Below are 288,358 nucleotides of genomic sequence, written 5' to 3'. Positions count from 1 at the left end.
ATGATGTAAAGCAGCCTCCGTACTGACGGCAGTGAGCCTGATGTGGGGCTTGAACTCACAAAACCGCGAGATTGTGACCTAAGCCAAAGTCAGATGCTCAACAGACTGAGCCGCCCAGATGGCCCTGGAATGTTTTATAACTTTACTTTTGATTTCTTCCTTGACACATGAATTAGTTATATGCATGTTACTTCGTTTCCAAATATTTGAGAATTGTTTGATACCTTATTGATAATGATTGCCAATTTAGTTCCATTGTTGTCATAGAACATACTCTGTAGTATTTCAGCATTTTAAGTTTTATCAAGACATGTCTTATGACTCAGCATATGGCCTATTCACCAAGATATGAATGCTCTTTTTGCACTTGAGAATAATTGATTCTTTAGGTTTTTTCTTAATGTTGATTTATTTATTTTGAGAGAGAGAGAGAGAGAGCAGGAACAGGGAAGGACAGAGAGAGAGAGAGAGAGACAGAATCCCAAGCACGCTGCATGCTCACGGCAAAGCCCAACACGGGGCCCGACCTTATGACTATGAGATCATGACCTGAGCCGAAATCCAGAGACTGAGCCACCTAGGCACCCTGATATTCTGCAGGTTTTTGAGATGGAATGTTCCATAAATGACAAGTAATTTTTGTTGATGCTGTTGTTCAGATTAGATATCCTCACTCCTATTTTTTTAACCTGGTTGTTCTAGCAATTCCTGAGAAAGATATATTCAGTCATGCACTATGATTGTAGATTTGCCTATATCTCTATATTCCTTTTAATCTTGTATTTTACTTATATTTATTGAAGTTAAATGTTTACCCATATATCATTGTCATGCCTCCTGGGTGACTTGATGTTTCATCATAATGAAATGCTTATCACCAGTAATACCTTTTTCTCTTGAAATCTACTTTGTCTTATAGTAATATAGTCATTCCAGTTTTCTTGTGCTCCCAATTCACATGGTACATACTTTTAAATTTTTTTCTTTAAAGCTATCTGTGTCTTTATATTGAAAATGAATCTCTTGGGGTGCCTGGGTGGCTTAGTTGATTAGGTGTCCAACTTTGGTTCAGATCATGATCTCATAGTTTGTGGGTTCCAGCACTGCATTGGTCTCTGTGCTGACAGCTTGGAGCCTGGAGGCCTGCTTTGGATTCTGTGTGTGTCTCTCTCTGACCCTCCCTGCTTGTGCTCTGTCTCTCTCTCTCTCTCTCTCTCTCTGTCTCAGAAATAAATGTAAGTAAGCATTTAAAAAATAAAAAATGAAATGAATCTCTTATAGATAGCAGAGTTAGGTCGTGCTTTCTTTTAATGTAGTATGACAATAGCTGACTTCTAATTGAAATAATATTCTATGTGAAGCTTGAATGTGGTCCATTAGCATGTAATTAATTATTTATATGTTTGAATTTAATCATTTTACTGTGGTAGGAAAAGCTTTTGACATTTTACAAATATGAAAAGTATTTGTGCCATTTTTTTTTCTTTTTAAAGAACCTCTTATCAGGTTAAAGTAATTTCCTTCTATTTCTAATTTTTAAGTTTTGTAAAAACCTTAAATGAATGTCAGGTTTTTAAAATGCTTTTTCTGCATGCATTTATTGAAATGTGATTATTGATTTATTTAGCTCCTTTAATCTGTTGATGTGGTCACTTTAATAATGGTAAGCATACATCCATTCCTGTGATAAACCTGTTTGTCATCATATATATTCTAATAAATGTATATCATCAATCTTTGTGACTGAGATTGCCCTGTAATTTTTTTTTCCTTCCCTCTTACTGTCACTACCACATTTTATACCAAGAGTACATGCCAGCTTTGTAACATGAGTTGAGGATTGTATGCTCCTATTCTGGACCCTGGCTTAGATTTTATAAGACTGAGTTATTTTCTTCATTTTCTGAGGAAACTATGTGGGCCTGGAGGTCCTTTCTTAGAAAGAGAACAATATTTCTGTGTCTATTTCATTTAACAGTTACGGAACTACTCGAGTTTCTATTATTAAAGTCAACGTCATTGAGTTTCATCTTACTTTGTGGAATTTGTCCGTTTTGTCTGTATTTGCCAATATGCATAAGTATTCATATTAGAAGTTTATCAGTAGTATTATTCTTTTCATAAACTAATGGTGATCTTATCTGCCATCTGTTTGTTTTTGTTCTATGCATTTCTGGTCTTGATTATTATCTTTCTTCTAATTTCTTTGGGTTTATTTTGCTAATTTTTTTCCTACCTTATTGAAATGGCTGCTCTTCTCATGAATTTTGGTCTTTCTTATTTTCTTATATATACATTTAAAGCAACAAAACTACCTTTAACTACTGCTTTCATTATATCCCGCAAATTAGGATATGAAATTTTTACTATCATTTACTTCATAATATTTTATTATTTCAATTGTGATTTCTTCCTTCACTCTTGGATTATTATTGTATTTTGCTGACTTTATTTGCTTACATTTTTTAACATTTAACTGTGGGAAATATTAATACCTATAAATGTACACAGAAGAGTATAATGAGTCCCATGTACCCATCACCCAGGTGCTGTAATTATCAAGTTGTGGCCAGTCTTGTGTTTTCTGTGCCTTGGCTTACTGCCACCAGAACCTCCTGAATCACTCTGAAGCAAATCCTTTGGATTGTTTAGAAATATGTGTTGGGGTACCTAGGTGGCTCAGTTAGGCATCCAGCTTCAGCTCAGGTCATGATCTCATGGTTCATGAGTTCAAGCCCCACGTGCTGACAGCTCAGCTGTGCTGACAGCTCAGAGCCTGGAGCCTGCTTCGGATTCTGTCTCCTTCTCTTTCTGCCTCCCCCGCTCACACTTTGTCTCTTAAAAGTAAATAGATGTTTAAAAAAATTTAGAAATATGTGTTAATTTTCTAACTATATGGGGATTTGCTAGTTATCTGTCTAATTTAGTTGTAATATCATCAGAGGAAATTGTGTGATTTCATCCTTAGAACTTTTTTGTGACTTGCTTTATGTCCTAAAGTATGATAAATATTCTGTAGAAATTCCACATTGCATTCTGCAGCTCTTGGGAGTATAATTCTCTATGTCTCTTAGGTAAAGTTTGTCGGTATTATGTTCAAACCTTTTATGTCCCTACTCTTATTATGTCCGATTATATCATTATGAAGTAATACTCTTCATCACTAGTAAATGCATTTTACCCCCATGTCTGTTGTCTGATATTCACATAGCTAAACCAGTTTTCTGGGTGATTATAATTTGCATAGTGTATTTCTTACCTACCTTTTCAATTTTGTCTTTTCTGAATCTTTACATCTTAGATGTCTTTTATAAACAGTGTATTGTTGAATTCTTGTATTCAGTCTGCCAATTTATTGCTTTTAACTGGAGCAGCTTGGCGTCTTTACATTTAATTTAATTAGTGACACATTTAGGTTTAAATCTACCCATCTTATTTTGTGCTTTCTACTTGTTTCACATCTGCTCCCCACTCCTTGTTTATTGCCTTCTTTTAGACTCTTTTTCAAATCGATTTGCAAAATGTATCAAGAATTCAGCCACTTCTCACCACTCCCACTGCTGCCGCCTCACCCAGACCACTCTCCTCCTTCCTCTGGAGAAGGCAGTGGCCTCCTGACGCATCTTTCTGCTTCTCTCCTTCCTCCCACTTCCCACCTTCCCCCAACCATCTGCTCACTAAGCAGCAGCCAGAGTGAGCCTCTTAACATGGAAGCTCCATCATATCACGCCTCAGCTCGAAAGCCTGTCTCAGCTCCTTGTTTCACACAGTGAAAGCCGTAAATGCCATGGTGCTTAGGGGGACTCTCACGGTCTGCTGGGCCTGCTCCCTTCACTTACGTGGGCCTGAGCTCGGACCACCCACCCTTGCTTGTGTCCTCGAGACATACCTGTCCATCTGCAGTTCCTCTGACAGGTAAGGACCCCTCCAGCCTCTTCAGGGTGAACCATTATCACCCTAGCCATGCACCCAGCTCTCCCATTACTCTTTCACTTTCTCAGTGAAGTGAGCCATGACCACCCCATGTAAAATGTCCTCAAGCACACCCTTGGCCCTCCTCCTCCCCTTGACCCTGATCTAGTCTCTACCCTGTCAGTCACCTTCTGTTATCTTTGCAGTGCACTGATTGTGGTGTCATGTGTTTGTTTCTCTGCCTCTTTTAGAAAACAGATTTTATGAGGGCTTTTTGCCTGTTTTGTTTAAGAACACATCTCAAACTTCTGAGGACTGGAACTCCTAGAGACTGGTTCATGGTAGGCATTCAAAAGATATTCGTGAACAAATGTGGAAATTGCATTTTTTCCCTTATAGTTGTTTGAAAATTATGTGCCCTTGTGTTTCTTATTTTCATGCTTCCATAGAAATGACAACATGCATATTTAACAAGTTTAAGTCTAAAGTGAGCCAATCCTGTTACTGTCTTCCTCCTGGATTTTACAGTAGTCTATGAACACTTTTAAGATACTCCATTTAATTTTTTTTATGTTTTTGGTTTTGGGGGTAGGGTTGTTTTGTTTGTTTATTTGTCTGAGGAAGGGGACAGGCAAGGGTGAAAATTCAGTTATTGGGCTCTCTGTGCTACTTTATAGTTATGCTTCTAGGACATCTGTAATTGTGATGGACTGCTGGGGCTGGGGGAGTGGACAAGAGCAGGGGTTGGTGTTCCCCCTTCATTCAGACTGAATGCATGCTCAGATCTTCATCTTCAAAGAAATTCTTCTTCTCTCCCATTTACAATCAGGGTGCTAGTTACAGAGATAGAAAATAGTAGTTCCAGCAACAGCCTCTGACCCATGGGATCCATCATTTGCCCCATATCCCCAGACACATCCCCACCTCCTTCTGTGTTTGTTCTTGGGGTACTCAGTCTCACCCACCTCTCCTAAGGCTCAGTCTTTACTGGCTCTTACTTAACTATTTATCCCTTCCTTGAAATTCTTCCCTACTCCACTTGGGTTCCCTGGAAAAATGTCACCATTTACAAAAATGCTCTTGATTAATTTTTTTATCATAAAAGTAATAGAAGTTTTCATAGCCAGTGAAACAATGAAAAGCATTTTGTAAATGTTAATAATGTCCCCCAAATTTATACTTCCCTTAGTTAATAGATATTATACGCAAATTACTAGCTACACCTATGCTCATATTCGTAAGTACACGAGTCTTTTGTACTTATTTTTATAACCAGATGTCTGTGATTCCATACAATACATGTTACTCTGAAGCTGCCTCTCCTCAGTAAACTATACATTATGGATGTCCTTCCAGATCAACAGTTCAAGTCTGATTTATTTTTTTTTAACATAGGAGCACATCCAATTTATACAGTTATTCTTCATTGAGAAGCATTTTAATTTTCTGTAGTTTCTGCCATTTGAGAAATTCTACTTTGATATCACTGAACACTTTTTAATATACTATGAACTTATTTCTGTAAGATTTATTTCCCAAAATGAGACCACTGTGTTCTTTTGGTAAGATATATTTCCCAAAATGAGACCACTAAGCTCTTGTATTTTAAACTTGAATCCGTGTTTTCAAATCACTTTTTAAAAAGTAAAAAGGGCTTAGGAATTCACATTCCCACCCAAAATGCAAATGTAAGCAGAGTTCCTTACAGTCTCTCTGACTCCAGATGTCAGCACTAGGTTTTTTTGCCAGCCTGTCTGAAAGTTGTATTACTTTGGCAATCTGTGTTGTTTTCGTTTTTTTGTTTTTTGTTTTTTCACAACTAGTGCTCACATGAACATCTTTTCTATGTATTATTGGCCTTCTGGATTTTATTTCCTATATTGACTGTTCATGTCTTTTGTCTGAGTTACTGTTGGGTCACTTGTCTTTATCCTAAGAGTGTATAACTGTTACTTGTTTAGGGAGATTTTAGCATTTTGCAGGCAAATATTACAAATTCTACTAATGTCTTTTTATAGTGTTTATTCCTGCCATATTTTAAAACTTTATCTGGTTAGGGGTGCCAGGGTGGCTCCATCAGTTAAGCATTCAACTCTTGATTTTGGCTCAGGTCATGATCTCAGGGTCATTAGACTGGGATCAAGCCCTGTGTTGGGCTCTCTGCTGACAATACAGTGTCTGCTTGGGATTCTCTCCTCCCTCTCTCTCTCTGCCGCTTCCTGGCTCACTCTTTACCTTTCTCTTTCAAACTAAATAAATAACATTTAAAAAAAAACTTTATCTGGTTAAATATTTTTATTATTTGTCTATAATTTCGGGGTATCTTGCATTGCTTAGGAAGGTCTTCCTCATGTCAAAGTCATACAAATATTTTACTGCATTTTTCTTATCATATGTTTACAGTTAAAATTTTAACATTTATGTCTTTATCTGGAATTTATTTCTAGGGGTGGGGTGGGGTGTAAGTCTATTTTCTGCCAGCTCCTTTTATTAAATGGACCACTTTTTTCCCTGGGAACTGAAATGCCGCTTTGGCCCTACATTTGTTTCATAATATACTGATTAGCTCAGCATTGTGGTGAAGCAAACCCTTTCTTATTCTTATTCCGTTCTTCAGTTTTCTGTTTGCTCTTTGAAATGTGCTAATAGATGTAGAGTTTAGGACAGTGCCTTTTTTTTGTATCCTGCTGACCTCATTTTACTTAAATATTTTAACATTTAATTATGGAAAATTGAACATCTATAAATGTATACAGAAAAATATACTGAATCCTCATGTACCCATTGTCTAGTGTCTGTAATTAGCAAGTTGTGGCCAGTCTTGACTTTTTATACCCTCACCCATTGTCACCACAATACAACCACAAGTATAAAACTTTTCACTTTTATTAATGTTGTTATTATTCTTATAAGTTCTTTCCTTCACACTTCAAAATTATTATATCTAATTCCCCAAAAGACAACATTGGAGCTCTGATTGACATTGCCTTCCAGTTTTGCATTAGTTTTGAAAGAATTGGCATTCTTATGTCATCTCCCCTTGCTGAAACACAGTCTGCTTTCCATTTTGTCCTTTCTCCACAACTCATGGCTTTCAGTCTTCCTCTGAATAGGGGTCTGGTGTCTCCCCCTCTCTCTTGACTTCTGATTTTGTTTCCTCCACATATGGCTGAGACTTGAATCCTCAGTTCTTTTTATGAAAGCATTCAAACAGTATCTTGTCTACAATTGACTCCCAAGGCGACTGTTCCAGCCATGACTTTTAATTTATTCAGCAGATGTGCGGTGAGCACTTACTCTGCCTGTGGTCCAATTTCTGCTGAAGAGAGGGTGATGAACAAGGCAGATCCAATGTCTGCTCCCTGATGAGTCAAAAGCACACTCTGGTAGAGAGCAAGAGGCTGCCCTGACCTGGTTTATGGAGCCAGGAAGGCTTCCTGGAGGAAGTAGTTGTTTACGTTGAATTCTGAAGAGCTGATAGGAGTGAGCTGGGTGGAGGATCAGGATGTGAATGTCAGGGGGAAAAAGAGGATGAGGGTGGGAAGAGCATCCTGTGCCCAGAGAACAAATGGCCCATGATGAGTCTTGGAGGGCGGGTCATCATCAACACCTTCTAGTTCCACCCTTTCTGTACAGGTCTCTGCACTGAGCCCTTTGTGCTGCCCTCCTTTCACCCTATCAACAATCCAAACAGGTAAAACACAAAGCAAGACCCAATCAGGTCACCCACTTGGCCAGCATTATGCAGCCAGCAGGATCATGAGTCAGGATTGACACCTGGACTCGAGAGCCCACCGTGGCAAGCCGAATGCTGTCGAGAAGCCTTCCACAGCCGACTGAGCAGGCTATGCTTTCTGTGTTCCAGCTGCCGTGTGAAGGAGCAGTTACATTGTGCCAGTGGTTGTAAGGAGACATGGGGCTGCAGTTGGGTAGGATTTATTGCAGCCATGGCAAAACACATGGACTGGTACCCAGAGGAAAATGCAGCTAAGGAATGCAGTATAACACTGAGAGCAAGATTCTGTGGGAAAAAGCACCATGAGAAAGCAGCGGGAAATGGAAAGAAAGACAAGATGCAGCTGTTGGACTAAATCTACTTTATTAATGCAACACTTCCACACAATATTTTTGTAAATGATTTTTTAATGTTTATTTGTTTACTTAAAGAGCATGCACGCACGCACACACACACACACACACACACACACAAGTGCAAGAGTGGAGAGGGGCAGAAAGAGGGAGAGAGAATCCCAAGCAGGCTCCTTGCTGTCCATGCAGAGCTTGACACAGGGCTCTATCTCATGATCTGTGAGCTCATGACCTAAGCTGAAACCAAGAGTCAGACACTTAACTGACTGAGCCACCCCTTCCCCACAATATTTTAAGGACTGTGCTGAAGCTGGTAGAGCCATCTTTATAAAGTAAACTTGTCGAGAACATGCTTGTTTGGCCTGCTTTAGGAATTTGTGTAGTGACTTTTCCAGCTAACTGGAGTGCATTTCTCCAAGAATCAACTTTTTGGTTATTTTAGCCATTATGTTATGCATAGGTTTCTAACATGAATTGTATGTCCTACTGGCTGATTAAGCCAAAGTTATGCAACTAAATTTATCCCCTCCTTGACATAAGTATGGAGCATGGCATAATTAAAAGCACATTTAACTGGGAGGCAGGATGTGCTGCTTTAGCTCCAGTTTCCCCTTGAGCCATTCTGGACATCTCTCAGCCTCCTTTTTCTCATAGTTCTCTTGAGCCTAGGGATGCAGAGTAAATTTCTTTTTTTTTTAATTTTTTAACATTTATTCATTTTTTGATAGAGGGAGACAGAGCGTGAGTGGGGGAGGGGCAGAGAAGAGGGAGACACAGAATCCAAAGCAGGCTCCAGACTCTGAGCTATCAGCACCGACCCGACACAGGGCTTGAACCCACGAACAGTGAGATCATGACCTGAGCCGAAGTCGGACACCCAACCAACTGGGCCACCCAGGCGCCCTGTAAATTTCAATTCCATGCCTAGGTACCAGTCAGGAGTGACTTTTCTATAACAGTACAATGTGTTTAAAAAGTTCTGTTGACTCCAGGTGTTCTGTTTCGTTGACTAAAGAAAATGGCCATAGGAAACTGGCCATAGAGTGAAAGAGACTCCAAGGAGATGATTATTCTGGTTTTTTTTTTGATACATTTTTTAAAATTTTTTAAAAAAATATTTATTTTTAAGAAACTGAGAGAGACAGAGCATAAGCAGGGGTGCGGGTGGGGGGGTAGGTAGTGGTTGGAGAGAGAGGGAGACACAGAATCTGAAGTAGGCTCCAGGCTCTGGGCTGTCCACACAGAGCCGATGCAGGGTTTGAACCCATGAACAGTGAGATCATGACCTGAGCCAAAGTCAGACACTTAACTGACTGAGCCACCCAGGTGCCCCAGTTTTTTGATATAATTTTAATATCAAAGAAGAAATTTCAGGGAAGACAGGAGGAGAGAGCCTGGTCTGCCCTATGCTCTCTCTGTCCTGGATCACCTCCTCCTATCTAGGATTCTGCTTCTTTGGCCAAAGGACTAGAGCATGTTCAAGAAGGGGTACAGGAGGACAAATGTCTGTGTTTATGTGATTATGTGCTTACTTATTTTTCATTAGGAATAATTTCATATCTTACTCCTTTTTAATAGATTTTATTGTTTAAGGCAGATTTAGGTACATAGCAAAATTGAGAGCAAAGTACAGAGATATTTCATACCCCTTCCCCCTTCCACATAGAATCCCCCATTATCAGCATCCCCCACCAGACGGGTGCATTTTTTACAACTGATAAACCTATGTTATCACATCATAAATCACCCAAAGTCTATAGTTTACAATAGAGTTTACTCTTGATGTTGTATATTCTGTGTTTTTGGACAAATGGGTAATAATATGTATCCACCATTGCAGTATCAATCCTTAAAAATCCTCTGAATCCTGTGTGTTCTGCCTATTCATCCCTCCTCCCCCAACCCTTCCCCCACGCTGGTAACCACTGATCTTTTTACTGTCTCCATAGTTTTGGCTTTTCTAGACTGTTTTATAGTTGGAATCATATAGTAGGTAACCTTGGCTTCTTTTCCTTAGCAATATGCATTTAAGTTTCCTCCATGTCTTTTGGTGGCTTTATAGCTCATTTCTTTTTAGCCCTGAATAATATTCTATTGTCTAAATGTACCACAGTTTATTTATCCATTCACCTACTGAATGGTATCTTGGTTGCTTCCAAGTTTTGGCAGTTATGAATAAACTGCTATAAACATCTCTGCTTATCTTACTTCTTTAAAATGCAAAATCAGAATATATCCCCCAACTTCTGAATATGGAAAAACTCTGTAGACATGTAAAAAGGGATCTCCCAGGAATGTGAGCAAGATGGGATTAGGCATACAGAAAGTAGAGGATTAAATCTGAAAGTGGAGAATGAAAATAGACCCAGTTTTAGCTGCACTTATTTTTGTTTGCTTCCCCAGGTGCCACATGGAATGTCCTTGAAGGTAAACTAGGTGTCAGATTTGTTATATTTTTTTTAACTCTGAAAGGAAAATCATTAAAGGGCCATACTCAATAAGTACCTATCCTCACCCATTGTTCTGAGCACTCCATGAACTGCCTTTCCAGGTTGTCTGAATGTAAGCTTCTATGTCACATGACTCACTGTGACTATAACCAATTGCTGCCATGCTCTTGTCGCTGACCTCAGTGCTTTGTTATCTCCTCTTTCATGACAGTCAATGTCAGAGCTATGATACAAACCAGGCCCAACAGTCCATCTGTTTTTTGCTGAACTATGGGGCAACAGGGCTGCAAACTTCACTTATCTATTTATGTAATAAACAGTATGTTAATACTTATTTGGCACTTTCTAGGTGCCCACGTGCAAGGCATTGTGCCAACTGCTGGGCTCCCAATGGAGATTAACAGACATGGCCCAACCCTTCCTGGAGCTTCCAGTGTAATGAAAGATAAAGATATTAACAAAACACATACATGCACATAGTTGTAATTAATGTGAAGCACAGTAAAGGGGGAAAGTATGTTCTATGAGAAAAAAAGGTGGGACTTAATTTAGGTAAGTTAACGAGGGGAAACCTTTTAGAAAATGACATAGGACCTGAGGGATGTGTGTGAGTCAGTATAGGAAGGATGGCAAGCAAAGAGTAAAAGTACTTAGAGAGGTTGAGAGAAGAAAGCTGGGGTGGGGCAGAGGGCAGGAGCATAATGGATGAAGGCCATTGGTATGGAGGGGGATGGCGAGACAGGCAGGAGCTAGATCACAAATGGTCCTAAGTCATGGAGGGGAGTTTCTATTTTTATTCCATCTGCAAAAAAAGGATCACTTTGGAATTTAAGTTGAGGGAAATGCATTATCCGATTTAAAAGATCATTCAGGCTGCTATATGGAGAATGGATTGGGGGTGGAGACCAAGAACAGAAGAAGGGGGTCATTCCAGCTGTTCTGTGCTGGGTGGTTGGAGCAGATGGGTAGAAATTAAGATGGAGAGAAGCAGGTGGACTTAAAGTCATTTGAACATATAAATCCTGTCATTAAATTGTAGACTTCACATGAGTTATGGATTAACAGCTTCACTAGTTGTGGAGAAAAAAGGACTAAGAATGGCTCCCAAGATCCTGGCTTGATCCACTTAAGTAAATGGAAGAGCCCTTCACAAATGAGGAAAACTGGAGGGAGAAGCCAATTCAATGAGGAGAGCAGAACATGTTTGTAGTTTCATTATGTTTGAAGTAACTGAGATAGTCAAGTGAGATGTCACATAGGTAGGCAGATCCATAAGACTGAAGTGAAGTTAAGAAGAGAGTTCATGGCTCGAAATATAAATTTGGGCATTGTTGGCATTTGGATGATATTTCAGGACATGAGTGCTGACACTATCTATGGAGAAAATGTAAGAGAGAGCTCAGGGTGAGGCTCCAAGGAATGTGTCATTTACAGGTCAGAGAGCATGGAAGAGCCAGCAAAGATCAAGAAAGGGAGGCTGAGAATTAATAGAAAATCAGGAGAGCAGGTGTTATGGAGGCAATAGGGAAGAATGTTCAAGGAAGGACTCATCGAAAGCATTCAGGACTACACACAGATCTAATAAAATGAGGAATGAAAAACCCATGAGATTAGAAATGTAGCCATCCTGTGGGTCATAGCAAAAACAGTCTTGGAGAAATGGCCAAAACTGAAACCACTTGGCACCAGGTTGGAGAGAATGGGAGATATACCTCTTTCTAGATAGGAAGACTTGGTGCACTGGGTGACAGTTCCTCATGGGTCAACCTCCAAATGCTATCTAAATCCCAAAATTTCAGCATGACTTTTCATGGGACTCAACAAATTCTTTTTTTTTTTTTTATAGAGATGAGAGAGAGAGAGAGAGAGAGAGAGAGAGAGAGAGAGAGAGAGAGAGATGCACATGCACATGTGCACACAAGTGGGGAAGGGGCAGAGAGAGAGAGAGACAGAGTCCCAAGCAGGGGCTCGATCTTATGAACGCTGAGATCATGACCTGAGCTGAAATCAAGAGTCAGACACTTAACTGACTGAACCACCCAGGTGCCCCATAACTTGACAAATTGTAAAATACCTATTGAATTGTAAAGGTCTATAACCAAGGCAAGTGGAAAAAATAATAAGGAGGGTAAATTATCTAGTAGGTATCAAAGCTTTAAATTAATAGCAGCTATAAGTATATGTTATTCATGTGTGGTATAGACACCACAGAACTGGAGACCTAAAGGTGGACCTTGGAGTATGCAGAAACTTGTACAGAACATAGGGAGCCCTACAAAGCAGCAGGAGTTCTATTGTGGGAAGATGGGAACAGCATGAATATGAGGGCAAGGTGTAAGGGTGAACCCACCAAGAGTATAGAATACCAGGGTGCGAGATTATGGATGGTCAGGATATTGTGCTAAAGATGAGGAAATTATGGGTTTGAGACCTGATAGGAAAGAAGTCAAGCACTTGGACCTGACATAGTGTTCCTGGAGGCTGCCCAAGATGGCTTGGCCCTGACCCATGGACTCCTATCTCCATCACAGTTGGCCTTACCATTCTGATTATGAGTCAGAATAAGCTTGATGGGAAATTGTAAGTGGAGATTTCAGACATTTCCCATGTCTCTTGATATGACATACTGAGACAGGCCAAGTATGTTTTTCTGTTACTATTGCCATTTTCCATCTTGGATTCAAGCAACTTTTCAAAAAAAAAATAGTTTCTACTGCAAAGGGTTAACAAAGGAGCCTTGACCTGCCACCATTGGCTCTTGCATTCAGATCTCTTCCAGAATTTGCTCTTGGCTAGTGGGTTCAGTGACTCATTACAGTTACTGGGACACCCAGTGAAATTTCCTGGTGTCTTGTGGGCCTTACATGAGCAGTGTCCTCGAGGGAATATTCCTTAAGGAATATATGTCTTTTAAAAAGTGGCTGATTTCAGTTTTCTCTTGCTTCTTGCTGTGATTTTGAAGAAGGTTGCTTGCTGATGATGTAGAATAATGTTCTGTTTTCAGTTTTTGCATTTTCTGTTTGATATGATAAAACCGTATCTTTCTTTTTTCCTTCTTTCCTTTCTTTCCTAGTTACACCATTCAAGTTATTCTTTTTAATTATTTATTATTCCAGCCTTGCTACTTATGTGAGGAAAGAAAATGTAAACACTTTAATTGCTGTGTGTGTGTGTGTGTGTGTGTGTGTGTGTTGACATTTTCAAAGGACCTTTTTATGGTAGGCAGTATTGGTCAATTCAAGAGTAAAATTCAGGAGACGGGGACAATTCAGTTTTGTTATTCAATTTTGAGTCCAGACAGGGGCACCTGAGTGGCTCAGTTGGTTAAGCGTCCAACTTTGGCTCAGGTCACATGATGATCTCACAGTTTGTGAGTTTGAACCCTGCATCAGGCTCTGTGCTGACAGCTCAGAGCCTGGAGCCTGCTTCAAATTCTGTGTTTCCCTCTCTCTGTCCCTCCTGCACTTGTGTTCTGTCTCTCTCTCTCTCTCTCTCAAAATAAATGAAGCATTAAAAAAAAATTTAAGAGTCTGGACTAATGTAAGCACTATGCAGAAATGAAGTACAGTGTCCTGGAGAGGGGTTAAGTTTGGAAGACACTGGTGCATAAATGATAATTCAGGGGACAAGATTACTGAGGATAAGAGTATGGATAGAGAAAAGAGAAAGGAGCTCAAGACTGAGCCTGAGCACTTGAACTTTCATAGATTAAGAGAGGCACAGCTGGAGAAAAAACAGCTTCTAGCTCAGGGGTGAGGACTGAGCTAAAATTATAAATCTGAGAATCATCAGTACAGAGATACTTGAAGCCATGGGGATGAATGGAAATACTTAGTATGTCAATTAGCAGTGAGTTATACTAGCTTAGTATATCAATACAGTAACAAACCAGCCCCCAAACCTCAGAGGCTTCAGCCACAGAGGTTTATTTTCATGGGTCTGTTAGGAGCTTGCTTCATGTCACTCTCACATAGGCTGACAGAGCAGCTGCCATCTGGAACATCATCAGGCTTGGTGGCAGGAAGAAGGGAAGGACTGCAGAGTTGACCCCCAACAATTACATGTATTGACTCAGAATTACGCACATCACCTCACCTCATGTTTCATTGGCCAAGAAGAAATAGATAGATAGATAGATAGATAGATAGATAGATAGATAGATATAGATATGTATATACACACACACACGTAAGATATATATATGTAATATATATACATATGTAAGATATATAGATATATATGTGTGTGTATACATGTATATACGTATGTATATATATGTGTGTATACACACACACACACACATATGTATACATATGTATATTTATAAGATGTATATAGATCTTCAAAGTATAGCCTCAGGAAGTGCAATCCTTCTGAGTGCCCAGAACCAGAAGAAACTCAGATATTTGTGAGCAGTTTTAATGCCCACCACAGCCAACTCTTTTGGTCACCAACTATTTGGTTCAGTCTTTTTCTGACACAAATATCAGATGTCATTGTTCCCCATGAGAGACAACTCTAAAGTCCCACCAAATTCAAAGTCAAGGATTTCTATTTTTAATTTTTGCATTTGCATAATTAATATGATTAATGATTGTGAAATAGATGTAATTTTTCAACATTTGCATACGGAAATCAATACGATGTCCATCCAGCAGTTGTTTTGAAAGATCCGGATACGACTTCTCATACTCTGAAGACCCATGGACTAAAAAGACAAGTTATCTGGCACCCTGAAACCCCTACACACATACGCACAATCATACAACTATGCATAACACATACACACACACACACACACACACACACACACACACACACACACACATCTCCCTGTACCACCCACATAGTGGTGGAACAGAACAGAATAACCACAATGAGTGCTCCTAAAATAGGGGAAAGATGGCAGTCACTGGCCATAGGAATCTAGAATTCCACTGGGCAGAGGCTTTGAAGGCCCATTACCCTTGACCTGGCCCCATTTTGCTTCCCAGCAGGGCTATTCATCTGTTCTCCTAGTCCTGGCTCCCCCCCTTTGGAGAAGAGGGCATTGAAAACTGTGGCCTCCTTGGGGCTGGCAGCTGTGTGTGAATCATCCTGAGAACAACCATAATCCAGAGAACATTCCTTCAGGGAATGTCAGTCACTTCATTCCCTTTGGTCTTAGGACCAAGGATTGTCAATGTCACCATTTGTGCCCTTGTCTTCTGACTGTAGAAGATACCATCTCAGGTGTTCACAGGTAACAAACTACCTCAGCTTCTACATGAGTTCCCATTCTGTGAACAGCAAAAACTGAATCTCAGTTCCCTGAAGCCCTCACCAACCCTACCAAAGCTCCTACCACCTACTCCTTGTCTCCTTAGGATTGCATAAAAGGAATTTTTAGTGTATGTTAAATGTGATATTTTAAATCAGGGATGAAAAGATAGACCATGTAACTCGACCATGTAGTAACACTTGATTATCCATATGGAAGCAATTCACTATATTTCTTATACATACAAATGTTTATTCCAGATGTATTAAAGTATGAGCATTTGGGGGTGGGGGGAATACAACAAGAACTATTAAAAGGAAATATCAGGGAATAGCCTTTATTTTGGGGGAAGCACTTTTAAGCAAGTCACAAAGCTTACAAAATTTAGAAGAGAAATAATGCAGATTTTATTTAATTAAATTCTCTACTTTCATGGGTGAAAGGGATCATAAAAAAATGAAAAGATAAGAAACCAATGGTAAGAAATTAATTATTATTTTTTTGAGTACACTTTACATCCAGTGCAGAGCCCACCATAGGCTTGAACTCACAACCCTGAGATCAAAACCTGAGCTGAGATAAAGAGTTGAATGTTTAACTTACTGAGCCCCAAATTTAATATCCATAAAACACAAAGAGTGCATCCAATCAGTAAGAAAAATAGATAAGTACAATTAAGGAAAAGATATACACAGGCAGTTTGCAGAAGAAATAAAAATGGCCCATAACAAGTGAAAAGTTCATCAATCGCTGAATAATCAGAAAAGTGCAAATTAAAAAAAAAAGACAACCTCTGAGGTACCACATTTTGTTCACTTAGTTGGCAAATATGTAAAAGGTTAAGATGTCCAGGCTTGGCGAGGGTGCAGGGAGACAGACACTCACATGGTTTGTGGGTGGTAGTATATAAGTTGGCATAGGATTTTTTTAATTGTGGTGAAATTTATTTTTTCTAGTTTTTTGAGATAAAATTGACATATATTGTATAAGTTTAAGGCATACAACATAAACATTTGCTCTATGTGTGTTGTGAAATGATCACCATAGTAAGTTTAATTAACACCCATCACCTCACACAGTTAACATTTGTTTTCCCTGTGATTCACGAAGGACAATGTGCTAGTGTCTATCTAATTTAACATCTAATTCCATGTTAACAACCACTGCCCCTTTCAGGAATCTTTCCTACAGCCATTTCTTTCTTTCTCTTTTTCTTTTTCTTTTTTCTTTCTTTCTTTCTTCTTTCTTCTCTTTTCTTCTTTCTTCTTTCTTTCTTTCTTTCTTTCCTTCCTTCCTTCCTTCCTTCCTTCCTTCCTTCCTTCCTTCCTTCCTTTCCTTCCTTCCTTCCTTCCTTTCTTTCCTTTGTTCCAGAGAGAGAAGAAGGAGGAAGGGAGGGGGAGGGGCAGAGAAAGAGGGAGAGAAATCCCAAGTAGGCTCTGCTGTCAATGCAGAGGCTGCCACAGGGCTCCATCCCACGATCCTGGGATCATGACCTGATCTGAAATCAAGAGTCAGACACTCATCTGACTAAACCACCCAGGTGCCCCTCCTACAGCCATCTCTGCCCTGCAGGCCAAGATACTTCAACAGACATCCCTTGTTTTGCCAAGACATGGAAAGGAAACAGTTCAGGGAATCCTGGTGCCTACACAATGGAAAGCTATGTGGCCAGCAGTGGGGAAGTAAATTATCTCTGTCTGCTGGCATGGAAAAACAGCCATGGTTATGAGAAACAAGCCACCCAAGACTATGTAACATGATCTTAATTATATCCTTGATATGTTAATTATATGCTTATAAAGGAAAGTTCTGGAAGGATTTAGGACCAGTATTTCTTTCTACAAGTCTGGTCACTTAGCTAAAGTTCCCCTGTGCCTCCCCCCACCCAGCCCATGATGTCCTATAAGTGAGGGGTAGAGTGTAGATTGAGGCAGTGATCAGTTGTGTCCTCAGTAATACTGGTACCACCATCAAGGGTAAGTTGTGCTATGCAGGCCAAGCTGAGGGATCTGAGAGGAGAAAACAGCTGACCTGGCCTCTTGGCCTCACCCGGCTGCTTCAACCTCTTGTACTATGGCCATCTTGGGTTCCTGAGATGCTCCAAGGTCCCCCCTCCTCTCTGGCCAGGCTCCTGGTCCTTGCCTCCTTGCTTCTTTCCCCCTGCATTGGCCAGCCTCCCATAGTGGGATTCACTGTCCTGATAAGACAAGCCAGCTAACTTCTTCAGCAGCACTGAGGAACCTCTGGGACCACTGACCAGCAGCATATTTCCTACTCCATTTTCATCCACGCTGATGTCAAGGAGTCCAGGGGGCTGCAGTCACAGCTGCCAGGACAGTCAGACCAGGAACCCAGAGCTTCATGAACAGCCAGTTGAAAGCCCTGGGTCCTTGATGTATGGTCCTTTCCCTGGGATGTAATTTCATGTTGCCTAGGACTCTGTTTTGTCATCAGTAAGATCAGGCATGGACAAGGTAGAACTGGGACCCTTTTAACCTGAACATCCTGCAGCCCCAACATGGCTCCTTGGCAGACAAACCAGATGCTGCCTGCTGCTGGGTGACTCTAGACAGGCTCTTGACAGGAGTGGACCCTGGCATAGGAAGATTTTCACTTTTTGCCCCCGCATAAATTTTTACATACATAATTTGTGTGTGTATGTGTGCACACTGTGTGTGATTAGGTGATTGAAAAAAACCACGAGGAAATAACAAAGAACAATTCTGAGATTGTAATGCTCTGTAACAAAGTTTAACTCCCTGGTCTCCTCATGCTGTCAGTGGTGGCATCTTGGCCAACTCTGATCATCCTCCCTAAGCCATGAACTCCGTCTTGTAAGCCATCTTCAAGTGGCTTGTTCATCATGGCCTTGTTCATCATGGCCACGTAGGGCCACTGCTGCAGGCCAGCTGTCACACCTTGCCACAAGTCTCTGCGTCAAAGCTACAGAGGGTTCAGAAGCACATTTGCACACCCGCACTGTCCATCCAGGGGAGCTTTGGGAGACAGCTAGTGGGCATCCATGAGGATCTGCCCTCTGTCTGAGAAGTCTGTGAATGTCTACCAAGAAGTGTCGTGTCATATATACATGTGGGGACCCAGACAGACTGGGTTTCTCAAACTGAGAGTTGTGTCACCCTCAGAAACTTCACAGCTGTTCCAGGGTTGCTGAGGTGAGAAGGGATGGGTGTGCTTTTGGTGCCATCCTCTCCGTACCGATCAGACCTCCATGCCCATGCCCTCCCTCAGTTCCTGCTATGGGTTCTGGGTGAACTGCTTTCTTCTCTTCCTCCATCAACTTCAAAGAGATCACAGAGCCCTTTGTCCCCCATAGTATGCCTGAGCTAAATGCCCAGAATCCATGCAAGGAAGGATGAGTCTGTACTGCAGCTGGAGGCCAGCCACTGTGCTCTGACAACTGTTTACACACCCAGATCCTGCCTCCTCTTCTTCTTTGGTTATGCATTCATTCACTCCATCAGTCAATATTTTTATTGAGCATGTACATCAAGTCACATGTGGGGAATCTGATGACAAGTGCACCAGCTATGACTTCAGGGAACCCCAAGTTCAATACGGAGGCTGATGTGCAGAGTATTTGCCATTACTCCTGTGACACGGGCAAGCTGTGTACAGCCGCTGTCACCTGGCTTCTTTGTGGGTTGTGGGATATACACGTGATTTTTCAGTGGCCTCCATTAATTTAATATAAAATTTTAATTTTATGGGCAGGAAAAGGAAACCAAGTAATGCTCACATTAATTTAGAAATCGTTACCTTATTTTGTGTTAGACAAAAGTCATAGTGTCTTTCACAAACAATGCTGGAGAAAATGAGTAGTAAGGTTTTTAACTTGATTTTCAGCTTTTGTTCTTGAAGAACACTTTCACAGGCTAACTGTGGCTGAAGATTGCACCCTGCGGAGGACAGCTCAAAAGACATACTGAGGTAGAAGAGAACAACAGGAAGATGAAGTGGAAGAAATCACCTGAGGCCACTTAACTTTGCACAGGACACAAGTGGTAGCCCAAAGGCTCTGTGCTTTTACAAAGTGTGCATTTGAGTCAACATTGCCTTTGACTTCACTTAAACCTAATGATATTGTTTTAATACCTTCTCCCCCTATTGTAAACCCATCTGCTGTCTTATGCTGTACTGTTGCACCCTGATTATCTCGAGATAACACACACTGATTATACAGAAATCAACTTTATTGGATGTGACACAAAAGGAACTCACTGAAACAGTCTGTAAAATGTGGGTGAATCACCCGACACCTGTTTGGTAGTGTCTTGTGTGTAACTTTAAACTCTTCTGCAATGCTTTCTCTGTTTAGGGGGCTCCTGGGTGCCTCAGTTAAGCATCCAATTGTTGATTTCAGCTCGGGTTATGATTTAAGGGTCATGATCTTAGGGTCATGAGATCAAGCCCTGCATCGGGCTCCTGACTGGGCATGGAGGCAGCTTAAGATTCTCTCTCCCTTTTCCCATCCCCTGCCTGTGCTCTCTCAAAAATAAATAAATAAATAAATAAATAAATAAATAAATAAATAAATATTGCAATTATTTATCATTAATATTAACTGTACATTGTCACTAAGCCTTTACAGGGATCATCTACACTTCTTAATTTCTGTGTAAAAAATGTATTATTATTTAAGCTTAAAAGCAAAAAAAAAAAAGGCAAATGGATATGTCTGATTGCCTCTAACATGATGCTGTTGGATTCCTTTTGCTTAGAAATGAGCAGAACCTTGACAGTTTTTCAATCTGGTTTAAGAGTGAAGAGCAACCCAAGTCCACCTGTTTTTCCTTTTAGATAGAAAACACACCATAGATTGCCCACAGAATGCTACACTAGATATCCTGAAAACTATTCCTCTAACTAGAAAAGTGGAATAGGAAGTTAGAAACATCCTTTCAGATATAGAACTCATTGCATTTCAATTTAATTTTTAATATATGTATTGTGTACCTATTTTTGGCCAGGCACTATATATTACTGAACAAACAGAACTCTGTGTCCTTGTAGAAATTACACTTTAATGGGAGAAATGGACCAAAAAATACATATGTGTGTTATTAGACCATTAGTGATCAGTGCTGAGGAGAACAGATAAAGCAGAGAACAGAGACTTGAAGCAGTGAAGTCCCACATGAGGAATTGAGCATTTAGACAAGGGGGTCAGGGGAGGCCTCATCAAGCAGTGATTGTGAGGAGGATCTGGAGGAGGAGGGGATGTCTGTTCCAGGAAGAGGAAACATCTGGGAAGAGTATGGCTGGTGGGGAGATAAGGAGGAGAAGCAGATGGGATCAGAGGGGAACCAAGCACCATGTCATTCAAAGCATTGTCAGGCACTGTAGGATTTGGCTTTGCCTCTGAGTAAGATGGGACATCATTGGAGGGTCCTGGGCAGGGGGACTTGATCTAACTTAGGTTTAGCAAGATCCTTGTTTTGAAACTAGATGTCAGCCTTTCTGGGAGATTAGGGAGGAGACAGTTGCAATAAATACTGTTGGTGAGAAAAGACAGTACTTGGATGAGGATACGGCAGGGGGAGCAGTGGGAAGCAGGCAGGTCAGTGTTCAAATTGTATTTAGAACTCAACAGGACTTGCTGATGGGCCAGATGGGGAGTGGGAAAGAAATAGTTCACATTGACTCCTGCAGTCTTTGGCCAGAAGAAATAGAAACATGAGGTTGCCCTAAATGGAGACAGGAAGATTTCCAGGATGGTTGATTTGGAAAGAAATATCAGACTCTCTGAAGCTGAGTTTGGAATATTTTTCAGATGTGTGTTACACATCTAAGTTATTGAGAAGGGCAATATCTGGGAACCAAAAAGGAAGAAGGAATTTAAAACATTATGCCCCAAGTGTCAGCACACGAAGTGAAAAATGCAAATAGTAGTGAGAGACTAATCTGGCTTTCTCAATAACTTCAAATAGAAGGAAAAAATTTAGCAAGGAGATGGAAGATCTCAACAACAAAATTATGAGATTTAATCTAATATATAAAAACCTATAGAATCACAGGTTATGTAGAATAAGAAGGTTTCCACTGTTGTTTTTGGTTTTTTTCCCTATTCACTTATTCAGCAAATATTTATTTGTTGAGTACCTCACATGGACCAGAATGGTTCTTTACCTGAGTAAGAAAGAAATTTGAGTCACAGACTCCACTGCTTAAGCCTAAACCAGCAGGCAGGGCATAGGATGGAAAAGAAACATGGGTTATCAAGGTCATAGCAAGATTTGAGAAGGGAGGATAAGAGAAGTTGGGGAAACTTACTAAATTGACTCTTTAAAGTAGTAGGAATTATCCGGCAAAGAAATAGCGGGTGCCATGAGAAGAGAGTCAGAGAAGCACGTGTTTGCATAACTAGAACTTCAGGAAAAATATCATCAAAGAGTGATGGGGGCAAGTCAGGTGGACAGTGGGATAGTTTGAGCCTCAAACTAATCATAACAGCAGTTGGTTATTACTTTAAATAGGTAATTTTTAGTAAAGAAAAGTGCATACACCTGTACTAATGTAAAAAAGGAATAAATAGAGAAATAAATGGGGAAGGGGTAAAGGAAAAGCTCTCTCTTAAGTGGAATACAAGCTAATAAATGTCGAAGAAAGGAAGGAACTAGAAAATCATTTGACAACTACCAAAGTTTTAATTGTTCTAGGCAAGAATATCACTGAGTGCTAAACTAGCGGAGACAAATCACTGAGATGTAGAATATGTGCATGAAGTGTCTCCACACAAGGTGGGTTACAAATTAAGACATAGTGACATTATAGTGAAGGAAACAGACAGGCATTGTCTTAAGCAAGAGATCAAAATGAGCATCATCAGTGACGAGCCCACCTAGAGCCCAGTAGACATCATGTGTCTTGGGCATCTGGTGCTTGGGCACTGGGGGCAGAGCATCACTTCTGTTGTATCCCTGCTAGAAATGTACAATTACTCTAATCATGAAGCATCACAGGACAGACCCAGATGGAGGGACATTCCATACCCAAGTTGGAGGATGTAAAGGTCATGAAATGAAAGACTAAGAAGCTGTTTCAGATTTTTAAAAACTAGATTAGACATATGAGCATGAAATACAATGTAGGATTCTGGATCAGAAAACAAGTGTTTTGCCACAAAGGACATTGTTGGGACAATGGGTGAAATGAATAGAGTCTTTAGATTAGACTCATACATAGAATGATAAAATGTAAAACTTTAACATTTGGGGTATATAGTTATATATAGGTAAGTAGGAATCCTTTGTATTATTTTTGCAACTTTTCTATATATCTGAAATTATTTCAAAATTAAAAAAAATTAAATGAAGTAAACAACATTAGATCAAAGAACACCATTTGCACATCACAGTGGTATACATGTGACTTATTTTGCAATTTTCATAGTTCACTTTATTTTTTTCATTTATTTTTATTTATTTTGAGACAGAGCAAGTGGGGGAGGGGCAGAGAGACACAGAGACAGAATCCCAAGCAGGCTCCATGCTGTCAGTGCAGAGCCTGATGCAGGGCTTGAACTCACAAACCGTGAGATCATGACATAAGCGAAAATCAAGAGTCAGCCACTTAACCGACTGAGCCACCCAGGTGTCACCATCATTCACTTTAAGTGGTGTAGGACCCTGGGCAGCTTTCAGAGGGGATGACCTGCTTGGATCTCTGTGTCCACATGCACAGATTTTACAAAGTGCCATCACAGGGAACATACCATTTGGTCATCTTCATTTTTTAGATGACTTTTAACATCTGAAAAATGTTCAACTGAAGTTGATAGACCAGATTTCCTAGCAGTGTTCCTCATTGCTGGGTACTTGCATTGCTTCCAGCATGTCCTTGTGATGCGGCGACAAAGGTATTTGAACACCAGGAAAGGACACATCCTTTCTTTTGTGCAGGACATTCTCTTCGCTCTTGCTGATCTTGTGCGCATTTTGCTGTCCTTTCTCCTTTCTGCCCTATTTCTCTCTGACAGTTGTGCCCAATCACACATCATGTACGATTGTCTGGTCCATTTTGTTTTCTTTGATTGCCAGTGCATCTCAACAGCATAATATTTCAGACCACAGAATAAAGGTGTTAATACAAAGTGCACTATTGAAGTCATTAAGCAATACTTTTTTAAATAGTAGGTGAGAATAATTACTAGTAAAACTTTCTAAATGCTTTTCCTCTGGTGGTTTCTTGGGTTCCTGACAAAAGAAAGAAAAGAAAAGAAAAAAAGAAAAGAAAAGAAAAGAAAGAAAAGAAAGAAAAGAAAAGAAAAGAAAAGAAAAGAAAAGAAAAGAAAGAAGAAGATGATTGGTTTCATTTTCATAACATTGTTTACAATTATATAATTTCCTTACAAACCAGTATGAACTGAAGTAACCTATTTGTGTCTCACTATACCACTAAAATGTGAGCAGTGTCTGTGACTTAGTGTACCCTCTGTATGCAGCACACTGTTGAGCCAGGAAGACCTCAGTACAGTTTTGCCAAAATGGCACTGTCTTGAACACTCACTTTGGAGTTCAGGAGTTTAGGAAACACCTTTGCCCAGGTAAAGCAGAGGAATGGATTGAATGGGTAGTTGCCTTTATAATTTCCATTTACTTCTTCAACATACTTTTACTGAGTAGCTCTGACATGCCCTGAACTGTGCTATGTGCTAGTCCTGGGGACAAAACAGGCAAGTTCCCAGAACTTAAATTCTCCAAAGGGAACACACAGGATAGAGGGACAGATGGATGGATGGCTGCATAATGTTATTACAGATTATATTAGTTCTCCAGAAGTAGTAATTGGTACGGTAATATAATAATGGGGAGGGCAGTTTGGGTGGGAGTGAAGAAAGCTTCTCAGCAGTGGTGAAATTGAAGCAGATTCTTGGAATGCAAGGAAAAGGGTGGGAAGTGCTGTGGAAGCTCTTCCAGCAAAGTCAGCCACAAGTGCAGGAAAGGGTGTGAGAAGTACCCAGCCATGTGTGGGGACAGACCTGAAGCACTGGTCCTGGACAGCCCTGGTGCCAGGGAAGTCTGGAGCAGTGGGCACAGCAGGTGGTGCAGTACTGAAAGACAAAGACATTGAAGTCTGAGAAGCAAGCTTAGGTTTTATTCCAGTGTAGTGGGAAGCTGTTGGTGAGTTTCAAGCAGGGAATTATGTGATATAACTTATATCTTTTAAGATCTATCTGCTGTGGGGAGAAGGGATTGAGGGAAGGGGCAGACTGTGGTTTCCTGATGTGGATAAAAGTGTTCAGGACTGAGTGAAATGATCAATAGCATGCTAGCAAATGCCAGCTACGTGCCAGGAAGGCTGTTTTTCAAAAATGTGTGTAAACAGAAGTTGGATTGGAGAAGTTCTTCATGAGCCTATTTATTAGGTTTACATAAGGGCTCTTTTATGGTCCACAGATTTTATTGCCCATCTTTTTTATTGAAGTATAACATACCTACAGAAAAACACACATCAAAATGTACAGCCTCATGAGTTATACGGAAATGCACATATCCCTTTGTAATCACCACGCAGACCAAAAAATAGCTCATATCGCATCCATTTTGCCCCCTGTGTTTTTAACCCATCACCTCCTTTTTTCTCTATCCACTCTATTCACTATCATGACCTTCTACCTGTAGGTTATTTGTAAACTTCATGTGATGAATTATAGTATGTTGTATGATAAGTATATTGAACATAGGTCATTCATTCATACTGTGCTACTAACATACATCTTCGTCCATGTGTGCATATATACCAATTTATCCAGCCTACCATTGGTATTACATTTGGGTTGCTTCTAGTTCTTAGCTCTGTGAGTAAGGCTGCCATGAAAATTCTTTCCATATGCTTTGGTATACATGTGTACACATTGTGGTTGAGTATATACCAAGTACTGAAATTGCTGGTCACAGGGTATATGTTGATCAGTTTTGATAGATACTGCCAAGTATCTTCCAAAGGTGTTGAACCAATTATACCTCTCACCAGCTCAGGAGGAAGGATCCAGATACTTCACATCTTTACTTACACTGGTATATTTTGTTTCAGTGATTTCAGATTCTGGGAGGTGTCTAATTGTGATTTTAGTTTAATTTCTGTGGTAACTGAGGTTGAGCAAATTTTCATTGGTTCTTGGCCATTCAGGTATCCTTTTATGAAGTGTCAGATATCTTTCCATTTTTATATTGGATTAGCTATTTCTTATTAACTTCTTTCTTGATTCTGTGGATTTCAGTGAACTTTTCTTTCTTTGGTTTGCCTTTCACCCTATTAATGATGTTTTCCTAGTGAAAAGTTCTGCCAGGCCTGGGGGACATAAGGTGGGGTCTGGAGGATCCTCAGTTCAAACTTCCTTCCCCTGCCTAAAATTCATCAAATATACCAGGCCTCGCCCCCTTTATAGCAGGCAGGATCCCTCAGCCCAGGTTTAGAGGGGCTGGAGGAGAAGGTACCTTAAATGAATATTGAGAGATGGAGGTGTGATTAACTCAGTGGACACAATACATTCCATTTATGATCTGGCTGTTTATAAGTCAGGGGGGTATACCAGATTCTCATCCAGTGGAAAGAAAACTCTTCTGAATTCCCCCAGCTAAATTCCCTCCTGAATATAGGAGGTCAAGGAGACAAAAATTAAGTTGCATTTTGATTAGAATTCCCCACATCATGCTCATTCAGTTTCCCAGAGTCTTTACCTGGGTGGCTAACTTCCTACTTAGCACTGCCAGTTGGACCTGTGTGGGCTGCCCCAGACCAACCTCCAGAGCAGAACACCACCCTGTGCCCTGCTGCATAGCTGCACTTTCTTGACACACCTTTGTAAGTGCTCAGAAAGTCTTTGCCCAGGAAATAAGACCGAGGAAAAAAAATCCCCTTTGGGGCTTCTGTCCTCGTCCATCGCCTCCCAGCCACTCAGAGTTTACCCACAGGGAGAGCTTCCAAGAACAAGCCAATGGACCCCAATCTGAGATGACACAAACAAAATGCATTATCCCCTGTTATCTCAAATGTGTATTCTCACAATATCCTTTGAACCTCAGTGCAAACCAGGGAATCAATTCTCAGACTTAAAATTAGTGGAGTTTTGCAACTTTGCTAGGAAAAAAAACACCTCACTCTAAGAAGTGTTAGGGAGGTAAAAGCTTTCCATTCTTGTGGTTGTATTTTTCAGGGCTCTTGTAGGTATTACAGATATCATCATGCAATTTAGATTTCATTCCCCCTGGAGAACCTGGTGACTTCAAAGTGATTTATAGCAAGTGAAGTTGGCAGAATTATGGAGATTAGTGATAAAAAGGAAAGTAAGGCAAGAGAGAGAGGGAGAAAAAAGGAAGGAAAACAATTTTGAGCAGGGTAGATTTAGGACGGGGCAATGTGCTTTAAAGCACAGGAGGAAAGTGAGAAGCTCAGACACCAGCAGCATGTCATAGCCAGAGACCCTGCACTGCTTGTCGTGTGGAGCCAGCTCCAGGAGACCGGCTGAAGCGGGGAGTGTAGACAAAGCTATGACGTCACCCTGGTCTATACCCTGAAGGGCTGAGAGCCTGCAATGCACCCTCACATCCCCTTCAAGTCAAAGACTGCTGGAAAATCAGCCTTTTTTCATATGATGAATGAAATGATGGACGTTGTCCCCACTATTGCTTTGGGTAATCAGCTTTCGTCAGCTCATGAACCAGTCAGTGAACTTTAGCCTGAGGCTCATTTCATCACTGCTCATTCTCATTCTGTCTTGGTCACATCAGCACTCCTGCTCTGTGTGTGACCTCATCTGAATCATAAACAGAATGGTAGAATACTCAACATCCCCAAACTCTGATCTGGACCTAGTATAATCCCCCCACTCCTCCCCACTCCGGATGGTCTCACCTGCATACCAGGCAGGACTTGGACCCACAGAGCTTCACTCTCTAAGGTGGGGGCACTAACTTTCTCAGCACACTCTGGAATGAGTCTGGGGAGTTGGCTCAATTTTCATTATCAGTATTCTAAAGGATCCCCTTTAACTTGATGGAGCAGCCAGAAAGTCGTTGATATGAAGAATGGAATCATGTTACAGAAAAAGAGGCTGAATGTGTGAAGTTTAATCTATCATAATCTCAAGTACAAGTTTGCTTAAGAATATAGTTTGTTAATAGAAAGTTTGAGACATAGTAAGGCCAACAGTCAGGAATGATTGTCAATCAAAAAATAGTTTCTTAATCACAGTTCCCAAGAAGTGGGGGCATACCATGCCACAGGGAGCCTCAGGTTGGTCAGGAAGCACAGGGAATGAGGTGTAAATGTGGGCAAGCAGGATTTATTGTCATTTCCATGGGAAGGGATGGGTAAGGCAGGGTGAGCGGGGTTAGGATTGGCTAATGTGACTAATTCCAGTGGGTCTCTGGAGCATAGGGACTGTCCCTAGTCATCTAGTACTTGGTCCTGGGTATTTAGGGCAGGTGGATAGTGGCTTGGAGTGTCCTCCATAGTGAAGGTGTTTAGGGTGTGGACCTAGATTTGTTGTTTTGTATATGAAAGCCATGCTTAGGGGCGAGTTCTTTACTATCTCTAGGAATTGGCTAACTCTGGGAAGAGCTGTCCCTTTAGGGTTATCAAGGCCCCAAGATGTCAAATCATCAAATATAGAAAATAAAAGATGGTTAATACACAAGTACTACTCCTGTGTGATGCCAGCTCATTTGGGGGTCTGTGGAAGGAAGTACCAAGCTGACCAGGCATGTGGTCCCATGTTCACTATGACCCCCCCCCCTTCCTAATCAAGATGGATTTCCAGAGGGGCACCCTCTGCCTTGCTCACCACACCCTTCTGCATTGAGGTGTTTGTCATTCTCTGACCCTTTTTTGTATTCACCCTTCTCTAGAGGTGCTTCTGGCAGTTTTAACTCTTTATCCCTTATTTAACTGTGTTATGGTTTTATTTCTTGTTAAATTAACATTTGCTAAGCAGAGGCCAAGGATGGCAGATGGTCAGTTGCAGTTCAACAAAAGACCACACAAGAAAATGAAATAGAGTTTATTACTTGCAGGTCCTGAAGGAAGTCATGATGCCCTGGGGGCAAAAAGGGGAGGTCAAGCAAGGGTGCAGAATAAAGAGAAAATGGCATGGCAGGACCTGGGGCTCATGCCTTCATATTAGAGTCTGTGGATGGAATGCTTCAGGGAATGCTGGAATAAGGCCAGATTGTTCAATTCAGACCAAAAAAAAAAAAAAGCAGGGCTTTGTTAAGTTTCACAAGGGTCTTACCTAAGGAGCACACAAAGGGGAAGCCCTTGAGATGGCAGAGACTCTCACAAGGGCTGTTGGAGAAGTCATATCAGGAACTTATATTTGCTTATGATTCTGCAGGCTGCTATTTAGGGGATGTGCTTGCATGAGGGGGCTGGTGTCATTTAAGGGCCCTGCAGGCCATTTGACCACACAAAATGTATGCCAATGCCATGAAGTAGCTGAGCTAAACTCTCGACAACCTGCCAACACAGGCGAGCAAGAACACCTTGTCTTTCTCCCAGTGCCTGGCACAGCACTGCTATAAAACACTCATTAATACACATCACGGAATCCATGACTTGGGCACTTGAGACCACCAGGGACCTTGTTCATCCCATGCAGCACTCTTGGAAAACAGATGCCATAACTGCAAAAAATGTCTCTCTGTCAGCCCAAATTGGCTCAAGTTCAGAGTTAAGCACTTAAAGCAGCTGGGACTGGCTTTTTTCTGCCCCTATCAGTTATACCTGGTTCATAAGGTTAGTGTGAATCTCTTCCCATATTTCTGTGAAGTCTCCTGGTCTCTCTGCATAGCACTTGCTGACGAAAGCCTAGTGTATAAGCCTCCTTGACCTTGGTCCCTTGTTGGCGTCCTTCTCTGCAGTCTTTCTGAATTGCATCCACAGAGCTCCCCTGCTGCAGGGCCTGGGGTGCTGTGTTGAATCAAGTTGTGCTCCATTTACATACTGGCTACAGTAGCAGAGATAAAAGCCTTTCTTTATATATGGCCTCTTCAGGGCTTTTGCCCATGTTCTAATTGGATTGTTGTCTTTTAGAATTGAATGATGAGATTCTTTATATTTTCTAGATAGGAATTGTTTGTCGGTAATGTGGTTTGCAAACCTTTTTCTCCCAGCTCGCCATTTCACCTTCTTAACAGGGTCCTTCACAGAGCCAAGAGCTTTAATTTCAATAAAGTCCAATTTATGGATTTTGCTTTTGATTTGTCACCAAGCCCTACAACCCAAAGATTTTCTCCTATTTTTTCTTCTAAAGACTTGACAGGTGTGTGTTTTACATATGGATCTATAATCTGTTTTTACTTTATTTTGTATAAAATATGAGATTGAGGTTTTTTGTTTTGTTTTGTTTTGGCTTTTTTTTTTTTTTTTGCTGATGGGTATATAATCAGCAAATGATATCCATTTGCTGAAAAGATTGCCTTTACTCCATGATTTTACTTTCATACTTCTATCAAAATCACTTGGCCAGTACCCACTTTGGGAGTACTGTACAAAAAATAGGAGTGATGCAGAGAAATTACTATAGACCATGAGCAAGAATGACATGCAGATTCGTGAAATGTTCCTAATTTTTGAAATGCCACTGAACTGCACACTTAAAAACAGTTACAATGACAAATTTTATGTTACATATACATTTCCACAATTTTAAAAACTTAATAATATAATATTATAATAATCACTGAATTGTAAGCTTTATTTTTTAATGTTTATTTATTTATTTGAGAGGACAGAGAGAGAAGGCGCACACACACACCACACACACACCACACACACACACACACACAAGTGGGGAAAGGGAGAGAGAAAAGGAGAGAATCCCAAGTAGGTTCTGCACTATCAGCACAGAGTCCGATGCAGGGCTCAATCTCATGAACCAGGAGATCATAACCGGAGCCAAAATCAAGAGTTGGACACTTAACCAACTGAGCCACCCAAGCACCCCACATTGTACACTTTAAATGGGCTAATGTATGGTACATGAATTATATCTCAAAAATCTGTTAAAAATGCAACCAAAGCAAAAAAAAAAAAATCAATTGGTCATACCTCTGTAGGTTTATTTCTGGGTTTCTATTCTGTATTGTTGATCTATGTAGCCATATATAAACTAAGCTGGTAGTAAGTCTGAAATTCAGCTAGAGTGATTAATACCACATTATTTTTTATTTTTAAAATATTTAGATCTTCTAGTTTCTTCGTCTTTGCATATCAATTATATAACATTGTCTAATCTACAAAAATCTACTGGAGTTTTTTATAGGAATTGCATTAAACCTATACATCTATTTTAGGGAGAATCTTTGCAATGTTGAGTTTTCCAGTCCATGAACACAATATGTCTCTCCATTTATGTTAGATGTTATTTTATTTATTTCATGAGTGTTTTATAGTTTAAGCATATAAGTCTATACACATTTTGTTAGATTTATACCTAAGTATTCCATCAGTTTACAGAGTAATTGCAAATGGTATTGTGTATTTAATTCAGTGTTCATGGGTTCATTACTAGTGTATAGGAATAACAGTTTATTTTTGTATATTGATCTTGTATCTGTGAACTTGCTGAATTCTCCTATTCTAGGAATCTTTTGTAACTTCTTTGAGGGATTTTCTATGTAGACTTTTATCTTATCTGCAAAGAGTAACAGTTATTTCTCCCTTTCCAATATGTATGTCTTTTATTTCCTTTCTTGTCTTACTGCTCTGGCTAGCACTTCCAGTAGTATGTTGAATAACATAGTGAGAGCAAACATCCTTGCCTTGACCCTAATCGTAGTTGGAAAACACTCAGTCCTTCACCATTAACTATGTTAGCGATAGTATTTTTGCATAATTTTGTTTCAAGTTGAAGAAATTCCTCTTGATCCTAATGTTCTGAAAGTTTTTTATTTTTTTTATTTTTTTTAACGTTTATTTATTTTTAAGACAGAGAGAGACAGAGCATGAACAGGGGAGGGTCAGAGAGAGAGGGAGACACAGAATCTGAACAGGCTCCAGGCTCTGAGCTGTCAGCACAAGAGCTGATGCAGGGCTCGAACTCACAGAACTCGAGATCATGACCTGAGCTGAAGTCGGACGCCCAACCGACTGAGCCACCCAGGCGCCCCCTGAAGGTTTTTTTTATCATGAATGATATAATTGTGGGATTTGTCTTCTTTAACCTATTAATATGGTAAAATTACATTGATAAATTTTTTAAATATTGAACCATTCTTGCATCCCTGGAATAAATCTGACTGGTTTTTTATGTATATAATTTCATCCATACACCATATATAATTTTTATACCATGACCAAGTAGGGTTTATATTATTATTATACTTATTTATATAATATTTATGATATATAAATATATTTGTGTTTATTAGAATACAATTACTTTTTTATATACTGTATCTCTCAGATTTTGGTCTTTAAGGTAATAGTGGCCTTGTTAATTTTAATTGAAAAGTGTTATTATTTTCTCTTTTCTGGAGAGCTTGTATAGAATTGGCATTCTTTTTTTAAAACATGTGTTATTCTTCAAAATTCTTCAGAACAGTATGAGCTTGGAGATTTCTCATTAGGAAGATTTAAATTGCAAATTAAATTTCTTTAATAGTTAGGGGAATATTCAAATTATCTATCTATCAGATTGAGTGAGTTGTAAAAGTTTTTCCTTTTCAAGAGATTGATCCATTTCATCTAAGTGGACCAAGTTTATGTGTATACACTTGTTTGTAATGTTCCATGTTATACTTTTGGTGTCTGCGAATATGCAGCAATATTCTGTTCATTCTTGTTATAGGTCACTTTGTATCTTTTCTCCTTTGTCACTTTTGCTAGAACCAGCTTTTTGTTTTAGATTGTTCTCCATTGTTTTGCTGTTTTTAATTTTATTTCTGCTCTTTATTATTTTCTTCCTTTTTTTAACTGGCTGTGTGTTTATATTGCTAGTTTCATAAGTGGAGCTTAGATTATGATTTGAGGCTTTTACTCTATTCTAATGTAAAAATGGTGCTGTCAATTTACGTTTTAACAGTACTTTAGCTGTGTCTTACATTATTTGTGATATGTTGTGTTTTTATTTTCTTTCAATTGAATATGCTTTCTAATTTTCTCTTGAGGACTTCCTCTTTAATCCATAGATTATTTAGAAGTCTGTTGTTCAGTTTCCAAGTATTTGAAGTGGTTTTGAAATTTTTTCTATTATTGACTTCCAATTTTTGATTCCACTGTGGTCATAGAACACACAGTATGAGTTCAATTCTTTGTTTTGTTTTGTTTGTTTTTCCATAATTTCTCTAAGTATTGCATTGTATATAAGTAACTTACCACAGTATACTGATGTTAATATTTTATCAATTTGAATAAAATATAGATATTTTACCTCCTTTTTAAGTGCCTTTACCTTCTCCTATTTACAATACCTTAAATATTTCTTCTATGTAGTACTTTGAGAATCACATCAGACAATGTTATAATTTTTGCTTAAACCATTAAATATAACTTAGACAAGAATGACGATGTTCTTGTATTACTCAAATTTTTACTCTTTCCATTGTTTTCTGTACTTCCTGATGTTCCAAGTTTTGGGAGGGTTTTGTTGTTTTGTTGTTGTTCTTGTTGTTTGTTATTTCTTTTCCATTTTAAGAAATTCCTTGGCCTTTCTTCTAGGTAGGTTTGCTAGTGATAAATTCTCTTAGGCTTTTATTCATCCAAGATTTTCTAATTTCCCCTTCAGTTCTGATGAGTATGTTTGCTGGATATAGAAACTCTGGGTTGACATTTCTTTCCTTTTAGCTTTTGACAAATGTTATTCCACTTCCTTCTAGTTTTTATGGTTTCTGAGAAGTCCATTGTCACTTGAATTATTGTTCCACTATTAGGTGATTTCCCCCACTTAGCTTCAAGATTATTTCTTTGGGATGCATAGGTGGCTCAGTCACTTAAGCGTCTGACTCTGGATTTTGGCTCAGGTCATGATGTCATGGTTTGTGAGATTGCGCCCTGTGTTCAGCGTGTGCTCACAGTGCAGAGGCTGCTTGGGATCATTCTCTAAATAAATAAATAAATAAATAAATAAATAATAATAAATATTTTTAAAAAATATTTTCTCTTTGCTTTAGTTTCTAGAAGTTTGATTATTTGATTATTTTGTGTTTGGCATAGATTGTTTTTGGATTTATAAAACTTCAGGTTGCTCAACTTTCTTGATTCTGCAGGTTTATATTTTTTTTCAAATTTGGGAAGTTTTAAGAAATTCCTTCTCCAAATACTTTTCAGCTCCAGATTCTTTCTCCTCTGCTTCTGAGACTTTGATGATGCAAATTTTATATCTTGTGCTATATGTGCATGTCCCTGAGGTTGGTAATTTTTTTCTATTTTCTTTCTGTTGTTCAATTGGGTAATATCTATTGTTCTGTGTTTAAGTTCAATGATTCTTTCCTCTGTCCTATTCATTTTGCTGTTGAGCCTATCCAGTAAGTTTTTCATTTAGGTTGTTGTATTTTTCAGTTCTAATTTCAATTTTTTTATACCTTCTATTTCTTTACTGAGACTTTCTACTTTCTCATTTGTTTCAAGGATGCTTATAATTGAGCATTTGTATGATATTTGCTTTAAAACGTCTGTCAGAGGGGCGCCTGGGTGGCGCAGTCGGTTTAAGCGTCCGACTTCAGCCAGGTCACGATCTCGCGGTCCGTGAGTTCGAGCCCCGCGTCGGGCTCTGGGCTGATGGCTCAGAGCCTGGAGCCTGTTTCCGATTCTGTGTTTCCCTCTCTCTCTGCCCCTCCCCCATTTATGCTCTGTCTCTCTCTGTCCCAAAAATAAATAAACGTTAAAAACGTCTGTCAGAGAATTCCTTCTGTGTCACATAGGTATTGGCATCTACTGTCTTTTCTCATTCAAGTTGAGATTTTCTTGGTTCTTTGTGTGATGAGTGATTTTCAATTATACCCTACATATTATGTTATGAGATTCTGAATCCTATTTAAAATTTATGTTTGGCAGTCCTCCTTGGACAATAGTCTGACAGAGGAAATAATGTGCTACCTCATTTCCAGGTGGGAATGGAAGACAAAGTTCCCCATTCCACCTCCATGGACACCCTGGAGAAGCGAGGAGGGAATAAAACTGTTATAACTGTTGAGCTGGGGTGGAATTTCAGGTTTCCTATTGGCTTCAGCTGCTACTATCATGGCTGGGCAGAGGAGGGAATCCCTCATAATATTCCCTACTTCTCTCTACAGATACTACTTAGGTGGAGAAGAGAAGAATGCTTTGTTACTTTCGGATAGGGATGGAATCCCAGCCTCTCTGTATAGCTATGCTGACAGTGTGAGCCGAGAGGGTCTTCTTACCACCAAGCAAGGATGAAAGTCCTGCCTGCCCTCTCGGCTTGCTCTGATACCACTCTTGGGGAGAAAGGAAATGAGTGTCTCATTTCAGCCCAACAAGGGTAGAAGTCTAGGCTCCCCACTCAGGAGTGGGGTGGAGTCACAGTTTTTTTCCATGGTATTTGGTCCATTGCATAAAATTTTTCCATCCTGGTAGATTGCTTCTTTCCTTGTCCCTTGGCCAGAGAGAGCAGGCTGTTTTTGAGAGTGTCTATTGGCATAGCCAAGTTGCTGGCTTGTCCAGCACCTAGTCCAGGATATATTACACATAAAGGAAACCCAGGGACCTCCCCATTGTGGTGTTCACCAAGTCTCAGGGTCCCTAGCCGGTCTGCCTTTCACTCTCCACCTTTCAGTCTTCCTAGGCTTGTTTGTTTATTGCTTTTGTCTGTTTTTTTCTTTGTTTTAGTATATTAAGCCCAGAGTTTTAAGCTGTTTTTAGTAATAAGAATAGTGACAGTGTGTCTAGTCCATCTTTTCCTAGAACTAGAATCTCACTTTGTTAAATTATTTTATTTCACGGATGCCTGGGTGGCTCAATCAGGTAAGTGTCCAGCTTCAGCTCTCGTCATGATCTTGTGGTTCATGAGTTTGAGCCCTACATCAGGCTCTGTGCTGACAGCTCAGAGCCTGGGGCCTGCTTTGGATTCTGTGTCTCCCTCTTTCTGCCCCTCCCCTGCTCATACTCTGTCGCTCTCTCTTTCTTTCTCCCTGTCTCTCAAAACTGAATAAAACATTTTTAAAAATTAAAAATAAATAAATAAATAAATAAATAAATAAATAAATAAATAAATAATTTTATTTCAAATTTTATTTCATCCTTACAGGCTGGGTGTGATCCAGGGCAGCCTTATCATTGTAATCAGTACTCTCTTGTTCTGACACTAAAGACTTCACTTGCTAACCAGTACTCTGCAGCAAGTATGGTGGTCAAATGTCCTCATTTGAAGTTCCTTTTTCATCTTTAAGCTTTTTCATGTTAAGCCCTATTTCCTCATGTTAATTAGATCAAAGGAGTAAACAAAGGATTTTACAGAGATAACTACATATTGTTCATTTGTGTGTTTCTCTTATTCAGTTGTTTACAAGGCCACAACCAGGACAGCCTACTATTTATCAAGACAGGGGTGGCTAGTCTGCAGCCCAAGGAGTAAACCCAGGGATTTTCTGTAATGTTACCTCCCACAAAAGCTGAGCTTCTTGGGACCCCAAACTACAAAGTGGGGAAGGTCCTTCTTTCTTTCTTACTGCCCAGATGTTAGTCTTATCCTTTGATTTCTTTCTCCAGTCTCTCTGCTGCCTGAGGACTTGTCATGCATTGTTGGAGGCCACTCCAGGGGCACTATAGATGGAGGGGTGACAGTCCTCCCTCCTATGTGGTGGGAATCTAGTTCTCTGAGAACAAGATCCCACTTTTCAGGCATACATTCCCATTACAGTGCAGCTTAATAAAGTTCAAGTCTTGGCACCTCATTTGCAGGTACTGGTTTCTCAAGATGTTTATCTGGGGCACATATTCAGATGTGGATTTAGGTTTGTGATTATTCACCCGGTTTGGTTGCAGCCTTATTCAGGAAAAAAAAAAAAAACTTCTCTGCGATGAAAGCAGAAAGGATTTAAATGCTTTAATGTCTTGTTTGTTTGTTTTAATGTCTGTTTTTCTGATTACAAAAGTGGTATATGACTTTTAGGGAAAATTCAGAAAATACATAAAAGAGCAAAGATGGTAACAGTTATCTATAATCCTGTCACTCAAAAGCTTATGACTCACAACATTTTTATTCCTTATTTTTATTATAAATGAATATATACTCGTGTGTCAATCTATAATCTCTCTTTTGGCCTCTGTCTCCCTTCGCCTCCCTACCTCTCTGTCTCTTCCCCTCTCTCTCTCTCTCTCTCTCCCTCTCTCCCCTTGCTCTGTATCCCTCTCTCTCTGTCTCCCCCTCCCCTTCACTCTCTCTCTTCTGAATGTCCTTCTGCATAACCCCCTTATACTGCTGCATTCTGCTTAGTTTCTGACAGGTGTTCTCCCACAGTCACAAAAGGACCAAAGTATCATTTTCATACCACCATTGCTTTTACTTCCTCCTCAATTTCCCTGACATTCCTGTTTACATGATTTTTTGGCCCAGAAAGAGCACAGGATGCCTGTACCACACAGTGCCCCTCCCCCAACTTTCTCTACCAGAGTCACTGGAAGTAATGGGCTTTCCACTCCTTCATCTTGAAATCTTGAGGCCTTCCTGTCCCTGGCAGATAGTAAAGTTCTCTTTAGTTGATGATGTAGGTTTCCTTCAAAGGGCCTTGGAAAGCTCTACTGTTGGAATTCAGACAATTACTTGATTGCTTTCCCTGTCTCTACTAAGCATGGATCTCAAGACTGCATTCTTACTAAAGGAATTAAGAAAATCAAGCATTGAGACTCAGAGCTGGTGGGGGACTTCTTTGATTCTGAATGTAAGTCAGCCTTAAAGGGGAAAGCTGCAAAGGAAATGATTTCAGGAAGAAATTACATGCTTATGACAATATAGTGTGGCTATAGCAAAATTTATCCCAATATTCCCCTATGGATAATGTTTAGACTTTTGCTGTCACAAATAATGCTGGGGGTGGCAAAGTCTTTTCTGTATTACAGCTCTTCTGTAGAATAAAATCTTAAAAATATGATTCAAAGGGCATATGCATTTTGATGCTTTGTATATGCTGGCACATTCTTTTTCAATTTATGTTTCCACCAGTAATGTGAGAGGTGCACATCTTCTCCACCACTCAGTGTTAGAGATTCTTCTTAAGTTTTACAAATCTCATCAGGGGAAAAAAAGTACTTTGTTTTGCTTTGCATTTCTTTCACTGCTTGTGATGTGCGTTAGGTGGTGCATTCCCTCTTACCTTCATCAGCTATACCCCATCCCTCTTTTAAAACAGTGGCTTTTACCCACTGTCCTCTGACTGTTGTTTTCTATCAACTGTATAAGGTTTTGTATATTAGGAAGTCTAATTTTTTTCCAACTAATAATTTTTCCAAGTCTACTTTTCTACTTTGTATATATTTTATTTGTATTTTGCCATAGAAATGCATACCAAGAGCAATAAGTATGAGTTTTTAATTAAAGGACTCAAAACTCTATATAATAAGAAATATACACACTCTCATGAGTGGGGAAACTAAATTTGAAGACACAAATCCTTTTGAAATTAATGTATAAGTTTAATACACAGTTTTGATATCAGTACCCTAGATTTAAAAAAAAAATAATGTTTAGTTTTGAGAGAGAGAGAGAGCACGCGCACGCACGGAGGAGGAGTAGAGAGAGAAGGAGACAAAGAATCTGAAACAGGCTTCAGGCTCTGAGATGTTATCACAGAACCTGACACGGGACTCAAACTCACAAACTGTGAGACCATGACCTGAGCCAGAGTCGGACAGTCAACAAACCACCCAGGCACCCCAAGCACCCTAGATTTTTTTAACTCATAAATATCGGCAAGAAGTGCTTGAAAAAGAATAAGAAGAAGGGACTTATGTCATATACTTAAAGTATTGCATAGTTTATACTAGACAAAAGAATAGAGCACAGGCACCAAAATGAAAAATAAAATAAAAATCACTGAAAGAGAGTAGCTATTATACAAGCAGATTGAAGTATAGATGTCTTATAACTCAGCAGGAAAAGATGTCATGTTTAATAAATATTGTCTTAATGATGTTGGAAGAAAATAGAATTAGATGCCAACAATATGTCATGTAGATGAGTAAATTCCAGATGGATTTTAAATCCAAATGTAGGGTAAAAAGTCATATTATACAAATATTAGGAGAAAGTTTAGAAAACTGCCCAAGGAGGCCTTCTTAAGTCAGGCAGGAATCCCAGAATGATAAAGAAATCAATGGAGAGATTTGGCTCTATTTTCTTTTGGTGTTTATATAGGCATATTTTTTTTTTTTTTACATTTTTAAGGTCATGCAATATATGTGGTTTTCTCTTGATTTTTTTCACTGTTTCCCCATGGCCTTTAAAATTTCAGAAACATAATTCAGTGTCTCTGTATGTTTTGCTTTTGGCATGTACTGTTGTTTATTTAGAACTTACAATTTTTAAACAAGTCACAGTTCTTTTGAAATAATATTTCAGAAGTAGAAAGCACATTCCAGGGGCGCCTGGGTTGCTCAGTCAGTTAAGTGTCCGACTTCAGCTCAGGTCATGGTCTTTTGGTTCACGGGTTCAAGCTGTTAGGCTCTCGACTGACAGCTCAGAGCCTGGGGCCTGCTTCATATTCTGTGTCTCCCTCTCTCTCTGCCCCTCCCCCACTTGTGCTCTGTCTCTCAAAAAATTAATAAATGTTAAAAATATAAAAGAAAAAAAGAAAGCACATTCCATAATGTCTTGAATAAAAATTCGACATGCGAGATGCACAGCATGCTGTGGAACCAGCTCTCAGGATGAGGCAGTTGGGTGCCATATGGCAAACCAGACCTTGTGCTCTCACATGTAATCCAGTGGGAAAACAGTGTTTAATAAATTGTTAGCATCATTTAGTATAAATCAGGAAGAAAATTAGTAGGTCATTTCTACCACACACCGTATATATGGATAAATAAAAGATGGAGTAGATTATCCCCAAAACCAGGTGCTGATTACAGATGTGTGGCAAGATTAATGTGTCAAATCAACAATATATCCAAGAGATTTTTCTCTGATAGCACCCCCAAGAATTTTCATAAACACTTTTTTTTCAGTTTTATTGAGATATAATTGATATATAGCATTATATTAGTTTTAAGTGTACAACATGATGATTTGATATATATATAGAGAGAGAGAGAGAGAGAGAAATTGTTACCACAGAGTTAACATCTATGGCCTTACACAGTTACACATTTTTTTTCTCGTGATGAGAACTTCTCAGATCTACTCTCTTACAGCAACTTTTAAATATACAATACAGTCTTATTAACTGTAGTCATCATGCAGTACATTAGATTCCCCAGAACTTACTTCTCTTATAACTGGAAGTTTACACTCTTTGACCCCTTTTACCCATCCCCAAGCCCCACCTCTGGCAACCATTATTAATCTGATCCCTTTTTCAATCTGTTCAATTTTTTTTAGCTTCTACATAAAAACTTTTTAGGAGTTTTAACAGGAGGATAGAAACTTAATACTGCAAATTATGGCAGCAATGTTCATATTTCATACTATTCTGGGATAGGTGACCAGAAGAAAGGAGGGCATCTGGTGATCAGTTGTAGCTTCAAGTGGTATTGGTAGAAAACTGCTAGGCTCTACCTCACTTTTTATAGGGGAGTACTAGACTTTTTATGGGGGATTACTAGAACCATCATACATCTGAATTTTTGTAGTGCATTTGATAGAGAGGAAGCATAATGTCCTGGTTAAAACACACACACATAACTGTATTTGAATCAGAATATTTGGGTTCAAATTCCTAAACTGTCACTTACCTGTTGTTAATCTTGGAGAAGTCACTTCACTTCTGAGTCCATGTTCTCCTTTTATAAAATGAAAATGTTGTATTTTAGATTATTTCTAAGGTCCCCTCAAGCTGTAACACTCTGCCCTTTAACTTCATCATGCCAGTACTATAACAACAATGGAAAAATGTAGCCTGGATATCAGTTTAATGAGATAGGATTCACCATTGTCAGTTACCATAAACAAAGAACACATCATCTCTTAGTCATTTAGTTAAGCCTAGAAATGGGTTGTTAGTAGTTTGCTACAAGGCTATGCCTTCCTTCCTGTCTAACCATTTTAAAAATACTATAGGACAGGGATTGGCAAACATATACAGGTAAACAGGTTAACCGGGAGCCAAGAGGAGTTCAGATGACTTCTGACAGGCAGGAATTGTGGTGTGCCAAATCTAACACAATGAAATTTAGTACTGATGAAAAATGGAATGGTAAATTCAGATTGAAAGGTAAAAATTTTAAAAAGCAAACAAAAAAACGTCTGCTTAAGCAGAAGCAAAAGCTGTTGCTTAACTAGTAACTTCATGAGTTTCTGAAGGTGTAGAAACAATGGGACAAATGGGTATCAATTAATTAAAGCACTAAGCTTCTCTATCCTGTGGGCCAAATCATGTCTGAAGGGTTGTTCTTATTTCTTGGTCAGAGCAAAGAAGTAAGTTCTTTCTGGAAATCAGACACTAGGACAGCTCAAATAGAAAGGGAGAACATAACCACTGGTTGTTGTATTATCCATCATAAAAATCAATTGGGAATATTTGTGTGGCTCTACTTCTGAGTTCTCTGTTCTTTTCCATTGTCTGTATGTTTAGCCTCCACTAATGTCACAGTCTTGATTACTGTAGCTATGTGGTAAACCTTAATATTGGGTGAACTGATCTCTCCCTCTTGATTCTTTTTTTTTCAAAATTGTTTTAACTATTCCTATATAGTTTTTTCATGCTTTTCCATGTAAGTGTATTACATTAATCTTGTCTATATATACAAAAAATCTTGCTGGATTTTGAGGGGAACTTTGTTAAATCTGTATATCAGTTTGAGGAATTTTAACACCTTTAGTATGTTGAATCTTCCAATGCATGGACACATTATATTTCTCCATTTGTTTAAATCTTTGGTTTCTTTCATCAGTGTTTTGTGATATTCAGAATATGAGTCTTGCACATGTTTACTAAGATTTACAACTAAGTATTCATTTTCTTAATGAGTGATTATAAGTGATATTTTATTTTTAATTGCAGTATCCACATGTTTATTGCTAACATAGAGAAATGCATAGGTTTTTGTGTGTTGATCTCATTGTCATGTGACCTTGCTGTGCTCACTTATTAGTACTAGGAATTTTGTAGATTCCTTGGGATTTTCTACATATAACATCATGTCCTCTGGAAATAACAACAGTTTTGTTTCTTTCCTTCCAATCTGTATGTCATTTATTTCTTTCCCTTACCTTATCGCATTGACTGGAACATCAACATAGCATCAACATTGAATAAGACTGATGAAAGCAGACTTCACTGCCTTGTTCCTAAACTTAGGAGGAAAGCATTGTGACTTTCACCATTAAGTATAACATTAGTTGTGAGATTTTTTGGTAGATGCTCTTTGAGTTGGGGAAGTTCCCTTCTGTTCCTATTTCTCTGAGAATTTTTGTCATGAAGGTGGATTGAATTTTATCATCTTTTTAAATGTATCAATTGACATGATCATGTGATTTTTCTTCTTAGTCTGTCAATATGGTGGATTACACTGATTGGTTTTCAAATCTTGAACCAGGCTTGCATCCCTAAAATAAACTCTGCTTGGTCGTGGTGTATGATTATATGTGTGTGTGTGTGTGTGTGTGTGTGTGTGTGTGTGTGTGTGTGTGTATATATATATATATATATATATATATATATTTATATATATTTATTTGCTGAATTCTGTCAGCAAATATTTATTAAGGATTTTGCATCTGTATTCCTGAGGGATATTGCAGGAGAGCCCTCTGGGGTCTCTTTTATAATAGCTCTAAATAGCTCTATAAGAGCTCCACTCTTATGACCTAAGCACCACCCAAGGACACCTCATCCTAGCACTGTCACATTGGAGGTTAGAGTTTCAACATGATTTTTGGATGGGCAACACAAATATTCAGCTCACTGCATTAACCTTGATCAGTTGATTAAGGTTGTTTCTGCATAGTTTCTGTAATGCAAAGTTACCATTTGTAATTAATAAATATCTTGTGGGAGACACTTTGACACTATCATGCAGATATCCTCTTTCTCATCATACTTTTGAGTCAGAAGAGTGTCTTCAAGCCATCCTGTTACACCACTGCATGAAGTCAGTTGACTCAGTGATGGTGGCATCAAGAGAATGGAGAGGGGACACAGAAGAAGGCCGTTCTCTATTAACATCAGGATTGTGTGATTGCCTGGGTTGGGGAGAAAAGAAGAGGGGTGAGAGACATGGAGAAAAAGGGAGAAGAAAGAAAGATTGACTCACAAAGAGATACATAAAGGACCAGAAATGGAGAAGGAGACATTGAGGGAGCCATTTTTAAGTCTTGATGGTATACAGGCAGATTTTACAAGGAAGATAGATTATAATGACTTTGAGATACCAGTGACATGTTCAAGTGAACATACCACCAAGGAGTTGTGGTCTGAAGGGTAGAAAAGGTAACAAGACTAGAGAGAGACTTGGGGGCCATCTGAACACAGGTGGTTGTGAGCATTTAATGAGTATGATCAGTTATCTGGAGGAAAGAGCTGAGCTAAGGATAGATCTAAGAGAATACTTACAGTATGTTGGAGAAAGGAATTAGTGAGACAATCTAAAGGGGAGGGGAGAGCAGGAATAATCAGATCATAAAGGATGATGGTATCAAGTATAAAGAATAGTTAAAGAGAGTAGCTGTGGCCAGCTGTGTTAACTAAGAGCTGAAAAGGCTGTGACTTGGTGGTGACTTTTTTGACTATGGTTTCAATCAGCTAGTAAGGATGGGATCCAGATTTGGGTAGAGGACAGGGGAGTGCACAGAATGGAGTAAGTGATGAAGAGACCAATGGACAACAATTCTTGTGATCAGCTCAAGATCAACCCATTATGAATTGGGTTTCATAATGGTGCAGAAAGAAAGATAACCATAATGTCACCTACACTGATAGTGGCAGCTGGACAAGGTTCTATTACTAAAAAAGACTCACAGCGCTCCAAACAACAATGCTTATGAATCTACAGTTTACTGCTGAGAAAGGATATAATGTAGAAACAAATACAAAAGTAAGGACCTGCATTGTAGCCCAAGTCTGCCTATCAGCAAGGGGTTTGGAAAGGCCAACGTCTACACAGGCTCCTTGTAGTTGTTCTCCTTCTGCAGGGGTATACCAGATGTACTTTCTTGGAACCACCACCTTATGCAAGAACATATCAGAACTAGGCAGCTCAAAAGGAGTCTCAGCTGGGACTTCTTATACCCTACTGGTCATGTAAGCACATTACCACTACAAGACCAGCCCCATTGTCAGAGCCCTCTCCCCATCCCTACCCCCCCACATCCCCCAAACACTGTAACTAGGTTTGCACCATCAGTCTCATTGTTATCAATACATCATACTGACAAACTAGCATAACCTACCCTGAAACTCACTTTGGCTCCATGAGTAAAAGACCGCAATATTAGTCACCATGTTTTATAGTTTGACCAGGTAGATCTCTAGTCAGCTTCAGCAAAACAGCTCAGGCAAATTCCAGGCCTGCTAGAATTAACCCTCATAGCACATCCTTATCCTAATGTTATTTCATTAAACTCTTAGAACCAGCCCATTTAATAGGTACTAGTACTCCTAGGGACTGTGATGCTCAGAAGGATAAGTTGCCAAGGTAACATTGGTAGGAGGGAAGAAAAGGGAGTTGAATGTATGGGACAGGAAGGAGGTCCAGAAAAAGATGCTTTTTCAAGAGGACTCCTGGGTATGTTGAAACAAGCTGGGAGAAAGAAATAGCAGAGAACAGGAGCTTGTAGGAATGGGGGAGTGAAGAGAAATTTGTCGAAGGCAAGCCTTTTGGGAAATAAGAAAGAATGAGCTCCTGAGACTGCATGCAAAGAAATAGAGGAGGGGGTTGTTGGTGGAGGTCATGCCAGGCTCTCTGGAGCCTCCAGCTCAGTGGTTCTCCACTTAGAGGTCTTGTGAAATCCTGGATTGAGGGACAGCACCCCAGGGGTTTCTGAGTCAGCAAGTCTGGGTGGAGCCTGAGAACTTGTATTTCTAACAAGTCTCTAGGTAGTGCCAATACTATAGTCCATACACTCCACTTGGAGAACCACTGCTCAGTGCAGGGTGGGTTGGGTTATCTGGAAGCAGAGGTGCTGGGAGTGATGAGATGGGGGCCTAATGGAGGGACCTCCCCAGGAAGGTCACCATGAGGAGCCTGGTCACCTGGTTTGCCTATTTCTTAGCAGAAGCATCAATCGGTCAAAATACTAGGGAAACAACATCTATTACAGGTACAAAAGGTTGATAAATGCCAGAGTGTTAGAGTAAAACATGTTTTAGCTGCTTAGCTCTGATGTGAAAATTTCCCAGTTTAGAAAAAAAAAAAAAAACAGAATAACAGACCATTTCCATTGCTAATATGAAATTTTTTTTATCTTAAATAAGAGATGTGATTGTCACAGCATAATTTCAACTATTTTGAAATAGAAAATATTCCCAGTGGAGGAAAGAAAACTTAGGAAACAACGTTTAGCCACTGTTGTGGGAAAAGCAGGTAAAGCTTGTCTCTTGAGGAGCAGTAATGGGACTCTGGACTTGGTTATCAGGGAAGGACCTTTTAGGTAGGCAAAATACCTCTGGAGCTCTAGGAAACATGGGGAGTAAGGTGACATGGCCTTCACAAAGTGAAGAGAAAGCATTGTTAGCATGTCTGAGCATTTCAAGAATTGGTATAATGCTAAAGCACAGGCTTTGATTTTGCCATTCAGATTCTAGGTGATTAACTGCTGTGTGACCTTGGGCACATTTCTTAACCCCTCTGGGCATAGGAGAGGTGGTATTTAAAGGGGGCATGCTTGCCCCTAGAGTGTGGGGTTTTTTGTGAAATGTAAGCATGAAGCATATGGAATGTGGCTAGCACATTGGAAACACTCAAAAAAGTTCTTTTCTGCTTCAAGGTCAAACAGAAAACTCTTCCATTTTAAGCAACTATAGTTCTGATTCTTCTCAAAACCTCTGCAATTGCTTCCAAAGCCCTAAAACCAGCAACCATGTGCCTTTGTGGCCACATGGAGTCACATCCTGGTCCTGCAGGACCCTCTCTTGCAGTGGGATGACCTGGCTGGGGAGGTGCCAAACCCCAGAACAGCGTTAAGATGACATTGCATTGAGTCAGATAGCCTTCCAGACTGCTGTGCTGCTGGCCATCTGGTACCCAAATCACAGTTACCACCTGCCTGGCACCTCAGTCACCTAAGCTCCCCAGGTCCACCTATCTAAGTGCTGTGCTCTGACTTGGATAGAGGACAACAAAGTAATGTTGCTTTTGTCCATGCTGGGCCAGCATCTGGCTTATGAGTGGACTTTCTTGGCCCTAGGAGCAGAGAAGGCATGCCTTCCCATTCTTGCCTGGGCCCTCTGCCCACAGCTCCTAGGTTCACCTGACCCTGACCTGGCCTAGCCCACTGCCCAGTTAGTGCCACATGAAGTCTAATTTACCTTTATGTTCTTTAATATAATTTATTGTCAAATTGGCTAACATACAGTGTGTAAAGTGTGCTCTTGGTTTTGGGGTAGATTCCCATGGTTCATTGCTTACATAAAACACCCAGTGCTCATCCCAACAAGTGCCCTCCTCAATGCCCATCACCCATTTTCCCCTCTCCCCCAACCCCCCAACAACCCCCAGTTTGTTCTCTTTATTTAAGAGTCTCTTATGGTTTGCCACCCTCCCTCTTTCTTTGTAACTATGTTTTCCTTTCCCTTCCCCCATGGTCTTCTGTTAAGTTTCTCAAGATCCACATATGAGTGAACACATGTAATATGTCTTTCTCTGACTGGCATATTTCACTTAAGCATAATACCTTCCAGTTCCATCCACGTTGCTGCAAATGGCATGATTTCATTCTTTCTCGTATTCAAGTAGTATTCCATTGTATATATAAACCACATCTTCTTTATCCATTCACCAGTTGATGGACATTTAGGCTCTTTCTATAATTTGGCTGTTGTTGAAAGTGCTGCTATAAACATTGGGGTACATGTGCCCCTATGAATCAGCACTCCTGTATCCTTTGGATAAATTCCCAGTAGTGCTATTGCTGGGTCGTAGGGTAGTTTTATCTTTAATTTTTTGAGGAATCTCCACACTGTTTTCCAGAGTGACTGCACCAGTTTGTATTCCCACCAACAGTGCAAAAGGGTTCCCGTTTCTCTACAGCCTTGCCAGCGTCTGTTGTTTCCTGAGTAGTTAATTTTAGCCACTCTAATGGGTGTGAGGTGGTATCTCAGCATGGTTTTGATTTGTGTTTTCCTGATAATGAGTGACATAGAGCATCTTTTCATGTGTCTGTTGGCCATTGGGATGTCTTCTTTGGAAAAAGTGTTTGTTCATGTCTTCTGCCCATTTTTTCACTGGATTATTTGTTTTTCGGGTGTTGAGTTTGGAAAGTTCTTTATAGATTTTAGATACTAATCCTTTATCTGATATGTCATCTGCAAATATCTTCTACCATTCTCCTGGTTGCCTTTTAGTTTTGTTGATTGTTTCCTTTATAGTGCAGAAGCTTTTTATCTTGATGAGGTCCCATATTTCATTTTTGCTTTAATTCCCTTGCCTTTGGAGATGTTTTAAGCAAGAAATTGCTGCGGCTGAGGTCAAAGAGGTTGTTGCCTGCTTTCTCCCCTAGGGTTTTGATGGTTTCCTGTCTCACATTAGGTCTTGCTTCCATTTTGAGTTTATTTTTGTGTATGGTTAAAGAAAATGATCTAGATTCATTTTTCTGCATGTTGCTGTCCTGTTCTCCCAGCACCATTTGCTAAAGAGACTGTCTTATTTCCATTGGATACTCTTTCTGCTTTGTCAAAGATTAGTTGGCCATACATTTGTGGGTCCAATTTTGGGTTCTCTATTCTATTCCATTGACCTGTGTGTCTGTTTTGTGCCAATCCCATACTGTCTTGATGATTACAGCTTTGTAGTAGAGGCTAAAGTCTGGGATTGTGATGCTTCCCGCTTTGGTTTTCTTTTTCGATATTACCTTGGCTATTTGGGGTCTTTTGTGGTTCCATACAAATTTTAGGATTGTTTGTTCTAGTTTTTTTTAATGTTTATTTATTTTTGAGACAGAGAGAGACAGAGCATGAACAGGGGAGTGTCAGAGAGAGGGAGACACAGAATCTGAAACAGGCTCCAGGCTCTGAGCTGTCAGCACAGAGCCCGACACGGGGCTCGAACTCACAGACCGCGAGATCATGACCTGAGACGAAGTCGGCCGCTTAACCGACTGAGCCATCCAGGCGCCCCTGTTCTAATTTTAAGAAGAATGCTGGTGCAATTTTGATTGGGATTGCATTGAATGTGTAGATTACTTTTGGTAGTATTGACATTTTAACAATATTTATTCCTCCAATCTATGAGCATGGAATGTTTTTCCATTTCTTTGTGTCTTCTTCAATTTCCTTCATAAGTTTTTGATAGTTTTCAGTATACAGATCTTTTACATCTTTGGTTAAGTTTATTCCTAGGTATTTTATTGTTCTTGGTGCAGTTGTAAATGGGATCAGTTTCTTTATTTCTTTTTCTGTTGCTTCATTATTGGTGTATAGAAATGCAACTGATTTCCTTACATTGATGTTATACCCTGCAACTTTGCTGAATTTATGTATCAGTTCTAGTATTCTTTTGGCTGTCCATGTAGAGTGTCATGACATCTGCGAAAAATGAAAGTTTGACTTCTTTGCCAATTTTGAAGCATTTTATTTCATTTTGTTTTCTGATTGCCAATGCTAGAACTTCCAACACTATGTTAAACAACAGTGGTGAGAGTGAACATCCCTGACGTGTTCCTGATCTCAGGAGGAAAGCTCTCCATTTTTCCCCATTGAGGATGATATTAGCCGTAGGCTTTTCAGAAATGGCTTTTATGATGTTTAGGTATGTTCCTTCTTTGCCGACTTTCTTGAGTGTTTTTATTAAAAAGAATGCTGTCTTTTGTCAAATGCTTTTTCTGCATCTGTTGACAGAGTAAATGGTTTTTATCCTTTCTTTTATTAATGTGATGTATCACATTGATTGATTTGCGAATATTGAACAACCCTGCAGCCCAGGAATGAATCCCATGTGTTCATGGTGAATAATTCTTTTTATATGCTGTTGAATTCGATTTGCTGGTATCTTGTTGAGAATTTTTGCATCCATGTTCATCAGGGATATTTGCCTGTACATCTCCTTTTTAGTGGGATCTCTGGTTTGGGAATCAAGGTAATTCTGGCTTCAGAGAATGAGTCTGGAAGTTTTCCTTCCATTTATATTTTTTGGAACAGCTTAAGAAAGATACGTATTAACTCTGCTTTAAATGTCTGGTAGAATTCCCCTGGGAAGCCATCTGGTACAGGACTCTTATTTGTTGGGAGATTTTTGATGACTGATTCAATTTCTTCACTAGTAATGGGTCTGTTCAAATTTTCTATTTCTTCCCATTTAAGTTTCAGTAGTATGTGGTATCTAGGAATTTGTCAGTTTCTTCCAGGTTGTCCAATTTGTTGGCATACAATTTTTCATAATGTTCTCTGATAATTGCTTGTATTTCTGAGGGATTGGTTGTGATAAATCCATTTTCATTTGTGATTTTATCTACTTGGATCCTCTCTCTTTTCTTTTTGAGAAATCTGGCTAGGAGGTTATCAATTTTTTTTTTTTCAAAACAACAGCTCTTAGTTTCATTGATTTCTTTTTTTTTTATTCTGTATTGTTTATTTCTTCTCTGATCCTCATTATTTCTCTTCTTCTGCTGGCCTTGAGGTTTCTTTGTTGTTCTGCTTCTAGTTCTTTTAGGTGTGCTGTTAGATTTTGTATTTGGGATTTTTCTTGTTTTCTTCAGATAGGCCTGCATTGCAGTGTATTTTCCTCCTAGGACTGCCTTTGCTGCATCCCAAAGCATGTGGACTGTTGTGTTTTCATTTTCATTTGTTTCCATATATTTTTTAATTTCTTCTGTAATTGCCTGGTTGACACATTCATTCTTTAGTAGGACGTTCTTTAACCTCCATGCATTTGGAGGTTTTGTAAACTTTTTCCTGTGGTTAATTTCAAGTTTCATAGCATTGTGATCTGAAAATGTGTATGGTATGATCTCAATTCTTTTATATTTATTGAGGGCTGCTTTGTGACCCAATATGTGATCTGTCTTGGAGAATGTTCCCTGTGCACTCAAAAAGAATGTGTATTCTGCTGCTTTAGGATGAAAAGCTCTGAATATATCTGTCAAGTCCATCTGGTGCAGTGTATCATTCAGGGTCATTGTTTCTTTATTGATTTTCTGTCTAGATGATCTGTCCATTGTTGTAGGTGTAGAGTATTAAAGTCCCTTGTAATTACCATATTCTTACCAATAAGATTGCATATGTTTGTGATTGTTTTATACATGTGGGTGCCTCCAAATTGGGTGCATAAACATTTATAATTGTTAGCTCTTCTTGATGGATAGACCCCATAATTATGATATAATGCCCTTCTTCATATCTTGTTACAACCTTTGATTTAAAATCTAGTTTGTCTTGTATAAGTATGGCTACCCCAGCTTTCTTTTGACTTCCAGTAGCATAGTAGATGGTTCTCTATACCCTCACTTTCAATCAGAAGGTGTCCTCAGTTCTAAAATGGGTCTCTTGTAGACAGAAAATAAACGGGTCTTTTTTTTATTCATTTTGATACCCTATGTCTTTTGATTGGAGCATTTAGTCCATTTACATTCAGTGTTATTATTGAAAGATATGGGTTTAGAGTCATTGTGTTATCTGTAGGTTTCATGCTTATAGTGATGTCTCCGGTCATTTGTGGTCTTTGCAACATTCCACTCACAGAATCCCCCTTAGGATCTCTTGTAGGGCTGGTTTAGTGGTAATGAACTCCTTCAGTTTTTGTTTGGGAAAACCTTTATCTCACCTTCTATTCTGAATGACAGCCTTCCTGGATAAAGGATTCTTGACTGCATATTTTTCCTATTCAGCACATTGAATATTTCCCGCTACTCCTTTCTGGCCTGCCAAAATTTTGGTATATAAGTCTTCTTCTACTCTTGTAGGTTAAGGCCCATTTGTCCCTAGCTCTTTCAGAATTCTCTCTTTATCTTTGTATTTTGCCAGTTTCACTATGCTATGTCATGCAGAAGATTGATTCAAGTTATGTCTGAAGGGAGTTCTCTGTGCCTCCTGGGTTTCAGTGTCTGTTTCCTTCCCCAGATTGGGGAAGTTCTCAGCTATGATTTGTTCAAGTACACCTTCCACCCCTTTCTATCTCTTATTCTTCTTCTGGAACTCCTATGATACAGATATTATTATGTTTCATTGAATCACTTACTTCTCTAAATCTCCCCTCATGGTCCAGAATTTTTTTTTCTCCCTCTCTTTCTCAACTTCATCTTTTTCCATAATTTTATCTTCTATTTCACTTATTCTCCCCTCTGCCTCTTCAGTTCTCACTGTCACCTCATCTAGTTTATTTTGCACCTCATTTACAACATTTTTTAATTCACCATGATTATTTTTAGTTCCTAGATCTCTGCAGCGATAGATTCTCTGTTGTCTTCTATGCTTTTTTCAAGCCCAGCGATTAATCTTTTGACTGTTATTCTACATTCTTTTTCAGTTATATTGTTTATATCTGTTTTGATCAATTCTTTAGCTGTCATTTCTTCCTGGAATTTCTTTTGAGGAGAATTCTTCCATTTCTTCATTTTGGCTAGTTTTCTGTCCCTTATGTGTTTTAAAAGCTTGTTATGTGTCCTGTACCTGTGAGCACTGCTATATTAAAGAGAAGTCATATACTGTCCAGGGCTGGCCCTTCAGGAGATGTTTCTTGGAGTGTGTTACTTGCTCTCTGTTGTTGTGACTCTGGTTGCTTTATCTCCCTACTCATAGTGGTGTTTTGGACCCTCCACCAGGTGTGCTTTGATTTATTCATTGAGGTAGCCCTAGAAAAGAAAACAAACAAACAAACAAAAATGGGAGAAAAAAAAAAAACAAAAATACCAGCTACAGCAAAACAACAGGGTGGGGCATTGTTGATGGAAGAGGCCTTATCCCATACAAAGAGAGAAATGACAGAGGCAGAGAAAAATAAAAGAAAAGAAAATTGACCAGGCAGAGAAACTATATGGCTTAGTCCAGAAAAAGAGAGAGGAAAATAAAGAAGGAATTATAGAACAGGTATAAAGAGAATAGATTAAATATGTCCGCTTAAATAAGCCAACAACCAGAATAACCAGACTAGAGGAGGAAAGAAATAAGGATAAAAGGAAGAAATATATATATATATACATACATATATGGTCCATATATACACACACACACACACACACGGTCCATATATGTATATATATACACGTATACACACACACACACACACACATATATATGTATATATAAATATATAATAAGAATTGTCAAAAAATTAAATCAGGGAATGGAAAACCACTGGGTGCCTTGGAACTGGTGGCCATGCTGGTCTGGAGGAGGTGCTGTCTGGTTCAGTGTCAGTCCCACTCCAGTAGATATGCAGTTACCAGGCACGGAAGGGCATGGTTTAGTATAGGCAGGTCTTGCCTCCCCTGTGGGACCACTGTCCATTCCCTGAAGCCCCACCTTGTTGGTGATAAGGAGAAAAATGGCGACACCCCAGTCTCTCCTCCACGGACCACGTGTCCCAAACCACTCTGTTCAAACCATCCTCGCAATGCCGTTGGTGCAAATGAGTTCCATTCCACTGACTCGCATGCCTCCCTGTGCTCAGCTGGGACTTAAACCCCAGTGTCCTAAAGGGTCCCTCTCCATTGCCCCAGTTCCGGGGAAGTGCCGCTCTGCACCGCAGATATATGACTTCTGGCTGGCAGGTGCAGGCAGCCTTTGTCCTTTGAACCTTCTTCCCATTGCATTCCAGGGAGGGGATTGCTTTCTTCCACTGCAGACTGTGCCTCTGAACGAGTTACTGAGCCCAGGGCTGGCTCCCCTCCTCCCTAGGTGCGCAAACAGGGCAGCTGCCCCCAGTCTGGAGAAAGGCCCGCAGTTAGAGATTGGATCTTGGTCCGTCCTGGTCCATGGTTTTTCTCTTGTCCAGATACAGTCCTATGCTTTCCAAGCCTCTCTTTCTCTTCCCTTTGTCTCTCTGCAGAAGTGCATCCCTCCCATCCATGCCTACATGGCCCGCTTTTATCTCTCCCAGTTCACAGTCATGTACCTATGGCCCTACAGGTTGTTCTTGTGGGCCCCTGGAGACATATTTGTCGCCCTGCGGCCCAGGCTCTTGGAATTCAAAGTCCTTTGCCCTCAATACTGCTGTGTTTGAGGGATGAGGGAACTTTGGGTCCTCCTACTTCTCTGCCATGTTCTAATTTACCTTTAAACCCATAGGTGGAGAATACTATTATAGTCAGAGCTCAGCCTGTCTAGGAAGGTTGTGACATGTTATGAACATTGTTTGCATTTTCCCAAATGCACTCAGTGCTGACCCCACAGTCTAGCACAGGATGTATGAGATATCATTAGGCACAGTGCCCTCTGTAGAGGAGGGGAGATAATGTTGAATTCCCTGAAGAGAAGTGCTTGCAGGCTGAGAATCTCCTACAACCAGTAGTCCCAGTTTTAATTTGCATAGGACTTAATTAGTGCATTGCTCATTCACCCTCTACCCAGAGAGGAGGAGGGGGAGAGGGAGATGGGAAGGCTGGCCCAAACATCCAGTCCTGCTCCCAGACCCAGGCAGAGGGGAGGTAAGTGGGGCTGGGGGGCTCAGGACAATGGGGGCTGCTGGAGATGAGCTGTCAGGAAGTGATCTGGGCATCACAGAGGAGGCAGGAGACACACAAAGGCCAGGTGCCCATGTCCCATGCAGCTAAGAGGGGCACTGTGCATGAAAACAAAGCTGTGTAGAGCATAAAGTTTTAAGCCGTTTCATACTCAGAGCCTCCCTGTGAGGTAGGTCCTATTATTACTGAATATCAGGTGATGCACAGAGAAGTCAAGAAACTCTCTTGAGGTCACAGAACTAATGAACAGCCATGTGGGGATTGAACTGATTGTGTCTGGCTCAGCACCCACCCCAGGCTCTCCCACATCCCACCTTAGGAGCTGCACCATGTGTTCCCTGTTCAGGCATCCCTCTGGCCTCCCTCTCCCCTGTGGGAAGCCAGGGACCCTCCGCACCACCACCCCCATGCTGGGTTCCTGTTGAGCTCTCTGGAGACTATGGAACAAAAGGAATCTTATGTTAAAGTAGGAGGAAGGGGACATTCAGACATTTGTCCTTTGTAGTTCCTGTCCTCCTGGACCCAGGCAAGGGGAAGCAATTAGGGACTCAAGGACTCACTTCTAGGTGACAGGGAGCACCAGCTAGGACCCAGAGACTAGCACATGTGACATTGGCTACTGTACAGGAATTGGTCTCAGAGAGCCAGAGTGTCCAGTTTCCTGAGGTGGAGCAGCACTGCGTATTCTGTGGCTCCACATCTGCCCGATTCCAGGCAGCTCTAGATGAGTATGAGGTTGACACTGCACAGCACAAATCACCGCTGTTGGATTTCAACCTCTTGAGGCCCTGGGGTCTACTCTCATACTGTTTTAACCTGCCTTTCTTTAAAGGTCTAATGATGCCCTTGAGGGGAAAGGAGGATCCCCTATCTTTCTCTGCTGCAAGCATGTTTGTTACCTTTTGCTAATAAAATGTCTGTAGATTGCCACTTTCAAAAATTTAAAAATAAAAAATGCCCTGGGCATGGCAAACCTGGAAGGACAGGGACAGAGTGAGTGAATTCAGCAGGAGTCACAGCTAGATACTTTGCTGGGTTGTCCTGGGCGGACTGACTAACGTCTTTTGGGAATTGTAAGATGGGGTGTTGCAGTGAAAGGCAGTGCTAGGGAATGGCCAGCAAGTTTGATTTCCTAGCAGCAGTACCAGCATCACTTGCTTTGACAGCTAATTGGGTGGGAGAAGAGTGACTTAATCTGGAGTGAGACCCTTGTAAAAGATGCTAATGGATCTTGTTACAAGTTTGGGGATTCTCTCCATTACTGTGTACATCTTCTGTACATGGGAAGTTTTTGCATAAGAATAAAGCTCTGGCACTGCTGGAGTTAGAAAGGCAAGACTTCTTTCTGCCTTTAACAAAAGTAGAGGCTGGGCGCCTGGATGGCTCAGTTGGTTAAACATCCCACTCTTGGTCATTGCTCACGTCTTGATCTCAATGTTGGTGAGTTCGAGCCCCATGGTGGGCTCTGCACTGACAGCGTGGAGCCTGCTAAGGATTCTCTCTCCCTCTCTCTCTCTGCCCTGCCCTGCTCATGCTCTCTCTCAAAATAAATAAATAAATAGACTTAATTTTTTTTTTAAGTAGAGGCCATTTCAAGGTAATAAATAGAGAAATGTGAATCCATCCAAATGCCTTGGAATGTTACGGGAAAGGAAAATTGTTGAGGGTAACTTGATCAGTGCTGACTTCATGAGCCTGGTGGGAGATGAACAGGGATAGCAGTGGTTTTAAAGAGGTGAGGGAATTTACTTCAGAGTCTACAGGATAAGAATGCCTATGGGTTGTCATGAAATCCTCTGCCCTGACAGAGCCCCCTGGGAATGCAGTCAGGTGTCCTAGTAGAAGCTCTGGACAAGCCCCCATACATTGTCCCATAATTGTTGCCTCTGTGTGCCAGGCTTCAGGACGACCCTGGTCACAGCCTGCATGGACAGTCTAGTGATATTCTCTGAATCACATATGAGTAAACAGACAAACAGGGTAATTGCAGATTATGCACAGAAAATAAAGAGGATGAGTGATAGGATGAGGAATATTCTTTTCAAAGAATTGTCAGAGGCAAGAAGGAACTGCCATGGGAAGCAGGCAGGGCAAAGGGGAGGAGTCTATGAAGTCCTGGTGTCACTTTGACCCACCACTGGGCCTCAAGGTCCAGGTGAAGGTCAAATGTAGATTGCGCTTAGGCAATTCGAAGCAAGGAGAAGCTATAAGAAAAGGGATCAATCCATTTTAGACCTGAGGAGTGGGGATAGCTGTGGGGTCAGGAAGCATGGGAGGGCAGTGGCACCCTCTTCCTCTTGGGAGACATAGACACAATCTTAGAAATGACAGTTCCCCAGAGAGGGTGTAAGTGGATGCCTGGCGCCATAACCCATGACAGACACCGTTTCACAGAATGACAAGACTTCCCATTCCTTCTTCCCTTTTCTTCTTCTCTCCTTGTTGTGGTTCCTCTTAAGGCCTCAGCCACCTGGCCCCAGGCTCTCCAAGTTGACCCAGACACCAGTCACCCACCCCTTCCAGGAAACAGAGGCTACTGCCTCCTGGATCCCCCCATCACCACCTTGTGTACTGTGCTTTACCTGGGTGGCAGGGACTCCTTAGGCCAGCAGCTGTAGGGTCTGACTCACCCTTCTGAGCCACCCTGGCTAACTCTTCTTTGAACTTTCCCCTTGTGGAGCTGTCTAGTGGGCTCTCCTGGTAGGCACACAGCCCCCTGGGCCCCTGGATGGCACAACAGACGTAGCATGTATGGGCAGGAAAAGGATGGATTGTGGGCCATGAGCAAACAGAGCTAAGCCACAGGGTGAGAGAGTGGCCCGTGGAGGACCTCCTTGTGATGAGGTTTTGGATTGGTGAGGGTTTGGAGCTGATGGCCAATAAAGAATTCTTGACATCTTTGGTGCAAAAAGGTGATTTTATTAAACCATGGGAACAGAACCTGTGGGCAGAAATTACTTCACTGAGGGTGTGAAGAGTGACTGGGTATATACTTCAGGAGTTGGGGAGGTAAAGGCAAAGGGGTGGCCTCCAGGAGGACTTTGATATGCTAAAGAGGACTCATAAAATGCCAGGGGCCTTGCTATTCTCAAGCTAAGGTTATTTTCCCTCTAGTAAGGCATCAACATTAGACACTAGGGGGTTCCTAGAGAAATGTTGCATTCAGTATTTGCCCCAAGTATTTGTCAATTGGCTGCAGGTTATAAGGAAATTTAGTTTTACCTACCATCCCCTTCTTGCCTGTTCCCCACATCACTATGGAGGGGAGGGTGATGTTGGGGCTCCAGGAAACCGAGTCTGTAGGTTTCTGGAGATTGGGCTGTTGATAAGATTGCCTTTTTCTTGTAATTTACTAAGATACTTGTAAACTGATGGGAGAGTCATGTCCTGTATGACTGTGATCTCTATCAGTTAACCCTTTGTTTTCTTTCCTTTCCTTTTTTCTTGGGCAGCCAGAAATGCCTGAGGAATATCACACATATCCCACCTGGGGAGCGGGAATGTTGTGCTAGCTTGTGCCTTGCCCTTAGCTTTCCTTATGGTCCCTTGTTACTTGGGACAGTGGAAGGACAGGTCTGTGTGTCCCTCGGAGCCCCTTTCCTCAGCTATATTTGTGAGAGGACCTGAGAGGACTTCTAATCACTCCATCCAGAGCATGTCACTCAACCAACACCAGTTCCCTCCCCCACTTCTCTTGGAAATTCTGTAGGGTTTAAGCTACAGTCCAAGTGTCTCTCTCTCTGAAAACTCCCCTGGCCCCTGAGGCAGATGGCACAAAGCACCACAACTTCCCCTAGACTCAGGGTCACTGATCAGAGAGCATGCTGTTCTGCAGGTATTGGTTTTCCTACCTGTCTCCTGTTTCAGGCCATGGGGAACATGAGGGCAAAAACCAGTCAACTTTATTTCTGCCCCACTGCCTGCAACTCATTAAAATAGGTAAAATAGGTGCTTATTAAAAGTTTTATGGTTCAGTGATCAGCAAAGATTTCTTGAGGGAAGTGGGGCTTGAAGGGACCCTGGCTTGCAAAGGGTTAGGAGTGTTAGGATAGGTTGGGGAACCAGATGAAAAATTACAGCAAAAGCTGGGTGGGAGTTGGAGGCAAGAGAGGGAGCAGGAAGCCCACAGTCTGGGTAGTCTGAGGGAAAATGCCAGAGAGAGCATTCACACACCTCCCTGGGTGTGCCCTGGAGTTCCACGGACAGTCGCTGGGCAGCTGCCAACCTTGGCTACCCTGCTGGACAGTGGCAACCCATTTTGTACTTGCTGTTTCTTAGCAGCCAGATCTGGAGCGTGTCTGAATTTCTTTCATCTTTAGCCCCGTGTGCCTGCATTTTACCTTAGAATAACATCCCTTTACAGTTGTAAGCCCCTTCAGGTCCCAAGAGCATTTTCAGAGGCTGTCCCTGTCAGTCTTCACCAGGAGCCTTGAAACAGTCCAAGCCCCAAGGTAATGGATGGAGCAGGGGTGAAATGGCTTCCCAGGACTGCACACTGGCAGGGGACTCTGCTGGTACCAATCCCAGGTCATCCCAGATGCCTTTCCAGTTGACTCTGCAAAAGAGTAGGGGTGGGGTGAGGGGAAGAGAATCCAGCAGGAACAGCCTCTCTCTACCTTAACGTGGGAGTTATGGATCTAGGTTCTCACCCAGAAGCTTCCATACATGCACTGTATCCATGGTTTCCAAGCACACTCCTAGGCCCTCTGTCCACATTCAGGGGTGTCATGAAAGGCACCACAAGACTTAATGTGATGATGTCTGCAACCTAGCCACATTCCACCTTTTGGAACTAAGATAGATACAGGTCTAAAATGGCTATTTTATTTTAGAAACTATTGTTCTCTTAGGATGATAGTTCCCACAAAGCATTGGTCTTTCCCTTTGTTTTGGCTGATAGCCTTTCCCCTCTCCTCATTGTGTTCCTGATCTTTATTGCTTTTAAATCACTGGAAATTTTCTTGCATTTCCCTCTATAGAAACTTGCATTTTGAAAAGCATTTCAGCCTACCAGACCTTCACATAATTTTTTATGGACATATTTTGCACTTACAATATCAGGGTGTAAAAAGCACATCTCCCCTTTATTTACAGGAAGTTGTCACAGACTTTTCCTGAATTTAAATTTGCTTAGAATTTAGCCAGGACATGCTGCAAGTTTTGATTCCATTAGAGAACCGAAAACAAAACTGCATACTAGTTGGCCTGAGACCTCAATGCTTTTTTTGTGCCTTCCTGAGTGACAGACTAATTGACGGTCAATATGTGAATTAAAACTCACTTCCAAGAAAAAAAAAATTTCTCTTAAAGCTCTCAGGGAGACCAAAAAATAAAGCCACCCCTTCTGTGCCTGTCCCAGCACACTTGGCTATTGTGAATAATTCTGCTTGTGAACATGGGCATACAAGCCCCTGCTTTCACTTCTTGTGGACATATACCCAGAAGTGGCATTGTTGGATCATGTGGTAATTCTATGTTTAATTTTTTTGAAGAACCCCTATATTGTTTTCCTTAGAGGCCATTTTACATTCCTGCCAGCAATGCACAGGGTTCCAATTTTTGTACATGCTCACCAACACTTGTGATTTTTTTTTTATTTTTTATAATAACCATTCTAATGTGTATGAAAGGGTATCTCATTGTGGTTTGGGTTTGCATTTCTCTGATGATGAGTGATGTTGAGCATATTTTCATGTGCTTATTGGCCATTTTTATATCTTCTTTGGAGAAATGGCTACTCAGGTCCTTTGCTTATTTTTGAATGGGGCTGTTTGGGTTTTAGGTTGAGCTGTAGGAGTTCTTTATGTATTCTGGATATTAATCCCTTATCACATATATGATTTGCAAATATTTCCTCTCATTCTATGGGTTGCCTTTTTTTCACTCTGTTCATGGTGTCTTTGGATGCACAGAACTTTTTAATTTGGTTAAGTCCATTTTTTTAAATTTTATTGCTTATGCTTTGGTGTCATCCCCAAGAAATCTTTGCCAAATCCAACATCAGGAAGCTTTTCTCCTAATTTTCTTCTAAGAGTTTTATAGATTTAGCTCTTACATATAGGTCTTTGGTTCATTTTGAGTTAATTTTTATATATGGTATCAGGTGAAAACCCAACTTCATTCTTCATGTGGATATCCAGTTTTCCTAACACCATTTGTTGAAGAGATTGTCCTTTCCCCATTGAATAGTCTTGGTACTCTTATTGAAAAATCATTTGGCCATAGATGTGAGAGCTTGTTTCTGGACTCTCCATTCTATCCCATCATTCTGTATGTCTGTCTTTACATGCATATAACACTGTTTTGATTCCTATAGCTTTGTAGTAAGTTTTGAAATCAGGAACTATTATATCTCCAACTTTGCTCTCTTTATCAAAATTGTTCTGACAATATTGATTCTTATTCTTTTATATTAGTGTCTTCCCATTTCTATTTAAGAATTCAGAAAATGTATTATCCATGAAACCATTTTGAAAGAGCTACTCAGAGACTCCCTATAGTAAAATAAAAAAATTAATTCAATAAAGTAGAAACAAAAGATACATAAATTATACATGATTAATTAACAAACAGGAAAATGCAGTCACATGTTGTAATTTAACATTGTAGCCATGAAGCTTAATGCAACTGTTAAGAAATTATTCTTCAGAAACTACAAGCATGAAAATTAAAAGCAATTCAGCGTATTTTAAATAATTTAAACAAAATATAACAGATAGCAAGGAAGGGAAGGGAATTACATTGAAATAATTGTCTTATCCTGTTTGGAAATTAGAGGCTAACGTCTGTTCATCAATTCTCAAGGTAAAAAAAATTAATATACCTCTATGTGTAACAAACTTAAGATAAATGCTAGAAGTAAAAATAAGATATATAACTTCTAAAAAAATTACAAGAAAAATAAGACCAATCAAGTCAGCTGAAGACAGTAAAGAAATTAACACCATAAAATTTGAGGAGTAGAAAACACTAAAACAGATGATGAATAATGAGCCAAATACACCAGTCATCTACCTACCCTACTCTTAATGCTACTCAAAAAATAAAAATGAACAGATTAAATTCCCCAACTAAAGTACAGCTACTCTGAAATTGAATAAAGGATTAAATTTTATCTATAATGTTTTAGATAAGACACAGTTGAAAAAAAAGATGGCCTAAAGAGGTAAAACTATAAAGGAATAGGCAAAACTATCACAAGCAACATTACAAAAAGAACAAGGAGGGGCGCCTGGGTGGCGCAGTCGGTTAAGCGTCCGACTTCAGCCAGGTCACGATCTTGCGGTCTGTGAGTTCGAGCCCCGCGTCGGGCTCTGGGCTGATGGCTCAGAGCCTGGAGCCTGTTTCCCATTCTGTGTCTCCCTCTCTCTCTGCCCCTCCCCCGTTCATGCTCTGTCTCTCTCTGTCCCAAAAATAAAATAAACGTTGAAAAAAAAAAATTTAAAAAAAAAAAAAAAAAAAAAAAACAAGGAGCAGTAAGACAAGCAGTAGAGTATAATTCAAGGTGGGAATATATACACAAGACCAAAATATTTTAGATTAGTAATAGAAACCACCAAAAAGAGAGAAATCATGTTAGCTTCGAAATGTTGAAAGTAAAGCACCTATGCGTATGAAGATTTGTGATTTCTCCATCTGGGTGGGAGATGTGAAAGGGGAAGCCAGCTAGGAGTCTGGAACCTCAGGGTACTTGGGAACTGTGGGCACAAGACACATCATTCCAGGCCTCAGGGCACACCACTGGACAGGGGCATTCCATAGACACAGGCAGGACCCTTGGACTTCACCCAGAGTCTAAGTGTTATCATGTAGGAAAGCAGGGTTCCTGTACCACATGTGGGTCTATGTAGGGTGCCCAAATGTGACCTAGTACCCTCCCTGTGCCTGTGAAGTCACAGTCCTCCTAGCTTAAGAGTGTCCTAGGGTTATGATGCTTGCAAGAAAACTCTACATTGCATATAAGTGAGTGGATCTCAGGAGTCAAGATGCTGTGGCACAAGGTGTGCCCACTTGGAACAAGGTGTAGTCCACAGGGACCCTCTCTACTCACAATGCTGTTCATGACACTCTGCCCTCCACGTGGAGCACTGTGCATCCTGTCAGGACCAACGTGTGGTCATCACCATGACTGCTTAGATACCCCATGGTCCAGGTAGGGATTATGAACAGCTTCCTAACTTTGAGACTCCTCATAGACCACACCACCCAAGGTTCTCATGGAATGTCAGAAGTCAGGCTTTGGTCTAGGAGTCCCTCTGGGAAGGACTGTGTACATCTTCTGGAACATCAGCACAGTGCATGAACTTCTTCTGTGTTCTAACCCACAGCCACTTCTCACACTTCCCCACAGAGCAGACTTGTCCCATGCGTGTATCCTGACCTGCCTCTAGATGCCTGCATTTATTTAAAATTTAAAGGGTGGGGTGGTGTGTTAAGAAGGGAGATTCAGAGATATGGGGTTCACTATCAAGACCATTTCAAGTTCACATTGAATATTTAAAATCACTTTTAACTTTGAAATATTCACATTTTAGTTTTAAAATGTATTAAAAATTATTCATAACACTGAAGTTTTAAATTGTCATTTTTAATGAAATGTGAACATTCTGCTTTATCCTTGTTGTCTTTTCCAGAGCCCTCAGGGGTTGTGGTCCCACACCATCTACTGGGGCAACAATGGGCCATTTCCAGCAGGGACGGTGCAGCATTGCCCTGGCTGCCTGATTGCCACACACCCCCAGAGAATCACACTGTCTGAAAAGTAAGTCCCGTGTTCATGGGTTCCTAGTGACTGTGCCAGAGGGACAAAGGCAGTCAACACCTCTAGCAACAGCACTTGTAGTGGTCCTTGGAGAAAATTGTCTGGGAATCAGATCTAAAGCCAGGGATAGTGTTATTTGTTCACTAAAGTTCATTCAGAAAATTATTAAATGAGTTTGGTATTGCATTAGAATAATAAACATTATCCTCAAAAAAAAGAAAAACATGATTGTAGTAAATGACCAATAAGTGATTTGATTTATACCTAGCACAAAATTTACCAACTAAGTCTGTTGCCATCTGTTGCTACCATGATTGATTTTTAAACTACTGTAAGAGTAATATAAACAAAAGTAGTCTTATCACCTTCACATATTATTTTCTTTTTTAATGTTTCCTCTTAGTTCTTATCCCAAAATGTAATTTTCGTGTAGTTGATTAAAAGCATAGCATTGCTTTTGCCTTATGACTCCTTGAATGAACAATTTATTTTTTGTCTGCCTTTTATTTTGATAAATTTCAAATCTATTAAAAAAATGGAAACTGAGCACCCATATATCCTTCACTCAGATTTGCCAGTTGTTTACCCACACAGACACACACACATACACACATGGAATATATATTTAGGTGTGTACGTATATGTGTGTTTAGTGTTTTCCTCTGAATCATTTGAAAGTAGGTTGCAGACATCATGACATACTTTGGCAAATATCTCCTAAGTCTATTGGCTTTTTACTTCAAAACTGTAGTACTGGGGCGCCTGGGTGGCGCAGTCGGTTAAGCGTCCGACTTCAGCCAGTTCACGATCTCGCGGTCCGTGAGTTTGAGCCCCGCGTCAGGCTCTGGGCTGATGGCTTGGAGCCTGGAGCCTGTTTCCGATTCTGTGTCTCCCTCTCTCTCTGCCCCTCCCCCGTTCATGCTCTGTCTCTCTCTGTCCCAAAAATAAATAAACGTTGAAAAAAAAAATCTTTAAAAAAAAAAAAAACAAAACTGTAGTACCATTATCACTGGGGAATTTAGCATTGATAAAGTAATCTTATCCAACATATAGTATTCAAATACCTCTGGTTGTTCCCAAAATATTCTTTGTAGCTGTTTTCCCCTATCTTGCATTCAGTTAAATATCATGCCCTGAGTTTGGTTAGGTGTCTTTAAATCTAAATCAAAATGCTACTTTTGCTCTTATCTTTTTTGATTTTTGACGTTGTTGAAGAACCTAATAAGCCATTTATTTTGAGCAGAGTCTCACAGTCTGGATTTTCCTGGCTGTTCCTTCCTCCCTAGGCGCAGACACACTTTTTGTGTGTTTACACTGCAGCAGTGGGTTCACCATATCATTGTAACCGGGCATGGTGATGACAAGTTTGTTCACCTGGTTAAGATGGTCTCTGCCAGAATTCTCCCTTATAAAGTTACTGGTTTTTATCCCTTGTAATTAATAAGTAATCAGTGGGGCGAACTTTGAGACCATGTGAATATTCTCCTGCCTAGCCCATTTTTCACCCACATTAGCATTATTGACAGTTGTGTGATGATTTTTAACTAATCAGTTAATCAGCACCACATTTCTTCCCTGCAATAGGTTTCGTTATTTTTTTCATTCTTCCGTGGTTGTGAGCTGCCACACAAGGGGATATATCAAAGCAGTCAAGAGAAGGACTCTGAAATTAGACCGTCTGGGTGCGCGTCTGATATGCATCCCATCTCTGGCACACACTAACTGGATGACCTTGAGCAAATACTTCATCTCATAAACCCTCAGTGTCCTTATCATGAAAAATAGGAGGCAAAGAGTAACCCTTGCACGGGGTGTCTGGCAGGGATGGAGCCCACAGTTGGCCTCACTTAGTATTAGCTTTTATTGTCAGTGGCAGGGAGGACAGGCTGAGTGCCTCTGGATGCTGCTTCCCTCCTGAGATTTTCTGTAATCCCTGAAAGCTGAATAAGACCCTAAGCGAAAATGCTGATAATGCTGAATGACAGGGCAGAGGTTCCCCAGGATGTGAGTGGTCATTTTTTTTAAGTCCCTGAAGTTAGAAGGTTGCATAGAGATGCAAAATCCCCAAGACAAGAAGCATTCATCAGTGAGAAGCATCCTAATGGCATCCACTCTGCCATTCTGGTTATTTCTAGCACTCTTCATTGCTTTGCTCCTTCCCCTCACTGGGCTTGGATCTGCCTAGTCTGCTGGCAGTTTTGCCTTTCAGTCACTAGCAAGCAATGGGACTTTTTGTTTGAAGATTATTAGATTTATTTCTGTGTATATGAGGTCCCCATGGGTTTATTTGAGCTCCATTGTCTTGAAATCTTCCTTGAGAATGTTTTGGAAATTATACCAAGAAAATACATGTTAGTTTAGGAGCTACACATGGACGTGGATTAGGCTGTCTTAAAAAAACAAACAAAAAGACTGCCCTTGGAGAACATTTTTAGCTAGAGTATCTGAAAAGTGCTTCCTCTAAAAATTTTACTTGCCTGGATTCCTTCCCCATGACTTTTTGAAAGCACACGAGGGCTGGCTTCCATAAAGAAGGGCTATTGTAGGCATGCATGCTTCATCCTGCATGTTTCCTGGCTTGTGGCTTTCGAGGCTGAGCTTGAGGCCCCTCTGAGGTGTCACCCATTCTCTTACTTTCTGGGTGATGCCAGGCCAGCCACCCTGAGGTTAGCCATGGCAGAGGATGGGCCCTGAAGACCCAGATGTAACATCTCTACATGGGCATAAACCCGAAGTCTCCCAGAAGGCTCACCACCGCCTCCTCCTCCTATCTTCCTCCTTTTTAGCTGTTAACATGTCAGGAACCCTCCACTTATCTCTGTGTCCCTTTGATGAGCTCCTTGGAGAAGGGACCATGATATAGGCACAACATAATAGTTTACGGGTTGAGTGAAATGCAGTTAAAACCCAGATATGCAGTTCTGCATAAACACAGAGGAAATCACTTGGGTTTCATTCGAATATGTGGGTGGAAATATCAGAGCTGCCTTTCTTCTCTTCTCAGTGCATCCTGTGGAACTCTGTCCACTTGGAAACCTGAGTTATCTGGTCTTAAGTGAGTAGCATGCTCCTAACCTGTGTTCTTGAAAATTACATAGAAACAGCCAAGGAAAAAAGACCCCTGTGGAGAAGCCCTTCCCCAAAGCTTGCAGGTCCCAGGCCTTGCTGGGGGGACCTCCTCAGTGGCCTGAGCAGGCCCATGAGTCTCTGTCTTCCTGCTCCCTTGACTTCCCTATTCCTGGGGACTCCCACAGCCACTGTCCTGAGGGCTGCACAGATCTCTGTCTGGGTCCCGGGACCCCATTTTTCTTTATGGCAGATGTGATCAGGGCACTATGTCTTTCCATGTCCCTCCCACACACAGTGAGCTATACCTCCCCAGGAAGGACAGAGTCTGGGCCCTGAAGCAGCCACGGGGCTGGGGTGGCACACCCAGGCTGGGAGAAGGACAGTAGAGCCCAGGGCTTGATGTCTGCCTGGGGAACCGGGCTCTGCTCATTGGTGCCAAATGTGGAGCAAAAGGGTGGAGGTGCTGGGTGAGACAGGTATGTCCTTCCATCTATGTGAAGTCCTAGCCCATGGTCTGTCTGGTTCTAGGATCTGGGATCAGGTGCTCACTCCCTGCTCTCTGGCTGGGTTGCCATAGCTTCCCATCTGCCCAGTGGAGACAGTTGTCCCTGTTGGGTAGGCCTCCCAGAGTGGATTTGCAATGATGTGCCCCTCGATTCCAGGTGCTGAGTGTTGGAGGGCAGGACAGAATGTTCACCTCCCTCTTCTACTGGTGCATCTAGCAGCACTCAGCACCAAGGATTCCATGTAGAAAACCCATTCCTGACCCTCAGGGTCCACACTCAACAGTTGCTGTTGGCAGAAAGGAGCTGCATAGGGCAAACGCCAAAGCCCATGAAGTCCTGTAGTCAGGCTGTCCCTCTGAATGTCCTAAACTGAGCAGAATGTCCTCTTGAGCAGAAGGAGCTGCAGATGGAGGAAGGTGAGCAGTGGTCTCAGCATGGCCCCACTGCAGGCACCTGTCTCCAGCTTCCTCTCCCAAGGATGGAATTAAGGTTCCCGTCTACTGGGGCTGCCAGGGATACACTGATGTGGTTTCCATCCATAGGCCTCAAGCCCAACTCTTGGTTACACCAAGGCCTGGCTGGGGGCCAAGTGTGAATCAGCTCTTTAGGCCTCAGTTTCCTTATCTCTGAAACGGGGATGGTGATGGTGATGCCCTCCACATGGGGCTCAGCTGAGGACAAAGTGAGTTAATTCACGAAAAGTTCCCAGAGCTGTGACACTTGGTAAGAATGCTAGAAATCATGTTGTAAGTATGCAGACCTAGGGGGATGCTTAGCTCATAGTGAGCAGTGACTTTCAGCTCCCTTCCCCTGTCCTCCCACCCACTTTGACTCAGTTTTTATCAACAATTGCATTGTGAAATAGCACAGCGCTGCTCTTGAGGGCACTTTGTGGTCTGTGGGGTTGTGTCCCTTGGGTCAGGCCCGGAAATCTGTGATTCATTATTTTTGGTCTGTTTTTCATGGTTTTCTCGTGTGCCCAGAATTAAAGCTCATTGTGCCCACAAAAGGCACTTGATACTCACTGAGAAATGAGACCGGCCTTGGAGCCCATGGCCCTGTGCCACTGACTACATCTTACCTCCCAACTGGGTGACAAGACTGGTTAACACCAGTCCCACCAGAGCATCCTCCTGTGCCATCCTTCCCTGGCCTTCAGACCCTCTCCTGGCCTTCCCATCAGACCAGAGGCTTTTCCCCTCCAGCCCAGGATTGCTCCAGAAGCTGTGGAATCCAGCTGCCTGTGCTCATAAGCCTTTTATCTGATACTCACAGATAGGTCTGCGTGTGACCCATGCACTCCCTCAGCTGGTCTTGAAATCCTGTGCTCGCAAGCACACATCCAAGTGCACGTCTAACATTTTACATCATAAATTTAAATAGGGACAAAGATGTAATTTTTTTCATATTGTAATAATGACATTTTATTTTTTTAAGTTTATTTATTTTGAGAGAGAGAGAGAGTGCTGAAGGGTCAGAGAGAAAGGGAGAGAGAGAATCACAAGCAGGCTCCGCACAATCAGCACAGTGCCCAATGCGGGGCTCTAACTCACAAACCATGAGATCATGACCTGAGCCAAAGTTGAGAGTCAGACACTTAACCAACTGCACTACCCAGGTGCCCCAATAATGACATTTTAAAACAGCACAGATGCGTCACTTTTTTATTGAGGTGTAGTTGACATATGTTAGTTTCAGGTATACAACATAGTGATTCAACAATTCTGTGCATTACACAATGCTCCCCATGATAAGTGTAGTTACCATCTGTCACCATAAAACATTCTTATGTTATATTTTAAATTTTATTTCTTATTTTTTTAATTTAAATCCAAGTTAACATATAGTATAATAATGATTTCAGGAATAAAATTTAGTGATTCATCACTTACATATAACACCCAGTGCTCATCCCAACAAGTGCCCTCCTTAGCACCCCTCACCCCTTTAGCCCTTCCCCCTGACCCAACACCCTGCCAGCCACCCTCAGTTTGTTCTCTGTATTTAAGAGTCATTTATGGTTTGTCTTCCTCTCTGTTTTTATCTTATTTTTGCCTCCCTTCACCTATGTTCATCTGTTTCGTTTCTTAAATTCCACGTATGAGTGAAATCATACGATATTTCTTTCTCTGACTGACTTATTTCACTTAGCATAATACATTCTAGTTCCACCCACGTTGTTGCAAATGGCAAGATTTCATTCTTTTTGATCACTGAGTAACAGTCCATTGTATACATATGTACCACATCTTCTTTATCCGTTCATCCGTTGATGGACATTTGGGCTCTTTCCATACTTTGGCTATTGTCAGTAGCACTGCTATAAACATGGGAGTGCATGTACCCCTTTGGTTATTACAATATTATTGACTATATCCCCTTTGCTGTACTTTTCATTCAGATCTAGCACTTTTAAAAAATATACATTGTGGAGGCACATCTGGGTGGCTCAGTTGGTTAAGTGTCTGACTCTTGATTTTGGTTCAGGTCATGATCTCACAGTCATGCTGAGCACACAGACTGCTTGGGATTCTCTCTGTCCTTTCCTCTCTGCCATTCCCCTGCTTGCTCTCTCTCTCTCTCTCGTGCTCTCTCTCTCTCTCAAAATAAATAAATAAGCATTAAAAATATATACGCACACACACACGTACACACATAACGGGATATAAAAACCATCCATTCAAAATACAGAATACATAGATCCTTCCTTCACTTTGAAAGTTTACACCATTTTGTTTCCTCCTTGAATTTATATAGAAATATGAAATTCCACATCCTCCACAAAAATTTATCATAATTTTCTGCTTAAAAGACATTCACTGATTATCCTGTCACATGTCTTGGCATATTTGTCTGTGTATGTTTGGTACACAGACATATATATATATATATATATATATATATATATATATATACACACATATATGTTTATATATACATACATATGTTAAAATATTTCATTTGGCTTTTTACTAATACCATTTGTAGTATTGATTAGTGTTAAGTTGATCAAAACAGTATAATTAAAAAACAAAATGAAATGTATCATGGAACAGTCTTAATGAGATGGATAACAGAGAGGCTTCTGGGGAGGAGGCTTCTGGTGTAAGGAGTCATTGTCTGCCACTTTGTGTGGCATCTGGAGGTTTGCACTCCAGAACAATGGAGGACGTGGGAAAGAAGAACCTGCAGGGAAGGCGTCTTACCCACAGATGGATTTTAGGATAGATTGTATATGGATTTGAGAATGTGAAAGTTGGTTGTTTACATTTTTTTAATGTTTATTTATTTTTGAGAGAGACAGAGATGAGCAGGGGAGGGGCAGAGAGAGAGGGAGGCAGAATCTGAAGCAGGCTCCAGGCTCTGAGCTGTCAGCACAGAGCCCAACAAGGGATCGAACTGCAAGATCATAACCTGAGCCAAAGTCGGACACTCAACCAACTGAGCCATCCAGGCGCCCTGAAAGTTGATTGTTTGAGTGTTCCACACTCGTGTCCCTTGAAAAATCTTAATGTGCCCCAGGGGTGCCCAGGCTCTCCCTGCTCACTCCGGCCTAGATCTGGTCCTGCTGCCAAGGTTGGATGCCCTGTTGTCACCATCCTTGCCTCTGCATCCCTTTGTGATCATTTCCATGTGTGACACTGACCTCCCCTACCCCTACAGCTTTCTTTGGAACCATGTAATCTTCTAGAATGCAGTTGTGTCCTTGATCCCATTATGGCCTTCCAAGTATCTGTGTAGACTGAGTCTCCCAGAGGAGTTCAGAGATAGCTGAATACTTGTTTTTGAAACTTTAATGTATATAGAATGTCATATTCTGGATCTTTCTTTCCTGGAGTCAATGTATTTCTCCATGTTGGCTATACCTTCTAGGGTAGCATTTATGTATGCAGCTTTTTCTTAGGCCCATGGCAGTGTGTGTACCTCAGTGTGGGCTCATTGGCATCACCAATCAGGAAACCCTAGTAACCAGACCCAGCTTCGGGGCCTCCTCCTCAAAGCCCAGGTGCCGAGCCATGGAAAAGAAGAACAGTCCCCAGTGAGAATGAATATCAATTCTTAACAGGCTTACATTCTCAGGGGCAGTTTTTAAATCTGTGATCAGAGAGGCCTGTCATCCACATGGACATTGTGCCACCACGAATGTGTGCATGTGGGGTGGCCAGTTAAGATAATGCCTGGAGAGCAGTGTCTCTAGGGATCCTTTTCCAGTGTTTTGCTGAATTCCCTCTGTACCTTGTGGGTATTCCTAAAGCATGCAAAGCCCAGTTCTCAGACAAAATCATTTATTAACATGCACCAAAACTTTACTTAACTCATTGATAAGGGAACCAGCAAAAGATAAATGATCTGGCTCCAAGTACACTTGAGTAACTAGAATTTATAGTCAGCTAGAAAAGAAATACAGAAATAAGATGCTATGTTAAGCTAACTCCCTAGAGGGTAATAAAATAATACTTTAAGGTTAACTTTTGTACTGAGGGCAATAAAAATCACATTGTGATCAATTTTTGCAACTTAGTGTCTAATTTTACAGAGCTATAAACCTTCTGCATCTTTGTAAGTCGTTAGTTGTTACATAAGGAGTTGTAACACTTCTCAAGAGTTTCAGAATCAGATAAAACAGGCTTATAATAAGTCAGTGTTTTAGCAGGATATCAAAAACACAAGTAATCCCCATTTTTTCCCTTTTTTTCAAGTTTAGAGTAAATTTTTCTACAACAATTAGCCAAAAAAAAAAAAAAAAAAGATGAATGGGGCACCTGGGTAACTCGGTAAAGCATCTGTCTCTTGATTTCAGCTCAGGTCATGATCTCGCAGTTCTTGAGTTTAAGCCCCACATCAGGCTTCTTTCTGACAGTGTGGAGCCTGCTTAGGATTCTCTCTCCCTCTCTCTTTGTCCCTCCTCTACTTGCGTGCTCTCTCTCTCTCTCAATAATAAATAACTTTTAAAAAAACATTCCTGACAAATTATCAGTGATCATGTAGCACCATATTAAGATGCTGCCTTTTGACTTGCACAATGAACTTGAACCCTCATATAGATGCTGCAAGGGCGTCTGTGGTAGGAAACTTCTGACTTGGCTCCCAATCATTCCTGCCTCCTGATATCTACATCCTTGTGTTGTCCCCCATCCTTGTGTGGGGGCTGTACCTAGTGAACTGCACCCAATAAACAGGGTACAACAAATACGATGGGCTGCCACTTCCAAGATCAGGATACAAAAGACTGGAAGCTCCATTATGCACATGCTCTCACTGATTCTTCTCATGTCCTTGCTCTGATACAAGCTGTCATTTTGCAGTTTCACCAGGGGAAATCCCATGTGACAAGAAATTGATTCTCAGTTCAGTGACTTTCGAGAAATGATTCTGCCAACAATCACATGAGTGAACCTGGAAGGGGTTCCTTCCCTGGTGGAGCCTTTATGCAAGACTGCAGCCCCAGCCAACATTTTGTTTGCAATCTATGAGAGACTCTGAGTCAGATAGCCCAGTTATACATACCCTGATACCTGACCAGAGAAACTGTGACATAATGAATATGTTAAGTCACTAAATTTTGGAGTAATTTGTTTCAGAGTAATAGGTAACTGATACAGCATCTATGAAATGTGTAGTGTTGATTGTACTTGGGCATGTTGTTCTCAGTTGAGCCCTCCTTCATTTCTTTCTCTATTTCTCCCATCTTCCTTCTCCCTCCTTCTCGCCTATCGTGTCCCCGTTCTTTAACAATCTTTAAAATAATCTTCCTTCCTTGATTCCTGTCCCATCATCCTGTCCTCCCCTTTTCTGGTAGCTGTGATTACATCCCTGACAATTGATTAGAGAGGGCTGAGCCCAGAGGCAGCTTATTTGTGGGGACACTGTGCAGTTCAGAAAAAAAAAAAAAAAAAACTCCATTCATGACAATGACAAAAGAATTTTTTGGTTGACAATCCGTTGCTTCAGACTTGCTGTGACTGTTTCCTCCGGAGCTGCAGTGCTTGCCATTTAGTCTCCAGCCCATCAATGCTTAACATTTGAGGGAAATTGGTTTCAACGTTCTTTCCTCAGGGGAGTGTGGACATACATATTTTCTGCTTTAAAAGGCATTTTCTGGGGCGCCTGGGTGGCGCAGTCGGTTAAGCGTCCGACTTCAGCCAGGTCACGATCTCGCGGTCCGTGAGTTCGAGCCCCGCGTCAGGCTCTGGGCTGATGGCTCGGAGCCTGGAGCCTGTTTCCAATTCTGTGTCTCCCTCTCTCTCTGCCCCTCCCCCGTTCATGCTCTGTCTCTCTCTGTCCCAAAAATAAATAAAAACGTTGAAAAAAAAAATTAAAAAAAAAAAAGGCATTTTCTTTCTTGACTCAAATAGCTGAACCTGTAAAGTCGAACTTTGTATTCATCGATTTCAGTACAGAAACAACTTTTGAATAATTATAAGTTATTTTCCTATGACACAAAAGCTACCAGAAGCAAATTTTCTGAAAGAATGGTACTCCAGAGGGTTCTATTAGGTTTCCAAAGTTATTAAAGAGCATATTGGCAAAGAAGTAAATAGGCAATAACAATAATACTCATACCTACCCTTTTTTGGTGCTCACTCTAAGCCAAACATTGTGTTATGTAACCATCACCACAACCATGTAAAATAGGAACTACTATCCTCATTTCAAATATGAAGCAACGAGAACCAGGGAATAGAAGTAAATTGTGCTAGTTTGTTTGCATGCCGGTGTGGATTTATATCCTAAAACAGGGGTTCCTATAGTGACTAATGTTTAAAACCTAGGTAACTCAAAAAGAACAGCTAGTAGATTAACAGTTTGGGTCACAAAGTTGCCAGGTAATTAATTATAGAAATCTGGGTAGGTTCTTAAAAATCCATTCATCTAGATGTCATCTACTTAAAATTTTCAATCATCCAGGATAATATCATCCATAGGGATTATTTTTTTCCTTTTTTATTTGGTTTGTTTTTAGAAAGACAGACATTTGGATAAAACACACTGAATTTTATCAGTTGTTAACATGTATAAATATTCAACTAATAATGAGCCTATAAAAGAATAAAACTCCAAAAGCTGAAATTGTCCTGTGCTTGTGAAATTTAAATAATTTTTTAAAGTTTATTTATTTATTTTAAGAGAGAGGGGGGGGGGAAGGGGAAAAGAGAGAGGGAGAAAGAATCCCAAGCAACTTCCATGCTGTCAGTACAGAGCTCCACGCAGGGCACAAACCGTGAGATCATGACCTGAGCCAAAATCAAGAGTCTGACGCATAACTGACTGAGCCACCCAGGAACCCCATGAAATTTAAGTAAGTCTAAAAAATTTTTTTTCATGTTTATTTTGGGAGAGTGAGAGGCTGAGCATGAGCAGAGGAGGGGTGGACAGGGAGGGAGAGAGAGAATCCCAAGCAGGCTCTGCACGGTCAGTGCAGAGCCTGATGCAAGCCTGGAACCCACAAACTGTGAGACACGACCTGAGCTGAAATCAAGAATCAGATGCTTAACTGAGCCACCCAGCAACCCCCCCCGAAATTTAAATAATTTTTAATAAAAAAGAATTATGGCATTTGTTCCCTTTGTTTCACTTACTATAAGTGTGCTGAAAACCTCCAAATGTAAATGTGCAGCCCACTGGTACTTCTCTCCAAATGTCTCAGACAGCTTTCCCCACCTCAACCCTTAACACACACAGAGACACACACTATACTTACACACACTGTGCATACACTTGCATACACATGCACACACTCATGCACACGTGCATGTCTGTGCTCCCACACCCGAATTAAACATATGAACATACAGTCAGACACTGACACACAGAAACTCACACACACTCCTGAACACATGAACAGATTCATACGGACATGCATGCACACAAGCATGTACATATACCCACTAGCAAGTGACCACTTAAATATACATGCATACATGACTTATAATCCATTTAGAATTAATTTTTATATATTATGTGATGTGTAGATTGAGTTTCTTTTTTTGTTCCTCCTTTCTTTCCTTTTCCTTTTTTTTTTTTTTTTTTGGCATATTGATCTCCACTTTTTCAGCACCATTTGTTGAGAAGTTAGTATTTTCTGCATTGGATTGCTTTTGTACCTTGGTGAAAAAGCTGTTGTCTATTTTCCATTCCATTGATCTATGTGTCTAACCTTTGTCCAATTCCTACTATCTTCACCAGTGTAGGCTTATAATGCATTTTAAATTGGGTAGTGTGAATCCTCAAACATTGTCTTCTTTTTCAAAATTGTTTTGGCTAATCTAGCTCCTTTATCTTTTCATATGAATTTTAGAAACAAATTGCTGTTGTCTACACAGAATCCTTCTGGAATGTTGATTGAGACTGCATTGAATTCATAGATCAATATGAGAATGATTGACATTTTAACTGTCCTTTATCTTACAGTACAGTACATCCAGTACATGCAGACAGTACATCTTGCCTTTTATGTAGGTTTTCTTTGGTCTCTTTTGTATGAATTTTGTAAACTTACAGTTTTGTTTCTGTAATATGTCCTTGCTCTGTTGTCTTCCAGGTTTGTACACATCTTCCTCTATCTTTTTGGCTGTGTCCACACTGCCCCACTCTACACCCACACAAAGACCAGCCCTCTACCCCTAACCTACACAATTCCTAGTCCTACAGTGGTTTTCTCATGAGGGATAACTCCCTCAGAGTCATTGTCTTTCTCTCTTGCACTCCAGCAGAGGGCAGCTTCCTTGCCAATGAATTTTTGCCATCTTGTCTCTCTAATATCACTAAGCACTGCATGTTGTACCTGCTTCTTTAATTTTTTAGGCCACTAACCTCAATATTCTTCAAAGGCAGAGATCATATCTGATTTTGGATTGTATCTTTGGCACCTAACACAGAGCAAGGGCTCAGTTAACAGCATTTGAGTATAGAAATGGAGAAATAAAGGAATGATGGGAAAAGAAAAAGGTGGGGAGATAAACTAGTAGGCACTGAGACTCTGTGTCAGTCGCTATGACAAGGCAGAGAAATCTGATAGATAGATAGATAGATTTTTAACTTTTGTTAAGCCTTATAAAATTATGAGAAAGATGTAGTATCTTCCCCATGTATAGATGAGGAAATAGATTCAAAAATGTTTAATGACTTCCCAAAGATCCCACTTGCAAAGAATGGCAGAGCTGAAATTCAAAATTGTCTCTAGCTTTCTCCAAGATCTGTGCTCTGCACACTATCTCCTTTGCTTCTCAATACTCAGCACATGTCCAACCAAACCAAATCTTTCTGTTCTTCTCTTGTTCATTTATGCTTCCATGTTTTAATTCAGGTCCTGTCACGTCTGGCTTATTTTATTCAATAGCTTCAGTGGAAAACATTGTTTAAAATATAGTGTATTACTCAGGACACCTGGATGGCTCAGTCAGTTGAGCATCTGACTCTTGATTTCTGCTCAGGTCATGACCCCAGGGTCATGGGATTGAGCCCTGAATTGAAGGTGCTCAGCATGGAGACTGCTTGGGATATTCTCTCTCTCTCTCTCTTTCTCTCTCTCTCTGCCCCTCCCTTGCTCACTCTCCCTCTCTCTCTAAAATTAAAAAATAAAAATAAATATAGTGTATTACCTGAGCACATGGGCAAAGAGCTTAGAAAGCCATAAAGTAAAAGTAAAAACCCTACTCCACTCCCTCCCACAGCCCCACACTGCTGAGAGGCCATCACAATCATAGCACGTGTGCCTCCTGCAGACATTTATCTACAAGAGATTTTTTTTCCTTTCTGCATTTGTAAATCACACTGTAATACATGGATATTCTCATATGCCTTAGAGAAATTTCCATATTAACACCTATATCACGGGTCACGTTCTAGATGGGTCATACTTGATTGAACCATCCTCCTACTAACAAACGATTGTTTTTTATATTTCTAGTTGTGCTGCGAGGAACACCCTTATACATGCTTCTTCATGCACATGAGCAAGGTTGACTTTAAGGAAGATACTGAGAGGCAGAATTGTAGAGTTATACAGAGTATGCACATTAAAAAAAAATTGGATACTTGGGGGCACCTGGGTGGCTCAGTCGGTTAAGCATCTGACTTTTGATCTCACACAAGGTCATGATCTCACAGTTTATGAGTTCAAGGCTCATGTCTGGCTCTGCGCTAACAGGACAGAGCCTGCTTGGGATTCTGTCTCTCTTTCTCTCTGCCCCTTCCCCGCTTGTGCTTGTTCTCTCTCTTGCTTGCTCTCTCTCTCTCTCTCACTCTCTTGCTCTCTCTCAATATAAATAAACTTAAAAAAATTTTTAATTTAGATACTAAAACAAAAATGCCCTCCACTGACCTCACCACTAGCCCAAAATACTACCTATAGCAGTGTAAAAAACTACCCAATTCACCTCACCAGGAATCATGTTTTCAAACTTAATTTTTTTAGGGGTGGATAGGCATCATTCATGGTTATTTTATACTTTTATTTGTAAGTTCCTCATTATTAACTAAGGTTGATTATCTTTTCACATGCTGATGGGTCATTTCTTTTCAATTGCATATTCTAACTTGCTGCTTTTCTATTGGTCCATGTGTCTTTATCTAATTATTTTGGAGTGTTTCATCATCTATTCTGAGTGCCAACCCCTATTTATTATATAATTTTCAAAATCTTCTGTTCTACTATATAACTTCGACATTTCTATGGTATTTTTTGTCATTAGGAAGTTTGTTTATTGATTTTATATTTTTGCTATTATTAGTTTTATCAAATTTTTCTTTTGTGGGCTTTTTTGCCTAGAGAAGGGTTCCTGTATTTGTCAGGGCAGGCCAAATGCTACAAAAAACATTCCCCCAAATCCCAGTGCTTTGAAACAAATACAGCTTTATTTCTCGCCATGTCAGCCCAATGTACTGCATGGAGAGCCCAGATTCACACGATACCATGTGCCTTCCATGCTTCATCACCCAGGGTCTCAGACTCTCCACGGAATCCTCTCTAGTGAGGTAGCAAGTGAGAGATAAGAGAGAAGCGAAAGATCCAATGTGGGGAGGGGTTGGGGCCAGTCCTAGAAATGGCCCACATCACTTCCATGTCACATTCCATTGACCAGAATGTAGTCACATGGCCACACACAGCTGCATGGGGACCATGTAGTATAATCTGGAAATGTGTTCCCTGAGGAAGAGGAATGGGATGTGGTCAACCTCAAGTAGGTCCTGCAGCTCACTTTCCTACCTCAAGGTCATAAGCATACTCACCTACACTTTCCTTTGGTGCACTTATAGTTTTATTTCTTATCTGTATGTATTTTACTCATGTGGAATTTGTTGGTAAATGGCATAATGTGGGAAGCCTAATTTTATTTTTTCCAAATGTACTGCTACCTTATTTTATGGTATTGTCCCGTCCTCACTGGATTTCCACAAATTTAGGAAATTCTCTGTTTATCATTCTATCAGATAGCCATGCCGTCAACCTCGAATGACAGTCAAGTTAACAAGTTAACTAGATATCTTCTTTTTTCACTCATCAGAGAGTCTGCGGTCAGTGCTCGCCTTGGGCTGGCTCCTCAGTGATGTCAGGGCAGCACCTTTCAAATTCTCTTTACATTTCCCTCATGATCACAGGCTGGCACAGCTTTCCTTTTGCATCCCTTTCAAGGTGAGAAGAATGGAGAATTCTCTGCATGCCCCTTTTATTAGAAAAGCAAAATGTTCACTTAAAGTAGCCTAGCATATTTCTTTTTACAATTTTAGGGCTTGTGGAGAGGGAAAAACCTGGTTATCTGGATACTTTCAGCTGCAAGAAAAGCTGGTAAAGCAGAAATCAGAATTGTCTTGATTGGCTTAGACCAATCATGACTGATTATATGGGGCTGAGTACATTGCAGCCAGGAACAAAAGCAAGTAGCTATGAACTAACAAGGGGAATGGGTATTAGATCAAAAATTAACAGCACCTGCCATAATCATATAGCAAATTCTCTTCCTGGTTCCCTTTTCTCTTCCCTCCCTCCCTTTCTCTGCCTCTTGACTTCCTCCTCCTCTTCATTCTTTCTCTCTCTCCCTCACACTCATGCACACATGCACACATGGAGACATATCTGTGTTTCCTGCCCTCCCCCATTGGTCTATGTGACTCTGTCTGCCCCTGTACCAAGCTGCTTTAATCACAGTACTTAATTTTTTTAAAAAGTTTATTTCTTCTTTTTGAGAGAGAGAGACAGAGACAGAGTGTGAGCAGGGGAAATGCAGAGAAAGAGGGAGACACAGAATTCAAAGCAGGTTCCAGATTCTAAGCTGTTAGCACAGAGCCCAGTGTGGGGCTTGAACTCACAAACTGTGAGATCATGACCTGAACCGAAGTCAGATGCTTAACCGACTGAGCCACCCAGGTACCCCACAGTACTTTTATGTTTGACACAACATGGGACAAACTTCTGCAACCACTTTGGTCTTTATCAAAGTTATCTTAGAATTTACTTCTTTATTCTTCTAAGTTTTAGAAATTGTTAACTTTCATAAAACTTCTGTTGTGATTGCATGGAATTTATTATAATATGGGGATTGGCATCTTGAAAATATAGTCATTTGTTTTTCTTTTTCTCCTCCAATAAAGACAGTATTCTGCAAACAAAAGCAAAAACAAAAAGGTTTCTCTCATTTTGTTATGTTATCCTTAGTTAACTATAAGAATTTCTTTTTGGTGTTGGCTAATATAAAATGGATGTTTTAAATTTGTTTTAGTGCTTAATTGGCTAATGCTGATATGTAGAAAAGGTATTAGTTTTTGTATGTTGATCTTGTTCCAGCCATTTAAAATGCTCACATATGTTCTAATATTTAGTCATGGGTTTGTTCTGAACTTTGACAGAATTATTTCTAAACTTTTCATTATTAGGTAGGGACAAGTCTTATAAGTTGGGGATCATTACCCTTTTTTTCCAATTTTATTGAGAAATAATTGATATACATCACTATATACATTTGAGGCATATAGCATGATGGTATGATTTACATATTTTGTGGAAAGATTACCACAATAGGTTCAGCTAACATCCATCTTCTTGGATAGATATGATAAAAACAAAAGAAAGAAAAAAAGGAAAAAAATATTCCTGTATATGATACAGTAGTGTTGGCTATAGTCATCCTGTTGTACCTTACATCCCTAGTACTTATTTATCTTATAACTGGAAGTCCATACTTTTGATTACTTCCAGGAGTTGTATCCAGCCCTTCTGGTCAGATAGGGCTGTGAGACACTCTCCACAGTGGATGGGGCTGTGTCTCAGCTCCTTTGCCTGGACGGGAGGGGTGATAGGGGCTGCTCCAGGCTCCACTTCCCAGACAGGCACTCCAGTTGGGAAGGGCCAGGAGCTACCCTCAGCCTTGGCTGTGAATGAATCCCCCGGCAGGTGTATAATGCCTGGTAGAGCTTTGCTCTGGGGCATTTGGCTCTGTCTGCTCACCTCTGGGCTCAAACACAGCTGGGCTGCACAGCTTCCAAAGTTGTCACTAGCCCTTCTGGTCAGATGGGGATGGAAGACACTCTCCACAACACATGGGGCTGTGATTCAGCTCCTTGCCTGAGCGTGGGCAAACCAAACCCTGGGGCTGGCAAAATTCCTCCTTTGAGGAACCAAATCAGGCAGATCTGCACCCTGCTGAGTTCCAAGGTCAGTGTGCCCTCCACACATCCCCAACTTAGTTCTGCAGATGAACAAAACCACTGGTTGGGATTGCTGCTTGGAACACTGCAGGTATGAGCTCAGTCTGCCAACATGATCTTCATCTTTTTATTTCTTTTTGTACTGTTTGGATTCATTTGCTGATGATTGCAAGCTCCTCCCCCTTCTCTGGGACAGTCAGATTCACAATGTTTGGGCCCTACAGATTCCCTTGTAATTCCCGTGGTGTGGGATCAGAGTAAGGACTCCAGCAAAGTAACCCCCATGCTGGGCCAGCTGGCTGTCCCCCCTGGGTTTTCTTTTCCCACTGGAGGAACCAGAAGATAAAGGGAGACCTCTCAGTGGTGCTACACTGGCCTGGGGCTGAGGCGATGTGATTAACATGGAGATGCTTCACTTATCCTTCTAATGCAGTCTGTCTTCCTCTCTGTGCTGCAGGGGGTGGGGGGTGAAGCGCCCCCCCCCCCATATTCTAAGATTCTCTCAGTATTGTCTTGTTCTTGAATAGTTGTTAGTTTTTCTTGCAAAGGGGAGTGAAGTCAGAATAACCTATGTTACCATCCTAGTGATGTCACTCCCAGGATCAAATCCCTTTGATAATTAGTGGTTTGTTTTGAGTTGGTATAATGAATGAATGTGGACTTTTTGGCACCTTTTGAGATAACCATATAATTTTTCTCCTGGAATTTGTTAATATAGCACATTGGCATTAGAATTATGTTTGGCTGTTAGTAACAGAGAGAAGAAATAATAGGGGGTTTAGTAAGACTCATACTCTCATGTGAGTCAGGAGTGAGGCGTTCCAGGGATGGCCACATGGCAGCTCCAGAAATTCCCACAGACTATTTTCCTTCTACCTAAATCTCCATTTATCCTTCATCACCATTATCCAAGACACTTGGTGCTACAGCGCCAGGCCCCTTCTTTGTCTTTTTATGTCTTTTGCTACAGTTCAGATTCATTTGCTAATCTTTTATTTTAAACTTTACATATATGTTTATAAATAACACTGGCCTATGATTTTCTCTTTTCTGTTACTTCTTTTCTAATTCTGACATCTGAATTATTCTACCTTCATGTAGCAACTAATAAGTTTAGCTACAAGTATTCAATTATTTGACTTATTTGGCTTAAACAAATAGCTATTTATATGAGAAAAATAATCGGAAGTCCAGAGGTGTGGTCTGGGTCTGGGGCAAATGTTCTCTGATACCATCAGGGATAAGCTTTCTACCATCTTTGCATGTTGGGTCTTGTCCTCTGGCTTTCTACCTCATAGTCCCAGGATGATGGTTATACTTGCAGATATCATTTCTTGCTTAAGAAAGGAGGAGGAAAGGCAAAGTAAGAAGGGACTGTTACAGTTAAGCCTATCCCCTTCTATCAGGTAAGCATAAACCCACCCAAAACTCATAAACTCAGTGCAGTTGACTTCTGTTTCCATCAGTAGATGGAATCATTCATTATGGCTACATCAAGACTGGTGAATCCCAGATCAAGGGAAAAGAGTAATAATGACTGGCTTTGACCCATTTTGATTCATCCCCCAGTGCTAGGAATTCAGTTTTCTCTGAAAATCAAGGGTTCTTTGCTGCTACAGGATAAACCAAGGTTCTACCAGCAGTAGAGGAATGGATATAAGCTGAGCAACATCTAAGAAAATGAATGGGTACCTTCCAATTTCTTTATATGCTTTTGATCCATTTTTCCACTTGGTTACCAAATTTTTGTGTCTTTGTTTTCCTCAAGCACATGTCTATTCTCTCCTTAGAAATTCCTAGTGGCTTCCCACTGGCCTCATGTTAGAGTCCAGCTACTTATCCAGACATCCCACAGGGTCTGACCCTAACCTTTATGTACAGTCTCTGTGCCCACTGTCTCTCCTGTCCCTGGATGTGCAAATGTGTTTGTGCCTCTTGATCTCTGTTTGTGGTGCTCATCCAGCTTGAAATGTCTTTTCAGTCTTCCTAATCCTTTTGAAAAACTCATCTTCCTTTGGCCTTCTTCATTTTGTTGGTCAGAGAGAACTGTTCCTCTATAGTATTCTAATAATTTTGCTTATAAATAGTATTTATCCCAATCAAAGATGAATTATGGTTATTTTCATGTCTACCCATCAAAATGGAGTAGGAACTTAGATTTAATATTCTGGTATATTCCAATTTATGGTGATATTAAGACAAATAAAACATGAATTCTGCCCTCTAGGGAAGCCCTCTGAGAGAGAAAAGGAGGCAAATAGACAGAGGTAGCAGCTCAGGACATACATGCAGTGTTCAAAGGGTTCCTTTCCTATCATGATGACAAGGAGAGGGACATGGAGAGGGCTTGACCCTTTAGGCTCTTTTAACCTAATAGAAAACATGTCTTTTCCCAGAAGGAGAGCTGAATAAAATGATGAAATAAATAGTAATAATATATACTAATTATAATACAATGCTAATTTATTTATTAGTAATTTATATTACTAATACTATTTATTATTAGTAGTAACTATATAGTTATAGTTACTATATATATATATACTATATAGTTACTACTAATAATAAATATAAACTCGATTAGTGCATTGTTCGGATCCTTTTAAACCCTGTTGCTGGCACACTGATCTGGTCAGACTCATATTTTATTCCAGTGTAACAGCTAGATTTGTGAGCCTGGAGAATAAAAACATAAATCCTGCAAAGCAAGGGAGTCTTACAGGCATTCCAGTGCTGGAGGCTTGGACTTGTGCAGGAAAGCCTGCTGCCGATTTGCAGGGATGAGATCATGCCTCTGACATCCAAGTTCCCTTGGAAGATGATCATTCTAGGGTGTGGACACATTACACAGTTGCAAGGATGGAGCTGCTCTCTACAAGTCACAATAAGGGTTTGTCTCATGGTCTTAAAAATTAACTTCCATGTGCAAATATTATTGTCAAAATTAGTGGCTATTATTCCTTGTAAATTTTTTAAGAATCGCCTAGAGTCTTTAATGTGAGCTCAAGGCAGGAAGTGACATAGAAAGAACAGTCTATAAATCTTGGGAGATCATAAGCCTTGAACATGGTAACAGCTGTACATCTGCTCTTATATTAAGAACTCTGAAGAATCAGATATTTCACTGATGAATATATCATTTCAGTGCACACAAGAGAAAACCTCAGTATATCCTATACTCACTACTATTCCAAAAAATATAAATTTTAGGGGCACCTGGGCAGCTCAGTCAATTAAGCATCCAACTTCAGCTCAGGTCATGATCTCGTGGTTCACAAGCTCGAGCCCTGTGTCGGGCTCTCTGCAGTCAGCACAGAGCCTGCTTTGGATCTTCTGTCTCCCTCTATCTCTCCCCTGCTTCTTTTTTCTTCATCTCTCAAAAATAAGTACATACTTATTTATTTATTCACTCATTCATTCATTCATTTATAAATTTTAGGAGGGACTTTTCTTCCATTTTTACATACCGTGAGAAAATCATTAAAAGGTGTAATTGAGTGTCAACTAAGGAAATGTTTTGCTTCTGATCATGCATCTTCACACATAATATATTTCAAAGGTACCAGATGTTTTGACTTGAGAACATTTGAAGACCCCTGTACCATTATTATAAAGGGAAGGTGAATGGTGACCTTTGGATCAAAGTGGATCTGCGTGAGACTCCTAAGTCTGCCACTGAGCTGTCTGCTCTTCAGTAAAAGGGAACAAAGCTTTTTCCCTTGTAAAGTTGTCTGTATTACAGTTAGCTCACCCATAAAACATCTAATACAGTCAATGTCATTGTAGGCACCCAGCAAGTAGTAGTTATTTTCCTCATTTAGACATAGACAGAATTTAGACTCATGGGAAGAATGGCTTTCATTGTCCAACTCCATTCAAATAAATTTGAAACTCAAGATAAAATGGATAAATCTGTAGGAAAATACAGTCTAACAAAATTGAATCCTATAGAGATAGAAAGTCTAAACAGAGTTATTAACATCAAAAAAATAGAGAAGGTGTAAAAGAGTTTATCCCAAAAAAGCCTCAAGAACAGAGGGAATGTCTAATCTTCCAATATCAGATGACCCCAATGCTACTTAGGTTATTGCAAGAGAATTGAGAAGGAAAATTAGCTTCTAATTTTGTTTTGTGTATAACGGCTATAATACCTGACACAGATTGCACATAAAAATAAAAAAAAATGTATCAAGCTAATGCATTAATATCAATGTAGGAATTTTAAATAAAAATTAGCAAACTGAATCAAAAGCAACATAAAAAAATACCAATGGATTATTAAAGATTTATTACAGGGGTGCGGGGGTGGCTCAGTCAGTTAAGCGTCCAACTCTTGATTTTGGTTTAAGTCAGGGTCTCACAGTCATGAGATCAAGCGCCATGTCAGGCTCCAGGGTACGTGTGGAGCCTGCTTCTGATTCTCTCTCCCTCTCTCCCTGCCCCTCCCCTACTCGCACATGCTCTGTACCCCCCCCAAATAAACATTTTAAAAAAGATTTATTCCAGAAATATGAGTAAAGTTCAATATTTAACTCCATTAATAGAATTTATCATATTAATAGAGCTTAACAAAAAAGAAAGTGAAAGTCAACTTCCATTCATGACAAGACCACTTATTAAGACATATGGATGCTATCTAAACATATGTATGGGCATGTGAGTATATGTAGATAGTTCAAAACCCAGGAGCCACCATCTTACTCAATGTGGAAATACCAAAATTATTTCTGCTAAACTTAGGAGTAAAGCAAATCCCATTATTTCTATTAATATTTACTATTATATTGAATTAGTCAACTCAATCAGGCAAGAGAAAACAAGGCTTAAGAATTGAAAATTAAGGGGGTAACACAATCTCTATTTTCATTTGATATGATTGTATAACTAGAAAAAGAAGCTTTGGAAAAATTTCTATAAACATTAGGATTTTGTAAAATAGCAGAATATAAATTTAGCAGCCATAGAAATACAAATCAAAACCACAATGAGATACCACCTGACACCTGTCAGAATGGCTAACATTAACAACTCAGGCAACAATAGATGTTGGCAAGGATGCGGAGAAAGAGGATCTCTTTTGTATTGTTGGTGGGAATGCAAGCTGGTGCAGCCACTCTGGAAAACAGTATGGAGGTTCCTAAAAAATCTAAAAATAGAACTACCCTATGACCCAGCAATTGCGCTACTAGGTATTTATCCAAGGGATACAGGTATGCTGTTTCGAAGGGACACATGCACCCCCATGTTTATAGCAGCACTATCCACAATAGCCAAAGTATGGAAAGAGCCCAAATGTCCATCAATGGATAAATGGATAAAGAAGGTGTGGTATATATATACAATGGAGTATTACTCGGCAATCAAAAAGAATGAAATCTTGCCATTTGCAACTACGTGGATGGAACTGGAAAGTATTATGCTAAGTGAAATTAGTCACAGAAAGACAAAAATCATATGACTTCACTCATATGAGGACTTTAAGAGACAAAACGGATGAACGTAAGGGAAGGGAAACAAAAATAATATAAAAACAGGGAGGGGGACAAAACAGAAGAGACTCATAAATATGGAGAACAAACTGACAGTTACTAGAGGGGTTGTGGGAGGGGGAATGGGCTAAATGGGTAAGGGGCACTAAGGAATCTACTCCTGAAATCATTGTTGCACTATATGCTAACTAATTTGGATGTAAATTAAAAAAATAAAAAATAAAATTAAAATAAAAGCAAAATATACATATATATATACACACACACAGAAAATAACTTAAAAAATTTAACACCCATAAATCAATAGCTTTGTTTATAAATATGATAACCAGTTAACACACATAATGGGAAAAAAGATACTTTTATGAATACCTAGGCATATATCTAACAAAAAATACAGAAATAGACCCAGCTGCATATGCAAATTTAGCATACAATAAGGGAGGCATCTGAAATCAGTGGTGCTTACTCACTGATGGGTTTTTCTGTAAGCAGTGTTGGAATAGCTAGACAGGCATAGGGAAAGTGATAAAATTGGATCCATTCCTCACTTGATACACCAGGATCAATTCCAACTGCATCGGAATTTTAAATATAGGGGTGCCTGGGTGGCTCAGTTGGTTGAGTGGCCGACTTCGGCTCAGGTCATGATCTCGCGGTCTGTGAGTTTGAGACCCGCGTCGGGCTCTCACAGCTTGGAGCCTGGACCCTGCTTTGGATTCTGTCTCCTGCTCTCTCTGCTCCCCTGCTTGTGCTCTATCTCTCTCTCTCAAAAGTAAATAAATGTTTACAAAATTTTTTTTAATTAAAAAAAAGAATTTTAAATATAAAAAATAAAACCTTTCAATTAGTAGAAGAAAACATGGGTGAATTTCTCTATAATCTGGTAACAAGAAAAAAAATTTAAATTAAGACTCAAAATCCCGAAGCATAAAGGAAAAGATAGAAAACTATATATAAACTATTTTTAATAGATTTGATCAAGCTTTGTCAACAAACTGAAGAAAAAAGAAGATGGAGGCAAAACCTATAAATTAAAAAAAAAAAAAAGACCTATCAACCAGTTAACAATCCATGGGCCTTATTTGAATCCTGGTTCAAACAAACTGAAAACCAGTGCCTGAGGCAAAGGAAGAGTTAGCCATAATGATCCTGCCTTCATTTAAAATTTTGCTCAATGGGGTGCCTGGGTGGCTTAGTGAATTAAGCCTCCAATTTTGGCTCAGGCCATGATCTAGCAGTTTATAAGTTCAAGCCCCATGTTGGGCTCTGTACTGACAGCTCAGCCTGAAGGCTGCTTCTGATTCTGCGTCTCCCTCTCTCTGCCCCTCCCCCACTTACATTCTTTCTCTCTCTCTCTCTCTCTCTCTCTCTCTCTCTCTCTCTCAACAATAAATAAACATTTTAAAAAAAGAAAAAAAATGTGTTCGTCAAGAATATTCTTTCACTAAGTTTGATTTTTTAAATTTTTTTAATGTTTATTATTTATTTTTGAGAGAGAGAGACAGAGTGCAAGCGGGGAAGGGTCAGAGAGAGAAGGACACACAGAATCCGAAGCAGGTTCCAGCCTCTGAGCTGTCAGCACAGAGCTGGACGCCAGGCTCCAACCCACAAACCAGGAGATCATAACCTGACCCGAAGTCAGACGCTTAACCAACTGAGCCGCTCAGGTGCCCCTGATTTTTTTTTAATGTTTATTGTTGAGAGAGAGAAACACACAGAAAGTGAGTGGAGGAGGAGCAGAGAGAGATGGAGACACAGAATTGGAAACAGGTTCCGGGCTCTGAGCTGTCAGCACAGAACACAACGCAGGGCTTGAATCCATGAACCGTGAGATTACGACATGAGCTGAAGTTGGACACTTAACCAACTGAGCCATCCAGGAGCCCCAAGTTTGATTTTTTTGATGTAGCACTTGATTTCCAAGATCTTTGCAGCGCCTTAAGTTTTGTGGCAAGTGTCTCACCTTCCTCGCCCTAGTCCTGGCCCTGCTGGGTGCCAGGCACTGAGAAGCCTGGAGAGGCTAAAGGAGAAAGAAGTTGGATTCGGGCACTCAAACAGCAGGCCCTCTGTTGGAATAAATGGACATTACAGACAATTACATGCTAAGCATTGACTAGCTTGTTTGCTGTTCTGGGGTGGAGAATAACCCTCAGGCACTCATTCTCCCCAAGGTCTTCCTCTGTCTGTCTCCAGTGGTCAGACTGCCAGCCTCCACCTCCATCTCTGAGTCTGGGTCTCTATCCTATCTTGCTGCCTTCCAGTCTCTGGTTATAACATCTGCTGACAAATCCAATTGAGACGTGCTTTACTTAGGCTCCACTGAAATGAAATTAATGAAAAATAGATCCTGATGCAATTTTACTCTTTATCCTGGCTACATCTTTTTCCTGAAATCTTCCTCTCTCTAGTTAGACCAATCCCTGCACTGCACAATGGCCCAAATCCAGCAGTCTCTACGGCCCGCACCTGTTTGTGCATCTCTCTGCTTGTTGGGAAGCTCCTGGGGGAGCCCAAAGAGCTCACGGTTCCTAGTGTTTGAGCCTCACGCACTCACTAGAATAGCAACTAAAGGTAATAGCAAGTTAATAAATGCTCATTGCTTGAATAATAAATGAATTCAGGCATCTTGATTACTGGACAGAATGTGGTATTGAAGTCAGGAACACCCATGCAGCATGAACACTGATTCCAAAACAGAGTACTGGAGGCATGCCTGGGCTGTGCAGGGAGAGGGGAGCTCTGTGTGAGCCTGTGCAGCAGGGTTAGTATGGCCAGAGAGGACATCTCCAAGTGATGAATAAGGACAGTGAGCACAACGGGGAAGGAGGGCGAGCCTCATCAGGGGCTGCCCTGGATGGAGGTCTCAGGAGCCAGTGGGCAGAACAGGAAGTTCATTGATCAGAGGTGTGAGTTCTGAAAATCTGACCAATTCTGTATTTCAGCCAAAGAAGGAAGGGAATAAAATTTGGTTAGGGAAATGGGAAGGCAGAAATCAACAAAAGAAAAGACAATTATAAAGGGGAAAAATGTCACCATGTTGGTTCTAATGCTGTATCATTATTTTTGCCTCTTTTAGAAATGCTCATTAGCAAGCTAAATTCACATCTCTGAGAGCAGTGGTTCTGGGACTTCAGCACAGGATGGAATCCCCTAAGGACATGTCAAACCAATTGGCAGGGCCCACCCCCAGAGATTCTGATTCAGCAGGCCTGGGGTGGGGCCTGAGAATGGGCATTTGTAGCAAGCTCCCAGGGGCAACCTGTTGCTGCCCTTCTGAGGAATCACTGTTTGAGAATCACTGTTCCAGAGGGCCTGGCTCTGACCCCCAGTAACAAGAGGATGATCTTAAATATCTGTACAGCTCCTAATTGTTTACAGAGCTCTTTCATGGACACTGTGATTCACTTAATCTCCTGTAAACCCCACCAAACCCTGCCATGCTTGATAGAGCAGCCATTCCCCATTGTTTGTTATGCATCCGCCATCAGCCATCAGCCTCCTCAGGGAGGGCACTTAGGATGGGGCAGAGCTAAGGAGGAAGGTTCTTCCCCACTCAGCCCCTTGAGGGGGGAGGGAACAAAGTCACATACTCATGCCCATATTTAATTAACTAAACCAAAACAAAGTGTTTTTATTTTTTTTAATGTTTATTTATTTTTGAGAGAGAAGGAGACAGAGTGCAAGCAGGAGAGGGGCAGAGAGAGAGGAAACACAGAATCCAATCCTAAGCAGGCTCCAGGCTCTAAGCTGTCAGCACAGAGCCTGAACAGGGCTTGAACTCATGAACCAAGAGATCATGACCTCAGCCTAAGTCAGTTGCTTAAACCACTGAGCACCCAGGTGCCCCAAAACAAAGTTCTTTCAAATAAATGTATGGAGTGCTTTCTAGGAAGTTGGATGGTTTTTGCTTCATTTGGTTAGTAGGAGCTTATAATTTAAACTTGACATTAACCTTCCTATTTAATAACGAACACAAGCCTAATGTGTAATGAAATATGCAGATAGTGCATTTTATCAATATTCCAGTTTTGGCAGTATTTCCCAAAGTATGGAATAGGACCACCCCGCCCCCGTCAGAATCAGCCCCTGTGATTCCACCAGTGGATGAGCTCCTCCCCCAGCCCTCCACATCTGACATGTGTTCCTGTGTGTGTGTGTATACACACGTGTGAGTACACACGCATGCATACGCACGCATGCACCGACGTCAGAAACAAAGAGACACAGAGGCAGAGAGCCACATTTAATATGCAGATATTAAAAAGACCTATGGCAGTTGCTTTTGTCCCCTCTAGTATGTTGGGGGGGGGAGGGTGGCATGATAGTTTACACTGTCACAGGAATTAAGGGGACACCGCTGGGACAGAGCACAGCTGGGAGTTTGGACAGGGGTCAGGCACACAGCCTTGTCACAGCGAAGCTGGACTCTGAAGGGAGCCACGTGAGGAACATTTTCAGTAAGAACCAGGCAAGAGAGCATACTTGTGAGTGTGCAGGAAGCTCTCCCAGGAGTATGACCTCAGGGAATCAAGGGAAAGGAATCCTGCCTGGGAGACAGAGGGCCAGGGTCTGGAAGAGGGGCAGGCAGGGCCAGGCTGATGTAGGAGAGAGAGATCAGCATGGGAAGGGCCTCTGGACCCCATGGTCAGCCCAGCCTTGCTGCCTGAAGGGGAGGAAGGTGAATGGCCACCGACCACTCTGGGAGCAAGAGGAAGAGGACTGCATGTGGAAACCAGGCACATCTCTGCAGTGTTTCCCCCCCGCCCCAGCTCTTCCCTTCTCCAAACCTCCATCACCTCACTCATGAAGAGGAGTAATAAAAATACCTATTCAATGCAGAGGATGTTCAACCAAGTGGTTTTTAGAAAAATGCCTAGGCAGGAATCTGGTGTTCAGGCAGTTGCCACTGTCCTGCTGGTCTGTGACCAGCTGGCAATGGGCCATCCCCCACAGGGCCTGTTAAGACCCATCTCTGAGGCCACCTGGGTGGCTCAGTCAGTTAAGCATCCAACTCTTAATTTCTGCTTAGGTGATGATCTCATACTTCATGAGTTTGAGCCCTGCATCGGGCTCTGCGCTGACAGCACAGAGCTTCCTTGGGATTCTGTCCACCCCTCTCTCTGCCCCTCCCTTGCTCACTCTCTCTCTCTCAAAAATAAATAAAAATAAACTTAAAAAAAAAGACTGGTCTCTGAAGCCCTCAGGGAGACAGTGCTGCCCCTCAGCTGTGCACTTCACCCACCGTGGTCTGTCTCATGGGGCTGCTCAGAAGCCAAAGAGTGGTAGACGCACACACATGTTAAGACGGCAGAAGGAACCTGAGTTTCATTTCTTATCAGTTTTCACATAGCAGTTGGAAAACTGCTCTTCTCTCTTTTCTGAGACAGTCCAACCCTGGGATATTACAACAGACAGGGTCCTTATTCATGGGGTCAAAGACCTGGGGCCATACAGGCAGTAGTGATGGGACAACTGTGGCACCAAGAGACTGAATCCTGGGCCAACCTTCTATTCCCATGCTGCACCGCCTCTCCTAAGACGAAGTCAGAGTGAAAACAGCTTGGCACACCACTGTTCCCAGGGTGAGACCCTCAGAGGAGTTCTGTCCCACGGCCAAGATGCACAAGAATGAGAAGGATTGCAGAGCCAGGGCATGATCCCCCTGAACTTCACACCAATAGTAGAAGGCAGTATGGGTACATGGGCCCATGAAATGTAGGTTGAGGGACTCAGCAGTGCACTTGAAGAGATGGCATGGGGCAACAGGGTGAGGGTGGCCAAGGTGGCCAGAAGCCTATATCCCCATGGCCCATCCGCCCCTGTCATCACAGTGCCTGAATATGAGGCTTTGGTGGCAGTGGGTGGGGTGGGGTGGGGGTATGAGGTTTAAAAAATAAGTCTTCAGGGGATAGGCAGAGTAACTTCTTTTCATGCAAATGGTTATATTTGAATGTGGTTTAAAAAAAAGTGTATTTTAAACCCACTCTTTAATCTCTGCATGGAGGACAAGGTACAAAGAAGGAGGTAGTAGGCATAAATCTGCACTCTAACACTAGCGAAAGCTTGTCATGGTCACAGCACGGTGACCTATATGAGCGTAAAAATATTTTGACAGAATTACTCCCAATGACCAAAAGGTGGAAACACAGGCATCCAGCTACGGATGAACAGATACACAAAAGGTGGCATATCCATGCAATGGAATATTATTCAGCCTTGTTGTGAACTGCATCTGCGTGTCCCCTCAAAATTCATATATATTGAAGCCCTAACCCCCAATGTGGTATATTAGCAGGCAGGGCCTTCAGGAGGTAATGAGGTCTAGATGAAGTCATCAGGATGGAGCCCCATGATGGTATTAGTGTCCTTGTGAGAAAGAGAGACTAGAGTTCATTTTCTCTAGTGAGTTCTGCTGTGAGAACACAGCAAGAAGTAGGCAGTCTGCAAGCCAGGAAGTGGGCCTTCACCAGGCACTGGCTCTGCCGACACCTTGATCATGGACTTCCCAGCCTCCAGAACAGTGATAAATAAATGTCTCTACATCATCCAGTCTGTGGTATTTTGTTTCAGCAGCCCAAAGAGACCAAGACAAGCCTTAAAAAGGAAAGAAATTCTGACCTGTTACAACACAGAAGAACCTTGAAGCCATTACTCTTAAGCAAACTAAACCAGTCGCAAAAGGACAACTATTATAGGATCCACTTGTATGACATACCTAGAGTTGTAAGATTCAGAAACAGAAGTAGTACAGTGGTTGCCAGAGCTGGGGATGGGGGAGAAATGGGGAGTTCGTGTTTAATGGGTACAGGAGAAGATGAAAATGTTCTAGAGATAATGGTGGTGATATTTGCACAGCAGTGTGAATGGTAATGCCACTGAACTGTGCACTTCAAAAAGGTTAAAATGGTAAATTTCATGTTATATATGTTTTCACAATAAAAAACCAGCTAAGGTTAAATGTATTAACTGGGTGTTGGTAGCAGGATTTAAAACAGCTCTGTACTGTGAAAGGGATACTCATTGAAATATGGATACCTACTAAAATGAAGTAAGTTGAGGTACCCCTTCCCTTGCAGAAGCCACCTGGATGCAGGGGCTGATGGCTGCTAGTAGGCAGGTGCCTGTGGGGCCCAGTCAGGCAGCAGTGGGCCACAGACTGTTGACCATGTCTCAGATGCAGCCTCATGTGACAAGAAGCAAAGCCTTCAGGTCTGTCTGCAATTAAGAATAACATACTCTTATTCTCTGATTTGCCCCCCAGGTGGAAGTGACAAAAGAGGAGCTCCACCAGCCAAGGCTCCAGTACGTGAAGAGAAGGAAGAAGGCAATCTCCTAATTGGTACCATATACATCAGGTCAAATAGTTTTCTTTCTTTCCAGCAACACCAACCAAAAGTTCCACCCAACTAAGAGCCATGTGCAAGATAGTGTAAAAACAGTGAACATCTCTGAGGTCACACATCTCTCTGCCTGATCCCCCATCCTAATAGTGTTGAACCTTAGATGAGTTTATTCCCCCTTACAAATACACAAAGAGGATCAAAGAGGTTAGACAGCATGTCACATCTCCCCATAGTGGCAGGTCTGAGGCTCAGGTTAGGCCAGCGTGCCTGGCTCCAAAGCAGCAGCAGTTGTCAGAGAACCTGGCCCACAGAGCAGAGCATCCAAGTGGTGGTTATCTGGAAAGAAGGAAAAGGACACTCAGCAATAGCATGGGATTTGAACTCACCCCACAATGGGTAAAATTAATAGCATACTTAATTATATGCTTACTTTATGCCAGTGTAAAATTTTCCATGGCCTTTTATATCAGTATAACATCTACAGTGGTCTCAGCAAACTTTCTGTAATAGTCCAGATAGTAAATGTTTTTAGTTTTGTGGGCCTTGTGGTCTCTGTGTTAACTGCTCAACTCAGCCATGTGCAAAAGCAACCAGAGACAACATGTAAATGAATGGATGTAACTGTGTTCCAATACAATTTTATTTACAAAGACAGATGGGGGTCACAGGTGGCCCATGGGCCATAACTTGCCCACCCCTTATGTATGCAAACACAGGGATACATTTCCATTTTATCGGCCATGACCAGGTATCCACCAGTGGCCCAGCACCAGTTCACCAGTATGAGCCTTATATGCCATGTGCTGGTTGCTTTCCTCCAGCAATTGGCTGGTGCCTCTTGTGGTCAGGCTGCAGGATATCTGTTGTACCTTTCTAACCAGGATTATCCCACCTGGGAAATCTAGCATCTTTATGAATTTTGTTTGGCTGTTACTGTGACTGTCATGGTTCTTGGAAAGATGACAGATAGCTTAGCAGACATCTCAGCAAGTTTGGTATTTCAGTCAACTCTGGATTGTGTGGACTCCTTCCTAAGAGCCAAGTGGGGGGTGAGAGCTGAGGGGGTGGGTTGGCACACTGATAAAGCCTGTAATTGGGATATGGTGGGTGACACAGTTACATTGTGGAAGTGTTACATGTTTGAGTAACTTGGAAGAGCATTGGAAATCAAGAGTAACTCCAAATCAATCAACATGTACTTAGGGGATTGATTTTTTTTAAGTTCTTATTTATTTATTTTTGAAAGAGATGCAGACAGCACAAGTAGGGGAGGGGCAGAGGGAGAGGAAGAGAGAATCCTAAGCAGGCTCCACGCTGCTACCGCAGAGCCCAGTGTGAGGACTGTGAGATCATGAGCTGAGCCAAAGAGTCGGACGCTCAACCAACTGAGCCACCCAGGAGCCCCAGGTGTTTGATTTTTTGTAAAGAATCTACTCTATCTTCTTTTCAACCAGCTGTCATTGGAGGTAACAGAACGTAAGGTCAGAAACACTTTAGTTCATAATGCCCCCCCCTTCTCTCATAGGGCGCACTCAGAGGGATGAAACTTGGATTTGAGTTTTATTCAGTGTCCTACATGAAGGCAGTGTCCTACAAACAGGCAGAAATGGCTTCTCTCCATTCTCTGTGTGTTCTCACTCACGTGCACTTTTGCCACTTACATCCCCACTTACAGCACTGTGGCTTCCCTCTTCTTTCTTGCAGATGGATGGTTTCTAGCCTGCTTCCAAACCCCACCTCGGCTGAGTGTTGGGCAGCCCTTCTACATGATCCTATGACTCTTGATATGGACGCAGTCCTGTCAGACTTTGTTCGGTCCACGGGGGCAGAACCTGGTCTGGCCAGAGACCTGCTGGAAGGTAAGCTAGCCTCCTCATCCCATGCCACTCTCTTGGCCCTAACTACTTTGCAACCCGGTGACAAAAGATAAGAAGATTTTTGTTGCCTGACAATGGTGGTACCTGGACTCTTAAAAAAAGGTCGGGGGGGGGGGGGGTGATGAAATTATTTTTGTTATTCTTGGCTTTATTTTGAGTATGGAATAGATCACTCAATTCTACAGTAATAGTGCAAAAGGCATTATTAGTTCGGCTTTGCTTTGCATTAAAGCTTAAAGATATTGAGTCAATTTATCAGAAATCACTTTTTTTAAAGGAACTATATTCCATAGAGCAGAAATAATAGAACATTCAAGAAAACATTTTATTGGAGACCTGAGCATTTCTTTTTTAAAAAAATTTTTACATTTATTTATTATTGAGAGACAGAGAGACACAGAGCATGAGCAGGGAAAGGGGAGAGAGAGGGGAAGACACAGAATCTGAAGTAGGCTCCGGGCTCTAAGCTGTCAGCACAGAGCCCAACGCAGGGCTCAAACTCACAAACTGTGAGATCATGACCTGAGCCGAAGTTGGTTGCCTAACCAACGGAGCCACACAGGCACCCTAAGACCTGAACATTTCTCATCTCTATCTTCACTGAGACAAAAATACTTTAGGCCAAAGTTTTTGATGAAGAAAAACCACCTAGCAGCCAGTAAAATAGATGGTAATAATTCATACACAAGAAGGCAGAATTCATCATCAAGCCATACATGTAGATATCATTTGTTACGTGAAAAATGTGCAATTTCTGTCTCAGCCTCTAAAATGGATTTACTTTCTGTATTTTGAAAATCTTTGTGGGGTGTGTGTGTGTGTGTGTGTGTGTTTGGTGGGGTAAAAGGTGGGAAGAGCCTATTACAATTTCTCAGAACAAACAAATGCGTGAGAGAATTTTTAAATGATTACCCTTGGCTTCAAATGTATAAGCCACTGTTTACGGAATTAGCTAAGACTTGGTTAAGTATAATAAATCACTGTCATCCCTTAATTCACTTAGGAAACGATGTGGATTACTCTACATTTGTGGGAATGGTGGAGGTTACCACTCAATCCTGGTGAAAATTAAAAGCCAGCTCTTCAAGGGTTCTGAGAAAATGGCAATAGGGAAGCAGCAACAGTGCAATTTTTAACTTTCCCTGAAGCTCCCAGAATGTCAGACAAACTCAGGGTTCAGAATAAAATATGCTTACTGAACATTTATGACATACATACATCAAAGTGTGATTTTCACCTCCCAGTAGTCACATCCTCTCCCTGCATTTCCGTTGCTCTGAAGTAAGCAGCAGTGCAAAGAGGCAGGTTCAGAATGAGGTTGGCAGTGAGAGCTGGGGCCAAATCCAGATCCAGCCACTTACTGCCTGTGACACATAGGGCAGATTATTTTCTTCCCTTAACCTCAGTTTTTCCTGTATATTGAGCCTAACCCAGCTTCCGGGGTGATTACGCGCATTAGAAGCTGTGATGTCAAATGCTTAGTGGAGTGACCTGTGTGTAGCAGAGGCTCAAAAAACAGTTGAAGAAAAAAACAAAAAAACAAAAACAGTTGAAGAAGATCCCCTTTGTCATTGCAGCCTCGGTAACTGGCACTGACATTGTGCTTAATACCTAGACAGCCTTAAATAGAAAATGAGAATTGTCAGCTTTTTTCTTCCTTAATTTTATCTTTTAAATGAAAATACTGAAAAATTGACCTTTTGGGGTGCAATTCTAAGAATTTTAACATATGCATAGATTTATTTTTTTTTAAGTTTATTTACTTTGAGAGAGAGACAGAAACAGACTGAGGGAGGGACAGAGAGAGAGAGGGAGAAAGAGAAACCCCAAGCAGGCTCTGCACTGTCAGTGCAGAGAACAATGCGGGGCCCAAACCCACAAAATGTAATATCATGACCTGAGCTGAAATCAAGAGTCAGAAACTTAACCAACTGAGCCACCCAGGTGCCCCAACATGCATAGATTTATGTTACTATTACCACTCTCAGATGAGAGAATCACCTCATTCCCCACCCCCAGTCTACCCTTCTGCTCTGTTTGATGGCCATGCCCTCTCCCACCCTATTCACTGGCAGCCACTGCTCTGTTTCCTGTCATGTTAGCTTTGTCTCTTTTAAGAGTGCCATAGAAATGGCGTCACATAAAACCTAATCTTTTGAAACTGGCTTCTGTTCACTCAGCATAATTATTTTGAGATTCATCCAAGTTGTGTGTGGAGTTTGTCCCTCTCTATTGCTAAGTGCTACCCATTCTAGAAATGAACCACAGTTTGCTTTCCAGTCACCTGTGCAAGGCATTTCAGCTGCTTCCCATTTGGGGCAGTTATGACTAGAGCTGCTATAAACATCTGAGAACCGGGGTTTTTGTGAACATAGTTGAAATTTTTCTAAGGTGAACACAGAGAAGTGGGGTTTGCTGGGTCATATGGTAACTGTATGTTTAGATTTAAAAGAACTTGCCGAACTGTTTTCCAGAGTGCTGAACCATTTTGCATTTCCACCAGCAATGGTATTTCTTTTTTCATTATCATTATTTTCATGATTCTCATCGGTGTGTATGGATATTTCCCTATCACTTTAGTTTTCATTCCCCCACTGACCAATGATGTTCAGTTTTTTGTTATTATTTTCTATCTGTATCTTCTCTTTGAAGTGTTCATTCAGTTCTTTGGTTATTTGATTTCTTACAGTGGAATTTTGAGAGTTCTGTATATATTCCGTGAATATCATCCTTTGTCAGAGATGAGATTTGCAAATATTCTCCTCCAGTCTGTGCTTGAATTTTTATCCTCTTGCCAGTTTCCTTTGCAGAGCAAAAGTTTTTAATCTTGATGAAGTCCAATTTATTTTTTTCTTACATAGGTGACATTTCAGGTGACATGTTTAAGAGCCTTTGCATGACAATAATGAAGATTTTCTCCTAGATGGTTTCTTAAAAGTTTTATACTTTATGGGCACCTGGGTGGCTCAGTCGGTTAAGTGTCCGACTTTGGCTCAGGTCATCATCTCTCAGTCTATGGGTTCAAGCCCCGCGTCAGGCTCGGTGCTGACAGCTCAGAGCCTGGAGCCTGCTTCCCATTCTGTGTCTCCCTCTCTCTCTGCCCCTCCTCTGCTCGTGCTCTGTCTCTCTCCCTCTCTCTTTCTCTAAAAATAAATAAACATTTTTAAAAATTTATAAAAGTTTTATGCTTTAGGTCTCCAACTCATTTTGAGTGGATTTTTGTATGACGTGAGATTTGGGCGAGAGTTCATTTGTATACATATGGAAGTCCATTTGTTTCAACACCATTTGTTGAAATGCTTATCCTTCCTCCTCTGTTGAATTGCCTTGGTGCATTTGTCAAAAACCAACTAAATGTATCTGTGGGAAGCTATTTCTTGATGCTGATTGTGTTCCATTGATCAACATGTCTATTCTTCTGCCCGTACTTTGCCATCTTGATTAGTATAGCTTTGTGGTGAGTCTTAAAATCAGCATGATTCTTCCAACCTTATTTTTCTTTTTCAAAAGCATTTCAACTATTCTATTACCTTTGCCTTTCCATATAAATATGAGCATTAGCTTATGTCTGTTTATAAAATTTCCTGCTGGGATTTTGATTGGAATTATGTTAAATCTGTAAATCAATCCTATGTTTTGCCTTACACTCTATGAAGTCAGCATAGCCATACTTTACATTTATGTAGGACTTCTTTGTTTTCTTTCATCCACATTTTGTAATTTTTAGCCTATAAATCCTATATGTGTTTGTTAGATTTATATATAGGCCTTTTTTTGACGTACTGTAAACGGTATTTTTTTTAAATTTCAGTTTCTAATTGTTCATTGCTAGTATCGAAAAATATAACTGATTTTTGTGTGTTGCCCTTGTATCCTACAATCTTAGTAAATTCAATTATTTGTTCTAGGTATATGTGTATGTGTACACCCTCATGCATGGGTGTGTGTGTGTGTGTGCATGTGTGTGTATATTCCTTTGGATTTTCTACATAGGCAGTCATGTTATCTCTGAATAGGGGGAGTTTTATTTATTCCTTTCAAATATGTATGCCTTTTGTTTATTTTTCTTGAATTATTGCATTGGCTGGGACTTCCAGGAAAAGGTTGAATGGTAATGGTGAAAGAGAGCATCCTTGCCTTGTTCTTGATCTTAGGGGGGGAAGCAGTCCCCCATCAGTCTTTCATCATTATGTAAAATAGCTGTATGTTCTTGTAGATAGTTCTTCATAAGGTGGAGGAAAGTCTTTTCTGTTCATAGGTTGCTGAGAGTTTTATCGTGAATACATGTTAACTTTTTCAAATGCATTTTCTACACAATTGATATGATCCAGTGTTTTTTCCTTCTTTAAACTGCTAATAAAATAGATTATACTGATTGCCTTCTAATACTAAACCAGGCTGTCAGCCATTATTTAAAGACTTCTCTTTTTTTTTAATTTTTTAAAATGTTTTATTTTTATTTTTGAGACAGAGAGAGACACAGCATGAATGGGGGAGGGTCAGAGAGAGAGGGAGACACAGAGTCTGAAACAGGCTCCAGGCTCTGAGCTGTCAGCACCGAGCCTGATGCGGGGCTCGAACTCAGGAGCTGTGAGATCATGACCTGAGCCGAAGTCAGACGCCCAACCGACTGAGCCACCCAGGTGCCCCTATTTAAAGATTTTTCTAATCCACGTTTTTCTCTTCTCCTGAGACTCAGCTGATATGAGTCTTAGAATTTACTACCATTCTCAATTCACTGCAGTTCTATTCACTTTCTTTCTCAATCTTACATCTATTGTTCCAATTAGATTATTTCTGTTGCTCTGTTTATGTATTTACTATTTCCTTTGTCATCTCTATTCTGTTATTGAACCTATCCAATGAATTATTTTATTTGGGTTGTTGAAACTTTTATTTCTTTTTTTAATGTTTATTTATTTATTTTTGAGAGAGAGAGAGAGAGAGAGAGAGAGAGAGAGAGAGAGAGAGAGAGAGCGCGCACAGGGGAGGGACAGAGAGAGAGAAGGAGACACAGAATCCGAAGCAGGTTCCAGGCTCTGAGCTGTCAGCACAGAGCCTGATGCAGGGCCCAAACTCATGCAACTGTCAGATCATGACCTGAGCTGAAGTCGGACACTTAACCGACTGAGCCACCCAGATGCCCCCAAATTTTATTTCTAACATTTCCACTTGATTCTTCTTTATATCTTCCATTTATTTGCTGAGACTCTGTATTTTTTCTCCTGTTGTAAAACATGTACAATAACCGCTCTTTAGTCTTTGTCAAATAATTCCAATAACAATTTCATTTCAGTATTGCTATTGAGATGTCTCTGGTTTTTGTTTTGTTTTGTTTTGTTTTTGTATATGAGTAAATTTGGATTGACATTATGAAGATTATGTTTTGAGACTGTGGCTGTTGTTTAAACTTGTGGTACATGTTATTTTTGTTTTAGAAGACAATTGCCCCAATTGAGTTCAGATCAGAAGTTCCAGGTTCCCCAAGACTTCAGTGAATTGCAACTCCAAGGTCAACTTTAGTTGACCAGTGGCCAGTCTGCATCCTAGGCAGGAGTCTGTCCCATATTTCACTACTCAAAGACTCTGGAATCTATTTATAGTCAGATCCATACATGTACAGCTCAGGGTTAAACCCAAGCATTCAGGAACAACTTTAAGGGGTTGTTTTCCCAAATTCCTGCCTCATTGTAATCTCTTCAATAGTTCTGGATCCCTGGGACTCTACTCTTCCAGTCTTCTAGCAAGCTGGAGCTTTGTTTACCCCCACATTTCTACACACTTGATTCGACTGTGCTTATATCTGAGCTAAGCAATAAGAATCCAGAAAGAGAAGAAAGCTGTGGGGTTCACCTCTGGGGACTGAAACTCATGTGATTAAAAAGGATTTCTCTGCCTCCCTGGGTTTTTTTCCTGCCATCCTCCATTGCTGCCACAAAATTGCTTGAGGTCTGTAGCACTAGAGAACTGAGAAATTTTTTTAAAAGATAAATTAAGGGTTTCTACACACTCTGTGAACATTAGAGATCCCTTTTCTGTTTTGGGGGCCAGAACTAGATGGCCTTGCCTGGAGCTAATGCCCATTTCTGAGTTTGAGGCTGCAGTGGGTTCTTTCTTACTGGGGAGATTTCAACTCACCACCAGTTCTGGAGTACTTTGAGCTATTGCTTCTTCCTCAGTCTGCCTGAGGAAGTCTCACATATACCTCTGAGTCCCCAGCCACTGCTCCTTGCAGTCTGTCCTGGTGTCCTGCTGCTCTCAGCAGGAGAAATGGGGTTCCATGTCCTTCCTGTGGCTCACCCAGGATGGAACCTGTCTGCTGTCTTTACCATTGGAAAGACTATGGTTACATATGTATGTTGGATTCTTTCAGAGTTGTTTGGGTCAAGATTTTTCTCAAAGCTGGTGTTTCAAAGAATAAAATATTTTCCTTGTGATCTTTTGAAGGGTAAAACCTCACAGTGATAGCAGAAGCTGAGTGAAAAGTTCCATGGGCCCTCTCTGTACTATTTTTTAAACTTCTTGTGAGTGTTTTTAATTAATTTATTTCAAAATTAAAAAGTTTAAAACACACATACAGTATGAGAATCACAATAGAGCAGAGGACAGCCAGTGAGAAGAAAGAATAGCATAGGTTGATCAAGTCCCTGGCAACAAAAAAGACAGGAGAGGGACAGCAGAATACAGAGAGAGAAGGACAGAAAATGCACCCTGATCTGCCTCCAGGTGAAAGTGCATCCATATCTGGCTGTCTGGTTCCTACATAGTCACCTTTTGAGCATTGGCAAACTGGTCCTTCTGAAATAAGTTCAGGTTGAATGATTCCGTTTCCCCAAATCCTTTGATATCCCCTATTACCTATAGAATAAACTCCCCCACATGGAACTCAGTTCCTTTCAGCCTTTTCCCTATTCCATCCCTTCTGTCTCATCTCTGGTGCAGTTTTTCACCACCCTTTTCCCCAGAAACACCATCCACCTCTGTGCTTCAGCTTCAGCTCAGTTCCTGTGCTCCTGTGCTGCCCACTCGCTCTATACACACTCTGGCTCACTGTTGAGATTCTGCTTCTCTTCCAAGTTGGTGTATGAGTGCCATGACATCAGGAACCAAAGCACGTTTTGCTCACTGTGTTCCCCTAACACCCAGTACCTGCCAGTCCCCCAGGACGATCTGGCTGCTGGGCATAGAGCAATGAGCATCCAGACAAAAATCATCATCCTCATGGAGACAGACAGTAAGTAGCATAAATAAGTTATATAGTATTTTAGTGGTTAGTGCCATGGAGAAAACTATATCAAGAGGAGGAGGTAGGGAGTGTAGATGTAGGTACAATTTTTAATTAGGGTTGTCAGAGAAGGCATCACAAATAAAAAATGGGATCTGAGCAAAGACTTTGACATAAGAGAATAACCATGTGGCTATCTGGAGGAAGAAATTTCTAGGAAGAGTTGGAATTAATTGGGCATTCCTTGCCAGTCCTCAAACCTTTGTAGACTTCTATTGCAATACTTATTTGGTTTTGTCTTATTTTATAATTAATCACATACTTATTTTCTCATTAGATTAAAAGTTCTTAAAATCAAAGACAATAACACTGACAATGTAGTTAGCATTTACGTTTCATTGTTATATGCCAGACACAAGGCTCTTTAAATGTGATGTCTCATTTAATCCACACAATGAATTAGAAAAAGATTTCTAATTTTATACTCAAGAAAACTGAAGCCAAGAAAACTTCCTGAAATTATACATCCAGAACACAGCACAACCAGCATTTGAACCCAATTGTATAACTCAATGCCAGGTTCTTTCTGCAAAGCCGGGTCACCTATCATTCATCTTCATGCCCACTGTCCTTCTAGTACTTTGTATTGTTATGTGCACTCAAAAGAGTTTAACTAATCACTGAAGGGTGTTTTAGTACGGGTTTTATGATGTAGCTAATTAGCTTTTCAAATAAAATACTACTTTAATAGACCACAAAAACTATTTAAAAAATAGAACTAATAGCTAACTAATCAGGTGCCAAACACTGTCTGGCCACTTTAAATATCTTAAAAGCTAGTTAAAAAGATTTTTGAGTGAGAAGTCAAACACATGAGTTTATGAAGTGTCAGTTCCCTTCTTAAAGACAAAGCAACTTTCACACTTTTATAATAACTGTGAATTTTAGGCCTTGCAGCTCTACCCAGGTATTCTTTCAGTGTACCCAGGCCTCACTTCTGTTGCTACCCATAGAAAAAACTCCTCAAACAGCCAAGTTGCATTTAGGAAGAATATTAACTGGAAATTAACACCTCATATGTCCCTAGTATAATCTTTCAGAATCCTTGTGGAAATTGCAAAGTTAAGGAAAATAATGGCAACTAAGTTGAATTGTATTCTCCAAAATATATATATATGGAAGTTGTCCACATATTTTAAGATGCATGTATATTTACCAATTGAGTTGATAATTTGGGAACTAAAGTACTTAGAGTTGTTTATGGATAAATATAACCCTCTTTTGCAATCCTGGGCCCATTAGATTTGAAGTATATATGGTCTGGAATTTTGCATGTGGCTTGCTTGCTTGGTCCAGCTTGCACAGACAGGTAGCTCCAAAAACTTACCAGTCATATTGACAGGCTATTCCATTAACACTTACATTTGGCCTTTGAAAATTTTCCCACAGTTGGGGACATCAGCTTCTGACTTGAATAATTACAATAATGCCCCAAAGAGTGCACCCAAAAATGGGGGAGGGGATGGAGGCAACTGAGAGAAGAATGCATTTAGTAAAATTTCACATTAGCCCATCAGTGGGTCATGGGATCCATCCACAACAAACCCACATGGTTGCCTGTAGAGCATTCAACAGAGTGGGTGAGATGAAATCAGAAGTGATAGATCAGAGGCCAGAGGAGCCAAAGGGGCCTCTACCTGGAGACTGTCCAATTGCCATCACTGACCCAGGACTTAAACACACGGGAAACTGAGTTAGGCTCCAGAATGGTCACTCTTTTAGTTAAAATGAGAAATAAAAATGTTTCAAGGCCAGATATCCCAGGTATATGTAACCAGAGCATTCTTTCTCTGAAGTCAAGCTAAATCTGAAGTCCACTCTTGAGCACACGCCATCTGATTTACCAGAATTCACGCTGTAACTTTTTCAGGTTTGCATGATTAGAGAGCTTGAGGGGGATCAGCCTTGGGAGGAATGAAAAAGTGGGCCTCGTGACTGTAAATCCTAAGCAGAAGTTAGAGAAGAAGGTCTGATGGGCTCATACCAGTGAGTCTAGAAATGCTGTCATGAAAACACTTGCTGCTCTCCCTACTGTCCTGTTCCACTGGGGACAGCTCTACCATTGGACTAGACATATTTGAAATAATATAGCCAAAAATAAAAAATCCCGTTCAGGATCAGACTTCCAAGATGCCTCCTCTGGCTTGGCCCATTTAGGAAGACACATTCTCTCTTTAGATAGGTGAGTGGATTTAAATACTCTTGAAAACAAACAGATCCATTGCAACCATGTGTGTGGAGTTTCGTTTTGGCATGCTAATCAGTTAAGTAGATCTTATTTCTCCCATTTCCTTTCCCCTAGGGTAGATTGTAACCCCAAGTACCAACATCGGCCTATTTTATTGGCTTCACTCAAGAGGCTATTTCATCTTGGCTACTTGAAATTAAATGTTTGCCCTCTGGAAAGCCAACCACATCCCTGGTAGTCTTTCTTAATGGATGTCTCCACATAGTCTTTCCCATGCCTCTACCTTTCTGCATTCTTCCACCTTGCCTCTCTGATAAGCATATTCCTACAGGGTCCTCAGCCCAGTGCAGTCAATAATGTGCACTAAAATTAGTTGTGTTGAAGAGGGGAGGGTCAAGAGAACAACATCCTCTGATAGAAGATCCTCTAATATTGTGGCTCAGCATTAGAATCAAATAAGATAAAAAATATCTGTGCAAACCAAAATCAATTAATTTTTTTTTTGATTAGGCAAGAAAGGGGAGGCTGCTACATATTAAGAACTCCCACTTAAGCATAAAAAAGGATGTGGTCAGTCTGCAATCACGTATTCAGGGCCTCTGATCTGGATGTTGGCGAACAAGGGGCCCTGCCCTCAAGTACTAAAGAACCCCTGCTATCACAGTCAGGTATCTGGCCAAAATGAGGGGTCTGAGAGAAGAACCCAGGCATGCTTAGGGTGGTCTAAGATGATACCAAAGGTTGCTGAGGCTCACAGGTGGAACTGGAATTTTCGACGCGGAAAGTATTTGTGTGTGTGTGTGTGTGTGTGTGTGTGTGTGTATGCATGTAAGGCTGGAATGTTACATATTCCAGTCAGAAGGAACAGCATTTGCAAACATATGGAAGCATAGAAATGAGAAACAGGAGGAGCTCAGTACTGCTGTGTCACAGACTATAACTGAAGGGGGAAATGGCAAGAGATAATAAGATGAGGCTGCATGGGTGAACACATCTCAAAGGCCTGGTGTTCAGTGCAGACAAGTTACCTTTTAAGCAGTGAGAAGCATTGAAGAAAAGCAGGGAGGTCACAGGAAACATTATGAGACTAGAGTGCAAAATAGGTTGTATCCCATTTCTGAATCCTAATTGTTTGCAGTGTCTGCCTGAAATAGGGTGCCTACCAAAAAGCATGAGCATGAGGGTCAGAGGGAAAGGGGATCATTAATTAGCCACATTCCTTATGGTAGCAACTGGTGACATTAGTGTTCATGTCTCTAAACCAGTAAGGAGATTTCTACCACCTTTCAGGCAAGAGAAAATGGGCAAATGGCATGAAATACCATCTGTGCCTGAACAGTTGGGTGAATGAGTCATGGGATCAGCCTCCAAGTGAGCTGGTTCCTTCAAACTCTGCCATGGTCAAGCATGCTGTAGGGAATCAGTCTCATAGACTGCCTCTGGTTGCCTCTGAGACATGGATCAAGAACAGGATTGGGGTGGCCATTTCTCATTATTAAAAGCCCACTTAATCAGCTGTGCTGTACTGTTTCAAAAGCTGAGGGGTGGTCTGCACACTGATTGGGATGTTTGCTCCTCAGTCATTCATTCACTTACTCAAAACTAGTTTTCTGGTTCCCTCTAGGCACCCACACCTCAGAAGAGGGCTGTGAACATAAAGAGTAGTCCCCACTCTCAAGTACCACATACTCTTCTTGTAAACAGTCAACCAAAGCATAGTGAGAGTCATGTTTTAATAGAAGCATCTTACTATTTAGCAGTACCTGCAATCATTTCTTTAATAAGTATTTATTAAGCACTGCCATGTGCGAGGTACTAGACAAGGCAGAGAGAGAAAAAGAAAGGAGTGGAAGAGAATCCCAAGCAGACTCTGCACTGTCAGCACAGAGCCTGATGCAGGGCTTGATCTCAAGACCATGAGATCATGACCTGAGTCAAAACCGAGAGTCTGATGCTCAACTGACTGAGCCACCCAGGCACCTCCTAGTTGTAATTTTTGATGAAACTCTATATTATTTACCACAGTTGCTGGACCAATTTACATTTCACCAACAGTGCACAAGGATTCCCTTTTCTCCACATCTTCACCAACACTTTTTATCTCTGGTCTTGTTGATGATAGCCTTACTCACAGGTGTGAGGTAATACCTCATTGTAGTTTTGATTTGTATTTCCTTGATGATCAGTGATTTTGAAAACCTTTTCATGTACCTGTTAGCCATTTGCATGACATCTTTGGAAATCAGATGTTTTGGTTTAGTTTGATTAGATTGGATTCGGTTTGGTTTTTGGGTTTTGTGTTTTGGTTTTGTTTTGCTTTTTCTTTGTTTTATTTTGCTATTGAGTTGTAAGAGTTCTTTATATTTTTATTTTTTTTAGATATTAAATCTTTATCAGATACATGATTTACAAATATATTCTCCTACTCCTTAGGTTGTCTTTTCATTTTGTTGATTGTTTCTTTTGCTGGGCAGAAGCTTTTTAGTTTTATGTAGTCCCACTTATTAATTTTTACTTTTGTTGCTTTACTTTTGGTGCCAAAAAAAAATGTGTCAAGACCAGTGTCAAGGAACTTTTTCCCTATGTTTCCTTCTAGCATTTTTGTGGTTTCAAGTCTTTGACTTACATGAAATTAAATTTGTAAGTGTTGTAAGATAGGGGTCCAATACTATTCTTCTGCATGTAGTTATCCAGTTTTCCCAACACCATTTATTGAAGAGACTATCCTTTCCTCATTGAGTATTCTTGGCTTCTTTGTCTAATAATAGTTGTGAGGCTTTATTTCTGGGCTCTCAATACTTTTCCATTGATCTGTGCGTCTACTTTTATGTCAGTACCATGTTGTTTTGATTACTATAGCTTTGTAATATAGTTTGAAATCAGGAAATGTGATGCATCCAGCTGTGTTCTTTCTTGGGATTGCTTTGGCTCTTTAGGGTCTTCTGTGGTTCCATACAAATGTTCGAATTTTTTTCTATTTTTATAAAAGTATGCCATTGGAATTTTGATAGGGATTTCATTGAATCTATAGATGGCTTTGGGTAAATTATTCCCACCCATGAACATAGGGTATCTTTCCATTTATTTGTGTCTTCTTCAATTTCTTTCATCAAAGTCTTATAGTTTTCAGTGTACAGATCTTTCATCTCCTTGGTTAAATTTATTCCTAAGTAATTTATTGTTTTTGATGCTATTGTAAATGGGATTTTCAGGTATTTCATTATTAGTGTATAGAAACACGATTTATTTTTATATATTGATTTTGTATCCTACAACATTTCTGAAATTTTTGATTAGTTCTAACAATCTTTTGGTGGTATCTTGGATTTTTTTATATATATGATCATATCATCTGCAAGTAATGATACCTTTTCCTCTAAGATTCAGATACCTTTTATTCCTTTTTCTTGCATGATTATTTTAAGACTTCCAGCACTTTGCTGAATAGAAGTGGTGAGAATGGACAACCTTGCCTTGTTTCTGATCTTAGGAGAGTTTTTAACCTTTCATTGTTGTGTATAATATTAGCAATGGGGTGTGTCATATATGACCTTTATTATGTTGAGATATGTTCTTTCTATACACAAATTCTTGGAAGTTTTTACCATGAGAGGATGTTATATTTTGTAAGTGTTTTTCTGCCTCTATTGAGTTTATCATATGATTTTATCTTTCATGCTATTAATGCAATATATGACATTTATTGATTTGCATATGTTGAGCAGTCTTTGCATCTCAGAGATAAATCCCACATCATGTTGTATGATCCTTTTAATGAACTGTTGAATTTAGTTTACTAATACTTTGTTGAAAATTGTTGCATCTCTATTTATCAGAAATGTTGACCTGTAGTTTTCTTGCAGTGTCCTTATCTGAATTTTATATCAGAGTAATTCTGGCCTCATAAAGTGAAGTTGGGAGTGTTTTCTCTTCAAATTTTTGGAAGTTTTCAAAAGATTGGTGTTAATTTTTCTTTAAATGACTGATAGAATTCACAGGTGAAGCAATCTGGTCCTGGGCTTTTCTCTGTTGCAAAATTCTTGATTACTGACCAATCCCCTTATTCATTATTGATCTGTTCAGATTTTCTATTTCATCATGATTTAGTCTTGGCAGGTTTTATGTCTCTAGCAATTCATCCACTTTTTTTTATATGTTATCCAATTTGTTGGCATATAACTAATTATATGATCTCATATGATTCTTTGTATTTCTGTGGTATCAATCAGTTGCAATGTCTTCTCTTTCATATCTGATACTATTTATTTGAGTTCTCCTGTTTTTTTTTTTTCTTGGTAATTCCAACTAGCGTTTTGTCAATTTTGTTTATCTTTTCCAAAAAAACCAGCTTTTAGTTTCATTGTTCTTTGTATCATTTTTTTAATGTCTATTTTATTTATTTCCACTCTGATTTTAATTTTCTTCCTTCTATTAACTTGGATTTAGTTTGTTCTCCTTTTTCTTGTTCCTTGGATTATAAGGCTAGGTTGTTTATTTCAAATCTCTTTTTTATTAATGTAGGCATTTATCACTATAAAGTTCCTGTTAAGACTTTCTGTTTCATCCCATTGGTTCTGATATGGTGTATATCCATTTCCATTTGTTTCAAGATTCTTTATTTCCCTTAGGTTTCTTCTTTAACCCAGTGGCTGTTGAGGAGTGTGCTGTTTGATTTCCAGATATTTATGAATTTTCCAGCTTCTCTTCTGTTATTGATTTCTAGTTTTATATCACTGTCATCACAAAAGATAATTTGTATTATTTTAATCTTCTTAAATTTATCAACATTTGTTTTGTGACCCATCATATGACCTATCCTAGAGAATGTTCATATGAGCTTGAGTAGAATGTGTATTCTGCTGCTATTGGATGGGATATTCTGTGTATGATTGCTACGTCAACTGGATCTAAAATATGATTCATGTCCAGCATTCTTTGTTGATTTTCTGTCTAGATGATCTACCCATTTTTGAAAGTGGGGTATTGAAGTCCCTACTTCAATATTGAATTACCACACTGTTGTTTTTGCTCCCTTCTAATCTCTTAGTATATGTTTAATATATTCAGAGACTCCAATGCTGGGTGCATATGTGTTAACTACTGTTATATCTTCTTGATTAATTGACTTCCTTACCATTATATAATGACCACCTTTGTCTCTTGTTACCTTTTTGGCTTAAAGTCTATTTTTACTGATGCACATTTAGCTACCCCTATTCTCTTCTGGTTTCCACTTCCATGGAATATCTTTTTCTATACCTTAACTTATAGCCTATGTGTATCCCTGCAGCTAAAGAGATCTCTTATAGGCAGCTTATAGTTGGGTATTGATTTTTATCCATCCAACCACTCTGTGCCTTTTGATTGGAGAAGTTAATCCATTTACACTTAGAATTGTTATTGATAAGTAAGGACTTGCTAATGCCATCTTATTATTCTCTGGCTCTTTTGTAGCTTCCTTTTTTCCTTTCTTCCTCTTTTGTTGCCTTCCTTTGCAGATTGATATTATGTAGTGATAAGCTTTGATTCCCTTATTTTTATGTTTTATGAATTTATTGTAGTTTTTTTATTTCTAGTTTTGGTTGCCACAAGGCTTACATAAAACACATTTGTTAACAGTTTATTTTATGCTCATAACAACTTAACCTTAATCATATAAAAGTCTACCCTTTTACTTCTGTTTTTTGTGTTTTTGATATCATGATGTCTCTTCTTATACTGTGGATTCATTAGAAAATTATTGTAGCTATAGTTATTTTAATACTCCTGTCATTTAACCTTTATACTTGAGTTTAAGTAGTTACCACTCTGCCTTATTACAGCATTAGAGTATTCTGAATCTGACTCTAAGCCTACTTTGTCCAGTGTGTTGCATGTTTTCATATGTTTTCATGTTACTTATTAGAATCCTTTTATTTCAGCTTGAAGAACTTCTTTCAGCATTTCTGGTAAGACATATCTTTTGGTGATGAACCCCCTTTCTTTTGTTTTTTGGAAAAGTCTTTATCTCTCCTTCATTTCTGAAAGGTAACTTTACCAGGTAAAGTATTCTTGGTTGGGAGTTTTGTCTTTCAGCACTCTGAATATATCATCCCACTCTCTTCTAGCTTGTGTGGTTTCTGCTGATTCCATTGATGTCCATTTGGGGGTTACAAACTTGTAAGTTATAAACTTTTTTTTCTCTTCTTTTAAAATTCTTCTTCTTCAATCTTTGATGGTTTTATTATAATGTCTTGGAGAGAATCTTTTTTAAGTTGATTTTGTTTGGAGACCTATGAGCTTCATAAATTGGCTATCTAAATCTCTCTAGATTTAGAAAATTTCCAGCCATTATTTATTTAAATACATTTTCTTCCCCCTTCTCCCTCTGTTATGCTTCTGAGACTTCAATCATTTACAAATTGTTTTCTTTATGTTATCCCATAGATCATGTAGGCTTTCTTCACCATGTATATTCTTTCTTCCTTTGTTCTCCTCTGACTGAATTATTCCAAAAATTTTGTCATATCTTACAGATTCTTCTGCTTGATTCATCTACTATTGACACTTCATATTGAATTTTTCATTTCATTCATTGTATTCTTCAGCTCTAGGATTTCTATTTGATTCTTTCTTATGATTTCTATCTTTTTATTAAACTTTCCATTTTTTTGTATATTGTTTCCCTGATTTTTTTTAATTGTCTTTATGTGTGTCTTGTACTTTCTGAGTTTCCTTAAAACAGTTGTTTTGCATTCTTATCAGATAATTGCAAGATCTCCATGTCTTTGAGGTTGGTTACTAGAAGATTATTGTGATCCTTTAGTGGTGTAGTATTTCCTTGATTTTTCATTTTCCTTGAAGTTTTGCATTACCGTCATCACATTTGAAGTAGCAGTCACCTCGTCCAGTCTTTACTAACTGCCTTGAGGAAGAAAAACCTTTCCTGAGCCTTGCTAAGTATTCTGAGGCTTTTTCAGGCCTTCTATGGATACAGGTGCTCCATGCTTCCTGCTCCCTCTTGTGGCAGAATTCTTAGGCTTGTATGACTTCTTTTGATCCTGCCATGCTGGCAGTCTCCTTTTTGCTTTCCCAGAGTGCTAAAGCTCAAATTTTGGTTTCCAAACTGGTCTCCTCCTGGCCTGCAGATTGGAGCCAACTTTCTGTGTTCTCACTAGCCATCTGCCAAAGCTCACTTTCACCAGTGCTGGGGGTGCCCACTGGCCCGGTGGGGTATCCGTGGGCAAGCTGTTTCCAGTGGCTCATGGGCAGACTTCTAGATGGAGTCTATGATGCAGTTAGTGGGACCCACATCTTTTTAATGCCCCTCAAAAATCCTGTCTGCCACTCTCCCAGCCTCTTCCCACCATCCAGTCATGCAGCTCATGACTCAATAATCTGGATCAGGTAAGAGAGAAATTAGCCTCTTTGGCAGCATCCCATATAGCTGGAGAAGCTGGTGCTTACCCACATATTCTGGCTCTCCCCCATGAGAGAAATCATGGTCCAAGGTTTTTCTTGGCACTAAGCTGTACTGCCATGGGGAAGGGATGATGCAGGTAAAGTCAAACCGTTCCTCTAATCTTCTCCAATGTGGCCAAATTCATATATTTTTTTCTTGCTCCAATGTTGTGCTGGAACTTCTCCTCTAGAAACCAGGATTTCCACAAAGCTTTCTCATCCATGGGTGACTGCCCAAAACAGTGTTTTCCATGGGCTCCCAAACTGTAGCCATGAGGGGCTAGAAAGGTTTATGGTCAAGGTCCTCATCTGGGACTGAGGTCTGCATGCCTATTACCCAACACATGGATAGGTGAGACTTCTGAGTCTCTTGGTGTATGGTGCTGGATCCCACAGCTGCCACACAAGCACTTTTGGCCATGCATGAATGGCAAATTATTGTTGGGGCATGGAGTGGACAGAAATGCAGGATGTCTTATTCCACCATAATGCTGACATCATGTCTATTTAGTACTTAATTTGAATTAAAATTACTAATATGAATAAAATACATTTTATTTTAAAAATAGATATTTCCTAGAACTGTTCACTGCAGTCTTACAATCAACTAAGTAGCAGTGAGCAACCTAGTGTCCAAATTGTGGCTGCCATTTATCATTTCTCATAAAAGGAGTCAGGCATCCTTGGAGAAAAATCTAATTCCAGTTCTGGGCAGGATGTCATCTAAGCCTGGAACGTTGTAACCAGAAAGTAGAGAAGCTGTCCTATGTGACCTGGTCTCATCAAAAAGACAGGAGCCGCCTTGGAAAAGCTCCCATGGCCAGAGGTATAACTGAAGCATGAGTGACCATGTGTATAATAATCGTATGGTTTTAAACACATCAAATATGTTTGCATACATGAATTTGTAATGATACTGAAAAACAACTCATTGATAATTTTTGGAAAATGCTAGGGAATCAACTCATTATTTTGAAACACTGGATAATAATAAAGGAAAATAGCATTTGTCCTGCCCTTCTTACACCACTTAGTATCACTGTGTAACTAAATAGTTAATAAGGGAAAGGTTCTCTTTATAAAAGTATCTGAGCTTAAAAAGAAGGGCTGATAGAATTATAATGTCACTATTTTGCAATCTCTATTGAAACTAGACAGGGATTATCAATAGCTGACAATACCACAAAGAGAAATTATCAGCCATTATGTGCCTCTTAACAGCAGTACCAATACCACTTAGGAAAGTCCTGCTAAAAGTGGATCAAACCTGAATTTGATCAAACCTCTATTTGATCATGCAAATACAAAGGACAGAAGAACTTGTTCTATGCAAACACAAGTATGCAATACATAAATCTGGGCTGTAGGTTTCGTCAACAAATAAATTCCAAGGAAAATAAGGGAGGGGGAGGTAAGTAATTCCACAGATCAGGATTGGTTTCCTTTTTCTGTAAATTGCTGTATAATACATGTTTTAGGTTTTTTTGAGCCACACATTTTATTCAGCTCCACTGTTGGAGCATGAAAGCAACCACAGACAGTAGGTACAACTGTATTCTAATAAAACTATTTACAAGAGCAGGCATCCAGCCCATGGGCCATAGTTTGCCAACTCTTGCTGTAAATTTTAAAAGGCTTAAAGGACAGGTGCCTGGATGGCTCAGTCAGTTGAGTGGCCAACTCTTGATTTCAGCTCCGGTCATGATTCCAGGGTCATGGGGTCAAGCCCCACATCAAGCTCTGCACTGAGCATGAAGCCTACTTGGGATTCTCTCTCTCTCTCTCTCTCTTCCTTTGCCCCCTCCCCTGCTTGCTCTCTCTCTAAAAAAATTAAATTAAAAAAAGGCTTAAAGGACATATCAACCATTTGCAATGTATGCACATTATTTAAATGTCAATTCAAGCAAACTATAAAAAAAAAGAAAAATGATGGGACAATATGGGAAACTTTAGCACTTACTGGATATTTGATGATATTAAGTGAATTATTGTTAGTTTCAGGGAGGTTAAGCATATTTTCTTATGCTAAGAAAAATATACACAGTGAAATATTGATGGATGAAATATCAAGGTGATATTTGGGAGGTGGGGGAATGTGTGGGACTAGAAATGAAATAAGATTAGCCATGAATTGATTATTCATTAAAACTGGGTGATGCATGTAAATGATCCATTGTAATCTTCTGGATATGTAAGAAGCCTTCTAGAATAGAATGTTTTAAAACAGAAAGCACCAGGAAACATCTGCTTCCAGACCAGATGCAGTATCAGGAAGTAGCTTTACCCTCATGCTTGAAAAAAGAATAAAGGACAACATATATGAAACAAAACACTGAACATTGAACAGTGAGGGACAGTGATCTCCAAAAGATGAGAAACAAACAAGGTTGGTCCTATGACTGCTCCCCTGATTGCTTTGAGAGTGTCTCCAGGATGTGGTGTTGGAAGGAGAAACCCACACAGAGCTTAGAAGACCCCCCAATACAGGGAGACAGAGCTGAGGTTCTGGGGAATGAAGGAGGATAGAGTTTGAGGTTAGAGTACAAGAAAGGAGAGTGCTGCACAGTGAGACCTCTAGCAATTTTTAGAGGGTTCGCCTCTGCTGCTCAGTTCACGTGTATGAGAAAACTACATGCAGCTGGGAAGAGAGCCACCTAGAAGGATTAGAGGAGACCATGCCCACTGCTGACACAGGGCCAAGAAAAGTGCCTGTATCCACCAGCCAAACTGGAAAAGCTCTGAGTATAACGTCTAGAAGGGTCTTGCCTCAGTAATAGGGAAAAATTAGCCTGGGAATAAAAACAGCTCTAATCACACCTAATAAACCTTAAAAGCAAGACCCATAAGGATCAAATTGTTTCTAAGAAATGTAACTACATTCCAGAACAAAGCTCAGTGGTAGTCATAGGATAGGAATATAAACTTGTCCAGCACCAAACACTATAAAATTCACAGTGTCTGGCAACCAATCAAAAGTTGCCAGGAATACAAAGAAGCAAAAAAGTATGGACCATAATGAGGAGACATTATTTGAGTCAAAACCAACCTGGACCTGACAGAGATGTTATAATTATCAGACAGACATTAAAAGTTATTATAACTGTATTCTATATGTTCAAAACTTTAAGTAAGGACACAGAAGATATTTTTAAAGGCCCAAATAAAACCTCTAGAAATAAAAACTTCAACATCTAAAAAGAAAAATAACTCAATAGGTTTAACAGCAAATTGAATATCAGAGAAAAAGAAAGACTTATGAACATAAAGACAGAGCAATAGAGATTATCCAAAATGAAACAGAGAAAATAGGCTTAAAGAAACTTAGAAAGCATCAGTGAGCTGTGTGAAAAGTGTTGTCAGCCTAAAATATGTGTAATTGTAGTACCTGAAAGAGAGACTAGTGTTGGGGTGGGAGGGCGGGGAGGGGGGAGGACAGGAAGAAATATTTGAAGAAACAAGCAGTACTTTGGTGGAAATTTATATCACTAACCACCACCATTAGAAAAGAAGAAAGGCCTTGAATTAATGACCTCAATTTTCACATTAAAAGCTGGAAAAAGAAGAGCTAATTATACCCAAAGTAAGTAAAAGTTAAATAATAAATACCAGAACAGAAGTTAATGAAATAGAGCACAAGAAAACAATAGAGAAACTTAATGAAGCCAAAGGCAGATTTTCTGAGATAAATAAAATTGATAAACCTTTAGCCAAATAATTAGGGGAAAAAAGAAGATGCAAATTAATATAAAGAATGAGAGAAATGACCTCAGTACAGGTTATTCAAGTACTAAAAGAATTATAAGGGACTATTATAGACAAGTCTATGCCAGTAATTACAACTTACATGAAAATTGGCAAATTCCTTAAAAGTTGCAAACTACCAAAGCTAATGAAAGAAAAAATAAATCACACGGCTATCTCTGTATCTATTAAAAAAATTTATATTATAAAAAAAGCCTTCCCACAAAGAAAATGCAGGTATAGATTGCTTTGCTGGTAAATTCTACTACGCATATAAAAAAGAGATTGTACCAATTCTACATGAACTCTTCAGAAAATTGAAGAGGAGATATACTTTCCAATTCATTCTATGAGGCCAGCATTATCCTAATACAAAACCAAAGACTACAGGCAGATAGTCCTCATTAAGATCAACATGAAAATGCTAAACAAAATTTTAGCAATTTGAATTCTGAAATATATAAAAAAGATAAAACATTATGACCAAATGGGTTATATTCCATGGATGCAAAACTAGTTAAACATTAAAAAATCAATCTATGTAATTTACCATATTAACAAGCCAAAACCCAGAAACCATCTGACCATCTTGATAGGTTCAGAGTCTTTGACAAAATCCAACATGCATTCCTAATAAAAATTCTAAGAAAATTAGGAATAGAAGGGTACTTCCTAACTTTGGTACAGAGCATTTATAAAAAACAAACAAACAAAACAGAGAACGTGCAGCTACCATGATAGTTACTAGTGAAATAATGCTTTCCCCTAATGTCAAGACAAGGATGCCTACTTTCACCATTATTATTCAGCATTTCTCTGGGGATCTAGCTGGTGTAGGCAAGCAAGAAAATATAATCAAAGAGCACCTAAATTGAAAAGGAAGAGTAAACTGTCTTTATTGACAGAAGACGTAATGACCTATATATAAGATCCAGTGACATTTACGAAAAGTTATTGGAACTAATAAGCGAGCTCATCAGTGTTGTAATATACAGGATATAGAAGTCAGTTATTTCTGTATATCTTCAATGAATGGTTGAAAATTGAAATTCAAAACAACTTTCCATAGCATTGAAAAATACGAAATACTTAGGGATAAATACGAAAAAGGTATGTAAGGCCTATACACTGAAACTACAGACAATTGCTTAGAGAAATTAAAGATGAAAATAAAAGGGGGGAAGTAGCATGTCCCTGGGACAGAAGACTCAATATTGTTGAGATGTCAGTTCATTCCAAATTGATTTTTATATTTTTTAAGTTTTTATTTAAATTCCAATTAGTTAGCATACAGTGTTATATTAGTTTCAGGTGTATAGTATAGTGATTCAACAATCACAAGTTGCTAGTTGCTTATCACAAGTGCACTCCTTAATCCCCCTCACCTATTTAACCCATCCTCCTTCCCACCTCCTCTATAGTAACCATCAGTTTATTTTCTATAATTAAGAACCTGTTATTTTATTTGTCTCTCTTTTTCTTTTTTCCACTTTGCTTGTTTGTTTTGTTTCTTAAATTCCACATATGAGCGAAATCTTATGGCATTTGTCTTTCTCTGACTGATTTGTTTCACTTAGCATTATACTCTCTAGCTTCATCCATGTTGTTGCAAATGACAAGATTTCATTATTTTATGGCTGAATAATATTCCACTATATTATATAACTATAACATGATATTATATATAGAAACCCCAAAAGACTCCACCAAAAACTACTAGAACTGATAAATGAATTCGGTAAAGTCACAGGATACAGAATCAATTGTACAGAAATCTGTTGCATTTCTATACACCAATAATGAAGCAGCAGAAAGAGAAATTACCTTGATTCCAAAACCAGACAAATACTCTCACTGAAATGGAGAATTATAGGCCAATATCCCTGATGAACTTGGATTCAAAAATTCTCAATAAAATACTAGCACATTGAGTCCAGCAGTACATTAAAAGAATTATTCACCACTATCAAGTGGGATTTAATCCTGGGTTGCAGGGGTAGTTCAATACCCACCAATCAATCAATGTGATACACCACATTAATAAAAGAAAGGATATGAACCATATGATCCCCTCAATAGATGTAGAAAAAGCATTTGACAAAATATAGCATCCATTCTGGATAAAAACCCTCAAGAAAGTAGGGATAGAAGGAAGGCACCTCAACATCATAAAGGCCGTATATGAAAGACCCATAACTAGTATCATGCTCAAAGGGAAAAAACTGAGAGCTTTTCCTCTGTGGTCAGGAACAAAACAGGGATGCCCATTACTACTTAACATTGTATAGAAAGTCTTAGCCTCAACAAAACAACTAAAAGAAATAAAGCTATCCAAATTTGCAAGGAAGAGGTCACACTTTCACTGTTCACAGATGACATGATAGTCTATATAGAAAATGCAAAAAATTTCACCAAAAAGTTGCTATAATTAATACATGAATTCAGCAAAATCACAGGATATAAAATCAATGTGCAGATATCTGTTCCATTTCTATACCCCAATAATGAAGCAGCAGAAAAATAAACCAAGGAATTGATCCCACTTACAATTCCACCAAAAACCAATAAGATACCTGAGAATAAACCTAACCAAAGAGGTAAAATATCTGTACGTTGAAAACTACAGAACACTTATGAAAGAAATTGAAAAGGACACAAGGAAATGGAAAAACATTTCATGCTCATGATTTGGAAGAAAAAACATTGTTAAAATGTCTATACTACACAAAACAATCTATACTTTCAATGCAATCCCTATCAAAATGCCTCCAGCATTTTTTTACAGAAGTAGAACAAAGAAACCTAAAATTTATATGGAACCACTAAAGACCCTGAATGGCCAAAGCAATCCTGAAAAAGAAAAGCAAATCTGGAGACATCATGATTCCAGACTTCAAGCTATGTTGTCAAGACAGTATGGTACTGGCACAAACACAAAATCATAGATCAATGTAACAAAATAGAAAATGCAGAAATGGACCCACAACTATGAGGTCAACTAATCTTTGACAGATCAGGAAAGAAAATCCAATATAAAAAATACAGTCTCTTCGACAAATGGTGTTGGACAACAATGTGCAAAAGAATGAAACTAGACCGCTTTCTTGTAGCATACAAAAAAATAAATTCAAAATATATTAAAGACCTAAATGTGAGACCTGAAACCCTAAAAATCCTAGAGGAGAACACAGGCTGCAACCTCCTTGACCTTGGCCATATCAGCTTCTTACTAGACATGTTGCCATAGGCAAGGGAAATAAAAGCAAAAATGAACTATTGGGACTTCATCAAGATAAAAAGCTTCTGCACAGCAAAGGAAACAATCAACAAAACTAAAAGGCAGTCTATGGAATGGAAGAAGATATTTACAAATGGCATATCTGATAATGGGTTAGTATCAAAAATCTAGAAAGAACTTATAAAAATCAACACCCAAAAGACAAATAATCCAGTTAAAAATAGGCAGAAGACATGATCAGACATTTTTCCAAAGAAGACATCCAGATGGCTAACAGACACATGAAAAAGATACTCAACATCACTCATCATCATGGAACTATAAACCAAAACCATGATGAGGTACCACTTCACATCTGTTAGAATGGCTAAAATTAACAGCACAAGAAACAACAAGTGTTGGTGAGGATGCAGAGAAGAGGAAACCCCCTTGCACTGTTGGTAGCAATGCAAACTGATGCAGCCACTCTAGGAAACAGTATGGAGGTTCCTCAAAAAGTTAAAAATAGAACTACCCTATGATCTAGCCATTGCACTACTAGGTATATACTCAAAGGATACAAATACACAGATTTGAAGTGTGTATATACCCTAATGTTTATAACAGTATTATCAACGATAGCCAAACTATGGCAAGACCCCAAATGTCCATTGACTGATGAATGGATGAAGAAGATGTGGCATACACACGCGTGCGCGCGTGCACACACACACAATGGAATATGACTCAGGCATCAAAAATAATGAAATCTTGTCATTTGCAAGGACATGGATGGAGCTAGAATGTATTATGCTAAGCAAAATAAGTCAGGCAGAAAAAGATGTCATATTATTTCACTCACATGGGGAATTTAAGAAACAAAGCAGATGAACATATGGGAAGGGAAATAAAAAGAGAGGGAACCAAACCATAAGAGACTCTTTACAATAGAGAAAAACTGAGGGTTAATGGAGGAAGGTGGGTAGGTAATGGGCTAAACAGGTGATGAGTTTAAGGAGGACACTTGCAGTGATGAGCACTGGGTGTTGTATGTAAGTGATGAATCACTAAATTTTACTCCTGAAAACAATATTACATTATATGTTAACTAACCAGAATTAAAATAAAAATTTGAAGGAAAAAATAAAATAGCATAGGAGACAATCTTTATGGCCTCGGATTATTTTTTCAAGATTTATTAAGGTCTAATTGATTAATATAAGATAAATTGATAAATATAAGATATTTTAAGTGTACACGATTTCATATATGTATACATTGTGAAATCATTCCCTTTTTTTTTAACATTTATTTATTTTTGAGAGAGAGACAGAGTGTGGGTGTGGGAGGGGCAGAGAGAGACAGAGACATAGAATCTGAAGCAGGCTCCAGGATCTGAGCTGTCAGCACAGAGTCCAACGCGGAACTCGAACCCACGAATTGTGAGATCATGACCTGAGCCAAAATTGGATGCCTAACAAACTGAGACACCAGGTGCCCTGAAATGATTCCCTTTCAATTTAATTAACACATCCTCCATATCACATATTTACCCTTTATCTTTTTTTTTCTCTCAGTGAGAAAATTTAAGTTCTCCATTCTTAGCAAATTTTAAGTATACATTATAGTGTCATCAATTATATTAACTATGCTACACATTAGATTCTGAGACCTTTTTAATCTTATTTTTTTTTAATTTACACCTATGTTAGTTAGCATATAGTGCAATAATGATTTCAGGAGTAGAATACAGTGATTCATCCCCTACATGTAACACCCAGTGCTCATCCCAACGTGTCTTCCTTAATGCCCCTTGCCCATTTAGCCCATCGCACCACCCACAACCTCTCCAGCAACCTTCAGTTTGTTCTCTATCTTTAAGTCTCTTATATTTTCCCCCCTCCCTGTTTTTACATTTTTTTTGTTTCCCTTCCTTCATGTTCATCTGTTTTGTATCTTAAATTCCATGTATGAGTGAAGTCATATATTTTTCCTTCTCTAATTTCACTTAGCATAATACACTCTAGTTCTATCCACGTTATTGCAAATGGCGAGATTTCATTCTTTTTGATTGCCAAGTAATAGTCAAGTGTGTGTGTGTGTGTGTGTGTGTGTGTGTGTATGCCATACATATGTCACTGCCACATCTTTATTCATTCATCTGTTGATGGACATTTGGACTCTTTCCATACTTTCACTCCTGTCAATAGCACTACTATAAACATTGGGGTGTATGTACCCCTTCAAAGCAGCATACCTGTATCCTTTGGATAAATACCTAGTAGTGCAACTTCTGGGTTGTAGGGCAGCTCCATTTTTAATTTTTTGAGGAATCTCACTACTGTTTTCCAGAGTAGCTGCACCAGTTTGCATTCCCACCAGCAGTGCAAAAGGGTTCCTCTGTCTCCGCATCCTCACCAACATCTGTCATTGCCTGAGTTGTTAATCTTAGTCATTCTGACAGGTGTGAGGTGGTATTTCATTGTGGTTTTGATTTTTATTTCCCTGATGATAAGTGATGTTGAGAAGTTTTTCATGTGCCTGTTAGCCATCTGGATGTCTTCTTTGGAAAAGTGTCTATTCATGTCTTTTGCCCATTTCTTCACTGGATTATTTGTTTTTTGGGTGTTGAGTTTTATAAGTTCTTTATAGATTTTGGATACTAACCCTTTATGTGAAACATCGTTTGCAAACATCTTCTCCCATTCCATTGGCTGCCTTTTAGTTTTGCTGATTGTTTCCTTCGCTGTGCAGAAGCTTTTTATCTTGATGAGGTCCCAGTAGTTTGTTTTTGCCTTTGTTTCCCTTGCCTCCAGAGACATGTTGAGTAAGAAGTTGCAGCAGCAGAGGTCAAAAAGGTTTTTGCCTGATTTATCCTCTAGGATTTTGATGGCCTCCTGTGAGACCTTTTTTACCTTATAACTGAGAATCTGAATACTTTACCAACCTCTCCTTATTTCCCCCACTCACCAACCCTTGGCAACCACTTTTCTACTCACCATTTTTATGAGTTCTTTTTTTTTTTTAAGATTCCACATATGTGATACCCTGAAATAGTTAACCCTTGAACAACATGAGGGTTAGGGGTGCCAACATGCCACATTTAAATCCATGTATAACTTTTGACTCCCCCAAAACTTAACTACTGATAGCCCACTGTTGACCAGAAGCCTTACCCATACAAAAACAGTCCATTAATACATATTTTGTATGTTATATGTATTATATATTGTATCATTACAATTAAAGTAAGTAGAGAAAAGAAAATATTAAATCACAAGGAAAAGAAAATACATTTATAGTACTGTACTGTATTTATCAAAAGAAGTCCACATATAAGTGGATCTGCACAATTCAAACCAGTGTTATTCAAGGGTCAATTGCATTTGACTTTTTCTATCTACTTATATCACTTGGTATAATACCCACCAGCTTCATCCATTTTGTCACAAATGACAAGCTTTTCTTCATTTTTAAGGCTGAATAATGTTCCATAGTGTATATATGTCATATTTTCCTTATCCATTTATCCATCAGTAGAGATTTATATTGTTTCTGTACCTTGGCTATTGTGAATAATGCTGCAATGAACATGAGGGCACAGATATCTCTGAGATAATGATTTTATTTCCATAGGACATATACCCAGAAGTGGGATTGCTGGATTGTATGGTGGTTGTAATTTTTAATTTATTGAGGTACCTCCAAACTGTCAGTACCAGTTTACATTCCTATCAAAAGTATACAAGGGTTCTTTTCCCTCCATATCCTTCTCTAGCATTTATCTGTCTTTTTGATAATAGACTTCCTAACAGGTGTGAAATGAAATCTTATTGTAGTTTTGACTTGCATTTCCCTGATGATTAGTGATGTCAAGCACCTTTTCTTATATCTGTTGATTATTTGTATGTCTTCTTAGGAAAATGTCTGTTCAGGTGCTTTAGTCATTTTTAATCGAGTCATTGATTCATTGATTGATTGCTATTGAGTTCGATGAGATCTTTATATATTTAGATATTAACCCCTTATCGGTTACATGGTTTGCAAATATTTTCTCCCATTTCATAAATTACCTTTTTATTTTGTTGATGGCTTTGTTGTGCAGAAGCCTTTTAATTTGATACAGTACCACTTGTTTATTTTTGGTTCTGGTGTCAAATCTAAAAAATCATTGCCAAAATCAATGTCAAAGAGCTTATTCCCTAGTACTCTTCTAAGAGTTTTATGATTTCAGGTCTTAGATTCAAGTCTTTAATTCATTTTGAGTTGATTTTTGTGTATATATTTTGTGAAATACAGGGGCCCAGTTGCATTGTTTTGAATGCAGACCATCCTTTCAGTATTGTGTATTCTTGGCACTTTTGCTGAAAATTAGTTGACTATATGTGCTTGGGTTTATTTCTGGACTCTCCATTCTATTCCATTGGTCTAATGTGTCTGTACTTATACCAATAGTACACTGTTTTAATTACTGTAGCTTTGCAGTATAGTTGGAAATCAAAGAGTGGAATGTCTCTAGCTTTGTTCTTTTTTAGGATTGCTTTGAATATTCAAGGTACTTTGTGATTCCATACATATTTTAGGATTGTTTTTATATTTCTGTGAAAAATACCATTGTAATTTCAGTAGGGATTGCATTGACTCTATATATGGCTTTAGTAGTGTAGACATTTTAACAACATTAATTCTTCTAACCTAAAAACATGGGACTTCTTCCCATTTATTTGTTTTATTCAGTTACTTTCATCAAAATCATACAATGTACAGACATTTTACCTCCTTGGTTAAATTTATTCCTAAAAATGTACTTGCTTTTGATGCTATTGTAAATAAGACTTTTTTCTTAATTTCTCTAATTTGTTGTCAGTGTATAGAAATTCAGCTGATTTTTTTTTTATTTAAACCCAAGTTAGTTAACATATACTGTAATAATGATTTCAGGAGTAGAATGTAGTGATCCATCATTTACACATAACACCCAGTGCTCATCCCAACAAGTACCCTCCCTAATGCCTATCACCCATCCCAACCTATCACCCAACATTCCTCCAGTACCTTCAGTTTGTTCTCTGTATTTTTAGAGTCTCTTCTGATTTTTTTTATTGATTTTCTATCCTGAAAATTTATTGAATTTGTTTATTAATTTCAACAGCTTTTTGGTGGAGTCTTTAGGGTTTTCCATATATAATATCATGTTATCTGCAGAGAAAGACAATGTTACTTCTTCCTTTCTGACTTCTGATGCTACTCGTTCTTGTCTAACTGCCCTGACTAGGACTTCCAGTACTATGTAAAATGAAAGTGGTAAGAGTGGAGATCCATTTTTGCTCCTGATTGTAAAGAAAAATCTTTCAACTTTTCACCATTGAGAAAGATGTTAGTTGTGGGCTTGTCACATATGGCCTTTGTGGGTTTTTTTTTTAATTTTTTTTAATGTTTATTCATTTTGGAGAGACAGAGCATGAACAGGGGAGGAGCAGATAGAGAGGGAGACACAAAATCCAAAACAGGCTCCAGGCTCTGAGCTGTCAGCACAGAGCCCAATGCGGGGCTCAAACCCACAAACTGAGATCATGACCTGAGCCAAAGTCAGATGCTTAACCAACTGAGCCACCCAGGTGCCCCTGGCCTTTATTTTGTTGAGGTATATTTCCTCCATACCCAGTTTGTTGAAAGTTTTTTATTATTAAAGGATGTTGAATTTTGTGAAATGCTTTTTTGACATCTATTAAGATGATCATATGATATTTATATTTCAATTTTTTAATATAGTGTATCATATTGACTACTTTATGGATGCTTAAGTCACACTTGCATCTGTGTAATAAACCCCACTTGAGCATGGTGTATGCCCTTTTTAATGTATTGTTGAATTCAGTTTGCTAATATTTTGTTGAGGATCTTTTCATCTATGTTCATCAGGAATATTAGTCAATAATATTCTAATTCTGTAGTGTCATTGTCTGCTTTGGCATTAGAGTAATTCTGTCCTCATAAAATGATTTTGAAAATTATCCTTTCTCTTTTGTTTTCTGGGGAGAGTTTGAGAAAGTTTGTATTAGTTCTTCTTTAAATGTTTGATAGAATTCACAAGTGAAGCCATCTACTCCTTGATTTTTCTTTCTTGGGAGATTTTTTATTATTGACTCAAAATGCTTATTAGTAATTACTCTTTTCAGATTTTATATTTCTTCATGATTGAGTCTTGCTAAGTTTTGTGTTTCTAGGAATTTCCATTTCTTCTAGGATGTCCATTTCATTGGTATATTATTGTTCATAGTTGTTTCTTTGATTCTTTGTATTTCTGTAATATTGTGGTAATGTCTCCTCTTTTATTTATCATTTTAATTGTGTAAGTCTTCTTTTTCTTTCTTGCTGTGTCTAAAGATTTCTGTATTTTATGTTTCAAAAAACAGCTCTCAATTACATTTATCTTTTCTCTTGTTTTTCTGGTGTCTATTTCATTTATTTCAACTCTAATATATTTGTTATTTCCATCCTTCTACTAACTATGGGCTTAGCTTTTTATTCTTTTTCTAGTTTCTTGAGGAGTAACATTAGGTTATTTATTTGAAATATTTGCCTTTTGTTAATGTAGGCATTTTCACTATAAGCTTCCCCCTTCAAACTGCTTTTCCTCCACCCCATAAGTTTTGGTATATCGTGTTTCCATTTTCATTTGTTTCAAGACTTTTGTTTTTCTTTTGATTTATTCTTTGACCCATTAGTTGTTTGGGAGCATGGTTTTTAATTTCCACATATTTGTGAATTTTCCAGTTTTCTTGTAATTGCTTTCTAATATTATACCATTGTGGTCATAAAAGACAATTGGTGTGAGTTCAGCCTTTTAAAATTCATTAAGACATGTTTTATGGCCTAAAATATGATTTCTCATGGAGAATGTTCCACATGCTATTGAGAAGAATGTATATTCTGCTGCCATTAGATGGAATGTTCTCTATATGTCTTTTAGGTCCATGTGGTCTAACATGTATTTAGATCGAATGTTTCCTTATTTATTTTCTGTGTGGGTGATCCATTGCTGAAAGTGTGATCTTGACGTCCCTTGATATTATGTATTGCTTTCTTGTTTTTCCCTTCAGATTTGTTAATATTTGCTTTATATGTTTGAGTTTTCCCATGTTGGGTGTATAATTATTTACAAATGTTATTTCCTCTTGATGAATTATTTTATCGTTATGTAATGACATTTTTTTTTCTTTTGTTATAGTCTTTGGATTAAAGTGTATTTTTTCTTATGTAAATATATCTAACACAGCCTTCTTTTGGTTTCCATTTGCATGGAATACTTTTTTTTTTTTTTTTTTTTTTTTTTTTTTTTGCCTATTCATTCTCAGTCTGTATGTTCCCTTACTCTTAAGTGAGCCTCTTATAGGGCAACATATAGTTGGGTCTTGTTTTATTTTATCCATTCAGCCATTCTTTTTGATTGGAGAATTTAGTCCATTGACATTCAAAGTGATTATTGGAAGGTATGGACTTTCTATTGCATTTTATTCATTGTTTTGTGAGGATTTGATTTTAATTCCTTTGTTCCTTTCTTCCTCTCTTGCTCTCTTCCATTGTGATTTGAGGATTTTCTATAGTTGTATTGTTTTATTACTTTCTCTTTGGTGTATCTACTCTAGACATTTTCTTAGTGGTTACCATAAGGCTTACATATAACATATTATATTTGTAATAATCTACTTTAAGCTGATACAACATAACATCAAACACACACAAAAGGTATACATTTTTACACACCGCATTTCATGTTTTTCATTTCATAATTTACATCTTTATACACTGTGTCTATTAACAAATTAATGTAGTTATAATTATTTTAATACTTTTGTCCTTAATCTCCATTCTAGAATTATCTATGCTTTATCCACTGCGATTACCTCTTTAGAGTATTCTGAATTTAACTGTATATTTACTTTTACCAGTGAATTTTGTACTTTTACATGCTTTCCTATTACTAATTAGCATTCTTTTGTTTTATCTTGAAGAACTCCCTTTAACATTTCTTGCAAGGCTGGTCTAGTGGCAATGAATGCCTTCACTTTTTTGTTTATCTGGAAAACACTGTCTCTTTCAATTCTGAAGGGCAACTTTACCAGCTAGAGTATTTTTGTTTGTCAGTTTTGCCTCTCAGCACTTTGAATATATTGCCCCTCCCACTTTTGGCCTGCAGATTTTCTGCTGAAAAATCTGTTGACAGTCTTTTAGAGGCTCCCCTATACATTGTGTATAGCAAGTTGCTTTCCTCTCTCCTTGTCTTTAACTTTTGACAATTGAATTATAATGTATCTCACTGTGGGTCTGTTTGAATTCATTTTGTTTGGAAATCTCAGAGCTTCCTGAATCTAGGTGTCTGTTTCTTTCCCCAGCTAGGGAAGTTTTCAGCCATTATTTCTTTTAATATTCTTTCTGCCCTTTTATCTCTGTCTTCTCCTTCTGAAACCCCAATGATGTTTTTAAATGTTTTTTAAAGTTTATTTTTTTATTTATTTTGAGAGAAATATAGAGAGCAAGAGAAAAGAGGCAGAGAGAGGGGTGCCTAGGTGGCTCAGTCTGTTAAGCATCTGACTTTTGCTCAGGTCACGATCTCTTGGTTCCTGAGTTTGAATCCCGCATTGGGCTCTGTGCTGACAGCTCAAGGCCTGGAGCCTGTTATAGAATCTGTGCCCCCCCCCTCTCTGCCCCTGCCCCCCTCATGCTTTGTCTCTTTCTCTATCAAAAATAAATAAGTGTTAAGAAAAAAATAAAAGGGGCAGAGAGAGAGGGAGACAGAATCCAAGCAGGCTCCACATTGTCAGTGCAAAGACCTATGTGTGACTGGAACTCACAAACCATGAGATTATGACCTGAGCCAAAGTCAAGAGTCAGATGTTTAACCAACTGAACCACCCAGGCACTCTCCAGTGATGTGTATATTGATCCTCTTGTGGTGTTCTGTGAACCCCTTAGGCTATCCTAACTCTTTTTCATTATTTTTTCATGTTGCTCCTCTGGATGAATGCATTGCCCTGTCTTCAAGTTCACTGATCCTTTCTTCTATTTGTTGTAGTCTGATGTTGAACCCCTCTATTGAATTTTTCAGTTTATTATATTCCTCAGCTCTGTTAGTTCTTTGGTAATTTTTTTTATATTTTCTCTTTGCTGAAATTCTCACTTTGTTCATGCATTGCTCCCCTATCATCAGTGACTGTCTTCATGGCCATTACTTTGAATTCCCTATAAGGTAAATCAGTTCTTTCCATTTCATTAAGATCTGTTTCTGAATATTTTTCTTATTCTTTTGTTGGGAACATATCCTATTTCTATATTTGTCTAGACTCTATGTATTAGTTTCTGTGCATTAGATAAAAGTCACCTCTCCCAGTCTTAGCAGAGTGGTCTCATCTAGATGAACCTTATCACTTTGCCCAGCCCAACCACTTGATTGTCTCTCAAACCTTTGTGATTTTCCAAACTCCTTTTTTTTGTTCTTAGTGGCTCCTAGTAGTTGACCGTGTGCCCAGACCTATCAATGTGCCCAGACCTATGTGTCCCAAAGGAGAAAATTATAGTCAGCACTTAGATGCAGGCCACTTAGAAGCTAGACCCTCAGGCAGTACCTGGGAAAACACATAGTTAAGCCCCTTTCAGGGAAGAACTTAGAGATGTACATTTTTTTCCTGCTTCCTCTGTACTGGGCCTGGGAGTATAGTGAGTGTGTCTGTGTGTGTGGTAAGGGTGCTCCTGCACCTACTAAGAACTGCTTGATTATTTGCTAAAGTATTGTGGTACTTGTGAATGTATGTCCTGTTGTCTGTCAGAGTCAGGAGATCTTGGGTCCCATCCCTCAGGCAGATGCCACAAAATCTGGAGTGTCAACCATCTGCACAACTTTCTCATAGGAGATACTGGCAACTTGGTTTTGTTGGAGTGGGCTGGAGGGAAAGAGCAGGGCAAGAATCCATCAGGTCCCTAGTGCCTGGGGAAAATCATTGCTAGCCCTTAGATGCATGGTAAAATAAAAGTCTGCCCTTCAGACAACAGCTTTTAAGGTTTACAGATAAACCCCTTTCAGGGAAAGACTGGGAGATGGGCATTTTTGCTTTCTCCTCTTATGCTGGGCCATGGTGAGGGTGGGGAGAAGGGAGCTTATTAAGAACTTATTTCTGTACTTGTCCAATGTGATTTATGAATGGAAGTCCCATTGGCTATCAGATCCAGGCAGAGACCCATCCCTCAGGTAGTATCCATAAAAACTTGGGCGCAGACATGGCTACAAGTTCCTTCCAGGGAGATACTGGTGACTTGGTTTTATTGTTTGGGTGGGCTAAAGAATAATGCAGGGAAAGTGCATCTGGCCCCTAGATGCATACTAAATTAGAAGTCTGGCTCTCAAATAGCAGCTTTTGAAGTATGCAGATAAACCCTTTTCAGGGAAAGACTAGGAAAGACAGTTTACTTATCCATACTATTCAATGGGCATCCATTTCTTTCTGTTTACTTTCTCTGTGCTGAGCACCAGGGGTGGGGGAGCTGCAGTGAATGCTTGGATGCTAGTTAAGAACTACTTCTTTGTTTGCTACAGTTTTGTGGGTCTCCTGGATATAAGCTCTATTGGCTTTCATATCTAAGTGTTTTGGGGGCCCATCTCTCATGTAGGACTCTTAAAAATTGAGGAGCTAAATGTTTTCTCCATATACCTTGCGCTTCAGGGAGAAGTTGGGAATTGGGGGTTGTTTGGTGCTGTGCCAAGAGTGGAGTTTATGGTGAGATTGTGTCTCAGCCTTTCCTTCCCATTTTGTTGTGGATATTTCCTTATTCACCTGATTTGTGTCAGTTGCTCAGGTGGTCTCTGGATCTCTTTCAGAGGGAATTATTCTGTGTGTTGCTGTACTTTGGGTGCATTAATGGGAGGAGGGTGGCTCAGGAGCCCCCTATGTCTCCATTTTAGTCAGCTCCTCTAAGCAAAGATTTTGTAGATATGACACAAAAAGCATTATCTATAACAGAAAAAAAATGAGAAATTGGGTTTCATCATAATTAAAAACTGACTTTTAAATGTAGTGTTAAAAAATAAAAAGATAAACTACAGGTAGAAGAAAATACTTGCAAATCATATATCTAATAAAGGATTTGTTTCTAGAATTTAATTGACATACAGCACTGTATAAAGTATAGAGCATAATGACTTAATTTACATATATTGTGTAATAGTTACTGCAGTGAGTTTAGTTAACATCCATCATCTCCTATAGATACCAAAAAAAATTTTTTTCTTGTGATAAGAACTCAGGATTTATTCTTTTGACAACTTTCAAATATTCCATACAACAGTGTAAATGATAGTCATGTTGTACATTACATTTTCAGTTCTTACTTTTTTTCTTTTTCTTTTCTTTTTTAGAGAACGAGAGAGAGAAAGAAAGAGAGAGAGAGAGAATGGGAGAGGGGTAGAGGGAGAGAGAGAGAGAGAGAGAATCCCAAGAAGCCTCCATAATCGGTACAGAGCCCATTGTGGGACTCCATCCCACAACCCTGGGATCGTGACCTGAACCAAAAGTCAGATGTTCAACTGACTAAACTACTAAGGGACCCCATCAGCTCTTATTTTTCTTATAACTGGAAATTTGTACCTTTTGACCATCTTCATTGAATTCCCCCAACCCTCACCTCTGTTAACCATAAATTTTATCTTTTTCAATCAGGTTGGTATCTTTTGTTGTTGTTTTTTTAAGATTCAACATATGAATGAGATCATACAGTATTTATCTTTGTCTGTCTAACTTGTTATACTTAACACTTAATGCCCTCGGGGTCCACCCATGTTATCACATATGGTAGGATTTCCTTCTTTTATGGCTGAATAATATTCCAGTGTGTGTGTGTGTGTGTGTGTGTGTGTGTGTGTGTGTGTGTGTACATCACAGCTTCTTTATCCCTCATCCATCAATGAATACTTAGGTTATTTCCATGTCTGGGCTTTTTTTTTTAATTTTTTTAAAGTTCATTTATTTTTGACAGAGAGAGACAGAGCATGAGTGGAGGAGGGGAAGAGAGAGGGAGACACAGAATCTGAAGCAGGCTCCAGGCTCTGAGCTGTCAGCACAGAGCCCGATGTGGGGCTTGAACTCATGGACTGTGAGATCATGACCTGAGCCGAAGTTGGACACTCAACTGACTGAGCCACCCAGGTGTCCCTCCATGTCTGGGCTTTTTAAAATAATTCTGCTTTGAACATGGGGGCACAAATACCTCTCTGACATAGTGTTTTTGTTTCCTTCAAATATATTTTCAGAAGTGGAATTACTGCATCAAATGATAGTTGTATTTTAAAATTTTTGAGAAATATTCATACTTTTTTCCTAGTGGCTATACCAACTTACAATCCCACCAACAGTGCATAAAGGTTTCTTTTCTCTACATCCTTGCCAGTATTTGTTACCTCTTATCTTTTGATTATGGCCATTCTAACAGGTACAAGGTGATATCTTATTGTGGTTTTGATCAAGCATCTCCCTAATGATCAGTGATGTTGAGCACCTTCATGTACCTGTTGGCCATATGTATGCCTTCTTTATAAAAATATATGTTCAGGTCCTTTGTCCTTTTTTAATAGAATTATTGGGGTGGGGGTTGCTATTGAGTTATAGGAGTTCCTTGTAGATATTGGATATTGATCTCTTATCAGATACGTGGTTTACAAATTTTTTTCATTCCATAGGTTATTTTTTCATTTTGTTAATCATGCTTTTTGCTGTGCAGAAGTGAGCATGTTTTTGTGATTCAGCCATGTTAAGTGGATCAGTAGTTCATTTCTTTTTATTGCTGAGTAGTATTCCATTAGTGTGGATACACCACAATTTGCTTATCCATTCACTATTTAATGGGCATCTGAGTGATTTCCAGGATTGGCTATTATAAGTAAAGCTGCTATGAACATATCTTCTTGTGGAGAGGTAGTTTCATTTTTTCTTGGATAAATACTTACGAGTGGAATATCTGAAGCCTTGTTAAATATATGTTTACTTTTAGAGAAGTTGCCAGACCTTTTCCCATAATGGTTGCACTATTTTACATTCCTACTGTAACAATGTGTGAAAGTTCCAGTCACTCCATAATCTTTGCCAGCATTTGGTGTTGCCAGTCTTTCAACTTTAGCCAGTCTGGAGCATGTGTAGTGATATTCTGTAGCACTTCTTGTGTTTCTTAAAATCAGGAATGTTTATGTAGTCGAAGTCTAGAGTCACGATGTATTAGTTATCTATTGTCACATACTGAATCATCCCCCAATTTAGCAACTTGAAAAATAATCGTATAAATCACACACCATTTTTAAGCATCAAGAATCCATGAGTGGCTTAGTTGGATGGTTCTCTGGCTCAGAGTCATTCCTGAGATTGCATTTAAGGTTTGGCTGCCATCATCTGAAGCTCAACTGTGGCTGGAGGCTTTGCTTCCAGGCTTCCATGGTAGCCAACAGGCCTCCATTCTTCATTTGTTATTGGCAGGAGACTTCCATTTCTTATAACATGCCTGAGTCTCCTCATAAGAGTTCAGTTGACTTTACCCAGAATGAGTGATGAAAAAAAAGAGACAGACATTCCCACAGCAGAAGCCACAATATTTTATAATATAATCTTGGACATGACATCCCATCACTTCTGCCACATTCCATTGGTAGAATGTGTCAGGGACTACACAAAGGTATAAATAACAGAAAGTAAGTGCTGTGTTAGAGTGGGGCCACCACACATGGGGAGAAGATTGAAGCAGCTGTATCAGGGGAGGGAAGTTGTCAGTAGGAGTATCAGGTAGCTGAAGTATCAGGTAGCTGTCATGAGGAGTATCAAGTAGCTGAAGTATTTCTGTGAAGTTGGCTGAAGCTAGATAGACCATTCTGTGTCTAAGTCCTAGCCCCCCACTTCCTGGACTGCTGAATCACTGGGCGAAGGAGTTTGACTCTCTGACTCAGTTTCTGCAGCTATTAAATAGTGGTGTGATTAAATGAAATAATGTATATATGGTACCATGATGGCACATAACAGGGCCTCAGTAGAGGACAGTTATCAATAGTTGATACAAATTGCAATTTATGCCTTCCTTTCATCTACCACAATTTTATTTAATTTTACTGTTGAGGACTACATGTGCCAAAGTCTTCCCATCTGGGAAGAACCCAAGAGACTACTTATAATCCCTTTGAAGGTACTAGTTTCAAATTCATTTTGTTTCCTGATATTTAGAAAGTTTTATTTCTTTTATCACTGTGTGTCATCTGCCTAATTAGTCATAGATATTCCTTTAATAGCATTCTCCCCATTTGTTGTGAGATGTTAATGCTTACTATGTCATGATCTTGCAGCTTTTGGCATACTTCCTTTTTCTTCATGCATGATTTATTTGAGTAATAATAATCAGGCCTACAAGAATAAATACCACCGCTTTTAATTCGGTGTTAAATTTAGACCAAGGGTGAATAATAATAGACTAATTAAAAGGTACAAATGTATAAAACTACATATTTGCTTATATTTTATATTTATATTTATAAATATTCTTCTTTTATTTTTGTTATGAATTAATAGCTTTTTTAATCAATTGAGAAAAAAAATCTTAATATACTTGCTCTATTTAGGAACATCTTAGACCAGACAATAATAAAGGTAAGGCCTTTGGGGTTAGCAAAGGAAAATAAGTCAACAGAAAAGCAATATGTTATGTTCCTATATAAAACAAAGTATCCCTGACAAACCCCAGTGAAAGTAATACACAGACTTTGATGGTTCAACAGGAAGACGAAGCATGGGGATGGATGCAGCGTGGTGTTACCACTCCACAGTGCTCTCTGAACAGAGTCCTAAGACTAACTGCCAAATAACTTCTGAACATGGGAAATGCCAGAGAAATCTGTGAATTTTGAATTAATAGCTTTTTAAAATCAAATGTATATTCTAAGTAACCACTTTTCATGTGATATTGTGCAAAACATGGTACATAGTAAATCTAACAAGATATACCAAGTATTTGGAATTTGATACCTCCAAAAAATGATATTTTAAATTTCCTAGTGAAGTATTATATAAATACAGAAATTATAAAAAATTGTAAGTATATAGCCTAATGAATTCTCACAAAGTGTACAACCTGTGCAACCATCATTGCCATCAAATCAAAAACTATGACATTATCAGCAGCTCAGAAGTCCCTTTCCTTCCCTCTTTCTGTAACTAAACCTTCCTTCTCCCAAGAATTCATGGCTTCTAACATCTTATGATCGTTTTTCCAGTTCTTGGATTTTGTATACATGGAATCATACAGTGTATATTCTTGTGTGTCTGCCTTCTTTTGCATAAAGATAGAGATGGAGATGGATATGGGGAGATTAGGTTTGCCAGAGTTATTGATTATTTTAAGTCTCTTCAAAGAATCACCATATGGTTTTATTAATTCTTTCTATTGTTAGTTGTCTCTTTCATTGAATTCTGATCTTATCTTTATAAATTCTTGATACATTTTGCCATATATCTAGCATTTCACTATTTGTTCTTTGCCTTATCGCTTCTTTGTTCCCTTTTTTTCTTTCCATTATATTTTTATTAAATTTGCTATTTTTAAAACTATTTACTATGAATACTTAGATCAGGAATTGGCAAACATTTTTCTGCAAAAGGACAGATAGTAAGTCCATTTATTTGCAAGACACATATGGTCTCTGTCACATATTCTTTTTTTAACCATTTAAAAAATTGAAAGCTATTCTTAGCTCATGCATTGCATAAAAACGGGGCAGGCTGGAATTGGCCCTGGGCCTTAATTCACCAACCCCTCAACTTAGATTATTGATGTTCAGTTCAGCCTCTTTTCAGATATTTATGTTGAAGGCTAGACATCTCTGCTAAATTCCCAAGAATTTGAGGATTTTCTAATTATCTTCTTGTTACTGATTTCTAACATACACACACACACACACACACACACACACACACACACACACAAAACTAGGCAAGGGAAGGGCCTGACTGGTTCATGTGGTAAAGATACGATGAGCCACTTTTGGATTCAGTTTATTACTTAGAAAGACAGTGAAAGGGAGAGTAGCTGGAGTTGCCAGCTTCCACATCCTTGTCCCATACACCCAAAAAGACAACTGAAACACAGGGCCACATGCCTGCCATGTGAACTGTAAGATACCCCGTTGCTGTGGAGCCAGTTCTAGGCTGCACTTAAATCTATACTGATTTTTTTTACTGCCTGTTCTCAGTTACTGAGAGTGCTTGGTTAAAACCTCCAGCTATCATTGTGGACATATGTATTTCTTTTTTAATTGCTGTCAGCTTTTGTCTTGTATGCTTTGAGGTTGAATACATTCAGTCTTGTCATATCTTTTGTGTTGGACTGACCCCTTTATCATTATAAACATTTTTTCTATCTTCATTAAAGTTTTATTTGCCTTAAAGTCTACTTCTCTGATATTAGTATTTCTACATTCTTTCTTTTAGTGTTTGCATTATATATTTTTCTATCTTTTTACTTTCAACCTTTCTGAAACCTTGTATTTAAGATGTAGCTTTTCTAAGCAGTATATAATTAGGTGTTTAAAAAATATATATGTTCTGATGTCTTTAACATGGAATATTTAGCTTATCTACATTATATGTGATAACTAACATATTTGGTTGTCTGAATGCTGAGGCTAAGACTTCCAATACTATGTTGAATAACAGTAGTGAAGAATGGACATCCCTGTTGTGTTCCTGACCTTAGGGGGAAAGCTGTCAGTTTTTCCCCATTGAGGATGATATTAGCAGTAGGTCTTTCATATATGGTTTTTATGATTTTGAGGTATGATACTTCTATCCCTACTTTCTTAAGGGTTTTTATCAAGAAAGGATGCTGTGTTTTGTTAAATGCTTTCTCTGCATCTGTTGAGAGGATCATGTAGTTTTTGTCCTTTCTTTTATTGATTTGATGTGTCACATGGATTGTTTTCTGGATATTGAATCAGCCCTGCATCCCAGGTATAAATCCCACTTGGTCGTGGTAAATAATTCTTTTAATGTATTATTGGATCCAGTTGGCTAGTATCTTGTTGAGGATTTTTGCATCCATGTTCATCAGGTAAATTGGTCTGTAGTTTTCCTTTTTAGTGGGGTCTTTGTCTGGTTTTGGAATCAAGGTAATGCTAGTGTCATAGAATGAGTTTGGAATTTTTCCTTCCATTTCTATTGTTTTGCAACAGCTTCAAAAGAATAAGTTTTAACTTTTCTTTAAATGTTTGGTAGAATTCCCCTGGAAAGCCATCCAGCCCTGGACTCTTGTTTTTTGGGAGTGTTCCTTCCTGTTTCTAAAAATTTTTTCTTCATCTTAGTTTTCTAGCAGCTTTATTAAAAATTGCCTATTTGTGTTTTCCATATGTTTTTTCCTCTTTGGAGTTCATACCACTTCTGAACCTGTGACTTGATATTTTTCATTAATTTTAGAAAATTCTAGGGGCACCTGGGTGGCTCAGTCGGTTGAGCATCCGACTTCAGCTCAGGTCATGATCTCATAGTTCATGGGTTTGAGCCCCTCATCAGGCTCTATGCTGCTGCTTGCTCAGAGCCTGGAGCCTCTTTCAGATTCTGTGTCTCCCTCTCTCTCTCTTCCCCTCCCCCGCTCACACTTTGTCTTACTCTGTTTCTCAAAAATAAATAAATGTAAAAAAAATTTAAAAAAAAGAAAATTCTATCATTATCTTTCTTAAATGTTGCTTCTATCCCATCCTTTATATTTTTTCTTTATGGGATTCAGTTATACATATTTTGGGTCTTATGGTCTTTGTGCTTGTGCTTATATACTTCTATCCTTTACCTGTCACCCTTGTGCTCTGCCCTTAGTGTGCATGTGAGCGTGTGTGTGTGTGTGTGTCTGCTTCAGACTAAAGCTTCTCTTTTGACCTTTCAGTTTATCAATTATATTTTCATGGGAACCATCAGCTCTTAAACATACTCACTGAGTTCTTATTTTAGTTATTCCATTTTTCAGTGCCAGAGTTTCCACTTGGCTTATTTTTATATTTCCAAGTTCCCTGCCAAAATTCTTTAACTTCAACATATTAATTATGTTCAACATATTAGTTATGATTATCTTAAAGTATATGTTTGATAATTCTATTGTCTAGAGTTCCTGTATTTCTGCTCTTACTGTCTTCTTTTTTCTTATTTTTCTGTCCAGTCTTGATTTTCCATAATCCTGATCTGGATATTATATATTAAATGCTGGATATTATATATTAAAATTTTGAAATGTAATTTTAGGCTCTGGGTGATTTTATCTTTTTCCAGAGAGGATTAAATTTGCTTATTCAAGACAGCTGGGATTGGAGTATTATCAATTCAAGACCACTTTAAGCCAAACAGGGATTTAAGTGATTTGAAGCTAGACTTATTTCCATGCTATGGATGCTCTAGTTCACTCTGACTCTTGGGATGTAACCCTGTAGGTTCCCAGCTGAAAGCCTGGAGTGTTGACCAAGATGTGTTCTTTGCGGGTCCTGAGTTTTGGGTTTTGTCTTCCCAGATCCAGAAGATTTATTGAAAGCCCTGTTGAACTTCTCAGCCTCTCAGCCATAGCTTTTATCATTTGTGGTATCCGCAATGGGGAAGTGGCTTCCAGTGCTAGGCTCACTGCTCTCATCTTGCCTCTAAGATCTCAGCCTTAAATTTCCTTATTGCCTTTGTATTCCCCATGGTCATCAAACAGCCTTCCTTCTTATCTTTTGCCATGTTGCCCAGTTATTCCAGTGTGAATGTTCACCTGAAACAACCTGGTCGTCCAGTTCTAGAAACAAAACATCAAAGTATGATTTGAATTTATTTACTGTGATATCACTGATAAATGTTTCAATATTAGAATAAGCATATTATCATTTTTATATGCCTGTTTTATCAAAGAATTCCAAGCTGGCTGGTATAAGCATTATATAGTTAATGTCAAAATAAAATACTATTTCTTAACTCACACATGGAAAAGAGTAGTTGTAAATATCACCTACTCAGTCCTCAGATGGTATCTCTTTCAGCCAGTTGAACAAAAGACTGCTGACTTCCGAAACAGAAGTTGTACATTAGGCAGTTAATGTGACAGCTGTTGGCAGCTGTTTTTGCATCTTTGTAGTGTTGTAGTTTACACAGATGAATTTTGCACAGGATGTATAATTCCACTGTGCGACCTCATACATTTTTGTGAGAAAAAGATTTTTTCTCAAAATGATAAGCACAGATTATCTACCATTGTTTATATCTTACTAGTCATGTTAGAAAATTGGGTTAATTTTATTAGCCATCTGCATCCTGACCAATTTATTTTAAACACTCCATGTATTAAGAAGTGACTTCCCGGGGTACCTGGGTGGCTCAGTTGGTTAAGGGTCTGACTTCAGCTCAGGTCATGATCTCATGGTTCATGAGTTCAAGCCCCACTTTGGGCTCTCTGCTGTCAGTGTAGAGCCTGCTTCAGATTCCCTATCCATGTCTCTCTCTCTCTCTCTCTTTTTCTTTCTCACAAAAATAAATAAACATTAAAAAAAAGTGACTTCCCATGGTGAGAGGAATTTAATATTCTTCCAGCTGTCTACCTTTATGCATGCCCATAATGGACACGTCTAAAATCCTGCCCCAGCTCTGTACTACTTGTCTCTATCTCCTTGAGGCTAACATAAACTCAACAGGAGCTTTGCAAGTAAAGATTGTAAAATAAGGTAAAGTTCCACAACAGCCTTGTAGCTGTAGCAAGAGGGATATTTATAGGAAGTATAGGCTATTCTGCATTTGTACTGGGCTAGACATCGCAAGCAAAGAGCAGCCATAGCTGCCCATAGCTGGAATGTCAGGTCATGTGTTGATCCCTGGAGTCAAACCAGTGATTTTGGTTGCAGGCCATCTAGATGTTTAACTTTGGTTGAAGTAAATGAGCTTTGTTCCTAATAATGTTCTGCTACATTGGAGACTAGATTCCAAGAGTATCCATAAAGGCCTGTTGGTGTTGATACCCCTGCCCCTGCAAGGGTAGCACTTGTGGGTTCCCCAGGGTCCCATTAGAGAGAGTTTAGTGGTGGGAGTGTGAGCCTTATCCTTGGTCATTCTCTGTTCTTGCAGCCAGCATACGTTCCCTAGTTGCTGGAGAAAGGAATGGGGTGGGAGGCCCCCCTGCTCCTAAGGAGCAAAGGCCTGTGGACTCTCCCTTACAGCACTGTGGCAGTGTCTCAGGAGCATAGCCACTGGACTTCCTTATGTAATCGACAGAATGCTTGGCCTGAGGCATCGATTAAGCCATTTCAGAAAATGAGTCTGAAAAAAATAATTGATTATTCTCTGTTTTAATCAGTTTGTTCCATGATTGCAGGCCTGAGTTCCCAGCAGGAGATCATTGATGGGGACGGTGAGCATGGGGGCATTCCCCAATGACTTTCCCTGCCGGGAAACCCCTCACCACCTGCACACCTTCCATACTGCTATAGCCAGTGGACATTAGAACTGCCCCCAGCCCTGCATCCAGGATTCAGGCCCAGACTGCTGAAGAAACTCAGTCACCAGCTCAGCCCCAGGGCCTGGGTCTGTGTTTCAGAGGAGAGCAACTTGGATTTCAAATGCAAGAGGCTCCATGGGACTGAGTGCATGGCCACTGTTCCCCTGTTCCCAGTACACCCCTTGTGTCCAGTGTATCTCCCACAGTCTTCACTGTCCAGGGTCTTTGATAGCTCTGGTGCCATATAGGGAGCTGAAGGCTGCCCTCAGGAGCCTATACATGCACACAAAATACAGCACATACTCATCACACACACACACACACACACACACACACCACAGTGCACATTAATCACCTGTACCCATCACACATACATATATGCAACATATTCGTCCATACCACCCTTTCACCTTGTACGTGCATCCCCACCATAGATGCACACCCATTCCATACAACACACACTTCCCAACACATGCCACATACCACTCATCACAGAGGCAATCACCACACAACACATACATACATTAGGGAGCACACACACTAATCACATAATGCACATTGAACATGCATAGACGTTACAGGTGCACACATCTCACATGTGTCCAAATATCTCACATGCATTCACACTTTACATACATGCATGTGCCCTGTATACACATACATGCACACACACACACACACACACACACACACACACACCATGCACTCAGAGACCTCACATTTATGTCACACACAATATGCACACACCATACAATATATATATCACATACCACTCACATGTACCACACATGCTATGCAGTACATAAGCCATTCTTACCACACATATATCCACACACACTCTATACTGCAGCATACCACAACACAAATGCATGCAGAATCAGCACATGTTCCACACACATGCCACACAACATACACATACACTCACTGCATATACACATTGCACAGGTGTACCACACACAAGCACACTACTACTACAGGTCAGTCACAGCCCCTGCTGCTGCATGTGCCTCAGATCCTGTGTCCCAGCCCCTCCCTGTTCTTTCTCATACTCTCCTTGGGGCATTTGAGAGCAAGATAGGGGTGCCTCATCTGGATGGAAAGACGAATGGAGTAGGTTTTAAATGTGTTAAGAGGGACTGAAAACATTGCAAACATTTATATGTATGTATATATTTTTTAAATAATGTACACATAATTCTTATGTTTATGTACAATTTGCTGGTTTTGGAAATTAAGAATTCAGTTGCCTCTTTCTGGAAGACCGTATTTGTCTTCCTTCTCCACTTCCCAGGCCTGTGAGTTGGTCAGCTCTGGTGTGGCAGGCAATTGGAAGTCATAGTTCAGAGACTGAGTTTTGGATTACAGATGTTCTCAGTTCTAGGTACAGCTACATTCCCTGTGCATGTGGGAGTTTAGCAGACTGTTTGATTTCTTTAAGCTGCTTGGTTTTCTTCAACGCTAAAAGAGCGTCATGGCTGCAGCACCATGAGGCTCCTTAGGCCCCCCAGAACTGAGTCCCAGATGAACCCAGGCCAGGCTCCACTGGAAGTCATGTGAACCTCCAGGGCTACTAGCCCATCTGAGCTCAGACCATGGGGAGCAGGAAACATCCTGCTTCTCTGAAAGCCTGAAAGCCTTGCTACTTTTACTGACCCTCCACAGCTAATCCATGAGGAATTCCTGCCAGCTCCCCTTCAAGAAGCACTAGCCTCTCCTTTAGGACCCACAGTCCAAATACCACAATTTGCTGCCTTTCTTCTCTCTGTTCCATTCTTCAGAGGCCGAAATAAAATTAAAATATTAAATCATCTCCATAGAATCGGCTTATCAGTTTTTCTTTTTTTAAATATAATTTATTGTCAAATTGGTTTCCATACAACACCCAGTGTTCATCCCAACAAGTGCCCTCCTCCCTGCCCATCACCCATTTTCCCTTCTCCCGCACCTCCCCATCTACCCCTAGTTTGTTCTCAGTCCTTAAGAGTGCCTCCCTCCCTCTCTGTAACTTTTTCCCCCTTCCCCTCCCCCATGGTCTTCTGTTAAGTTTCTCAAGATCCACATATGAGTGAAAACATATGATATCTGTCTTTCTCTACCTGGCTTATTTCACTTAGCATAATACCCTCCAGTTCCATCCACGTTACTGCAAATGGCATGATTTCATTCTTTCTCATTGCCAAGTAGTATTCCATTGTATATGTAAACCACATCTTCTTTATCCATTCATCAGTTGATGAACATTTAGGCTCTTTCCATAGTTTGGCTATTGTTGAAAGTGCTGTTGTAAACATTGGGGTACAAGTGCCCCTATGCATCAGCACTCCTGTATCCTTTGGGTAGATTCCTAGCAGTGCTATTGCTGGGTCATAGGGTAGTTCTATTTTTAATTTTTTGAGGAACCTCCACACTGTTTTCCAGAGCAGCTGCACCAGTTTGCATTCCCATCAGCAGTGCAAGAGGGTTCCCATTTTTCCACATCCTTGCCAGCACCTATAGTCTCCTGATTTGTAATTTTAGCCACTCTGACTGACGTGAGGTGATAACTCATTGTGGTTTTGATTTGTATTTCCCTGATGATGAGTAACATTGAGCATCTTTTCATGTGTCTGTTGGCCATCTGGATGTCTTCTTTGGAAAACTGTCTGTTAATGTCTTCTGCCCATTTCTTCACTGGATTATTTGTTCTTCGAGTGTGGAGTTTGGTGAGTTCTTTATAGATTTTAGATACCACCCCTATATCCGATATGTCATTTACAAATGTCTTTTCCCATTTCGTCGGTTGCCTTTTAGTTTTGCTGATTGTTTCCTTTGCAGTGCAAAAGCTTCCTATCTTCATGAGGTTCCAATAGTTCATTTTTACTTTTAATTTCCTTGCCTTTGGAGATGTGTCGAGTAAGAAATTGCTGTGGCTGAGGTCAAAGAGATTTTTTTTCCTGCTTTCTCCTCTAGGGTTTTGATGGTTTTCTGTCTCACATTCAGATCCTTCATCCACTTTGAGTTTATTTTTGTGTATGGTGTAAGAAAGTGGTCTACTTTCATTCTTCTACATGTTGCTGTCCGGTTCTCCTAGCACAATTTGTTAAAGAAACTGCCTTTTTTCCATTGGATACTCTTTCCTGCTTTGTCAAAGATTAGTTGGCCATACATTTGTGGGTCCAATTCTGGGGTCTGTATTCTATTCCATTGGTCTATGTGTCTGTTTTTGTGCCAATACCATATAGTCTTGATGATTACAGCTTTGTAGTTGAGGTTAAAGTCTGGGATTGTGATGCCTCCCATATTGGTTTTCTTCTTCAATATTACTTTGGCTATTTGGGGTCTTTTGTGGTTCCATACAAATTTTAGGATTGTTTGTTCTAGTTTTGAGAAGAATTCTGGTGCAATTTTGTTTGTTATTGTATTGAATGTGTAGATTGCTTTGGGTAGTATTGGCATTTTAACAATATTTACTCTTCCAATCCATGAGCATGGAATGTTTTTCCATTTCTTTGTATCTTCTTCAATTTCCTTCATAAGCTTTCTATAGTTTTCAGCATACAGATCTTTTACATCTTTGGTTAGGTTTATTCCTAGGTATTTTACGGTTCTTGGTGCAATTGTGACTGCGACTTTGTACCCTGCGACTTTGCTGAATTTACATGTCAGTTCTAGCAGACTTGTGGTGAAGTCTATCAGGTTTTCCATGTAGAGTATCATGTCATCTGTGAAAAGTGAAAGTTTGACTTCATCTTTGCCAATTTTGATGCATTTTATTTCATTTTGTTGTCTGCTGATGCTAGGACTTCCAATACTATGTTAAACAACAGTGGTGAGAGTGGACATCCCGTCATGTTCCTGATCTCAGGTGGAAAGCTTTCAATTTTTCCCGATTAAGGATGATATTAACTATGGGCTATTCATAAATGGTTTCTATGGTGTTTAAGTATGTTTCTTCTATCCCGACTTTCTTGAGGGTTTTCATCAAGAAAGGATGCTGTATTTTGTCAAATACTTTTTCTGCATCTATGGACAGGACCTTATGGTTCTTATCTTTTATTTTATTAATGTGATGTATCACATTGATTGATTTGTGAATATTGAACCAGGCCTGAAGCCCAGGAATGAATCCCATTTGATCATGGTGAATAATACTTTTTATATGCTGTTGAATTCAATTCGCTAGTATCTTGTTGAGAATTTTTGTATCCATATTCATCAGGGATATTGGCCTGTAGTTCTCTTTTTTTGCTGGGTCTCTGTCTGGTTTGGGAATCAAAGTAATGCTGGCTTCATAGAATGAGTCTGGAAGTTTTACTTCCCTTTCTATTTTTTGGAACAGCTTGAGAAGGATAGGTATTATCTCTGCTTTAAATGTCTGGTAGAATTCCCCTGGGAAGCCATCTGGTCCAGGACTCTTATTTGTTGGGAGATTTTTGATGAGTGATTCGATTTCTTCACTAGTTATGGGTCTGTTCAAGTTTTCTATTTCTTCCCATTTGAGTTTTGGTATTGTGTGGGTATTTAGGAATTTGTCCATTTCTTCCAGGTTGTCCAGTTTGTTGGCTTCTAATTTTTCATAGTATCCCCTGATAATTTCTTGCATTTCTGAGGGATTGGTTGTAATAAATTCATTTTAATTCGTGATTTTATCTATTTGGGTCCTCTCCCTTTTCTTTTTGAGAAGCCTGGCTAGAGGTTTATCAATTTTGTTTATTTTTTCAAAAAACCAACTCTTGGTTTCATTGATCTGCTCTACAGTTTTTTTTTAGATTCTATATTGTTTATTTCTGCTCTGATCTTTATTATTTCTCTTCTTCTGCTGGGTTTGGGGTGTCTTTGCTGTTCTGCTTCCAGTTCCTTTAGGTGTGCTGTTAGATTTTGTATTTGGGATTTCTCTTGTTTCTTGAGATAGGCCTGGATTGCAATGCATTTTCCTCTTAGGACTGCCTTTGCTGCATCCCAAAGGGTTTGGATTGTTGTATTTTCATTTTCATTTGTTTCCATATATTTTTTAATTTCTTCTCTAAGTGCCTGGTTGACCCATTCATTCTTTAATAGGATATCCTTTAACCTTCATGCTTTTGGAAGTTTTCCAGACTTTTTCCTTGCATTGTGATCTGCAAATGTGCATGGTATGATCTCAATTCTTTTATATTTACTGAGGGCTGCTTTGTGACCCACCATGTGATCTATCTTGGAGAATGTTCCATGTGCACTTGAGAAGAAAGTATATTCTGCTGCTTTGGGATGTAGAATTCTAAATATATCTGTCAAGTCCATCTGGTCCAATAGACTTATCAGTTTAAAAAAAAAGTTCTGGGATTTGATTGAGATTGAGCCTCTGAAGACTGCTGTGCAGTGGGAGAGCTGAGCTGGAGAACCTACAGTGACAGGCTTCTAGCTGCAGTCATCAGGATTGTGTGGCACTCACGTCAGATGAGACAAGCAGTGCATTGTGGAACAGGAGAGAGTCTAGATGGAGCCCCAAACCGATCATCAATTGAGGTCATTTAAAAAAAAATAAGGGAAAGGAAAAAGTCTTTTCAACCAAAGGTACTTGAACAACTATAAAATAATATAGGAAGGAAGGAAGGAAGAGAGGGAAGACAGAAGGGGAAAGCCTTGACCCTCTGCCTTATACCATACATACAGATTACTTCAAGGTAGGTTATAGACCTCAATGTAAATGCAAAAACTACAAAGCTTCTAGAAGAAAGCATGGACAAAAAAATCTTCATGACCCTGGAGTTTACAAACATATTTTAGAGAGGTCAAAAAAAGGACTGTGAAAGGGAAAACAAATGATGAATTGAGCTTCATCAAAAATAAAAAATGTTCATTTGGAAGACACTATTAAGATAATAGCCATAAACTGGGATATTTAAAACATATATCTGATAAAGTACTTATATATGTATATAAATAACAACTTCAAATTAATTATAATTTATAAATATATAAGATAACACAATGTAATTTATAAATATATACTTTACAAATGTATAAATAATATGTAAGTAACAACTGAAAATTAATTATAAAAATATAAATAATCCAATGAAAAAGTGAGTGAAAGACGTTTAAAAAGAAGATCTGTGAGGGGTGCCTGAGTGGTTCAGTCAGTTAAGTATCCAACTCTTGATTTTGGCTCAGGTCATGATCTCATGGTGTGTGCAATCGAGCTCCACATCGGCTCTGCACTGACAAGCACAGAGCCTGCTTGAGATTCTCTCTCTCCCTCTCTCTCTCTCTGCCTGTCCCCTGCACTCTCAAATTCATTCATTCTCTCTCTCTCTCTCTCTCTCTCTCTCTCTCAAAATAAATAAACATTTAAAAAAAGAAGATATATGAAATGACCAGTAAGCACAAGAAAAGATTTTCAAATCAGTCATTGGGGAAATAGAAATTAAAACTGATATCACCACACACTCACAAAAATGGTTAAAATTAAAGACTGACAATACCAACTGGTAGAAGGATGTGGAATAAATGCTGGTAAGAAAGCAAAATAATAAAACGACTTTGAAAAACAGTTTGGTTGTTTCTTATAAAATTAAGAATATATTTCCCTTTGATGCAGCAATTCTGCTCTTGGGTGTTTAATGAAGAAACATTATGTCCACAAAACAGATTGTACTTAAATGTTCACAGCAGCTTCATTCATAATCACATAAATCTAGAAAGCACCCACAAACCTCTCAAAAAGTAAATGGGTAAACTAAGTGTGGTGTATCCATACAATGGAATACTACTCAGCAATAAAAAGAAATGAACTATTCATGCATGCTACAACATGGATGAATCTCAGAGATCTTATTCTGAGCAAACAGGCCAGACACAGAAAAAAGTATTGCATGACTCCATTTAATGGAGCTCAAAAATGGGGGTTGTGTGGTAGGCAGGATTCTAAAGATGCCTCCCAGGATTCCCGTTCCCTGATATACAGATACTGATGTAGGTACTACTGCAAAGGGACTTTGCAGATAAAATTCAGGTTGCTAATTAGCTGACTTTAAAATAGATTTTTCCTGGATTATCTGGGGAAGGGGAGTGGGCACAGTAATCTTCTGCCCTTGAAACCAGAAAAGGAAGGCAGAAGATTCAGAGAGATGCGAAAGGAATGATCAGAGATATTCTAAGTGTGAAGAGGACTCAACTGCCATTGTTGGCTTGAAGATGGAGGAAGGGACCATGGTCCAAGGAACAAAGTCGTCTGTGGGGATGATGATGACCCTCAGCTGACAATGCCCAAGGAACTGAAGACTCCATGCTACTGCATGGACCTGAATCCTGCCACGACCAGAATGAGCCTGGAAGTGGGTGTTTTTCCAGAGGCTCCAGAAAGAAATGCAGTTCTCTCAACACCGTGACTGCAGCCTTGTGAGTCTCAGAACACAGAAGCCAACCAACCCCACACAGCCTCTGGCCACTACCTGCATGACGATTCATTACACAGCAGCAGGAAACTGAAGAGGGATTGGCTGGAAGGGCACACAACACCCCTCTAGGTATGACAGACATGATCCAGGTCTGGACTGCAGCAGTGGTTACACACATGTGTGCACCCGACCAGAGTCCTCAAACTGATCATGGATCTGGGCATTCACTCCACTGTGTATAAATGATACCACAAAATGTTTTTTAATTAAATGAAGCATGTCAGAACATTCTTTCCGCAGCTTGCAAATCTGCCAATGGTCTAGTCTCTCCCCAAATCAAATCCTGCATCCTTGCCAGGCTCCACTTTGCACACTCTATGCACAGGCCACCTTGCTCATTTATGTACACTATAGCCATGCAGGCCCACCACAGGGTTTGACTTTGCTGCTCTCATGACTGAAAATGCTGTCTTCCAAACAGCCACAGGACTCCTTCCTTATTTGTTTGGGTCTCTCACCTTACCAGGGAACAATTTGGAGCCAGAGTACTACTAAAGCAGAACACAGTAAGCACCCCCTGAATCCCTGCTGAGCGCATGAACAGGCCTTGTAGGCAAGTCCAGCCCCCTGGCCCAAAGGCCTTACACAGCATGGCCTGGCTTTGCACCTGCAGCCAGCTCTGTCCTGCTTCTTCTGGGCACGCTGCCTTCTCCACCAGGGGGCAGGCACTGCTGTCCTGAATCCCAATCTTCAATCTTCACATGGTTATAATTTGACTATTTTGTAGACATAGGTCCCCGGCAGGATTTCACTGAATCTGAACAAGCAGAAAATATCCTGGGAGGCCAAGCAGCCTTTCTCTCTTCGTTGTGTGGACTAATAAACAGCTCATGGCCGCTGTCTATGCCAGGGGCTTGGAGGAGCCAGTCCTCCTCCAGAGCCCCCTAACTCTCCAGGGAAGGACCTGGCTGCAGTGTGAAGCCTGGACCCCCTAGCTGCCATTATGTCCATTGTTGTGAGAGGGGTAGCAGCAGGCTTCCTAGTAGAATTGGATGGAAGGAGCTAGAAAACTTTCTTTAGAAGCCACAAATAATCAAGGTTCTTCCTGGAGTCTACCAGACTCTACCAGGTTGGCAAACATCCAAGAGACATACAGTGATTTGTTCCTCAGAGACTTCAGCATTCATTCTGATTTGTTTTAAAAAACTGCCTCAGGATTTTTAACTGAAACCATTAAAGTTCATTTCTTTCTTAAATACCATGCAGATCGAAGACACAGAATGCAGAGCCAGGCTGCCTGCTCAGCGTGGACAGTAACCCACATTAAAGGACAGCTATCAATATCAGCACAGAACTCAGTCTTTCATTGTGGGGGTTGACTTAACTATCTTTGACTTTATGAAAGTCAATCTTCAGATTCTTTTTAAAACACGATTTTAAGATTAAAGGCTGAGAGACCTGACTTGAGTTGATGAAGTTGCTGCTGCTGCTGCTGCTGCTGCTGCTGATTGCACAAAGTAGCTTGGGGCTGGCTGCAGAGAAGAGGGTTTGGTTCAGCGAGAAAGACCAAGCCACAAGTTAGCTATGCTTCCTGCACCGTGAGGTTTTATCCAGGCAGATCTCTGCCCCGATGGAAGCAGTCAGTAGGGATGCTTAGATGACCAGGGACCATGGCAGGGTATGTGACTGGGTACAGACAGCCACTGAGTTCATTTATTTGTCTTCTAAATCAAGAGATATTTTTACAAAATTCATCTAAAACTTTGAAATCAAATTATGTATTTTTAAAACTCCACCTAAGAAAGTATCACTTTGGTCATCTCTGATCAAATTCTGTAGGGCAGCCCTGCTGACCTCTTGTTTATGAATGAACCACAGATCTGTGTATTGCCTCCTAGGTTGGTTGTTTCCTTATTGCAGACTGAGTCCAAATCTGCCAGCCCAAACTCACATTTTTCACACATCCATTTGTTTTAAACATAGCTCATGTAAGCAGATTTCTATACATTTAGCCTTCCTGCTTTGCATTCCCTGCAAATCCTCCCCCAGCATCTGCTCACCATTGATAAGACAAAGTCTATGGCTCTGAGACAGCAGGCTGCTGCTGCCCTTAAGACCTCTCTGACCCAGACTTCCCATGGTGCTGCTGAATGACATCACTGGGACACAGAAACCATTGCTCCTGTGTGCTTCTCTCTCCTGGGAGGAGTTCCCTGCCCTTCCCCCTCTCTGAGTAGAGACACATAGGTGGTCTCTGATGCACAGCTTCCTCCTGTGAGAAACTTCCCCCATGTAAGCATCACCCCATAAAGCTCATGTGTGCCACTTCATGGTCGTTTCTTTTTTCTTGATCAACTCCCATATCCCTGGAACCCCAGCACATCTGTATAGTTCACTGGGCAAAGAATGGTTTTGCAAGCCTCCAAGCCTTTGTATTCTGTTCCCCTGCACTGCCCTTCCTGTTTCTCTTCTGGAAAGCTCCAAGCTTCATTCACAAATAATGGGGCACCTGGGTCCCTCTGCAGACTACCCCAGCTCTCAGTCCACAGCAGCTATTTGCATGCTCGTCTCACCTCTTATTCTGTCACCCTCTTACAAAGCACACAGGTGTCCTCATTCATATGTATATCATCAGCACCCATGGGTACCTGCCTGAACCAGGAGCCTACAGAGCAGATCCGTGGTCTTCCTTAGAGTACAGTGTGGGAGCCACCCCTGTCCTGTAGCGATATTCCTTCAGCTACTATGAAAATGGTTTATCACATATTGTGATATCACAGTTTAGATTAATTGATTAATAGCATCCTGAGTATAGAGAGCCCAAGCATTTGGAAATGCTTAAAAGTTACACAGCAGGCTGCTGTGCCCATTTTTCATGGCACTCCTTATGCATATGGCAGAGGTACAGATATGTCCTGAGGCTATATTCCTAGAAATGGGATTACTGGAATCCAGGATACATGGCATTTTACATGGAATGGATTCCTAGTTATGAATTTAACTTTAAATTAATTTAACTAATTAAGTAACTAACTTTTGATTAATTTAACTTTTAAGAGCAGCAGGTTTCAATCATCAGAACCCACTTAGTGTTCTTAGGATCCCATCCAGCTTTCAAAGCCCAATCTTTCCTGCTTACTGTCCTAATGCTCACCGTTTTTCCTGCATGCTACCCAGTGCAGTCAAGAGAGTTCACCTACCATGCTCTTTGTACCCCTTCTTTGCATCACAGTGTCTGTGCATAACAGCTGTTGGTTTTCCTACAGTGTCAGAGAACTAGTGTCATCTCTGTGTTTCTAATACCGGCAACCATTTCTAATACCAAATTCTGTATCTGTCAGCATTTGGCGAAGGAGACACAAGTCATTCTAGATATTCCAAGTAGGAAAGGGAACTAGGGAAGCTGTGTTCTCACTGAGGAGATCCACTCTGGAAGTCCTTGAAGCCTCAGGACTCACAGGGCACCCCACCACCCACCCACCCTAACAGTTGGATTGCCAAGCAGGTGTTTCTCAGGAGTTTTCCCCAAATCTACAGCCAATCTCCATCTGCTCTCTGCCCAGGCATCTGCTTGCAACACTCCGTGGAAAACCAGCCTGTGCTCAGCCTTCCAATCAATCTTGCATGAATGCTTCTCATTGGAGGCTGTTGCCAGAACTCTACTGGGAATCCCTTCCAGGAGCATTCACTCACGCTCCTCTCCTGCAAAGGCAGCAGGGGTGTAGAATTGACCTTGGATGCTAAAGCATGATAACACTGGACATGGACCAGAGTTGTGTTTGCTCTGTGTCGCCAAGGTGATTGTGTTGAACACACTGTCATCATACTGCTTTTCTCACTCAACACTACTTCATTGAAATCCTCTCAAATCTGTTGTATATGCAAATTCATTTTTAATGGCTGAGTAGTCTTCCAGATGTGGATTACCATAACTGAGCCAGACATTTCCTGAGCAGTCCCCGGAATCCTGAACACCTGCCTTCACCTCTCCCTCTCCCCCTCGTCTGGCACCTAGGAGACCCCCCCGCCATTATTCCATCCTCACTGTCACTGGACCAGGCCATCTCATTTCACATCAATATTGCTATAGGCCCCACCTAATGTACTTTCTGCCACAAGCTTCACCAATTCTAATGCCGTCTCTACTATTTAACCAGAGATATTTTTTAATGCAAACACTTTATTTTTCTAAGATAAAAATTGGATCAGGCCCTACTCATTTGGAAGTGCTTCAGTAGCTCATGTTTACCCTTGCGATGAAGTTCAGATCCCAGCACATACTTCACAAGACCCTTAAAGGTGTACCTTGTCCCAACACCTCCGTCTCTCTTCCTGTATTTTTCAGTCTCCTCAGGCAGCCTCTCCAGTCTCCTCTCTGTGCTGCATTCACACTTAACTGCCTTTATGTGCCAGGTCATTTCACTTCGATGTTTATCGATGTGCTGTCTTCTTCCCAGCATGCCACCCCTCTTCCCCCTGCCCCTGATTCTTTAACAAGATGGCTTTCACACTTCTTTTAGGTCTCGGCCTAAATGAGACATCCTCCTGAGAGCACCTCTGGTCATCCTCCAGGTCCCAAGTTACATCCTGACCTGGGTACCCTGTCAGAATTAGGTCTCAGTGTAGGTTTCTGTCCTGTGTTTTTTCCCTATATTAGTTAGGGGTTTGCTGGCAGTAATCTGTCCAGATTCTTATTCAGGCTTTTTTTTCCTCACTCAGCATTCTTAGCTATTGGCCTTTTCGTGCTTGTTACCTAGTGTTTGCAAGATGATTGCTACAGCTCCAGGTATCATGTCTGCATTCCAGTCAGTGAGAACAGGGAATAATAGCACAGGTCAACCCTCCTCTTAAGTCTGTATTCCTTTAAATCAGAAGTAAAAATTTCATTCAAATACCTCCCAGTGGAGTTTGGCCCAGATCTGAAATGACAACATCTAGGGACTTAGTGAAGGAGGAAGAGGTGCTGTTAAAAGGAAAGGAGTAGAGCAGCCATTGAAATAAAAGGATGATTAGAGTGTGATGTCTTAGAAGTCAAAAGAGAGTCACAGTCTAATGCTGCACATTAGTTCTTTCTCTTTTCCTCTGCCCCAAAAAAGGAAAGTAAATCAAGGAGAAGAGAGGCCTTTATTGATGGGGAACAGGGAAGTGACCTTGGATTTATCTACATCAAGCTTATTGGTAATCTTGAAAAGAATGCTTCAGTAGAAAGGGGATCACAAAAACCATTTCACAGTGGGTCAAAGAGTGAATGTGCATAAATATTATTTTTTCTTTCAACATTTGTTTAAATTTACTGCACATACCAGCCTCTATATAGCTGGCAATAGAATACATAATTTTTTTAACATATCAAAATATCAGGGCGCTTGGGTGGCTCAGTCAGTTAAGCATCCAACTTTGGCTCAGGCCATGATCTCACAGTTCATAGGTTCGAGCCCTGCATCAGGCTCTCTGCTGTCAGCACAGAGTCTGCTTCAGATCTGTCCCCTCTCTCTCTCCCTCTCCCTACTGGTTCTCTCTCTCAAGATAAATAAATAAACTAAAAAAAAAAAACAGATATCCAAATATCAGCCATATGATTTTGTTACCTTATTATCATATTTGTTATATTGCACAAGTATCTGGTGAACTATGACCTATTGGAAGATTAGTTGAGGCAGCCTTTGGGCTCATTTCTTTCCCCACATTTCTATAAAAATAGGTTAATTAAAACAGTCTTATAAATATCAGCTAGCTAAGAAGTTCCATTATTTCAATTGGCTCTTTCTATTTCCATCTGTATTTAATAGCAGGAAATTCAGAATTTTGCCTGCAAATGTGAAGGAGATGAAATCTTCCATTCTGTAGTTTTGGCACACTACATATTAAGGGAGAGTTCTTACCTTGGTACACTTAAAATACTGGTAATTATTGTTTAATCATTTAAAATTTTTTTGCATTTAGTTTTGTTTTCTATTTGTTTTAGATAAGTGATTTATCTAAAGAGTTCAACACTCAAAAGAGGAAGAAATTGACAATATTGTACCTTCTCTGTCCCCTGGACCCCACTTCCCCCTGACCCCGGGATCATTGCTTGTGTTAGTTTCTTGTTTACCTGTCTAGCATTTGCATATGCAGATACAAGCACACACTTATTTGTATGTTTTAATGTATATAGAGAGAATTTATATATTATTCTATCCTTACTCAAAAGGTAGGATTATGAATATTCAACACCTTGCTTAGTTCACTCCCAGATGTGTGCTAGAGATCTTTCCATGGGGCTTCATTCTCTTATGCAATAGCATATCATTATGTTAAGTGGAGTGCACCGTAGTTTATTTAAATGTTCTTCCACAGATGGACACTTAGCTTGTTTCCATTATCTTGCTGTTATAAATGATGCTGCAATGACTATATTGTACATACCTCATCTTATGTGTATAAGTATTAACCAAAGGACAAAAGCCCAGAAGTGGGATGTCTGGGTCACAGGATAAATGCAATGTAATTTTGACAAATTACTTGGGGTTTTGTCATTCTGTACTTTTAGCAGCAAGTGGATGAGCAAGCCTGTTTACCAACAAACTTGGTAACCAGGTGGGTTGCCAACTTTTGCATTCACTACTTTGATACATGTAAAATGATTCCTCAGTATATTTGTAATTTGCATTTCTTTTGTGAGTGAAATTTGTCATCTTTTCATCTATTTCAGAGTTGTTTATTTTTCCGTGAACTCTTTGTTCACGTCCTTTGTTTCTATCTTTGGGTTGTTATTCTGTTTTTCCCCCTTATTGGTTTCTGGGCAAAACACAAACGTGTGTGCACAGGAGAAAATAGAGGGTGTAGCATTTGCTCTTGTGCTCAGATCCCTTCATCCGGGGACCCAGGGACTCCTGCCAGAGTGGGAAGCAGGGAGCCAGGCTGCTGACGGCTCACAGCTGAGTCCCTCTTCAGTGGTCCCCCAGTGGAAGGAAGTCACTTTTTGACCAAGTCCCCTACTGGGGGCAACGCCCATCCAGTGCCTTCTTTATGTCTGTGCCCCTTACCACAATGCGAATTCCTCTGAAAGGCAATGCCAGTCAGTTCAGGGAAGGCTCTGTTGCACCTTCAGGGTGGGTCTGCTGCTGCTTCCCCCCAGACCCCTTGCCTCATTCCCACCAGCCCTCCTGCCAGCATGCTCCCGCCTTGGTTTTCTTAGCATCTGACCTGCATCAGAGACGACTCCTGTGTGTGGTATGAAGTGCAAATATTTCCCCAGATCAATACCATCTTTTGACATTTTGTATGAATTTAAGTCTCTCTGGGACTTTCCCTTATGTTCCATTGCTTTATCAGATGGTTCATGTAGTATTATCGAGACAGTAGAGCAGGTTTATGTCTGTGAGTGCCCCTGTCTCTTCATTGTTCCTTTGTTTCAGAGAGTCCCGGTTATTCTAGCTTAGTTTTCCAGATGAAGGTTAAAATGAGCCTGTCTGATTCCAAGCCCTGCTTATTTTTTTTTTAATTGGGATCGTGTTAAATTTATAAATTAGCTTAGGAAGAAATGATGATATTGAGTCTTCCAAACTAAGAACATGGATCTCTTACATATCTCTTTTAAACTTATTTCTCAGTATTTTGTCTTTTAGTTGCAATTATGAAATTGCATAATGGAATACTTCCTTCCATTATGTCATCTAACTTGTTTTTGTTTATGTATGAAGGCTATTTTCTTTTACTGTATGTTAATGTTACATCTGGTGTTCAAAGACTATGTCCAGCATTCTGCCTCCCCCTTGTGGGTGTGTGGGAGAATTGCCCTTCCTGGCCCCTGTGGTTGGATGGGAAGGAGGGACCCTGTGCCTAGTTTCAGCCTTGGGTTGGGAACAGAAGTGAGAAGTCACTACTGGGCCAAGGTATTTGACTGTTAATGAGAGATACCCTAGAGATTTTTGTCCCTCTGCCATACTGATAGGCAGTTTTTAAGACCAGCTGCTCTGTCCACCTGAATCTTGAAGTGAGAAGGCGTGACAGAGCTTCTCCAACCCACAGCAGACTTACGGTATGAGTAAAATATAAGATTCTGTTGTTAGGGCCTCAGGAGTTTGGAGGCTGTTTATTCCCACATTACAATGCAATCTGCTATTTATGGCATTCTCTTGTTAATAGGAAAGGTCAGTGTGTTTATTTTAGTCTTTCATGGCAATTTCTGTTTTGTACAGTTTCTACTTTTTTATTTAGTATCCATATATTCATGCTTCTTATGTCTTCTGTTTTAATATGTACCTAATATTTGTTCTAACTGGGTATGTAAGGCACACAGGCATGGAAATCACTCTCATGAAGGAAAGAGTTCTTTAGGAACAGGAGCCATGCCATGCAGGGCCACACAGGAGTATCAGGGTCAGTCAGGAGGCACAGAGAAGGGGGGAAATATGATGAGAGCCTTTATTGTGATTTCTGCAGGAAGGAACAGGTAAGGCTGGATAGGCAGGATAATAAGTTTTAGGGTTAGCTGGTTTGAATTTTAGCAGACTCCAGGGTGGAGAAGCCACCCCAAATTGTCTGGTACCTGGCCCTGAGTGATTAGCAAAGGGGAGCATTTGCCCTGAGTGTGAGTCAGGGTTTGGATTGGTTGGTTTGCACATGAAAGGCACATTTCCAGGGAGGTAGTTTGCTATCATGAGGAATCAGATAGGCCTGAGAAGGGCAGTCAGTCCCTCATGGCTCAGCAAGACTTCAAAACTACAGAAAAGAAAGCATAATTAATATACATCTCCATTGTGAATTGTTGGGCACCCAGGTGCTAAGTGTGTTAAGCGACCAACTTTGGCTCAGGTCATGATCTCATAATTCGTCAGCTTGAGCCCTGCATGGGGCTCTATGCTGATAGCTCAGAGTCTGGAGCCTGCATCAAATTCTATGTCTCTCTCTGCCCATCCCCCACTCTCTCTCTTTCCCTCTCTCTCTCTCTCAAAAATAAAATAAAATAAACACTTATATATGTATATATATATACATATATATAATATATATGTAGATAGATAGATAGATAGATAGATAGATAGATAGATAGATAGATATAAGATCATGTCCCCTATGTTGGTTTTTGTTTGTTTGTTTGTTTGTTTTATTTTTCTAATATATATATATATATATAATTTATTGTCAAGTTAGATAACATACAGTGTATACAGTGTGATCTTGGGCTTTTTATTTTTGTTTTATCTTTGCCTGGTAACCCTGATAAACCACGGCCCTTCCCTGTTAGCTGCAACCTTTCTGAATCACTTTGCTCTAGATAGATCTCTTATATACAGCAAATACCTAGACTTCGCTTTGTGAGATAACATGCAAATCCTCTTCTTTAAATAGTTGCATTAAGTCTATTTAAATATATCGCGCTGACAGATATGGTGGTTCTTAGTTCTGTTGTATCATATTTTCTATGTTTGTATATAAATATTTCAAATGTCTTTCAGTATATTTTATTAGCTTTTTACTTAAAAAATATTTTTCTGGGGGCGCCTGTGTGGCTCAGTCGGTTGAGCATCTGACTTTGGCTCAGGTCATGATTTCACGGTTCATGGGTTCGAGCGCTGCGTCCAGCTCTGTGCTGACAGCTCAGAGCCTGGAGCCTGCTTCAGATTCTGTGTCTTTCTCTCTCTCTGCCCCTCCCCTGTCCATACTCTGTCAATCCCTCTCTCAAAAAATAAACAAACATTAAAAAAATATTTTTCTGGTAATTAGATAAGTTGCAGGGTTTTTTAATGTTTATTTTTGAGATGAGAGACAGAGACTGTGAGTGGGGGAGAGGCAGAAACAGAGGGAGACAGAATCCGAAGCACAGAGCCAGATGCGGGCTTGAATCCATGAGTCCTGAGATCATGACCTGAGCTGAAACCAAGAGTTGGACGCTTAACCAACTGAGCCACCCAGGTGTCAGGTGCCCTGATAAGTTGCATTTTTTTATCTATGGTTTACTTTTTTAAATTATACCTTCATATAATATTCTGTTTCCTTTTTACTTTAGACAGTGTTACTTCTTACGATCTGCTTCAATAAAAGTAGCTTGTATCTTCCTCTTCCCTTCTCTCTTTTTCTGTCTCCTCACATCCAATTTAATTAGTAGCATATCTTTTATCTGGTTTTTGGCATTCACCTCTGTATTGCTAAATATGTTTACGTATTTGTATTTGATCTTTTAACTCCCCTGTATCATAACTGAGGCAACTGTATGTTATTTCTACTTTCTGCCTTCTACCATTGTATTGATTGTATCATTTTTGCTTTGGCAGAATATTGACTTTCTCCTCTTGCACTTGTATCTGTACCTTTGTTTTTTCTTAGATGTACAGTTAAATAAATTTACTGCTGCCTAATGTCCTTTGCCAAACCTCCATTCATCTCTTGATTGGCTGGAGCCCATCCTCTAATAGTTTTTTCAAGAAAGATCCATTTGAGTAGTATTTCCTGGATGCATTCTTGTTTAAAATGGTTTGTCTGTAGCCTTTATACATGAAGGGATAGCCTCGATGAATATAAAAGTTTCTTAGCTCACACTTCTTTCTTTAAGTATTTTGTAGATGTGACTCCATTGACTTCAGGCATTGAATGTGGCTGCCAAGAAGTATGTTACAATCCTGATTTTCTTTATTTTTTGTTTAAATATTCAAAGAATTCTCTTTATCTTTAAAACACAATTTTATAAGGATATGTCTTGGTGTTTTACTAGGACAACTTCCTTTTATGCAGTGTGCCCTTTCAATATGTAGAATCAAATCTTTGTATGAGAAGTTTGCTTTTTTTTATTTACTTTTTAAATTATTTTTTTCTTTTCCATTATTTTAGATTTCTTATTTTAAGCTACAATTATTTGTATGTTTTATGTCTTTCACCTACATTCTATATCTGCCATTTCTCTGTTAGCTTTTGTTTCTTTACTTTTTCCACTTATTTTCCATTTTTATGGTCCTTACTATGCTATCTGTGGTCTGTTTTTTCTTTGCGCCCTTAGAATTTAACTTCATTTTGGAAATGACTTTGCCTCTTTTTTGCTTTTTCCCCTGAGTTTAGTCATTTCCTGTTTCATATATTCCTATAAGCCCATGCATCTCTGACTTGTAGTTTCCCTTTATTAATGTGATACTTTCATGCTAAATTAAAGCAGCACACTCTGAGAGCCAAAATGCATATGTTAAGTTTAACTTGAGATCTGGCCTCATTTGATGTTACTCTTAAGAATACATCAAATGAGGGGCGCCTGGGTGGCGCAGTCGGTTAAGCGTCCGACTTCAGCCAGGTCACGATCTCGCGGTCCGGGAGTTCGAGCCCCGCGTCGGGCTCTGGGCTGATGGCTCAGAGCCTGGAGCCTGTTTCTGATTCTGCATCTCCCTCTCTCTGCCCCTCCCCCGTTCATGCTCTGTCTCTCTCTGTCCCAAAAATAAAAAATAAACGTTGAAAAAAAAAAAAAAAAAAAGAATACATCAAATGAGTTAGAAGTTTAAATCACAAACATTTCATCAGTAAACTGTACTAGAGATTTTGGTACTTACAAAACCTGTGCTTATTATTAATCCAGTAACCTAATGTATTGTGATATGCACAAAGTAAGGCATAGCCTAAAGGAAAAAAATTAACAGGCAACTTCCTTATTCCCTGTAGTCTTTGGATTGAGGTCTTCTTTCATACAGTTATACTATTCTGCTGCTTGGAGGAAATATTTCTGGAAAAAGGAACAGAGTAAGCAAATAGAGATATGACAACAAGAACATACTTTGAAGATCTCATGTTGGCTACAGGAGAAAAATGAGTATTTCTAGCTGTGTGGATTGCAATCTGAAATCAGCATTCTGTGCATCAAGATTTAGAGGAAAATAGAAATTGGATAGTCACCTAGCTTCTGTCATACTTAGACATTTGGCCTTGAAGCTTAGGATAGAAATTACAACTAGATTTAAGATTTTTCACATAGGGATGGTCTTGACCTTAAAAAGAGGATATAAATTAAGAGAAGAAAAGAGGGGCACCTGGTGGTTCAGTCAGTTGGGCGTCCGACTTCAGCTCAGGTGATGATCTCACAGTTCGTGATTTTGAGCCCCACTTCAGGCTCTGTGATGATAGCTTGGAGCCTGGAGCCTGCTTCAGATTCTGTGTCTCCTCCCTCTGCCTCTCCCCTACTCATGCTCTGTCTCTGTCTCAAAAATAAATAAACATTAAAAAAAATTTTAAAGAGAAGAAAAGAAAGAAAAAATAGGGGAACCTATGTGTTTTAAGGGCAAAAAAGGGCAAAGCAGCAAGAAAAGGGTACATGAAGTATTCAGAGGCATAGGATAAAAGGGACTGTTAAATGTCCCTGTTCTAGTGAGGCTTTCTGCTATTCCCCCATGGGCCTGATAGCCTGCTGTGTTTAGATGGACCTAGTGACACCTGAATGAGAATTTCACATGATGCAGGTAAGTGCATGGGGGTAAGGACCCAGCAGCTGAAAACATTGGCAAATTGGAGACAGAGAGTGAGGGATGCAGAAGAAGAGGACAAGTCCTTTTCCGGAGGGTCATGATGAATGGGCAAGGCAGGGTGGAGGTGTGAAAGTTAGTCCATAACCAGGAGCTGTGATGCCCTAAACAAGACCAGCTTCAAGGAAACTATAGTCCCAAAAGTGTGGGTTTTAATCAAGACAGGCCTGTGTCTCCTCCTTCACCTCCTCTATCCTTGACCTTCTTCCTCCACACAGGCTTGATCCTCCCTTGGGCATGTGGCCCCCTCAGCCGTGCCTTAGAGCAGAGTGCCCACTCAGGTCATCACCCCCGCTTAGGCATGATTTCCCTAAGGGCAAGAGTCTTATCTTTGCCTTCTTGGAACATTAATGCCCATTGGATCATCACTAACCCTTATGCTTGAAAATGCCAGGTTTAGATCATGTGGGTTATATTTGTACACTGTGATTTTTAGTCCTATGTGAATGTGAAAGTGTGTTATGACATTTATGCTTCAATTTAGTTTCCCAAAACCAGCCCTGTCATGGCCACCACCCCAGCCCCACAGCCACAACCACCACCCTCCACTTCTATTACTAATGATAACCAGGCTGCATTACACCAATGCCCCAGCTATTTATTATCACTTACAAAACCACCAACTCCCGCTGTTTTTTCTGTTGGGTGACCCAGATAATTTAGTTTGCTTTTCTTATCCACTAAGATAGTACAAAGATACAACTATTGTGTCTCTGTTAGCTAACTATGGAGGAAAAAAATGTGATTACATTACAAGTGGCCATATAACTTACATATGATGATTGATGGTATCAAGACTACTTCTAGTCTTCACTAGAAGTAGAAGAGGTAAAAAAGATGTCCTGATATTATCTCATATATTTAAAGCCTCATTATATTGTATATACAACATAATTTAGCATGTAATTGGGTCAATATGGCTTATACCTGCAATTTGAAGTTATCCAGAAGAGAATAAGATTTTATTTTCTCTTTAACATGAAAGCTAGGCTTTTAGTTCTTTGTCTTTAAAAAGCTCATGATGCCAGAAGACTCCATGCCTCCATTAGAAGTCCATTGATTCAGACTCAGGAATTAGAGACAGGGTTCCAGCTCCCAGAACAGCTCCTCCTAGCGTTGCGGAAAGTCCCCTTCAACACCACACCCATCTCCGTGCCCAGGAGCCCTGCTTACAACTCTCCCAGGCCAGCACCCCAGTCGGGACTAGCATCTCACCCAGTTCAGGTTCAGAGCTCGGACGTCTGCCTGCTGCTAAGGCATTTACACAGAGAATTCCTCCAAAGCTTCTCCTTTACCCGTATTAAGCTTAAAAAGAAAAATAAAACTCTAAGCAAAAGCCCAAAGAAAATTTGGGAATTCTTTTTATTGATTTTTTGTTTGTTTGTTTTGCTTCTCTCAGAGAGTAAGCTCTACAACTTGATTTTCAAAGGGGTGGAGGGGGGCATGATAATTAGGAATGTAATGTTCTGAAGTGGGGTGTGTGTGTGTGTGTGTGTGTGTGTGTGTGTGTGTGTGTGTGTGTGTCTGTGTGAATCTAAAGGCTGAGAGTAGATACAGTCACATATTGCATATGGACATCAGCCGCAGGTGCGAAATTCTGCTTTTAGAGATTATGCATCAAGCCATTTTACCCTTTTGAGAAACAAGAACGCTGGTGGAAAGTTCATTAGTCAAAGTGATAATTAAAAATACTTCTCATGGGGCATCTGAGTGGTTCAGTCGGTTAAGCATCCGACTTTAGCTCAGGTCATGATCTCACGGTTTGTGAGTTCAAGCCCTGCTTCGGGCTCTGTGCTGACAGCTCCGACCCTGCAGCCACTTTGGATTCTGTATCTCCTTCTCTCTGCCCCCTGTCTCTCTCTGTCTCTCAAAAATAAAGAACTGTAAAAAAAAATTTTGTTAAAGAATGCTTCTCGTACAGTTTTTTTCTACAGTGAGATCCTTCATATTGTAATTTCTTGTCATTTCTTGTCCACAGGCAAAAACTGGGACCTGACAGCCGCTCTGAGTGACTATGAGCAGCTCCGACAGGTGCACACAGCCAACCTGCCACATGTGTTCAACGAGGGCAGGTGTCCCAAGCAGCCAGAGCGAGAGCCACCGCAGCCCGGGCACAAGGTGGAACGGCCCTGCCTTCAGAGGCAGGACGACATCGCCCAAGGTACCTGGCAAGGAACTGAGCTCAGAAACAGCTTCTCCTGGGTTCCATGGCTTGCAGGGGGTAGTGGGGGGGTGGCAGTCAAAGAATGGCAAGGTCATCACCTCTCAGCTGCAGGCAAATCAGGCTCTCGGTTCATCAAGCTGAAATGTGCGTTGCTGCTTCCGGTTCCTGACTTCTCCCTCTGCCTCAGAAAAGCAGGAGAGGCAGTCCAGTCCCCTAGGAGCCCATGTGATTGAGGGCCAGCACTCCTCCTGGAACCTGAGTCTCTCCAAGCCAAGCACCTCTAGTCCCTTCAGTTATTCCCTAAGTAGCATAGCCTCCAGATCTGTTCATCATCAGTGTTCAGTGTCCCAAGGGCTCCCTTTTCTGTGTTCTTTTTATTTTTTTATGTATTTTTTAAAGTTTATTTATTATTTATTTTGAGAAAGAGAGAACACGTACACGCGCGCGCGCGCATGGGGGAGGGGCAGAGAGACAGAATCCCAAGCAGGCTCCATGCTGTCAGTGCAGAGCCCGACTCAGGGATCAAACTCACAAACTGTGAAATTATGACCTGAGCCAAAATCAGACACTTAACCAACTGAACCACCCAAGGCACCCCTTTCTGTTCTTTTTCTTAAGAATCAGATGTGTTTACTGTAATGGAAGAAACAGTGGAAAGATATAAAGAAAACTTCAGAGTTTTGTTCTCCACCCATCTCAAATCTCACTGACATAATAACCAATGATGGCATCCTGGTCTGTCCTTTTGCTACACTCATTCAGAATGCATCAGAGTCAAATTCACATAATGCTTCTCAAATCACTTGTTTCACTGAACAATCATGAGTATAGTGTCAATATATTGTTCTGTACAGTCATTTCTAAACTACTCCTGTATTAATGGTTATCCTGGTTTTTCTTGGGTGTTTTGTTTCCAATACTCCTAGCAATGCTAAAACAAACAACTTTATGCCCATGATCTTACATACTAGTGCTTTTATTTCTATGGGTCAGCATTCCCAAAGTGGATTTGCTGTGCCAACACCATGTGCAAAACTAGGTGTCTCCCTTCACTCTTGGCAGTCCTGGATGATTTTGTGATGGTTTTACATTGCTTTTCTACTGTGAAGGGTAAAAAACAGGTGTCTCCTGTTTTAACTTTCATCTTGTCATTTGTTTGTTAGCCAGTTGGATTTTCCCTTCTGCAACATCCCTGTTCACATACTTTGCCCATTTTTCTATTTGTTTTCAGTTTTCTTATCAATTTGTAACATTCTTTGTGATGAAGACGACAAACATATATTTTTATATACGTGTATGTCTTTCCCAGTGAATCATTTACTTTATGATTTTGTTTACAGAGTATTCTGCCAACAAAGTGTTTGTATTACTATGCATTCATGGCTGATAGGTGTCCTCTCTTGCTGTAGAAGATCTCCTGGAATACAAAGTTCCTATATTTGTTTGAAAAATTTGTTGTTAGGGGGCGCCTGGATGACTCAGTGGGTTAAACATCTGACTTTGGCCCAGGTCCTGATCTCACAGTTGGTGAGTTTGAGCCTCACTTCAGGTGAACTAGAGCCCCACTTGGGGTGAGCCCCGCTTCTCTCTCTCTTTCTCCCTCTCCTCTCTCTCTCTCTCTCTCTTTCTTTCTCTCTCTCTCTCTCTCTCTCTCTCTGACTCTCATGGGATTCTCCCCACACTTGTGCCCTCACTCACTTGTGCCCTTTCTCTTTCTAATAAAAATAAATAAATAAATAAATAAATAAATAAATAAATAAATAATAAAATAAAATTTTGTTCTTAGGTCTTTTGATTGATTTGAATTTTTTGTAAGTAGTAAGGAAGAATCTAGTCTTGCTTTCTTCTGGATCAAGATTGACTTACCCTGGCACATTTATTGAATAAAGCATCCTTTTTCCACTGAACTAAAATGCCAACTTTGCCATATATTAAATTCCCAAATATACTTGGATGTGTTTCTGGACTGTGTCTGTCAGTTCGTGTGGTCACTCATCCTGTTACCTTGACTCTGGTAGTTTTATATAGTATAACTTCTGTTAAGGCAACTTTTTTACTGCTATTCTTTTCCAAAATTTTTCACTATTTTTGGATATTTATTCTGCCATATAAACCTTAAACTTAGAATTCTGGTTGGATTGGGTTGAATTTTTATTTTAAGAATAATTGGCATATTGTAATATCATTTTCCCGTCCAAGAACATTCAATATGCCTCCCCATTTAGTTAGATTCTAAGATTTTAGGCACAGAGAAAAGCAACTTATTTTTACATATTTATGTTTTATGCAGTAATTTACATAAATTCTCTTATTAAAACTAATCATTTTTTCTAAGACAATATCTTGAGGTTTCTAAATATATATATGATCATAATATCTGAAATAATTTAAATTCTTAACATTCATATGAAATGTAATTACATTAAATGAATTTCATTTCTTATCCTATTGCATTAGCTCAGCCCTCCCAAACTGTTGTGAATGAATGTTGTCTTTGTTTCTGTTAGCCCAGCCTTATTATTCAAGCTACATTGGAACCCATATCTTGGATTATTCTTTTATGCTTACTCTGTTGTCTGGAAAAGCCAGAATTGAGTTAGAAATGTTAATGCACATTATCCGTTTTTTTCTCTTAGTTTCATTCTTTCCACTGTATTTTGAGGCCATCTTGTTAGATGTATATGCACTCGTAATTGTTAGGGCATCTTGTTCCAGTGTTCTTTTGTTACCGACATATAAAGTGTCTCTCTGTGCCCTAGAATGTTTTTTATCTTTATATCTGTTTTACTTGATATGAAATCTCTATCTTGCCTTTCTGTTGGCTCAGATTTGCCTGGAATATAATTTTGTCTGCTGTTATTTTGAATCATTCCTTATCATTTTATATTACATGTGATTCTTATAAATAATTTGTCATCAGATATTATTTTATTATCTGATCCATGAGTCTCTGTCATTTGAACAGTGAATTTAATCCATTTACTTTATTGTAATTATCATGCATGTAGTTCTTTATGTTGTATGTGTTATTTGCCAGGCTTTTTTGGTGTGTTTTTCTCCTTTTCTATATCCTTTGGCTAATTAAATTTTTTTACTGATTTGAAAGTTATACTTTCTACCTCTACTTAGGTAATAGTTACCCCTAACCTATGCAAACCTATTTTTATGTTTTCTTTCTATCATTTTAAGAAATGTATTAACAACTAAATATTACCCTGAAGAAAACAGGGTACATACCTTAGTATGAGTGTGTTTTGTCTTCTCCCTTCCTACCTCCACTTGTCCTCAACCACATTTAGGTTCATTTTGTTATCTACTTAGACAACCATTAACTTTATTTATTCACATTTATCTTTTGCAGGAATAGTACTTTCTCAAAGACTACTTTCATAAAGAGTTTTTACGTAATTAGTCCTTAAGCATTGGGTTCCTAAAGGTGTTTACATGATATTCTTAAATTTTTGTTTAGTGGAACAAGAATTCTAGACCCAAATTATGTTCCTTGAGTGCTTTAAAACCATCCCTCTATTGTTTTCTTAAATCGCATTTTCACCTTTTCTAAGAGATTTCCTTGACCCAGTCTTCCAACTTCCTAATTCATTCTTTATTTGAATCCATTCTGCTAATCAGCATTCACACTTTTCATTCCAAATTAGCCCTTTGCCATTGTTATTTTGCATCCTAATATTCTGTTTATCTCTTTGAACACATTTACTAGGCTTAGTTTAAAATCTTGCCCTCCAGTCTATTTACTTTGCTTCGTCTGGCACAGGTACGTTGTAGACTTTCCGTAACACTCCTCAGGTGTGTCCTGAATTTTCCATGTGACTGCAGAGCACCTGTGGTTATCAGCCATTTCTGCTCATACTGTATATCAGGGAAAGGGACAAAGACATGGGCTCTGGCTTGTGCTCCTCTGGATGAGAGTGTGGGGGAAATGCACTTAAGTTGGAGATCTTTGAATGCTTTAATAGGGGCTGAAAATGTTCCCTGCTTGCTCCCTTCTCTGCAGTTAGCTCCACTCCATAGGGAACCTCCAGCACCTCTGTTCTAGCAATTGCTCATTTCCAGAAGCTGCAACCATGTGTTGTAACCATCAAGCTCACAGCATGTGTTGGAGAGGGGAGGGAAGGCTTAGGGCCTGGCCAGCCCACCTGTTATTGTTATTGGTGCCTCACCCCCAGCTGTGGTTCAGCACTGCCCTGATGTTCCTCCAGCTGCCATTGGCCAACAATGTTGCTTGCCCACCCGGTGGAGGTGATGGTATGAGCAGTAACCTGCCCAGGACTGTGCCAGGGTGAGGAAAGGCATGGCCAGAATCCTGCCCCCCACCTGGAGCCTCTATCCATGAACCCTAGCCCACTCCCCTCTTCTGCTCCTGTAGATCTCCAAGGCAAGTTAGGAAAGGACACCAAGGCTCTGTCACTTCTTGTCTATCTGGTTATATTGTTGTTAAGTTCTCCTCCATTGCTGCCATTAAGTGTGACTCTGGAGAGACTACCACTTCTAATCATTCCCTATAATTTTCCCCCTCAGGGCCTTCCATGACTGTTCTTTCAGCACCGCACAGTTGAGGCTGCGGGGCTCTCTCACACAGTGACGATCCAGACAGATGACAACATGGCTGCTCCTACTCTTTTTGACTGGCAGCAAACCAAACATTCCATTATTTTATCCTCCCACTGAGGGGGCTAGAAGGACTCTCCTCTCTGCTTCCAGAGAGCTTGGTGGATTCAGAGCCTAATACATACCTGATACCTGCTGCTATGTAATTTTTATCACATATTACTTAAGGAATTAAAAAACATGTCTGTCATATAATTCTATTGAGTTTTGTGAACAATCCTATCTACTTTTTAAAAATTAGAGGGCGCCTGGGTGGCTCAATCAGTTAGGCATCTGACTTTGGCTCAGGTCATGATCTTGTGGTCTGTGAGTTCAAGTCCCACATTGGGCTCTGTGCTGACGGCTCAGAGCCTGGAGCCTGCTTCAGGTTCTCTGTCTCCCTCTTTCTCTGCCCTTTCTCCGCTTGAATTCTGTCTCTCTCTCAAAAAAAAAAAAAAAACAAAACTAAGCGTTAAAAAATTTTTTAATAAAAATTAAAAATTATAGTTTCTGAATTAGATATATGTATCCTTTAATTGAGTTCTTGAAATCATAGTGCACTAACATGGAAAATGAATATCTCCATGTTATAAATTAGGGGTTGGCAAACTGGCCCATGAGCCAACTCTGGCTACTATTTTTCAAATAAGTTTTTGTTGGAACATCCTCATGTCCATTCATTTATGCATTGGCTATGGCTGCTTTAGTGCTAGAGAGTTCAGTTGTGACCAAGACTGCATGACTTATGGAGCACCTGGGTGGCTCAGTCAGTTGAGTATATGATCAGCTCAGGTCATGATCTCATGGTTTGTGATTTCAAGCCCCACATCAGGCTCACTGGAGTCAGACTGTCAATGTGGAACCAGCTTCGGATCTTCTGTCCCCCTCTCTCTGCCCCTCCCCCACTTGTGCTCTCCCCAAAGTAAATACTAAAAAAAAGACTGCATGACTTATAAAACCTAAAGTACTTACATCTGTCCCTTTCATAAAAGGTTTGTGCACCTGTTTTAAAAATACCTAGGATTTGTTTTAACCAGATATGATAAGATATGCAAACATAGAAAAGAATTTCAGGAGGGAAATTTTTATACTCACAGTTCCCTAAAAGCAGGAAGCATGGCACACCATGGCCACATGAGGAAGCACCAAGTTTGGTCAGGAAGCAGAGGAGACAAAGAGAAAAAAACATGGGCATGAGCCTTTACTGTGATTTCCTTGGAAAAGACAAGGCAAGGTAAACAGATACAGGATTGGCAAGATTGAATAATTTCAGCAGGCTCTCTGGGGTTTTGAAGCTATCCCTGATTGTCTTGTACCTTGCCCTGGGATGCAGAGGAATAGTGCTTGCTGGAGTGGAAGAACCAGATAGAAGACGTGGTTCAGAGTATGGCCTCTGGATTGGTCAGTGTTCTAGGAAAGGCATGCTCCTTCCCTCTGAGTTATTTGCTCTCAGAATTGGCTAGTCCTGGTAGGGAAAGCCTCTTCCTGGTCAGGGATGCCCACATTCCAGAGCATCAGGAATACAGAAAATAAGGAAATGTAGTTAAAACACCCACCCTGGCCTAAATCACAGTTGTCTTTGTCAATAGTTGTAAAATTCTGTGCATTCTCTATGATTTTTTAATCTCTATATTTCTCTGGGGCATAACTTCGAACATGGTAATTCCTGTAACACAATTCATTTATACCCCCCTAAAAGAAAGATCACTGAGTTCATGTTTAAAGAATCAATGTGTATGTGCATGTGTATGTTTGTGTGTGATTATGTGCATTCATGGAGATGGTGATGGGGAAATGTTAGAATTAGGAGCATATTTCCCATTATATGAGCTTTTACATAATTTAATTTTAGTTCAAAAAGGATTTTTCTTTTTTTTAATTTTTTAATGTTTATATTTGAGAGAGTCGGGGGGAGGGACAGAAAGAGAGGGAGACACCGAATCCAAAGCAGGCTCCAGGCTCTGAACTGCCAGCACAGAGCCCAACGCGGGGCTCAAACCCACAAGCCATAAGATCATGACCTGAGCCGAAGTCAGATGCCTAACTGAGTGAGCCAACCAGGCACACACCCCTTTGGGGGCTTTTCTTTCAGACCTTTTCTTTCAGGCTTTTTCTTTCAGACTCCAAATATTGATTTATTTTTTTTTAATTTTTTTAATGTTTATTTATTTCTGAGACAGAGAGAGACAGAGCATGAGTGAGGGAGGGGCAGAGAGAGAGGGAGACACAGAATCTGAAGCAGGCTCCAGGCTCTGAGCTGTCAGCACAGAGCCCAACACAGGGCTCGAACTCACAGACCGTGAGATCATGACCTGAGCCGAAGTTGGACCCTCACCTGACTGAGCCACCCAGGCACCCCAAGACTCCAAATACTTAATATTTGGAACTGCTAAATAGCATCATACTATACTACAAATTGCAATGTTTCTCAGATCCTAATAGCATGTCATTAACTAGCAAATAGGTACCGAGTGATAAACCACGAAGGAGTATGGATAACCCTGCCCGGCAGATTCCCACTATTGAGAGCAGCATTGTGAGTCTGCCCAGTGGACCGTGAGGTCATGTAGCACCTCAGGTATTAAAGAACAACTGATTTCCATCTCCATCAGATCCTAGTAGATGGGGCAGTTCCTTCTTTCCCAGATAAGACATGGTAGATTGTAGCAAGAGACAAGACATCAGCCTGGCTTGCAAGACCTGGAAACATGGCAGAAAGATTTGGAGTCTACTCTGTTCTTGCTCTTCAGAATGTGGACAGTGCAGGAAGCACTGGGGCCATCCCCCATGGTAGATAAGCCAGGCCCTATGTGCTCCATTTCTCTTCTTTCCCATGGCTGCTGTGGTTTAACTTCTCTTTGCCTTTCCTCAAAATAACTAGTCATCATGGTCTCAGAATCCAATTGAAGGTGTATCAAAATTACCCATTTTAAATACTCTGTGGGACTCGCTATGCATTTTAATGCACAGATACTTGAGGCTTCTGAGAATTGACTTTAAATTTAAAACCAACCTACCCCAGGGTCAAAAGGCTCTTGTTTTCGGTTTGCTGTAGCAAAATTACTTTAATGACATTTCTGTCCACTGCTCTTGCCCATGGGAAAGTAAGAAGCTCCCATTCGGGATGAAGGCACAGGTGTGGGTTTTCTGTGAGCACAGGCAGGAAGAGACATGCTTCAGAGCAACATCAGCCTGAGCGCAGAGCCTGATCAGTGAGCAGGCTAATCTGAAATGAAGTGGGAGTCCTCATGACCTGAGTGGATATACTTTATGAATTTGCCACAGGGTTTAGACAATACTCATCCAAACAGCAGTTTGAATTTTGTTTTCCTGAGATGATTGAAAGAGGATTTCTGTCTTGCTAAAATAACTCTGTTATTACAGATATTGATTGTAAACAAGAAAACTTCTCCCTAACACCCTGTATTTAAGAATCCTTGTATTGTGGTAAATGTTAGCTATTAAGGACAGGGCTTAAAAAAACAAGGATGGGGGGAGCCTGGGTGGCTCAGTTGGTTAAGCATCTGGCTCTTGATTTCAGCTCAGGTCATGATCTCATGGTCATGAGATAAAACCCTGTGTCAGGCTCAGTGCTGAGCATGGAGCCTGCTTGAAATTCTCTTTCTCCCTCTCTCTCTCTCTGTCCCTCCCCACACGCTCTCGATCTCTTTCTCTCTAAAAATAAATAAATAAACATTAAAAAACAACAACAAGAGGGGCATCTGGGTGGCTCAGTCAGGTGAGGGTCCGACTTCAGCTCAGGTTATGATCTAATGGTTCATGAGTTCAAGCCCCATGTCAGGCTCTGTGCTGACAGCTCAGAGCCTGGAGCCTGCTTCAAATTCTGTGTTTCCCTCTCTCTCTCCACCTCCCCCCACTCATGCTCTATCTCTCTTTCTCTCTCTCTCTCTCTCTCAAAAATAAACATTAAAAATTTTTAGTTAAAAAAAAGCAAGAGTGAAGGAAAACAAAGACATCCACTTTTTTGCTGTGGCATTGAGATCACATGATTAACTTCTTAACAGAGTAACATCATGTCCATCAGAGGAATTCTACACGGTGCTTTTCACCCTTTTGTTGGAAAGCCCAGGCAGAATAAGACTAAAGTAGCCCAGTACTTTTTGAGTGCTGTGATGAAGAAAAACCAGACAGAAGAGAAGTAGATGTGATGGCTTCATATCTGTATGTGGAGCATTGTCATGCGAGATGCATTTATCAGAGTAACTTTAGTAAAGTAACCTCTCTTACCATCCAAGCCATGGTGGGGAAAGCCTGAACCAATTACTTCTTGCTTGAAGTATGTAAATGGATGAAACAAAGAGCAGTCTGGCTCGTGTCCCTCAGAGCTAGCAGGGACAGCTCTGCTGACTGGAGTTAGATGTAACTTAAGACCCAAAAAGAAGCCTGGTGATCTTTAATGATGCTGATGCATACTTGTGTGGTAGACTCCCAGCTTGCCTCTTTCTGAATGGTCTTATGACTCAGAGTGAGTAAGTGCCATATGCCAGGTGGTGGTAATGTTAGCCCCAGCAGCAGGGAGGCCTGTGGGAAAAGAGTGACAGGTGTGTGGGTGAATGTGTGTGTGTGTGTGTGTGTGTGTGTGTGTAAGTGTGTGAGAAGATTTGGGCATGCACGTGCGTGGACACGCATGCTCACTGAGCCACACAGCCACCCCACTCATTTCCTGTGGTTGTCTTTCCCAACCCCCCTGCAGAAAAGCGACTTTCTCGGGGAATTTCCCACGCCAGCTCGGCTATCGTCTCCCTGGCCAGGTCCCACGTGGCCAGTGAGTGCAACAATGAGCAGTTCCCCCTGGAGATGCCCATCTACACATTCCAGTTGCCGGATCTGAGCGTGTACAGTGAAGACTTCAGGAGTTTCATCGAACGGGACTTGATCGAGCAGGCGACCATGGTGGCTTTGGAGCAGGCAGGTGAGCTGCTGGCCCCAGCAGGCCCGTGTTCCTTGGGCTCGGGGAGCAAGTGAGGCTGGCCTAACTTAGATCAGTGAGAAAGGGGCGCGTGTTGTCTGAGTCCGGTGTTTCCAACTTAGACTCTGGAAGCTTGCAGCCAACCCCCTGCTCTGCAGATAAGGTCTGTTCCAACCCAGCCCTGACTGGCAGGGGCCATTGGCTGTTTGGTGCTGAGATCCCTTGAATTTTCCCTTTGTTCCCAGATCCAACCTGTCTAGGCCAGCCCCCTCTAAAGACACTCTCTGTGGCTTTGCCTGACTTTTCTCCTTTTTCCATACAACCCTCCTGTGGGTGTTGAACTTAAGGTAAGAAAGACCATGGACTTTGGGGAAAATAGGAGACCCTGTCACTTCCTATGTACATGAGCAAGTTATGTAACCTCCCTGAGCCTCAGTTTTCCTGTCTGCAAAGACGAGAAGACAGGTAGCCGCCTGGTGGAGTTAAGTATTAAATGGCACGAGCAGAGTGTGTCTGTCATCTCCTGCCCTCCCAGCCTTGCTGGCCTCCAGGGTTAAGGAAACACAAAACCTGACTTCAGTCTTCTCCTTTTTCTTTGCATTTCTTCTGACATCCCAATGAAGAAGAGATTTGGGGAGCAAGCCAAACTTGTCTCCTTTGGAGTTCCTAAAGATAACATAATTCGTTCAAAACAAGTGTCTAAAGCAGATGTAGGTTCTTCCTGAGACAGAGCAAATATCCTATCTTACTCATAACCGTTTTCATTATAAATCTTTGCAAAATCACATGTTCAGGGGCTTCTCAGATATACACGCAGAAGACTCTGTGCCCCTGCCCTTCTCAGGCCCAGCATACATCTCCCATGGGCACTGCCTCCCCACCAGCATGGGTTGACAGTGCACTTGGAGTGTACCCTCAGCTGGTTGGACTGGGGAGCAAGGACTTCTGACTCTGATTCCATTGTCAGCCAGCTATTCCCGGCTGCTGCAGAGTGGAGCCTCCACTTCCAAAGGCCTGGCACATGGAGGTGCTCCTGTGCGGCACATGCTAGGGAAGCAAGATGGGGAGCCTTTGGCTGAGAGTAGTGGATAGAGGGTGTGTTCAAGCCCTCAGCCAGTAAGGGCTTCTCTGTCAGAGAATCACACTTAGCATGTCACCAAGACAAAACTGAAAATGCCCAGGCCTTTGGAGTGTTGCAGAAGACTGAAGAGGAGGATCTATAGTTGGTATGATCTTGACATCGGCAGATGGACCAGTCATCAGCATTCCCTACCCATCCTGGTAGCTTCAGTAGGGAATGTTGATGCAAGAATGAGCAAGGTGTTAAGAACACCAGCAAACGATAGTGTCATGCTTGGAAATGGCACTACAGGGACACTGCCACTCTTGGGCCTGGCAAAGAGGCAAATGATGAAAGGAGCTAATGGAGAAAGCTACTTACAAGAAGGTGTGGCTTCGAGGAGAGAAGATGATGGAAAATAAATACTCTGACCACCTTCTTTGGCACAGGCTTTGACCAGTGCCTCTCATCAGCAAAAGGGCAGAGAGCAGAGAGCCCATTACAGGGCTCCAGGCAGGTTGCCCTGAGGGTGCAGAGTAGGGGGAGGATAAAGCTGCAGGGCAAATGGGAAACACCCAGAAAGTTGACAGTTGGGTGTTTTCTATCAGGTCCAAGCTTCAGTGTATACTTGGCTTCATCCCATTTCATGTAGAACAATCCAGGAAATGTCCTCATCCACTTGGTCCAAGAAGAACATAGACAAAGGAATGGGTAATGGTTAGTGGGGACTTCTTTGTGTTGGGCAGCCTGATGGTCAGCCTCAGCCCCAGGACTCAGGGGTCCTCACCCATGGCAGGCTTGGTTTTAGAACAGGGTCTGCACTTGCAGTAACAGTGTTGGATCCAGTGTTGGATCTGATGTTGTAACTACCAATGACTTGTTTCCTCAGCTGCTGCAAAGCTGTCAAAAGCAACCCACAGACTGACGCCCACAGCCCTGCTCTGTCTTACCTCAGGGTCATTGACTGATCCACAACCATAAAACAATTCGCCTGGGTTAGCAATAATCCTAAACCACTCACTATGGAGGCTGGCTATTTTAAAGCTGTTTCTGTGTGAATAATTCAGAAAAGATATTTTGAACAAAGGATTCACTATTCATACAGAAGGGGGAAGTTGGTGTAAGTTTAGAAAGAAACGTGTTTCATGAGCTAATTTCTCTTGAATGCTGACATTAGGTCCTGTCAATGGCTGGTAGCACCGTTAATGGCAGCCGCTTCCTTTGAAGGTAGAGTCCTGGTAAAGGGCACAGAGTCCCACTCTGGCACCACGATAGCACCCTTCTTTGACCCTGCCATGCTTAGCAAAATCTTTTACTTCTATGGAATGTCTTTTCTGTTATTTTTTCCATACACTGTATGTTAATTTTTATCACCTACATCTTACTTCCCGGATTAGTATTTTTAAAGGGTACTATTTTACTCCAACCATGCAGTCTTAGAAAGCACCTATTAAGAACCCAAACTTGCTGACTGAAGATCCTGAATTCACCAACATTGTTTCTGCCATCAAAAGTAGCAAGAGTGGGCAGCAGGGATCCCCACTCAGCGCTGGGGAAGCACCCCATCCATACTGCGGGAAGCCTTGGGGAGACTGGCCGGCCACCCCACACTTCAAGAGTGTGCTTCTAGAGCAGTGAGAGCCTGAATGCCAGGGCTCTGCCTGGTACATGGAAATGAGAAACCGGAAAATAATGTAGACATAAAGAATAAATGTGTTCATTTCCTCAGCATAGAACTGACCCCAGCCCAGGGCACCCGGGTGGCACAGTCAGTTGAGTGTCTGACTTCAGCTCAGGTCTGATTTCGCAGTTCATGAGTTCAAGCTCCACATCGGGCTCTGTGCTAACAGTTCAGAGCCTGGAGCCTGCTTTGGATTCTGTATCTCCCCCTCTTTCTGCCCCTCCCCTGCTCATGCACTGTCTCTCTCTCTCTCTCTCTCTCTCTCTCTCTCTCTCTCTCTCTCAAAATAAATAAACATTAAAATTTTTTTTTAAAAAAAAAGGGGGTACCTGAGTGGCTCAGCCAGTTAAGTGTCTGACTTTGGCTCAGGCCATAATCTCACAGTTCATGGGTTCTAGCTCTGCATTGGGCTCTAAGCTGACAGCTCAGAGCCTGGAGCCTGCTTCAGATTCTGTTGTCTCCCTTGCTCTCTGCCCCTCCCCCACTCATGCTTTGTCTCTCTCTGTCTCTCAAAAATGAGTAAACGTTAATTTTTTTTTAAAAGAACTGACCCCACCCCACTATCCATATAAATTCTCTGGACTTTTTTCCTCAGCTCTCGAGAAGCACTGTAGACTAGATCATCCCTCAGGCCCTTTCTGCACCCAGGTTATGGTCGGGACCCCATCTGGTGTCAGGCAAGCCCTTCACAGTCCCCCACCACATCTAGGTGATGAGCATCGCCCACTGGGAGGTGGCCTTGTTCCCTCCCACCTATTCTGTGCCCTGTTGTTAACTATCAGGTGCCACCATTACTATCCATGGGGAAGACAGAGCTCTAATAAGAACAGTGATTTGAGAAAGCCACTCAGTATTGCCGGGTATAAAGTGTAAATTCCCCCTTCTAGTAATTTAGTGCTCAGGATAGCTGTGAGTAAGCTATTGATATACATGTGTGCACGTATGCTATATACATGGAGATTAATATAGGTGCCTGAAAATCCACTTGTTAGAGGCATAATTCTAGCTGTCTTGGGAAGGAAACATCAACTTTGTCACAGGGTCTCAGGGTGGGGGGCTTTCCCTGCCTTTGGGACTCTACAGGAACCCAGGGCTCATGTTGTCCAGAAAATCAGCAACAAAATGATCTTCACTCAGTTAGTTTTCACCTGGTCCATCACAGAGGCTAGGCTCTACCTTCAGTGCCTGGCAAGGCATGGGTCAGTCCATCTATTTGAGGGGCCTCTCTGTTGAGTGGGGTGCCAGTCTTCACCTCCCACAGAACCCACAGTGCCATTCTCCTGAGCCTTAAAACCTGGAAGGTAAACCTATTCCCACCCTGTGACAGTCTTTGGGGCATCAGAAGGACCAGGTCTTCAGTACATACAAGTGCTGACCCCCTGAGAGATGAAGGACAATGCCTTTCATTCTTTAGTGATCACCTGCCATGGAAAACGCAAGACACCATTAATTTCTCAATCAGATTATCTGCTTCATTGATGTGTAAGAAGACTCAGAGACCATAGGTCTCTAGATCTGAGGAGTAACCACTCATGCCTTGTCCAAAAGCCCACCACAGTGTGGGCGAGATGGTATGTGGTGCTTCTGTGATCTTGTGAACCCAAAGGGCATATTTGTGTAATATAGTCGTTACTGTGTACTTGAGAAATTGAAATACAGATGCCAAAAAATATTTAGGGACACCTTTGAGTTGTGGCATTGAGTCTTGTCTCCATGGGAAGGTAGTCATGTTGAAGCAAATCTGCCAGAGAAGTGGTAAGGTGTGTGGATGGTTTTGAAGGTATCCAGTGTCAGCCCAACCTGGGCTGTCCCACGTCAGCTGGGAGAACTTGGCCAAGTTACCTGACCCTCTGGAGCCTCACTTTTTTCCATTTGTAGTCAGAGATGTGTGACAGCTGCCAAACCAAGACAAGGTCACCCAACACAACACTGTGCTCCCATGAAACAGCCTGTTCATTCCAGGTGCTGGGGTGAAATTCCTGTACTCATAGAGATTAAATTCTAGTGGGAATGAAAACCAATCAAAGGTAGAACATAAATGGGAAGTGAGGTGGTGAGCTGTGGAGAAAGTGAGAAGCAAGGTAGGGGATATAAGGTGAAGAGAGGGAGACCGAGGCAGGTCTCTTGAGGGCAGCAGGGAGGGAGAGATGGAGACATGGGGCTCTGGCATTCCCGGCAGAGGGGGCTTGGCTTCAAAGGCTTGCACATGTAAGGAAGGCCAGGCATAGGGGCAGATGGAATGAGGGCTGGAGGAGTTGGAAAGGAAGGCAGAAGAATGGTAGTCAGGGGCCCCTGGAGCCATTGTGAGCCTTTGGGCATAACCATAGGTAGGATGTGCAGTCCCAGAAGAGTTTTGAGCAGTGAGTGACATTTTTAGGAACACATTTGATGTGTTCTGGTGCTCTGTTGAGAATGGACTCTAAGGGGGATGAGAAGGAGGAGGAGCTGGGAGGAGGTGGCTACTTTACCCAGGGGAGGACAGGTGGCCAGTGCTGTGGGGGTAGCAGTGGAAGTAACAAGAAGAAGATAGATATTGATGGGTCACCTGGGTGGCTCAGTCAGTTGAGTGCCCGACTTTGGCTCAGGTCATGATCTCACAGTTCGTGGGTTCAAGCCCCGGGTCCAGATCTGTGCTGACAGCTCAGAGTGTGGAGCATGCTTTGGATTCTCTGTCTCCCTCTCTCTCTGCCCCTCCCCTGCTCATGCTCTGCCTCTCTGTCTCTCATCTCAAAAATAAACATTTAAAAAATATTTAAAAAGCTAGAAGCTAGATATTGAAGCAAGATCTGTTTTGAAGGTGGACTTGTTGATGGACTGGATGGGGGGCATAGCAGAAAGAGCTGAGTCAAGCATGACCCCAGGAATATTGCCCTTCCTTAGCATGATGGTGCCATGGGGAGATGCAGACACCCTGGGGGAGGGGCAGGCTTGGGGGGGGGGAGCGATGGAGGGGCCAGGAGGGGCAGGCAAAGTCAGAGATTCTAGTGAGACTTTGCTGACATTGTGTGACATTGCTGTCTAGTTGAACATGAGAGTCTGGAGGTCAGGAGAGGCCTGGGTTAAGGATATAGATATGGAAGTTTGAAATGGGAGAAGTGGGAGAAGAAATCCCTGGGGAGGAGATGAGCTTTAATAGCAACCTCCCACTGCACCCCCGACACAACTTTGCTCTGTGTTGAGTACCAGGTGGATAAGGAGGTCTGGAGCTGGGCAGAAATGCCAGGAAGACAGACCTAGAGCAAAACATTGCAGTCCCGCAGGAGGGACTCACAGAAGTACAGGCAAGGCACAGTGATGCCCAGAGAAGGGGGATCAGTCAGTGACCCTGGGTGGGTGGAATCACTCTGTAAGTGACATTAAAAAGAATCATAGGGTCACGTTTAGGGCAAGATGTGCTAATCTTGCTCCTAGAGAATTAACAAGTTTTGTTTTCTTTCCTCTCAGTGTCTTAGTGGGTGATGAGCAAAATGACATCTTTTTTTAAACTGTGTGGTAACCATCTGTTACAAAGCTCAAGTTAATTGGTGCCATTATCATGTATGAATCAGGAACGATGCTTGGAAAAGGCAGAATGAGTGACTAATAGTTCTTCCCCCATAATACGCCAGCCTCCCTTGATGGAGTTCACCCATGATTTTCTCCTTTGCAGGAGCTCAAGTTTTTGGTTTTTTTTGTTTTCTTTTTCTTTATTCACAGTGCCAGTTCCCACGTTTGTTTGTCTGTCTTCAGTTCTTAAGTGAAGTTATTGTGTGAGGAGACTGAATGACCTTTCTGTCAAAGCTAGAAATAGGAGCTTTGTACCCTGTTCCCAATCACACTGTTTGTGTGAAGAATGCCTTCATCTTGGGCATCCCATCCTGGGTCTGACTGGAGATGAGCCATTTTTGGTTCTGCAGAGGCTGGAAAACACTGGCATTTATCATAGCTGGGTCACCTTCCCAGGGTGGTCACATCTGATTAACAGCCTTAAGAACGCTTTCACCTGGAAGCCAACTGAAATCAAACCACCAAGCCTTGGCTTCCATCCCCCCAGGCACATACTTAAGTTTTGTCATGATTCAGTTACCTTCCAAGTGGGACTAAATATGTGGGCTTGACTGAGATTTAAAAAATGATAATGTTCCCTGTAAGAAATTTGAATGAAGGTAGCACGAAAGAGGAGGGTGCCCCATTTCAGATGGTATTAACTCTCAGACCTAGAAAGATTACTTCTAGGTATACAAGATTCCTTCTAGATGAGAAAGAATTTCTAGATACGTAGGATTCCTTCCAGATGCAAGATGACTGCCAGCTGTGTGGTGAATTTACACCTCTGTGGTTCCTCTTCTGGGTTCAGAGTCCTGGAACAGCCCATGACAAGGTGGAAAGCAGCCCCCCCCCAACCCCCCGGAAGAGCAAGCTGCTTGGGTCTGACATGAGCCAGATTCTGTCCCTTGGAGCACGGCTTCACAGTGTGCACCACTTGAGGTAGATGAGCAGTTAATGTGCTGAATTTCTATTTGTTTTAAGCTTTTGAGGATAATGAGATATCTAACACATGTGCTGCTTTCCAGGGTATCCTCTCCCTACCCTGAGAGCACAACATTGGTGACCAATCCTATGACATATTTTCTAGAAAGTGAACGTGGCAGCATACAGGAAGACAGGGAGGTAGGATTGAGGCAAAAGCATTATCTAAATTGTATAAAATGAGCACCTTTTCAGGTAGCTTCAGGTGCTTTCCCTGTTTTATGCAAAGCGTCAGGTTGCTGAGAATGTTGGAAAGGTTTTTTTCTTTTCAAGTTTATTTCTTTATTTTGAGAGAGACAGAGACAGCACAGGTAGGGGAGGGGCAGAGAGAGGGAGAGACAGAGAATCCCCAGGCAGGCTCTGCAACATCAGCATGGAGCCCAATGTGGGGCTCGAACCCACGAAACTGTGAGATCCTGACCTGAGCCAAAACCAAGAGTCAGACACTAGTCTGACTGGAGCCACCCAGGCGCCCCTGGAAAGCTTTTCATAAGTGGGGGGATATGGCGCTATTTACATTGGATTCATGAAGTAAACAGAAAAAAAAAGATCTGGAGGATGAGAATGGAATCCTACCAAAGGGGCTTCCAAAACTTACCGAGTCTGGTCTCCCACCTCTGGGCAGAGCACCTCACCTGGCCTGGAGTGACAGGCTCAATGTTGTGCGTGTAAAGCAATGTCACCATCTCCCTCAGATCAGAAGGTCATGCTTTCTCTGGGCCATTCTGCTCCTTCTCCTACCAGTGCAGGGGAGGCCTCGGGCCACTGGGACCACATCTCCAAGATCAGTTCAGTGCCTATTCAATCCCCTTGTGTCTTAGCCCCCACAGAGGAGATATGGCCCTGCCCTCTGGGCTCACAGGCCAGAGGGGAGAGACATTGTGAGAGACAACCCTAATGACATGGGTAGTGTGTGATGATATGTATAAGGCCACCTGAGGACAATAATTAAGCCTGCCTGGGGAAGGGGTGGTGAGGCAGTCCCTCTGCCAGGGGCCAATGTCTCTAGGACCAAGAGGCAGTGACCTGAAGTTGGCAGAACTATAACAGGAAAAGTATGAACAGCAAGCTTCCTGGTGCAGGTTCCCAAGAGGCTGCTTGTCTTGAGGGAGGAGAGAAGGTTTAGAAGTAGCCATAAGAAGGGTGCCTGGGTGGCCCAGTCGATGAAGCATCCAACTCTTGATTTGACTCAGGTCATGATCTTGTGGTCTGTGAGTTTTTTCTGAGTTCAAGCACCATGTTGAGCTCTGTGCTGACAGCTTAGAGCCTGGAGCTTGATTCAGATTCTGTGTCTCCCTCTCTCTCTCTGCCCCTTCCCCCCTCATGCTGTCTCTGTATCTCTCTCTCTCTCTCTCTCTCTCTCTCTCTCTCTCTCTCTCTAAAATGAAGAAACATTTTAAAAAATTTTTTAAACTCTCCCAGGGTAGGAAGGTGAGACAAATGGACAGAATTCCGATTTGCATGTCTTCTGGCTAAAGGATGCTGTATCCGTTTTCTGTTGCTAGGTAGCAAATTACCACACAGTTAACAGCTACAAATTTATTGTCCCACAGTTTCTGTGGATCAGCAGTGTGGATGTGTCAGCTGGACCCTCTGCCCAGGGCCCCTCAAGCCTGAAATCCACTTGTCGGGGACTGCCTTCAGCTGGAGGCCCAGCTAGGGAGAGATCTACTTCTGAACACCTCAGGTTATTGTCAGAATTCAGTTCTTCACAACTAAGTAACTGAGATTCCAGTGTGCTTAATAGCTCTTGGTGGGGGAAGCTCTCAGCATCTGGAGACCACTCTAGAGACCTAGGTGCTTGGCACATGGCGCTCTACACAACATGCCAGTTTACTTCTTCAAGACCACCCAGGGGATCTCTTTCTTCTCTCTTCTCCCTTCTCCCTCTTCTCCTTTCTTCACTCATCCCTTCTCCTGTTTTCTTCTCTCTCCTCTCTCTGACTTTCTGCCTCTCTGACCATCAAATCCCTTTTTAAAACCCTCACCTGATTAGGTCAGGCCCACCCAGGATAGTCTCCCTTGGACGTCAATTGAGAAGTCAACTGATTACATATACAAAACCCCTCACATGGCCAGGAAATGTAATCTAGTCATGGGGGTGGCATCCCACCCACACTCAAGGAGAGAGTATTCCCCCAGGAGGTGGGTATCTTGAGGCCACCCAAGAAGTCTGCCTACCACAGATGCGATGTTTTTATTTGAAGTTTGACAATCCTGCTATGCTTAAAGATCCAGACTGGGAGATTAAATCATGTAGAATGTATTGTGGTCAAAGGGATTTTCTCAACCTCCTCATGTGCCTTTATTAGCCATTTCACTTGGATAAGTAGTATGTTTGGGTTGAATCCCACTCTTGATGGTTTCAGATTTCAAACAGCATGTTTTTGAGTCCTCTGAGGAAAGCAGACCCTCTTATTGGGCTCTCTTGAAAGATGTGGTATCTGAAGTGGGGTGGAGTAGGCACTATGACACTATGCTTTTGATAATAATAGCCACAATGTATTTTCATAGCATCAACAGTGTGCTTTGTGCAGTATTTGGCATTATTGACCTCCACATCTCCCATCAGCTGCCTGTTTGATATCCATCCACTTTACAGGTAAGGAAGGGAAGACTCAGAGAAGCACCTCCATTCACCTGTAGTGATCCAGCCTGTAAAATGGCAGAGCCATCAGAAACTGGCTCTAGGTGCCTCCCACCCTGCTCTTTCCATCACACCTCCTCAGCTCTACTCAGAACCTTGCAAACTGTCACCTTTTCCCTCAAGCTGTTTTCTGCTGAGTTTTTCATTCCAAATAATAATTGCATGATTTCTTAATTTTTTTAAAAGGGCAAATCACCAATACCAGAGAAAATCTCCAAGGGGTTGCTCTTTGAGAGGCCAAATATGAAGTAAGCAACAAAGTTCATTCAGTCATAGAAGAACATATTGCTGATGGCATTGAGCAGAAGCATTGGACAAGGAGACAAAGTGAGGGGGCCCCACAAATTACAACAGCCCCAATCTTTGCATTGACATGTGGTGACTGATCCCAGAGTTTCATAATGTGTAGTAATAAATGAAACTCATGTGATATATCTAGTGGAAGGATCTCATACAATCAAAAAAAAATTCATTATCACTATTGTTTTGTCACTGTTCTCATTTTTATTTGTGTGAGGAAAAATAAAGCACCAAAACGGATTCGATTTGGCAATCCAAATATTGGAAATAAAAAGAAAGTGAAGGGGAGGGTATCTAAGGAATGGTTAGAAAACAGAATTGTCAGATGATTTAAAAAGTGGTAAAATAAAATTGATGGTGGCTAGATCTATGAGAAGCCAGTCTATCAACAATTCAGTGTAGAAATAGGAAAAATGTTGTGTTGAAATATACTTTAGTTACAGTATATGTTAGTGGTTTTATGACTTAGTCTTATTTTTATTGACTTTATAGTCTTATTTTTATTGAAACTGCCTTTTCGACATTTCAGAAACACTCCTCTGCAGTGTATGGGGAAATTAATGTGGAATGTAAATATTTGCAAAGTGGGGTTCTTATCCAGCAAGCACGAGCTCTCAGGAATCTTACCCCCTGGGTCTTTTCTTTTGCCTTCAAAATGCCCTCTCAGGTGCCAGCGTCTTCCAACTGTCTCTCTCTTTTGATGTAGTCTCCAGAGCTAGGCCCAATACCCTTTTTTTTTCATAAGCTCTTCATTGAAACATAACACACATACAGGAAAGTATGAAAACAGTTCAGTGCATAACAACACATTCTATAACAAGCACTCCTATCTAGAAATTCAGATCAAGAAAGCAGACTTCTGCGGCACCTGGGTGGCTCAGTCAGTTAAGCATCTGACTTTGGCCCAGGTCATGATCTCATGGTTCATGGGCATAAGCCCCACATTGGGCTCTGTGTGGACAGCTCAGAACCTGGAGCCTGCTTCAGATCCTGCCCCTCCCCCCACTCGTGTTTTCTCTCTGTCTCTCTCTCTCTCTCTCTCTCTCTTTCTCTCAAAAATAAATAAACATTTTAAAACTTAAAAAAAAAGAAAGCAGACTTCTAACAGCATAGATTTATTTGGCCTCTTTGTGAACGTTATATAAATGGAATCATAAATGGGTTAAATCTGGATTCTTTCACTTACTATTAAGCTTGTAAGATTCAGTCATATTGTTAAGTGTAATTATAATTTATTCTTACCACTCTTGATTTGCAATGTATGCATCTATTCCAAATTATTTATCTGTTATATTGTTGATGGACATCTGGTGTCTTAGACCAGCCTGCCATAACAAAAAACAAAAAACAAAACAAAACAAAAAAAAGAAACAGAGACTAGGCAGCTTAAACTACAGAAATTTATTTTCTCACAATTCTAGAGGCTGGAAGTCTCAGATCTAGGTACCATCCAATGCAGTTTTCTCAGTGAGAACTCTCTCTGGCTTGTAGACAGCCACCTTCTGGCTGTGCCCTCATGTGGCCTTTCCTCAGTACATAGGTGCAGAGACAAACAGAACGAGCTCCCTGGTGTCCCTTATAAGGACATTAGTCCTTTCAGATCAGGGCCACAACCTTATGACCTCATTTAACCTTAATTACTTCCTCAGAGGCCCCATTTCCAAATACAGCCACACTAGGGGTTAGGGCTTCGACATATGAATTGCAGGGTTGGGGCAGTGGGTAATTCAGTCCATAACATTTGGGTTGTCTCCAGTATTTTATTATAAATAGTGCTGCTGTGAACATTCTTATACATGTTTTTGGTAAACATGTGTATACACTTCTGCAGAAACATACCTAGGGGTGGTATTGCTGAGTCATAGGATTTTACACATGTTTAGCTTTATAATATTTTTCAGCAGATGTACCAGTTTGCTCCTCTACTGTCTAGAGTTCTGGTTGCTCCATATTATTTGTCTTTTCATTTTAGTTATTGGTGTCAACGCTCACTAGTTTTGAATGTATTAGGATCTGTGATGATGCCTCCTTTTTCATTTCCCATGTTGATATTTAGTAATTCCCTTTTATTTTCATTAATAATGTTGCTAGGGACTTAAAAATTACACTTATCTATTCAAAGAATCCATTTTGGCCTCTGTTGGATTTTTTACTGTACATTTATTTCTTGTTTCATTAATCTCTGCTCTTTATTTTTTTCTTTCATCTTCTTCCTTTGGGTTAAATATGCTACTCTTTCTCCTGGCTTCAGGAGATGTAAGCTTATGCCATTATATCTTCTTTGGCAGTACGCTATAATGCAACACATCTCTCTGCAGTGTCTCTCTGCAGTGCTTTAGCTGAATATTACAATTTTTGATGTGTTATTTGCTTTATCATTCGATTTAAAACATTTTCTAATTTCTCTTGCAATTTTTGTTCTTTGATCCCTAGGTTATTTGGAAGTATATTGTTTAATGACTAAGAAAATGTGGGATATTTTAGTGGTTTTTTTCTAGCTTCCTCTATAGTCAAAGAATATACAATGAATGATTTCAGACATTTAATTGAGACTTGCTTTATGACCCAGCATATGATGAAGTTTGGGAAATACTCCCTGTGTGCTTAAAAAAATTTTGAATTCTGTCCTTCTCAGGTATAGTGTTTTATATGTGTTAATTATATCAACTTTGTTGATTTTGTTGTTCAGATCTTCTCTATCTTTAACTGAACTTTTATCGATGTGTTCTACCAGCTACTGAAAGAGGTATATTAAAGGCTCCCCTGTGATTGTGGGTTTCTCTATTTCACCTTTGATTCTATCAACTTTTGTTTTATATACATTGAAGCTACAGATTTAGACTTGTTATACCATCCTGGTATGATATGATTTTAGTTTTGTTTTTATGTGCAGGCCTGATGGCAGTTAACTCTCTGTTTTTATTGATCTGAAAGTGCCATTATTTCCCATTCATATCTGAGGGATATTTCTAGGCTTTGCCAGTCACATAAGTCTCTATCACATTTTCATTCTCTCCTCTCTCCCTCACACACACCCCTCTCTCCTTTCACCCTCCCTCCCTTCCTTTCTGTCTCTCTCTCTCTCTCTCTCTCTCTCTCTCTCACACACACACACACACACACACACACACACACACACCCCTTTTAAATATACAAAAGACATTCTTAGTTTTCAGGCCATATAAAAATAGACCACTGGCCATGTTTCACCCACAGACCAAAGTTTACTGACTCCTGATTTATATTATTATCCTCTACTTTGGATTTATTTACTGTGTTCCTTTCCTAACTTCTTGAGATGAATATTCAAGTCATTAATTCTTAATCTTTCTTCTTTTCTCTCATAAGTATTTAAGGTCATTAATTTTCCTCAATTACTATTTTAGCCACATTCTACAAGTTTTGAAATATAGCATTTGTGTTATTGTACAATTCAAAAGTATTCTTATTTTTATTTTTATTTATTCTTTGACCTATGAATTATTTGAAGTATTTTTTGACTTCTAAATATGTGGAAAGGACATTAAATATTTCTGGTTGCTTTTGTACTATTGATTTCTGCCTTAATTGTTGTATAGTCAGAGAACATGATCTGTTTGACTTGAAATTTATTGAGACCTTTTGCTTTAACGACCAGAATATGATCTTTCTGTCTTCTTAATGTCACATGTCTTCTTGAAAAGAACATAGTCTTCTATTGTGGACTGCATTATTTTATATATGTACATTTGGTCGTTTATTATGTTGTTAAAATCTATGTATTTATTTTTTACTGGGACTCTTAATTACTGATGCATGAGAATTCCCCATTATGATTGTGCATTTGTTTATATCTCCTTTTATTTTAATGGATTTTTAAATCGATTTGTGTCATTAAATACAGCAACTAAAGTTATGTCTTCCTCATGAACTGAGGTGCTGAACATTTTAAAGAGAGCTTATTTCACTCTAGTAATGCTTTCTTTCCTCTCAGTTTATTTTATTTGATAATTAATTCAGTTATCCTAGCTTTCTTTAGGTTAGAATTGGTCTGAAGCACCATTTGCCATACTTTTACATTTAGTACTTTTGTATTCTCATGTTTTAGATATGTCTTTTTTTTAATTATTTCATTCTTTTCCTCTTTCTATTATTGAGAAGTTACCCTAATTCATATAACATGTATATGAATCACATCCCAGATTCATCATCTCAACCTATACCCAGACAATACCGAGACCTTAGACTAGTCTGATTTTATTTGCACCCTCCCTCTTCTTGATTTATAAGTTATTGTCATTTATTTTAATTTTATGCTTTATCCTCATCAGACATTATTATTGTTGTTTTATACAGTCAGTGTTTATTTAGACTTATCCATATATTTACCATTTTTGTTTCTTACTATTAGCTCTTCCATTTGAAGTTCATCCTTTAGAATTTCCTTGGGCACCTTGCTGATTTTACTCTCTTCATTTTTATTAGTCTTAAAATACCTTTGTTTTACCTCCATTTCTGAAAAACATTTTTTTCTAGACAGAGTACCCTAGGTTGCCAGTTATTTTCATTCACCACATTGAAGATATTGCATTGGCTTATTTTCCTTTTTTCTTTTTTTTTTTTTTTTCTTGAGACATCAGCTGTCAGTCTGCTACTTTGAAGATGATTTTTTTCTATTCTACTTTAAGATATTTTCTCTGTCTTATTTCTGTGGTTTCACTAGGGTATATCAAGGAGTAAACTAATTTTATTTTTCTTGCTTGGAATGTCTTACATTTATTAAATCTTTGAATTTATTTCTATATATTTTTTCTGAAAAATTCTTCCATTGAGATCTCCTGAGTATTGCCTCTGAATTTCAGTTAGACAATGTTAGAGTTTTCCAGTCTGTTCTTCATGTCTACTAGCCTGTCTTTCATATTCTTTCTTTCCCTCTTAATTGCATTCTAAATAATTTCTTCTGACTTAGATTCATATCTTTTTTCTTTGACATTGTCTAATTCAATGTAAAACTGTGTTTTATTTCTATTATCCTCTTCCATTTTTTTAAATTTTTTTAATGTTTATTTCTGAGAGAGAGAGAGAGACAAAGCACAAGTGGAGGAGGGGCAGAGAGAGAGGGAGACACAGAATCTGAAGCAGACTCCAAGCTCTGAGCTGTCAGCACAGAGCCCAATGCGGGGCTCAAATTCACAAACAATGAGATCATGACCTGAGCCAAAGTCAGATGCTTCACCGACTTCACCCAGGTGCCCCAATCCTCTTCCATTTTTAAGTCCTATTTTTATTTTCCAAATCTGTTTCTTATGCTTTGGTCTTAATTGTTTCCTTCTTTTATGTCTTTTAAACATTTTAAGCATATTTGTTTATAGTCTGTAGCTGACCATTTTTATCTTCAAGTTTATAGGTAGCTATGACTTGGGGTCTATAACTCTTATTCATGATGTCTGCTTTCCTGTTGGGTTTGTAATTTGGGGTTGTGAGCAGGATATTATCCATGGGAGTCTGATGGTCTGACTTGAGGGTGTTCTCAACCATATTGAGTGATATATTTGTTTCTTTGTTTATGCCAGACTCCCAAAGGAAATTACCATCCTATAACCAATCTTTATGTTAATTTCTTTGCTTAGACATTTCAAGCCACAAATCAGTTTTAGCTCAAGTCAGAGCCAAGTCAATAGTTACAACATGTCTGGAAAGAGTTGTTTTGTTTTGTTTTGTTTTTCTGCTAAGCCCAGTCTATAAGAGACATATTTCCCTCTCAGCTTCCTTTGCCAGGAGGAAAATAATTTCTGATCTTTACACTTAGGGGATAGTTCTTGAGGTTCCTAACTTCACGTGGTGTGAGGGGGATCACTGGTCCCAATTCCCCACATCACAGAATCTCAAAGCCTTTTTGCAGATTCTTGTGAAGTAATTAAACAGGCAAAATATCTTCACCCACAGGAGATGCAGAGTTGGTGCATATTCTAATTTCATTCCATATTTGTATTTTGGTCATTGGGGATTGACCACACTTTATTTCAGGCTTGGATATACATTTCAAAGGAGTGTTGACAAGGAGGATTATTTCCTCTGACTCCTTTTTCTCTTTAAATCTGTCTCTCCCACTCGTTTCAGGAAGAGGGGCTTCTGTCTTCTAATGACTGAGGACAAAACATTCAGCTCCCACTTTCTTGGCTGTTCTTTACACATGCACACAAGATCATATTTCAAATTGGATTCTCTAAGAAATTAAGAATAATTAAATAGAGAATAACAAGTAAAAATCAATATGAGGTTTTAGGGATATGAGAAATAGTAAAGTGTTCTTAAACAGTCATTTTGTTTGGTCTTTCAGACATGATAACCTGTAAGGCCACGTTGGCTCCTCCTCTTTTCTTATATTCCTAATGTGATTCCTTTCCCCTCAGACTTATTAAACTTTTTTCTTTAAAGCGTCTTTCTACCAATACTACAAATTAAACAGTGAATGTAGGCAAAAAGTTTAACTTGATTCAAGGGTGTAATTTGCATTTCTGGGGACCTCTAGTAGGGTTTCTCAAGCTCTCTGTACTGACAGACCATTTTTTAAGCTTTCAATTTATTCTGAACCAATACTTTTATAAATTCAATGAAAGTATGGCAGCAAGGCCCATTGCTGTACAAACTTCTAAACAGCTCCTCTAATTTCTGGTCCTTGCCTCATCGTGCCTCAGAAGACCTCACGGGGCAGCCCTGAGCAGTCTGAGTGCAAGGAGTCTCCCTTAGACTTCTCCTCCATAAATGCAAAAGCAACTCTTTGCTTACCCTCAAAAGGACCTTGGTATGTGAAGGTACTGTTTAATCCAAAAGGGTGTGGCTCACTTATTCACTCATTAGATTATGCATAAATACATTCCTTACTTTAACCCAGGTTTTTGGACCTGTTTTGAGAAAAACACATATATGGTACTTTCTATATGCCAAGCCCTGTTTTAAGTGCTTCCCAAATAGTAAATAACATATTGTTCATAAAAATTCTACTCTTTTTCAGAAGAGGAGACTGAGACATTAGTCAAAATAACTTTTCCAGGTCACCCTTCTTAAAAATAGTGAAACAGATTTGAACTCAGAAAATCTAGTTCCGGGTCCCTGTGCTTAACCACTCCGCTGGCTACCTCTCTGAGCCCTTGACTACCTCATACTCTGGCCTCAGATCTACAGGAGTAGGATTTCCAAAGCCTGCTTTTTGGGTGAATAATTCATTATGTCCCCATTGTCAACATGAAACAATTGGTCATTATCGCACAGAACTCTGAATTGAAAAGTATGAGTGGTCTTCTGTTTTCTTTGTGGAAAGACTGATGATTGATTAGCATGTCTGCCTTGAAAAGGATGATGATTTATTAATGCTGTCCTCATGGATGCAAAAGGGGATCAACCTGAGACACATCAGAGAAATCACCTGTAAGCTTCAGGGCTCTGTGTCTCTGAAAAATACAAAAATTATAACCAAACTGTAAAAATTCCAACTCATCTATTGAAGAGAAAAATTTAGTAAAACTAGTCACTGCACCAGTTAGATTCCCCCCCAAGTGTGTTTAACTGAATTCAACCACTTTTTTAAAACTAAATCAAGACAAATGAGTTAATTTATATAGATATTGTCTTTGGCACCAGAATAGAGTTTCTCCATTTACAAGTGTAAAACCAAAACAAACTCACATGGCATTCTTTTTGTTTTAAACATTTTCAAATCTGCAGGAAAGCTGAAAGATTAGTACCTATTTACTTTGTGGCCAGAGTCACCAGTTTTCAGTTAGGTCATGTTTGCTTCAGCTCTTTTTTTTTTCATTCTATTTTTACTGTGAAAGTGTTGAAAAGTGCCAAGGGAAGCACACCTACCACACAGAACCTGGCCTCTAACTTTTTTTCTGAACCTTTTGAATGTGTATTGTAAGTATCCGAAAATTCTCCTGTGAAGACAGAACACTGTCACTCCTTAGAAAAATATTTACTTAGTATGCTATCTAACATAGAGTCTGTATTCACATTTTCCCAATTAGCCCCAAAATCTCATTTCTAATTTTTTTTCATTCCAAGACCCAACCAAAATTCCTACGTTGCTTTTGGTTATATCTCTTTCGCCTCTTTTAAAGAATACGCCCCTATCTTTTCTTTTGTTTTTCAGATAGTGATTTTTTTCAAGGGTACCAGCCTATTATTTCATAACCCATTCTTGAATGACCCAATGGGACTTATTCCCCACCATGTCTCCCCAGGGGCCATATGACTCTGGCTTACTCTCCCAGTTCCTGGAAGAGTCGTTGGAACAAAGAGAGGTCAGAGCAGTGGACTGTCTGATCTGTGTGCTCTATGGGAAAAGAAAGGGAATGATCCTTCTCTGCCTGAACACTGGCAATCCCAACGAGTGGCATTGTGGGCAGAGACAGAAGTAGAAGGGAATGGAACAAAGGGAGAGAGGGAGGAAGGAATATGAGAAAGAAAGAAATAGCATGGTTTTGATTGTGGGAACCAGAGGCAGAGGAAGAAGCCTCGTGCACAACACACATATTTCAACCTTTAATGTATCTGTTTTTATGTTCTATAATGCAAAGGTCACCAAAGTCATGTAGTGGTACTGCTGGGGAAGGAGGAATGAGAATGAAAACTGGGGAGACACATCAAGGGAACTTCAACTTAATCTTTAATTTTTTCTTTTACATCAAAAGGCAAGAGCTGTAGTAAATACGACAGAGGGTTCAAGGGTTCACAGGGGCCTTGTTCTGCATGATGGGTGTACTTCCCTTGGCACTCTTCAAAATTTTAATAGTAAAAATGGAATGAGGTGTGCCTGGGTGGCTCAGTCGGTTAAGCATTGGGCTCTCAGTTTCAGCTCAGGTCTCATGGTTTGTGGGTTTGAGCCCTGCATGGGGCTCCACATTGACAGCTCAGAGCCTGCTTGGGATTCTCTCTCTGCCCCTCGTCAGCTCTCATGCACATGCTCTCTCTCCCAAAATAAGTAAACTTAAAAAAAATGGAATGAGAAAATCAAGCAAGACACAGCAAGAGCAAGAGCCAGAAAAGGAGAATGAGCAACCCTTGTTTCTCTAAGGAAGCATAGTAGAAAGACTAGGTCTATGACTTCAGAGTAACAAATTTGAGCTTCAGCTCCACTACTTATTTGAAGGATATATTTTTTGAAATCATACCAGCTCACAGAAGTTAAAACTGTCTTGCCGACAAACTCAACCGTGTCCAAGTAAATTAGATCAGCTTTGTTCATGATCTGATTTTGCCCTGGATGACCAATGGCCCCTTTAAGATTCAGTGCACCCTGGCATGTTCATTGACTCCCTGAGCCTGTTTCCTTGTCTGTAAAATGGGAATGTGCACCCTCCCATGCAGAGCTGAGTGATTTATTGTCAGCCCTGCAGTGAGGAGGAGACACTAACCCAAGCCAGCAAGACCTTTCAGCCAAGAATCCATCACTATCCCACAGAACAGGAAGTCTGAGGACAGGGAAGCTCATGGTAAGGCTGGCAGCTCCTCAGTGTCAGCAAGGACCCAGACTTCTGCCCTTCTATCCTCAGCAGGTCAGTGCTGCCTCCATTCAGGATACAACATGGCTGTAGATGCATCTGGCAACATATCCTCACACAACAGTATTCAGGGAAGGGATGGAGAGGCCCTGTCTATGTTCCTTTTGAAGGATGAACACCACTTTCCTAGTAGCTGCCCCAGCAGATTTCTTTTCCATCTTCTAGGCTGAGTGACAGTATGTGGCCACACCAACACGGTCCCTGGCAAGGATCATGGAATTGCATGTATTGTCTTGTTCCTAGCAACATTTGTTCCACAGAACAGGGAAGGAATCTTGTCTTCCCTAAAAAAACACCAGACATAGCAGCGTTCTATGAGCAAGAATGGAAGGGAATACTATTAGATGGGCATACCATGGAGTCTGCCCATTAATGCAGATCACCTGCCTCATTAGCATATCACCTCCCTGTCCTTCCCCTGTTTCTCTGCTAACACCCCTGTACCCACTGGCTCTTGAGAGGAGGAGCCTCTGTCAGCCTCAAACAAATTCAGAGGATGAATGGCGCCATCCCACTTTAATATGAAATGTGTTGGGTTTTCAGGTGACAGCCACTCTGTTAATGCTGTGCGAGAATCTTGTAATTTTCTTTCGTTCTGTGGCAACCCAGTTTTAATGTCTCCCAGCCTGGATGTTTTAAAAGGCTTTGAAAAAGTCAGGTGAGACAAGTTGCTATTTCATAGCCTGGAAAAAAAAAAGAAGTTACCAACTGATGGCATGTTATTTCTAATTGTGTCTCTGGTTATCCAGTGGCACTGTCAGTTAAGACCCTTAATTGCATTTCTCATTTAGCTTTAATAAGATGATTTGCAAGTGGTGAGAATACACCAATTTGTTAACATAAGCATTAGCATCATCAATAATAGAGGCTTGTCCATTTAATTTTGTAGTGTTAATTTCAGTACATGTTTTCATTTAGAATTAAGGGTACAATTATTTTATATGAATAAAACCACTTACCATTTAAATCCAGTTACTGAATCTTAACCAAGAAGCACTGTAGAGGAGATAGGTATCCAGTTTAAACACATTATTGACGCGGTTTATTATATTAAACTTTGTTAATGTGGTAATCTGTTAAGCAATAACTCTCCCAACTCTGGACTAAATGTACTTTTAAGAGCCTTAACACCCAGCATTACTTGTAACTCTTGCCCTTCATATTTCATTATTGATGACTGAAAGCAGTAACACCCTTTATTAAATTCTCAATAATGACAGAAGGCTTGTTGGAATGTAAATAATGTGATGCCCCCCAATGCTTCCAATCCTATTAGTATCATTCCCTTTCTTAAAAAAAATAATCAAGTGTTTTCATAACTTCTTGGAAATATCTATTAGAAACATTCTCACTTGATGGAAATTCCACAGAGTTGAAGGCCCAAGAGGTGGCTTTTATATTCTGTTCCCCAAATAAAAAATAATATGTCACAAATACCATATGGTAGCCTGATATAGTCAAAATGCTAAAAGGAAAAAATCTACAACCAAGAATACTGTATGTGGCAAGATTACCATTCGTATTTAAAGGAGAGATAGTTTCCCAGACACACAAACACCATATTATTTCACTTATATGTGGAATATGAAAACAAAACAAAGAAAAACAAAATAAACAGACTTAAATACAGAGAACAAGTTGGTAGTTGCCAGAGGAGAGGGGGGAGGGGGATGGATAAAATAGGTAAAGGGGATTAAGGAGTACAAACTTCCAGTTATAAATCATGGAGATGAAAAATACAGCATAAGCAATATAGTCCATAATATTGTAATAACGTTGCATAGTGAGAGATGGTGACTACATTTACTGGGGTGAGTATTGACTAATGTTTAGAATTGTCAAATCACTGTGGTATACACCTGAAACTAATATAGCATTGTATGTCAACTATGCTTCATTAGAAAACAAAGATACATCAACAGTAATTTCCCATAACATTAGAAATATAAGATAAGGGGCATCTGGGGGGTCAGTGGGTTGAGCATCCGACTCTTGACTTCAGCCCAGGTTATGATCCCAGGGTCGTGGGATCAAGCCCTTCTTCAGGCTCCTCACTGAGTGTGGAGCCTTGTTAGGATTCTCTGTCTCTCTGTCTGTCTGTCTCTCTCTCTTTCAAAAATAAAATAAAAACATTAAAAAAAATTAAGTCACCATAAATGTGTGGGTCTGTTCTGGTCTGTATATTTTGTCACATTGATCTAGTTGTCTCTCTTATATGCACACTGTCTTGATTACTATGACATTATAATCAGCTGTCAAATCAGGAACTGTAAGTCCTCCAACTTTGTTCTGCTTCAAGATTATTTTGTCTGTTCTAGGTTTTTTTTTTATCCATGTAAATTTAGAATCAAGTTGTCAACTTCTAAAAAGTAGCTTCTGGAGTTTTGCATGGGGTTATGTTAAATCTATAGATCAACTTGGAGAGAATGCAGAATCATTAAGGAGTTCAGTCTATGTGCACAATTACCCTCTCCACTTATTTAAATCTTTACATTTTCTCAGGAATGTATTATATTTTTATAATTTTCAGTCTAGATATAACATTTTTCATGAGAGTTATGTCTAAGTATTGCATTTTTTATTTCATTTTCTAAATCATATATTGCTACTTAATAGAAATATAAATGATACCTGTAGATAACCTTGTTTCCTGAGATCTTGCTAAATATAAGTTCCCTTATTAGGCTTAGGAGTGTTTTGGTAGATTACTAAGTATTTTCTATATAAACAATTATGTAATCTACTGATAAGTGCAGTTCCATTCATTTCTTTTCTATCATAACATCTTACCTTATTGCACAGGTTCAGACCATCATCAATATTGAGTACTGTTCCCCATCTGAGGTTGAAATCATCCAATATCTTACTATTAAGTATCCTGTTAGTTGCAGGCTTTTCATAGGTGACCTATACCAGATTGAGGAAGTTACCTTACATTCCTGGCAATTTCAGTGTTTAAGGATAGTTTTGCTGGGTATAGAACTCTAGATTGGAAGTTATTTTCTTTTGGCACTTTGATGTTCTCATTCCACTCTGTGTAGGCTTATATCACTATTCCTCTAGGTATGTAATAGTTCTCTTTTTCCTCTGCTTTTAAGAGTTTCTCTCTAATTTTCTAATTTTCACTATATGCCATTTACTTTGTATTTATTCTTTTTGGAATTTACAGACCCTCTAAAAATTGTGTCTTTAATCAATTTTAGAGAATTCTTGATGATTATCTATTCAAATATTGCTTCTGCCTCATTTTTTCTATTTTCTTGAACATACTAATTATAGTGACTTAAAGTCTCTGTCAGATAACTTCAAAATGTGGATAATCTGTTTGCCTTTTTCTCTTATCCCATTTTTCCCTTTTGGTTTTCAGTCAGTTACTCTTGGGGTTTATTGTTTGGTTGGTTTTTGTTTTTTGTTTTTGTTTGGATTTGGCATACCTAGTAATTTTTTACTTGCCTTATAGACCTTGTGAATATAAAATTTCAGAGACTCCAAATGATGCTGTCCTCCTGTAGAAAGGGCTCACCCTTCACCTTCTGTGGCTGATTACCTTACTGTGGCCACAGAACGATGAGTTGAGGCCGGGTTTCAGTCCTGGTAAGGCTCAGGCTACTTTGTGTTCATTCCTGTTCTTCTAATATTTTCAACCCATCCTATTGTATTTTGTGGGACCTTCCTCCCCTGATGGATAGTAAACTTTGTATTTTATGAGGCCTATGTTTTTTGTCAATAACTGTGAGATGTCCAAAGTTTTACTTGAAAGCTAATAAATTAGCCTTCCATGGCTTCATGGGTGCTGGCAGAAACCCTGAGACTTCTCAGTCACAGGAGAAAGATTCTGCTATATTTGAGGCATGTGCAACATCTGGGATATCCCACAGGAGCATTTTTCTTCATGTGGAAACCTACAAGGTGGTCCTAAGAAGTAAAACATGATCAATGTACTTCCCTCCCCTACACATTCTGCAGTCTGATATGTTCTTTCCCCACATGCTAGAGTTGTTGCTTCTCCCCTCTATCACAACATTGGCATATGCCATCACAATGCCTGTAACTTACCTATTTCTTTTTCAATCTCTTCCTAATCACAACTGTACCTCTCATCCACAAAGGTTAGCCATAAGAAGGACAAAGTATTTTTATAAAACTGAATCATAACTAAGTATGAATCCCTGAGGTTCCCTTTTGGCTAAACTTCCACCCAGAGGGTGTGCCAGACAGACCAGCCTAGGGTTTCCACTACAGAAAAAAAGAAGCAACATAGCCATAAATGGCCAGGGAGGAATTGAATTTTCAAAACAGGTCTATATAACTCCTATACTGTTCATCTTGCTCATTACCTAGAAAGCAGTTGAAAGGGTAGTCCCCTTGGGGGACAGCCACATTCAGTGAACAAACTGCCTTATTGGGTACTTCTATTGACTGAATGTTTTTGTCCCCCCTAAATCCCTATGTTGGAACCCTGATCCCTAATGTGATGGTATTTGGCAGTAGGGCCTTTGAAAGGTAATTAAGTTTAGATAAGGCCATGAGGATGGGGCCCCCATGATGGGATTAGTGTCCTTACAAAAGGAGGAAAAGATCAGAGCTCACTGTCCACCATGAGAGGACACAGCAAGAAGTCTGCCACCTGAAAACCTGGAAGAGGGTTCTCATCAGGAACCACATCAGCCAGCACTTCAGTCTGGGACTTTCAGCCTCTACAACTGTGAGAAATAAGTGTCTGTTTTTTAAGCTACCCAGTCTGTGGTATTTTGTTATAGTAGCCCAAGATGGCTACTTTTCTTGATTTTTCTCATTGATTTCTAACCTATTTTTATTATGACCAGAGCACATACTATGAATGATTTCAAATCCTTTGAAATTTGTTGACACTTTTTTATAGCCCAATATGTGGTCAATATTGGAAAATATTCCATGTGACTTGAAAAAAAAAGTGTAATTATTTTGCAGTCTGTGGGTGAAGTGTTATATATATGTCAAGTTATATACATGTCAAATTCTTGAATTCTATTTAATCTCTACTGAAGTTTTTGTTTGTTGAGTCTATCATTTATCAAGAGAATTTGGTTAAAAACCTCCAGTTTTGACTTTGGGGCTTGTTTATTTCTCTCTTGAGTCTATCAATTTTTGCTTTATATATATTTTAGACTAAGTCTTAGGTATATATACATTAAGTTTTGTTATATTTTCCATTTGACTTTATTGTGCCATATTTATGAAATATCCATTTATCCTGTGCCTTAATAATGTCACCTACATCTGATATCAATAGGACTTCACTAGCTTTATTTTTGCCTTTTTTTTTTCAAAGCTTTTTTTTAATTTATTTATTTTGAGAGATGGAGTGAGAGCTTGAGGGGGAAGGGGTAGAGAGAGAAGGAGAGAGAGAATCCCAAGCAGGCTCCATGATGTCAGGGCAAAGCCTGATGTGGGACTCAATCTTATGAACCACGAGAGCCTGACCTTGAGCCGAAATCAAGACTCAGACACTTAACCAGCTGAGCCACCCAAGAGCCCCTTTGCCTAGTTTTTGAATGTTGTATCTTTCTCTACCTAGTTACTGTTACATTTCTGTGTCATTATGTTTATGGTGTCTTTTGTCAGCAGCATATACTTGTTTTTTTAAACAAGGTTGACAGTATCTTTTAATTGGAGTATTTAGCTCACTCACATTTAATATAAATACAGATATATTTTGGTTCAAATCCATTATCTTGCTGTTTATTATGTTGTGTTTTATTGTGTCTCCTTTTTCTTCTCTCTAATATTCTTTTGAATTATTTAAGAATATTTATTATTCTGTAATAAATATTCTTAAATAATTCAAAAGAATATTAGAGAGAAGAAAAAGGAGACACAATAAAACACAACATAATAAACAGCAAGATAATGGATTTGAACCAAAATATATCTGTATTTATATTAAATGTGAGTGAGCTAAATACTCCAATTAAAAGATACTGTCAACCTTGTTTAATTTGTCAATAAACTTCATATAAAAAAAAAAAAAAAAAAAAAAAAAAAAAAAAAAAAAAAAAAAAGAATATTTATTATTCTGGTTTCCCCACTACTTGCTTGTCAGTTATACATTCTTTTATTATTCTTGTAGTGGTTACCCTATAGTTTCCAAAGCCCACTGTCAAGCTATTAGAATTACTTTAAGTTGGCCCTTTTACCACTTCCTGGTGGTCAATGTAAGGGTCTTAGGATTTATGTCATTTATTACACATTTCCGTATTTTGTGTTATTGTTGTCATGTGCTTTAATTCTACATATACTTTAATCCTCAAAAAGGCATTTATGATATTGCTTTAAACAGCTAATATTTATTTACATTTACCAACATACATGCCTTTTAAAGCCCATTTATTCCTTCTTTGCACCCTGCAGTATTCTCTACTGTATCCCTTTAGTATTCTTTACCGCAGGTCGGATGGGTTCTCCTTTTCTGTTCATCTGATGTCTGGAGTTGTAGATTGGTAATAACTGCCAGAATAGGGTAGAAGCACAGGTTCTCCTCTCTGCCTCTGTTGACACCTGTGAAGGCCTGGGCTTCTTGTACTGCTGGGAGGGAGCAGAGGGACTTCATTGCCACCAGAGAGGTGTGAAAGGCCAAGTTCTCCATATGTTCTCAGTTGGTGGGGGGTGGAGTCCATATTATCACCCAGCAGGGCTGAGTTGCTGGCAATGCTTTCAACATTCTCTGACACCATCTGGCACTGGGGGAACGGGTGGTGAGTAGCTCATTATGTCTCTTAGGTTGGAAGTTTCATCTCCCCTCTTGCCCTTTGCTGGCAGAGATGATGATGAGGTATAATTTCTTCTGTGGCACTTGACTGAAATAGAGCAGTTACTGTCTGTATTCCTAAGCTGCCCCTTTCCTTGAATACTGTCTAGAGAGTGTGTGATTCCTTTGCCCCCACTGGTGTCTCCAGGCTGCCAACTTCTCCAGTACCTGGTCTGGGATTTGGGGGCAAAAAGAAACTCCAGAGAACCTACCACCATGTTGCTTCTCAGATCCCAAGTTTCCCGGTCAGTCTGCCCCTTCCTCCACTTTTAAGTCTTCCTGTGTTATTTTACACATGATGTCCATGATTTTTAGTTGTACTTAAGATAAGGAATAGGAGAAAGTATGTCTACTCCATCTTCCTGGAAGCAGAAGTCTCTGGATGTGTTAATGAGATTTAACAGGAATATACCTAAGTAGCTATAATGGTTTGGATATGTTAAATTAAATGTAAACCATACTTTTGGAGGCATGTATGCATCAAAAAAGGATGGTATAAGAGAAAAGAATAACTTTCAGAAAGGGAAATTGTGTTCAAGGAAATTACACACAGAGAAAGTGTGTGTGTGTGTATGTGTGTGTGTGTGTGTGTGTGTATAAAATGTTCCCAAATTCAAGGAGAAAAGGCTTTGCCCTGGAGTGTCTTAATCCTCTTGCTAATTGATGGGAGGATTTGACCGTTTCTTATCTTAAAGAGAAAATAGCCATAATGTTCTACTTTCCCACTGAAGTTTTCTAGAACCCTCTCAAAAATCATCTGCTGATGTCTATGTTTACTTAGCAAACATTCAAATGGTCTATTCTGGGATTCTCTTCTAAAGTGAGCTTCTGTTTCAGGTCGCCTGAACTGGTGGTCCACTGTGTGCACGAGCTGTAAACGGCTTCTTCCTTTGGCCACTACAGGAGATGGGAACTGCCTTTTACACGCCGCCTCTCTGGGTAAGCTCTACAACAGAGACAGAGGGTGGCAGCACCCCAGGCCTGCTCTGATCATTGTTAAAGGACAGACTTATGCTAAGTAGAGCCATGCACATCACTCAGCTGGAAGAGTCCCCAAGGGATGGAGGCAACAATTCAGCCCTTCTTGTCAAGTAGTTGGCAGGCTTGGTGAGAACACAGAGCACACATGAGAAAAGACCTAATATAAAAGAAAGAGGCCTAATCATGAGCTGCAGTGATGGGGATTAGACATCATGACCTAGAGCAATAAAAGAGGACTTCCTGGAGGAGGCAGGATTTTACTGAGATTTGAAGGACTTGAAATAATACAAAAAAGGACACTTCAGATAGGGAGACTGCATGGAAAAGCATGAAGGCAGGAATTAACAGGATGTTTGGAAGCAGGTCTGAGTTTGGTTGGGCTTGAGCAGGAAGTTTGGGGAGCAGTACATTAGGTTGGGTAGGTACAGAGCCACCACACTGACAGCAGTCCATGCACGTGGACTGACAAAAAGACGTAGATATCATTTGGGGAAATCACAGGGGAATCTATGTAACTGGAATATAAAGCAGAGAGGTCAGCAACCTTCAGCAGAGTTGTGTGCTTCCTGGTTGCAAAAAGCCATCCCAGCAGGTGCACAGACATGAGTGGCACCATTTGAATAACTGAGGGCCCATGGTAGACTTTCTGGAAGCTCAAGCACCCCTTCTAGACCCAGCCTTATACACATAAAGCCAGATCAGTTTTAACAGACAGGCCTGGATTTGTGCCAGGGACCCAGGCATCAAGAGCTGTCTGTCCTCCTCAGTCCTATAATGAAGGATCTCTCCATAGATGGGACTTTCAAATGAGAATATTCTTAGTTGGCATATTGGAATATTCCTTGTTGGTCAAACTCCCCTCCCCAGGTAAATACAGTTGATCCTATGACCCAGAGCAAGGGCTGGACCCCAAACCTCTCTTTGGCCCTGTGGTGAGGCCTTTCCAGCAACAAGTGGACAGAAGTGAGATGCCTAAAACCCATAGAGGGAAATGCATTGGGTCTGCAAAGGGGCCTGAGAGCCTCTGAGGAGAATGGAGCCCCAGAGCAAGGGGCCACATTCCACAGGCTTGGCCAGGGGTGATGGGGGACACAAAGGCTCCCACCTACCTGCTTCCTTTCCATTCCAGAGAGAACACATTTCTGTTTGTTGGCATTATAAAAGTATTCCACATTCGTCACAGTAAGAAAATAAAAATAATAAGAAAAAAAAATGCTACCACCCAGAAAGGGCCACTTTTAATGTTTTGGTGTATTTTGTCTCTTCTTCCAGTGAAATTATGATCTCACAGTGTTCACAGTTTGGAATCCAGCATTTTTCCCTTAAAATCATATTGTGAATTTCTTATGTTTTGGTAGTTGTGTCATATTTCCTCATAATGTATTAACTATTCCCCTGCTGTGGAACACATTTCTTCACTTTGTTGTGTGTAAAATCTCGAAAGAACACAAAAGAAATCTCTCATCTTTGTCAAACAACCGCCTCATTACAAAGGAAATGCCTTTGGCCCTCAGAAACTGAAGTGTGCAGAGGCACTGCTCCTCTCAGCACTACAGGTGGGCAAAGACACAAACCAGGTCACATGCCACTGTGGTCTGGTCTAAGGGCAGATGTTTTCTCAGTGAGCACAGTGGGCCTCCTGTCTGCCTAGAAAGAGAAAGCCTCCCATGGCCAGCCTTGTTCCAGCTGCTGAAGAGGCTGGGCCATGGCTGAGTCTGGGGCTCATGGCCAATTGGTTCTTTTCTCCTGGTACCTTGTTTTCCTTTTGTACTCCAATTGCTAAACCCCACAGGGAGGGGCAGCACTGCCCAAAGCAGCCACACAACACTGACCAGCAGTGCTTATTAAACCTGCAGACCAGGCCTGACACTGACCTAGGGTTGGGGGGCACACACAGAAATGACAGCCATCCTAAAGCCAGACTCGTAAGCAAACATCCATGGGGCAGAGAGACCCTCTTTGCAAGAGAGACCTGAACAAGGAGCCGTGGAGTCCAGCTGAGACTGGACTTGCCCTACCTGGGAGAGTCCTGAGAGGCGACTACAGGCAGGTCTGAGGGATGAGTAAGATCGGCTTGGCCTGTTTATAACAGGAGCATTAATGGCCACTGCCCTCCGTCTATGTTGTAGAAAAAGACAAAAGCCTCTCTTGATGGAAAGCCCATAGCAGCCCCTGGTTATTGCATACCTTTGCACTAAAGGATGCATGGCCAGATTGAGCCTTTAAAGATTAGGTCAGTGCAGGTCACTCCTCTTATGAAAGCTCTCCAGGGGCCCTCAGCTCACTTAAAAGTCCACCTTTTCACTCTTCACCTTGTCTGCTTGATTCTTCCCCCAGCCACCTTTCCCTCTTGCCGTTTCTCAAGTATTCCACGTGGGCGCCCCTTGGGGCTGGTGCCTGGCCTGTCCCTCTGCCTGGAATGGCAACCCAGCTCCCTCCTATACCCACTCGAGTCTATGCTCTGATGTCTCCATTCACACCATGACCAATGCCAACCAGCATCCCGTTGGCCTGCTTCATCTCCCCTTATGGTGCCGCTGCCCCTGAGGTGGTTTGTTATGTGCTAATTCAATGGCTGCTCCACCTTCCCCCAGTGTGTGCTCTGTGAGATTTTAGGAACTTAGTCTGTCCTGATTGCTGCTGTGGGCATTGCCAATGACCAGAATGGTGTCTCACCCCTTTTATGAAATGAGTTCAGAATTAATTAAGTAGAATTAATGCCATTTAATTAAATGGATGGATATGTATGCATGGATGGATAGATGGATGGATGGATAGATTCCCCCACTCTTTCCCCACAGCAAAAGCCTCACCTCTCATTACTGTTTGTTTCATTTGTTGAGTCTCTTGACCACATCTGACCTGCCCCAAGAATGTACTCAGAAATGGTTGGTTTTCCTTATAATCCCTCAACACCCAGCAAAGGCCAGGGAAGGGGTGAGGGAGAAAGACCTTCTACCTCAAAAGCAGGTACTTTCTCTTAGGTCCAGATGTTTGCAGTGGTGTCCACTGATGCTCTGCTTCTCAGGAGGCTGAGATGCCTTAGGGCAGAGACATCAGATGTGGCAGACCCTAGATGAAACCAGGGTCTGATTGCCATCCTGGCTCGAGACCCCATGTGAAGACACATCACCAGTTTATCCACAGAGACTATCTCTCACTCAAACACAAGAGCTGGATGGTGAACATGAGGTCCCTCAAAACAAACCTGTGAAATTCAAAGTGTCTTGCCAAGGGTCCCAGAAAGAGGCAGCATTTGGTTTCACCCACTGTTGTTTCTCTGAGAAGGGGACATCCTCTTTCATTTACCAACCTGCTTCAAGGGGAAATGGGGAAAGACACCAGAGGGGAATTGCTAGCTAATCAGGGGAATTGATGGCTAACTAATGAGTTATCTTTGTGTGCAGATGCAGGAGGCCAGGTCTGGTAAGTTGTGGCAGTCTGAGTTACCTACTGACTTGTCCCCCTCCTCACATCCTGTCTCTCTCCTCTGCTCCTCATGGGCCTCCTACTGCAGGAATGTGGGGGTTTCACGACCGGGACCTGGTTTTGCGGAAAGCTCTCTACACCATGATGAGGACAGGGGCTGAAAGGGAAGCCCTAAAGCGAAGGTGGAGGTGGCAGCAGACACAGCAGAACAAGGAGGTTGGTACCTGCTGGGATGTCCAGAGCCTGGGACCCACACCAAGCACAGCCATGGGCCATGGTGGAGTCCAGAGCTGTGCCCCAAGGCCACGTCCGTCTTGTGAGGTCAGGCAGCAATGGCTTCTGGGAGTAGTAAAGCCTTCCCCATTTAAACCCACTGAAGAGGTGCCCCTTACAAAAGCTCAGACCCTGGCACACACACAGTGACAACATGTCCACTCTCACCGCCTGTCCTTGCATAGTTATGAAAACCAACCACCTTCACTCTCAAAAGGTGTCCTGGCTTGGATGATGAATTATGCAGTCACCTATGTCTGGTCACTACTGGTGGTGGCTTGAAGGCCAGGTGTAGCCACAGGGTGGTCCTGGCACAGTCTACAGCCCCAGCTCTTGTACTTGATCCAGAGAGAATCCCAGTCCTCCTGATGATGAGGGACATTAGCACTTTGCTGTCCTAGAAGAAGAATCTGCCTGCTCTCTGATTGAACTTGGCCTATCATCCCTTTAAACTTTTTAATGGTCAACCCCAAGCCTGGTGTGTGTGTAGATTGTGTTTTGTCATTCTTACCCCCTGGGAATGACCCTTGTTTCTGGGTGGACCCCCAACAGCATTGAAATTGGAGACTGGGCATTCTGAAGAAATACTGTCGATAGCATACGGGGACAGTCGGTGGCCACTAGCAGGTGGTGCCCAGCCTGGGTGTTGGTTGGGCTTGGACTGAACCAGGGGTCCAGCAGGGCTGCCAGGCTCACCTGGAGTGGGGGGCGGGTGAGGAGGCTGGCCCACCACCTCCTGAGCCGGCTTCCATTGTGCCAGTCAGGGCTGGTGTACACCGAGGAGGAATGGGAGCGGGAGTGGACTGAGCTACTGAAATTGGCATCCAGCGAGCCACGCACGCACTTCAGCAAGAACGGTGGCACAGGCGGGGGGTAAGTGCTGCCCCTTCCCCTCCCCAGTGGTCACCTTGAGCTCCCGGCCACCCAGCGTGGGAAGTGGCTTGAGGGAGCACGTGGTAACCCCAGGCTGGGGAAACACAAAGACTCCTGCCTTCAGACACTACATTCTCCTCAAGGACTCAGGGCAGAGTTGTGAGGCCTGGCTGGACCCCTGCCAGATATTTGGGGGAAAGTTTACACAGCCTTGCATGCATTTTGCAGGTAGAGGCATGAAGGTCACCAGTGTTTTCCCTTCCTCATTGCAGGCAGTCCTGGAGAGAGGACTCCCTGCTCAGCCAGCCTTTGTAGGAGGCATGTGACTTGGGAGACCCTGAACCACTGCTGTTGTACTCACCAGGCTCAGAAGCCTCAAGCAGTTGGGTTTGGATTTTTTCCACCTAAGTATCTATTTAATTTCTGACTTCAAGAAGTCACACTGAGGGGAGCCTGGGTGGCTCAGTTGGTTGAGCATCCGACTTCAGTTCAGGTCGTGATCTCATGGTTTGTAAACTCAAGCCCTGCATCAGGCTGGCTGCTGCAGCGCAGAGCCCACTTCAGATGCTCGCTCTCTCTCTCTCTCTCTCTCTCTCTCTCTCTCTCAAAAATAAATAAACACTAAAAATAAATAAATAAATAAATAAATAAATAAATAAATAAATAATAAATAAATAAATCACACTGAGAGCAAGAGGTCATTAAGTGAGCCCAGCATCTCCCAATGAGCTCCATAGATGTTATGCACATTACTGGCAAAAAGATTTTGGCTTTGTGCACATGTAGGGAGTAACTTGTTCCTAAAGACACAGCTTAAACATCCAATATGAGAATGAAGAGTGTGGCCAAACAAAACAGTCACCAAACCTGTGGCCATAGCATTTCAAAGGAGGTATGTGCTTTGGTTCACACCTACTGAAGTTGAGGGCCAAGCTGTCACCCTAGAAAAAATCTCAGCCAAACAAGTAAGCCTGAGCATTTGGGGTGCCTGGGTGGCTCTGTCGGTTAAGCATCTGACTCTTGATTTTAGCTCAGGTCATGATTCCAGGGTCATGGTGTCAAGCCCTGTGTCAGGTTCCACGCTGAGCATGGAACCTGCTTAAGATTTTCTCTTCCTCTCCCTCTATCTCCACTGCTCACACATCACATACTCTCTTTGAAAAAAAAAAGAAGAAAGAAAGAAAGAAAGAAAGAAAGAAAGAAAGAAAGAAAGAAAGAAAGAAAGCCTGAGTGTTGACACTGAGGAGACCCAAGAAAGGATCAGACGCCAGTAGACAGCCCGTGCTGGGAGTATGTCCTGACCCCACATCTTGGCCTCTGGGCCCTCAGCCACCAGCACGCAGGGCCTGGGGCTTCCCGGGCCTGGCACTATATTGGGGACCCTCAAAGATAAGCCTTTCAGTACAGAAACCCATAAACACAATTCCCACGGGGTTGTTTTTTCACTTTGTTTTAATAATGTGACATGTCAGTCCCAAAAGTCTATCTTATTTAGGACATTTAAGGACACAAAATTCTAAACACTCAATTCATTCCTGAAAATTCCACACTCTGCTTTTCCATGCCTCCTGAGCCATGCCTGAGATGTGCCTAAAGAATTCCTTGGCATCCCTTTCATTGTTGCCTCTCTGGCACCTGCCACAGATGCAGGTGGATTGACTCTACCACAGTGTGTCTTCTGGGATGGGGGGGGTACAATAATAATAGGTGACCATCACCATATCCTGTGTCCCCAGAGTCCCCCCCCCTATCCAGGAGTCACTTGGGACATGGTCACACAGCTGATCAGGTGTATCTTAGCTCTTAAGGTCTCAGCTTCTCCTGCTCCCTGGGAACCAAGAGGACCCAGAGCTGAGTGATGGGCTGAAAGAGTGGTGTATCTAGTGTTTGTTTCTGTCTCCTTCCCATGGGACTCAGGTTTGCCAACTCAGGGCAAGACCACAGCAGAGGGGCCTCCTTGGTGTTGGGCCGCAGCTCTGTTCTTCTCTTAAACTTTGAGGGAATGGGAGAGAGACAGAAGGCATTGGACTAGCTACCCACTCTCCCCAGCTCACAAGAAGAGGGCTCTGGTGTGGCTGATACCTGCCAACCCAACTGTAGCTCTCATGCATTTCCAAATTCCACCCCCCACACACACACACACCCAGGACCCCTTCACCATAAATTTGGCCTCAGTTGTAAAGATAAAAATGTGTCTAGGCAGTGAGTGCTAGATGAAAGATGGTATTCCCCCCATAAGAGATCCCTTGTTTCTTTTTTAACCCCCTCCACTGTAACTTGGACCAGCAGGTTTGGGGAGCCAATAAACATCACACAAGCTACCAGCGTCCTCTTCCATCAGGGGCACAGAGGTACTAGGCAGGGGTGGACAATACCTGATGCAGGTGGGAACTCTGACACCTGCCAGGCCTTCAGGAGCATCCCCTCTTTGCTGGCCATTTGCACAGACCACAATAAGGAAATGCTCTTCAGGATGGTGTCCAAGCCCTCATGGCTGGTTTCTCCTGAGTTTTTAATGGTTCCAGGAGCTCAAATATTACCCCCATGGCCCCTCCCATGCCAGAACTCAGAGTTTTCTGGCCTGATGTCTGCAGCCAACAGGGCCATGTTTGGGCTTGGGATGGTCACTTGTATCCCACAGCAACAGGTGAATCTCAGAAGGAGGCAAGGAACTGCTAGAAATGAAGCTTTTTTGGTTCTGACATGTTACTTTGGTAAACGTGTGTGAGCTCTGCATGAGACACCAGCTTTTAGTCTCTCTCACCTGGTCTTTTCACCTTTCCCTTCCTTCTGGACCACTCTCATATGGTCAAGCTAACAAGAATACCAGTATGTTCTCTCCCTCCAGGAGAGGCTCCCCTGCCATGGAGCTCCCACCTCCCCTTGGGGTTCAGAAGTTCAAAAGAGACTGTTTTTTAGTGAGTTGTCAGTATCTGCATTTTGCCTCAATCTTCCCTGGGCAAAGGGAAGAGGTTTCCCTCCTCACATTGAGCTAAGAGATGTGGGGCATCTTTGGGGCTTGAGGGCCTTAGAGACTAGTACCCACTGTCTTCCCCAAGGCTCTGAAGCTGAGGAGCTGGCCAGCTCCCAAGTCCTCACAGCCATGGAGGATTATGCAGTGCTAAGAGCTATGCATGCATGCTTTCTGAGCACCAGGAGTGAACCCTGGGATGAGGCCTAAGCTGGGCTGTCTTCAGGAGGACTCTGCCTACAATGAGGGTAAACCCAAGAGGCCAGGCCAGAAGGCTGATCACAAGACATCAGATTAGGGTGCCACCACCTCTGTCCAGGGAACTAAGGGCGGAGACAGTGAGCTTTGGGGAGGTCCCAAGACCCACAAAAGCACCTCCATAAAAACAGGGTCAGCATTTGGGCCTCCACCAAGTCCACTGGGCACCCAAAAGAAGAGTCAAGAAGGACTTTCAGCCTCTCCTCTCTGGCCTGTGGCAACCGCACAGGGGGTCACAGATGGCAGCCAGAGAATGAGGAGGCAGTGATGTGAAAAACAGCAAAATGGCCTGGGCCTGGCAGCCCCCAGGAGAAGCAACCAGACAAGCCACACAAATTTTCCAGGTTTCATTTGGGGATAGGAGAGAGCTAAGCAAGAGAGAATGAGTTCGCAGGTGTGATAGTAACAAAGACTAAAATGGCCTTCTTTGTGTTCCCTCCTATACCTGGCTCATTAGGAAACCTGGTTCCCAGGGATGAGGGACAAGTGTAGCAACAGCAGCAGCACGAGTCCTTCCCTCTCTCCTGCTCCCTGCCCAGCTTCTGGCCTCCTAGTACTGGCACAGATGGGGGTCAGCTTCTCCCTGGCATGGACACTGGCCTGATATCATTTTTAACTCCATTACTTCCCCCAGAACATGGGGAGTTTAAGTATCTGAAGTGGTTGGAAGGGACTGAAGGGCAGACTCAAGAATGAGCTTGCCCTCTTTCTTTCTTCTTCCTGCACGATTCATAGCGGCTGGCCCCCAGGCTCACTGGCAGAACCTGGCAAGAGACCCTGGAGGCAGAGATGTATGTCCACTGCTTGCCCAAGGAGAAGGGTGTAGACCAGGTTGGCGTCCAGGCAGGGAAAGCTACCAGCTAGATAGCCACCATGGATAAGGTGCTTAGGGCTGATGCCCCAGAGTACATGATCACAGAGCAGGGCACCCTTGAAGACCCCAGGAAGGCAAGGTGAGTATGGGCTTCCTATTGAACTTCGGGTGCACAAGACAGATGATGGCACCCACAGACATATACTTGCAAGCATAGTAAAGAGCCAAGACCAAGGCAGAGCCAGGTGCTTCTGAGCAGGGCACACTTACAGCCACAGAATGAATTCCCTCTGATGCTTGCAAATCAAAATGTATCCATTTCTCCATGGCCAAAATAATAGAAATCAGATGTCCTGTGCTACTGCTGCTGCTCCAGAGACCCTCTGAGATACCACCCTTGAAATGCAACCCTCCCAAAGGGCTGCTGCTGGGGTTTTTATAGCCCTGTCTAACCATCATCATTGTTGCCATCCTGGGTGCTTGAGCCCTCATGAGGGGCACGGGGAGAGGGATGCTCCCCAGAAGGAAGACAGGGAGGTAATAAGGAAATAACTCTGCCCTAAATCTGGCTGCCCATCACCTTCTTGCACCTGCAGCCCCACACCATACTCCAAGGAAAGAGGTGTGTGCGATCAGAAGAACCCAGTTACTTGTTCTGAAAGTGATGAAAATCCCTGACAGCTATTAGTGAAGGTCTCTGGGTACTTCATCTAGTTTCAGGACAACTGCATAAGGAGAGCAAATAAAAGAGCTTGATGGACCGTGACCAGAGACCCAAACTTAAATGCACTGGGTTATAGTCCCAAGCTGAGCATGTGGATTTGGACATGTTTCATAAACTCTTTGAGCCTCCGTCTGTTCATCTGTAAAATGCACTTGGTAGTAACTTCCCTGCCAGTTGTATCAGTTTTTGATGGTTGCATAGCAAACCACCCCAAAACTCAGAACAACCACTCTAACAGTGGCTTAGAACAGCATCCAGTCAGATTTCCTCATATTCTGGGGGTCACTGGAATTGCCTGGTGCCACTCCTGGGGCAGAAGTCATCTGGCAATTAGTATGGGCGGGGCTAGATAGTCCAAGATAGTCTTATTCACTGCTCTGAGGCTGAAAACTAGCTCTCCCTGGGCCTCTGTCCACATGGATTTTTATCTTTGAGGAGGTCCAAGACTGCCCAATACAGTCTAAGGGCAAGGAAGAGAGGGCAGCCCCTGATTTGCTGGTGCTTCTCAAGCTTCTGATTGCATCACTGTACTAATGTCCCATTGGCCAAAGCAAGTCACATGGTCAAGCCAGCCTCAAGGCAGAGAGATAGACTCCACCCGTGAAGGGAAGAGGGGCAAAGTCACATTGCAAAGGGACAAGTACACAGGAATGTACACAGGAAGGATCTGTAGCCACTAAAGCAATCTGCTACATACTCAGATGTTCTTGGTATGGAGTGACAAAATCACAGATTCAAAGGTGTTTGGAAAAGGATATTTTTACAATAGTAAAAATAATGTTTATTAAGACATCGTCACACTTATTCTGTAAATTGGCATACCTGCTGCCTATATGGTATGTTGTAAGGGCCCTTCCTAGATATCTGAAATGTGTTCCCTCCCCCTGACTTTCCACTGGCTCATCTCAATGTCTGATATTCCACCCTTAGAAATTCAATTCTTTTAGTCTTAAGGGCTTTGAGGCTTTAAGGAGTCTCTCTGATTATGGAGCAAATCCCTCCTGTTAGTTTATACATCAAGGTCACTACATTTTATACTCTGTGGCCTGACCTCCAGAGCCTAGTCCTGCAGGAAAGGAACACACACACACACACACACACACACACACACAAACAGCTTATTGGATTGTTCTGGGCATAGCTGAGGAAGAAAGAAAGGAAGGAAGGAATGTGTGCTGAGCACCTACCTGCCTTACACATATTATCCTCATTTTATAAATTAGGAAACTTGGGGCACCTGGGTGACTCACTTGGTTAAGCATCTGACTTCAGCTCAGGTCATGCTCTCATGGTTCATTAGTTCGAGCCCCACAGCAGGCTCTGTGCTGACAGCTTGGAACCTGGAGCCTGTTTCGGAATTGGTGTATCCCTCTCTCTCTGCCTCTCCCCTGCTAGAACTCAGTCTCTCTCTCTCTCTCAAAAATAAATAAACATTTAAAAAATAAGAAAAAATAGGAAACTAATGCTTGGAGAGATTAATTGACTTGTCTCCAGTTAGTTACTGGTGAAGCTAGAATATAGACCCAAGTATGTCTGAGTCACAGCCCTGGGATTTTCTAGAGCGTATACTGGGACAAGCCTCAGTATCTTCTTAAGAAAGAGTGCACTGCAGATAGACCTTTTGAGTCCTGGCATATCTGAGTCTGTGTTTATTCTACCTCACTCTTGGTAGATAGGTTGGCTAGGTATAAAATTCTAACTTTAAATTCAGGCGATGAATGATATCATCAAAGAAAAAGTCAGACAGAAAGAAATCAGCTTTCTGGCATTCAGCTCAGGTTGGCTAATTTGAGATGAGAAACAATTACATGAAATCCAAAGACTAAATATATTCAATTTCTTCATCTTTATAAGCTCTGAAAAAGATTTATTCATTAGCTTAACATTTATTAATTGCCTTCTATTTGCCATGCATTTTTATGAATATAGTCTCATTCTGCCATCACAGTAAACTTGTGAGATAAAAATTATAATTTTCATCCAACATATGAGGAAACTTAGATTCAGGATGGAAAATGATTTGTCCAGGGCATTGAATGGTAAAGCCATAGTTCAAACTCAGATCTTCTGCCTCCCAGGTCCCCTGCTTTTTTTTTTCCTGTCCCTTCGCTCAGAAGCCTGTCTCCATTATTATGGAGAATTGGATTTTTTCTACCTTCAGAAACTTTAGTTCTGTGGGCAATGGAATAATATCTCTTTGTTTTCTAGTCCAATTACAGGATGTGTTTCAAGCGATCACCATTTGAATCCCAGCCCTTACTAACAATAGACTAAACCTGCACCATCAGTTGTCTGCTCTGTGAATGTACAGAAAGGCATTTTCCAATTCAGGCTCTCTGAGTCTCTCCTTACTCATCTGTCAAATGTTTAAAACCTTTGTAAATATTAGGTCAATAATGAATTAATGAGAGGAATTATCTTAAATGCGTTTACAATTAGTTATTACCAAGCAATTTTCAACACAACCCCTACATTTTGTGTAGGGCAGGGAATAACCTGGGAGGCAGGGAATAAACCAGGATCCTCTCAGTTTTAAGAATATAATGTGAATCCCATCAGGGAAATGGAAAAACCCACTACACGTGTTAGAAGGACAAAAAGAAAATGTACTGACAATACCAAATGCTGGTGAAAATGCAGAACAAATAGAATTCTCATACATTGTTGGTGGCAATATAAAATGGTACAACCACTGTCAAATGTAGTTTGACAGGTTCTTACAAATTTAAACATGCACTTGCCATATGACCCAGCCATTCCGTTCCAAGTATTTACCCTAGAGCAGTGTTTCTCAGCCAAGAGTAATTCTCCCCCTGTGACATTTGGCCAAGATCTAGAGATAATTTTAGTTGTCACAACTGTAGGGTGGGCTAGGTACTGCTAGAATCTAATGGGTAGAAGCCAAGGATACTGCTAAGCATTCTAAAATGCACAGGACAGCCGCCCAAAAGAAAGAATTATCTGGTACAGACTTTTCAGTAGTGCCAAGGTTGAGAAACTCTGCCCCAGAAAAATCAAAACATGTTCACACAAAGATCTTTATATCAGCTGTATTCAAAATTCATAAAAAACTGGAAACTCAAATGTCCTTTAATAAATGAATTGGGCTACATTCTTATTATGGGATACTACTCATCAATAAAAAGAAACAAACTGATACACACAAAAACTTGCATGAAACTCACAGACATTCTGGTGAATGAAAAGTCAAATCTCAAAAAGTTATATGCTGTATGTATGATTTCATTTATATGACATTATCCAAAAAGTAAAACTATCAGGATGGGGAACAGATCAGTGGTTCGTATACTTACATATAGATGTTCAATTTTCCAATATCATTTGTTGAAAAGACTATCCTTTTGTCATTAAAATCCTTTAACATTTGTCAAAAAATAATTGGTGTTATTTGTGTATGTATTTCTTTTCTGGATTCTCTATTATTTTCCACTGGAATTTGTGTCCATCTTTTGACAATATCACCCTCTTAATCGGTGTTACATTGTAATAAGTCTTGAAACTGATTAGCATCATTCCTCCAACTTTCTTCTTTTTTAGTATTTTTAGTTTGGGGGAGGGGTTGTTTTGTTTTGTTTTGTTTTGCTTTCCCATATAAATTTGTAGAATCCACTTATCTGTATCTGAAAAATATCCCAATGGCATTTTTATTAGTATTGCATTAAATCTATACCTGCATTTGGGAAGATTGAAATCTTTACAATGTTGAGTCTTCTAACACATCTTTTTCTGTGTGTTCGAGGGATACAGTATGTCTCTCCATTTATTTAGATCTTTTTTTAAAAAAAATGTGCATTCATTTTGAGAGAGAAAGAGAGCATGTACACATGCAGAGCTGGAGCAGAGAGAGAGAGAGGGAAAGAGAGAGAATCCCAAGCAGGCTCCATGCTGACAGCACAGAGCTCGACACAGGGCTCTAACTCACAAACCATGAGATCATGACCTGAGCCAAGGTCAAGAGTCAGATGCCTTAACCGACTGAGATACCCAGGCACCCCTAGATCTTTCTTGCTTTGTTCAATCAGTGTTTTATAGCTTTTAGCATGTAGGTCCTATACATGTTTTATTCAGTTTATACCTGAGCAGTTCATTTGGAGCTACTATAAATGATAGTGTGTGTGCCTGTGTGTGAGTGTGTGTGTGTGTGTGTGTTTTAATTTAGGTTTGCAATTGCACATTGCTAGTTATAGAATTGTGATTGATTTTTGTGTTGGCTTTGTATTCTGTGACATTACTACACTCATTTATTACATCTATGAGAATTTTTTTGTAGATTCCTTCAGATTTTCTCCATAGAAATTCATATCATCTGTGAGTAGGGATAGTTTTCTTTCTTCCTTTCTAGCCTTTATGCCTTTATTTTTCTTGACTTATTGCACTACTTAGAACTTCTAGTACCATGCTGAATACGCATGGTAAGAGAGGACATCCTTTCCTGGTTACCAATGTTAGTCAGAAATCTTTATTAATATGATAATAAAGGTTTTGTAGGTATCTTTTATCAGGCTGAGGAAGTTTACTTCTCCTTTTGTTGCAAGTTTCTATAATTAATTAATGTTGAATTTTATCAAAAGAATTTTCTACGTAAGTTAATATGATCATGTGGGAGTTTTTCTTCTTTAATTTACAGCTTCCATTTTATCATATTTCCCCTGTACACCATGTGTTTGTTGTTGTTGTTCCTCTGTTCTTCCTGGTCTTTTTTTCAGTGTTTTTAAAGTCTTGATTTAACTATTGTGATTTTGACTATGTTTCTTTATATGTTTCGTAAATGGTTTTAAATTGCAATATACATTCCTTAAGCAATCTTTTTTGGAATTGATATTTTACGTCCAGTGAAAATTACTTCAAGTGGCATTCAGAACCCTTACTACCATATAGGCCCTTCATCCTCTCCCTTTATGTTATAATTTTATTGTATGTTACATCTACATACCTTGAATAGCCCATAAGCCAATATTATAATTTTATGTGAATCTTCAAATATGTATTAAAGAACTCAAGAATAAAGGAATTGTCTAGTATATTGTGCAGATCATGAGCATTTCTGTTGCTCTTCCTTCATTTTTGACATTCCAGCTTTTCTTCTGGTATCATTTTCTTTCTATCTGAAAATGTTCCCTAAATTCTTTTAGAAAGATTTGCTGCTTATGAATTCTCTAACTTTTCCTTCATTTGAGAATGTCTTTATTTTACCTTCATACCTGGAGGATATTTTTATTGAGTACAGAATTCTAGTTTAACATTCTTTTCTTACAGCACTTCAGAAATTTTACTCCCCTCCATCTCTCTTCCATGGTTCATGGTGAGAAATTTGCAGTCATTCAAATAATTGTTTCTCTGTTGAATGTATCACCTTTTTCTGGCTGCTTTCAACAAGTTTTTCTCCATCTTTAGATTATAACATTTTATTTTGATGTGTCTGGATTTCTAGAGGTTTGTCCTCTCTAGTTCTCTGAGCTTTTTGAATCTATAGATTTGTATTTTTGCCCAACTTAGTAAGCTTTCCATTACTATTTCTTTAATTTAGTGGGTGGAGTACTGTACTCTTTCTCTTCTTCTGGGACTCTGGTGATATAAATATTAGACATTTGGCATTGTCTAACTGAGGGCCTCAGTTTTTCAATCTTCTCATCTTCAGACTGAATCATTTCTATTGATCTGCCTTCAAATTTATGGACTCTTTTTCCTTCCTCTCCATCTGGTATTGACTCCATTCTGTGAATTTCTTTATTCTACTTATTGTATTTGGGGGCTCTAAACTTTCCATTTGGTTTTCCTGATATCATACCATATTGGTTCATACCATAGGGTTCAACCTGCCTTCACTGGGGTATGGTTACCATGTCAGTTCAGTTTTCAAAGCCTTCGTTGTCCTATTCGGCTGCATTACTCAGTCTGTGACCTGGGTATGATCTATTCAGTCAGTCCTCAGAGCCTTTGGAATTCTGATTAGGACCAAACCTATACATGCTCAACTTGGGGTTGGGGGGAGGGAGGGGAGTCCAGGAGTTAATAGATAACCTCACAAGGTTGTTTTCTCAAGTTTTACCTTTCCATAATCTTCCAGGTACTTTTTGGTTGCCTGGGACTCCCTTTTCTGTCCTCCAGCCAGAATTCTAGGGCCTTAGTTACAGCACTCTGCCATATAATTCTGAGACTGCACCTGTATCCTGGGGCAGATGGCCAGAGGACAGAGAGGGGGTAAATGCTAAACAAAATGAGGGAGGGAGGACACCTGGGTGGCTTAGTCAGTTAGGCATCCAACTTCAGCTTGGGTCATGATTTCATGGTTCTTGAGTTCGAGCCCCACATCAAGCTCTTCTGCTGCCAGCCCACTTCCGATCCTCTGTCACCCCACCCCTCTCTCCCTCTGCCCCTCCCCTGCCCATACTCTCTCTCTCTCTCAAAAATAAACATTTTTTAAAAATTATTTTAAAAATTAAAAAAATTAAAATTAAAAAAAAGGGATCCCCCTGCCCAACCTCTTGGCATCACAGATCCACTGATCATTGAGGAAGTTTCCTCTCTTAGATTTTTGGCTCTCAGAGTCATCTGTTGTGGCCTCAGCTACTGCCTGCAGGAAACTTCTGAGAGTTGGAGCATGAGAGAAAGAGGAGAAGAAAAATGGGTGTTTCTATGCTCTACTTGAGCTTTAGTAGTTTCTACTCTCACTCCCAAACTAGAGGACACCTTCTTCCCCCTCACCAGTGTCTACTCATGGGTTTCAGCTGTGTTGCATTCACATCTGGGAACACTAGAGGGTTAAAAAATGTAAATTTAGTGTTCTTCCCCAATCCACTTGCTACTATATACTTTCCACAACCTTCCAGTAATTCCTCTGTGCATTCTCTCCAGGTGGGAGGATTGTGTTCAGGAGGAGAGAAGGGGTGGAGTGTTCTTACTTCATCTGCACAGGAAGCAAGAATCAGACATGAGGTATAGACTGGAGTTTGAATGTGGCAGAGGAGATGAAACAGAAAGAGTTCTAGATCAACAGAGCATGTGGGGTGGATGTGGTAGGCTGAGAGGGGCCTTGGCAACCTGTGTCCGCACTGCTCCTTACCCACATGCCCCCTCCATGTGTACACACATCAGAAGACATTCCTATCAAGTTAGCAGTTGAGCATTTTCTTAATCCTAATTCTGCCACATCCATTGTGACAAGTTATATGATTTGGGGAAGATTCAGCTGTGCTCCAGCACTTACTGTTGGGGGTAAGTGGCCTGTGCCAAGACTTTTACACATTCTCATTGTATCAAAACTAATCTGAATGAATGACAGGACTTTCCATGCAGGAAATCCCTTTGATATGCTCGGTCTTCCTCACTTGGAGACCATTAGGAAGGGCACTCTCTTGAACTGATGTTTCCATTCGGTGTTCTTGTTCTGGAACATCTTTGACCCCCGCAGGGTAACTTATACGCCAAGTTCTCCCCTAAAGCTTTATGTGTTTTGTTGCAATCTCACCAGCAACTCAGAAGCTCCACAATGCCATTCTGATTCAAATTTTGGGAAGTCATAACCCTAAAGACATAGATTTCTAGGTGCTTCTATTTTCATCCTGTTTACTTGCATGTCGATAATGGAATGACCATGGGGAACCTGGGTGGCTCAGTCAGTTAAGCATTCAACTTTTGATCTTGGCTCAGGTCATGATCTCACAGTTTGTGAGATTGAGCCCTGCACTGGCCTCTGCACTGATAGCGTGGAGCCTGCTTGGGATTCTTTCTCTCTGCCTCCCTCTCTTTCTCAACATAAATAAACAAACTTAAAAAAAAAAAAAAAGAATGGAATGATCATGAAAGGGATTCAGCTATTTTTGTGTGAGAAGTGATCTATGGGATAAGAAAAGGAAGAATGTGTTTATAAGCCCCTCAAAGTTTACTTTGTCAAAGGATATATGCATTTTATTGTATTTTAAACTCTGGTAACATGGATTGTGTCTGTGACCCCACATCTCAGAGGACTGGGGGATATAGCACCTCTGCACTGTCTCTTTAAAGTACTACTTGTTTGTGCTCTACCCAGAGAAATGTTGCACTATTGTGCACGTCATTCTGTCCTGAGCCCCTGCCTCATCCAGGGCTCATATATGTTTCATATTGTCTCCTCATTCAGACTGCAATATCTTGAGGTACAGCTAAACCCAGTGGTTCTTTTTAATTCTCTTCCAACCCCAGCTTAGTGCTGGTCACTCATTGCTGTGCTATGTATGTACATACAGAGTCGGATCCAGGAGCAGCACACATAGAGCTGACCACTTGTGCCCCCACACACACCCAGGGGAGACATTCCTGTCCAGGTCCTGTAATACTAGTACCCAAACCTGACCTGTTAGAAGGCAGGGAGCAAAGGCCAACCTTGAAGTTCAAAGTAGTCACCCCTTTGGCCTACTAGGAACCAAAGTAGGGTGCTCTGACCTCAAAGGATCTGGATGTCCTAGGAATCAGGGAAGGACAGCATTGGCAGGCGGGAATTAGAGCCGTGTCATCTACTGAACACACTTATGTGTTACATTATGTTATGTGTCAAGCAGGGCTGTGAAGCTGTCATTAATAGGGCAAATGACAGATCCAGAAGCTGAGATTCAGAAAAATTAGGTCAGTTCCCAAAGTCCCACAGCCCACAAGAGAGAGCCAGAATCCAAACTTAGAACTGACCAAAAACATAAACCCACACTCTTAACAAATGCAAAACAGGTACAGAGAGCAGGAATTAACAACTTATCTTGACATTTGTAATAAAAATAACTTTTGTTCTTTAACCTTTTATAAAAGAAATGCTTACTTGTTCTCCATTTGATGACACAGGTTAAGTGGAAGCTGACAAGCTCTTAAAACAGAAAAAGAGACACAGAAAAGGGAGCCTGAGGACCCCTGGGCAGCCCCCACAGGGCATCTTGTGTCCTGGTTCCCCACTTTTGTGTGTTTCTCAGTCTGCTTTCCCTCTGAAGTTGTTTCTGCAATCTCATTGTTATGTTTATGTTACTTTGTAGTGTGTTTACTGCATTTCTTTTTTATTGGCCTTTTCCAGAAATACCTAGAATCCTAAATTTCATGATGCACAGGCTCAGAGGTAGGAATTTAAGTCTTTTAAGGAAAAATAAGGGGTGTTTCCCTGCTGCAAGGGGCCCACACCCCAGTCTGGCACTCCACAGCCAGGGGTTGGCTTCTTATCAGAAAAGAAGCTTTCTTGTGACTATTCCTTAAAGTTCTATGACTTCCACCAGCAAACCAAGCAGAAAAAGCATTTGTTCACCTAAGGAGTTCTCACATTTGCAGATTTAGAATCCAGGTCAAATTTTTAAGGACTTTCCTAATTAAAAATAAGACTAAAGTCAACTTTTCATCTATCAGGAGCTTCCTACCTATAGAAACCACCTTTTGTCATTGTGTTTATTAATATCTGGCAGTTTCTTACTTGATTGTCTGGGTTTTTTAAGCTTATTTATTTATTTTGAGAGAGAGAGAGAACACAAGTGGGGGAGGAACAGAGAGAGGAAGAGAGAGAATCCCAGCAGACTCCATACTGTCAGCACAGAGTCCAACAAGGGGCTCAAACTCATGTACTGTGAGATCATGACCCAAGAGTCAGATGCTTAACCAACTGAGCCACCCAGGCACCCCTCGATCATCTGTAAATTGAGTTTTTCCACCCCTAGACACACATGACAGTGCTACACCCCTCACAGATACTCAGTAAATATTCATCACATGACTGACCCCAGGTTATCAATTCCAAGCAGTAAGATGAGTCCTCAACCCCAAGCCACCTGGCTGCTGTTGAGAAGCTCTTGTCAGAGCCTGAAACCACTTGGCCCCTTCAAAGTGCTGGGAGTGTCTGCCATTCTTCAGTCTTAGCTTCCCAGGCCATAGCTCTTAGCAGAACCCCTGCTGCCTACACTGTGCCTTAGGAAATCTCTTGAGAAGCTGCCCTCTAGTCAGACACAGCCCCTGGCCAGGTGCAAAGGCTCACAGCAGGCACAGACTGGCTTCAGCTGCTCACATCAGGGCTTCAGCCCTGGCTCCTAATCTCTAGCCCCCTGCATCTATATGCCAGTTTATCAAAGGTGTTGTCATGGCTCCAAGCCCTGCCTGGGAGAGAGGCTTGAGTCCAACCACTCAGAAATGCTGCTGGTGATGCACATGCATGAGGAGTGCTGCGCAGCTGGGAGAAGGGGAGGACCCCACATACTGGACTGAAGGCATCTCTGAGATGCACGGTTAAGGGAAAAGCAGGTGTCAGAAGAGCAAGCGTAATGCCCCATCTTATACCTAGAGGTAGAGGGAAGTGTGTATATGTGTAAAAATCTAAATATTTTGATCTTATGTCTTTAAATGGAAGGGCACACCAAAAACCAATAACTACATCACCATCAATGGGGTGACTATACAACTTCTCATCCAAGCTAGTGCATTTTGGAGAGGGAGGTGGGTACTATCCACCCAAGATTCATAAACCAGGACTTTCCTGAGCAAAATGGGAGATGTGGTCACCCTATCTGAGGGAGAGGCACACGGGGGAGGGGGGGTGTCAGTCCTAGGAGGCCTGTGCCCAAGCTGCCCTTCCGTGTAATCTGATGACTGCCCTTGGGCAAGACCCTGCCAGCCTCCCAGACTGGCTTCCTTATCCATGACACAGGCTCTTGCTGAGTGGTCTCCAAGGGTTGTGACTACCATGTAAGCCAGGGCACCTCCAAATCTGCACTGTACTTTTCATTCCTGCCACCACCCTCTGTGGCCTGAGATACCACCTGGACCTCACTCCACTACCTTTGCTTTGTGGTCCTACCTGAAGAAGGCTCCCAGCCCAGTGTCTTCCCTGGTTGTCATCCCCAAGGGGTTTTCACTGGGTGGATGATGTGGCCCTATTCTCTGGACTTCTCTATTCCCAGGTATACACTGAAGAAGACGTGATGAGTGTGCATGTGTTATATCACAGAGCACGTTAGGAAGTTCTTGGGGCATGCAGTCTCTTTGAGAATGAATTAGTTATATTTGCATGTTAGCCTTCTTACCAGCAAACACCAATTAAGTGCTTTAGGGATTTTTACATTTCTTTTCCCAAAGGCCAGATTCTGTTTACACTCCCAGGTTTAGCATTTGTTCAGTGAGCTCACAGAAATATGATGTTAAGCCCCTAGGTAAAAAGTGTAAGAAAATATTCAGTATTGGTTTCACTAGAGCTGATTTTTGCCAGTGGGCTCAAGGCCAGTAATTCAAACAGGCAGGTCACAGTTCCAAAGTCCTGTCCCAGAAATCCTATTTGCACCATGGAACAGCCTAAGGAGTTGCTGAGCTGATTTTCTCAACCTACGTTCAACAGAACAATGACACCGGGGCTCCAGAAGCACTGGAGCATGGCAGTGGTCTTGAGGGGTAAGTGCAAGAACTACCACCCACTCCCAGTTCAAACTCACTCCCTAAACCATTTAAGCAAGCAGCTGGAAGCAAGGAGGGAAGGATGTTATGATTCTCAGGCTGCGTCCAGGGTACAGCTGGGAACTTCTCTGCTGCCTTCTGGGTCACTGAAGGTTCACAGTTGATCTTTGACTCAACTAGTGTGAAGAAAGTTTGCTGTGCTCCAGGCTCTCCTCCATCACCCTCTCCCAACATGACTCAACTCTGTGCTCCAGCCCTAGCACAGAACCAGGGATGGACAGACAGATAGATGGGTGGGTGGATGGATGGATAGGCAAGTGAATGGATGGGTGGATGGATGGATGGATAGATGGATGGAAGAATGGATGGTTGGTAGATGGATGGGCATATATGGACAGGTGGGTGGATGGACAGATGGATGGATATGTGTGTGGATGGCTCAACAGACAGAGGGACAGATGTCACTTGAAGGCCTCTGCTGTGCCTCTTATCATGCCAGCATATACTAAGTGCTCAGCAAATATTGGCTGGTTTTTCAGTTTGAAATACAATGGCTCTACTTTAAATTTTGCACGAACAGAATGGTGTGGCAGTACAATGGTGCCTCATACTAGGTCAGCCCTTGTGCTGTTGCTGCAGTGAGGCCCCTTCTGCATAGCTATTCAGACACCAGAGTGATCATGGAGTGAAGGTGCAAATGACAACCCAGGGCTGAGAGAGCTACCCATCACCTTGCTATTTCTTCTTCTCAGCATTAATATCTGACTCTCTGATGCCTCATCTCCTTCCAGTGCTTACCTCTCCATCCACTGGATTAGGGAAGAAATGACACTCCACATTTCTTACTGGGATATTTTTCTGAGTATGCAGGCTATAATTCTTTGTTCCCTCCTGTCCATTACTAATTACTATCTTGTTCAAATGTCCACTTGCCTGCTCACTTACTGTGTGACAGGGACAAGCAAGCAGCTGATGGAAGCATTTGAACCTCACACACCTGGCAGCCTCCCTCTGAGCTATGGCTGGGCAGGATAATCACCTGGGATATTTTTAAATGCACACCCACGAGCATTGTGTTTAGACTTACCATGTATATGTGTATTTAAAACACTCCTTTTCCATTTCTCTTCCCTTCCTGAAAAATTCATCCCTAAAGCTATACAGTGTGGCAAAGCAAGGTGAGTATCTGCAGTGGGCAGGCAGGGCATCAGCAGGAACCAGAGGATCAAAGTCAGAGTGTCAGAGCCAGCAGGGTGAAGAGGACAACTCGGGGGTGGGGTGGCACCAGAGGTGTGGAGTTTCTTACATATGGAGAGATTGATCGAGTAAGGAAAAGAGTTTAAGACTAATAGAAACCAAGTTTCTCACTGTTGGAGAAGGGAGTTATGAGTAGAAATAACTTTGGGGTGTTATATTGGAATTGGAGGTATCCATGGACTCAAAGTTAGCTTAGAGATGACAGATGAAAGTATCTGTGTACATGTATGAGTGCACATAAAACACACATATCCATTCACTGAGTCGAGAAGCAGTGACATCCCAATAGTGATGATCATATTTTGACTTCTACACACCATTATCCACTATTAAAAAAAAACCTCCTTGGAGAAATGGCTGAATCCAGGGCTGAGACAGAGAAGGTACAAGATGAAACTGAAACTGGACCATATTCTTATGTCAGAAGTCAGGGAAGCACTCTGAACAATGACGGGGCTGAGTCACAAGGACACAGCTTGAATGAGCCACACTAACACAATCAGAACACATCTGAACATCAAAATAATCACTAATAGATTATAATTCATTGGATAAAATAGAAACCAGAAATCCATAGTGATATCAATAAATGCATAAAAATTTGGTGAGGAGTAGGCTATGTGCACAGATTTGAAATTCCTCCCCACAAAATTCTTAATTACAGAGGAGAAATGAATAGCTCTGTAGGGGGAAGCCTGGCAGGTGGCCTGAAGGCAGTGGCCCAAGTCAACATCACCAATAATGGGACAGCCCAAAGGCCCAGACCACCTGATAGGATGCTGTGAGGACACAACATAATTCAATACAATCTGATCACATCAGGGAAAAGATGAACCCAGACTAAGGACATTCTACCAAATACCAGGCCCATAGTCTTCAAAAGTGTCAAAGTCGTGAAAGTCAAGGAAACCCTGAGACATGTTCCAGACCAAAGGAGTCTAAAGAGACACCACAACTAAAAGCAGCATGCTGGAGTCTTTATTTAAAAGGCATTTTGGGGGCAGTTTGCAGATTGGGATCTGTCAGGGTGGTTAGATCTATCAGTGTATTAGTAATTGGACATACCCTTGATTTTGATGACTGTGCTGTAGGAGAATGTTCTGTTCATAGGATGTGTGCCTAAACTTTTCCAAGGTGTTAGGATTTCAGATGGGCAATTTACTTTCAAATGATTCCAAACAACGACAAGTAATTTATACTATATGTGCAACTTTTTTTCATCTTTTGGTTGCTGCCAAATATTTTTAAGTATAAAAGTAAGGTATTTTGAATCATCAAAAATAAACAAACTTAAAAAAAAATATGTACAATAATAACCACGAAACTTCCCGGGTGATTGATGCATTCCTGAATAGTTAGTTTTTGTTCTAGAAGTAACTCAAGCAGGGGCGCCTGGGTGGCTCAGTTGGTTAAAAGTCTGACTTCAGCTCAGGTCATGATCTCACAGCTTGTGGGTCTGAGCCCCATGTCAGTCTCTATGCTAACAGCTCACAGCCTGGAGTCTGCTTCAGATTCTGTCTCCTTCTCTGCCCCTCCCCCACTCATGCTCGCTCTCTCTCTCTCTCTCTCTCTCTCAAAAATTTATATTTAAAAAAAAATTTAAGTAATTCAATCAGTAAGCTGTGGGCTGTGAATGTAGAGCTCTTTCCTCAGGCTACCCAACCCTGGATTCTCCAACAGAGCCTCACTTGCTAGCTCTGGTCCCACCTGCTTCAGTCCTCACAGACCTCCCTCAGTTAATTCTGGGCATGCCCCAAGTGCTCAGGAAGAAGTCCAAGTGCCACCTGAGAGACTTGTCTCAATGCTGCCACCTGGGCTAGCACTACAGATCCTACAGAGGCCCCATCAAGCTGTGAGCTCTGACTTTCTCATCTCATTGGGCTCTTTCCTTGCTTGGGGTGGCCTGGTTGTTGAAGGACATCAAGGCTACAGTCTTCTGCCCCAATATCTGAGTTCTAAGTGAAAGAATTTCTTGGAGGCAGCTCTTTCTCTGAGCCTCAGACATGAGTCAGACATGTGGGCTCCAGTGGGTCCAAGTAGCCTGGGTTGGGCATTCAGGGTCACTCCCCTGTTGCTCTGAGAATTGAAACCCAGGCAACCTTCTCACTCCCTTTTCTGTCAGGGGGACTATTTCCTAGAAAGGCACTCAGATCTTTGTATCAATGCCTCCCTCCCAGCCCACCTGATGTGTGCAGGCACACCTGTGCCCCTAATGGGTAAGGTTCAACTCAAGCTGCTGGATATAGTAATGGACCAAAATGGAAGCCTCCACCCCTCCAGCCCCCACCGCATCCTTGTTCAGTGCCCCAGATAACTAGCCCCCATGTTGCCATGTGCTCTGGGTGGGCTGCCTCTGCCACCTTGTCTTAAAGGTGGCAAGCAGCCATCACAGGCAGCTTCTTTCCTGTCATCCCCTGAGACCACTCAATGCAGGGTGGGGTGAGGTGCTGGGGCTTATGTCTTTGCCATCAGTGGATGGCATGGCAGGGAGGTGGCTTCAGAGGGCCTCAACAGGCAGGGTCCATAGAGGTAAGATCTGGATGGAAGATACTGCCTTCAACATCCCCGACATCCCAAAACCTAACTCAGGCTTGCTTTGCTTTGTCTCCTAGTGTGGACAACTCTGAGGACCCCGTGTATGAGAGTCTAGAAGAGTTCCATGTGTTTGTCCTCGCCCACATATTAAGAAGACCAATAGTTGTCGTAGCAGATACGATGTTGAGGGACTCAGGTGGAGAAGGTAAGTTCATACGTAATAAAACTGCCATGTAGGACTCATGACCCAGAAAACATAACATCCCTATTAAGGAAGAGACAGCCTAATGTACAAGTTGAGGTTCCCAGAAGGCCACAGAGCATTATTCTGTGAAGATGAAGATTATAGTATTTCTCCTCAATTTCATGTGTTTCTTTTTCTTTCCCAGTGGCAGGAGGGTTTACTCCTGGCCATCCACCCAGCCATCTATGCTTTGTGTCAATGGCAAGTGGCCATGAGAAATCTGGCTGAGTGTCAGCTGGAATGAAGCCCTGAGGGCTAAAGCCTTGAAGAAACCAGGTCAACCCAGGGCAGTAGGTGCCTGCGGCTGGTCCTTCCTCCAGCCTTTCTGCCCAAGCAAGTGGCAAGGCCACTTCCAAAGTTCACAGGGCAGCCACACTCTCAAAAGAGTAGGGAAAGAGGAGAGGTCAGGGAAGGTGGGCCAGGAAGGTCACCCCCTGTGCAACTGCCCCTGCCACTCAGCACAACTTCCCAGGTCCAGCCCCTCCCAGACTTTTCACTTTCCCTTTGCTTCCATCACTAGCACAAGCCAGTCCCTTTTGGTGCCACGTTTCCCTTTGGTCACTTCTCAAAAAGGTCTCCTTGCCAGGTAAATGCCAGACAGTGAATATCCCTCAGCCTAACTTAAATTTAAACCTGAGCCTTAACAAAAGTCATGGGTCTTCCAGAGTGTCCTACAAATTAGGACAAGGCTCTTCTTGCTGAGTCACAACTGCCAAAGGAAGTCTAATGGGGCCATGGTTGTCACAGTGGAAGGACATTGGTCCTGACCAGTGCCACCTCCTTCCCTGTGCAGGCAGCAACATGGTGTTTGTTCTCTCTGGGTACAGAGCCAGGACTCTCACTGGGGTCTCTGGGCACATAGACATGTACCCATCAGATCCCACAAGGCTGGGTCCATGTTTCCTTCAATGTTACCTGTGCTCAATGGCTCAGCCCTCTCCAAGTGGGCCTACCCCACCTCTCAGCCCGTGGGCAGAATCACAACTAAATCTAATGTGGATAAAGCAGGGCTGGTGGAAGGAAACCTGAGAGTTCCTCAAAAGCATCACAGAAGCTATTTTTGCCTGCATTCAGCTCACAGAAATACAGTGAGTGAGTCACTGACTCCAAGGCCAAGAGAGACAAGGTTCTTATTAAGAAGTAGATGCTGTAGCAGGGCAGATATTTCCAGAAGTTGTTCTGTTTCAGTAAGGGTTTAGGCTCTCATCCCTCCCTTTGATGAGTAAGGAAATGAACATGATTGTGTCCCAATTGCTAAAGAAGCCAATCCTCATCTCCCATTTCCCATCTGACTCACAACTTGGTGCTGGAGTTTTCTGGTTGGTTCCTTTGGACTCAACAGAAGAGCTTCTCAAAATATAGAACAAGAAAGCTCTTGAGAAGCATAGATATCATTCTGTATATAAATGCTTTAATGAACACAAGGAGAGGAAGAAGCTCATCCAGAAAAACATGGATTTCCAGACAGTGTTCAGTGCATGTCACTGCTGACTGTTGTGATCTCTTGATCATCTGTGTAGGTCTCAGGGCAGCAGGCCATCCCTGGGAAAATCACAGTGAAAAGCTCTCAGCCCTGTCCCTTTTGTCCCCAGTGTGCAGCCTGACAAGGCACAAGGATGAGCAAGAAGGACTCTGCCATGGAGGCAGGAGGGAGTGAGGGGTTCCCTGAGCATGCATGGGGCTCCAGGTCTCATCCACCTAGTACCTGTGAGCCTGAGCTCTCTCACCCATCACCAGATGGGCAACACCTAGCTTACTGCCTTGAGAACATCAGCCCAAGGGTGGCTGATGATCTAAGGCTGATGACCCTCCCTTCTGCCCCACCACCTCATGCAAGGTGGTAAGGGATGCCACTTAGGTCCCCTTCAGGCTCCACAGGCTCTCACCATTTCTGTCCACAGCATTTGCTCCAATCCCATTTGGAGGGATTTACCTGCCTTTGGAGGTGCCTCCCAACAGGTGCCATTGCTCACCTCTGGTTCTTGCCTATGATCAAGCGCATTTCTCTGCCCTGGTGTCCATGGAGCAGAGAGATCAGCAAAGAGAACAAGGTATGCCTGCTGCTTCCTGAGACACAATGTACAGGGCAAGGGTGGGCACAGGAGGGCATGGGGAGGCAGAATGTGGGGTTGTCTGTGGGGAGCACACCCATGCACATTCAGTAACAATGGATTTTGTGTGTATATGGATAAATGAGTATGCACATGCAAATGTTGCAAATGCACATGTCATTGGAAATAACAATGTCAAAGACAACTTTTAATTTCAAATGCAAAGCAAATTAATAATTCCTACCACACTTAAATAGCCTTTAATGTTTTTCCCTTTCACATCTATGTACATTTTATATGTACATTTATAATTCATCTTAGATGTAAACTCTTTAGGTCACTAGAGCAGGGGCCTGCAAACTATGGCCCCACTGCCTATTTTTGTAAATAAAGTTTTAGTGGAACACAGCCATATTCATTCATTGACATATTATCAGTGGCTATTGCTTTGCACTACAGGGGCAAAACTGAGTAGCAGCCACAGAAACCATGTGGCTTGCAGAGCCTAAAATATTTACTAAGTAGAGCTTTATGGAAAAACTTTGCCAACCTCTGCTCTAGAGTAAGCTTTTGAATCAAAAGGTTGATATTCTCTTTCAAATTGCTGCAGCTGTTTCCCTAAGTAGTTGTTTCAGTGCTGCAGACAGGCCCACCAGGCCAGCCCCACAGGCTGTGCACTGCACAGTTTCAGGCCACCACCGGTCAGATGCTCATGTGGAGCCTGTCTTCCATCTCTTTGATATGTGTCTTTGCTGCGGAAATGGCAGGATTCTGATTAGAATGGATGCTGTTTTCTCATGTTAACTGGTGGCTGGCTGAGTGAGAGGGGGAAACTCATCCTCCTCTTGTCAATCCTGCTTCTGCTTTAGACAGAGAATCCCCAAGAGACTAAAGGACAGGCAGGACTGACAGTTTCAGGGTCCCTGCCTTTGGGTGTGGTCTCCAGAAATGCATGGTGGCTAGCCAGGCAGTGATGTGACTCCTGGAAGGAAAAGGAAAGCAGGGTTGTGGCCAGCTGTAATGGGAAAATCACATCATTTTTCCGTATCATTGACAGATATCTCATTTGGGTCATGGAAAACAGTATTTAGCCATGAAGGACTGAGAGCCATCTTTGCCTTTTCTGTTGTCTGTCAGCCTTTTGGACTTTGTGGGTTTTAGCTCTCCTCAGAGCTTACCACAGCCTTTGGGCGATGTGGGGGCCCTTTCTCAGGACTTGGGATCCCAGCCAGGATCGAGGCCACTCCATCCAGGCTCCCCAGAGACTCTCTGCTGTCAGGGAAGATAAAAGTCTCAGGGCTGGCATCCCTGGTTGCTGAACAGGGGGCTCAGACACCCAGTCCTGTTTTATATAGAAGACATTGAGCTCCTCCAGGCCTTCCAGATACTGTTTTGAGGTGTTTCAAGGTGAAAATGCAGGTGCCTTTCAATAAAAGGACGCATGAGGTGGGGCTGTGGTTCAGCTTCTCTCAGGGGAATGGTTGCAGAGGTGACTGTGGTTTCACCTTTGATGACTTGGTTTTCCCAAAGAGGAGTTTGGGTCCCAATCCTTGGTTCTGTGTTGCTGTGACACAGGCTTCTGCAGCTCTACCCACTAGGTTACTCCTCTGAGCAGAGGTGGGGGGGTGGAGCGGGGGGGTCCTACCTCCACTGATGTCTTGTGGCCCCATCCAGCCCCCTTGACCCACTGCAAGTCAAGTGCCACAGTGCCACCTTCTTCTTTTTTTTTAATGTTTATTTTTGAGAGAGAGAGAGAGAGGCACAGAGAGAGGAGACAGAGGATCCGAAGCAGGCTTCACACTGTCAGCACAGAGTCCGATGTGGGGCCCGAACCCACAAACTGTGAGACCATGACCCAAGCCAAAGTCGGACGTTCAACTGACTGAGCCACCCAGGGTTCCCTGTGCAGTGTCACCTTCTGCACAAGCAGAAGCTTGTGCCCAGGCTGGGTAACTTGTGTGTGGCATGTCAAACCCTCATACATCTGGAGAGAACACAAATGCTCTGTGGGCTCTGAGGCTTTAAGTTTTGCAGCAACACATCCTTGTGCCACCCTTGTAAGGCTTACGGGTGCTGGTAGAGGTGGCTCTGCTCCCTATACCTCCCATCAGCCTGAATCTCAGTGGTTCCACAGGATCTGTTTGGGGGCCAAGGGTTAGTTCAATAAATGTATGTTAAGCACCTGTTACTTCCAGGTTTGGGAGCCCCAAAGATGATGGTATCCCTGCTTTAGGGCTCTCACTACCTTATAGAGGAGACAGGCAACTCCCCCACACCACAGTACAAGGCAGGATGTACACAAGGGAGGCACAAGCTCCATTCAGGAAAAGAGCGATTATTCCAGTTTGGAAGAACAGACAGAGACAGAAGAGAGAGGTGGGTGAGAAGTAGTCTTGGAGGCCGTGTGTGATGTCCGGAGGCTGGTACCAGGGGGACAGAATAGGCCTGAGCAAAAGTGCGAGGCTGCTGAAGGAGTGGCGCTGATGTGGCAGAGCAAGCTTGTGCTTAAGGAATGTGCCATTGGTCATGGAAAGGCCTAGGCGGTGCTGTTTCTGTGCTGTGCGGCATCAGGAGTCCTATCTAGGAAACAACATTGCCTATCGCTAAGGCAGTCCTGTCTCCTGATCCTTCAGTGTTGCTTCAAAGATAAACCTAAATGTCTTGAATACGTCCCTTCCTGGCCACCATTAGTGTTGTGTCTCCCCAAAAGGACCTGCTAAAGGTGGGAGGAACAGAGAAAACCTGTTGAGGGAGCCATCACCAGGGGAAGCCAACCCCAGGGCGCCTCGGTGCTGCTGTCCTTTCCTGACCTACAGCGGGGGGGGGGGGGGGGGGCCTTTTTGCAAATACCAGGTCCTAGAATTTCAAGTGTTGTTACCTGATGGTTGGGGGTGTTGGGGAGAAGCTGAGAGGAGGTCAGGAGCCCATCTAAGGAACAGACTCAGCCTCTCTTCTCGGCCCTTATAATGCCAAGGAAAATGGAAGCAGCCACAGAAAGCCATACTATAAGCCCCCAAAGGAAGATGTGTCCTGAATAGCACTGGGCTGTAAGGGGCTCAGAGGAGAAAGGGCTGCTGCTGCTTCTCTCACAGGGGGTCCTTCCTGAGGTGGGTGGTCCAGGACTGGCACAGCAGCTCTAAATGTTCTCAGGGATTCAGGCTCCCAGCCTTTCCCTGCTCCACCATTATTTTTTTAATGTTTATTTATTTTTGAGAGAGAGAGAAAGTGGGGGGAAGAGGCAGAGAGAGAGAGGGAGACAGAGGATCCAAACTGGGCTTTCTCTGCTCTGCACTAACAGCAGAGAGCCCAATGCGGGCCTCAAAGTCACAAACTGTGAGATCAAAGTCAGATACTTAACTGACTGAGCCACGCAGGCACCCCCATCCACCATTACTATCATGTGGTTTCAGTCTCATGGTCATATGATGGGTACTGCAGCTCCAGGCATCACATCCAAATACCTTCTCTTCCTGAAAGTTTGTCTTTTCATTTGGGAGGAAAACCATCCCCGAGGACTTGTGCTGGCCTCTTGCTAACCCAAGCTGAACACCATGCCTGCAGGTTTCTGGCTGCATAGAAGCCTGAGAAGAGAGTACAGTGGAGGAAGGAGGGGGCGAGGTGGTTGGTGGGGGTTCAGTGAGCCAGCTTCACATCCAGGGGGTGGCGTGATGTTTTAGGCAGTTCCATCTGGATTGTCCTCTTTCTTTCAGCAGTGATGAGTACCTTGTATCTGGGGAAAGGCAAAAGGATAGAAATTAATTCTTTACCAACTGGTCCCTTGTCTGGAAATAAACCAGTGTTGACTGTTGGGCTCTCAATCCCCTAAAAAGCCATGGTGCATGAGGCTGTCAGTGCCAGCTCCTTAACAGAAAACCTGTTCTCTTTAAGGGCAGGGAGATAAGCAGGCTGTCTTATAGCACTTGTCGATGCCTTTGAGTCTTATGGTTCAGGGGCTGCCACAGGTAAAGGATGGCACATGCTCCGTGCAGTCCTGGCAGTGGCCAGGGCCCCCACATGACAGGGAGATATTGGGGGTCCTGTTGGAAGCCAGACCCGGTGCCAGGCAGCTGACTAGATGATCGTGTGCCTCCCACATCTGAATGCCACCTGGTAGTTTCGTGCTCAAAGGTTTTCTGTCCTCAAGCCCTGGGCCTGTGCCGGGACTCTCCCAGACAGGACCGCAGCTCTGCACCCACAGCCTTCTGAACCCTTCTGAAATCAGAACTTAGCCAGGCACTGGGCTTTTCACTCCAACCTTAAAGAAAGTCTCTGTAGCTCTGTGCTTTCAGGATGCACTGGACTCTGTCTCCAGAGGGCACCTTTGCTGAAACAGGAAGATTTTACAGATGCTAAGTCACCACCCCAGGGAGCACCCTTGCCCACAAGGATGGGCAGCTGAGGGAGAGAAGATTTAGCGGGAAAACCATCTTTTTCCTCCCTGTCCCTTTCCTGCCATGCCTCTCTCTCCATTCATGAGGTCCCCTGGTGCCTGTTAGAATCCCTTCAGCTGCAGGTAACCAAAACCCAGCTCAGCATGGCTTAGACAGGAAGGGTGTTTGTTTACTCACACACCCAACCATCTGGAATCTGGCAGGCCCCACGGGACAAGTTGGGCACTTCAGGAATGTCCTAAATGACCATGCCCCCATCCCACCCTGCAGCCTCCTCACCTTCCATGCAGGACAAGCCACTGCCACCGTCCCCAGCATCAACACACACACACACACACACACACACACACACACACACACGTCCTGTTTGCCCCCAAACACCTGTGTGTGAGAGCATGGGCAGATCGAGTTAGGAAGTATCCACAAAGATCCCAGAGCATCTTGTCCTGGAAGAAACTAAGACATCCTCAGAAGCAACTAGCATGGTGTTCGAAGGACTCCTGGGCTGAATAGACAAGGCTGCCACAGGACAAGAGGGACAGTAAAGATCATAACTGGAATGAGTAGAAATACGACAAGGATTGTTTAGTCCACAAATTCATAATGATACTTGGCAAAAGACTCACTTTTCACCTCTACTTGGTGCCACACATAACTTTGGAAACTGGTAAATAGCAGGAAAGTATCAGCCCAAATCCTGCATTTCCTCAGTGAACTGGTGAGGAGACTTTTCTCTGAGTTGAGATATCTCAGTGTGTCATGAAGGGAGAGGCAACAGCATTCATTGTTAAGGGCTGAATTCATATGTTGACTTCCTAACCCCTGTATCTCAAGGATGTGACTGTATTTGGAGACAAGGCCTTTCAAGGGGTAAAGTGAGGTCATGTGGGTGGACCCTAATCCACCTGAGTGGTGTCCTTATAAGAGATTAGGACACAGACACACACAGAGGGGAACCACAGGAGGACCCAGGGAGGAGACAGCCATCCACAAACCAAGGTGAGAGGCCTCAGAAGGAACCATCCCTGCTGATTCCTCAACCTTGGAATTCCAGCCTCCAGAACTGTGAGAAAACACATTTCTGCTGTTTAAGCCATGCAGTCTGTTATTGCTTTGTTATAGCAGCCCAAGGAAAGGAATACAGACAGAATGAGAATACCAGTCTTCAAGCCCAAGTGAATGAATGGGTGAGTCTAAACACAAATCAGCAAATACCATAAAATATGGTTAAAAAATTTTTAAGCATATCTTCAGAGTTTATTGGGAGCAAGGAACAGTCCTATTGACTCCCACCTGAGACCTTGACCCATCAGCAGTGTCCCATATGTTTATGGAGTGTCTTTCCTCCCAGGCCACATACATGGAAGGTGGAACCCAGCTGTGACCTCACATCTCCCCCTGACACACACACACACACACACACACACACACACACACACTACAGCAGGCCAGCTTGGTACCTGGATGGAGAGGCATTACAAAGCTTGTGAAGGACTTCTGCTTCCACTGAGGACCAGTCAGATCCAATGACATCTTACTTTGGCTTCCAACCCAGAACCAGAGCTGATGAGAAATCAACAGTGGAGAGGAAGGTGCCCTGTGCACCCCTAATCTTCCCATTCCCCACAGAACCACCACATCCAGAAGGAGGGCATGTCGGAGCGGGGAAGAAGGTCAGCCAGCCCAACCCTTGCTGTGCCCTACACAGGAGGGACTCATATAGGTCACCTGGACAACCAGGGGCATAGGTATACTGACTCCTACCTGGGACTTCTTCAACCTCTGTTTGAATTTTTTTTTTTAAGAATAAAAGGAAAAATAAAATGCCTACTGGAACTTTTATAGAGGGTAGAAAGAAAAATGCCTGCTCACTGGTGAGAGACCAAAGTGTGCTCCTGCATCTTCCGGTGGTCTTGGTCCCCAGGAGAAGGCCAAGAGGAAAGGTATGGCCTAGGGATCCCCCCCCCCCAGTTTCTTCTACCATCCCTCACCCACCATCAGGCCTGTCTCTTCCCATAGCCTGGACCCAATGCCAGGGCAAAGAGGTTCCCTCTCTCATCACACATGGCTACCAAGCAGATGCCAGCTGGAGCCAGGTGCTCTGAGCAAGGGCAGTGTCCGCATGAAGGCCTGGCCATGGCCGCTCCTGGTATGCAAGCTGTGCATTAACACTTCCCTTTAGAACTTCCTTCTCTGTGTCCTGATATCCTTCCTGACTAGTGTTATGACCAATAAATGAAGGGTTTGATTACTCCAGGGCAGTTCAGTTAGTCGGCATAAACTATCACTCAACACATCTGGGTGAGGATTGACTGTGCAAACCGTAAGTGGGGGATGCAAAGATCAGGCAGCACCTACCTGCAGAGCCTATGTGGCCACATGGGGAAGAACCCTGGGACCAGGAAGACCCCAGGGATTTGGCGATTTGGAGGAGAAAGATGAAGGTGCCTCCCAGAGGAGGTGGTGTTTTGCAGAGCAAACTCACATGGCAAGCCCAGCAGAGCCCACCCTAAGCAGGGATGTGCCCTGGCTGGCCCTGGCCCTGGTGAGAAGCCTCCTCAGTGCCACAGGGGAGGCCCAGGTATCCAGAGCTGAGAAGGAACTGACATGTGCTCTAAAAGCCTGAGGATGAAAGGGCATCACTAAGTGGAGAAGAGAAGGGGAGGGCGTCTCTTGTGTATGGATCCCAAGTGTCCATTCAAACAACAGAACTTCTGGGTTCAGTCTGTCCAAGCTGGACATTTCTGGCTCAGTTCATCAGCATCACCTTCTTGACCAACAGATGCTGCATTCAGATCCATTAGTAGTTGACTAAGTATATGTGAGCTCCCTGCCCCCTCAACAGCCAAATGCCTGTACGTGGGAACCCTGGGCCCCATTATAATGGATGGTGGATTTTTAAAAATTTTTTCTGCAAACTCTAGTTAAACCAGGGCCTAGTAGATATTTGGAATGTAGCTAATCCTCACCATTCCACTCCAGGGAAAGAGGGGTCATCCCAGTGGCAGTCCAGCAGAGCAAAGGGCAGGACTGCCATTTACATGGTTGATGGCATGAAAGCTTGCCACGAATGCCACAGATTCCTGGAAGCAAGATCTGGCCAGGCTGTGGGTGGGCTCCAGCTTTCTCATGTGGAACCCTGTGGGCCTGAGATGCAGGGATGTTCTTCAAGAATGCTTGTATGATGGCACTCCATTCCAGGCACTTGTAACCAGGACAGTTAAATGGGTGTACACCTAGGGTTGGATTTCTTCCTGCCCAGGGGCAGGACCCAGTGGCTGCTGGGTCTCAGGCATGGGTCCAAGCATAGCAGAGCCTCACCAGCAGACCTGGGCTCCTACATAGATGGCTCAGAAGCCACCTCACACCTCCTGGTTTTCCACTGTCAAGCATGGCTTTCACACAACCACCATGGTGTCCTATCTCACACAAAGAATAAAGAGGTTTATACTCTCATGTCATGAGAAATCTGATGACCAGCATTTGGTTGATTTGGAACCTGACATTCGTCAAAGACCTAGGCCCTTTTTGTCTCTCCACTCTCCTTGGCCTGTTGCCTTTTGTCCCATAGTTGTCCCTCATTGGTCAGATGACTATTGTAGCTCCAAGCATCATATCCTCACACAAAACATGGAGAGATCAGAAAAGACCCTGGCCCTCCTTTGTGTTGCTTTTAACCAGGAATCTTCCAATTGATTTCCTCTTACATCTCATTGAGCAGATTCTGTTCTAGGCTTTGTCTCAGAAGTCATAGAAAATGAGTCAACCATGAATGCCTTAGAGCCATCCTGACCCTTCATGACAGTCCCAGGACGTGGGGTCTGTTAGTGGGAACAAAGGATGGGCAGCCAGTGGTGACTGCTGCACCTCCCCATGGACCTCAAAAATTTCTACCTCTCCCAAGACATTTCTGAGAGTCCTCTAGCAAGATACCTCTTAGATGGAAGATTGATCACACTTTGCTTTCCATTTTGCATTTTGCATTTCCATTTTGCATTTTCCCAAACCTCATCTCCCATGCACTATCTCCTTTGACTTTCACAAAACTCTGAAGTTTAGTGAAAGTGGGACAAAGGTCATCCCCAGTCCTGCTCCCTCTCTTGACCCACCCAATAGGGCTGTGGCATGAACTGAAGTCCTGTGTCCTCTGACAAAGGAACAAAATCTATTCAATGGAGAACAGAGAGTCTTTTCCACAAATGGTGATAAAGCAATTTAACATCCATAGGCAAAAATATGAACGTGAAACTAAATCTTAATAATATAAACATTAGCTCAAAATGAATCACAGAATACATGTAAAATGCACTATAAAATTTTTCAAAGAAAATATGGGGACCCAGAGCTAGGCAAAGAGCTCTTTGACACAAAATCATAATCCAAAAAAAAAAAAAAGAAAAATTGATTAATTGGACCTCTGTTCTGCAAAAAAAAAAAATTAAACAAAACAACTGTTAAGAAAATGAAAAGACAAGCTATAGATTGGGGGATAATATTTTAAAACTACCTATCAACAAGAGATTTGTATCTAAAATATGCAATGAACAGTTAAAAAACAATAGTTAAAAAATCCAAATTAAAAAATGGGAAAAAGTCATGAACAGACATTTCACCAAAAAGGATACACAGGTGTCAAATAACAACATTGAAAGATGTTCAGCATTGCAACCACAATAAGATATCACTACACACCTATCAAAATGACTAAGATTTGTAAAAGTGATAATACCAAATGCTGGATGTAGAACAACCACATCTCTCTTGCTTTACTTGTAGAAATGTAAAACTCTGGAAAAACAGTTTGGCATTTTATTATGAGACTAAACATCACTTACCATATAACCCAGAAATTATACTCCTAGGTATTTATCCCAAAGAAGTAAAAATTTGTGTCCACACAAAACTGTATACCTGAAGGTTTGTAGTAGCTTTATTTGTAATAGCCCAAAACTGGAAACAACCCAATGTCTTTCCTGGATTAACAAACTATGGTACATACATCCTGTGGAATCCTGATCAGCAGTACAAAGGAATAAAAATGATACATGCAGTTACTTGGGTGAATCTCAAAGAAATTATGCTGAATGAAAAAAGTCAATCCCAAAAGATCACATACTATATGAGTCCTGTTACATAGCATCCTTGAAATGTCCAAACTATACAGATGGAGATCGGATTAGTGGTTGTGGATCTTCAGAGAAAGAGAACAAGTAGGATGTGTGTGTGCGTGTGTGTGTGTGTGTGTGTGTGTGTGTGTATGAGGGGTTTATTTTAGGAATTGGCTCACACAATTCTGGAGGCCAAGAAGTCTCACCATCTTCCTGCCATCTGCAAGCTGGAGAACCAGGAAAGCCAGTGGTATAATTCAGTCTGAGTCCAAGGCCAAAGAAGTAAGGGACAATGGTATAAATTCCCATACAAGTCTGAAGGCCCAAGGAGTGGTAGCACCAATGCCAGAGGGCAGGAGGAGCTGTATATCCCAGCTCAAGAAAAGAGAGCAAATTCTTCCTTTCTCTGCCTTTTTCTTCTGAGTCCTGAATGGATTGGATGATGCCTGTTCACATTGGTGAGGATGATCCTCTTTTCTCATTCTACCAATTCAAATGCTAATCTCCTCTAGAAATAACCTAAATATGTTTTATTCCATATCTGGGCATCCCTTAGTCCAGTCAAGTTGACATATACAATCATCCATCCACAGTGGTGGACAGGGATTAGGGACAGGAATGAAGTATTGAAAGGAAGTGAGTGTGTTTATAAAAGAATAACACAAGGGACCCTTGTAGTGATGCACCTATTCTGTACTTGATTGGAGGGATTACCTAAATCTACACATGTAATAAAATTGCATAGAACCAAATAAACACACACACACACACACAGAAAGAGAGAGAGAGAGAGAGAAAGAGAGAGAGAGGGAGGGAGGGAGAGACAGAGACAAAGAGAGATGACTGCATGGAAAACTCATATAAACTTAATACACTCAGTGGAGTGTACCAAGGTCTATATCCTGATTGTGATATTGTACTCCAGGTATGCAAGATGTTAGCATTGGGGAGCACCTGGGAGATGGATAGATAGGATCTTTATGCATTATTTCTTACAACTGCATTTAAATCTACAATCATCTAACAATGAAAAGTTCAGTATTCTAAAATGTCTTACAATATGAACATGTATTGACTAGCCAGCATATTAACAGCTTAAGAACATTTAAAAGCCTAGTCTACCATTTATCCTAACTTCTTAAAATATGGATTTGGATAATCTGTTGGTTTTTTTTATGTATCTGTTCCAAGAGCCAGCTTTTGATTTCACTGATTTGTCTACTATTTTTCTGTTTTTAGTTTCATCAATTTCTTTTTTTTTTTTAAGTTTGTTTATTTTTGGGACAGAGAGAGACAGAGCATGAATGGGGGAGGGGCAGAGAGAGAGGGAGACACAGAATCTGAAATAGGCTCCAGGCTCTGAGCTGTCAGCCCAGAGCCCGACGCGGGGCTTGAACTCACGGACCGCGAGATCGTGACCTGGCTGCAGTCGGACGCTTAACCGACTGCGCCACCCAGGCACCCCTAGTTTCATCAATTTCTGCTCTAATCTTTATTGTTTCCCTCCTTCCACCTGAGTTTAATTTGCTATTTTTTTTTTTTTTTTTTAGTTTCTTAAACCAGAAATTTAGATTACATACCTGGAACTTTTCTTCTTATCCAAAATAAGCATTTTAATGCCATAAATTTTCCCCTAAGCACTGATTAGCTACATCACACAAATTTTGGTATGTTGTATTTCCACTTCATTGTGTTCAAACTATTTTTCAATTTCCCTTCAGACTTCCTCTTTGACCCATGGATTATTTAGAAGCATGCTTTTTAATTTCCAAATATTTTCTGTTATAGGTTTAACACTTTCATTTAGTAACGGTCTGAGAAAAACTTTTAATGATTTCTATACTTTTAAATTTGCTAAGGTTGGCTAAGAATGTGTTATATCTTGGTGAATATTTCATGTTCCCTTGAAAATAATGTGTTCTGCTCTTGTTGCATTCTATAAATGCCAATTTATTTAAGTTCTCTAATGATGTTCAGGTGTTCTGCATCCTTGCTGACATTCTACTTGTTCTGTCAATTACAAAGAGAAAAATGATGAAGTCTCCAAGATCCATAATGGACCTGTTTCTCCTTTCATTTTTGTTAGTATTTTCTTTTAGTACTCTGAAAGCATGTCATTAGGAGCATGCACATATGTAGGATTGTGATGTTTTCTTAGACAATTGACCCCTATATCATTGTGTAATGTTTCTCTATATTTTTGGTGACAGTCTGGTTCCTGTAAGAGTCCACTTCCTCTTACATTAGTGTAGCCACTCTAGATTTTTATAATTAGTGAATATCTTTTGGCCTATCTGTGTTTTTATGTTTAAAATTAATTTCTTGCAGTCAGTAGAATTGAGTATTGCTTTTTCTATGCATCCTGACAACTTTGTCTTTTAATTGGTATTTTTTGACCATTTATATTTAATGGTATTAACCATATGTTTGGATAAGTGAGTTTTGGGTTAAATTAGTTTCTTAATGGCTCCATTTTATCTCCACTATTGACTTATTATGCCCCTGTTTTTCGTTGTTATTTATTTTCCTGATTTACAGAGTTTACAATAAACATCTTTAATTAATTAGATTCTATTTTCAAGTAATATTCTACTTCATGTGTTGTATAAACTTTATGACAGTTTATTCTCAATCCCTTCCTCCCATTCTTTGTGCCATTATTATCAAGCATTTTACTTTTACATATGCTATAAACACATAATACACTGCTGTTCTCTTCACCTTAGTTTCTTAGAGCAATTGAAGGAAGAAAAAATAGTTTTATTTCCACATTTATTTATTCTGTTTTTATCATTTTTCATTTCATTATGTAAATCCAAGTTTCTACTGGTAGCATATTCCTTCCCCTTAAAGAATTTCCAATTTCCTTTAATATTTCCTAGTCCAACATATATACATACATTTTTTCTAGTGCAGTTCTGTAGGCAATTAATATTTTTCCCTTTTTGTTTGAGAAAATATGTCTCCTTCATGTTCAGAGATATTTTTTCTGGGCATAGAATTGTGGATTAGTAGTTTGTTTTTTTCAGCATTTTAAAGATGTCACTCCATTGTCTTCTGACTTACCTGTTTCAGCATGAAAAGTTTGCTGTATTTCTTATCTTTGTTTCTCTGTATGTAACATGTCTTTTTTCTGTTGCTGCCTTTAAGATTTTGTCTTTAGTTTTCAGCAGTTTAAATATGCTAAGTATAGGGATATTTTTGGTGTTAGTGGTGCTAGTTTCCTGCTCTTTTTGTTTTTGTTTTTGTTTTTAGTTTTTTGGATCTGTGGTAGTATTTGCCATTCAAAGTAGAAACGTTTGTCAGCCATTATTTCTTTAAATATCCCTTGTCTTATACTCTCTTTTCCTTCTGAGATTTCACTTTTACAGATCTTATGGTGTTTGGTATTGCCCCCCCCAGCTCTTGGATATTCTGTTCTGCATCTCCCCCTACCCAACTCTTTTTTTCTCTGTGTTTCAATTTGGGTAATTTCTATTGACCTATCTTGATGTTCACAGATTCTTTTCTCAGTTTTGTAAAGTGTAGTGATCAGCCCCTCAAAGTCTTTCTTCATCTCTCTTACTGTGTTTTTGTCATTTCCAGCATTTCCATTTGATACTTTCTTATCCATTTCTTCTCTCTGCTGGAAAGAAATTAAACACTAATTATATCCACCTTTTTTATTAGAGTATTCAGCTTATTAATCAATTATTCTAAATTCCATGTCACAGTTTCAACACCTGTGTCATATCTGAGTCTTATTCTATGAAATGCTTGATCTTATTAAATGTTGGCGGGGGGGTGGAGTTCTTATCTTTTCTTACACTAGCAGTTTGGTGAAAGTCAGACATATTGAGTAGGATAATAAAGACTGAGGTATATCATTGTGATTCTTGGAACTAAGTATGCCTTTCCTTTTGCTAGGTCTTTAGTATGGGATTTGGATCAGTCTAGTCAGGACTTGAGGTAGGTTTTGGTTTCATTGCTGCTCTGGTTACCCTTAATGTACTCAGCCTTCAAATTTTACTAGTGATATCTTTTGTTTTGCCAGAAGACTTTTCTCACTGTCTGCTACACCCTTTCTCTTCTCAACTCTTGTCCCTCTTCTAGCATTAAACTACTATTACTTACAGCTTGTTAGTCTGGTTGTGAAGGTGGGACCAGGAAGTGTGATGTTTTTGTTATTCTAATTAAGCTTCTGTCTTAGGCAGGCACTGTGTCCCTGGATCTTAGAAGGGGGATAACCTCCCCCAGATGTACTTCTGGGCTCAGTACATGTTCCTGCCCCTCCCCTAGGGAACAAGAGGGTTTTTTTTTCTTATTTCCTCCTCCCACCCCAAGCTTTACTAAGGAAAGACCCCAGTCCCTAAGGCCAACAGTGTTCTGCCCTCACAATTTAAGCTTTTGTTCTGTAATATAGACAGGAGAGAAAGGTCTGCGAAGGACGCTTTCTCAGAATTCTTGCCAGTGTTTTTGTGAGCACCAGGTTGGGTCCTATGGAGAGGGGTTTACAAGTACATTTTAATTTCCCTTATAATCTGTAGCCCCCAGGCTTCTAAATATTCTTTCACTAGGCTACATTCTTCTTTTACCAATTTGTTAATTATTTTAGCTGAATTCTTCTTACTGTAGTCCAGCTGAGTCTGCCTCAATGAAAGTCATGTCTGTTTCTCTTTGTATGTACCCATCTGTCCTTAGGTTTGGAGTTAGCTGGTTTCCCTGTGACTTCTGCTCTCTGATGGATTAAAGGAAAGTTGTGAATCTGCAGTTTGTCTGGCTTGTTATTGTTGTTGTAATGATAGCACCATGCTGTCCCAGAAACAGAAACCAGAAGTATGAATTCATTTTGGAAAATAAGTACTAAAAATATGTCAAGGCTGTTTTGAGATGCTGTGTGTTTCCAGGTTAAAAGATAGGACATGCTTTTCAAAGAAAAAAAAAAAGTTTGTGGGCTTATTTTGAAAAGCATTTGCTGTTCCTAACATTGCCACCAGAGGGCAAGCTGCCACATCACTACATATCTATCTCCCTGGGTGAGGCCCCATTTCCAATTGGGAAAAGTGAATGTATAAAGTGGGAGGCAGATGCATCTAAAGCAGCTAATGCTTGTGGGGAGGGCCTGTTCTCAAGGTCCTCCTGGCTTGTGCAGCTATGGGTTGGGCTCTCGGTCCCTGCAGCCCTGGCCCTCACACACAGGCCAAAGCTGTACCCTCTGCAGAGAATATGCCTTTTGTTAGCCCTGGCAAAGAAGGTGCCTTTTCTTGTAAGCAGGCATGTCCTTAGTACCTTTCCAAGTACCTCACCCCACTAAGATTCATGCTGAGAGGCTGCCAAGACCCTGCTAGGTGATCAGGCTCTAGCACCTTCAGGTGAGTCCAACCGTCTGCCCAGCAGGGGGCAGCGCATGGAGTCAGTTCCAGTCCAGCCATTAAGGGTACAAATTTCCAGGAGCCCTGGTAGGGAAGTGATAGGGAGTAGAGGCTGAGGGGCATGTGGATCTTTAGCTGTTTTATCTGACATAAACCAAAATCATAGGGAGAGAAATGTGGTTCTCCTGCAAATAAAGTCTAAAATAGGTGTTCCTGATTGGCAAGTGGGGAGTCAGGAGCTCACCCAGCCATCTTGTAGCACATCAAGTTTCAGCATACAGAAGGATGAGGGTGTGGGGGTGTGGAGAGAACGCCACCCACACCTAACCACATTGCCCAGCACTTCCCATAGTGTTTCTGCTCTCATGCCATGGGTGCAACTCAGCACCTATTCCCTCCTAAGTGCTGGGGGCTGGGAATTGTAGCCATGGCTGGGCAGACATCTCCCAACTGCACTTCTCCCCTGAGAAAGGAGTGGACAGCCAGTCCCAAATTGCCCAAGTCCTACCCACAGTAACTACTTCAAACAGATTATTGTTCTGGAACAATATTTTCCATATTTGTATGATTTTAAGAACCACAGAGGATGCTTACTTAAAATATAGTCCTTGGGTCTTTTTACTGGACACTGGTTTGGCCATCTGCATGGGGGCCTGGAATCAGTGCCTTTACAAGCACTCTAAGGAGGTGCAGTACCCTAGCGAGTGTCTACAGAGGGATCCACTACCACCCCCACCCCAGCCCAGTGGATGGGAAGCTAGGCCAACTCCATCTCTGCTTTTGTGTTGAGTCATGGAACCGTGGGACGGGCACTGCAGCCCTCCCTGAGTGTGACTGCCCTGCAGCTGAGCCCTGGGAGGAGCACCCTTTGTGTCACGGCCATGTCAAGGCAGAACCCGGTGGCCTGTAGCTGGGGCACACCAAGCTGTCCTTGACCAACCAAACCAGAACACAATACTTCCAGTCTCTAGCCACTTTAAACAGAACGCCGTCACCCCTCCATCCCGCTCCCCCAGCAAAGCTGTGTTTGCTTTATCTGGGGGTGGAGGATCATTTGTGCTCACGTTTTCTCTTTAGCAACACTGGAGGGCAGCAGTGAGTCAATGTTTGCAATTTTTTATTAGAAAGTCAACTATTAATGGTATTCAGTCATAGATTTTATTTACTTATTTGTCTTTTTGTTCTTGCCGTGGCACCCTTGCCATGAATCATGGGAAATGACACCAGGCTTATGACCAGTACGGGGGCGGGGGCAGAGCAGCAAGGAGGCAGAGGTAGGGTAAACCCAGGGGAGGAGCAAGCTGTTCTCACTGGGCACTGGGTCCCACAGCAGCTCAGAAGCTTCTAGCAGATCCAGGCAAACCTGTGAACACCCCCCACTCCGCCCCAGCCTGAGATGGGCCAAGACTTCCCCCAGCTGGGCGTTTCACTCGGGAGTGTTTGTGATGAATGGATCCCTGGGTGAGGGCGAGTCTCTCCTCGCTGCAGTTTCTGCCTACACGCCTACACCTACCTTATTTCCTCAGAAAGGCTTGCCCTAGAAAGGCTTGCCTTAGCTCCCCTCAGTCTGCTGTTTACTCTTCAGGGTACTCACCACCACCTGACATGAGATTGTTACCTGTGAGCTCCCCCTGGCCAGGAGCCACGAAATCCTTGGGTTCCCCGCCCCCCATCCATTCCTTGAACTGACAGATTTAATTGAATGAGTTCACAAATGAACAGATTGGCAAGCAGACCTTACTTGTCTAATTTGCACACTGAGAGGTAACCAACAACCTTACTTGTCTAATTTGCTTGGGTCCCTCCTCAGAAATAACAGAAGCAGTAATAGGTTTTATCGTCTGCTGCCCAACCGGGGTACCTGCCTTCTGACAGACCCCAATCGTCAGCAGAGTCCAGGTGAGGTCTCCAACTGCTCTTCAAGGTCCACAATAAACACGAAGTATTTTAAACTATCACTAGTGATTTTGACACCTGTGGTCTTAACGCTCCTGCTGGCACAGATGGCACTGTGAGTCTCCATTCGGTTTCCTTAATTAAGGAGACACCTGGTCTTGGAACTCCCTTTCCTGGCTTCCTGGGGGTTGCTGGGGCCTGGAGCCTCTCGGCCCGCCCGGGGGCCACCTGGCACCGCGTCTCTCTCTTCTGTTCCAGCCGTGATCCCTCTGACGGATTCGGAGCACAAGCTGCTGCCTCTGCACTTTGCAGTGGACCCCGGGAAGGACTGGGAGTGGGGCAAAGACGACAACGATAACGCCCGGCTGGCCCAGTGAGCCCCTACCCCGTGCCCCTCCCCCAACGCCCTAAAGGGCCGGCTGTCGCCGGTTTCCCGGCGTGGGCCGGGCCGCCCTTGCTCCTCCTGGGACAGCTGGCGTGCCTGCGGGCGGGGTGCGTGCGGGCGAGCGCGGGCCGGCTGGGACGCGTTTCACTCCGTGTTCTTCTTTCGCCAGCCTGATCCTGTCGCTAGAAGCCAAGCTGAACCTTCTGCACAGCTACATGAACGTGACGTGGATCCGGATCCCCTCGGAGACCCGGGTGAGCCTGGCGTGCGCCGGACCTCACCAGCTGTCTGGGTCCTGGCTTCTCACTGGCCGCCGGCGCGGGCGGGAGGGCCCACCCTACAAACCTGGAGGGGGCAGGGCTCACCTACTCCCTCCCGGCCTCCGACCCCCGGCCGCACCCGGCCAGCCCCGCCCCGCCCCAGCGAGAAGTGTTTCGGGTTTACCTGATGCGTGTGTGCACGCGTGCTTGCGTGCCTATACGTAGGCGCGCACCTCGGTTAGGGGATGTTTGGTTTTGTATGCGAGTTGTGGTTTCGAGTGGTTTTTTTTGTTGTTGTTGTTTTTTTTTTTTTGTCCTTTTATTTTCTCCAGAAGCAAAGGAATAAACACACCCACTCAGAAAACAAACTGTAGGCAAGTCGCAACACAAAACTCTCTGCCGACATCGGAACACGATGTGCTGCGGCAGAGCGGAATTAATTATAAACTGTGTGTGGGTCCTTGGAAAAGCCAGGGAACCGAGAGCGCGCAATTCCTCAGCGCCCCCTCCTTCTGTTCTCCAGGAGGCAGGAGGCGGTGGGAAAAGAAGACCCCCCAGGGAGGGTCTGCTCTCTCCCCCCTTCCACATGCTAAGCACGATTCACTCTGATTGATGTTTTTGTTACCTCAGTAGTGAGCCCTCAAAGAAAGGGATTTGTAAAAAAGAGAGAGAGCTTACAAATTGGTCCTCCTCAGACATCAGTATACTTGGCTATGAAGTGGAGGTCATAAACTACAGTATTAAAGGAGTGACATGAGGAAAGAATTAAGGTGGTGCCTGACACAGAGTCAGTAGCCAGGACAGGCCAGGCACTGTTCAGGATGTTTTCATACATCAGCCTTTACCTGTATGCCATCTTCATAGGGCTTCTGGAGGCAGGTACTGATATCGCATTTTGCTGAGGACACAGGGGACAGCTGGTGGCAGTCTGGCTCCAGAGTCCTGACTCTTAACCTCTACAATGACCTGCCAACTGCCTGGATTCTACCAATGTTGCTGCGGGTGTTCTTTCCCAGCACACACATATGGTGTGAAGGCAGCAGCTGTAGGTCTAGAAATCAGGAGGCTCTTGGGCTAGGACACAGCTCTGCAAGGCAATGAGCAGGGCTCCCTGCCAAGCCATGGTGGCCCCCGTGTCAGATACAGGGCCTGGCAAGAACACTTCCAGACTCAGGGCATTTGAGCCACTGTTCCTTGCTCACTGGGTTCCAAACAGTGGGCACTCCCAGCACCAAGCACACCTCCCTTTCCTGGGCCAAACCCCTGAGCTTCTGCCCTTTTGTGTCACTGACAAATCCTGTTGAGACCTCTAGCTCCTTCCAGACCCAGGAAAGAGTGGGAACAGGAAGGAATTTCAGAATATAAAGTGGGGAGGGCTGGTTCCTGATTCTTCTGGGTGATCTGATTGCAGGAGGTGTCTTGGACCTGCTTGGGAAGGGAGGGGACAAAACTGAAATGAGGGAACAATGGGGCCTTCTCCAAGGCTCCTCTCCTGAAGGACAGGAAAAGCCCATTCAGAGGTGGGCACCAGTTCCTGCCACTCAGCTGCTAGTGTGAGATCCCTGGTCTTCACCCAATGATGCTGTCAGAATTCTCTCTCCTCACACAAGGAGGAATCTCCCACAGGGTCCTCTGCATGCATTCATCTCCTTTCTCAGGCTCCCCACCTACCCCATAGTCCTGGACCAGGTGTCCATACCTGCCTTGCCTTCCTGACAGTGAGCCTTATCCAAGGTGTTCACAGAGATGCCCCCTCCTCACACCCGAGACCTTTTCTGGGAACGGTAACGTTTTTCCTGCTAAGCCCAGGTCCCGTTTCAGAATCCTCAGTTTAGCACACCACATTGCCAATCCGAGAAAGGAACCCCTAGAGTAAAGAGATTGGTCATGACCCGAACTGCTAAGGGGGTATTTGTTCTAAGGTAAGGACAAAGTGTCTGTCCCCTGCCTGTAGTAAACAGGTAAGACACCTTTGTAGGAGAGACACCTACAGGCGCAGGTGAAGTGTCATCCTTACCAGAAGGCCTCTAAGTCTACAGAGGCCGGCCAGGACCTGGGTCTGGTCGTAGACCAGCTTCCTCAGGGCTAGAAGGGCAGAGTCTGGGCATGATGATTCTAAAATGTGCAGAGGCCCCGGGGCTGTGGGCATCTGCACCTTGCCCAAAATCCCTGCCTCGGAGTTCCAGGCTACCAGCAACCTGAGCTCACCAAAAAGGCATCCTGGATGGGACAGTGAGATCCCAACACAGCAGCCTGTGGGCTGGGATGGTCTACCTTTGTCGAACCCACGTGAGATGGCTCATCTCTAACCTTCTTCCTTTCTCAACCTTCCTCTCCCCCCCCCCCACAGGCCCCTCTGGCACAGCCGGAATCCCCAACAGCCTCTGTGGGGGAGGACGTGCAGTCCCTGGCCGACTCCCTGGACTCGGACCGCGACTCGGTGTGCAGCAATTCCAACAGCAATAATGGCAAGAATGGCAAAGACAAAGAGAAAGAGAAGCAACGCAAGGAAAAGGACAAGACCCGCGCGGACTCCGTGGCCAACAAGCTGGGCAGCTTCAGCAAGACGCTGGGCATCAAGCTGAAGAAAAACATGGGTGGCCTGGGAGGTCTCGTGCACGGCAAGATGGGCCGCGCTAACTCCGCCAACGGCAAGAACGGCGACGCCCCCGAGCGCAGCAAGGAGAAGAAGACCAAGTCACGCAAGGGCAGCAAGGAGGAATCGGGTGCGTCGGCTAGCACGTCTCCGTCGGAAAAGACCACGCCGTCGCCCACGGACAAGGCGGCCGGGGCGTCGCCGGCCGAGAAGGGCGGTGGGCAGCGGGGCGACGCCTGGAAGTACAGCACGGACGTGAAGCTGAGCCTCAACATCCTGCGCGCCGCCATGCAGGGCGAGCGCAAGTTCATCTTCGCCGGCCTGCTGCTCACCAGCCACCGGCACCAGTTCCACGAAGAGATGATAGGCTACTACCTGACCAGCGCGCAGGAGCGCTTCAGTGCCGAGCAGGAGCAGCGGCGCCGCGACGCCGCCGCCGCCGCCGCCGCCGCCTCCACGGCGAAGCGGCCGCCGCGCAGGCCTGAGACCGAAGGTGCGCCGGGCTCCGAGCGCGCCTCGCCAGGCCCGCCGGCCGGGCCGCCCACGCAGCTGGTGCTCAAGCTCAAGGAGCGCCCGAGTCCCGGGCCGGCGGCGGGCACGCGGGCGGCGCGGGCGGCAGCGGGCGGCGCGGCCTCCCCGGGCCCGGGCGGCGGCGGCGGCGGCGCGCGACGCGCTGGCGCCAGCGGACCGCTCCCTGGCCGCAGCCCGCCGGCGCCGGCGCGCCAGAGCGTCATCCACGTGCAGTCGGCGGGCGCGCGGGACGAGGCGTGCGCGCCGACCGTGGGCGCGCTGCGGCCATGCGCCACGTACCCGCAGCAGAACCGCTCGCTGTCGTCGCAGAGTTACAGCCCGGCGCGCGCCGCCGCCCTGCGCACCGTCAACACGGTCGAGTCGCTGGCGCGCGCCGTGCCCGGCGCTCTGCCCGGCGTGGCGGGGGCGGCCGGCACCGCCGAGCACAAGTCGCAGACCTACACCAACGGCTTCGGCGCCGCGCGCGACGGCCTGGAGTTCGCCGACGCCGACGCGCCGGCCGCCCGCTCGAACGGTGAGTGCGGCCGCGGCGGCCTGGGGCTGGCTCAGCGGCGCTGCCAGCGCGAGAACTGCGCGTTCTACGGACGCGCCGAGACCGAGCACTACTGCTCCTACTGCTACCGCGAGGAGCTGCGGCGGCGGCGCGAGGCGCGCGGGGCCCGACCCTGAGTGCGGCGCGCGCTCCGCCAGCTTTTACCATAAAGGATTTCTTTTCCATTCTGTCGGTGTCTTTTTTACATGCCCTGGTCAACCGGAAGGCCGGCGACTCCTCTGTCAGTGCTGTGTACGTGTTTGGTCAAACGTTCCTAATGGTGCCTGAACCTACACTGACGCCACTCAGGTAGTAGACGGATAGGAAACAAGTCATACTGTTGGAAGTGGGTGTGCTAGCTAGCATCTGCCTCGTACCTGTGGAAACTCAATAGCCATTGCAAGAGTATTTTTGTTCCTCAATAAGAGAAATAAAGAAATTTGCAGCCCTTTGTTTTTAGAAGGGAGTGTTTTACATTTTTTTTTTTTTTTGCTTTTTTTCTTCTCCCACCCCCGCCCCCCACCCCAGCGACTGACCTCCTCCATGTAGCGGTCACACGTGTGCGGTCGGTACCACCCAGGGTCAAGAAGCAGACCCGCAGCCCGGGACTGGGGTGGCGACTGTGCTGCGGGCTCACACCTGCTTCCCCTCCCGAGTCCTCGGAGGACAGGAGACACTGTGCCGCCCCGCTGATAAGCTCTGGTGGTCACGGTGGCCCTTTAGGAATACGCACCTCCATCTCATAAGCAAAAGCTCCTCCCACTCACCCCTCTTCCCACCCCTGGCCCGAGCAACATTCACACTGCCATCAAAGCCGCAGGCGTCCTGGGATGGGCACCGAACAACCTACCTCGCAGGGCGGGGTGAGGGGTAGTGATGGCCCCCGGTGCCGGGCAGCTGAGGTGACAGGAGCTTTCCAAAGACACCTTGGATCCAAAACGCAAGGGTTCTGAAACCACTATTTGGAATTGCCCATGTATGAGCAAAGATGACAGTCTGTTCACATTTCTTCTTTGAAGACACTTCCACAGCGAACTATCTCCAGAGCACCCCTAGGAAGTGATCGTTGGTGCCCCAGGAGAGAGGCAAGGGATTGACCCTTTGGTCACTATGTAAAGCCCCCCCCTCCCCCCGCAACGAGGCTGCTTTGAAACCTGGCCTGTGCCTCTTTCTAAAGGGAAGGGGCTGAGGGAAGTCGGGAAGGAAGCCCATCCCCACCTCCACCTGCATCTGTCTGGGTTCAGCCAGGTAAAGGGGCGTCACTCCCATTGGGGTCCCCTCTGCAGGGTAGGGGTCACCCTGCCTGTGGCTCCATGACACAGTGAGGGGCAGCCCCATCCCTGAGTGGTCCCTTTTTTGGTGCCTCCTACATTTCTTGAGGAAAAAAATAAAATATGTGTCCTTAGCTACCCTGTTTTGAGCAGCAATATGCAGCCTCTTCCTTCCAAGATTACCTCTGGAGAATACCATTCTTGGCCAAGGACACTGAGGAGTTAAATCTGCCTCACTAAAGAGAGATCTTGTTTCCAAGAAATCCAGATAAGATGGGTAAAATCCTCACTAGCAAAAGAATACTTTAAAACCTTCGAGAGCCTTAGAATAGCTTCTAATAACCCTAAGAAAGAAAGGAGATAGCGCCCAGCTTTGCTGTGGGTGTTTCCTCAGAAAATGCAGGAGGTAGACCATCTCTTCATTGGAGCCAGCTTCTCCTTCTCCAGAAAGGATGCTTTTCCCTCTGACATAAAGAGCAGCAAAAAATAATAATAATAATAATAATAAAATTTAAAAAAGGAGGGGATTTTTTTTACTTGTTTGAAGAATTATAGTAAACTAATTTGAGTATCTCCTGTAATTCCTTTTTGTTTTTAATTATTCCACAGCACGTGGGGTTTTCAGTAATTTATCCAAGTTTTGCATAAGTGGTTCCTTAAAATTATTTATTAAATAGAATCTTTAAGAAATTTTTTGGAAGTTTTACTTTTCATGCCGAACAATACTTTCAATGTGTGGTAATTACTAACATCCATGTCCCTCATATTACTGGGGTTTCTTTTGTTACTCAGAAAAAAAAAAGTAATTTTTTAAATATCTCTCATCACGAGGGTTTGTGGCAGCTTTTTGGACTGATTCTTTGTGCCCTGCTAGGCAACTGCTTTGCCACCCAAAGTTGAGGTCACAGGAAGTATTGCATCACATATAGACACTGGCCATGGCACTAGCCCCTCACTTTAGAAGGTTGAGAGCCAGCCTTGAAAATGCTTAATTGTGCGTTTAGAAACCAAACTCATGTGCACAAGTCAAGAAGGCATAAAGTAAAATTATATTCGTGTTTTAATTTTTTAATGTTAAAGCAGCCAACCAGAAATTTCCAAAACTGGCTATGCAAATATTTTATCTTTCTCATGCCATGGTTAAAAAAAAAAAAAAAAAAAAAAAAAGGCAAACTGAGAAAAATAAACACAGTCCATTGCAATACCAGAGGAAAACCTTCAAAACTAGGCAGTGCAACCCATAGGTATTATTTAAAAATGGTGACTTATTCTATCTCCTTGAATTTCGAAGTCTCCTCTTCCCCACCCCATCTGACAGATGTGCCATGAATAAGAGCCTGAGATCTAGCTCTGGGTGGCTTCTCCAGCCATGTGGAAGGCCCCCAACTTAGCACGGTCATGAGGTGGCTGGGCCTGCCAGTGCATCTGTGAGTGCTTGTCCACATGGTTTACAAATAGCTGTTTCCTTTTGTGAGGGATCTGGATCCCTTCCTCTAAACAGTATTGAAATTGTGAGAGAACCTACTGTTACATCAAACGTACTAGTCCAGTGTACCAGGAACACTCCATGTTGTTCAAAAGAGCTCTCTAGATCAGGTCCGTAGCCAAAGTTCTCTCAAACCAAATTAGTTTATCAGGCTGAACATTACTATCAGAAACTGCTGTATTGTTTACATGTGGGCCAAGAGGTCCTCTCAAATCCTTCTGTGACTTGGGGACCTCTTGTGGATCAGGGAAAGGTTAAATGGATCATAGGCACTGGAGAAAAGGAAGAGAGTCCCAATTCTAGAAAACCTGAGAACCTCACTGGGGTACACACCCTGGGTTCGGGGTACATGGCAGACCCTGCCTGTGAGTGGCCTTGTCTGATATAGCCAGAATTCCCTTTCCGGGAAGGTCAGATGTCTTTAAGTGACAGCAAATTTCCAGAAGGATCCTAGATACTTCTAAACCCCAGTGGAGGTTAATTCAGTAATTTACTTCACATTTCCCGCACACACGAGACCCAGGTATATGATTTTTTTTTCAAATAATATATTGTTAAAGGAAGGTGTTTTTACGTGTATTCTGTTTGTAGATTTTATGCTATGTTACATTGAAATTTTACAAGCCAAGTTCAAACTGTACCATAGAAATTATTTTTATATTATTTCCAGAATATGCCACAGAGCAATATTTTGCGCCCTTATATTGTCACAGGGTTGTCCCCTTAGAAGGGTTACCATAGGTGGGAAGGGGCTCTGTACTGCGGGCTCTTGAGTTTAAGTGCTTTTTGCTATTTGTTCATGTCCTCTCTGAAAGTGGGAATATGTAAATGTGTTTTCTTTCTTTATTGGAAGCTTGATTTTTTTTTCTGTCCATGGATTTTGGTACTGCACCTTTCCTCTTAAATGAATACTTTATATTCACTAAGTTACTGTGAACTTTTTCTTACCTGTCACCACCCAGTGGCTGGAGTGGAGCTCTGAAAAGTTTGGATGTTACTTTACAAATTTAATATTTTCCAAAATGATTTATCAATTCTAGTAGCTTACCATCAGGAATTTGGTGACTCCAGATAAAAGGTTTCTCTACTCACACCCCCACCCCCAGTGCACTTGGTTCTCACCCCTCCCTTAGCATCCACAAGCTTGTTTTGCAAACCACTCTACTTTGCAAAAATAAACTTAACCTATCAAAATATATTTGGCATTAGTTAAGAAAATTAAAAGGGCTGTACTTATCAGTGGTGGGAAATTTGTTCAAGAGAAAAACAAGCTTTGCCAAACCCATGTATGCATTAAGTTCCATTTTATGTGAGTCTTCCGTGTTTACTTACGAGACCTGGAGTAAAAGCTGAAGGCATCTGCTGCACGTTTGGGATTTCTTTCTTTATGACATGATTCCTTTTTCCTCATCATGGTGTGGACTTTACATAATAAGCTCCTCCAGTGTTTTTTCTTTTCCTTTCTTTCAATGCTTCTAATAAATAAGAAAATGTGTTTCCATGGCTAAGCGAGCCCTGCCTTGTCGGACCTCAACTGCTGTGGCATCGCCCAGGGCCTGCTGAGGCGTCCTCTGCTCTGGCTAGTCTGGTTCTGCTGTTTCCTGAAGGCAGACACACCATGGAAAGGCCCAGAGGTGGCTGGCATTCCTGGCACCAGGGAGAAGGCACCCCCTTCCAAAAAGCCTTAAAGTGGTGGCTCTCTGGAGACCCCTGGGCACCACCTCCCCATTCAGTCCCGACTATAAACTCTTTTCTACTTGCACTCCCCCCCATTCTGATGTGGCTCTTCAGGGCAGAGATGGGCTGCACAGTGTCATCCTTTCCATCTACAACCACCCCCGTTCTCCACACCCACTCTGTAGTGCCAATTCTTGTGGGCACAGAGCGTGTCCCTGACAGTGTTGCCTGTTGACACGGGGTGGGGTCCCAGGGTGGGGTCCAGGACAGTTGATCCTAGAGAGACCTGCGGGACATGAATGATGATGACCACCCCCACTCACCCCGAGGAAGTCCCTCCAGACAGCAAGGAGCACTTCCAGGGTACAACAAATGCTTTGGAAGACTCTCACTTTTGCTCCAAGCAATGTGTGAAATGACCTGTAAGCAGTTATGCAGTCAGCAACATTCCCCAAAACCAGTCCTTTCTCACCATTCCACCCCCAGTACAGAAGACAGAGGGAGATGCCCTGCATGGACTCTCAGAAATAACTGGTATGTGCAGGCTCCGCGGTATGAATATGCTCTACTCAACTGGGCTGACTTAACACTTAACCCCAGGGACCACACAGAAGCCACTCTCACCAAACAATCCAAGTGATGTTACTGCTTCTATCCATTCTGCAAAGTGATTAGTTGAAATTTGCATTTTTATTGTTTGATTCTTGCAAAAAAAAAAAAAAAAAGAGTCCCGCCGGCCCCAATTATGTATGTACAAAATGATGCCCATTGCTAATGCATTTTTATTCATTCACCCAAGAGAGCATCTTAATACATACATGTGTGTACATATATCTGTGTATTTGCGTGTGTACGTGTATACACACATATATATAATCAGTTCTTTACAAGGTGAAGTATACCAGTTGGTTTAAGAAGATAGGTTGAATCTGCTCAAGACCAAAGCAACCTGTTAATTTAATAAGGACAAGTTAGTAAAACCAGCTATTTGACAGTATCTATAAACAGTGGAGGATGACTTTAAATGAAGAAGTCAAGTCCTTACAAAGACCACTCCCATTCTGGTACTTCTGTGACCTCCTCCTCTGTTATTAGCTGCTCTGCCCCTGCAGCATGGGCCTGCCTCAAGGTCTTTGCACATGCTATTCCTCCTTACACCTGGAATGTTCTCCCCCAAACCACATGGCTCACCCTTCACTACCTGCCAGTCTTTGCTCCACTGTCACTTTCAAGGAGGCCTTCCCTGATTTATTTATTTATTTATTTATTTAAAATGACAATACATCCCACCCTCGTACCTCCCTGTGCATTTTTTGTGCATTTACTGCCATCTGAGTGCTGCACGTGAATTATTCACTCATTCATTTTATGTCCTTCCTCCAACCCCCACAGAATGTAAGCTCCACGTGGGCAGGAATTTTTATATGTTTTGCTCACTGCTGTATTCCTGGTGCCTACAACAGTGCCTGACCCATATTAGTCACTGGATAAATATTTGTTGAAGAAAAGAAATGAAATTAGTCTTCTGATAGCTATTAAGAGGCCTAATAATGCTAGTTTCAACCTTTCAAATCCATATTCCACTGTTTTCCTTAAGTGGGGAAAATTTTAGCTGATAAAGCATCCTGGCTACTTCTCCAGCCTGTGGTCCATGATGCCAGATGTGACAGTGAGCAAATCATCCTGACTGTGGCAGATTTCTCCATGTGTCTGTGAAGGCCTGCCTGGTGGCCCTCTCTCACAGATATGAGACTCAACTATTTACAGAAAGCTCTCTAGAACAAGTTGCAAGGCGGGTTGGGGCCGGGGGGTGGTTCCTACAGGGCAGCTTCATGGTCAGGCACATGGTGGTGGGCCTCCATGATGTTATTATGGAGACATCCTAGAGAATCCCTTATAATCAGTCCTTCAGACACTGTTCCTCCACAGTGTCTCCAGAGAGGCAGGCCTTCCTTCCTATAACAAACTCAGGTGGCAGCAAATGACCCAGCTCAGGGAAGGGCGTCCCCTTCTTGTGCACCGAAAGCAGGCCTGGAGAGGAAGAGGAGCTTGTCACGCACAATAATGGGGGCAGGCATGGGTAACTGGATCGACAAAGTTGAAAGCAGCCAGGGCAGAGAGCCAAGACCCCTCCGAGTCTCCCCCTCCATCTTTGGTTGGTATGTGCTAGAGGGACAGAGCCTTGACCCTGCAGAGCCAAACACACACCTCCTTGGCCCTGGCCCCCCAGAGCAGGAGGCCCTCAAATGCAGTTAGGTGACCTCACCTGCCAGCAGGGAAGGGAAAGTTCCTCCTCACCCCTTAAGGATGATTTTCACAACTACCTAACCTTGGTGTTTACTTCCAGGTCCTTTGGCCAAATGTGTTTTCCTCTAAGAGTTGTCGGCAAAATACTGTTACAAGCTTCTTACAGGACCTTTGTCCTACTATAGCCTGGTTAAAAGGCTTTGTCCTTCTCTTTAATCCTCTTCCATGATTTGTGCTGTCATTTTTCTGGGTGCCATATCTTAGGGTCCCTCATGGGGGGGGGTGATGTGAGGTTGCCCTCATAACACTCCCTCCGCATCTGCCCAGCACACAGTAAGTGGGCCCACATGTGTGTGCCCATTGCTTAAATTGCTAAATAAACAGTTTCCCTTTCATTGCTGCCCTAAGAAGCTGGGGGCGCATTGGTGCCAGTACTCAGAGAGAACACGGGCTTTCCCAGACTCTGCCCCCTTGGTCCACTCAAACCTTCCTCCGTGGCAGGTACCCTGTGGTCTGCCTTTTTCCCACACATTCTTCCCGCTTGCATGGAATGGAATCCAAACACCTGATTTGGAATTACAATTTGGCAGGCGGGAGTGGGGTAGCTTGTTCCCACTAATTTATGACCAAAACTAGTAAAACAACCATGATCATGGTTGGAAATCAGCCATGGCCTAGAGCCTCAGTATACATGGCAAACTCCACCTCTGACAGAGCCAGTCACCATGCAACACAGGAGGGAAGCCTGGGCCCTCTGTCACATCAGCAAAGGAGCTATTAGAGGCGCAGGGAGGCTGACCTGAATCTGCTCATGGCCTCATCTGCAGATCTTGAAGCCTGTTCACCATCGTCTTTGATAAGTTGGTCTTGTTTTAACCAAGGGTTGTTGAAGAGTTTTTGCTTTGTTCCTTCAAACATGCATTTGGCCTATGGAGTCAGTGAATGTTGTTCCCCTGTTTCTTTCCCTTTTTCCTTGTTTTGATTCATTTGACCCACATGAGGGTGAAACGTGTTGCTTTGTTTCCTGCACTTAGTTGATTACTGTGGACAAAAGAAAACATGAAGGCAAAAATGGGTCATAAATCCCTGTTACTTTGACCAAGTTATCCAGAGCCCTTTCCTCCCTGGGAGTGTTCATTCTAATTCAATGCAAATATTCTTTTCCATCTGGTCCATTCTTGGAGAAGGAACCCCTTATAAGAGCTGTCTTTGGTGGTCGGGTTGTTACTTTATTAAGTATTAAAGCACTAAACCAATTTTTGCAATATGTAGTAAATCTTGCTTTCATTTTGGAAAACTTCCAGTAATGACTACTGCACTTTTTATAGAAGAACTGTATTTCATTTCTTTCTTTTATGAAAGATTATTTCAAGTAAAAATAGCTCTGTAATCCGTGTGACACGGCTTCTCCATTACTTGACACAGAGAGAAGCTTTGATGCCCTAATCAATAAAATTAACATGTTTGTAAAGCATTGGTTGGTCCAGTTATTTGCTCACCCCTGTGTTCCTGGCAAAATAATATCTAAGAAAAGCTTTATGGCCCAGAGAAAGAAGACTCTATCAGGCATCCATTAACACCAGTATTTTTTAAATCAGATGAGATGTAAACCAGTTACCACTGTTTCATCTGGTAAGAGAAAGAATTTCCCTCCTTTTCAAAATGATCATGACACTTTTTTTTAATGTTTATTTATTTTGGAGAGAGACAGAGTGCAAGTGGGGGAGGGACAGAGACTGGGAGACACAGAATTTGAAGCAGGCTTCGGGCTCTGAGCTGTCAGCACGGAGCCCAATATGAAGCTCAAACTCACAAACCATGAGATCATGACCTGAACCGAAGTCAGACAACCAACTGAGCCACCCAGGTGCCCTGATCATGACACTTTCTATCTGAATGAAATCAACAGGATTTTTCTTTTCTTTCTCTTTCTTCTTTCTTTTTTTTTTTTTTTTGAGAGAGAGAAAGTGTGTGTGTGCACACAAGAGCAAGCAGGGGAGGGGCAGAGAGAGAGAATCTTAAGCAAGGCTCCACGCCCAGTTCAAAGCCCAACTCCGGGCTCGATCTCACCAAGAGATCATGATCTGAACTGAAATCAAGACCACTCAACTGAGCCACCCAGGCGCCCCTTCAACGTGATTTTTCTTAACCTGTATATGCCAGAGGTGGCCACCTATGCAAGAGGACAACAGCAGGGAGAATAGAGGATGAGAGTGGGTTCACAGTCTGTCCCATGAGATCTGACACAGGAGGCTTCCTGTCACTTGCGGGAGGTTAGGGTCAGAGTGAGGGCAGGGGCATGTGAATTAGCATGGTTGGAAGGAGAGCAAAGGCGCTCAGCTGGCCTATGGGACTCTCTGGGCCAATGGCCTCTCATACTCCTGGGATCAGTGTTAAGGCCAGTACAACTCATCCATATCTGGCCCTGATGTTCTCAGTTCTTTCAGGATAGGCGGAGAATCCCACACAAAAGGCAGATTGTTCCATTGGCACTGTATGGGATAGTGTGGGAGCCTTGCACTGGGAGACAGAAAGACCAGTTCAGGCCCTAAATTGCAATGACCTTAAGAAAGGCACCTCTCCTCTCCAGACCCGTTTTCTGCACAATTTTTGCTTATTTTTTTTAATTCCAGTATAATTAACACGAAGTGTTATATTAGTTTCAGGTGTGGTTTATTATTTTTTTATTGTTGTTAAGTTTATTTATTTTTGAGAGAGAGAGAGAGAGCATGAGCATGGGAGGGGAAGAGAGGAGGGAGAGGATCCCAAGCAGGCTCCATGCTGTCAGCACGGAGCCCAATGCATGGCTCAAATTCATGAACCATGAGATCATGACCTGAGCCAAAATCAAGAGTCAGACGCTTAACTGAGTGAGCCACCCAGGCACCCCTAGGTATTGTTTATCCTTAAAATGAAAATGGACTCAGAGACAGGATCTCTAAGGCCCCAACCAAATCAAGGAGTCCATGAGTTATTTAGGAAAAAAGAAATTGGGGAACTGGAGGAACAGGTATTGGAAGACTAAAACATACAAAAAAGGAGCACAGAGGTCATATAGCAAGAGCATCTGTGGGAAGCAGCTCAGCACGGGACTGGGGAGCAAGACCAAGAGGCCAGGTTGTTCAAAGCTGCAAGGGGAGAGGGTGAGCTCCACAGAGCTGGCCTCAGCCCTCTGCAAAGGGAGGCTGTCCAAGTGGTGCTGGTGCTTCAGTAGTCCAGAGGAGGATCCCCATAGAGCTGGGTTCACACCAGCAAGAGTGGCTGGTATCTCTGAGGGTACATGGTATCTCCTCCTCCCTATGGGGGAGAAACAAAATTGGAACAAACTGTAGCTGCCAAGTGAAGGGCTGTTGCCAGGATGAGGCCAAGAGAAACTGGAAGCAAAAGGAAAAAGCAAGTCTTCCGTGTATGTGTGTCCTTCTACCTTGGCACATGCATTATGTAAGTATGTGTACATCCATGTATGTGTACGTGTGCACGTGTGTGCATACACATATACACACACGCCGAACACGGAAGAAAGTAAGAAAAAACACCTGTCTGCCATAGTCGTCATGTCTATAACTGGCTGTGGGACCATGGTTGATATTCATAACCCAATTCTTTCAGGAACCAGTCCTGTTCCCTTTGCACCCAGAACCTCAGCTTGTTGGGATTCTTTACCAGATGGATAACCCCAACTTTCATTTCTGAAGGATCCCAATCCTCACAAGTCCTTCTGTTGCCTGTTGTAGTTTACCATTAACTTTTATTTCAGGACATGGATATCATTAAAGACACCCCAAAGAGCTCCCTGGATTTCAGACATCAACGCCTTGACACCCACCGGATAGCAGCAGCTCAAGTGTTCCTTGATAATGAAGTCCAGGCACCCTGCCGGTGTGGTAACTCCCTTCTCTGCATTGATGGAGTAGTTTGAGAAACCTCAAATGGCCAGGTGTCAGCTTCCCATTCAGTGACACCACTGTGTAGCCCGTGTTGAGGCACTCCTTCCTTGGTAACTAAGACCTACAAACCAGGAGAGCTTGGGGTATGGGGCAAGGAAGAATAGGTTCCTGTTTAGGATGCATTATGATGACAAGAGTCACTCTCACACTTACCCCTTGTTTCCCACACCATGTGTTCTGGCCATGGGACAGACACCACCATATGGCAGTTGCTGATTCAAATCATAAACTCCATCTTTAAGACCGAACTCCCACCTTTCCGGGAGTTGTCTCCCTGCTGACATCATAACGAAATCTTCAGTAGGCCATTCTACAGCTCTATAAGACCAGCTGCTTCTGGGTCAATGGGATGTGTAGAAAGTGAATTCCATGCACATGATCCCATTGCTGTAAAACCAACATTCTTCAGAAGCTACACTGTGGAATACCATAATAGTGAACGAGTCATCCGCCAAGTCCATGAATGGTAATTTTTGACAAGGAAGCAAATCTGAATCCAGAATACATCTATTCTAAGTGTGGGGAAATTGTTTTCCCTCCATAATGGAAGGGATCCAGTGTAATCAACAAGCCACCAGGGTTCTGGCTGGCCATCTCCATCAAGCCATGCGGGAGGCTCTGTGCTGATCTCTGCTGTCAGAGGTGACTCTGGCAGAGGTGATCAGGCTCGCCTTGGTGAGAGAAAATCTGTGGTTGTGCTCATCCATAGCCTCCATCCCTGCAGCCAGGGTCTCTTTATATAGGGACCCATTGAGCAAACATCTGGATGGCCAGTGAAAGAGTTGGCTCGCATCACAGAACATGCCATCTTGTCCACCTGATTCTTGACAGTCTTTTCTACACAGTGTACTTGTAATGAGCATAAACATGGGGCACAAATATCTTCATGCCCTATGCACATTCTGAGAGAGCCATCTATGGGGTTTCTTAACAGTGCCGTTAATGACATTTGGGGTCAGATAATTCTCTTCTGTAGGGGACTGTCGTCTGTACATTGTAAGGTACAGTTTAGGAACATCCCTGGTGGACCCCTACCCACCAGATGCCAGTAGTGCCATCCACCTAGATGTGACAATCAAAAATGTCCCGACATTGCCAATATCCCCAAGTTGAGGCCAGGAGGATCATCCCATTAAGAACCGTTAAGTGTAGGTTCATTCTCCTGGATGTCGTTCAGTCCAGAAACGTGAAAAACATTTGTTCTGTGGAAGCCTTATCCACTGGGATGATTTTTCTTCCCCACCGTCTTTCAAGGACACTCCAGATTGGGGCTGTATCTCTCATAGCCTGCTCTCAGCTGGAACCAGCATATCACAGAGAACCATCTGAAAGCAGGCCTGCTCCACCATCTGGTCCTAAGGAACTTCCCATGAGACATAGAGTGAGGAAGAGGAGGCAGCAATCAGAAGTACATGTCACAGGGGCCGAGCCACCTGCTCAAGCAACTGACATGTGCCTTCTGGGTTTTCTCAAGCACAACGTCTTATGCACCATCTCCCCTAGATGATAGACTTCAGATGTATGCGCTTGACTTTATAGGTGGGTAGATCAGATCATACCTCATCTATGATGGGCAGCTCAGGATTATGGAGTCCATCGATGTCCCCTGGTCAGCAGCTCAGCCCCTACCAGAACCAATGTAAGATGTTTAGCAACATCTTCTGGCAGTATGCCAGAAGCTGTTTCTTAGAAAGGAGAATAGTTCTATGCGGAAGAGGTCATGACTTTGTTCCAGATCACTAGAGTCTGTACTATGATTCGCTCACTGGGGTTCTCTACAGAACTGCTGTTGCCCATGAACACTTGAGCACCACTGGGTCTGTTAGAAGATGAGGCCCAGGGGTCCCACTCAAAACTGGTGGCCTTACTCATTCCTTGGTAAATGTGTTGGGATAGCATACCCAAATAGCACATAGGTTGCCTTCAAAATCCAAAAGTCTCAGCAAGTGTCATGCTTATTTTTCAGGTATACTGATGTATTTTTCACTTTGTTGGGGAGTTCTGAAGAGCTCTGTACAGTCCACCGAAATGTCATCAAGGTAATAGGGTTCTTAATATTTATGGAGATTTTCTCCCACCTCTGTGTCTTACTGGGGCAGTTGCAATCAATGTAACGATGTCAGTAGTGAGGTCCAGCACTGTGTTCTGTGTGGCATCTTTGCCAGCTCTATTATGGAGGTAGGAAAACTGGCAGGAACCTGAGGCAAGAGGGGAGAGCATGCTGTTGGCAGTCCTCGACATGAGCAGACTGTTTCTGGTGGATCTTATACATTGACATAGAGAACCAAAGTCACCCATTAGTGCCCAGAAAAGGTGTTTCATCTAGAACAGCAGTGGCAAGTGAAATGACCCATCAGTTGTAAGTTTACCTTGACCAGCTGCCTTTCTCCAGCATGCACTTGTCTTCAATGTAGGTTAAACGGGTGAGGGACAAGGGGTTATATTAAGAACCTCTTCCCTTAAACTGCCCAAGTCCATGATAGCACCGCTAATCTCTGAGATTCCCCCAGGATGGAGAATTACTTACCCTTGATTTACCATCAACACAGAGAGGGGACTTTCACCTTCACCCCATTTCCTACCTAAAGAGCATTCACTCCAAGGCAGAAAAGCTGACACGGACACCCTGCCCACAGCCAAATGTAGCTCTTCCAACTATGCACTGGAAACTGGGAAATGAACACAGGTCAACACTTAGGACAAAACTCTTTGTATCGCCTGACCTCCGTAAGCCTCCACCTTGCTGCAGGGCCACAGTGGTATTTTCAAGTTCCCCCAGATCAGTGACAACTCAGAGCCAGTGCCAACCTAGTGTCCTGAATAAAGTACTCCTGTCCCCCAGTAATCACATGGGAACAGACATTTGCCAGAACGAGTCTTTTTGTCCCAGGACACAGCCACCATCGGGAAAGGTCACAGACCCCCGGGAGAGGTTTGGAGGACTTTTGTGACATCCAACTAGGGTAATAGGTGTGGTCTTTTCTCAAGGGCACCTGGTTCACATTTAGCGAAGGGGTTGCAGACCTGTGAGGTGGCTCAGATCTGCAAACTCCACAAACATTTGTGACTCCACTCTTTGGTTAAGAAAGGAATTCTGCCTTCAAACAAGAGTATTTTTTAATAAAGTTAACTTTGTTGAGGTATATTTGATGCACAAATGTCAAACATACAGTTGGATGACTTTCGACAAATGTATCCTCCCTGGTCACCACCAGATACAGAACATCTGATCACCCCTAAGAGACTCCTCCTGCCCTCCCTAGCATGCCCCCACCTGCCAAAGCAGCTAATTGTACACGTCACTTTGGATTTATTCTGCCCGTTCTTAAGCTTCACACAAATGCAATCATAATATGTACTGTTTTGTGTCAGTCTGTAACTTTTTTTTACCACTGAGTAGTATTCCATTATGTGACCACACCACAATTTGTGTATCCATTTTCTTGTTAATGGACACCCAGGTTGTTTCCTGTTTGGGGGTATTATGAAAAAGCTGCTACCAGCACTGGTGAACACTTTGTGGATATAAGCTTTCATTGCTTCTGGATCCATACAAGTAGCAAAATCGCTGGAGCACAGAATGAGTCTGTACTTAATTCTTAGAAATTTCCTAACAGCATTCCAAATAGGTTGGGCGGTTTTACAACCCTACCAGCAAATGGTTTTGGTTACCCTAGATATGAACATACTGTGTCTGTTTTTTTCTGATGCCCATGCAATAGTCCCCACAACCTTACGGTTGCCACCACCAACCTGGGGCAGCCCAAATGGATGTCTGTTCCTGGTATGCCTAGGGGTTCACACACCTTAGGCACGTGCACAGAAGCACAGGGTCTGGTCACACCCCCACAGAGTATTTGTACAGACCTGTGCCATCTTATTCCCCTGCCTCATGCCTCCCTCCTGTTCCCTTTCTCTTGGAGGCTGAACATACACTTGCCCTCTGCACTGGCAACCTTGCATGTACCTCATCTCCTTGCATAGGTGTTTGGCTCCTGGATGTCAGGACCTTTGTCTGACATGCCCTGATGCCCATGGAGGCTTAGCTCATGGATGTGACTGGGACCTTTTCTGCTGGAGCAGAAGAGAAGCCCTCCTCTGTGAGCCCAGTTGAGCCAGGCAAGTAGCTGTCACCCAGGGAATGGAAGTGACCCACTATTCACTTCCCAGAGAATGTCTGGGAGTGCCCTGGAAGAGCTCCACAAAGTGCTGGGGCTCATCTCTTCACAAAGCAGCAATTGCCCAGAAAGGAAGCCATCTCAGGGGAGGGGAGAGTTGCATCAGACAGAGAAGGGGGTAAAGGGGAATTCCAGCAGTTCGTGCACTGCTCACACAAACACTGATTGGGAGCCAGCTTTGTACTGGGCTGGCTAAAGGTTGGAGATTCACAATGAAATAACCAGCCTCCTCCCCTCCCCCACACACCCTCCAGCACACACAATGGGAGAGAAAGAAGGCCAGAGAGGGACATCTACTGATTAGTGTAGAAACTGCTATAACAAGAATAGACAAGGCCAGCTATAGCAGGAGCCACTTCTTCCCTGGGCTGAGGGCCAGGGAAGACTTTGGGGAGCCCCTGCAGTGAGCTTGGGCTGTCCATTGCCATTTGTACACCAAGAAACCACAGCTCAGAGAAGGTAAGAATGCCTGCCCCAGGCCACAAAGCAGTTTAGAAGCTGAGGCAGGCAGCAGGCAGCTCCGTAGGGCCCCTAAGTCTGTGCTTGTCCTGGACATGCCTGCAGAAGGTGGGGAAGCCAGGAGTTTTAGGAGAGACTGTGTGTCGCAGCTGGTGGTGCAGGCCAGTCATAGAGGTTGTCAGAAATAGGCAGGAAAAGAAGACCATCCCCTCTAGACCCATCACCTGCACCCTGTTGGTAACACACACCACTTGGAAGCCCTAGGGAAGTTGAGTGTGACCACTGCAGTCCCCACCTCCTATGGAAAGACAGCATGACCCTCTCTGCACTGCCATTGGACGTCCTTGCCCCCCTGCATGTCTGAGCAGGATACACGTGTGCTGTCTGCACTCTTGTCCTTGGGCCAGCACCTGTACCCATTCTGGCCAGACAGGTGCCTGAGGAACCCTAGGGTGATAGCCACAGCACCATGGAAGAGGGGTGGATACAGCCTTGCCATCCTGGGGCCCCCTTTACCTTGGCAGAATCCTGGCATTCATCAGGTCCATGTTTGCATTTTGAATTTTTGAACTTCCAGATCTAAATGAAAGTATCATGGTCACTTGATGAGAGCTCATTGGGGATCTGGATCAGGAGTAAATGAGCCATACATACTCTGCTTCTGGAAAGCTCAACAGCCCTTTCCCAAGCAGTTATGCAGACAAACAGAGGAGGGGACCTGGGAAGAAAAGATGGTAAAAGACCACAGGACAAGCACAGGCATCTTGGAGGATGGTTGCAGGTATGAACAATAAGAGGTTGAAATGTTTCCCACCACTCAAAAGTTCAGCTTCTAGCAGGGTTCTTGTTCTTCTGAAAAAGGCTTGGCCATGATCAGTGATGCAAGAGCCGAAAGCCACTTTGTGACCACAATGGATGGAAAGATCCCCCATGTTTGTCAAACACCTGCAGCAGGAAAGACAAGCTTAGAAACTGAGACCTTAGCAGATCCCCCTGGCATAATACTGGGCAACAATGAAGAAATCTTGGTGCTGGAGCCAAGAGGGCTTTGTGTGGACCAAGAGAATGTGGGCAAGGAGGCTGGCACGGAGCCGATGCAGCTGGCGCAGTGTATCACCCTGTCTGGCAGCTGCTGTGACTTGAGTCCCAATTTTTCTCCCTTTCTTATCTGGGACCTTCTCTAATCTGACATGAACTTGATGCCCATTTCAGTCACTGCATCCGCTCTGTGCCATGTAACAGGTCAACAGCCGTATTGCTAACAAGATGCCCCATCTAGAGGTGGCCATACACTCTGGGCTCAATGAGCACTAACGGCAACAAAACTGTGTCTGGAGAGGTGTCTGGGTGTGTGGTTGTCAGCTTATCTGCTTATCAAAAAGGCTTTGCTTCTTTTGCAGGACTTTTGGCTTTCTTTTTTAGTTAGGGGCCACAAAGCTGCATTTAAATTGTAAATAAAAAAAACCATATGATGATAAGGAAATACAGAGAGTAATTTTTTTTTTAGACTCAGTCATGGAGTGCTTTTAACTGCTTTTTGTTTTCTATGTATTTTAAGCCAAAGAAATTATGCTAAGGGTCCCAGTAAGTATGAATTATACCCATCTCAGAGTGACTGAAACGGGGTAACAATGTTTCCTTTTGATTCCATCCTAATTCTAAATCTATTAATAGCTTTAAATTTCTACAGTAGTAAATGTATTAATTCTTCCGTTCACACTTAATCCAATTTGAGGCCATTCGTGTGTGATTTTTGTATCTGCCTTCTGTGTAAAGGGAAGATACACTGCTTGCCTCCAGATAGAGCGACCCACAAGGCGCTTTGGAGTCAAGGTCAGCTAAGTGCTGCCCCCTGGTGGTGGGCATCGCCATGGTGGGTCTGAGGCTTTGAGGGGAGGCTGTGAAGTCACAGTACTTGACACTCTCTTCTCTGTGAACTTCCAGATTTCAGTGAAAGCGTCAATTTTCTGTGCCAAAAAGTCCACAGTACTGTTTTCAATGTTTTCTTCCTTTTACACAGGGCAGGGGGGGAATCAATAAATATTTGGCAAACCAACAATCTACTTCTCCTTTTAAAATCCAGTGCCCCTTTAAGAAACAAAACAGATGAACATAGGGGAAAGGAAGCAAAAATGAGATAAAAGCAGAGAGGGAGGCAAACCATAAGAGACTCTTAAATACAGAGAACAAACTGTGAGTTGCTGAAGGGGTGTTGGGTGGGGGGAACGGGCTAAATGGGTGATGGGCACGAAGGGGGACACTTGTTGGGATGAGCACTGGGTGTTACATGTAAGTGATGAATCACTAAATTCTACTCCTGAAATCATCATTACACTATCTGTTAACTAACTTAGATTTAAATTAAAATAAATAAATAAATAAATAAACTTTTTAAAAAAGAAGAAAAATAAAATGCAGTGTCTTGACCAATTGATTCTATAGTTCTAGATTTTGCTTCACTTTGTAAACCTTGATCTGAAACCTATAACCTACTACGGTGCCCCCAACAATAATTAAATCAGAAGTTTAGGCTTAACACGACACTTTATTATAAAGTCAAGTCCAGCCTCTTTGCCACCAACAAGAGATTTTGGGAAACACCCAATCGATACATTTCCCTCCTGGGGAAAAAAAAAAAGGAATGAATAGTAAGACAAAAGGTATCAACCTCAAAAACAACTTTTTCATTAAAAATAATCAACTCCATTAGTTAGATTTTTTTTTTTTTTTGTATCATGGTTGCAAAAGGCCTGTTCTAGATGCCTCAGGACAACCACCATGAGGTGGTTTCTATCAAAGAGAAATGCAATAGGGATGGTCACAAACTGCTTCCACCAGAGGAAAAATGCTTTAAAACTGTTTTTTTTTATTTTTTAATTTATTTTTTTCAATATATGAAGTTTATTGTCAAATTGGTTTCCATACAACACCCAGTGCTCATCCCAAAAGGTGCCCTCCTCAATACCCATCACTCACCCTCCCCTCCCTCCCACCCCCCATCAACCCTCAGTTTGTTCTCAGTTTTTAAGAGTCTCTTGTGCTCTGGCTCTCTCTTTTTTTAATTTTTTTAACATTTATTTATTTTTGAGACAGAGAGAGACAGAGCATGAATGGGGGAGGGTCAGAGAGAGAGGAAGACAACAGAATCCGAAACAGGCTCCAGGCTCTGAGCTGTCAGCACAGAGCCCGATGTGGGGCTCGAGCTCATGGACCACGAGATCATGACCTGAGCCGAAGTCGGACGCTTAACCGACTGAGCCATCCAGGCGCCCCAAAACTGGTTTTGATAACCTTAAGGTTAGGGCCTATGTGAATATTTTTGGAAGCACCTATCTACATCCTCCCCACCCTGAAAAATACCTAAGACTCTGGTTAATGCATATGTATTTCCTGCAAAAGATAACTGTGATTTCTGGGAACCATGTGGCAGGTGCTTTGTGACCTTGAATGAAAAGTCATCACTGGGCACCCACTGCTGGAGGTCTATCGGCTCCAGACGCTGAAAGATGGGCAATGAAGAACTATCAATAAGGAGAGGGCTAAGGGCCCTTGGGCAGAACCTGACTGTGATGTGGCACAGGGGTTGGTAACTCCATCCAAAAGTTTTTTTTTTTTTTCAACGTTTTTTATTTATTTTTGGGACAGAGAGAGACAGAGCATGAACGGGGGAGGGGCAGAGAGAGAGGGAGACACAGAATCGGAAACAGGCTCCAGGCTCTGAGCCATCAGCCCAGAGCCTGACGCGGGGCTCGAACTCACGGACCGCGAGATCGTGACCTGGCTGAAGTCGGACGCTTAACCGACTGCGCCACCCAGGCGCCCCTCCATCCAAAAGTTTTAAGGTAATAGTTGCAATAATCCTTAGTCTTTCCCTTCTGTTATAGACAACATGTTTGTGTCTTCTACTCCAGAATCCATATGTTGAAATCCTAACCCCCAATGTGAAGTGTTCAGAAGGGGAACTTAGGGAGGTGATTAAGTCATGTGAGCGGAGCATGATGGGACTAGTAATCTTATGAAAAGAAGCCAAGGAGCTTCCTCTCCTTGTCTGTCTTTCTCCCCATCTCTACCCACCCACCACTACCATGTGAGGACACAGCAAGAATATAGTCATCTGAAAACCAAGAAGTGTGCTCTCATCAGATGCTGAATCTAACTCAAACTTGATCTTAGATTTCCCAGCCTCCAGAACTATGAGAGATAAATGTTCATTGTTAAGTCCCCCAACTACACTTTCTTATTAGCAGCCTAAAGGGACGAAGACACCTTCTGGCTTCAAGAAGTGACTTCAAGAAGTGACTTTGCCATTTTTATTCTGACTTTCAGTTCATGAGATAACATTCAATAGTGTCACTAAAAAATGTGCATGGCAGAACAGTGGAAATATTCATTCTTTTCCATTTGAACATTCAAATACTGGTAATGAATTTTCTGGAAAAAAGAGAAGCAATTCCTGAGTGCGGTCCCCATGAAGGTAAGGAGGGAGGTAAGTTGACAGGTATGCCAGGACTTACCCTCAGAGCACTCCTGAGATGCTGCCCACACATACCAGAAGTGTACACACAGAGTGCCAGAGTTTCTGGGCACCCTGCAAGACCATCCCTCAGATCCAGTTCATGGGTCTTTCTTGGAAATGAGTCTCAGTGACCCATAGTGAAGAAAGAGTCCAGTTGCCAAGCCTATAGTGAACAGTCAGCTGAGATGTTGGATGGTCTAGTTGGAGAACTTGCCTGAGGGAGCCTCCCCTCCTATGGTGAACTGAGTAATTTGAGTCAATCCATCCAATCTACCCAACAACTAGAAAAGCTGCATAAAATATAAGAAACATCTGCTAAAAGACATCAGATTAGCAACAAGATTAGAAAGAATTACATTTGGGGTCATTTTTAGTCTAAGGGAGAGTACCAATTCTACAAGAGTAGAACACATCAACGTCAAGGCCCATTAAGAATAAAAGCACCAGTGGGGGTGAGACACTCTTGGTTTGAGAGGACTGCTAGGAGAAGCAAGAAAATTAGCCTTTATAGGGACTATAGCCTGGCTTCAGTCATCAGAGTGGCCCAGGAATTCTAAATTCCTGAATTGAGTTAAAGAGATCTTATATGCCATGAACCTGCCCAAAGCAATTGGAAATTACCTGTAAAAAGATAACATTATCCTATCCTTCAAAGTATTTCTACAAACAGCTTTGCATGTATAACATCTAACTCACAATAAAATAAAACCAGGCAGTCAAGAAGACAAACCAACAGAAATAAAAACTAGCAGAAACACTGAGCCATAGAAACAAGCCCACACAAGTTCCAGATATTGAAGCTATCACTCACAGATTCTTAACTAGCTGTTTACTACTGTCAGGGAGATAAAACACAAGATTAATAATTTTCGTGAATTGGGGGGCACCTTGTTTGCTCAATCAGAAGAGCTTGCAACTCTTGATCTCAGAGTTCTGAATTTGAGCTCCACATTGGGTGTAGATATTACTTAAATAAATAAAACTTAAAAAAAATAAAAATTTTTGTGAATTTGAAACGTTTTTATAGCACAACTGAAAGAAGCCAGATTCAAAAGTTTATATATTGCATGACTCCATTTATTTGACATTCTGCCAAAAGGCAAAACTATAAGGACAGAAAACATGTCAGCAATTGCTGGGGTTGGGGAATTAGGAAGTGGATGACCTCAAAGGGGAATTTTTAGGGCGATGGATCTATGCTGCCTGGTACTGGAATGGTGGATACAAAACTCTGAATTTGTCAAAAACATAAAATTGCACATCACAAAGAGTGCATTAAAATGCAAACTTTGTGTAAAGGAGGTTGGGGGATCCCAGGATGGAATGCAGACGGTGACAACAGATTCTGACCACATTACAAATGTATGACATGGCCTCTCAGAAGGAGGTAGGGAAAAGCAGCTGACCTAAGTCACTTGGGAAAACACTGTTTTGACTGGAGACCAAAAGACTTACAGACATAAGCAACTGTACTTAAGTACTGCTTTAGTTTCTCACGAGATAAACAAAAAAGAAACTGTTTCACTCAAATGCTGGGATTGAACAAATAGGTGACCACACAGTGGATATTAGGAGCCAGTATCTCACTGTTGGAGACTGAGGTTACGGATCAGCACTGGGAGGTGGGAGTGAGTCCTTCCTGAGGGGCTTCCCCAGAGTCTGAGACATCAGTGTGATGTGAATGTGTGTTTAGTTCAGTGTGCAAGGACAAGTAGAGGAATGATTACAAGTATGAGTGTGTAAATGAGCTCAGACAGACAAGTTTCCTGGCTTCATCCACTGGGAGGAGCTAGAAGCAGTGACAACCCAGGAGAAGGAGCACACCCAGCTCCCAGATCTTGGTTTCTAAATACCATTTTCCAATAAAAGAAGTCAGGGCTCCTTAGAGAAATGACTAATTCTAGGGTATAGTATCTGGGAACAGCAGTGACCTAGACTATGGCCTCTTTGCTTCCAGGAAGCAGGCCAGGGTTAGAGATGGAAGCTGTAGCACATCTATCTGCTTCTCTCAGTCTTAGTCATGGGAGGCTGGGCAGTACAGGTGGCTGGAGGGGTGTTAGTTGCCCAAGAATGAGAACTTACTTTGTCATCAGGGTATGGAGACTGTTCTATCACCGGGAAAACAAAGGTATTGTTGGGCTGCCTTTTACCACATTTCTATGAGTGAAGTTGTACATACATCCCCTACAATGAAAAGTAGTGTATAAGAGAAAGTGGGTAAAAAATACACATTTCCTAAGGTACTGGTAGCCAAGAACCCTTCTTCTTCTCATATACTTACTACACTAACACTACTATACCGTCACTGAGTTTAGTAGTTGTTATGGACAGTACAGGAAAAAAGGATTTCTGTAATTAAAGAAGAATTCTATAAAATGTTAGTGTGTGAGCCCCTAAATACAGCTGGGTTGATGAGTTTGCTAATAAACAAGACATTGAACAATGCATGATTGTGGCAGAAATCTCCCAGCTGTTGAAACAAACTTGTATAGTACCTCACCAGGGGCATATCCAGGAATGCTGGGCTGTTACTGGGAATGAGTTGAGCCAAGCCTTGAATAAATGATGTCATGATTTAAGGTGAGATTATCTCTTCTGACTTCTCTTCTCATAGGTTTTGAATAAACAGTGTTAGACTTTACTGAAAGCTGCAAAAATCCATGATTTAGATGGACGTCTCTGTCCATTCTGGCTGCTATAACAAAGTGGCACAGACTGGGAGGCTTATAAACAACAAAAATTTATGTTTCACAGTTCTTGAGGCTGGAAATCTAAGATCAGGGTACCAGCACGGTCAAGCGAGGGCCCTCTCTCAAGTTGTAGACTTCTCATATCCTCACATGGTGAAAGGGGCAGGGGAGCTCTCTGGGGCCCCTTATACAAGGGTGCTTATCCCATCATGGGGTTCCACCCTACTCCCAAGGGCCCCATCTCTTAATATCATTATTTTAGGGATTAGGATTTCAGCAGGTGACTTTTGGGGGAGGATACAAATATCCATAGACTATAGTGATACATTAAAAATAAACTGCGTTAAACTTTTCAATAGGAAGGAAAAATTAAGACCCCTCATTTGAAAAGATAAAAGCTCATGCTTTTATCTTTAGTTCCTCCCAAAGTAAGATCTCAAAGCAGTGATTGACATTTTCCTCCTAACGAATCTTCTCAGGACATTGTATAGCCTGTGGTAGGTACAAAAGGAAAAGACAACATTCTTCACTTTAAGAGATTGATTATGAGCACAGCCCTTCCTAGTTGAATGCTCTTCTCCTTTTGCTTCAGTAAATCAAAATGTAAATCAATGGCACAGATACTGAGTTTTCAATATTTTAAAATATAATGTTTCTTATGGAAAGTAATTCGTGTAAAGCTGTGTAGGTATTGTGTGTATACTCAAGTTCAAGTAATGGCTTTCATTGCAGTTCTAGAGAAAAATTAATGATACAAAATATATTATAGCCGTGATGAGAAGTACCATTGACATTAAGTACTAACCCCCCTTATATTCTCTATATCTTACTAGTCAATACCCAAAGTTTCTGCTGAGAGAAAGAGAGAGAGGGAGCAGATTAGTCATAGTTGAAGAGAGAATCTTTGAACTGAAGATAGGTCTGAGATGTAGGGTCTGCATCAGTTTGGTGAGTATATACACATCTGGTATCTTGTGTGAGTGGTCAGCTGGGAGGCCCCCCCTCCTCTGAAGAGGTGTAGAGGATACAGCAGATGGAGCTCAAATGTGGATCCCAATACCAGGATTTGCCAGTAAGGAGCCAGTTGAGGCTGCATCCCATGCCCACCCTCGAGCCTCAATCGTGGCAATCAGGCAGGGGTGTGGGATAGGCAGGAGGAGACAGGGCCAGGGAAATGCTTTGTGACCAGGTACTAGCTGAGGTCTGGGGACTCCTCATTCACAACACTCCCCATAGCTCCATGGCTAGGTGTGCTGGTAGATGTTCAACTCTGGCCCTTCCCATCCCAGTGGTCCTTGATGAATTCTGGCTCCCTCATCCTCTATAACCAGGTGCCCCTACCCTAGCTACAGGGACATACTCTTCCATGGAAAACACTGGGGTTTCCCTGGGCCTGGCCAATGCTCATCTGGTAAAACTTCAACTCAGGTCCATCCCATAAAAGCCAGTGATTCCACCCACATGTGCTGGCATCAATGAGACTTTGACAAGATAGGACCAGAGCTGCCCCGATGTTCCTCCTCTTCCCCCATCTCAACACCAGCCTTCAAAGACCTAAAGCTGGCTTCACTGGTCTGCATGGATCATCAGGCCACCTCACTGATCAAAGGTTTGCAAGAAGCAGCCACTGGGGTCTGCAAGGGGCCTGAGCTGCTCCTCCTCCTCCTGGGCCGTCTTCAGAGAGTTGCAAGACTTTAGCCTCCCTGGGACCAGGAGTACACCTGAGGAAAGCCCCGGATTCGATCCCAGCCTCACCAACCACACTCTGTGGCCCTTTCCTGCTCTCGGATGACCTCTTGGAGGGAAGGGAAAGGCTGGGAGAAACAGCTGTCCAGCAGCTCACCGATGGGCCCAGCAGGAAGGGCAAAGGCTAGTCCTCAGGCCCCTCCCAGATCCAGCAGGGTTGCTGCTGAGCTGTCCTCCCCCTGCACCAGCTCTGAGCTGAACTGCAAGGCCATCTGTCACTTCTATACCTTCTGAGCAGAGCACAGCACCCTGTTCGCCGACTGCAGAGCCCTGGAATTTGTGCCAGTGCCCAGCTCCACCCTGGCATGCAGGCTCCCTGAGGACAGGACTGGGATCCCCACGCACCCCCTCTGACCACCACCTGGGCTGGAGAGTAAGTATTCAGTGAATATCTGTTGAGGGTGGAGCTCAGGAAGGGTGAAGGAGCCGGAGGTTGAGCCAGGAACAGAAAGAACAACTGGGGCGGGCACTTTTCAAGAGCTCTGTGCTGTACAGAACTGAGAGCACCACTGCTGGGAGCACTAGACTGTTAACACATACAGAGCACCTGAGGCAAAACCTGACTGGGGAGGGAGCACCCTAGGAGCCATCTCCCAGCAGGGCCAAGTTGTGTGGAAAAGAGGGCACGTGTGCCACCACACCAAGCCTTCAGCCCACCCAGCCTCTCCCCTGTCAGCTACTCTGGTGAAGAAAAACAAGACTCCAAGAGAAGAGTCTGGGTGGGGTTGCCAGATTCAGAAAGAAGAAAAGAAGTAGAGCTGCCCAGTTGAATCTGAATTTCCAATAAACTTCGAATACAATTTTTAGTTTAAGTAAGTTGTATCCAATATTTGGGACACACTTATATCAAAAAACATTCCATTGAATTTCCACTCAAATTTAACTGGTATCTGAGCCTATTCAGGCTGTTATAACAGAGCCCCACAGATGGCTGGCTTACAAACAATGGAAACTTATTTCTCACAGTTCTGGAGGCTAGGAGGTCCCATGATCTAGGTAGACACCAGCAGATTTAGTGTGCGGTGAGAACTCTCCTCCCAGTTCAGAGACCGCTGTCTTCTTGCTGGGGTTTCTGATGGCAGAAGGGGCCAACTGGCTCTCTGGGGTCACTTATAAGAGCACTAATCCCATTCATGAGGGCTCCCTCATGACTTAATCATCTTCCAAAGGCTCCACCTCCTAATACCATCCCATTGGGGATTAGGATTTAACATATGAATTTTGGGGGAGATATAAGCATTCAGTCTATAACTAGTGGGCGTCCAATATTTTCTCTGGCAACCCTAGCCTGGTGACTCCTGAGGGACAGGTGTTATCACCAACTACATGGACAGAGGTGGAAGAAAGGCCCTCCCCACTTGTGTTGACATAAAACCATTATGAAAACCCCATCCCCAAAATTCATGACGCAGCATCCTCAAATCTGACTCCCTTGGGCAGCGGGCCTTCTCTTAAGTGGGGAAGCAGAGCAGGAAAAAAAGGTAAGGAATGTAGAACCTTCTGTAGCAGGCCTGCTGGCAGAGGGGGCTTTGTAGGGCTCGGCAGCCCGGGACTCATTTGCTAACATGCCCAATGGCTCCGTGCTTCAGGGAGGCTGTCTACTGCTCAAATTCTCTGGCCCCGACAGTCCTGGAACACTGAGGCTATTCCCCTCTGGTTGTGGGGAAATTACTTGGGTCTGAAAAATGGGTTGATGGTCAGAGCAGAACTAACCTTTCAGGAGCCTCTGACCTCACAAGCAGTGTCTGAGGAAAGTCCCTGGAGACCCCATGCAATGAGAGCCAGCAGCGGGCAGGGGAGGAGCCCCTGCACCTGCCTGAGGTGTGAAAGTGGGTATGAGGCCGGCACATCTGACAAACCTCTCTGCCCATCAAGAGAAGATGCTCCACAGTCAGGGGCCCAGGTGGTGCAGCCACAAGCCTGGCTCTGATGTAACAAGTGTACAGGAAGCCTTGGCTGAGCACAGGAATGTGTGAGCCTTTGTGTGTGCTCGTTAATGTATGTGTGTCTGTGTGTCTGTGTGTGTCTTTCCTGGGTATATCTATGGGTGCCTGTATGTGTCTGGGAGTGTCTGTCAGTGTGTGTGTATCTGTCTGTGTGTGTCTGTGGGTACCTGTGTGTGTCTGTGATGTCCTGTGTCCTATGTGTCTGTCAATGTCTGTGAGCACCTGTGTGTCTCTGTGTATCCATGTCTCCATCTCTGAAGTGTCTGTGGGTCTCTGGGGTCATACATATCTGTGTCCGCATGTGGGGACATGTTTGTTTCTCCACAACACACCGTATCTCTGCTCATGAGAGGCCAAGGAGGAGAAACAGGCCATCTCTACATGTCTCCCAGTTGCAGGCTGAGATTCTGATAAAATCCCCTTTTTCTAGAAGGCATTCTTAGGTGGTTTCCCTTTGGTCCTGGGGCCCCCACTGCCTCCATATGCAGGATCCTGCCATGGGCAAGAGCAGGTAGTGTGGGAAGGTTTGAGGTGAGCTGCTCTTAGCTCCAGCTCAGACAGCAAGTCGGGCCAAAGCTGCTGTTGGCCATGCTGCGCAGAACTGGAGTCTGGGTTTGTCTGGAATCTCCAGTAAATAAACAGGAAATTCCCAAGTGGCTCCTGAAAATGACTTGCATACACTAGGGTGAAAGTGAATAGTCTTTAGGAAAAATAGGACTCATAACTCACACTTTCTTCCCAGGCTCATTTTTTCCCAAAGAGATGTTTTTATAAAGTTATGAATGGATTTTTTAAACCATATAATAAAAGGACATGGAAAGCAGGCTTAAAAGGGATGGAATCCTGATTTAGTCAAAGAAAACAGAATGACGCAGGGAATAGTGATACAGAGACCCACGCCCCGAGGCCACAGCTGCTGCCTGAGAGTGCCGAGTTTTCCGGATGCCCGGACATATGTGAGCATGTATGAGGACACTTACACCAGCGTTTTCCTACACATGGGAGCTTACTGAGCACATATTAAAATATCTTCATTCACAGGAGCCTGCTTTCCAGTGGCAGACACATGCCCTTGTGTGAATGGATGAAACTGTGGACTTTAGTTGTTTCCCGACTTTTGTCACAAGCCCTGCTGCAGTGAACACCTTTGTCGTAAGTTTTCAGTTGATGGTGAGTAAACTATAGACGGAGTCGCTAAGTCACACATGTACAAGCACATGCTGAGTGGTGCTGCTGCCTCTGTGGGGCGTGGAGGTGGGCAGAGCCAAGTGAGGCCACATACAAGCCACACGGCCACCAAGCTCTGCCACACAGCCCAGTGGGGGACACAGGAGCAGGGACAGCATGCCCTGAAGAGGTAAAAAGTGTTTCCCACACCTAATACCACCTTAGGAGGCAGCGGAAGAGGGGAAGACACTCGGCATCCAGATGAGGCAGTATTGATTCTCACCAGGTTTACTCATTAGGATCAGGCCAAGAGGACCAGAAGGGGCACCGAGGCCTATTGACCTCAGGCTCAAGGAACGGGACACTGCTGATTGACAAGCTGCTCCAGGAAAAAGAGTCAGAAGAAGCTGCCTTTCCCTGCACTTAAAAGAAGGGCAGAGCAAATGTGTGGCCCAGGTCAAGTGTGATTCCTCAACCTCTGCCTCCTTCTCCTCGAGCTCTGGTTCATCCCTCCCATATTGGCCCCATAACCAAGTCTGTCTTCTGTGTCTCACATTCCATACATGCCTTGCCTGTGCCAAGCCACCCAGAACAGTGGACTGCCATGGGTGGGATTCCTCAGCCACTGGGGGTCTGGGACCCACCTGCAGCCCTAAAAGGTAGCTGAGGCCTTCAACCAGCACCCAGCCTTCTGTCTCGTGGGCCTGTGGACGAGCTCCTCCCAATGACTCAGGACTAGCTCTACTCCCATATTTACTACTGAGTGTACACTGTTGATGCAGACCAAACCTGACCAATACTGTGCCAGTGGAAGGACTCTGTTCTAAGACTGGGGGTCTCAGGCCCCACATGGATAATCAGATACCTGGTCAGGGCCCCACTGCCCAGGGTTGTCTCCATCCCCTCCCAGCCTGAAGGCTGCTTACACAGAACACAATGACAGCTCTTGAACCTCACACAGAGGAAGCTGCGTCCCACCCTGAAACTTCCTCCTACAGTACATGAGTCTGTTGTACAAAGAGTGAGGGAGTCATCAAGATGAATAATCTGCTCTTTTCAAATTTGGATACAATCACACAGAGTATGTTCTCTGCCTATGATGAAATCAAACTAGAAATCAATACCAAAACTCAACAGGAAAGTCTATAAACACTGAAAATTAAACAATACACTTCTAAATAATCCATGCACCAAAGAGGAAATCTCAAAGGAAATTTTAGAATACACAGAACTGAACAAAAATTGTCATGGTTAATTTTATCTGTCAACTTGACTGGGCTAAGGAGTTGCCCACATATCTGGTTAAACATTATCTCTGGTTGTATCTGTGAGGGTGTCTCTGGAACAGATTAGCATTTGAATTGATGGATTCAATAAAGCTGATGGCCTCCCCAACGTGGGTGGGCACCATGCATTCAGCAAGGGCCTGAATAACACAAAAAGGCAGAAGAAGGTTGAACTCACTCTCTGCTTGACTGCTTGAGCGATAATTTGAATCTTCTCCTGCCCTTGTTGGTCCCAGTTATCAGGCTTTCAGATTCAAACCGGAATCTATAGCATCAGCTGTCAGCTCTTAGACCTTCCAACTATACCTTTGATTGCCCTGGGTCTCCAATTTGCAGATGACAGATCATAGAAATTCCCAGCCTCTGTAATTGACTGAGTCAATACCGTATATGAAATCTCTTTATAGATGATAGATAGATAGATAAATAGATGATAGATAGATAAATAGATAGATATGGAAAATGGAGATACAAGTAGAGACATATATCATCTGCCATGATCTATCTATAGATAGATTATATAGATACATAGATATAGTTATATAGATATACAATCGATCCTGTTTCTCTGGAGAGCCCTAATACACAAAATGAAAATACAGCATATATAAATAAGCAAGACATGGTTAAAGCAACGTTGAGAGGGAAATTTATAGCACTAAATTCTTCTGTTAGAAGAGATGAAGGACTTCTAGCATCACAACATGAGGAGCTCTGTGGACATGCTCCTCAGGGAAACTGTTGAAAAGCATAAAAAAACAACTACTTGAAGTGTCAGATAATGGTCCTAAAAATATACAGCAAATGAAAACAAAAACATGTATTCAGGAAAATCTACTATAATTCATTAAGAACAGTGAGAGTTTGTAATATATGAACCAAAACCTGCTCCATCCCTTCTCCCTCCCAACTCAGCAAGGCAGAAACTCCATTCCAGTTGGATGCAGCCAAGAACACATTGCTCTCTTTCCTGGGGCTCCCAGCTGGAGACCTACAGAATCTTCCCAGGAAGAACAGGTCAGCACTTCGTATCCTACCTCCAGCTGCTTGAGGCTGAGTTCTAGTGAGTATGGCTGAGAGGTGGGAGATCCCTTCTGTACAACCACCACTCATGGGTAAATTTTCCACTTTGGACAATGGTGCCACTGAGAATACAGGGACCCCAAACACCTTTGCTCCACCTTGTAATGTGGTGGTTCCATACTAGGAAAGGTAAATAGAAACAGAGGCTACTGCCCAACCCCATCTAGCAGGTACTCAGCTCCTAAAGTGTGGATATCACCTAAAGAAAAGTACATCATTTTCCCCAACTCACCTCAATAGCCAAGGCTCAGAGATTTTACCTGGGGGGAAAGCAGATAACTTGAGAAAGAAATCCTAGGAGGAGTCCATCTGGTATCAGAACAAATAGCAAATATTGATCCCCAGAACCACTCTTTGAATGGAGCCATACTTTGACTGTATTAGTGTATAGAATAATTGTTGAAAACAATGTAGCAATTAGCCAGCAATTAGTAGAGCATAATGGCTGGGTGTTATCAGAGAAAGAGACAGTCAGAGACGGTATACCCAAAGCTGTCTCCAACTCCGTAAGAGCAATATCAAAGGCTTAACACTGCAGGGGGGAATAAATTCTACAAAAAATATCCAACAATTCACTAAACAAATAAACATGCAATAACAATAACAAGCCTTTTAGGGGAGTTGAGTACCAGTATCCCGAGTTGCTACAAGTTATTATCCAAAATATCCCAACACAAAGTAATGAAACATACAAAGAAACAGGAAAGCATAACCCATATACCAGGAAAGAAGCAAGCAATAGAAATTGCCTGCGACAGTGACTAAATGTCACTGACTTTAGTAGAGACTTTAAAGTGGCCATTATAATATGTTCAAAGAATAAATGAAACCATGATTAAAGAAGTTAAGAAAAGCATGATAACAATGTTTCATCAAACAGAGAATATCATAAAGAGATAGACTTTTTTTACATTTTTTTAATGTTTATTTATTTTTGAGACAGAGAGAGACAGAGCATGAACGGGGGTGGGTCAGAGAGAGAGGGAGACACAGAATCTGAAACAGGCTCCAGGCTCTGAGCAGTCAGCACAGAGCCCGACGCAGGGCTCGAACTCACGGACCGCAAGATCATGACCTGAGCCGAAGTCGAACACTTAACCGACTGAGCCCCCCAAGCACCCCAAGATAGACTTTTTTTAAGCAAATGGAAACACTGGAGTAGGAAAGTAACAAAGAAAATAAAATTTCCACTAGAGGGATTCAACAGTAGATTTAAACTGGCAAAAGAAAGAATTTTAGCAAAGCTACAGATAGATCAATAAAGAGTATGCAAGCTGAAGAAAAGAGAAAAATAGACAAAGAAAAACAAACAGAGCTTCAAAGATATGTGGGACACCATTAAGTACAGCAATATAAATGTATAGTAGTCCCCCCCTTATCCGTGGGGAATACATTTTAAGACCCAGTGGATATCTGAAATTGTGGATAGCACTGAATCTTATATAAACTATGTTTTTTCCCTATACATACATACCCATAATAAAATTTAATTTATAAATTAGGCACAGTAAGAAACTAACAACAATAACCCATAATAAAATAGAACAATTGTAAAGTTATATGAATGTAATCTCTCTGTCTCTTTCTCTCTTGTACTGTACCCACCTTCTTGTGATGATGTGAGATGATAAAATGTTTATTTGATGAGATGAAGTGAGGTGAATGATGTAGGCACAGTGAAGTAGTATTAGGCTACTATTTATTGACCTTCAGTGATATGTCGGGATGATCATCTGCTTCCAGACTGCAGCTGAATGTAGCTAATTGAAACCATTCAAAACAAAATCATGGATAAGAGGGGACTACTCTAATCGGGGTGCCAGAAAGTGTTAAAGTAAATAAACAAGGAAACTGTTAGACTGAGGTGGCCTTGGTAGCCTGTGTAAGCAACCCAAAACCTAAACCAGAGTCAGTTTTACAAATGCACCCATATCTGAGAAAATGAAATTTAAGGACAATCAATCACAAATAGTTAACTAGGTTTTCCCAAATAAGGCAACTACTTAAGCTCTACCAGTCAAATCATTTCCTTGCTCTACTTCCATATCTTCTCTATAAAAGTCTTTCCTCTTATTTCTGTGAACAGAGCATTCCTAACCACTTTTGTTTGGTGCTATTCAATTCAAATTGATGTTTGCTCAAATAAACACTTCAAATTTTTAATGTGTCTCAGTTTATCTTTTAACAAGGAGAGGAGAGAGAGAAAGGAAAAGGAAAAATACCCAAAGAAATGATCTACATATCCAAGCTCAATGAACTCCAAAAATGCTGAAAACCAAAAACAAGTAGAAAATCTTAAAAGCAACAAGGGGAAAAAAAAACAATGCATCACTTACAAGTGAACCCCAAGAAGATTAACAGTTGACTTTGCATCAGAAACAATGGTGACCAAAAGAAAGTGAGATAACCTATTCAAAGTGATCAAAGAAAAAACTTTCAACCAAGAATTCTGTATCCAGCAAAGTGATCTTTCAAAGATGGAAGGTGAAATAAAGACATTCCCGATACACAAAAAATGAGAGAATTTGTTTCTAGCAGCCCCTCCTCCATACAAGAAATACTAAAGGAAGTTCTTCACGATGAAAGTAAGTGACCCCAGAGGGTAATTAAAATTTACACAAGAAAACAAAAAACATTAGTAATGATAATAATGTAATTATATTGTTTAATTGTAAAAGATCCTATAAAATGTCTATTTTTCATTCTCTTTTCTTTTTTTTTTTAATTTTTTTAACGTTTATTTATTTTTGAGACAGAGAGACAGAGCATGAACAGGGGAGGGTCAGAGAGAGGGAGACACAGAATCTGAAACAGGCTCCAGGCTCTGAGCTGTCAGCACAGAGCCTGACGCGGGACTCGAACTCACGGACCGCAAGATCATGACCTGAGCCGAAGTCAGCCGCCCAACCGACTCTTTTCTTAACTGGCTTAAAAAGCAGTTACATAAAATGATATGTTTAAAATGTATACTTGGACATATATATAATATATATAGTTTAGGTTCAAAGACACAACTAGATTGAAAGAAAACAGATTTAAAAATATACCATTTAAAGAGAAATTTCAAGAAAATTGGGGTGGTTATCTTAATACCACATACTTTAAAACAACAACAAAAACATTGTTACTAGAGATAAAGATTGCCTCAGTGCAACTCACCAATACCTCCCACAAAGAAACTCAATGCTCATCTGGAACTCCAACTTTTGCAATTTTCATCAAGAGAGCACCTTCAGATTACCTGGTCTGGAGGACTGCAGAGTTTACAGTTGTGATCCCAAACGACCATATATATTTGCATACCTTAAAAGCTGCTGCCTGAGGGTCTTGCTTTAAATCAGCGAGAAGCTAGGTGCTAACTGAGATCCCTACCTCTGGAACACTCACAAATCTTGGTACACCCTGAATAACTGGGACAAATTAAGAATAAATCAGTCTGATTAGACAGTCACAAAGGTTCAAGAGACAACCAAGAACTAGGGCAAAGTTAAATGATAAGTTTCATCTCCAACACAAGGCTACTCCTTCAAGACTGGAATAGGTGGTTGTTTCAGCTACTATATAGACACTAACACAGAGAATCAAGCAAAAAAAGAAAAGAAAAGAAAAAGAAAAAGAGGAATATGTTTCAAACAAAATATAAGATAAAACCTCAGAAAAAAACCTTAATGAAATGGAGAGAAGTTATCTGATAAAGAGTTCAAAGTAATGGTTATAAAGATGCTCATTTAACTCAGCAGAATAATAGATGAACACAGTGAAAACTTCCATAAAGAGAGAAAATACAAGAAAGTACCAAACAGAAGTAAAAAAGCTGAAGAACACAATAATTGAACTAAAAAATACAGTAGAGGGATTTAACAGCATTCTAAGTGAAGCAGAAGAATGGATCAGCAAGTTGGAATACAAGGCAGTGGAATTCACCCAATCAGAGAAGAAAAGAAGAAAAGAAGAAGAAGAAGAAGAAGAAGAAGAAGAAAGAAGAAGAGAAGGAGAAAGAGAAGGAGAGGAGAAGGAGAAGGAGAAGGAGAAGGAGAAGGAGGAGGAGCAGGAGGAGGAGGAGGAGGAGGAGAAAGGAAAAAAAATTTAAGCACAGATCACTTACAGGAACTATAGGACAACATCAAGTGAAATAACATTCACAGTCTGAGAAGAAGAGGAAAAGGAAAGGGGGACAGAAACTTATTTGAAGAAATGATGGCTGCAAATTTTCCTGACCTAGGGAAGGAAACAGACACTGAGATCCAGAAAGCCCAAAGAGTTCCAAATAAGATGAACTCAAAGAGACCCATGTTATAATTAAAATATCAAAAGTTTAAAAAAAAAGAATCTTAAAAGCAGCAAGTGAAAAGCTACTTGTTACTTCTAAGAGAAACTACATAAGACTATAAGCAGATTTCTCAGCAGAAAGTTTGCAGTGCTCTTCCAACCAATAATACTCTTCCCAGCAAGGCTATCATTCAAAATTGAAGAAAAAACAAAAAGTTTTCCAGACAAGCAAAAGCTTACAAGAAATCAAACGGGCCTTCTTTAAGTTGAAAAGAAAAGGCACTAATTAGTAATGAGAAAACATATGAAAGTAAAAAGCTCACTGAAAAGGTAAATATATATTAAAGAATTAATCACTTATAAAACTTGTATGAAGGTTAAAAGACAAAAGTAGTAAAAATAACTACAATAGTTAAGGGATATACAAATTTTAAAATTATAACATCAAAAACATAGATAAATAGATTGACAGGTGAAAGAGACAGATCTATATCTATATCACACACACACACACACACACACACAAACACACACATACACACACTCACACCATATTACCTATTATCTGTTTCCCTGGGGAACTCTAATATAGTAACCAAGTGGGATATATCCCAAGAATGAAAGGTGTTTTAACACCTGAATATCAATTAATATAATATACCATGTCAATAGAATAAAGGACAAAAATCATGTGATCATCTCAATAGACTCAGAAAAAGAATTTCATAAAATCCAACACACTTTCATGATTAGAAATATTCAACAAGCCAGAAATAGAAGAGATCTTTGTCAACCTGATTAAAGATGTCTACAAAAACCCCATAGCTAATATCATACTTATGGTGAAAGGCTGAATGCTTTCCTCCTGAGATCAGAAACAAGACAAGGATGTCTGCTTTTACCACTTCTACTTGACGTAATGTTGGAGGTTCTACCTAGGGAAATAAAAAGAAATAAAAAGCATTGAAATTGGAAAAGAAGTAAAACTATCCAATTTGCATATGACAAGATTTTGTATAAAAACAATTCTAAAAATCTATTAGAACTTATAAATGAGTTCAGCAAAGTGGCAGCATACAAGATCAATACACAAAAATCAACTGTATTTTTCTACACATTAGCAACAAACAACTGAAAATGAAAATAAGAAAACAATTCCATCCACAATAAAATACACAGAATTAAATACTGAGAATAAATTTATCAAAAGGAATACAAAACCTATATTCTGAAAATTATAATGTTGGAAGAAAATGAAAGTGATTTAAATAAATGGAAAAACATCCTATGTTCATGGATTGATGACAATATTGCTAAGATGGCAATATTCCCAATATTAATCTACAAAGTCAATGTAGCTCTTATTAAATTCTCAGCTGACTTCTTTGCAGAAGTTGACAATCTGATTCTCAAGCTACAGTAATTAAGTCAGTGTGATACTGGTTGAAGGATAAGCATATATATCAATGGGATAGAATTAGAGTCAGAAATAAACCCTTACATTTACGGTCAATTGATTGTGACAGTAGTACCAAGACAATTCCAGGGGGAAAGGAAGAGCCTTTTCTACAAATAGCTCTGGGACAACTAGATATATCTACATGCATTCCTCATATCATACACAAAACTTAACTGAAAATGGATCATAGAACTAAATCAAATACTTAAGACTATAAAACTCTTAACACGAAAATAGGAATAAATTTTTATTACCCTGGGCCAGGCTAGATATGACACCAAAAGCAAAAGCAACAACAACAACAAAAAACAGATAACTTGGACTTCACCCAAATTACATACTTCATGTTTCAAAAGACAGCAACAAGAAAGTAAGAAAACAATGCACAGAACAGGACGGAAAAAATTGCAAGTCATATATCTGATAAGGGACTTGCATTTAGAATACATTAAGAGCTATGACAGTTCAACAACAAAAAGACAAATACCCTCATTAAAAATGGGCAAAGAACCTGAATAGATATTTCACCAAAGAAGATATGCAGATGGCTAATAAGCATAAACAAGATGTTCAATATTGTTAACCATCAAGGAAATACAAATAAAATCCTCAATGAGATACCACTTCACATACATTGGGAGAGCTAGCATTAAAAACCCAGATCACAACAAATGTTAGCAAGGATATGGAAAAATCAGAACCCTTATACACTGTTGGCAGGAATGTAAAATGATGTCACCACTTTGGAAAATAATCTGACAGGCTCTAAAATTGTTAAACAGGGATCCCATATGGCCCAACAATTCCACTACTGAATCTATCCCCAAGAAAAATGAAAACATGCCTACACAAAAACTTGTACACTAATGTTCCTAACAACATTATTCATAATTGGCAAAAAATGGAAAAAAACTAATTTCCATCAGTTGAAGAATAGATAACTAAATGTGGTATATCCATACAATGGAATACTGTTTTGCAACAAAAATGAAGTAGTCATACATGCTACAACATGAACGAACTTTATATTATTATGCTAAGAGGAAGAAGCCAGTTACAAAAGACATCATATGTATGATTCTATTTATACGAAATTTCCCAAATGAACAAATCTAAAAAAAATTAGTCATTTCCATAAGCTGGGGATAGGAAGAATGGGGTGACTTCCCATGAGTATGGTGTTTCTTTTTTGAGTGATGAAAATATTCTAAAATTCTGGTAATAGTTGCACAGGTAAGTGAATATACCAAAACCAATGAATTGTATGGCAGGTGAATTATAGATCAATAATCAATAAAATTGTTATATTTAAAACAATGAAGTTAAAATAAAAGAATAGAAAAAAATCAATGAAGCAAAAAGCTGATTAATCAAAACAATAACATTGCCAAACCACTAGCACTTTTAGTTCTATAAAAACTGCCAAACTGCTTTCCAGAGTGGCTGTACCATTTTACATTTCCACCTCTAGCATCCTTCAAGATATCTAGGATGGGGGCACTTGGGTGGCTGTCAGTTAAGCATCCAACTCGATTCCAGCTCAGGTCATGATCTCACAGTTGTGAGATCGATTCCCAAGTCAGGCTCCATGCTGGGCATGGAACCTGTTTCAGATTCTCTCTCCCTCTCTCTTTGCCCCTCCCCCACTTGAACGTGTGCTCTCTCTCCCTTTATCTCTCTCTCTCTCTGTGTCTCAAAAAAATATATATATATAAAAAAACAAAAATACCTTGGGCTTCAGACTCTTCTACAACACAGAATAGCAGAAGACCATAATGTTACTCCTAAGAATTTTGAAGGAATGTTTATAGCTCAAGAATACCTTAGTGCATTTGGACTGCTATAATAAAAATCTCATAGACTGGGTGGCCTAAACAGGAGACATTTTATTGCTCATAGTTCTGGAGGCTAGAAGTCCAGCAGATTCAATGTCTGATGAAGGCTTGCTTCCTGGTTCATAGACAGCCATATTTTCACTAGGTCCTCATATGGAAGAAAGAGTAGGGAACTCTTCATGGTCTCTTTTGTAAGGGCACTAATCCTACAAATGAGGGCTCTACCCTTATGACCTAATCACCTCCCAAAAGCCCTACCTCCTAATAACATTACATTGGAGGTTAGGTTTCAACATATGGATTTGGGGGGGATCAAAAACATCCAGTCTATAAGAAATTAAATGGTTAACTACTTTGTATCTCATGTGGAAAAGTCAAATGGAAGGCATTCTTAGATGGGAAAATGTTTGTTCAGAAAACATACCACCAAAAATTCTTACAGACATAGCCCCAATTGAATAAGGTAAAAAACAACTTAATGGTTTTTAAAAAAATGATAAAAATATGGTGTTAAATGTTGCCAGTGAGCACATAAACCAGTTGTAAGAAAGATCAACCTAAATCATTGCTATAAATCTAGTTACAGAATTGAATATGAATGCCGAGAATTCTTCTTGAGACAAAAGAAATTTACATCATAATAGTTCCATGCCAATGATCTAGATATACACACCAGTTTATTTTGCTAAGTATCAAGAAGGGAGTGAATAAGAGACCAGGTGAGGAGAAATCTTTTTTTCATTTTATGGTTATGAATATAGGCAATAATCTAAAAGAACCCTGTGAACAGAAAAAAGAAGCAGGGAAGATACTTTCCAAAACACAGAGAAGATACCCACCAAAGATAACAAAATCCATTAAATGAAAGACAAAACAAAAGAAAGAGCAAGAAAGCATAAAAGTAAAAAAGCATGCAACAACATGGCAAAAATAAGACTGAAGGTATCAGTTACAATGACAAATGTAGATAGGTCATGTATCTCTGTAATAGGACATAAACTATTGGTTTAATTCAAAAAACAATATCCAAGCACATGCTGTTTATAAGAGACACACTTAAAGGTGTGGAATGTGATTTGTGAACACAAGGTCAGTGACCACATGCTGTCCTGCAGAGCCCAGCCCTGGGACACCATGTGGCATGTAAGAGATAACTCAGTATGTATTTGCTAATGAAAGCAAGGGGGTAGGCAAAAATGTGCTAGGTAAATGCAGACAAGCAAGTGAAAAATACAGATATCAAAAGTTTTTTTTTTTAATCACAGAAAATAAAATCCAAAACAAAAGTATTAAAATAGGGCAAAGAAGATCATTTTATTTTGCCTAAGGATATATATCATATATATCCATTTTTGAAATGGAATTATAATCATAATTAATGAAATCATAATTCCATTATCCTTCTTACATGTGAAATGTTATTACCTCAAAATATGTAACATAAAAAGTTTTGGGGGCGCCTGGGTGGCTCAGTCAGTTAAGCATTTGACTCTTGGTTTCAGCTCAGGCCGTGATCTCACGGTTGGTGGGTTCAAGCCCCGTGTCAGGCTCTGCGCTGACAGCATGGAGCCTACTTAGGATTCTCTCTCTCCCCCTCTCTTTCTGCCCCTCCCCTGCTTGCTCTCTCTGTGTATCTCTCTCAAAATAAATAAATCAACTTAAAAAATAAAATAATAAAAATAAAATAAAAAGTTTTTAAAACACCAGGAGAGAAATTGGCAAAAATGCAGTTGTAGTGAGCAGTTTGACCCTATCTCTCTCACACTCTTTGACAGAGGCAGTATATTTGGAATCAACAAGAATACTGAGGTCTTGAATAACATGATCAATACTACTGATTTAACAGACACTGCTGGTGAAGTCAACACACCACCTCCCCTCCCAGCATTTGTCTAGAGACATCCTTCGTCATGTGAACTATTTTTTAATGTTTATTTATTTCTGAGACAGAGAGACAGAGCACGAGTGGGGGAGGGGCTGAGAGAGAGGGAGACACAGAATCGGAAGCAGGCTCCAGGCTCTGAGCTGTCAGCACAGAGCCCGACGCAGGGCTCGAACCCACAGACCACGAGATCATGACCTGAGCCAAAGCCGGACGCTCAACCAACTGAGCCACCTAGGTGCCCCTGAACTATTTTTTAAATGAAGGAGTCTATCTGGGGGAGCAGGAGCCTTTTTTGGGAAACTAGTGTGTGGATGGGGTAGAGGGGACAGTATGGCAGATACTCCCTTTCTGGTCCCTAGGGCTGGGTTTGAGCTCCTGAAGTTGGAAATGAGGACTAAAGGTAAAGAATAAAGTTTTTCTGAGCAGTCTGTTAATTTCTGGGTCAGAAGTCACCTATCCATGAAGAAAAAAGTCTTAGAGTCCAGACTGGGGCACAAAGGGACCTCTATTTGGTTCAGATGACAAGTGTGGCTTAGAGCTGGGCAAGTAAGTACCCATCAGTCTTCCCGCTTCTATGGGGAGACAGGCCATATTCAGTGGAGATCTTGTCAATGAGGTGGTGTGTGTGTGTGTGTGTGTGTGTGTGTGTGTGTGTGTGTGTGTTTGTGGCGGGGTGATCAGCATGTCTTCATAATTTGGGTATAATTTGAGCATAAGAGGAATGTGCATATTACATTGTAGTCATAGGCTAGTGATCTGTGAGCCATGTCTACATCAAATTTTACATTAAAAAAAACCTTTCTTTTCCAGCATTCAAGAAATATTTATAAACATTGATTACATACTGGGCCACAGAGAAAACCTCAATAAATACCAAAAAGCAAAAAGTGTATTGAGAGTCTAAAACCTCAGTGCAAAAAAATGTACCAGTTAATGACTACAGTTTAACTTTTTAAATGCATTATGTGGAAACCATACCTCAATTTGAAACATCTAGCCACTTGAAACGTAAAAACAAAAAACACACTCCTACATGAATGTCAGGTGATGGAAGAGATCAAAACTAGAATTACATACACAGGAATGATGAGAAGACTGCCCAGCAAAACTTAGGGGACACAGCCACAGCCTGCTTTCATTACTAAGCAAGAAGGAATGAATATAAGTGACAGGAATCATCAACATAAGAAATTAGAAAAAGGGAGATAATATGTGAGGACTGTGTTTTAAAAACACACAAACATAAGAATAAAAGCAAAAGTAAATGCATTAGAAGAGAAAAAAGAAAGTCAAGTCTAGATAATAAAACTCAGGCCTGTTCTATGGAGAGACTCATTCTGCAGGCAGTTATGGGGGAGGGTGGCTCTGAGCCTCACCTCTTCCTCCAGCCCTGGGGGCCAGCTGGGGTTGTTTGAGGTTGAATGTAAATCAGAACACTGTAGACGGGGTCCCATGAACAGATGCCAATGTAAGCGTGTTGTGAAGAAGCCCCTGGTACCAGTTTGTCCCATTTGTGAGTCTGTTCTCCAACTAATTTAAGTAATTTTGGACCACTTGGATTTGGTCATTTGTTCTTTGTGGATCTCAGTCTCCCGATCTCAATCTCTTCCAGTGTTGAGGCACAGAATGAACCAACACAGAGAGATTTTGCAGGCCCTGGCAGCCAGGGAGAGCCCCAAGAGCCAGGCCTAGGTAGCCAGGCAGAGAAAGGTTCTGGGCAGGTGGGGGCCTATAAAACAGCGCTCCCTGCTGAGCCCCCAGGGAACTGCAGATTCATAAGCAAAATAAATGTCATTGTTAAGCCTCTAACAGTTGGAGTGGTTTGCCTCATAGCCATAGTGACTCGGGAAGTTTATTAAGGAAGAAATTGAAGACAAATCTAAATCTCCTAATACCCTAGGACATAAGGCTGACATCCTTTATACTTCAATTTAGAAAGATGTTGCTAGGAAAATAACTACCCGTGTGGTTGCTGTCAGGATAGAGGATGGATGTGCAGTGGTTGGCAAAGCGCCTTGCACATAGTAGGTATCCAAGTAGTAAGCAGCAGAGGCTATCCTCACCAACAGCACCTCTCCCAGGACAGTTAAGTATTCAGACAGTGGTATTACGTGTCAATTAGCCTCCCTGTCCCTGGAGCCATTGAAAAGAGTTTATGGGTTTTCTGTGGTCAATGACTAGTCCCTTCGCTAATGTCCCCTGCCTTTTCTTTCATTCATGCATCTCTTTTTTAAATTAAAGGCCCTTCTTTGCAAAACTGCTCTCCAACCAACCTCCAGGCTTAAAAATAGGTTCTGGGTCAAGTCCGGGAGGGGTGCGCTGCTGGCAGTGCGTACGAGGACCGCGGAGCCCGAGTAGGGCTACTGGCCCCGGGCGCGGGCACCCGCGTGGGGCGCGGGGGCGCGGGGGCGCGGGCGTCTCCGGGTCGGCCCGCAGGCGTCGCCCTCCCTGGCAGGTCACCGTGACCTCGCCGCCGCTCTCGCTCTCGCTGTGACTCGCGCTTTCCGCTTGCTCCGCTGGGCGGTTCCCGGCTTCCCCGGACAATGAAAGGCCACCGGGGTCAGCTCGGGCTGCCCGCTCCCTCTGCCTGCCAGGCGGCCGCATATGTCACCGGAGGGGGACCGCGTGGCCGTGGGGTTCAGAGTGTCCCCAGCCGCTTTGGGCTCCCTGACAAAGACGGGGGCGGGGCGGGAGGCGGAGTCTCAGGCCCCTGTGACTCGCCCAGGGGCAGAAAGCATGGAAGATCTGCTGAAGTGGGATCATGCGCAGATATAAGTCCTGGAGCACGTGGGACCAGGACCCTGACCTGTCTTCCAGGAGCCCCCAGTATGTGGGGAGCAGGCAAGCCCAGAAGCGAGTCCTAGCTGAAGCCGCAACTGCAGCCTGCTTTGAGAGACTAGGCTGGGGTCCAGACGCTGGGAGAAGTCCTGGTGGCAGGAATGTGAGCCCAGCTGAAGGGACTGGCAGGGCTGCCCGCGTGCAACCAGGGAGAAGGCCTGTGAAGGCAACAGCTTCGCGAAGGTCCAAGGGAGAGGGACCTTGCAGGAGGCTCAGTTTGGTTATAGTTTAAGGAAAAGGGAATCGTGGGCAACATTAACCCACATCAGCCATAAACCCCAATTAGCACCTCCATCAGCCAGCCCAGGAATGTTAGAGAAGGAGGCAGGAGTATGGATCCCAAGACACTGAAAGGATGCATCCACTGGGACCATCTAGTTCAAGGCAAGGCCTGAAAATTGCCAAGAAACCACCAAGGTGTATTTGTCAGTAGAGGCGACCATATGCTGCCCCAACAAAGTGACCCAAATCTTAAATTCTGAGCACAACAGAGGTTTGTTTCTCTCTCACACATGGGACACTTCAGATCCTGGTAACTCTCCAAACAGTCACGGTCCAGGTGGCTGTCGGCTATCCGAGCTACACTCGTTCTGTGGCTCTTTCTCCACCCAAGACCTGGTCATCGTGGTAGGGAAGAGGGACCTGGAGAATTGAATTGATCAGAAAATGCCTCCCCTTGAGCGTAACAGGTGACCCTCTGCTCACAGTGCACTGCCAGACCCAGTCATGGGACTCCATTAACTGTGAGGGACCAGAGGTG

General features: G+C 41.8%; 1 protein-coding gene and 1 non-coding gene across 2 annotated transcripts; both read left to right on the top strand.

Annotated features, from left to right (window-relative positions):
- The first annotated feature begins 30,198 nt into the window (after positions 1-30,198).
- On the top strand, positions 30,199-30,304 carry LOC115517378. Its single transcript, XR_003969831.1, has one exon. It is a non-coding gene; the product is annotated as a U6 spliceosomal RNA (small nuclear RNA).
- A 31,946-nt stretch (positions 30,305-62,250) lies between these two features.
- Positions 62,251-248,051, top strand: OTUD7A (OTU deubiquitinase 7A). Its single transcript, XM_032593582.1, has 13 exons — positions 62,251-62,375; positions 92,348-92,441; positions 94,134-94,288; positions 160,504-160,686; positions 170,009-170,227; positions 197,588-197,689; positions 201,249-201,376; positions 202,194-202,306; positions 222,346-222,473; positions 224,414-224,563; positions 241,568-241,682; positions 241,864-241,948; positions 244,305-248,051. Exons 3-13 carry the CDS (start codon positions 94,138-94,140, stop codon positions 245,748-245,750), a joined length of 2,820 nt encoding a protein of 939 aa, XP_032449473.1. The 5' UTR covers positions 62,251-62,375; positions 92,348-92,441; positions 94,134-94,137; the 3' UTR covers positions 245,751-248,051.
- Positions 248,052-288,358: the final 40,307 nt, after the last annotated feature.

Source organism: Lynx canadensis, chromosome B3 (genome assembly GCF_007474595.2).
Source record: "Lynx canadensis isolate LIC74 chromosome B3, mLynCan4.pri.v2, whole genome shotgun sequence".
Lineage (NCBI taxonomy): Eukaryota > Metazoa > Chordata > Mammalia > Carnivora > Felidae > Lynx > Lynx canadensis.
Note: the sequence above shows the minus strand (reverse complement) of the source record. Positions and strands in the feature narration are given on the sequence as shown.

Excerpts from the sequence above, each read along its gene's own strand:
- OTUD7A (XM_032593582.1), top strand. The coding sequence starts at position 94,138 with ATGGTTTCTAGCCTGCTTCCAAACCCCACCTCGGCTGAGTGTTGGGCA. Across the intron at positions 160,687-170,008 it reads GCAGGACGACATCGCCCAAG|AAAAGCGACTTTCTCGGGGA; the intron begins GTACCTGGCAAG and ends ACCCCCCTGCAG. Across the intron at positions 224,564-241,567 it reads AGATCAGCAAAGAGAACAAG|CCGTGATCCCTCTGACGGAT; the intron begins GTATGCCTGCTG and ends CTTCTGTTCCAG.